At 39.7% G+C, this 241809-nt stretch overlaps 2 protein-coding genes across 5 annotated transcripts; one reads left to right on the top strand and one right to left on the bottom strand.

Moving 5' to 3' along the window:
• Nucleotides 1–39589: 39589 nt before the first annotated feature.
• On the bottom strand, nucleotides 39590–51666 carry LOC102780126 (MSL complex subunit 3-like). Of its 2 annotated transcripts, none has more exons than XM_035909886.2 (14): nucleotides 51413–51666; nucleotides 49457–49539; nucleotides 49251–49346; nucleotides 48959–49053; nucleotides 48777–48874; nucleotides 48426–48554; nucleotides 48038–48195; nucleotides 46246–46404; nucleotides 45907–46142; nucleotides 45726–45815; nucleotides 44236–44345; nucleotides 43963–44065; nucleotides 43793–43877; nucleotides 39590–40844 (listed from the first exon to the last, which is right to left on the bottom strand). In XM_035909886.2, the coding sequence occupies exons 1-14, from the start codon at nucleotides 51509–51511 to the stop codon at nucleotides 40745–40747; spliced, it is 1641 nt and encodes a 546-aa protein (XP_035765779.2). In that variant the 5' UTR covers nucleotides 51512–51666; the 3' UTR covers nucleotides 39590–40744. The 2 variants fall into 2 exon arrangements, with proteins under 2 accessions (XP_035765779.2, XP_006795743.2); XM_006795680.2 differs by having other exon boundaries at nucleotides 43963–44062.
• A 4722-nt stretch (nucleotides 51667–56388) lies between these two features.
• LOC102791891 (rho GTPase-activating protein 6-like) lies at nucleotides 56389–166354 on the top strand. Of its 3 annotated transcripts, none has more exons than XM_087835997.1 (14): nucleotides 56389–56996; nucleotides 145352–145511; nucleotides 149284–149355; nucleotides 152392–152540; nucleotides 152678–152806; nucleotides 152902–153097; nucleotides 153913–153968; nucleotides 155384–155534; nucleotides 155629–155777; nucleotides 158414–158593; nucleotides 160763–160854; nucleotides 160950–161179; nucleotides 161339–161410; nucleotides 162990–166354. In XM_087835997.1, exons 1-14 carry the CDS (start codon nucleotides 56529–56531, stop codon nucleotides 163532–163534), a joined length of 2649 nt encoding a protein of 882 aa, XP_087692123.1. In that variant the 5' UTR covers nucleotides 56389–56528; the 3' UTR covers nucleotides 163535–166354. The 3 variants fall into 3 exon arrangements, with proteins under 3 accessions (XP_087692123.1, XP_087692124.1, XP_087692126.1); XM_087836000.1 differs by lacking the exon at nucleotides 56389–56996 and adding an exon at nucleotides 115299–115694; XM_087835998.1 differs by lacking the exon at nucleotides 161339–161410.
• Nucleotides 166355–241809: the final 75455 nt, after the last annotated feature.

Below are 241809 nucleotides of genomic sequence, written 5' to 3'. Positions count from 1 at the left end.
TGGGGGGGTACAAGAGGAGGAAAACAAGATGAGAGATGGAGGCGGGACAGAAAGGAGAGTTAAAGTGCATTGGTTGTAAAGAGAAAACAAGTGATGGAGACAGAAGAAGGGGGGCTAGAGTGGTGACGGGCAGAGGAAAGCTGACTCTGCAGAACAGGACGCTGATGGGAGCGGGACCCCATCGCTCACGGTTTGCCTGTTAGGTTTCACAATGTGAGTTAATGCATGGGCACTCTCATCCGGAGCGCCATCACCATGACGCAGAACACAGACGGCTTCCTGGTTACTCATCAGATTAAACATTTGGCTTTCCATCTATTTTAAGGCGTGTCGCAAAATGTTTTTCAATTTAGCCTTTTTTAATTAAAAGAATGCAAATTATGTGGAAAAGTTAGTCGATCATTGATTGTCTCTGACAGGAACAATAAAAGGCTCTTGTTACGTTACATCCCATCATGTAATGAAAGCCTGAAATGAAAATCAAGTCAGGTCTAACAAGTGTGTGTGTGTGTGTGTGTGTGTGTGTTAAACGCACACAGATGGCTCACTTTTAACAAGATGCTCGACCTGATGGCCCCACGTCACAAGAGGTGAAAGAACAAACAAGTGAGATAGTGACGAATGAGCTGAATGCAAACAAGTGCGGGGGGGACTTTTTAGCATCATATGCAGTATAACAGTTTTTTGTTTAGTTGAAGATGATAAGGAAATGGTTCTTTCAGACCATTGTTTCTCTCTGTGCCGACTGTAGTAAGACTTGCAACGATAAGGCGGAAGTCACTACGTCAGCTGGTGACCAACTTCTCATTTCTTTTTCATTTCTTCTGCTCTTCTTCATCTTCTTCTATTTGGGTGTTAGTCTTTTCTTTTAATGGGTTCTTTGAATTAACTACTCAGCTTTGAGGCTCAAGTAGTTCAAAAGTACCATCCTAAAAAAGCGCAAGAAGTGTGAAAAAGTGCTTTCTGCCTTCCTGATTTCCAATGTCTTTGTGTTTGTCATGCCTGTTTTGTGTTTCAGATCATTACATAAATTTAAATATTACACAAAAATAACACAAGTAAACACAAAATGCAGTTTTTAAATCAAGGTGTTTATTATTAAGGGCAGGAAAAAAATCAAAGCCTACATGGCCCTTTGTGAAAAAGTGATTGTCCCCTAAACCTAGTAAGTGGTTGGGCCACTTTTAGCAGTTACTGCCAGGTATTGCAAACACTTGCTTGCAGTTGTGAGTCTTCTACAGCACTATGGAGGAATTTTAGCCCACTTATCTTTGCAGAATTGCTGTAATTCAACCACATTGGAGAGTTTGACCATGAACCACCTTTTGAAGGTCATGCCACAGCATCTCAATCAGATTTAGATCAGGACTTTGACTGGGCCACTCTAAAGTATTCATTTTGTTTTTCCTTCAGCCATTCAGAGGTGAATTTAAAACTGCTGGCTAAGGGTAAATGTAAATACAGTAAAATCATAATTCACGTCGGCATTAATGACACCAGGTAACGCCAATCGGAGGTCACTAAAATCAATATTGAATCGGTGTGTAACTTTGCCAAAACAATGTCAGACTCTGTGGTTTTCTCTGGTCCCCTCCTCAATCAGACCAGGAGTGACATGTTTAGCCGCATGTTCTCCTTAAATTGCTGGCTGAGTGGTGTCCCAGAAACGACGTGGGCTTCATAGATAATTGGCAAACCTTCTGGAGGAAACCTGGTCTTGTTAGGAGAGACGGCATCCATCCCACTTTGGATGGAGCAGCTCTCATTTCTAGAAATATGGACAAATTTATTAAACCCCCCCCCAAAATATGACTATCCAGAGTTGGGACCAGGAAGCAGAGTTGCAGTCTTACACGCCTCTCTGCAGCTTCTCTCCTCCTGCTACCCCCCCCCCCCCCCCCCCAAAAAAAAACCCCGTCTCTATAGAGACTGTGTCAGCTCCCAAACAGACAAAAAACAAACTAAAAACCAGCAATAAACAACTTAAACATAAAAAATTACAAAGAAAGAACAATACAGTATCCACATCTGAACCAAAGAGTTTGGAAGAGGATTATTAAATATTAAATCTCTCTCCTCCATGTCTCTGTTAGTACATGACTTAATAATTGATTTACTCTGCCTTACAGAAACCTGGTTGCAGCCGGATGATTATTGATGATTATTATCCGATACTGTTGACTATAATATCCTATTAGAGCGATTAGAACATGCTGTAGGTATTACCGGTACTGCGCTGCAGTGGTTTGTATCATATCTATCTAATAGACTCCAATTTGTGCATGTAAATAGAGAGTCCTCTTCACACACTAAGGTCAATTATGGAGTTCCACAGGGTTCAGTGCTAGGACCAATTCTGTTTACATTATACATGCTTCCCTTAGGCAGCATCATTAAAAGACATAGCATACATTTTCACTGCTATGCAGATGACACCCAGCTCTATCTATCCATGAAGCCAGATAACACACACCAATTAGTTAAACTGCAGGAATGTCTTAAAGACATAAAGACCTGGATGGCCGCTAACTTTCTGCTTCTTAATTCAGATAAAACTGAGGTTATTGTACTCTGCCCTGAAAATTTTAGAAATATGGTAGAAGTAACCAGATTCTTACTCTGGATGGCATTACCTTGGCCTCCAGTAACACTGTGAGGAACCTTGGAGTCAATTTTGACCAGGATATGTCCTTCAACGCACATATTAAACAAATATGTAAGACTGCTTTCTTCCATTTGCACAACATCTCTAAAGTTAGAAATATCCTGTCTCAGAGTGACGCTGCAATTCATGCATTTATTACTTCCAGGCTGGACTACTGCAATTCATTATTGTCAGGATGTCCAAAAAACTCCCTGAAAAGCCTTCAGCTAATCCAAAATGCTGCAGCAAGAGTACTGACAGGGACTAGAAAGAGAGAGCAGATTTCTCCTGTTTTGGCTTCCCTTCACTGGCTTCCTGTTAAATCCAGAATTGAATTCAAAATCCTGCTCCTCTCATACAAGGTCTTAAATAATCAGGCCCCATCTTATCTTAATGACCTTGTAGTACCATATCACCCTATTAGAGCACTTCGCTCTCGCACTGCAGGCCTACTTGTTGTTCCTAGAGTATTTAAAAGTAGAATGGGAGGGAGAGCCTACAGTTTTCAGGCCCCTCTTCTGTGGAACCAGCTTCCAGTTTGGATTCGGGAGACAGACACTATCTCTACTTTTAAGATTAGGCTTAAAACTTTCCTTTTTGCAAAAGCATATAGTTAGGGCTGGACCAGGTGACCCTGAATCCTCCCTTATTTATGCTGCAATAGACGTAGGCTGCCGGGGATTCCCATGATGCATTGAGTTTCTCCTTTCCAGTCACCTTTCTCACTCAGTATGTGTCAATAGACCTTTTTGCATTGAATCATATCTGTTATTAATCTCTGTCTCTCTTCCACAGCATGTCTTTTATCTTGTCTTCCTTCTCTCACCCCAACCGGTCGCAGCAGATGGCCCCGCCCCTCCCTGAGCCTGGTACTGCCGGAGGTTTCTTCCTGTTAAAAGGGCGTTTTCTCTTCCCACTGTCGCCAAAGTGCTTGCTCATAGGGGGTCATATGATTGTTGGGTTATTCTCTGTACCTATGAAGCGCCTTGAGGCGACTTTTGTTGTGATTTGGCGCTATATAAATAAAATTGAATTGAATTGAAAAAAATTGAATTGAATTGAAATGCTCTGTTACTTTTACGTGTGATGTAATGGGACTCAAAAAATCTAAAAAAGTATTTTCTCAAAAGTCTCAGAGATTATCAAGATATTTTCTGGAAAAACTGAGGCAAGCCTTCATGTTCCTTTTGCTCAGTAGTGGTTTTGCCTTGGAATTCTGCCATGGATACCATTTTTGCTCAGTGTGTTTCATATGGTGGAGTCATGAACACTGACCTTGATGCAAGTGAGACCAGCAGTTCTGTTTTTCTGGGGGTCTTTTGTGACCTACTGGATGAGTCATCGATGCTCTCTTGGAGGATTTTGGTTGGCCTGTCACTCCAGGGAAGGTTCACCACTTTTCCATGTTTTCCTCATTTGTGGATAACAGCTCTCACTGTGGTTCGCTGGGGCTACTCTACTCCACTTTCAGGCCGGTCGTATTTAAGTGATTTCTTAACCCTTTAAGACCTACCATAGAACCAAGTCCGCCAGAGCTTATCTTTATATTTTTACATGCTGTAGTGCCATTTTTGGGAGCATTTCAAGTTGCTATACATCAATACAACCGTTATAGCCCAAGTTTTAATAATATGTATGCATTAAGCCCAAACAAACTACATAAATTGCAAAAAAGTGCACTAAACTACAAAAAAATTGAAAATCATTTTGTTTGTTTTTTTTTTACATATATTTCTAGTTAGAGAAATTTAAGAGGTTGATTGCTCAAAACTGTAACTACAAAAAAGTTGCACAAAATAGTTTCCAATCACAGGAAATTTATTTTGTGTCTTCATAGTTTTATTTTTGAGATACACCAATTTTTATATACTACAGGAAAAACAAAAATAAATATTATAATTTGCAAAAAAAAACAACATGTGCATCAAAATAAACTATTTCCAGCAGTGCAATTTGAGTTCTAAGCATAACAGAAACTATTCAGAAAAGAATAAAGCCAAATATGACTTTTTGAAACACCAGTATAGGCTTATAAGGCCCTGAAGGTAAAAAAAAAAAAACCAACTACATTTTCCGCAAAAATGACGTCACTTCCGGTTTTGGCCAGGTAATGGTGGACATACGATAGTTTGTGCTGACGTCTATTCCAATGTAGGAAGTGTTGCGAACAGCTGATCGGATCGGCAAAGCGTGTTTCTGGAATATAATGGTTATTTTGCTGCAAGCGCTTTTTATGCAATTTTTGCAAAGCTTTATGTGGAAGGAAACCTTGACCTAGGACAAGCTAATGGTGTAAGATGTAAGTACAACTCCTCCAGTTTCATATGCAAAAAAATTATTGCGCTACCTTACGTGGTTCCAGTTCTACAGAGATTTAAAAGTAGTTACGTAAAACAGAGCATGCCCGCTCCGACCGGTTTTAAAGGGTTAATTGAGAACAGGTGTGGCAGTACTCAGGCCTGGTTGTGGCTAGAGAAATTGAACTCAGCTTTCCAAACATGTGATACCTTACAGTTAATTTATGTTATAACGGGACGGGCAGTGTACAAGGGGCCCTGTCGGTTTGTTTTTTTCCCCTCTAAATCATAAACACCTTCATTAAGAAACTGCATTTTGTGTTTTCTTGTGTTATCTTTTTCTAATATTTGAGTTTGTTTGATGATCTGAAACATTTAAGTGTGACACAAAAACAGGAAATCAGGAAGGGGGCAATCACTTTTAAACACCACTGTATTCTCAGGTGGGCTGTGGTATCTTTACATTTATATAACTGTTAATAGAAATCTATCCAGAGCGATGAAAGAAAAGTCAGCAGCTCACCAAAATTTCTCCTGGGATATTTGTAAATACTTATCATATCAAATATCAATAGGAGTCTCTATAGTTGACAGAGAAAGGACACGGATAACGATACACTTGATGGCATCTTTTGGAAGGCAAATATTCATTCAACTTCAACTTCCACAAGGCTTTTATAACAATGGCAACATTCTCTCACAATGCAAACACATACATTTTTATGTTAAAATGAACTTCTACCCTTTATCAATGTGCTGTTCACTGGTGTGTCTGTGAATTAGAGGCATCATATGTGTCGCCTCTCTTGCTCGGAGTGTGAAGCAGCAAAGACATAAAGCAGGCTTTTTTCATCAAGCAGCTTTGATGCAAAGACTCTTTGATAGCCTTCTCTGTCCCTTAGGCACACACTGAAGCACATGCATGCATACACATCAAACATACTTTTATGGGTGGCAAGATACAAACGGTTTTCGTTACCCTCTCATAATTTCATAGTGGTTTAGGCACAAGCCCATCTTGGGCCAGGAACGACAAAATGAAAACCCTCTTTATCTGTTGGTAGATTCAATTTCCTGCCTGCATTTTATTAAAAACTAGAAGCTATTTTGAGAGGTATTTGATGTTGTGTATCTCTAGGTACTTTCAGATAACAACTTCAGAAATCAATCATACTAGTTTTGAAATAATGGGACTTTTTTTTGTGAATAAGCAACCCAAGTGGGATGGAAGTGGTGATGTGTGATTTGCCCCAATGAGACAAAAGAACAACCACTAGAGCAGGGCTCATGTTCTTAATAGGGCTTCTTTGCTTTTAACAGCATGACAGATACCAGAATCTGTTGTTATCTTGCAATATAATAATAAGTCTCTTAGGACTTCTATAGCAGTAGACAAAGTTTCTGTCCATGCAAAGCCATCCAATGAAGACAAGGCATTGCAGATATTGGAGTTCAGATGTTGTTGTATGAGGTGCTGGTTGGGTGTTCTTGTCAGTTTTAGAAGTTGGAAAAAAACATACTTTACAAGAAAAGCTAATTGGATTGAAACTTGCAGAAGCTTGTGACAAACAATTGGTTCTTGAGTGGATAAGCAAGACAAGTGGTACCTTTAGGCTTAAAAGATTGGTTGAAGTAATTGATGAGGGAGCTGCCTAACTTTAAATTGACAGGATTATAAAAGGCAAAGGGATTCAAGAAAATGGAAAGGAGCCAAGAGGTTCAAGGACTGAGAGAGAAGGAATGACTAAGGAAGTTTGGGAAAGTGATACAACTTTGCCAAGGTCTTCAAATTTCTATTTTATCATTTTGACTTGTTCTAAGGAGATGTTGTTTTTTTCACTAACTTCTATTAATAAAAAAGTGTGGCACTGCCTGCCATAAAAAAAGAAAATCTTACAAAGATAACCCTCATGAATTTTGAAAAGGTTTAGAATACAGGGAAATTCAATTTATTCAGCAAACTTAATTTAGAGCCAAAGGGATTCTGATTTTGTGCATCATCCTAAAAGGAAAAAAAAAACAATTCAGTTCACCAAAGCTCACACTCTGGAGCAGAAACAGGTTATAAATATGCAAAAGGATGAAAAAGATGGTTTATTAAATAAGTCTGCATTCTTAACTTTTTGAGTGGGGTTGTTTGAGGGTCATGCAAGACGTTTTACATCCAAACTTGTAATTTGCTTCCGCACTTCACTGATTCCACCTCCAGTGGCTTGCAGAGCCATACAACTTTCAAAGCTGTTCCATCTCAGAGGGACTCTGAGTGCAAACTTTGATAAGTGCTATATGAAAAGTAAGCTTTCTTACCTCAAGAGACAAAACAAAAGAACACTCAGTGTTTTCTTTCTGCCTGTCTTGTAAACCAGTTATTGTATCTTGACATCTTGTACAGTAATCAGTGTTATAAGTCTGATTATTAAGCATTAAAAAAAGCAACTCAAGGGTGCCAGTTTAGCTCAGTGGGCGAGCAGGCAACCACATGCCGCATGGCCGGAAATCAGCGGCCTGGATTCGAGTCCGACCCGCAGCCCTTTGCTGCATGTCTTCCCCACTCTCTCTCTCTGCTTTCCTATCTTTACTATCCAATAAAGGCAAAGTGACAAAAAATAATATAAAAAAAAAAAATAATCAAAAAGGCTTCTAACACATCTTCAGTATACCGATGCAACACTTCTCTCGATCTGTTTTGATAACAGCTAATCATGTTCACATGAATAAGGGTGTATTTAATATTGCAGACAGAAAAGCTCTTAGGATCACGAAAACAATGGAGGGTAAAATATGTGTACGTGTAATGTTTTTTTTTTTTGAGAAACATACCGTGTGCAAGTCTTTGAAACATATGGATTTAGTATATAGAGCAAAAACAGACTCGATACAATTCTAACAAACTCCAAAGTCAATATTTGGTATGACCGTGGCTTAACGTGAGCCAAAAAAATCCTCAGTGATGCTTCAAAACATTCGGATAATGAGCAATCAAATATAGCTAAGTATTACTGTCTATTACAGGATTATTACTGTTGAATGAGTTAATCGTTCACGCCCTGAAGCCTTGTGTTGCTTCCAGTGACGGCATGCAAATACTACATGGAGATAATGTCACTCATGGTCCTCTTTTCTTCACAATGACAAATATATGACACTGCAAAAGTTGTCATTTTGGTCACAAATTTCCTGACATGAACTTAAAGTTTTGCAGTGTAATGTCTTTTAGTGACATAGACTTCTTAGCATTTAACAAGACTATCAAACTACTGAACAGATGCTTTTTGAATGGGCCCTGACTTTGTACCACCTCTGGTCCCTTATACATAAAAACAACATGATCGGCTCTGATATCCATTTGTAACTCTGCAAACAATCGTTTTGAAAAGCAGCAGACAATAATCCAGACCAAATGCTGATATGAACTATAAAAAGCCAGTTTTTGTATGTATGTCAAATATTTCGTGTTTCCCTCGCAGTCTGAACAGAAAAGAAAATTAATTAAAAAGAGTTCAAAAACTTATTTTAATGTGACACCTGACAGACAGGATGGCGGGACTTTTCGCTCGAGGCAAACGTGTAATCTCGGCTGATTTAAAACAGCGCTGCTTACTACAGTGAGGACAGATAGCAAAGCCACTGGCATCCCACTGCTGGTTTGTGTCACATAGAGATAAGAGAAGGAAAGACAGTCTGCCCGCCTCTGTCAACCAATGAATAACAATATAGCCCAAGGTCACCATTCCACTGTGAGCGACTATGAGTGTGTGAGCGAAAACTGGAAAAGGCAAAATGTGTGTGCTGCATTATTAACGCCACGCCGGCGTTCAGCACACCTTCAGTTTCAAGTTAATCATTAACCCGTGTCTGTTTGTGCGCATTTATATCTAGATATATCTTTTGTCTCCTGTAAAATAGCAGAGCACATCACATCAAACAAAATAAGCTTTATAACAGTACAGCGTGATGAGATTTTCACTAGAAGTTGCTTCAGGAACAAAAAAGTCACAGAGACGAAATGCTTTGTGCCGAAGCATATCCATCATGCTGTAAATCCAGTGATGATAGATAATGAAAGTTATGTCTCATCTTCAAGCACACTCTGGACCTTGACGACTTTGACGCTTCCTTGAGTCTGAGCGGCGGTGTTCGTCCATTAATCACTGTCACCTTACTGTTCTCTGTTCAGCAGAACACTGACAAATCCACACAGAGCCTATCATATCTGCTGAAAAGATGATTATCTACTACCTGTTTTGCTTCTTCAATTGCATTTTGATGGTAATACTTTCTGGTTGCACTGCATTGTTTCCGTTCTCCTCTTGGGAAAATTACTTCACCACTCCTGGTGGATAGGAGTGGTCTTTTATGGAGATAGCAGCCCCTCCCTGAGCCTGGTTCTGATGGAGGTTTCTTCCTGTTAAAAGCAAATTTTTCCTTCCCAATGTTGCCAAAGTGTTTGCTCATAGGGGGTCATATGATGGTTGGGTTTTTCTCTGTATGTATCACGATGATGACTTATATTGTATGTCTACTGCATAAGCAATGGCCAAAATAAATTTTCAAAGCAAAGTTTCAAACCAGTGGGTCACAGAGGTTCCGTCCATAATTTAGATACAGGTTATGACTGCTGCTTGCTACATTTAACTGTAGTTCTTGTATTCCTTCTGTGTTTTTTAAATATATATAAATACTAGGGGTGCAACGATACACAAAATTCATGGTTCGGTTCGGTTCGATACTTTGGTGTCACGGTTCGATATTTTTTCGATACAAAAAGAATGTTCATGCCTTTTTAATTTGTCATGTATTAAAATTATAAATATATATTTTAACTCAAAAGTACAGTTTTTAAATTTAATGTTGCTGACACAACAAAGTAATAAAAAAAAGAAATCTATCTGATCGAGAAATCACTCATCTTTGGAAAAAGAGAGTTTATTACAGAGAAATGTCTCTTTCCAAAATAAAAGCTATACCATACGCTTCTTCTGGGCTATACTCTCAGCAGCATATTAAACATATCAGGTCCCCATAAGGAGAATCATGTGCTAACGGCTGTCTAAATGACTCGGGTAAAGTTTGTAGCATGCGTGCTTGTTGTTTTTGTCTTCTTCAACTTGTCTTTGCACTAGGATGATGTCGGAGTAAATGTGCAGTCATATTCGTTGTATTCCCACTAGTGCCGTCAGTTGAAATGACGTTAACACCACAACACGGCAAATCTCCGTTAACGAGCTACCACGAATCGCCCCGTGCGTGCGGCTGGACGGCGTCAACACGTTAACGAGCTAACTGCGCTAACGCAGTAGTTCCCACCAATGTAATTGAGCATTGCTGGCACATCGAACATACTGTTTTACTTTTGTCCATGACGCGCTTACCTTCAGGGTCATACGTCACATGAAGAACAAAATAGTTCCAAAGGCCAGATCTGAATGAGGGTGGAGGAGGTTCAATTTGCCATGTTGCAACGAGCTTAGCTTCTGTCTCGCTAGCTTGCGCTGCGCTCAGTGGATCTGCGCTCGACAGTGCAGCCTAGGCAGATAAGTTGAACGCAGATCCACTGAGCTCTCAACACAGACAGCATCGTCAGAAGAAAAGTTGATAAAAGAAATTAAAAACTTTGTATTGTTCGATACATATGCGTACCGAACCGAAAGCACTGTATCGAACGGTTCAATATCGATACGAGTATCGTTGCACCCCTAATAAATACTTTTTTATATTTCAGTGTTACCTCTCTGTATCTGATGTATTGAATTCTTTTTTCAGTAAAAGTGCACCAGTGCTAACTAATCTGAATAGCCTGACAGTGGAGCCTTAAAAAAAATAAAACCTTTTTCATCACTTTTTCGCTCTTTAGGATCTAAACTGATTTCATATGTGGTCTCTCTGCAATCCAATAGATCGAAATCCGTTGCAGCGACAGAGAACTGTAATCCATGTGTGTGCTTCACTTTTATAAGCATTGTTTTCTTTCAAATAGATTGTCATGTCATACGGTGGTTTATGAGGTCACAGCGCGGCATGAGCCATTCAGTCCTAACATTGTAACGTTCTTCACTTTAACTATTTTGTTTGAATGTATAGCGTAATACACAGGAACACACAGTGCCTTAACATGCTGTGACAGCTACACGACATCCTAGTGATAGATGAATACAATAATACTACAAAAAAGTCAAATCATCATTTGTTAAACTGTTTTTCTTTTGACCTACTAAACACAGGCAAGATTTCCCAGCATTCAACACTGCAGAGCCAGGCGTTCCTGGCCAGCTCCCTGTCATTACAAGGGATAAAGCAGACTCCACGCTTTGCATGCACACACATACACCAACTTTATGGGACTCGTCTAAACAATGAGATCATAGAATTTCATTCCCGTACCCCTTTAATCCAGCCGGCAATCTCACTCTTTCTCTCTTTTTCTTATGACACAGGCCTAATCTGATAGCGCAGACAACCCGAAAGAGAAGGAAGGGAGGGACAGTTCGAGGGAGGAGAAATGGACTAACATTATAAAACAAAGTGGGAACCAGGGAGCGTGTGACAGGCAGCGAGAGAGAAAGGTCAGGAGGATAAATGATGGATACTGGGAGAAAGGTTGTAAGACAAAGGTGTGATGCTGGAGTTGAAGATGGATTGAATGAGAAGGAGACGAGTAAAAGAGAAGGGAAAGGGTCAAGTGGGGGCAAATGGGAGAAGGGATTATAAGTGAAGGTGATGAGAGAGAAGAAAAGATGAGGAGAGAAAAAAAGGCTTATACTTTTAATATACATAATGTAATGCAGGTCAAGATCCAGTGGGGACGTTTATTTAGAGATTTAGTGACAAGGCATGAAAGAGGGTCAACAAGCAAAGCCGGTATTTTATGCAAAGAACATCAAAAATAAATTTGTTTCAGCCACAGTATGTGGATTCAGTCCTTGTGGAGTTGGAAGTTTCATTAGATCTTGCTAGATAGGCCAGTCATAGTTTCCAGCAGGAGAGCGCCAACGGGTTTGAGTCAGCAGTTTGATCTACACTTAAATGAAGTAAGTGCCGGTTGCTGCTATTGGTTGTTTACAGATTAATCTGTCAATTATTTTCTTGGGTAATCAATAAACTGTTTGGTTTGTAAATCATTAAAGTCACAAATTACATCTGGTACCAGAAACATCTGGTTTTATCCAGTTAAAAAACAAAAGACACATTTATTATCGTGTAGAATGAATGATAAAATAATCAAGCCTAGCATTATTTCAGGCACATGCCTGGTTGATCGGTGGATCTCAGTACCAATGAGATCACCTGATCAGCATCAGCTGATGTGGCAGTATTATATGATACTATATACTGTTTAAAAATAATCTTGCTTTTTGCCATAACAAGTCATGGCTGATGCTCCATTTCTACTTCAGTGAGAAATCCATATTGTAAATTGCAACCAAACCAGGAACCCCTGTTAACCTTATGCAGTAACCTTCCACGTAACCTGACATGAAATGGCATTACATATAGGCAGTGTTGGGAAGGTTACTTTTAAAATGTATTCCATTACAGATTACAGAATACATGCCCCAAAATGTATTCTGTAACGTTACTCAATGAGAGTAACGTATTCTGAATACTTTAGATTACTTAATATATGATCATACTGTTTACAACTACGTGAATGTACTATTGCTGTGATTTATTACTGTTACTGAAGGTCCGCGGCTCCGAACGGGACCTCTGACTAATACGGCGGGTTCTGTGTCGTGCTCGTAGCCAAAAAATAGCTTTACTTTGTTGTCTGGGTCAACTCTGCTTGCGAGAGACAGAGAGAGGCTTTGAAAGGCTGCTCCAACGGAACTTATTGTTTTGGAGGAAAACACGAACACAGTACACAGTCGAGTCTTAATAGCTTACTTACAACTGGGCTCGTCAGGCACTCTTCTTGGCTGCAGTGGTTATTATTATATTTACATGCTTCCAGCTCCCGTTTCTGCTCGATGACAACTCATACTTTTCCTTTTCTCCCTCCTCGCGCTCACAGACACATAAGGGGTATGGCAGTCCATTCTGCCAGCAGCACGGACTACACTGCCTATGATGCTACATTCTTTAGAGCTATACCTGTAGCGGTCTGCTTATTAGCTTAGCACAACAACAAAAAGGCGCTCTCTCACCCAGGAAACACGCAGAGAGAGCGTAACCCTGTAACCATGGCAACCGTAACGCTGCCACCTGGAACAACAGTCCTGACCCGCCACAATATGAAACAGGAAAGTACCGCCGTGTAATCCATTTATTTCAACAAAGTAACTGTATTCTAAATACCACCTCTTTAAACGGTAACTGTAACGGAATACAGTTACTCATATTTTGTATTTTAAATACGTAACGGCGGTACATGTATTCCGTTACTCCCCAACACTGCATATAGGTCGATGCAGCCTGATATGACTGAATGACTTGGAAGGTTACAGCGTAAGGATCAAAGGGGTTTCTGGTTAGGGCGTAATTTATGATGTGGATCTAATTTACCGGTGTACGCTCTACCTGACTCTGCTCGGATTATCTGGTTGTTGCGCTCACAACGTTCCAAACACGTGAATTACCGACAGTGAAGTTTGCAGAGCACCCTCTGGTGGACAAACTATGCAACATCATCAGTCATTATAAGTGCGTGCAGCAATACATCAGCAAATTTCAGCTATCAGCTGATATATTGGTCATGCTCTAGTACTGCAATTGTATCTTTACTTATCTGGGACCTGCGATGAGAATTAAGCCTTTCCTCACACCTTGTTTGCAATGACTTGCCAATTAATTTATATCTGAAAATATATTAATATAAACATGCAAAGTAATCAAAGAACAAGAAATTGATTGCAAAATAAGGATGACATTGGATGAAATCTCATTGGATGCTTTCACTATTTGCATCACTGACTGCTGATCCAAAGGCTAAATCAGCAGATTAGCTGACGAGGTTTTCTAAACTGGATGAAGTGTTTAAACCAGACGACATGATTAATGAGCTTGTCAGCCTTAAGTGCCAGTACTTCCCAACAAAGATGGACAATTTAAACTAAAGATAAACTAAACTGCACACTGACAAAGTATTAATGACATTAAAAATAAAACATCTACAGAAAGAAACATACCTACCATTAACACCTGCTGTAGATATATTTCTTAAGCATGGGAGGACTCTGTGCTGTATATTAAAGTTTGAGTCCAACATTTTCCCAAAGAGGCAGAGTTTTTCATCCACCTGGCACATCTTACGTACCTGGAAGCCAATAGAACCTTTCTGGCGCATTACATAGGGAGCACTGATTGCTCCATGTGGACTTAGACAAATAAAACATTTGGCTCAAGTATGCTTTCTTCCTTCTACCTCTCCATCTTCCCCCTCTTTCCCCACAACTCCTGCTGTCAGCTTACTAAACATCCTTTTTCAATTATTGGGCTTGTCATAGACATTTAGGAGATAAGGAAAACTGGGAACAGCAGAAGCCATTTGTCACCTCTCAGCATATTAGCAAGCTGCCGGCTGCGCCTGAGCTTTTAGTAGGGGCCGCTTCCACATAGGCCTGCATCGGCTGCAAAGCCCATAGAAAAAAAACCCATCTTCCTCTGGAGGGTACATCGATACCATGCACATATTCCCATAATGCCTGGTGTGCACGCACATAAATGGACACCCATAGTTAAGTAGACTGAAAAAATTGATTAAATGCTATTAGCTATTCTCCAAGCCTACCCTGACATTTAATTACACACACACACTGACTGAGTATGAATGCTGACGAGCGATGTACTGTTTTTTTGTTTTTTTTTTGGAGCAACATCTCTTGAGGCAGTCAGCAAAGCTAATTGTCTGAAAGCCAAACACAGTCTCACACACACACACACACACACACACACACACACACACAAACACACACACACACACACTGTATACAGGCTTGTATTTTTAGGGAGATCGTTAGAACACTATATTTTTTAATCAGCTATATATAGTAACACCATAGAAAATTGCGACAGGAAATAAAAGCCCATGACAACACAAAACAAAGCAAAGCAGTTCAGTTAAAAGGAAACTAAATCATTGATTTCAGTCATTTTTAACTGGGGACGACTCATTTAAGAACTACTGCTTGGTGAATGTAGGGACTAAAAGTGTGCTTTCCAGGCCAAGGACCAATAATTGATGATGAGAAAAGGACTCAAGAGGTTTTTTATGTGTGTTTTCTTTCTTTTTTTGACATGGGCAATAATCCCAGTATTGCTAAACATAACTGGGCAATGCTCCCAGTGAAGAGATGGAGAAAAAAAGTGTCACTGTAAAGTTTTGGGCAGAAGAGGACATAGTAAATAACAGCTTTTCCTGGAACAGAAGTCGAGAGGGCACATTGCAAAAAGAAAAATACAGCAATTTTTAAAGCAATTTTGCATGTTCAAACAAATTAGGAGTGTTAACGTGGAGAGCTACACTGTGACAGCACACATGACGGAACTAAAAATAAAGATTAATTAAACATCATCGTAGCCAAGAAATTAGAAATTCTCTTTCAGAGACTACTCGCTCACTAGTCTTCATGCTGTTAAAAAATAAATAACAGTCTCTAACACACAGAAATATGCAGTTTTGGCAGAAAAACATCTCAGGTTTGCAAAGTTGCATCTAAACAAACTACAGGACTTCTGGAACAATCGCTTTTGCACAGAAGAGACCAAAGTTCAGATGTCTGGCTATAATGCAAACCACCTTTTTTGAGAAAAACCAAACACCTCTTGCTAACTGTGAAGCACGGTGGTGGAGGGGTAATGATTTGGGCTTGTTTTGCAGCCACACACCTGGGTGCCATGCACTCGTTCGTCAACTATGAACTCCTCTGTATACCATGCTTTGTATTCTAGAGTCAAATGTGAGGCCTTCTGCCTGACAGCTAATGGTGCTTTTATATTTGCCATTCACCACATCGCATGGTGCCGTGCAATGACACTGGTGTAATTTCTCAATTTTTGTAACTCTAGGCATTCTGCTGTTGCCGCCTGAACTAGGCGAAGACATGAGTGTGAAATTTTCCACAGTCCTGATGTGGTGGTATTTTCTGAGTGGCGACACCTAGAGTTCGGGAGAATACTGCAGCGGCTACTTGCGTCTTAATGATGAGCATAAATAGAAGAGGCAATGACATTACAGCAGCACAAGCTACAACCAATGCAGTGGCTGTAGTGGGGCCTTAAAACTTGGCCAAAATTAGGTCATGCAGCAAGGCAATGATCCCAAACAGAGCAACAAATCCACAATAGAACGGCTGAGAAAGAAAAAAAAAAATCCAGATCCAAAGGATAGACCTCTGAAGTAGAACTGAAACTGAAACACAGTTTTAAAGAAGAACTGGATTCGGCCACAACTATGTGAGAGTCTGTCAGAAAACAGTTACTTAAAGCTGTTGCTGCTAAAGGTGGTTCTACAGGCTACTTAATCACAGGCTGTGATTAGTTTTAATACTGCACACTGCAGTGACTGTTAAGTGAAGACATAGCAGGCGATAACATGACTCTGTGTACGTCTTTCTTTTTGACGTGGCTGTCAGACACCTTAAATGTTTATTAGGCAGACAATGCAAAAGCAAAAGAAAATAGAGAGCTGATAGACTTACCCAGGAAGTTTATGTGCGCTAAAAATGAGTAGATGCTGACTTTTGCTTTCATGCAGGGTTATAACACAGTTTTCCCAGTTGAAAGTCCTTTACTTAATCATTTAAGTAATTAGTTTTTTTGTTTTTTTAAGTGTGTACACATGTGTGGGAGTTGGGTTCCCTTTCAGACCGCTTGAATTAGAGCATCATAAAAGGTTATTATTCATCTTTTGTCTAGTGGAAGCAAAACGCATGTTGCCTACGTCAGCTTTAAGAGCTATTGCTGCTGGTTGCTGCTGGTTCAGGGACATGCTAATAAAAATTAATTGAAACTTCAGCCTGCAATCCATTTTAAAGTGCAACTTCACTTCAGAAAAACAAGTTGGGTTTTTTTCCCCCCAACTATTTGGGCATCAAGCATCAGAGCATGTAATCTAATAAACAGCTATTAAGGGGAATTTAAAAAACCTGATGATCCAAATCTCATCCATCTGATAAAACTTCATTTAACAGGCGCAGCTCAAAGCATATGCAACTCTGGCATATGGGTTCTAACTGTTCCTCCACATGTAGAGACAGAAATCCTGTGACGTCCCCGCTGAATATAAATGTTCCTTAACTGGTTGAGTCGCTGCCATGTCTGCATTAAGTCATTAAGGGATTTGTGGCTTTATACATTAACTCATTTGATATTTGGGAATGATATCTCAGTGTTTGGAAACACGACGGATTTATGGCACAAATCCCCAGTTAGCACACGGCTGGTCCGACACCACACATCCAGGTTTATATTACAAATGCTGTTCTCAGTAATATCGCATTTCTTTGCTTCTCTGGAGCAAAACCAAGACCAATAAATAACCTCAAAATTTGCATATTAACTATGGTTAAACATTAAATGATCTTCTTAATACATACTTACATTAGAATATCCATCACAAGTTCAGCCAATTTAGGATGCAAAATTTGGCAGCAGGTACTTTCCAAGATATTACCTATAAGATGAAAGCTAGAAACTGACACCCAGTTTCTGCTGGTAGTCTGATTTGCAGCCCTGTAGTGTGCATTTCAGGAACTGCAATACATGAAACTCACTTTTGTGTGTATGTTTTATTCCACACATGCTGAGGGTTTGGAATAATAGAAGCCGGGGCTTCGACTGTATGTTTCACGATGCCTTCCAAAACCATAGCTCCGTTTCCTTTTTCCAGCCAACAGAAATTTACATGAATTTTCCATCTGACAGGCGGAAGAAGAGTTGGAAGAGGACTAGACATTGAGCACCTGCCAGCAAACTAATCGGCCTATGACCGATTTGGCCTCGAGGCCCGTCCTGCCTGACCCAACCTATTCGAGCACAAACACCCTGCAGTGCGGCGGGAGGCGCAGGCCGAGCGGCCATGTTGTAAAACCAGGGGAAGAACGGCTCGCAACTTTTCTGCCTGTGTTTGAGAATGGCAGAATTTGATTTGGCTTTCAGCAAAACAGCTGAAGTGTCTTGTTTCACTCAGATGGAAAAACTATGGTGTCGACAGGAAACCACTGAATTTCATCACATTCAAATCTTATTATAGAAAGTTTGTAATACCTCAGGATCTAATTTCCTTGTTATGTACAAGTCCAATGAGATTGAAATTGCAGAACAAATGGAAAAAAGAGATCACCCAAGGGATTTTCAGGAAACGTAGGTGCACTTTCAACCTCAGATGAATAATCACAGTCAAGAAATGAACAATGCCTCTCATTTCCAATGCTTATATCCTAGTTATGCGCCTTTATAGAATTACAGGTTAAAGCTGCAGTCTTAAATGTAATCTGTTTGGGAGTATTCCACTAAATATGCACTCTCTTGCTTTTGCACATGAACTAACAGCAGCAAAGGAAAGGGAAACTGTTATCTAATTACCTGTTATATCAGGTTTAAGATTTCCCTTCCAAATGCACAGTGTCAGGCCCAGTTCTATGAGGGTGCAAAGGCACCGATTACAGCCTTGGTTTAATATATTAGAACCTCTGCTGAAATATGAATAGCAAATGTGCCGCAAAGAAATGCCATTAATTATACCAAGGACATGGTCTTTTGTGAAGTATATCATAAAATAACTGCAACCTAATAAGCAAGGGCCAACCTCTGGTGATGAAAAATTAGGCCAATGCAGAAGAGGCAAAAAAACTGCAGTTCCTCTAATCACCACAAGGTGACAAAAAGGGAATCAATCTCCATAGAGTCCCAGCTTTACACCATTTAAAAGCATATTTATATCCTCGTATAAAATACCGTTTTGGCCTCTATATACAGTTTCACCCTTCACAATAACTCTTAGTTCTTTATAACTTATCAACGTTTATCCACTGTTGGTTGGTAGCTGTCCCAACACAATAATTTGGATCAGTTCACTCTGTATGTGCAGCCTGTTCCATTTGGAGCATTTCAAGGGGCTTATCTGCGTAATATTATGGCTTGTTTTTCTATACAGCACATCCTAGACCTTTGTGCTTAATTTTTGATCAGTATAATTCTGATATTTTGTTAAATGATTAGGCCATTTACTGCTACTACTAGGCAACTTAGCATTGCGCCGTACAGTTTGAATGTATCTTGCTAGCCAAACTTGATAACACTGGCTAATGAATTAGCATTCCACTCTGCATTTCATATAAGCTAATTTCGAGCTACAAAACAAACAAAAGGAAAAAAAAACAATATGGCGGCACTCAAAGTGCTAACCTGACGCTTTAAAATCGTGGTGGCTGTTTATTATGGGAATAGCTCTGCTTTTTTCATCCAGATGTATTTTTATTACTTTGGCAGAAGAGAAAAAGTGTGACTTTCAGAGAAAGGGATTGGTAGTAAATACAGAGGGAGAAAGAGAGTATTGAGTAGAAAAGGGTGGGCAGAAAAATCAACAGTATAAATATTACATGGAAGATGAAGAGACAAGAAAAGAGAGAGCCTCTGGAATGTTCTGGAAAGCGGAGAAACAAAAAGGGATGCTAAGAAAGCGCACATATGAAACCACAGTTTTAACCTCCAAATTTATATTTAAAAAATAATTTTTAAAAAAGGCATTATATTTTAGAGCTTGCCACATGGATGAACATAAAGTTTCTGTATTTGCGTTTTTAATCTAGATAAAAGCAGCTGTAGATGGCTATAGACTAGGCGATAATCTGTTTTTGGCAGGCCGCGATCACTTTTAGTTGTCTGCCCTTTTGCACCACAATAATTTCACACGCACCTTAACTGATTTTAGGTTTGGAACTGGGCCTGTAGAACCTAGCCAGACATCCGAGGAAAACCCTTTATACTGCAGTAAGGGGGTAGTGGAGAAAAAGCACAGCAGATTCCCTTGGCTTTACTTGTCTCACTCTTTCTGCAGCTGCTGAGTCAACATTCAAATATTTGCAATATCGGTGGTCAGAAAACCACGAACAGCAGGTGGAGAGATTGAAAGAAAATCAGTTCATGCATGTCTGTCTGCCTGACACAGCAGAGCCAAGTCTGAATCAAATTTCATTTGTCTGCTTTCTGGGCCACATGTTTCCAAGCCAATGACCTATCACCTTGTTGCTGTAATCCTTCAACAATGATGCTGCGATCTGGTGCTTCCTCAATCCTACAGTCCACTGCTGACCAGCAGCTGCATGGGTTTATCTTTATGTAGGAAAAAAAAAATTACACAGACCCTGCAAACTCACATCTTCTCTTCTTTTAGCTTTTCTCACAGCTGTTGTATCTTAAAGATAAATAAATAAATAACAGTGTTATGAAATCAAAAAATATCACTCAAATTGATTTGGCTCATATTCAAATGTGTTCATTTTATTTACCTGGATGTTATTTAACACACCTTACCATATATTAGGTTTAATATAGCAATAACTGTGTCTACCATAGGTCACCGGTTTCTTACTAGCTTCATACTAACTTCACTATTATTTTTATTTCACTATTAACTAACTAAAGTTAGCCATTGCTAGTAAAAATTTCAGCTATTTATATACTAATTTGAACTATTTTGGCTATATACCCTTTACTTTTCATAAAATAATACTTCTAAAATATTAACATAATTTATTTTTTTTAAATCGGCCATTAAACTCTAATTTTCATCTACTTCAGTTAAGCTTTTATTAATATTAATCCTTTAATGTTCACATTTTCAGCCAATCTATCTATCAGTGTGGTCGATTTTAACCATGCTAGCCCCATGTTTAGCTATTTAGCTACTAACTTTAACTAACAGTTTCAAACATTTACCCATTATTGTTGTCCATTTCATAATAGCTGCTAAAAATTGTAACCATTTAGCATTACTTTGACCTAAATTTATTTAGTTACAGAAAGTTACAGCTTTTAGTTACATTTTAACCTTTTTTTTTTTAGCTTTTAGATAATTTAACCGTGTAGCCTAACAGTTTTAAACATTTGATTGCTAGCCTTAGCTAACGAGTTAAACGATTTATCCAGTACATTTGACTTCTTTTAACCACAGAGCCTTACTTTTAGCTAATTTAACCATTTAGCCAATAGATTAAGATTTGTTTGACCAGTCGTTACTTAAGCTTGTTCATACATAGCTATTTATTTTCACCATTTTGACTCTGCTCGATTGCTAATTAATTCCCATGCACCTAGTATTCAACGTTACAACTGACAAAATTAGCAATTTTTTCATACTAGCTGACCTACCAGATAATATTTTAATGTGAACCTTGACAACAAAAGTGCCTTGAGGTGTACAAATCTAGCAGGTGAATGTCACATCGTATTACATATTCATGGAAGGATCAGAAGCAAATTTGTCCAATAAAATTTGTTATCAGTCCAAGTAAAAACTTCACCAGGCTATTGAATAGACAGCATTAAAACAACCTCCTCTTGAGCTTTTTTTACTCTCTACAGTAACTACATAAAACTCCTGAACTAGTATACAGTATTCATACAGTCTGCATGACCATACCATAAATGCATATTCAAGGCAAGCAACTTGTGTTCAAAATTTATGTGCAAAACCACATTTTAAGTGACCACAACCCACAAATACATGCACACACACACACACACTTCCCAGCAACCATCTAGCTAAACCCTTCAATCCATGATGTAATCTCTAAGTGTGTTCAGTAATTACAAGGTCTCGGGTGCTTGGAGCCACCTCAGCCTTATGTAACTTAAGATTCACGTGCCGTTAATTCAGCAAGCGAGATTACAATATGGTTGTTCTAAAGCCTGCTGTGGGACGGTCCAGTATTGCATCCAGCTCCTTGCTAGTCAGCAGATGATGAAGAAAGCTAAAAACATGTATAAACTCTCATTCATAAGAGAAATCAAAAGAAACTTTGAGATTGTTTGGCTAGGGATGCAAAATGGCACACTGATCAAACTTTAAAACAATATGCATCTATGTCAAGCACGTATTTAAGCTAAAGTCGTGTAGGCAGATTTTTGATGCCTCATAATTATAACAGCTATAGCCAGAATTTGATCCCTGCTTTGATTGACGTCTCTTCTTTAAAACATTTCACTGGATTAGATGTACAGATAATAGTCACCTCTGCATAAGCAGGATCAACACAGAGGTGACTTTGGCATGCAAAACAGATATAAACTTTATTCGTAGTGCACTTAATGCTCATATGCTTCAGATAAAAGCACATAGCGATGAGATGCCATCAAAAGCTCAAAGATTGAAAATGGGTCTTGAAAAATTGCAGGAGTATTCATTAAAAGTCAGTGGCCCTGAGCCAGAGGCCCATAACTGGCTTCACTACCAGCCACAATCTCTATGAAAACCTCCCCCGGAGCTTCAACAAAGCCTTCACTGAAGAGCTTTAACATGCTGGAGGCTGAAAAAGGATTACTTCAAATCAAAGAACAACAAAAGCATGTACGGTGCAAGCGGCCTCTAGGGGCACCAGAACTTACTGGAAAGCTGCTAACATTCCCAGTTCGTCGTCATCATCACACGGCTCCATCCTGTCAGCTGGACAGATGAAGGAAAGATCGGGTGGAGTGAGCGGAATGGTTCTCCCAGCCCCACCACCACCACCACCTCCACCACCAACAGGCTTAGAAAAAAAGAGAGCTCCTATCTCGCTCCCTGAGTCCAAGTCCTCCTCTAAAAAAATCTACTTCCTCTGAATCTCTTTAGAAAAAAATCCCCAAACTCAATTTTCTGTGTGTGTGTGTGTGTGTACGTGTGTTTGCATATGTGTATATCTTTGTGTGTTCCTGTGTTTTTTTTCCTCATTCCTAGCTTGGTGCCAAATGTTCCAGCTTAGTGCTGCTGTGCAGCACCGCTGGTGATGGATTTAGCCGGGGCATCTGGGCCAGGGATAAACTCTCACACACACACAAATGCACGGACACCCGCACACACATCGCATGCACATGAGCGTCATGCGGGATAGCAGCGGACAATGTTGAGACCCCCCCTCAGAAAACCTCAACAGTAAGATCACAAGATGTGAGCTTTACAGTAAAGACACACACGCAGACCCACACACTACTTTTGCACTCGCAGAGCATCCGCACAGAGCCGCTGGATCAATGCATGAACAGATGTGTGCCAACTTCAGAGCTGCCACTAAGCACAGACATCAGCAGCTGTACTTACACATATGCATGTGTGCGTATCTCTTAAACCTTGCTGCTCCTGGGAAAAGATGCGTGGGACATATAGTAGGCACCTCACTACATTTATGTGTTTGTGTGAGAATCAGTGGCCATGATACAATCCTCTGTGGTCAGAGCAGACGGAGGTCAGCTGTGCCTGTGGGCATGCAGCAGACAGTGTGCGATTAACACAACAATGATGTATACAATAAGGAAAAACATAATAGCAAGCTCGTCCTTGCTGACTCACTACAGAGGAGAAGCAGGGCCTGATGATTATAAAACCTGATCGTGTAAAGTGAGAGACAAGATTATTTCAGGGCACCATCAAGTGCTGTTTCTTCTTTTTCTCTTTGAGACAGATGTGTATAAAATCTCCTGTAAAGTTAACACGGGCTGATCTTCGGCATGTGTGTGTGAGTCTCTAATGTTTTTTAACAGGGCAAACTTTCTGTTTTATAATTACAGGCCAGTCCATCATTTTACACTTTATATTTCTAATACTAACATATCTCAGGGATTAAGTGTGCTGCTAAACGTCTTCATACTAATAGAAAAGGGAGTGTCACTGGAGGCCCACTTAAATTAAAAGTGTATTTGGCCCACAGCTGAGGGAGTTTGACACCCCTGCTGCAGATCCTACAGATAATCCTCTATTTTGTAAATCTTGGTCAATCAGTGTTTCAGAATAGACTTAATTTTTTATTTAGTAAGATCAGAAATAAGCAATTGAGCCCTTAAACTCAGCGCTAACAACCGAAATACGTTTTCCCATAGACTTTTATAGGACAGGAAGTCATTTTGCAACCAGAGCTATCGCCATCTGGTGGTCTTCAGATGGAATGCAGGTTCAAGGAACTAATGCACTTTTTTTTGTTCACTACATCCATGTTTTAAGCTGTCTATGATGTTGACAGCCACCAAATACTAGGTGTCCTGTGAGCTGAAAAGCATTATATAAGTACCAGTCCATTCAAACTTCTGAGATGTTATACTTTGTGTTACTTTGTGAGCTGGATGTTGTAGACTGCAATTTTAGCTTTCAGTTTATTTAAACATAAAGTATTCATTATACAGTATTATTGCAGAATACTATCAAATAAGAAGTGCATTAGTCCTCTCTCGCCAAATTGATGTAGAATGATGTAGTGGTCAGGATAAAATCACATTTAATGGGAAACTGGAGTCGAAAACATCATTGTCATTGGACATTGATTATATTACAATGCAGTGACTTCACATGAGCCACCGGTAGCAGACTTCAAAAAAGTATACAGGAATGACTACCTGGTCATCATGTCTCCAACTGTTTGTGTATTTAAAGAGGATAATCAAGGCACAAGTTGTTCCAGGACTTTGCCACGGCGCTACCTTTGGACATCCTTACACACTGGTAAACAGTACTGGCTTTTCAAAAACTTTATAGCGCCCAATACACAGGCTCTGGGAGAAACAACTGGTGGCTTTATATGTCAAAACCTGTTATAACAAACACTACCTTGATAACCTATGTGATAAATAGGAACTACAGTCTTCTACTTTATGACATCTAACAGCCTCTTTGAAGTGTTACCAGTCTGATAATCCTGTAGATTTATAATCGCATGTCGTGATGTCCTCTGCAGTCACACTTTGTGGCTAAATCATTCATTTAACAGCTGAATTTGGCTTCGGTACACTGCAACATCAGTTTCTGTGTATCACAATATGCAAATAACTCTTAAACAAGTTGGCAGTGAGAGAAAATCATCGATATGTCATTATCAAAGGACAAGCTGAAGCTGCCTTTTAAGGATGTGGCAGGACAGTTTTGGCACTGTGATGACTGTTCTGCACATTATTCCAAGATATGATGCCATCTCTGCACATTCCAGTCCAGTGAAGACCAGCTCCGTTTGCTGCCTCTTGAGATGCCACCTGCTCCTGACTCTTGGCCAAGGATATCTATAGCCAACACTACAGGGATGTGACTACTGATTTGTATGCAGCCATGACCCTGTTGGTCTAATTTTACACCTAACATAAATATCTGCTTATGCAGTGTGTTGCATTGATATGAAATATGAAATATCAGCCAGCTAGCATTTTTCACTACAGATATGGCAGGATCCTTTAATTAGTAAATAAAAGTAACCCTAAACACACATACAGGTGTGTATGTATGTACAAATTATACTGGAAGCATCTCCTGGTCAAAAGACCTCAGCCTTGTCCATCTGGAGGCTTTGTAGACTTTATGTAACCCTGCCTGTTTACTGAGAAAAGCGTCCCCTGAGTAAAGGCACTTTACTTTTTTATCCACTCACTGTCATGAGCTCTGTTTTATGCAATATTATGTGGATTGCCATGGGAGAGCAGATGACGGGGGAAGGTAGTGCAGCGGGAGACGCAAAGAGGACAAAATTAGGGGAAGAAGGAAGGAAGAAGGGAGATATGCGGAAGGAGAAGCGATTCAGAGATGACTCATAAAGCAAATTACAGGATGAGTGATCTCATTTCGTCTTCAAGGGAGTAATAATTGGAAAAAATACAATAATGGCAATCCCAATTCAGAGTCAAAAGTAATAAGCTGTCATCAGTTCTCTTCATTCACATCCCATTCATGGTGTCGTAGAAGAGTTGACGTGACACAGAGCTCAGTCCTGGGTGCCATATTACTTTTTCCTTTTAAAAAGAATTTCATCACGCCCTCTCCAATCAGTCATAAAACACCACTAACTAATCAACACATCAATCTGGGACAAAAAAAAAAACACCTTTTAAAACTACATGATTGGCATTTATCTTGTGTTTTATACCAAAGGAAGAAAAAAAAGAAATCTTATTTTGACATAACTCTTAAATTTGTATGCAACTCGCATCCAGCCGTGCTTACAAATTCATCTGCTGCTCCAGTGAGGGCACTAAATCAAAGGTCAGAATTTTAAACTCGAATGTTATGCACTGTTGGAGTGATTTGGACATCTCAGCGCTGTGATCTTGTGTTCAAAAAGTACCAAACCAGCCAGATGGAGGCAGGACGCAGTTGAATTTTAAATCGGCCTCGCATCTTTCTGCTGTATTTTTTAGTCAGTTTCATTAGATGTCTCCTTTGTATTATGGCAGGACTCAGTCTGATCAATTCTGTATTTGAAAACCCGCTTAGATTTAAATCCATCAGTCCTTGCCACAGCCCGATTAAAGGAGGAAATTGAAACTTGTAAAAAGAGTAAATTTATAATGAATCTCTGCATCACAATTACCCTGAATCCCCGTTTTCTCTCTTCACATTTCCTTTGTATTAAGGCTGGACCGCAGCCTGGTCCCCTACTTGTTTACATTTTGGGTTGACTAATGGTGCCACAGCGACCATAGCCAACTTTTTATGGGGAAAGAGAAGCCTTTAAAGCAAGAGTCCACAATAAAATCAGGTTTACACACAAGTCCTCTGGTATATAGTGATATTTATCCATCCAGATTGTTTTGGTGTCAGTTCCTCAGTTTTAAATATATATCGCCCAGTGGAATGTCAGCATTGTCGTAAATGTAACGGAACCAGATGGTACTTAGGTTGTGATGCTCAAAGCAACAACAAGAAAAAAAGAAAATGACATTTGAAAATCTCCACAAAGCCACAAACCTCGTTGAGGGCAGTTTCACATAACTATTTTCTCTCTGCTCACTACATCTAGTATTAAAAATGAGAGACTCACCACAATGATTTGACAAACATCCGTGCCAGGAATGACTGTATGAACTGTTTGGGACATATTTTCTTTTGTTCTTGCTTAGATTTTGTATCCGTTAAAATATGTTGTTTTAGATGGGTAGGTATATTAAACTAAACCTTCAGCCGAGTTCTTTTCCGCCCCAAGTACAAACAAATTCAGATAGAAAATACTGCTGAACATTTGTACATGAATGGTAAATGGCCTGTATTTGTATAGCGCTTTACTTAGTCCCTAAGGACTCCAAAGCACTTTACACTACATTCAGTCATTCACACATTCACACACTGGTGATGGCAAGTTACATTGTAGCCACAGCCACCCTGGGGCGCACTGACAGAGGCGAGGCTGCCAGACACTGGCGCCACTGGGCCCTCTGACCACCACCAGTAGGCAACGGGTCAAGTGTCTTGCCCAAGGACACAACGACCGAGACTGTCTGAGCCAGGGCTCAAACCGGCAACCTTCCGATTACAAGACGAACTGCCAACTCTTGAGCCATGAATGCAATTAACTCTCCTCATAACCCTGATCTTCTAATGGAAATGTCTTATTCATTTAGACAGCATGTGCCTAACATGGAGTTTAATTGGCGAGGTCGGGGTCAACAAGGACAGCAGAGTTGTGAGATAGAAAGCTGTAATACCAAAACAATGAGCTGAAAGCTGATAACATGGTGTTTAAAGAGTATGATCACAATATTGTGTGGGCTTGTTACTTTGAGTGATACCTTTCATGTTAGAAATAACCAAGTCACAGTCAACAGCCACTTTATGAGGTATACCAGTTCAACTGCTTATTAACACAAATATTCAAATAGCCAATCACATGGCAGCAACTCAGTGCAACTTGTCTTGTAAACATGGTCAACTGTCTGAAGTTCAAGCTGAGCATCAGAATGGGAAAGAAAGTTAAGTTAGATTACAACATGGCATGGTTGCTGGCACCAGACTGGCTGCTCCGAGTATTTTGGAAACTGCTGATTTACACAGTCGTCTATGGGGTTTACAGAGATTGAGCTAAAAAAAGAGAAAATATCCAGCGAGCTGCAGATCTCTGGGCAGAAATGCCTTGTTGATGTCAGAGGAGAATGGCCAGACTGCTTCGAGCTGACAGGAAGAAAACTACAACTTGAATAACCCCCCATTACAACCAAGTTATGCAGAAAAGCATCTATGAATGCACAACACGCTGAACCCTGAAGCAGATCACCGCAACAGGTGCCACTCCTGCCAGCTAAGAACAGGGAACTAAAGGCAGAATTTGCACAGGCTCGCCAATACGGAACAACAGAGGATTAGAAAATTCATACTTGGTCTGATGCGTCTTGATTTCTGCTGTGAAATTTGGATGGTAGGGTTAGAATTTGGTGTAAACAACATGAATCCTTGTATTAACAGGTGGATGGTGGTTCATGGTATGGGGGATATTTTCTTGGCACAATTTAGGCTCCTTAGTACCAACTGAACATTGTTGAAGCACCACAGCCTTGTTGTTAGCCATGTCCATCCCATTATGACCAAACTGTACCCATTGTCTGATGGTTGCTTTCAGCGGGATAACACGCTAAGCTATATGGTTTATAGAACAACTCAGCTGGCCTACCCTGTTATCACATCTCAGTCCAACAGAGAGAGCACCTTTGGGATGTGGTGGAACAGGAGATTATGCAGCCAACAAATCTGCAGAAAATATGCAACACTATCATATCGGTATAGCCCAAAGGAATGTTTCCAGCATTTTGCTGAATCTATGCCACAAAGAATCAGGATGGCTCAGAAGGCCAAACACGATTCACAATCCAGTACCAGTACTGTGTTCGTAATGGAGGTGGAAGGTGACTATTTCTATAAAAACACTGGGTTAGGGTTATGGGCAGCTAGAGGATTATCAGTGGTTTGTAGCTTGCCTCCACCAGTGTGTGAATGTGAGAGAAAATAAATAGGGGAATTGTAAAGCGCTTTGAGTGTCTAGAAAAGCTATATTAATGCAATCCATTATTATTATTATTATTATTGTTATTGTTTGTAAGTTTGGTTTTGAATTGCATTGGGACAGACATTATTATAGTTTTGACCTGCTAGCAGGTTTGCTTACTGCCACGTTAAATGCTTAATTATCCATTTACTTGGCAGTATTTACATGAAACATACATTGCATACGTTCATATTTCCCTATTTTTAACACATATAGGTAAGCCTGCCACCATCCTACAAAGCAAAGCACAGCCTCACACTAAAGTCAGACTCGCATTTTATGTCAAAAAAACCACAGAGCTTGAAAGGAGTAGAAAATGCAGTTGCTACAGTAAGATAAGGAGGAGGGCTCCAATCAGAGTGTCTCCACCCAACTGTGAAAATGTCTGTCTGCCACACACTGCGCTTGCCTGGAGAGATAGAAACAACTTTCTTCAAAATTCTCCAGCTTCTGCTCAGATGAAATGAGGTGCAAAGTGCATGGGGACACGGAAACACACTGCGATATTTGAATATCTGTGCTGTGCCATATGTGGCTAAAATAGAAATACTTTACCCATCACAAGCACCGCAAGTTCACCGCATTCCACCTCTTAAAAATATATACGGTAGACATAAAAGGATGAAATGGCACTAAACACTATATCATATCTTACCTCATGGCTTAATGTGCCATCTTTTTGCAGCTCTCTGCCCGACTGTCTCCTAATCCTCGGGCTGCCACCCAGCAGGTTCCAGCAAAAACAATAACCTGAACTGCAGCAAAATTACTTTATGTTCAGGGTCAGTGGGGGTGGTGTGGAAAAGAAAAACAAGATGTTCAAAGTTGAGGAGCAGATGGGATGCAAGGAAGTGAAGGAGAAAAGTGAGCTGAGAAGAAACAGACGTGATTAGGATTGGAGGAAGCTGGGAGTCGAGGGCAGAGGGTCCAGAAGAGTGCTGATGGGGTCAGGTGATTCAATGGCAAGTGGAAAATCTCTTTATCTGCTTTCTTTCCTTACATCTCTGAAGCTCTCTCCGTCTCTGCTATGATTATCATCAGGCTGCCTCTCCTTTTTCCCCCTCACCCTCCCTCTCTCTCTTGCTCTCGCTAAACATCTGGGGATGTGATTATTACTTTTGCATGGAAAAAAATCCGAACGAAGGCAAAGACATTAACACAGAAACAGTTGCTTATGTTTAGAAAAGTTAATCATATTCTTATATTTATGTTATATTAATACTATTGTGAGGGTAATAATGTGCATTAGAAAGTCTCACCTTAATTGTTTTCAGCAATTGTCATTACTGTCACTTCCAGCCACTTCCTCTCCTCAATCCCAACCGGTCACGGCAGATGGTGCCCCTCCCTGAGCCTGCTTCTGCTGGAGGTTTCTTCCTGTTAAAAGGGAGTTTTTCCTTCCCACTGTCACCAAAGCTCTTGGGATCATCTAATTTTGGGGTTTTTCTCTGTATTATTATAGGATCTTCACCTTACATTAAAAAAATGCCTTGGTGCAACTGTTGTTGTAATTGATGCTATATAGATAAAACTGAATTGAATTGAATTTTGACATTTTTGGGGTAACTTTTTAAATGCTAAAATACCACTGATTCAATGTGAATAAGTAGCTTTACCTAAAGGAATGATTGCTGTGGAGCTGCTGAGAAGAGGCAAATGGCTTGGCTTAGCAAAAAGATTGATCTTTCTTCAGCAATATGAAACAAAAAAATTAAAAGAAGAGGTAAAACTATGGCAAGAGGAAAAGACCAGGAGTAGAACTGCAGAAATTGGACCAGCACTGCAAAGGCTTAAAGCTACAGCGACACATTAACAATGACTCAGTAACATATCTTAGCAATTTCTTAAAGGTTTTGCAACACTACAACGCAAAGACTCATGGGAATTTAATGTTCATATTTAAATAGCAGAATTAGCATTGTTATGACTGGGTCTTCTTTTCCTTGACACCAGCTGTGAAATGTGTCAATATGTCTACTCTTCTCTTCCTCCTAAGAGTCGACATTTTATCACATTTTCATGAGAAACAGGGATCATGGGAGCTCGTTGGACCGTTTTGCAGGACCAGATTAAATGTGTATATCTAACCTTACTGCACGTGGAGATTACTTCTGACTGGATCACTTCCAATTTCGTCCAGCCTTTCTGCACAACTTAATTAATTCTGATTGGATCTTGTCTCTCCAGAATATTTCCCTCTCAATTTTATTCGCTGACAAAAGTCTCCATCATCACTTTTGTCCTTGTGCATTAGTTTATATGTAGTTATCATCTTGGTTTTGTCAGAAAAAAAATGAAGAAGAGTAAATGAAGAAAAATATGATGAAATTATTATTATTAGTCAATGAAATTTAAATTGTCCGACAGTGGACTCCTCTTTGTGATTATCCTGCTAAACCTCAATACTGCTGACCATAATATTTTATTACAGAGATTAGAGCATGCCATTAGTATTAAACATACTGTACTGCACTAGTTTGAATCATGCACGTCTATAGACTTCAATTTGTTCATGTAAATGGGGTCTTCTTTACACCATAAGGAGTTCCACAGGGTTTTGTGCTGGGACAAAGTCTTTATGTTTTACATGCTTTCCTTAAATACATCCATTTCCCTGCTATGCCATATACCCAGCTTTATCAATCTATAAATCAGATGACAAGCTGGGTCTGCCAGAAGTTTCCTTCTTTTCAAAGGAATTTTTAATTCCCACTTTCCATACTACTATATAAATAAAATTAAACTGAACCAAACTGAATCAATATGTTCAGGTAGCAATGGACCAGTGTGATTGACAGTATTGTGGTGAAAACAAACTTTTGGCCAGTGTTTACATTTGTTGTAAAATCTGTTATTATACAAAATATGTGTACAACCATACAAAAAGGACTTTTTTTTACAGGTCTTTATGCAGTCCTTTTAAAAAAAACTAGGTACACCCCATAATTCAATGGGTTGTAGAGCAGGGGTGGGGGAACTCCAGGCCTCAGGGGCCGGTGTCCTGCAGGTTTTAGATGTGTCCTTGATCCAACACAGCTGATTTAAATGGCTAAATGACCTCCTCAACATGTCTTGAACACCCCAGAGACCTGGTAATAAACTAATCATTTGATTCAGTTGTGTTGGCCCAGGGTGATATCTGAAACCCTAGGACACGGCTCCATTGAGGCCTGGAGTTCCCCACCCCTGTTGTAGAGCCACCTTTGTCAGCGATAACTTAAAGTAAGGATAAGAGTTTTTGGTATGACTTTATCAATCCCTCACATCATGCCTGAGGTTTGCAGGCATTTGTTCATGCAGAACTCTTTTAAGGTCCCACCACAGCATTTAAATAAGGTTGAAAAAATAAGCTTTTTTTTCTTTTTCAGTCATTTCAGTCGTTTTCTATTTGATGTTGTTTTGGGCTCGGCCTTTGCTGTCATACATATGGCCTCACATTTGTTACACTTTGGTATAGAGAGGAGTTCATAGTCAACTCACTGCAACTCACTCTTGTGGCTACAAAACAGCACATGTAGTACCATATCACCCTATTAGAGCACTTCGCTCTCGCTCTGCAGGCCTACTTGTTGTTCCTAGAGTATTTAAAAGTAGAATGGGAGGGAGAGCCTTCAGTTTTCAGGCCCCTCTTCTGTGGAACCAGCTTCCAGTTTGGATTCGGGAGACAGACACTATCTCTACTTTTAAGATTAGGCTTAAAACTTTCCTTTTTGCTAAAGCATAAATGGACTGGTTCTTATATAGCGCTTTTCTACTCTGTCCGAGCACTCAAAGCGCTTTATACAGCTAATTCATTCACCCAATCACACCCATTCACAAGTTTAAGTGCTAAGTATCTAACATTCATACACATTCACACTCCGATGGATGCATCGGAGAGCAACATGGGGTTAGTATCTTGCCCAAGGATATTTGGCATGCAGACTGGAGCAGCCTGGGATTGAACCACCGACCTTCTGGTTAGTGGCTGATCCGCTCTGCCACCTGAGCTACAGCCACCCTAGTTAGGGCTGGACCAGGTGACCCTGAATCCTCCTTTAGTTATGCTGCAATAGACGTAGGCTGCCAGGGATTCCCATGATGCATTGAGTTTTTCCTTTCCAGTCACCTTTCTCACTCAGTATGTGTTATGTGTATCTATGAAGCGCCTTGAGGCGACTTTTGTTGTGATTTGGCGCTATATAAATAAAATAGAATTGAATTGAATTGAAAAACAAAAGCCCAAATCATCACCCTTCCACCACTGTGCTTAACAGTGGGCGTGAGGCGTTAGTGCTGATATGCTATGCTTGGTTTTCACCAAATGTGGTGCTGTGCATTATGGGTAAACATCTCCACTTTGGTCCATCCAGAGGACATAGTTGCATAAGTCTTGTGAATTGTTCTGATACAACTTTACAAACCTAATCCATGCTACCATGTTCTTTTAGAGGAAAAATACTTTCATCAAACAAGCAGTACTTGCTTAGTTTTTTTCATTAACTTTAACATTCAACATGATTGTAGAATTTGAGATATAGCTCTTGGGTTGTGCACAGTCTGACCTTGAGGTGAATCAGCTTGGATGGAAGACTTTGGTAAAAATAGAGATTTTGGGAGTGTGTTGGTCTAGAGCATTCAGGTTTAATAACACAATCATCAGCAGCTGGCTGCTACTTACCTCTTAATTCCTGTGGATTCACATAATGTTGCATCTTTGATATCTATACTGAACGCCATCTCAGTGAAGGCTGGAAAATTATAAGTGGGCTCTTTTCTAGCAGCCGTCGTAGCTTGTTAGGAGACCCACACGCTGATTAGCAGGAATTCAGAACCATGCTGCCTGAATGATTTGAGTTCATAAATATTTTTTGTTCAGTCAATGTCTTGATTGAAAACGCCTTCAGGTCATACCACAGCATGTCCATAGGAGTGGAGTGAGGTGGGCTGACAATGCCTTATAAAATATCTCAACACAATTAACTTTTGCCTTAACAATTACAAGGACAAGAGGTTGCAAAACAGACCCAAATCATGATTCTCTCCCTGCCATGATAATTGGTGTGAAATGCCTTTATTTTCTCATAGAGTTGTGTATTTTGGCCAAAGGTTCAGCCTTTGTCTCATCCATCCATCATTATCCCAGAGGTGATACCAAATGTTAACATTTGTAGTCAACCTTTATGACGCCCTTCCCATGCCTACCACTTTCCAAACTGGACTGTGTCCTGTTGGTTTGATACTAGCAGAACACCTACTTACTGTGTATGTATGCACTGATAAGCACCTATTTCTTTAGAAACAGTTTGCAGCTTTGTGCCATTCTTTGTGCAATGCTTCTTTACAACCCAAACTTCTATTAATTCCAACCTTTGTCTCGACATAGATCCTGGGATGGTCATTGTTTGTCAGGCACAGGCATTCATAAACTCCTTTTCTGGAATGTGTGTTTACTATTAGTTTAATCAGATGACATTTTTTTCTATAATTGCAAGTAATCAATGAATAAATCCTGGTAATTCCAGACGGCTGCCTTACTATATGCTCAAGAACAGCGGGGCATTTCAAAGAGCTACTGTTGTCAACAAGATTTACAGTCCAATTTGGATTTCTTCCCACCTGACTGTGAAAAATATAAAGTTAAGTAGACATTTGCCATTTCTGCTCAGCTACCCGATTTGAAAGATGAAAAACAAGCTGCTGACAAAGACAGCAAAAGCGTGGATGCATTTACATTCGTCAGCTGGCTCAGAAACACTCGTCAGCCAAAGTTTAATCAGTCTTCATGCAAAGATACTGAACACTCTGCGGGGAGTTTGGGGTGATTTAAAGACACGGCGAGAGTGTCAGCCAGTGAGTAAGTTCAGACATTTGTCTGCATGTGGAAGGCTAATCATATATACCAGGGCATGGCGGAGTGATGGAGAGTGGAAAGAAGGAAGTAAAACAAGAAAGGAATAAGAAAAGTAACACCTGATGCACAACACCCTGGTTTTTCTTACTTGCCAGAGACTCTCAGTAGAATTCAAGGAGAAGAGGTGATTTATGGTTTCTATCCGAAGTAATGCAGGGTTTGTTTTATCTGCTCTCGCAGTCCTGCTACTGGGAATCAGACTCCCATTATAGAACCGCTCGTGATTAAAGCCAGATGAAACAGCTCGTGATTGCCACTGTGGGCTGAAAGCAAAGACTCTCACACACACACACACTTGTGACCGTGTGCTATTGGTCTGAGCCTCTTCTCTCCTGCGTCGTTACTGTTATTTGGCCCTTGCCTTACCAAAGAAAACCTCTTTTTTTAAACATTCAATCAACTGGTGCAATGGTTTTATGAAAATGTCAATGAAATCCCATCCCAAGCTGAAAAAAATACACAACCACATATTGATATTGCTGGCCTCGAGGAAAAAACATTGATTAGACCTTGTGTTTTTAATCAAAGTTGTCATATGTAAGAGTATAATTTATTTCAGTCTAATAAATAGACATTGTAAAATCACTGGATGGAATAAAATGTGATGACGTATCTCAGGGTGATGGCCTGAAATGGTACAACGGTTTACGACTCAAGGTTGACGACTTTGGTCTGGTGTGACATTTCTAAAACAAAGCCGTGGGTTCTAACCTTGGTCATCATCGTGACTTTCCATTACAGTCTACAGCTATATAAATGCAGATGAAACATGCTAAAATCACATATTAGCATACTGATATTGTCATAAAGCAAAGTTGCTAACATTTTTCAGCCCTACGTCATGTCCCATATTTAAAAACGGGACAAATCACTCCACTAGTTATGGTACAATATATACATCTCCTTATATTAGCACTACTTTCCTTAAACAAAGACAAATACAGTGAAATAGTTCAAATTGGTTCTTCTAGCTTTAACATGAAATTACTTCTCAGTCATTTTTAACTGTTGCCTGACTAAACTGCCTGATCCATTAACTGCAGTCAAGTACTTACTCGTCGTTTCCAAGAAAAGACGTCTCTCTCCACGCCACAGTTCGCACTTTAGACAAGGCCGTGACTGAAGAAGACTTCTTTGGAAGCGAGTCCTCGAAGGGTTTGAAGCCGCTCTCAGCTGTTACTGGAGTCAAGATTTGGTCAGAGCTCAGTGATGTGATGTCACTGCTAATGTCAAATGATGTCCAAGAGGATACGGTGGACAAAGAGGGGCTGATGTCCACCGGCTCCCCTCTCAATGCGTGCCTTAGATCCATGACGCTAGAATGAAGATGGAAAGCGGTGGATGGAGAGAAGCAAGAAAGAAGAGAATGAAGAGGAAAACTGGAAGACTTTGATAACGGCTGGCGAGAAGACGTATGCATCATGTATGATGTCTCGATAAGACAAAGGTTTGGAATGGATGAAAAGTGGAAATGTGGTGGAAAGCACTCCTAAATTAGATAAGAGAACAGAAAGAGATACTTCCGCGAACTCCTATTGGCCAAAAGCGTCTCACTGTCTTCTCTCTGGCTGCAGTTAAGTACTGAAGTCAATGAAGAGATGAGCAAAAAGTCAAAAGACTGGTCAAAGCGAACATTAGACAAACGAGACGAGGATACAGATGTGAAGTGAAGAAAAGAAAAGAAACTTGGGGACATAAGGAGTGAGATAGAGAGATAGGGGAGTGGGATGGGAAAGCAGAGGCTGGCTTTTCCAAATGGAAAAAAAGAAAAGAAAAAAAAAGCACATTCAGGTGAAAGGTGCCGGCAGCAGCACTTACAAGGTGATAGCTCACATCTCATTATGCCCCATTTCCTCCGCTAACAATTGAATCATGTGGTAAGCTGATAGAGACAACGATGGATGGGAAATCGAATTGAGATGCTTGAACTGGTGGCTTCTGTGGCTACGTGATAGCAGCAGGCAAGAGAGTGCCGTATCAGGTTGCACTGATAAGCGGTTCATTACAAGAAGTCTGACCCAGTCCAAATACAATTAAGGTTCGCCACTGAAACCCATTAGAACTCTGATACGGGGAAGCCAGCATAGCCAGTTTCCCATAGGTGCACTAGAAGTAAAGAGCATAACTCTGCAGGCAGTAAAGATGTGTAATGTATCAAAGAGACGAACAAATTCTCATTTTTATTTAACTCTCGTGTTGTTTTGCAACTGTAGATTACACAAGAAGAAGAAACTTGGCTGGTAAAAACATTTGTATCAGCCAAACCCTAAATCACCCAATATCAAGCATGTCTAGGATAAGTACTGAGAAAGCATATACACTGTCAGTTTTCTAAAGATCTATATAACAATAATAGTCTAAAAATGATGTATGTATAAAACTTTTTCATCAGAAAGCCATCTAGAGCTTTAGATTAGAATCAATAAGGCTTATGTTTTCACTTGTCTAAATAATCATATGTTAATATTCTGCTTTACGACAGCAAAAACAATTACAGAGGAAACTATTTTCTTTGTATGAGATAAAGAAGAAAGGATCAATACCACTCTTATTCCTATAAAGAAAGGCAAATTATCAGCTAATCTAGCTACATCCATTGATTGTGTGGGTTCAGCAAAGACATCAACACTTGCTAACAATTTCCAGAGAACAAGAGTTGCCAGACCTCATTTTTCTGATGTATGACAGTCAACTTAATTCTGTTTTCTTACTCCTCCTAGTTTGAGTGCAGAATCTTAGCTATGGTGGCCATTGTAGGACAAACATGTTTCAATCTCTTTTAGCCATCTTTGAAAAGTGTAGGCTGTCAGTTTACCTCAGCTGTCAAAATGCTGGTGGAGAAGCCGCTAGATGTCCATTCCTTTGCGAAGGAAGTCTGTTATGAGTCACACTTCTGATACTGAGGTGACTTGCTCAGGATATCTTGCTTTTCTCTCAGTATGAGGTGTGTTTTTTGCCACTGTTAGCCTTTGTTAGCTGGCATTAGATCCACCTCAAAGTTTTATCCCCATAATGTTGCAAGAATATAATCAAACTGATTATCAGAGAGAAATTGGAGTTGTGTTGGTTGGTCCAGAGCGATACAACTTAGACTTCACTTATTCATTTAATAATTACTTTAATAGTAATTCCACATTTGTGAGAAAAGAATGGATTTGTGGGTTGAGCAGCAGAGTTGAGCACTCTTCTGTCAAACAGCGTATTCTGCTATTGACTCTTGTTTTTAGCGGTCAGTTGGTGTCTACAAGTATGCCGTGTTTGACTGATCTGCTTTGGCTCGTGCCACAGTGCGACTTAAAGCTTGTGTTCCTTTTTGTGCCAAGTTTATAAACAATATACATACCAGTAAAGTGCTAACATGCTGCTGCTTCTTCAGCAGTCAAACATTAGTGTTACAAAAACACATTTTGATGTGTTTTTGTAACAGTGAATTCACTCTCTGTGCTGCTGTTTACTGCTGAGGTGACAGCTGCAGGTTACAGCTCTGAAACATTAATGGTGACTAAAGGAAATGTTGACATTGATCCACTGATAAACTAAAGCAAACTGAAATGTTTAAATTATATGTCTGTTGTTTTAATTGATTGAACAGCTGTTGGTGATAAATAGCCCGACCAGTTTTCTAATCCATGTTCAATATCAGCAGTGGAAGGGCAGATAAAAAACAAACAAACAAACAAAACAAAAACAATTATCCCAAGCTGAATTTAAATTCCAGCAACAATCTGACATTTGTGATGTTGATAAGGGACATAATAAAAAAAAGCACATTAGCCCAACAGGGGTGTAATGTGTAGATTCACAGCACTTAAAACAGACTAGGTAGAAGCACAAGGTTTTCATTATATTTACAATCTTACACTTGCTCCGAACTAGGAGCAAGTTACGTGTTCAGGATAAGTTACCATGGCGACTTAGTTTGGTTTCGTAACACAAAAAAACTTTAGGTTTGGCATGGCTTACTAACCCATGCATCCCCGTTGAAGTAGACTCTTTCTGCTACCTCCAGGGTGTATCCTGCCTGTATCTCCTCCCTGTGAGAGCTCAGATGTGATCCTGAATTTGACAAGCAGAAGAAAATGACTGGATGGGAATTTTTCTGCTCTTACAGCCACAGTGGCCCCTGTAAACTCACTCCAATCCCAAGACAAAAAGCCTTGCGGACTAGTCTTCTGACCTCATTCCTAAAATCCACTGAATGATGTGGTGACATTCCTGACTTCGCTATGACAAGTATTTCCAACTTTTCCCCACACATTAAATCAAGTGCCGTTTCAGAACCCGATCTAAATAAGTGCCAAAAACATGGCCCCCTCTTGAGGCGAGCACTCAGAGCCTCATCCACATTCAGCAGACATCGATCAGACCAACAGTCCAGCTGGCTGTGGCAGTATCGTACACCATCAGTTAAACATATCTTCCCGCTACTGTAGTTATTTTATTCTCTCAGTCATTTTATCACCTTGGATGACTGCCGGTGGTGCCACACTTAAACAGCACAAACAAGCACCAGGAGTTTCAATAAGGGTCACTTTTTATTTGCTGCAAGACAGAAGAGTCCTGTTGACAAAGACAGCGGAATCAAAATGTCAAGCTGTGGCAGCAACTTCCACCGCCTCAATTTTAAATCATCTGCTGGGTGCTGACAAGCAAGGTCGAGGCAGCTAATAAAATTCTCCTGTCTGTGTCCAACTTTAAAGTGCTCCATCACAATCCACTTGCGTGCTTCCTGCTAATTCATCTTATAGTGAAAAAGGTGTAAGAAGCGCATACACAAAACTGGCAGGGGCACAAAGTCGTCTCGCTGCCTCGCGCTTATGTAAATAAGCTGCAAGCCTTCAGAAAATGTCTTTATTTGAACTATGAACAGAGCTGGAAGGAAACAAAAGCGTTCAAATGAAACAGAAAAATTCAGACATCCTGTGCATAGCGTGTGCAGCCAAAACAAACTGAGGTATTATTGGAGTGAGCCAGTGGTGTGCAAAGAAATATAACATGCTGATGAACAGGCGTTTAGCATTTATTTACATGTTCACAATTTCACGAGTAAAGCACATCGTTTCTTTTGCTGCATCAAAAATTGTACATTTGTACATAAAATTCAAAACTGAACTGGTCCAAAAAAGCTTCAGGGTCTAGAAGAACTGTGCATTAAGACTACCCGTTAACTGAAGATGAGCTTTAGGACAAATTGCACCCGATTCTTACTGACAGGAGGGAAGAAACGATAAAAATCAGATGACTGACAGTTATCAGACATGCAAAACAAAGCAGGAAAGCAGATCTCAGGACACTGAACAGACCATAAAACTTTCAAGAACCTAAAGAAATCAGTCCTGAATCAAAGTTCTTGAACAGTCCGTGAATTTGATCAGCTCAGTGAAAGCAGGAAAACATTGAGGACAGTGCTAATGCAGCCTCAGGGAAAATGTATACAGAAGGTTGGTGGCAGCACCGCCACAAATAGGAAGCCATGACTTGGACAGGGCTAAGCTTAAAGACGAAAAACAAACAAACAAACAAAAAACCCCAAGCAAATCTGCCTACAAAGCCCTTGCGAGTATCCCAAATGGGTTCATCGGGAAGGCAGACAAGCAGAGCACCGTAATGTGGTCGCAGCTCTGAACTAGAGTGAAGAAAGCGAGGCTTTGATGGTTAGCAGTTTTCTAAGATTTCAGTCTTACCAAGGGTTACAGAAAGCTGCCCTCGACATGAACCACAGCAAAGCGGCACAGGCGCGGCCTCGCGCGCGTGACATTGCCACACGCAGAGCATAGGTGAGGGTTAGTGGGGACAGTAGAAGCAAATGTTCCACAGCACAACACCTGGAAAGCTAATGTTGGGCCACAGGCGAAGAAATCGGAAATCCAGAGAAAGTTGACATTTAGTCCAGTAAACACGAGCTCAGACAGGTCAGCGCTAGACAAGCTGAGGGGGGTGGTTAGAGGTCAGGGAAGAGACGAGCAAAGGGAGGGGGCGACCCAAGTCTCCTTCAGTAAACCGGCCTCGGTTGTTTCATGCTGTAGTGAGCCTCTGATGCCGACACGTATGCGGACTCTGGAAAAAAATCCTCATGGAACTCGGCCAGAAACCTGAAAGAGAGCAAAAAGGAGAACAAATAAATACTCAGAATGAACCATTTTTTTCAGATGAAGACGACATGACAGGCTTACACGACAACAGTGCAAGGATGGTGTTGGCTAGGGCTGAGTACAGTCACTGATTTCTATAATCGATTCAATTCTGATTTACAAGGTCTAAATTTTGACTCAGAAATATTATAATTCTGATCATTTATCAGTACATATCTATATTTTTATATCTTTGTATAAAAACAAAGCTGACACTTGTGAGACTTCAGAGGTGTAAGCATCATAGCAGATGCTTTTGTGTCAAAGTAACTGAGGATAAAATATTTTTACAGCGGATAACCTTTAAAATATCTCAAACTGAAGAAAACCATGAATCAACATATGAACATTACCTGATGCTGCTGAAGTGAAGCAGAGCACAGGTTTTAATATATACACAGCTAACCGTTTTGATATTTAAAAAGTCTACATTTCCTCAATATTGAACAGCAGATATGAGACTTTCTTGTCGGAAGTCATTTTTGAAAAAACAAAACAAAACAGCGACCAACAGCGCTGTACATAAAGGTAGACTGGTGTACAATAAGCAAGCCAATAATGCAGAAAACAGATTTTAGATGGGAAACTGTTCTTGAAGTACACAGAGAGAGAGAGAGAGAGAGAGAGAGAGAGAGAGAGAGAGAGAGAGAGAGAGAGAGAGAGAGAGAGAGAGAGAGAGAGAGAGAGAGAGAGAGAGAGAGAGAGAGAGAGAGAGAGAGAGAGAGAGAGAGAGAGAGAGAGAGAGAGAGAGAGAGAGAGAGAGAGAGAGAGAGAGAGAGAGAGAGAGAGAGAGAGAGAGAGAGAGAGAGAGAGCTGCGCAGGAAGTGTGATTTTATTGTGGTGGAAGCAAAACAGCCAAAGTAAGAGGGAATTAATGACAATGTTTATCAAACGTGAAGCGTAGTTTGGATCTTCTTTTGTTGCTAGTTCAGTGAATTTTAATCAGAGTGACAAAACCTGCAGCATCAGAATCTGTGAGATGTTGGCTTTCAGCCCCAATGGCATGTACGTGTCGTCAGGTGAGCGATCCACACTGTGTTTACGTCTTTCTGAGGAATCAATTTACCTGCTCTCATTTGCAGTTTTAGCTGTTTCGTTGTTGGTGAAATAGCTTTAACCTGAGATTCTGGCATTTTTCTAGCAAAATACATTTAAAAATCCATTCAGGATTTAATGAATTGATATCGCTTTATTCAAGCTAAAATAGATTGGAATCAGAAAATCGATTTTTTTAAACCCACCCCTAGTCTTAGCTGACATCAGCCTGTGTTTTCCTAGATACCCCTGGCTGTGTTGCACATAAATCCTACACTCTGTCGCCTTCTGCCCTCAGCTTGGAGTGGACATTTTGGAGACAAAGCCCACACCCCACCAATCAATCCCTATAACCAATCAATGTGACAGAAAGACCAAGAAGACGACTGACCGACAGCCAGAGAGGGAAAGAGCGAAAAATCCCCCCACCCCCACCCCACCCTCCCATCTAATCAGTAGCGGGGAAAACTAATCTGGAATCTTCTTAGTATCCGCCACTCGGCCAAATCCTCTAAATCTTGCCATCTCATCTTAGCTCCACCGGCCTTCCTAATCTCAATGCAAACAAATTATCCTCATCAGAGCAGAACTTAAGAAACAACAAACAAACTAATGGGACATTGATGGGAAAGCGTGACAAGGAATCAAAGCTCGACTCTTTTGTCTTAAAAACTTTAAATAAAAAGAAAATCGGTATTAAAAAGCAGCTATTTGTTGCTCTGAAAAGTTTGGGGCCTCTTTTGTGCCAGAAATTTAGGCCTCATTGTCATCGTTGGCACTGGATCAGAAACAACACAGGTACATATGCCATGACGTGCCCCACACTTAATCGTATTCGCACTAGCGGAGAAAGAGAGAGTGAGAGATCAACTGTGGCCAAATCCCAGAATGCAATGCACATCAGTCCCTGCGACATCAATCAGTTTTTGCCCGCTAGGCACAATCTGCCACAAGGCTGATTACAGATAAAAACAGAAGAAGAAAAAAAAATCCACTATGTTAGTTTGTGTTCAGGGTCTCACCAACTGCAACATGGTGAACATATTAATTAGACATGAAGGAAACAGAGAGCAACACTGATCCTGGAACAGCTCTGTGCCCTTTAACACAACGATGATCCTTCAGACAAAGAAAGAAGCGATCAGTGAATTAAGAGAACCTTCTGCACATGTTTACCCCACTGCTGATGGGATCGCCTTGCCAAGAGGCACTGCTAATGCTTGAGGTAATAGTGTAATAGTCACACTATGACAATGATGTTTGACACAAGAAAAGGGGCACAAACAAAAACAAAAACCAACAAACAAAAAAAGTGATGCATCCCATCCTTTCCTGCTGCACGCCCCCCTCTCCTCACCTTGTCCTGACAAACTGACCGTCTCCCTGACGACCCTTTAACGACATCCATTTATAAACACTTTCCACTTAAGTGATGAAAGAGGCAACGCCGGCTCTCAGAGCAGAGATCTGTTCCCGCTCCATGCCGAGCTCGGCTCACTGGCTCCACAGCGCTGCTTGATGGCAGAAGGCGGCACTGCGTGCGTTTGATTACAGAACCAGAGGACCTAAATCCCCTCAGGTTTGGGAGCAGCTGAACTGAAGATCACTCGGGAGGATTTAAAGATTAGACTCCGGCGCTTGTGTAACGCCCACTCATCTCCCTCCCTCCAACACGTGCTCCCTCTCACTCCAGCTTTCCCCTCCATGTTCTCATTTACTTGCTCCTCCTTTTCCTTTTTGTTTTCCTGATTCTCAGTTATTTTGGGCGTACTAGTGATTTGTCCATCCTTTTAAACTCTTGCTTTTGTGAACCCAGCAGAACTGAGCGTGAATCAGGTTTGCTGATCCAAGTCTCCTAACTAACAACTGATTACCTGAGGAACTGTTCCAGATGTTTAATCAGGGCTCGGAGACTCCTCTCAGGCAGCTGCATTTTTCCCAGGATTTCAGGAAGCTTCACTAAAAGCCAAAAACAGGGATTATGGGAGTGTTTCAGTGTGGGGAAAAGGCTAGTAGCAAAAACCGTGTCTGGACTAAAACTGACCGAAGAGTCGCAAAAGGTGCTGTGACCCATACAGGTAGGATGGCGGAGGAGGCTGGTCATTCAGAGGGTAGTTATCAGGAGTCAGCTTCCAACTCAAAACCTGCTGGGCAGAGCAAACAGAACAGCACAGTTTAGGAGTTGTGAGTGCAATGTTTCAAACTCCTGTCAACTGGGTGGTGTATACAAATCTACAGCAGCACATTACAATACATAAAATGATCCTAGTGCCTTTGAGCAATTCCCACATTCCAGATAATCACGCAGTTTCATCACCTCATTGAGCTCGTTGTTTCTGCGGCTCTCCAGGCCGTAGAAAGGGCCGCTGCGCTCTTTGCTCGGGGTCAAAGGCAACGGGGAAGAGGAGCCGCTGTGCACTGGAGTCTCTGCGGGACGGGGAAAATAAAAGGAAAGATCACTGCCAGAAAGACAGATCAGCTGATTCTGTTAATTATTCACACATTTTCACAGCTATCGATGATCAACAAAAACATTCAAAGGAAATGATTCAAACTGTTAGAGCTTAGTTATTGTTTTCATTTCATTTGGACCTGTTAAATTCAGTTTAGTTTCAGTTAGTTTCCAGGGTGGATTTTCTTATTACAGCTTAGTCTGAAAATGTCTTTAATTATCACGGTGTGTGTCAGAGGTACGATTTAGGAATAATAATAAAATCATTAAAAACTAATGAAAATAAAATGTAAAGTTCACAAAATAGTTGTTTTTTATTTTCATTTTGTTAACTAAAAAGTTTCTTTACATTTAACTTGAGTTCACTGCAATAACTTTATTGGCAGAGGGCAGCTCGCTGACTTTGAAGAGGGGAAGAATGTGGGAGGACAGAAGTGAGATAACACCACCTACTGGGCTAAACTGGTTACTACAAAATCAAAGTTAGCACTCAAACAATCACTGTGTGTTTACAGGAAGTGCGTTATTCTGATCTTCACCCAATCAGGAAACATGGCTACAATAAAGCCTGCAGTGAGGATGTCGTGTCTCCCCCTTCTGGAAGTGAGTGTAATTATGCAAACATTCCCCTAAGAACATAAAAATAAATTAATCTGCATCTCTGAGGGAAAGAAAGTTTCCAGACTACACCAAATTTGATAGAGAACACCAACGATCCCTTATGAGCGAGTTGTTCAACCTAACTGGGAGCTGCTTTCACAGGAGCCCGAGAGCCGAAACCTCTCATTCTGCTTTTGCAAACTCTTCTTGTTGGTTTGCATTTTGTTTAGAATTACATAGCTTTTAAATTTCTTGAAGGCGGCTGTGTTCTGTTTGTCAATGTTGGGGAGGTTTTATCTGCACAGGCGACTAGATCAAAGAATACGGTTACAGAGAAATGCTTGGTCTCATTCTGTGGTACTTGAGCATACTGTGACCTGTGACAATACAAGCCTAGTAGCGCAATCGTTTAGCAGAGAGTTGCTACTATTGCCATTTTACACATAAAACCTGCTTCAGAAAGTTTAAAAGAAGAACGAAGAACCAGGTGAACACTCGTCTACTTATGTCTTGATGCAATCTCAATCATCCAGGAAAGTAAATCTCCAAAAGTTGATTCTGTTCTGATTTGTCTACTTATGTGGAGGAATTAAGGATTCTAATGAGTTAAATCATGAGTCAAATTTGATTTAGACTTCTGCACGGTGCACGTCAGGTTACGCTGTAGGGTTTCAAAGAGGTTTGCAGCTACGACATTAAAGTGATTCTCACAAACTTACAATCACACAGAGTACTTTCAGAGACGCGGAGCTTACTTTTGTCAAGGTTAAGGAAGAACTTGGGCTGCGACGAGGTGTCGACCACTCGCCGTTTGAGCTGCGGTGACGCCGTGGCGCTGCCTCCACCTATATCATGACATATGTTGCATTTCTAAGTTGAGTTTGTGTAAACACATATAAAGCTACATCAAATCCAGGAGGAACTTAAACTCATTACCCCCGCTGCTTCCCTCAGCTGGACGGTCGCCTCCGGACGTGTTCCTGGTAGAGCGCCTCAGTGACTGCGACTGGTAGGAAATGCAGTCCATATCGGGGTGGCGCCGGCGCTTTGGGGTTGGGGCTGGAGTGGTGGGGGTGGTAGTAGAAATGTCACTTAGGGCTGGCTGGCTGTCTGTGGACTGAGGGGTAGGCGGGTTGTGCCCCAATGGGCTTGGACTGCGTTCTCTTTGGGTGCTTTGGAAGCAAAGGCAAATGCATAAAAAATAAAATAAACAGCACAGCAGTTGAACGCAGTGCTTTCTGATGCGGCGCAAGGGATTCATCGCAGCACACTTACTTGCTCGAGCAGGGGGAGCTTTCATTCATGGCCAGGAAGAGCCTCGAGGAGCTGACCTTCTTAAACTGGGCTTGCTCACAGGGGTAGAGAAGGATCATGGGTAAGGTGAAGTCAAAAGTAATCCTCAGGCCGTCAACCATTTCCTTACACAGCTCCTCACTTTATTAAAAAACAGGAAGGAATAAGAGATGTAACAAGTGTAAGTTGATTATACAGGCCCCAGTGAAGGGAAGCTATTCGAGTGCCCTGTTTCAGGATAATTTCAACAAGATAAATGTTACTGTGGTTTACAGAGAATGGTCAGAAGAAAAGACAAATAACCACTTGTTGCAACCAAGGTGCAAAAAGAGAATCTCTGCTTCTGTAGCTCATCTGCTTCAATTTTTAACATGTTGCATGTCCAGAGGCCCACACCCAGTGCCACTCCTGTCAGCTAAGAAAATAATTGAGGCTAACATTTGCAAGGGCTCACCAAATCTGGTTGGAGAAGGGGGTTGTCCTTCAACGCACATATTAAACAAATATGTAAGACTGCTTTCTTCCACTTGCGCAACACCTCTAAAGTTAGAAATATCCTGTCTCAGAGTGACGCTGAAAAACTAGTTCATGCATTTATTACTTCCAGGCTGGACTACTGTAATTCATTATTGTCAGGATGTCCAAAAAAAATTAAATTAAATTAAAAAAAAAAAAAAAAAAAAAACTCCCTGAAAAGCCTTCAGCTAATCCAAAATGCTGCAGCAAGAGTACTGACAGGGACTAGAAAGAGAGAGCAGATTTCTCCTGTTTTGGCTTCCTGTTAAATCCAGAATTGAATTCAAAATCCTGCTCCTCACATACAAGGTCTTAAATAATCAGGCCCCATCTTATCTTAATGACCTTGTAGTACCATATTACCCTATTAGAGCACTTCGCTCCCGCTCTGCAGGCCTACTTGTTGTTCCTAGAGTATTTAAAAGTAGAATTGGAGGCAGAGCCTTCAGTTTTCAGGCCCCTCTTCTGTGGAACCAGCTTCCAGTTTGGATTCGGGAGACAGACACTATCTCTACTTTTAAGATTAGGCTTAAAACTTTCCTTTTTGCTAAAGCATATAGTTAGGGCTGGACCAGGTGACCCTGAATCCTCACTTATTTATGCTGCAATAGACGTAGGCTGCCGGGGGATTCCCATGATGCATTGAGTTTTTCTTTTTCAGTCATCCTGTCTTCCTTCTCTCACCCCAACCGGTCGCAGCAGATGGCCCCGCCCCTCCCTGAGCCTGGTTCTGCCGGAGGTTTCTTCCTGTTAAAACGGAGTTTTTCCTTCCCACTGTCGCCAAAGTGCTTGCTCATAGGGGGTCATATGATTGTTGGGTTTTTCTCTGTATATATTATTGTACGATCTACTGTACAATATAAAGCGTCTTGAAGTGACTGTTGTTGTGAGTTGGTGCTATATAAATAAAATTGAATTGAATTGATTAATGTCTGATCTAAGTCTCCATTTCTGCCATGACTTTCAGAAGGTCAAATCTGCAGCATCTCTGTGACGCCATCATATCAACAAGAACCAAATGCCATCTTTACATGACGAATTAAGGCAGCGCTGAAGGCAAAAGGGGATCAAATAAGTTCGAAGAAAGGTGTACCTAATAAAGTGGCCACTGAGTGGACAAATTTGTATGTATTAGAGCATGTTTCAGTTTTAATTCCCATTAACCATTTTCTATTGGACACTTGGAAATGAAGACTAAGTGGTTTGCGTGCTTGGATCGCCTTATTTCCCCTCCTGTTTAAAGAACATCAATACTAACCTTTTCTCTGGAGGGATTGGCTGTGGACTGCCGCTCTGCATGGTGCTCTGCTGACGCCTGTACCGCTCGTTGGCCATGAACGCTTTGTTGATCGCAAAGTGTTTGACGTAGGACTCCAGGATGTGCACAACGTTTGTCTGACAGGGAACCATCACGAGCTGAGAGAGGAAAAAAACACGAGGTCAAATACTGACACGCTTCAGTTCCATATCCTACAATTCTTTCCAAACACAAACCAGTGTCAGAAATCTTTGAGTCGTGCCCACTCGTCCTTTAGCTGCCAAGCTAAATTATGATGGATATGTAGAACAAAAACAACCAATGAGCTGTTGACATTTTGTATATAGGCTTTAGAAAACGGTGTGTGCCCAGGATCTGCTGCCCGCACCTTCTTCCTCTTGTTGATGTAGAAGCAGTCATCTTCCAGTTTCTTCTTCAGAACATCGGGGATGTTGATGTCAACATGAACGACCTTCTCCTCACATTCCCTCTTGACATTCACGTCTGCCTCAACCCTCTGATACAAAAACAAATGTACAAATGGAGGATCAATAAAAACAATCGCGTAGATTTTCCGTGGCCAGAAATTCCTCCCACAACCACAGTTGAATTTATCAGCCACAAATTACACATATCAAGGTCATTTACTTCAAGTTAAGCCTGACAGTGATGTTACCTAAAGGCCTGCAATGCAACTAGTGATCTACATGCCCTTGAACCTGTGCCGACCAACTTTTACCATTTTGTTGATGTCCTCAGAGAAGGTGCTGTCCCCGCTATTTGAAGACTCGGGGTCAGAATCGTCCCCGTCGCTGCTTTCCGAAGTTGAAATTAAGCCTGGAGAAAGAACACGTGGGGCTTAACTTGATTGCTGAGGGAGACGGGGAGCAAAAGACAAAGAGATGCAGAGAGATTTCTCACACGCGTCATCGCTGTCGTCCTCTTTTGGGAGAGTCTTCAGAGAAGATTTAGTACCAGACTGACGACGGCGCCTCTTTACCCATCCCTTTCTCTTCCTATCACCGAGAAACAAAAAGAAAAAAAAACTGTCTCAGACTTTTCTACAGACAGACATTCTAAAAGGTCAAATCCAAAACTTGCAGGCAATGAAATGAAATACACCACACTGGACTTTTTAAATCAAAATTTTTCAGAACTTCATCATAAAGTAATTGCTGATAATCGTCAGTAGACGATTAGAACGTGAACTTACATGCGACCTAGAGCTTTGCGAGCCAGTTTACGTTGTAATTTACGGTTTTCCTCGGTGTCCCTTAGGACATGATCCTCTGCGGCCCAACGATCCCAGCTACAAAAACAGCCATATATGCAAAATATATAAATAATTAAAAGTGCGTGGCCTTGACAGCAGTGCTACATTACTGCTTCATACAAAAGCTGATGAAAGGAGAACTTTACCTTCTGTTCCAACCATTGAAATGAATCAGGTACTTCGGGATTCGTCTTCCATGTTCATCTGTACCTATCAAGACATCAAGGACCTGCAACATGAACGCACAGTTAGCGCAGTCCTGCTAAACATCTATTCATAACTTAGCAAGTACCCACCACCATTTTCTGGGGTAATCATTCATTTCCTGTTTTAATAAAGAGTCAATAATCAATAAACGGTTCAAGTACAAGAAGAAAAATAAGGAATTTGCATTTTAGCATAACTAGCAGACCAACAAAGAGATTTTGTATCACTTATTTGTAGCAAGCACAGTGTACATTGTTGTGGTCTGCAGGTGGCACGGCATTGAACACCAACAGACTGAGTAAACTGATCAGGATATATTACATGCCGAGTATTGCAATAGCATATACTGTGATTTATCACCTCTGTTACTTATATCTTTTTTTATTCATTAACAAAGTCATCTCACTTTATGTAATCGTTTGCAGCAAAATGAGACTGTCAACCAACCAAACCAACACTGCCAGTAAAACAGTTATTATTATATAAACTATTACAACTATAAATTATTATAGTTGTAAAGAGATTTCTGTCTTAGTTTTACTTGTGTGACTGAGCCGTTAGCTTGACAAAGCTACCTCCTAATTCAGAGCAAGCTAAGTGTGTCCAGTGTTGGTCGTTTTGTTTGTTAACTTACATTAAATTGGCTCACCCAATATCATGGCTAATAATATAACCGGATGGTGGTGTACTCGTTCTTTTCCCAGGGTATTTTAATTTATTTACCAAAATATTGATATTGTAGCGATACAGGCACACCAGATACCGCCACGCAAAATATTAGAATACTATCACACCCCAAGACATGATGCAAAAACTCCATTTGCTTAGTTATTACCTGCATATGAAGCTAAGTTATGTGTAATACTCAGTCTATAATAATTAAAAAAATCTCTTGCACTTGTTACTCTATAGGGTTATGACTGTTATTACTTTGCAAATCAGGATTTGACACTTGCAACATCTAGACTAAGCAGAATCTTGATGTTAATGCAATCATTATCAATCATAAAGCTATGAAAGAATTATAGATCATAGAAAGTACAAACAAGTGTAGATAAACCCTTTACCCTTGAACCTCTCATAATAAAACAGTAATTACCCAACTTATAACTAAAGCTAAATACTTACAGGTTTATCGGGATAAAAAGTATCCACGTAAATCAGCTACATTCTGACACTAAGAATAATCATTTAATATAAGACAACTGCAAATAACTGTTAATGCTAACCACTAGCTAGCGCAGGTTAGCAACAGCCATGCTAGAGTGGAGTAAAGACTGTAGCTTTCTTGGAGCGTTAGCTTACCAGCTAGTCAGGCAGCAGAATAGCCACCAGTCTGCTGGACAATTTTAGCCCGCTTAAAAAAAACGAAGCAAACAACTAAACTGAAATAGCCAGACAACTGTGTGTGCAAAGTTAGCAGCCCTGCTGTCGTGGTGCGCTTGTTGGTTGGTGTGTTGACATTAATCTGCTTTGCACGGCAAGCCGCCCGGCTAATAACTCCCTTACTGCTGTTTAAAGATGATTCTAATGCTAACTGACTGCAACAGAATTTTCATGTGAAATTCCCCTTTCAGCAGCCTCCTCCACACAAACAAACCGGTAACATTACAAAACGTCAAAGTTGTGTTGACTTTTTTTTCTAAATTGTGACCCGCGAGCGACACACGGCTAATCAAACACACCCGGAAACCACGCGAAAAACATCAAGAGAACCTAGCCTGGGCGTTATTTGTGCAAGCGTATTTTCCTGTGGCCTAAGCAGCCATCCCAAGCTAAATTTAGAGTCCCACACCTTAAAGAATGAACTCTGCTTTCCCCCCTTAGAATGAATTACACGTTTATACAAAGTCGAAAATCCGACCAGTCTGCATCTTTCTGTGCAAAACATTTACCTTAGCGTCATACAACACTTTAGCCTTGGTGGGGTCGGGTTCAAAGCACAGGACTCGCTCTCCTTTGTGAAATTGATATTTAATTCCCCGCGAATTCATTTGTTCATGGCGACGTGTGGGAGAGGAGGCATCGATCTGAACCCTGTAAACCCCTTAACCCTTTCGTTGCCAGACTCTTCCCTGTGAAGGCTCTCCCACCAAAACACACTGTGGAAGGATGGCGCTGTTGTGGGATGAGATGCTGCTAGTCTTACTGCTGCTGATGCTCTGGCTGCTTTCAAGGACCGCTCGTAATTTCTCTAGTCGACACCGCGCGGGACCACTGTGGGTCACGCGCTTACTTGTGGTTACTTGTGGATAACAGGTGCAGAGGCAGCGAGTCAAATGCATTTATAAACCCCCCCTCCACGCACTTTCATTACAAACTCAAGCTGGAAACTATGGCTCTTGTGAATTTCGGCAGCCTTGCAAATACAATCACAAATGTCCCGCGTGACAGTGAAGGCAGCACATAAAAGCGTAATGAGCTTTTGAAATGAGCTTTCAGGGACACCGTACAGATGGTCTAGTTTCAAAGACTCACCAGAAGATGTCAGTATTTGACTTTTTTTTTTTTTTTTAATCCAAACGAAACTGACTTTGTTAGTGTAAAAGAATGGCGTTGTTGTAGCTGCATCCCTCAGAAAGTTTCAGGATTAGCACAGCAGTTTAAGGAAATAGGGTACAATGTATTAACTTAAACGCCTTTTTATAGGGTGCCCACTCAGCTGACTGATACACATGATTGGGAGGCTTTAAAGCAAATGAAAAACAAAGGCAATACCTGAAACAAATATCACTCACTTGAATAATTCCTCCAATGTACAATCGACTTCAGGAACTAAAAATGCTACACATACGACACACATGCTGTAGAAATCCAAACGAAAACACCTGAACTTGGCCTGAGCTGTCTCCCATTAATCCAGGTGTGGACAAGCAGGTGTGGGCGGATCCAAATAGCATCAGATCTCGAGGCTGGTACTGATATCAGATCGATGCTAGCGCAACTCAATACTTTGTTTCTATCTGCTAAGTTCAGTATGTGGCCCACTGAATTATATGAAATAAATGTTGGGGTTTTTTTGTTGTAAAAACAGTGTCCAACTACTTGAAAAGGTAAAAGGTTCCACATACAGTGATTTAGTGTTCAGAATTTACAAATTAATTTCGATCATCTCATAAATAATGATGCACTGATTTCCCCCACATAACCTACCTTTACATGTTAAAAGTATTAATATTGCTTTGGTATTGGTGTCTGCAATATTGGCCCTATAGTTACTTGGTATTGGTCCAATACAAAAAATGTCATTGGTTTGAACTAATTGAGTCCTGCACCCATGCTCGAGGGCAGGGAGAGAAAAGTAGGATTTTTCATTATGAAAAAAATTCCACAGATGAGATCTCAAAGATGAAAGCCATCCATGTATTAATTAAGTTCTGAACAGACTAAAACCACGTAGCATATAAAAAACACAGATATATTACGGACAATTTGCTAAGGTTAAATGCCCTTTTATGTACAAATTAATCAAGCTGAGGATGGTACAGCCTTCCAGGGGTGCAGCACATGTAGTTTTTCCTATTTGCAGTTTTGGAAGATCACTTAGAGTAGACTAAATGAAAACTTTGCATGACTCAATAATGCTAAATTTCCCTTAACTGAACCAATGTGTTATCGCTTACGTACACTAAATAGTGTATCAATCTGCAGACATCATTTAAAAACATGTGATTTATTTGTCTAGACAGATATTTACTCATGGTACATATTTCAGCAGGGTTTTTTTTCCTGACCTTGTAACGTTTTCACTGAGGCTTATCTCTCTCTAAGAGGCTTGAACAATGAAATGTGAACTGATCCCTGGCACAGGAAACCATGTCTCTGCTGCTAAACCTGCACTCATTTCGCTTAAAATGGTTTCAGGCAATGCTGGTCTACTACTGTAGACCAAATATGGACAGCGTGCATATAACGCTGAACATTACCGACCAATGTGCAGCGCTGCTAATTTCCGCTCATTGCCTTTTACCCTGACTGCACGTGATATATTTTAACAGATGTGTCAAATCAGTTTCAAATGAAATGCTTTCTAGGATTACATGTTTGTAACACGAGCTCACTAATTCACAGATGAAGAGCTGGAAGACAGCAAAACATTAAAAAGTCAAAGATTGGTGTAAATGTTTCAGTGATGCATGAAATCCTATTGCATTTGGCAGATGAGGGGTGTGTTCAGAGCATCAATGCACCTTCTTATTTCTGTATAAAAGTGGACACAGCCAGCCCACAGACACCCATATCTGATTATTAGTGCTAAGCAACAGACTAATAAAATACTAGAATTTCACTCTATACAACAGAAAACTTCTTGGGTGTGCTGTACCACACAGAAAATTCAAGAAAAACACAGTGGGGAGATCCAGGTCACTGACTGGAAATAGTGGAATTGAGGCCTAGCGAGCGCCTACAGGCTGCAGCATCCTGTGTTGGCCCACCTGCCAATCAAAGCCACCAAGGCCCTAAACTTTAGGCCTTACCCGTGTGATTGCAGTAGTTATTGAAGTTTTGGTATCGATCTGATACCAGATACTGATACTTTTAACTTTGTGTAGGCAGCTTATGTAGGGAGGAGAAGTGCGTTGTGACTTATTTGATGAGTCACTGTCATTTTGCCAATTCTGAATAAATCAACTAACAAAACTGATGACCACAAAATCAATGTGATTTGTACTTTCACTTTTACAACATGCTTGTATCGATCAGTACCAATACCGATGTTGGTATGCTTACTATCGGTTTTTGGATTGTTCCGCCCACCTCTAGTTATTGTAAAACACAGTATCATAGGAGAAAACTTGAAATATTTATTTACATGGAGGCCAAAACAGTTTTTGTACCAGGCTGTAAACATGCTGCGGTGATGCTTTTTGAAGTTGTGCATTTTAACATGGGAGTCTTTGGGTTTGACTCACTTTTGAAAACAGCCTCAAGTGGCTACTAGAGGAATTGCAGGCTTTGGAGCTCCCAAAATTGATTTATTATTTTTGCTGTTTTTGCAGCTACAGTTGACAAACTAATGACTACTGTAATTCTTTATTATTAAGTGTTCCTGAAAACTCCCTGAGAAGCTTTCAGTTGATCCAAAATGCTGCACCAAGAGTACAGACAGGGACTATAAAGAGAGAGCATATTTCCCTAATACTAGCTTCTCTTCATTGGCTCCCTTGTAAATCCAGAATCACATTTAAAATCCTTCTCCTCACATAAATAATCAGGGTCCATCTTATCTTAAAGACCCCACAGTACCATATCACTCCAACAGACCGCTTCTCGCTCAGACTACAGGCTTACTTGTGGTTCCTAGGATATTTAAAAGTAGAATGGGAGGCAGCGCCTTCAGCTTCTAGGCACCTCTTCTGTGGAACCAGCTCCCAATTTGGAGTTAAAAGACGGACACCCTCTCTACTTGTAAGATTCAGCTTAAACTTTTCTTTTTGACAGAGTATATGGTTATTAATAATAACTCTTCTTCTCTTCCACAATGTGTCTTTTGTCCTGTCTTCCTCCATCCCCAGCTGGTCGCGGTGGAGGTTTCTTCCTCTTAAAAGGGAGATTATCCTTCCTTACTCATAGGGGATCCACTTGCGATGACTGCTGTTGTGATCTGGTGCTGTATAAATAGAATTAAATGTTTATGATTGTGCTTAGTGATTAGGGTTAGTGGTTAAACCTAGTTTATAGCCCGGTTAAACCTGGTGACAGAGAACGCTTTTTGCCAATATGTGAGAATGACTGTAATCTGAATGACATCAGACTATTCAGTGTGCTTATCAGCATCACTGGGAGTGTACCCACCAACTTTGTAGTGGACTGAATGAAAGATTGTCGAGAAAGGTGAAGATAAATTCTCCAATCATGAAACAGATTCATGAACTACCCACCGTGTCTTCTTCTAATTGGGACTGGAGTGTTTTTGTTCAGACCGCGTCCCATTCTTTCCCCCCTCAGACTGTTTTTAGAAGGGTCAAATCTATCTCAGCTGTTATCAGTGTCATGTCACGCTGTTCTGTGGGTGTCTGTGTGTGCGCATGTGTGTATCTGTGTGTCATGCAGTGCAGCTTCATAAGCTCCTTTATCAGCCAGGAGACACCCTCCTCCCCAGACTCCCGCTGTCTCTTTTCATTTTTCCCATACTTTCACACACGCGGGGCCACACATGCTTCTGCTTTCTCTCTCTCTCTATTACACACACACACACACACACAAACACACACACAAACACACACAAACACGCACTCCTTGTGCACACACAGCCAGCTTAACTCCCCCCTTTTTGGGCATCTGTGTAAACAAATGTCTCATGCACAGGTGTATAAAGAAAGGAATGGGTCTATTAATCCTGGCTTACTTATTGTTTGGCTAATAATAGCGCGCAGCAGCCTTTTGCTGATAGGTCTATTATTCCCAGACAGCAAGGTGGATTAATAGGAAGCTGGGATTAATACTCATCCCCAGCTCTATGCATGACCTCCTTCCTGTCTGCTGATTGTCTGTCCTTGTCTTAATTACCTCTTATGGAAATGGGCTTTATAATTACAGAAAGTCATCTTACCCTTATTTTATTTTATTTTTTTTAAAAAAGTGATGTAACTTAACTAAGACTGATCTTAAAATGATATTTTTCTGGGTGGACTTTGGTAGAGGAGGAACAGTGCTCACCAGCTGGTTATCTTGTGGAGAAAACCAGCCAAGCCCAAAGTATTTATTAAACCATCACCAAACATTCAATTGACTATTAAACAAAAACAAGCGAGGAGGCATTCGTCTTACATTTTCTGAACCCCACCCCCTAAGCGCACTCTCCCCCACCCCACCTTTCTAGGATTCTCGCTCCAGCTCCAGCACAGGAATAAGCAGAGGAGCACGGAGGAGGAAAAGAAGACTTTGTCCACGGTGTCTCCGCTCAGATGCATCACCGCCCTGCTCTTTTAATGGGGCAGCGCTGAACTTTGAAGTTCGGGGGGAAGCTTCTCCGAAGTGCGCTAATGTGAGTTCTGAACACAAGGAGACATGTCAGCCGCTCAAGGACTTCTAAACAGCGTCTTTTCCTGCTCGTCCCCTGCCTCCAAAGCCATAACCAAACGCAGGCTACGCCAGACCCGGAGCCTGGACCCCGCCATCATCAGACACTGCGGCACCGGGAGCGATGGAGCGGCCGCAGACACAGGTCCGTCCGCCGAGCGCTTGGCTGTGAAGCCGGCTTTACGCACCAAGATCCCGACCCTGAAGGAACCTATAACCCCTTCCATCTCCTCTCCTTCCATACCTCTGGATGTTTCCCCGTCCTCCAACTTCCACTTTGACTATGATGTGGTTAAGCGTGCCAAAAGGAATACCGCCGGGGATTTACCGTTTATGGTGAGGGGAGCTGGTGCCGCTCCCTCAGGGAGCACCGGCACGCTGTTTTCCCCGCGGAGGTGGCTACAGAAGAAAGTGCAGCCTTCCAGCTCTCACTCTTACGTCGTGTGGAAGTCAGAGGTAAACCCCCTTCCCAGGGTGACAGGTTTTTTCTTCTTTTGGTGGCCAAAAGGAACAGATTAAAACGAAATCCCACTCTTATCTTTCAGCTTGCTAATTAGTTTTCTTACATGAATGCATATGATACATATTTGTGGGAGTTATGTGCCCTCCAACCCCATCGCTTTACTTGAAGTACATTCTTGAGCGTCTGTGAGAGAGCTCCTGGAACAATTAGGACAAATTCTTTCAGCATATGGACTCAAGACAATTCCAGTGAGCGCCAGTAGAGACATAACTGCTTTTTTTGGGTGGGCGGGGGAGATCGATACTTTGTTTCTAGCCTCTTAAGTTTCGTGTGTAGCCTGCTGACTTGTGTTAAATGCATAATTTAAAAAGAAAATGTTCATATTAACTTCGTAAATGAAAAAATATACCTCAAACATGCTCTATCAAAAATATCTGAACCTCTCGTGTTGACTGTATATTTTATTTGTAGCCTGTAGCACATTTAAACAACAGAAATTGACCCAAAGTGCTTTAGAGACAGACAATGTAAATTCAAGGTTTCCAAAAACCCAGTTTAAAAAAGATGAAAAGCTAAAAGATGTGTGTTTTCTAATTTCATTATGTAATTATTGTGAAAAGTAAATATCACAGCGACTGATTACTCATTCAGAATGTGCTTTTATAAGGTTAAAGTATTGGTATCAGCAGTCCTGGCCCTGCATTTACTTGATATCAGATCGATACCAAAATTGCACAATGCTATCTGAAATTCGACCATGACCTGAGGTAGCGAGATGTTGGAGCTTTACCTAAAAGATTTATGGGTTTTAAAAGACAGGGAATGTTTAACCCGGCCATGACCTCTGCACCTGAAAGCCCTACAGTACCAAAGCAGTACCATTTCAGCCTGGAAAGTGCTTTTTTTTCCTAGTCTGGCCCAAGGGCACATGGGTAATTAACTCAGGGGGAAGGGATAGCTCTGGTCCACCTCTCCCACCTGGATTTTTGTTTCTCCCTTGGTTGCATGGTCATTACTGTGTTTTCAGTCTTTGTGGGAGTCACACCTTATCCTGGGAAAGCAAAAGAAAATCTTACGGCACTTTGAGGATTAAATCACTCCAACAAAAGGTGCAATGAAGTGTCGATAGATTTCTCCCTCCTACTGTTGTCATCATTGGGCTGCTTTGGCTTTTGTCTTCATATAGATGTCAAACTGAGTGTGAATATGGGGCAGGCAGTAGATGAAATCCTTACCAAAACATACTTGGGGGACTTCTTTTAAGTGTGTGTTTATGCGGGGGGGGGGGGGGGGGGGGGGGGGTGCATAGTTGGCACGAGTCCACCTGTACTCTGTCTGGAAAGGTATAATTTTTCTGCTTCTTTAAGCACTTAGTCTCCTTTTCTGCATATTTTGCTTGTATTTGATTGGAAGTGTGTGTGTGTGTATGTGTGGCGGTATTTGTGTGTGTGTTGATATGAGGGGCTTAAGGACACATGGCCGGGGACTTGGTTCTCACGACTGCGAGCAGTCACAGGGTCAAAAGCACGCAGCCATCAAACAGCTCCCCCATCATTTCCCATTAAAAGGAACGGCTCCAGCTCCGCTCTCTGTTTTACTTTCTTGCAGCACGCCTCTTCTTTCTTTCTCACACTCGCACGCACAGACGCAGGCGTCCATACTCGCATTTTCCTCCCTCTCCTCTTCTGCGAGATGTCTCGAGGTTCTCAGAGAGCGGCGTTTCCCATCACTGTAAGCCTGTTTAAGTTGCAGTTTCCACCCCCCGATTGGGGCCAACATTAGGCCATCGGTATGGAGTCATTAGTGCAATCTGGACCGAAGTTATTGCACCTCGGAGTGTTTGTAAAATTATGGAGCCAAGAAAGTGTTACTGGTCTACTGAGATGTGTCAAACACCTATGGGTGTGAAGTAAAACTCTGAAATGAAGTGTAAGCATGTATTTAATAGTGGGAATCGAAAGAATTTTGCTTTTAACATTAGTTAAGATGCAATTAGTTAATTCTTTTCCAAGGTTGACATGACCGGGGGGTGTTGAACATGTTAACTTATGGGGCACGTGGATAAAAGCCTAGTCACAAAGAGTTAGAAGCCATTGGGCAACCATCTGGCAACCACAAGGGAAAATGTGGAAAACAACTTCAGATTGCCTTGGTTGGTAGCAGATTGCCACAGTGGCCTGTAGTTTGCACAGAAGATGCCAACTGGTCTGCGAACACTTGACAACTACTCTCCGAGCGCTAGTCAGGCTGTGAGAAGTGTGACACAAACCGGACACGGAGACTGCTTGCCTTCAAAATAAATGTTGTGGCTTTTGAAGAATGTTGGCTGCAGCACCGAGCAACTTCAGTGTAAACTACAGGCAAGGATTGCAAGGAGGATTTTGGTGCAGCACCCTCTTTGCAGCCTAGCAACAGCCAACAACCACTCACCAATATTTCGGCTTAATGACCGGTGGTTGCCAAGGGGTCATCAGACAGCGTTTGAACAATGTGCGCATGATGTCATGTGAGAAACCTGTATACTTTGGCTCTCCTCAGTATTAATCCTAACTATGAAATTCGCATGATTTCATTTCCACTCATGACAAATGTAATCATCACAGCTTAATGAAATCAATAACACATGGTTTTTAAATACCCATTCACCAGAGGAACTTCCAATTCAGAGAAATAGCAAAAGAATGATTCATCAACCTGTCAATCTCAATTACTCTGGATGCTTTTTAAAAAGCACTTACAACTTGTTTCACTTAAAAAATTGCAGTTTTAAAAAGATAAACAATTAAAAAAACTGAACATGGCTTGTCTGGATGGGTTGCCAGGAGAAAGCCTCTACTCTCTAAAAAGAACATGACAGCACAGATTAATTTTTCAAAGTCTTCTGGATCAATGTCCATGGACATACAAGACCACAGTGGAGATGTTTGGCCATAACACACAGCACCATGTTTGCACTGACATACTGTGTTTGGTTTTTACAAAACTCATCATAACAACTGTCAAGCACAGTGGTGGAGGCGTGATGATTTGGGCTTTGTTTCCAGCCATGGGACTTGGCCACCTTACAGTCATTGAGTCAACTTTGAACCCGTCTGTATACCAAAGTATTGTAGAGTTTAATGTCAGGCCATCTGTCTGGTTGCTAAAACTTGGATGAAATTGGGTCATGCAGCAGAAAAATGATCCCAAGCACAGCAGTAAATCTACAATAGTATGGCTTAAAAAGAAAAGAATCACCTTTTAACCCTGGAGAACCCATGGGGTCAAATTTGACCCCATGGTTTCCCTAGAAAACCAATGGGGTCGGCTCTGACCCCATTGGTTCTCTAGGGTTAAGGTTGAAGCACCAGTCAAACTTTGACTGGTGCTTCAACCTTATTCAAATGGTGTGGCAGGACATTAAGAGTGCTGTGCATAAACAAACATCTGCACACCTCAATAAAATGAAGCAATGCTGTAAAAAAGAGTGGATCAAAATTCCTCCATAACGATGTGAATGATACTAAAAGGGCATATGGTAAAAGGTTTATTTGGTTATTCTCAGGACTGCATAGATTCCCATGAAAATCTTCTTTGTCACACGCAAGTTCAAAATGAAAATATACCTTCAGTAATAAAAATAAGAAATAGTAGGCTGAGATAACCCTGACTTTTCATCTTTCGTATGCCTCAGATAAGTTCATAACACACTGAATCCTGATTTTGAATGACGCAATTTAGACGCTCAATCTTCAATTTTCTTTTTAATGTTTAACTGATAAATCAGATAACCTTGAAATGACATCACTATGACTTCATCAGGAGACAGCTCTCTTGTTAATTTTGTAAAATATTATTGTATTTAGAGTTAAATACACAATAAAGAGGGGTGTGCTTTTTAGGGTGGACCTATGTTGTCGATGTACCCCTCTGTTGTGATGTCTGTTTTAAAAAAGAAGATAGAGATGGCCAGAATAGTCAAATTAAGCCTTCATAATGAGACTTTACAGACCAACTGGTGACATCCAGATGGTTACATTGATCTTTCGTGTACAGTCTACGAGAAGAACTGCGAGGTTGCTGCTGATGCAAATGCACTGCATCAACATTATCACATTACCTCTAACGAGGGCATATTTGTGTTGTTTTATTGTATGTATTAATAACATAACAAATGTTTAAAGATAAAGGTAGACCAGCACTGCAATATCAGTGATGTAAATGCAGGTGCCAGTTCATGCATCGCTATCTAGTCAAAGTTCGGACATTTGCCCAGATAGAGATCCCACTTTAAATCATTTGCATGTGTACTACTGAGTGTGTATGCATGTGAACAGGGCAACCTGTGCAGACTGGTCTCAACCTATGCCTTTTTAAGGAGGGAGATATGGACAGAGAGGAAGAATGAAAGGGTGAAACATAGATGGAGTGAAGCAAAGCCTGACAGTTATATTGGCCACGATTGCTTAGCAGCTAAATTTTTCCACGGCCAGGTTGTTGATGTTGAAAGAGCAAAAAGAGATGCAAAAAGAAAAAGAAAAATTCATCAGGCAGTACCCTCTGTGTTATTACAGTAGGAGAAGGGGGGGTGTGGGGGGGTGTGGGGGGGGGTGTCAGTGACTGGATGTGGTCCTTCTCGTGGAGTTACGGGCTCCAAAATTGGACACCGTATCAACACATGTTCTTGCAAAATAGCACGAGTATAAAAACAATGTAGGGTTTTATAGGCACATTCAGACACTGGTATTTGAAAGTTTAGCATTTGAAGCATACGCTGAACCTTCACGAGCGCCGCTGTATTTCCAGGTACGCGCACAGACGCACACGCGCGAAGGCTCGGAGAGGAAACAGTGGTCGGCTAATTTAATCTTGCTTGTTTATGGGGCTCCAGATTGTTGACATTGTAGATCCTATTTTTAGAACCACTTACTCTAATGCTTTACAGAAGAGACTTAGTATGAAAAGAAATGTTACTAAATGATTGATAACAGATGACTTTGAGAAACTTAGCGCTGGGTCTTTGAGGTAAAAGCTTTGCCTTTTTGGTGATTAACATTCGTAACTGTAATCAGAATGTTACATGCACAATTACACACTGAGCTCCTAAGTAATAGCAGTGTTAGGGGGAAAGTGAAGGAACGTGGGGTGGGGAGGGGCAGACTAATTTAAATAAAGAGACAATAAAAGTTGATTTTTGCTGTAATGTCTCACGTGTTATTAGCTTCCAAAAGTGACGATACACAATTGGTGTTGCTTACATTTGCACAAAAGTAACCACAGTTTTTGTGTTTTTGTTTCCTTACAGCATTACTGAATCCCTTGGCATGAGAACTTCAGATAAGGAGAATTCCCATTTGAATATTCTACTTCCGCTTGTGCTTGTGAATTTTAACAAAATCTGAGGCATGACAGTTTTGTATAAGCTCTCAGATATGCAAGGTAAAAAACAAAGTTGGCATGCCTTATGATCTCCCCGAAAGGAATGCGAAGTTAGGAAATGGCTCTGTATTAGTGTTTATTAATCTGTCATTGTATTTTATCTCTTGATTATCTTCTGGAAAAATTACTGCTGCTTGCATCTAGTTGTTACCATTCTTAAAATTCTCGAAAGGCCCACGTGTTTATGCAACATCATCAAACTATGTCAGGGTGCTGAGCGCTCACAGAAGAAGAGAAGAAGTTAATTTGTCTCGTTTTCTTTGCTGGTCATTTAGGGTGGCACACATTGGTGTGGAATAAAGTGTCTGTCTCAGCAGGATGTTGCCATTAAATACCGTACCCGTGACATTTAAAGGCCCTGGAAGATGAGACCTTGGGACTGTAGGTTTTAATTTACGTGGGCTCATATCCAAGTTGCCTATGTAACCTGGATAAACATATAGGTCATTTGTCCCCATCCTCTGAAAGTGACCCTAACAAATTCATACATTAAGTTTATATCACAGATTGTGTGTAAAAGATGTACATAGCCCCAGTGACCTCTCTCAGTGCACTGTAGCTTTTTGGCTGTCACCATCTTGTTTTTTTGGAACCAGAAAACTACATTTAGACGAGCAGGTTGGAGTTATCAGCTAAGGCATGCTCAGTATGCATACTTGGTAAGCTGTATCCATACACTGACACAGATAACCGGTAATCGTGTCACTAATCACTAAAATTGGATCCCTTGCTTTTTGGACATTTCTTTTCATTTAGAGTGCTAAATGATCAATTAACTCTAGCTAGCATGCTTGGTAAGGTAGAAGATACAGATAGCGAGAACTGGTAGTTCTAAACTAGAAGCAAAATGATAATGATAATCACATATTGTTCATCACAAACACAGGCAAGAGGTTTAGTTCCATGAGATGAATTAGCTGCTAATGTTAACATAACTCAATTTCCTTTCTTTGACACTTTCCACATATATATATATATATATATATATATATATATATATATATATATATATATATATATATATTAGGGGTGCAACGATACACAAAATTCACGGTTCGGTTCGATACTTTGGTGTCACGGTTTGATATTTTTTCGATACAAAAAAAATGTTCATGCCTTTTTATTAATTTGTCATTTATTAAATTTTCACAGCACATTCTGCACCACATCTCTGTGCGCCTCCTGCAACCACTTTTCTGAGAATACGTGCTTCTTTTGTGGTTCGGACTCCTTCTGACATTTCTTTGGAGGTGGAGGAACACCAAAGTAATTGCTTAAAGGAGCTTGCTTCTTCGACCTGGTTATTTAGCTCGTCATATTGCAGCCACTGAAATTCTTTTGTCCATGAAACCATAAAGCTGCACTTTCTTTTTGCCTTATAGTCTGATTTGTCATAACTTTTCCGTTTTGTGGTAAGCTTTTCTTTGGCTGTCACTTCTTCACCCTGACCTGTCTTATTTGGCTCAGCAGAACTAAAATATATATCCTGCTGCTTTTACACACGCACTCACATAACGCTCAGCGATTCTCTGCGCGATCAACCTCTCACATGTTTAAGCTTGCTGTGGGAGATTTCACTTGTCATGTTTGCATAGTAAGCTAACGATTGATAAGACGATGTCAGAGGAATTGGTGCGCAAATTATCATCACTCACCAATCAGTGCTGTCGCTCTCTATACACAGTTCGCGCGATTGCAAAGTGAAAGCAAAAAACAAGCGCAAATTCAAACGCGATTTCAATATGTCACATATTGACAGTGGCTCACCGATGCCAATGACATAATTACCCAGCTACACTTCCGAAAGAATGCAAAAGCATTGACATATATTTTTCCTTCCTACAAAAGGCCGACGGGCAGTGCAGGGCAACCCGACTGGAAAAATCGCTAGCCCCGGGACGTCGGGCTAGCGATTTTGCGAGCCCCGTATCTGATTGAGGAATTACTCATCTTTGGAAAAGAGAGTTTATTACAGAGAAATGGCTCTTTCCAAAATAAAAGCTATACTATACGCTTCTTCTAGGCTATATTCTCAGCAGCATATTAAACATATCAGGTCCCCATAAAGAGAATCATGGGCTAACGGCTGTCTAAATGACTCGGGTAAAGTTTGTAGCATGCGTGCTTGTTGTTTTTGTCTGCTTCCACTTGTCTTTGCACTAGGATGATGTCGGCGTAAATGTGCAGTCATATTCGTTGTGTTCCCACTAGTGCTGTCAGCGTTAATCTGAAATGAGGTTAACGCCACAACACGGCAAATCTCCGTTAACGAGCTACCGCGGATCACCCCGTGCATGGGGCTGGACGGCCAACACGTTAACGAGCAAACTGCGCTAACACACTAGTTCTCACAATGTAATTGAGCATTGCTGGCACATCCAACATACTGTTTTACTTTAGTCCATGACGCGCTTACCTTCAGGGTCATACGTCACATGAAAACCAAAATAGTTCCAAACGCCAGATCTGAATGAGGGTGGGGGAGGTTCAATTTGCCATGTTGCAAGGAGAGCTTAATTTCTGTCTCGCTAGCTTGCCCTGCGCTCAGTGGATCTGCGTTCGACTACTCCGCCTAGGCTGCACTGTCGAGTGCAGATCCACTGAGCACAGCACAAGCTAGCAAGACAGAAGTTAAGCTCGTTGCAACATGGCAACTGCCTCAACGCTACCCAAAATTGAACCTCCCCCACCCTCATTCAGATCTGGCCTTTGGAACTATCTTGGTTTTCATGTGAAGCATGACCCTGATGATAAGCGCGTCATGGACAAAAGTAAAACAGTATGTCGGATGTACCACGTAATGCTCAATAGGTGGGAACTAGTGCGTTAACGCAGTTAGCTTGTTAATGTGTTGACACAGTCCAGCCCCACGCACGGGGCGATCCTCCGTTGACAAGTTAATAACTTGTTAGCGGAGATTTGCCGCGTTATGGAGTTAATGTCATTTTAACGAGATTAATGGTGACATCACTAGTGGGAACACAACGAATATGACTGCACATTTACTCCGACAGCATCCTAGTGCAAAGACAAGTGGAAGCAGACAAAAACAACAAGCACACATGCTACAAACTTTACCCGAGTCGTTTAGACAGCCGTTAGCACATGATTCTCATTATGGGGACCTGATATGTTTAATATGCTGCTGAGAATATAGCCCAGAAGAAGCGTATAGTATAGCTTTTATTTTGGAGAGAGCCATTTCTCTGTAATAAACTCTTTTCCAAAGATGAGTGATGTCTCGATCAGATAGATTAATTTTTTTACTTTGTTGTTTCAGCAACATTAAATTTAAAAACTGTACTTTTGAGTTAAAATATATATTTATAATTTTAATAAATGACAAATTAAAAAGGCATGAACATTCTTTTTGTATTGAAAAAATATCGAACCGTGACACCAAAGTATCGAACCGAACCGAACCGTGAATTTTGTGTATCGTTGCACCCTTAATAAATACATATATATATATATGTCTGTGGGAATTGTTTTGTATCTCTTAAGCCATTCCTGATATACAGTCTTGTGAAAAAGAAGATTTTCATAGGAAACTGTTCAGTCCCGTTGAAAACTGAGTACAACCTTAATGCTTCAGTTGAAATTAAGAGGGTAAGTAGCAGCCAGCTGCTGCTAATCAAATGCACTTGATTTACTGATCATCAACGAGTCTGCGCACCTCTATGGAAGCACAAGGTTTGGCATTTTTCTGGTCTGGGACATTCATGTGTATGTTAACACAAGGCCACAATTTTCCTAGGAGTGCCCCAGGAAATTCACCCCAAGGTCAGACTGAGCAATGATCAGCAAAATACAAAAGAGAAAAGTTAAAAAAGAGGTCAATCTCAGACCCTACGAGCCTACTTAGCATGGACAGGTACCAGGAAAAAGCCTTTTTTTCTGTAAGAAGAGCGCCGCAGTATGATTTAGTTAGCAAAGTGGCATCTGAACAAACCACCAGGCTTCTGAATTTATGTCCTTTGGACAGGTGAGACCAAAGTGATAACAAAACACAGCATATCAGTGCAAACACCTTACGCCAAGCACAGTGGTAGAAAGGTACTATGAGTTTGTTTTGTAGCAACACGACCACAAAACTTGCAATCATTCAGTTGTCCATGTAGTCCTCTGTATACCAAAGTATTCTAGAGTCAAATGTGAGGCCATCAGTCCAACAGCTTAACCTTTACTTAAAAATCTACAACAGAATGGCCGGGAAAGAAAAGAATCAAGGTGTTGTGATGGCCCAGTCCAGGCCTCCTGACTACCAGCAATGCAAATTTGTCCTCTGTAGAGCACCTTTCTAAACCTGAATATCTCCCATGCACTGCATACTACAGAATTGCCTCCCTTTGGTATCTACAGAGGACATTTAGGGCTTTCCAATGATACCAAATGTGAAGGGGTGGAGCTTTGGGAACTTTCGTTTTTTCATTAAGCAACATGGCGGCCATTGCTGCAAGCACATTTTATAGCAAGAAGAAAAATAAGTGCATAAAACTTCTTATTGAGCAATTTTTAGCTATGAATGTTGTTAACATATTTTAAATAAGTCTCTTAATAACACATTAAAATATGGTATGCTTAATTCTAACTTCATTTTAGTATAGTATTGAATTGTTTAAAAAATGTCCTCCGGAGTGGACATTTGTAGTCATTTCCTCCATTTTGTTCTGTTTTTTTAAATGACCAGAAAAGGAGTCCTTTTTAGAAGCAGAAAGAAATTTATTGCAGTTTGATGAGGGGAACCCAGATCTTGAGTTGTCTGATGAAGAAGATCATAGGGAATAAGCCCTTGAAGAAGAAAGAAGGAGGAGCATCAGGGATGGTACTCAGACCTGAACTTGGGGTCATTAAGTGGTTGGACAACAAACCAGTTGTCATGGCATCCTCTGCCTATGGCAATCAACCTCAGGACAGATGCACAAGATGGTCTAAGAAAAACAAAAGTCCATGTGCCAAGGCCACTGGCAATTGCTGAGTACACTACCAATATAGGTGACGTGGACCTTGTTGCCGAATGTTGAGTTTCTACAGGATGGTCTCTTGCACTCAGAAATTGACAGTATTAGCAGTTCTCTACTTTTTGATCTGGCAATCACCAACTCGTGGCTTCAGTATAGCAATGACTTGCAGTTTTGGGGGAAGAAACCACTACAGTTCCTTGAGTTCAAACTTCTCCTTAGTGAAGAGTTGAAGCAAATATTTGCCATCAAAGTTCATTTCTACATGTTTGGCCTTCCAATGTCCTCTGCAGTGGACATGTGATATGTAAAAAATTTAAACTTTTTTTCCCCAAAAAATTATTTCAGTCTTCTAATTACCTTACAAACATTGGGGGATTTAAAAAAAATTTGATTGGACAACTTTTTTTTCCTGGTAGTCAGGAGGTTAACTAAATTGAAATGCTGTGGCAGGACTTTAAGAGAGCAAATGCCCACAAACCTTAATGAACTTGGGCAGCATTGCAAAGAAGGGTGGGCCAAGATTCCTCCACAATGGTGTGAGAGACTGATAAAGTCATACAGAAAAGGATTTTTGCATCATTCTGTTATTGGGTGCAGTTAGTTTTTTGTAGGACTGCATAGAGTGCTGTGAAAATCGACCTTTCACAGCTGTAAAATACAATATGAAAAGGTGTTTAGGCAGATACAGAAATATCAACTCGACAAAAACGAGAGCTATACTTCAATTAATAGTCACCTATTAAAGTATCGTAAAGCAAAAGGTAGAGGAATAGTGAAAATGTTTCCTTTAAAGGACACAATATGTAATGTTAATAATGTTAAAAATGAAATACAACTGTTATTAGGAGCCCAACACTTTGCTGGCTACTTGGTAGAATTTCCCTTTTTACATTACTGTGATGTACTGTGATAGAATCGCCCACAAGGTATGTGAAATATCTAATTAAAAAGCCTTTGTGTTGCATGTTTTCTGAAGCATTTAAACTGCTGCACATGTTTGCCATTGCTTACGCTGTGAACCATACAAGGTGGGGAGTTGACACGGGTCATGGCTCCAAGCCAGGAGACAGCAGTTCTTGTTCTTTTCCACCAAATGTGTTCCACGCTGTAGTGTTTATAACAACAATAACTCTTCGGGGCTTTTGCTCCAAAGCTTTAAGTAAAGGACAAGACAAGTGCTTTTTCTTTTACCTTAATGATGCAAACTGTTCAAATTACTTTTGGGTTGCATCCCTGAAATTCTTGTGCAGGACACTCTAGACTGAGAACTGAAGGCAATCATACCTTTGCCGTCAGCACTCCAAGACTAAGAGAACAGGCTATCCATGTTCCTAAAATGATTACTTCACCAGTGCTTGGGGTATTCGACCCACATGGAACATTTTAGCTGAATATCATGATTCAGAATAAAATACATTTGCTACATTATGATTAACAACTGCATGATCAATCATAAGGTCAGGATTAGACACAAAGAACTTCACACTTATATGCAAGTACCCATTATTTTACTGTGTACATGCTAAACAGCATTCATTCTATAAAATATGACAGTTGTGGTGTATGAAATGTAAGCTCTAAAGTATAATACTGTCAGCTGTTTAGCTGCCATTATACTGTTGATGTGGTGCTGCTACTACAATCTGTATGAAAACACACACATGTAAGTTGTTTTGTCGCGTTATTCTTTTTATCTTTATGAAAGATAAAAAGATTTATGAACTCGTGGCTCAAGAGTTGGGAGTTCGCCTTGTAATCGGAAGGTTGCCGATTCGAGTCCCAGCTTGGACAGTCTCGGTCGTTGTGTCCTTGGGCAAGACACTTCACCCGTTGCCTACTGGTGGTGGTCAGAGGTGGCGCCAGTGTCCGGCAGCCTCGCCTCTGTCAGTGCGCCCCAGGGTGGCTGTGGCTACATTGTAGCTTGCCATCACCAGTGTGTGAATGTGTGTGTGAATGGGTGGATGACTGGATATGTAAAGTGCTTTGGGGTCCTTAGGGACTTGTAAAGCGCTATATAAATACAGGCCATTTACCATGAAATCACTATGTAGTAAGATGGCAAAATCACTGTTCATAAACACACACAAAGAAATATTAATAATAACATGCTATATTTATTCATATTCTTCTTTGACAGCTACATATTGATTGTATGAGGCAAAGTAATCAGTAACAGGCAGTATAAGCATGTCACTGTTTGATGAATAGTTAATTATAGATATTCATTTAACACATTTCAGTGACCCCCAACGTGCAACTGAATAAAAAATAGTTTACCAAAATGTGCTTACGAACATCAAGGCACATGTAATGTAGATGTAATATTAACAACATTTACAGCCAAAATAGTAAGACAGATTGTACGATACATTTTTTAATTGGGAAAAGTGCAAGAGAGCAGCCAGAGCCACAGACAGTTAAGTCACGTTAGTAACAAAGTTAACACATCGGTGCTGGGATGACCGAAACAGTGTCCACAATCAGAACCAGAATCACTTTTATTTCCAAATTTGTACATAAATAATGAATTTGTTGTGGTGTTATGGGGCAATACAGTAGTGGTACACATTTCTATCTAATGTATAGATTTCTATCTGTAAAAGGACTGTTAATAGATGCACAGGAAAGTACTCATAACGTCGCCTTTTTAATATATATAATTTGTAAAGATCTGAGTGTTATATGAATAATTCCCTAAAGCTGTATAGATGATAATCCTGGGACCCTAGGCAGTTTATATAATAGGTTTAATCCCAACTGATTAAGAGGAGTTAGGTAACAGACATACACAATATGATGTATATTTACAAACTGCATATTTTTTCAGGTTAAATGGGATCCCAGTCTGCAGCTTCTTGTTCCCTGAATTAACTTTCATTTCTTTTCTGAAAGCTGTCAGCATGTACAGCCTTCAACTGTATTAACAAAGAGTAATATCTTATAAAATTTACAGTATTTTTACATCAGTTTGTTACACACCAACCCCAATAACAATTTAAAATAATAACAAACATAGTTTATAATAGTGGCGGTTCAGCCATCTATTTGTCCGCAGTTGATTCTTTTACATGCTCCAGCAAACAGAGAGGTTTGAACTTGTGAACCTTCCTGCCATCCATTTTTCCCTTCTTACTCCCTGATTTCCTCCCTAAGTTCCCTCCGACTGATGAAGCTGCATTGGAGGAAAAAGACTTTGATGTTCGGACATTTTTGGAATGCTCATACGAAAATTGCGCATGCACAAACACCCGCACAGAAAAAAACGAAACACATTTTTGCAGTATCAGTGTTTTAAGAGAACAGTGCTATCGGTTCATAATGTGAAACGGCGTGAAGGAGTGAAACAGACGATGTTGTCACAGTCTTGCAAGAGCCTTGATGAAAACATTGAAAGTGTGATGAAATGCATGTGGATTTTTCTTGGCTCGAAACAGAAGGTCCTGGAGCGAGTCACAGCTGTGTTAAAGTTGTAGTTCCCATCACCCTGAACTGCGATAAAAGGGCGTCTTAGTCATTGTCTGTATAAAATGTAAAGGTAGTTTGTATAGCGCAGTCTTTAAGTTTTTATTCAGTCAATTCTAATTGGTAGAGACACTACAAAATAAACACAGTGACAGAAATGAAATGATGATTTTACGGTGGATTTTTGTTTTACTTTAACCAACTGAAATCATGTTTTCACTTCGAAGACTACAATCTGTGCTTATAACGGAATAAATTAAGATGGCCTTCAAAATAAAAGACCTGTTTCGTATTACATACATACATTCCCGGTTATAATGACCTCTGCAGCATTCTCTCCTACAGTCTCCCCTCTTGAGAGGAGGTCTGCATGTATGCATGTGGGCCTGCAAGGGGAATTAGTCTGATTATGATTCTTATTAAATTTAATAGGCCTGGTTGTCAGCATTAAACTGATGGGCCAAGATTTTTGTACACAGGGGAGTAATAGAAACCCTGTAAGTAATGTTAAACATGTCAGTTTTTGCAGCTGCAATACTTGCATCATACCATCGCATCATTCTTCTATAATGAAATTCTACTTTCCGGGCAGTATGGCAGGATTAGTCTCCCTAAAATGGATTGCTTTTATTGCACTTTGAATTACACAGACTTACATTGCTGTGGAACTGTTTTAAGTGACCCTTCATTTCTTGATATTTTGCCTTCAAGGACCCAGAGTTTCTTGTAATTTGAAAGTGGCCTTGATCAGTGGTTCTCCAGGCTTTCTGAAGGTCTTTCTTTTCCATCTGCTGTTCACTGAAGCCTCATCAGAAATGGTCTCAGTGGGAAGGGTGGCTGTCATAAAGCCATTCTTAATGTAGGGAAACAGAAAAGGATAAAGTATCCCAAATTACACAAGAACTGGACTGAAAATCAGTGGCAACAGGTCCAATTGAGTGATGAAACATTTGATTAAAACTGTCATTAATATGTCCAAAAATGATCAGGCGAGAAGTACAACAACAGTAAGTGTCTACAGCCATCTGGAACAGCGGTCCCCGACCTTTTTTGCGCCACAGACCGGTTTATGTCTGACAATATTTTCACGGACTGGCCTTTAAGGTGTCGCAGGTAAATACAACAAAATAAAACCAGTACCGGTACCAAAAAAAAGAGAAGATTTATTCATAACACATGTGAAAAGATCCAGGGAAACCGAGTTAATGATAAAAACAGTAAGAAAATAACGATAAAAAAATGATAAAAACCCTGAAAACCCTAAATTTCACACCTGAGCCTCAACTCTCGTGGCCCGGTACCAAACGACTCACGGACTGGGTTGGGGACCACTGATCTAGAAAACATGGAGGAGGGTCTGTCATGGTCTTGGGTTGCATTTCAGCCAGTGGTGTTGGAGATCTTGGTTGATGGTATTATGAGTACAAAAAAGTACCATCAAATTTAGATCCAGCATACAATAGCATGTAGAAAGCAAAAGCGGCAAAAGCTTCATTTTTTAGCATGACAATGATCCCAAACAGACTGCCAATACAGTAAAAGCAGAAAAAAGTGGATAGAAAAAACACATTGGAGCACTATCGATCATGGATTAGTACGGAAGAGGATTAGGGCCACTGGAAAAAAAATCTGAGAAAAAAGTCAGAATTCTGACTTTTTTCTCAGAATTATGATTTTAATCTCAGAATTATGACTTTTTTCTCAGAATTCTGACTTTTTTTCTCAGAATTCTGACTTTAATCTCAGAATTCAGGAAAAGAAGAAAAAAAAAAGACGTGCCCACTTTTTTTTTCCAGTGGCCCTGATCCTCTTCCGTAGATTAGCCTCCCCAGAGCCCAGATCTCCACATTGTTGAAGCAATGCTGGATCGTGTTTACAGAAAACAGAAAAAAAGGCAGCCAATATCCAAAGAAGAGCTTTGATTGTCCTTTGAGAAATATGAAGAACTATTCCTGAAGACTACTTAAAGAATTGACAAGAAAGCTGCCTGAGAGAGTTCAGGCTTGTCATCGTACTAAATATTTACTTTAAAGCTCATTACAATTGTGCAAACTCTGTTTTTGAATTGTTGGTTTGCACTTCATTCAGTAAATTGCTGCACCTATTCCCCATTTTACTGGCAAAATATGAAGAAATAAGGGATAGCTCAAGACTTTTGCACAATACTGTACAAGTTAAAAGTAAAACTTTTATGTTGAAGTAAGTTAGTCTAATTCACTTCAGTGTAGAGCTGGATTTATATTTTCTAAGGGGCTGTGGCTTCATTAGTTCTGCAAGACATACAGCACAGGTAGTGGCATCATCAAACTTCGTATATTTACATTTATTTCTTATACGCCACTACATGTTAGGAGGAATAATGCAAGTTTTGCTGTATCATATCATATTTTTATGTCAGCTGCAGTTTATCAAATGTTAACATTTAAAGAATATGAAGGGTTAGATTCAACTGTACATACGCAAGCAAGTGTATACACAAACATGTCAGGACTGTAAGAAATTGATTAGAAACTAAGTTTGAGTTTTAAAACACAGGTCAGCTTTTTAAATCTGAGGCTTTTCTTTATTTGATATTATTTGAACAATTTGGAGGTTTGAACTACTGGTTTAAGACAAGATTTGTTAAGGAGGTACATTGTTCTCTGTGTAATCAGGACAATATCTTTCAAACAAGCCAAATTTTCCCACTATAAAGCAGGAGTACAGTTGACAAATCCTTATTCGCTCAGTAGCCCGTTTTTCTTCATTCTGCTGTAACATAATATCTTCCTTTTGCACCATAAAGTAATCAGACAAACCTAAACAGCAGATCACAACATAAGAAATACAACTTAGAAGCCAAGATGAGATGGTATAAAATACGTGTTTAAGAAAATGTGAACAGAAACGTGAAACCGCACCGAGCAATCTTTTTTGACAAGTTTCCACGATATTCAGTTGAAAAGAAACACACAAGGCTATGGGGTTTGTTTGGTAGTATTTTGGTTTAGCATTCTCACATCTCCTTTGGGACGTTTCTCAACAGTGAGGGAGACGAGGGCGGCTTGAAATAGAGACGACTGAAAAGAAAACATTAATTTCCGTAGCCAGAATCTCCCTGTCTGTTGCAGATTAAAACTCTCCTTCAGTGAGAAACCAGCAGTGTTGAGTTACTTTTTTTGTACAGAGGATTTCGTGCATGTGCGTGGGAGAGAATCCAAAAGTAGGGTCGATGATCTAATTGCGGACTTTCAAGTCTGACGGCAGTAATGTCTGTCCCCTCTTTTACTCTGTGTGTGTATTACGGTGACCCCCATGTCCGCTAACTTTCTCCCTAATTTGGTTTGTCACAGGCCAGAGAGTCAACTTCCCATTTATGTATTCATTTCAATCACTGTATACTCTGGTGATATTCAATTCAATTCAATTCAATTTTATTTATATAGCGCCAAATCACAACAAATGTCGCCTCAAGGCGCTTCATAGATACAGAGAAAAGCCCAACAATCATATGACCCCCTATGAGCAAGCACTTTGGCGACAGTGGGAAGGAAAAACTCCCTTTTAACAGGAAGAAACCTCCGGCAGAACCAGGCTCAGGGAGGGGCGGCCATCTGCTGCGACCGGTTGGGGTGAGAGAAGGAAGACAGGATAAAGACATGCTGTGGAAGAGAGACAGAGATTAATAACAGATACGATTCAATACAGAGAGGTCTATTAACACATAGTGAGTGAGAAAGGTGACTGGAAAGGAAAAACTCAATGCATCATGGGAATCCCCCGGCAGCCTACATCTATTGCAGCATAACTAAGGGAGGATTCAGGGTCACCTGGTCCAGCCCTAACTATATGCTTTAGCAAAAAGGAAAGTTTTAAGCCTAATCTTAAAAGTAGAGATAGTGTCTGTCTCCCGAATCCAAACTGGAAGCTGGTTCCACAGAAGAGGGGCCTGAAAACTGAAGGCTCTCCCTCCCATTCTACTTTTAAATACTCTAGGAACAACAAGTAGGCCTGCAGAGCGAGAGCGAAGTGCTCTAATAGGGTGATATGGTACTACAAGGTCATTAAGATAAGATGGGGTCTGATTATTTAAGACCTTGTATGTGAGGAGCAGGATTTTGAATTCAATTCTGGATTTAACAGGAAGCCAATGAAGGGAAGCCAAAACAGGAGAAATATGCTCTCTCTTTCTAGTCCCTGTCAGTACTCTTGCTGCAGCATTTTGGATTAACTGAAGGCTTTTCAGTGAGTTTTTTGGACATCCTGATAATAATGAATTGCAGTAGTCCAGCCTGGAAGTAATAAATGCATGAACTAGTTTTTCAGCGTCACTCTGAGACAGGATATTTCTAATTTTAGAGATGTTGCGCAAATGGAAGAACGCAGTCTTACATATTTGTTTAATATGTGCGTTGAAGGACATATCCTGGTCAAAAATGACTCCAAGGTTCCTCACAGTGTTACTGGAGGCCAAGGTAATGCCATCCAGAGTAAGAATCTGGTTAGATACCAAATTTCTAAGCTTTTCAGCGCCGAGTACAATGACCTCAGTTTTATCTGAGTTGAGAAGCAGAAAGTTAGTGGCCATCCAAGTCTTTATGTCTTTAAGACATTCCTGCAGTTTAACTAATTGGTGTGTGTTATCTGGCTTCATGGACAGATAGAGCTGGGTGTCATCTGCATAGCAGTGAAAATGTATGCTATGTCTTCTAATGATGCTGCCTAGGGGAAGCATGTATAATGTAAACAGAATTGGTCCTAGCACTGAACCCTGTGGAACTCCATAATTAACCTCAGTGTGTGAAGAGGACTCTCCATTTACATGCACAAATTGGAGTCTATTAGATAGATATGATACAAACCACTGCAGTGCAATACCTGTAATACCTACAGCATGTTCTAATCGCTCTAATAGAATATTATGGTCAACAGTATCGAATGCTGCACTAAGGTCAAGAAGGACAAGCACAGAGATGAGTCCACTGTCAGAGGCCATAAGAAGATCATTTGTAACCTTCACTAAAGCTGTTTCTGTGCTGTGATGAGCTCTGAAACCTGACTGAAACTCTTCAAATAAACCATTCCTCTGCAGATGATCTGTTAGCTGTTTGACAACTACTCTTTCAAGGATTTTTGATATGAAAGGAAGGTTGGAGATTGGCCTATAATTAGCTAAGACTGCTGGGTCTAGAGATGGCTTTTTGAGTAAAGGTTTAACTGCAGCCACCTTGAAGGCCTGTGGTACATAGCCGATTATTAGAGATAGGTTGATCATATATAAGATCGAAGAATTAATCAATGGCAGAACTTCTTTGAGCAGTTTTGTAGGAATGGGGTCTAAAAGACACGTTGATGGTTTGGAGGAAGTAATTATTGACGTTAACTCAGAAAGATCGATTGGAAAAAAAGAGTCTAACTTAACATCAATGGAACTACAAGTAGCTGTAGATAATATTACATCTGTGGGATGATTATTGGTAATTTTTTCTCTAATGATAAAAATTTTATTTGTGAAGAAGTTCATGAAGTCATCACTAGTTAACGTTAAAGGGATGGTTGGCTCAAAAGAGCTCTGGCTTTTTGTCAGCCTGGCTACAGTGCTGAAGAGAAACCTGGGGTTGTTCTTATTTTCTTCAATCAGTGACGAATAGTAAGCTGTTCTGGCTTTGCGGAGGGCTTTCTTATAAAGCAACAAACTATTTCTCCAGGCTAAATGATGATCCTCTAAATTTGTGACACGCCATTTCCTCTCCAGATTACGAGTCGTCTGCTTGAGGGTACGTGTTTGAGAATTATACCACGGGGTCATGTACTTCTGATTAGAGACCTTAGTTTTCACTGGAGCTACAGTATCCAGAGTCGAACGTAGTGAGGAGGTGAAATTATTAACAAGATAATCGACCTCTGTTGGGGTAGCGTTCAGATAGCTGCTCTGCTCTGTGTTGGTACAGGGCATTGACGATGATAACAGTGGCTGGATTATATTCTTAAACTTAGTTACAGCGCTTTCAGAAAGACATCTACTTTGATAAAGTCCACTCTCCACTGCTGCGTAATCAATTATTGTAAATGTAAATTTTATCAAGAAATGATCAGACAGGAGAGGGTTTTCAGGAAACACTGTTAAATGTTCAGTTTCTATGCCATATGTTAAAACCAGATCTAGAGTGTGATTAAAGTGGTGGGTGGGTTCTTTTACATTTTGAGAGAAACCAATTGAGTCTAACAACAGATTAAATGCCATGTTGAGGCTGTCATTTTTAGCATCTACATGGATGTTAAAATCACCCACAATAATTATTTTATCTGAGCTCAGAACTAAATCAGATATAAAGTCTGAGAAATCAGACAGAAACTCTGTGTAAGGCCCAGGTGGACGATAGATGATAACAAGTAAGACTGGTTTCTGAGTTTCACAGCTGGGGTGGATAATGTTAAGCATCAGGCTTTCAAATGAATTAAAAGTCTGTCTTGGTCTTTCATTAATTAATAGACTGGTGTGAAAAATTGCTGCCACACCGCCCCCTCGACCTGTGCTTCGAGATTTCTGGTAGTTAGAATGACTCGGGGGTGTTGATTCATTTAAGCTAACATAATCATCCTGCTGCAACCAGGTTTCTGTAAGGCAGAGTAAATCAATTTGTTGATCATTTATTAAGTCATGTACTAACAGAGACTTGGAAGAGAGAGACCTAATATTTAATAATCCACATTTCACTGTTTTACTCTTTGGTTCAGATGTGGATACTGTATTGTTCTTTCTTTGTAAATGTTTAAGTTGTTTGTTGCTGGTTTTTAGTTTGTTTTTTGTCTTTTTGGAAGCAGACACAGTCTCTATGGAGATGGGTTTTTGGGGGGGTAGCAGGAGGAGAGAAGCTGCAGAGAGGCGTGTAAGACTGCAACTCTGCTTCCTGGTCCCAACTCTGGATAGTCATGTTTTGAGGGGTTTAATAAATTTGTCCATATTTCTAGAAATGAGAGCTGCTCCATCCAAAGTGGGATGGATGCCATCTCTCCTAACAAGACCAGGTTTCCTCCAGAAGGTTTGCCAATTATCTATGAAGCCCACATCGTTTCTGGGACACCACTCAGACAGCCAGCAATTTAAGGAGAACATGCGGCTAAACATGTCACTCCTGGTCTGATTGGGGAGGGGACCAGAGAAAACTACAGAGTCCGACATTGTTTTGGCAAAGTTGCACACCGATTCAATATTGATTTTAGTGACCTCCGATTGGCGTAACCGGGTGTCATTACTGCCGACGTGAATTATGATTTTATTGAATTTACGTTTACCCTTAGCCAGCAGTTTTAAATTTCCTTCAATGTCGCCTGCTCTGGCCCCTGGAAGACAATTGACTATGGTTGCCGGTGTCTCTAGCTTCACATGTCTGAGAACAGAATCACCAATTACCAGAGTTTGACCCCCAGCGGGTGTGTCACCGAGTGGGGAAAAACGGTTAGACACATGAACGGGTTGGTGGTGTACCTGGGGCTTCTGTTTAGGACTACGCTTCCTCCTCACCGTTACCCAGCCTTTCCCCAGCTGCTTGGGGTCTGCCGGGGAACAGCTAGCGGGGCCTACGCTATCTTCGGCTGCACCAGCTACAGGGGCCTGGCTAGCTAAGGGTGAGTGCAAGGTGCGAAGCCGAGTCTCCAGATCAGTAATCCTGGCCTCCAGAGCTGCAAATATGCTACATTTGTTACAGATATCATTACCGCTAAAGGAGGCCGAGGAGTAACTAAACATCTGACACAATGAGCAAGAAAGTGCAGAAGGGACAGGTGAAGTAGCCATGGTGCTAACGGGTCGGCTACGAGCTAAGCTAGCGAAACAGTACAGAGACAGTGAGTGACAGTGAGTGAATACTTTGGCTATAAATTAGGTAGTGAGTACACAGAAAGTGTGCTTCGGATGAAGCACGTGAAGATTATACTGTGAAAAAAAGAATGTATTTAGAAGTTGTTAATTAAACTGCTAAGCAAATAAGCTACTCAGAAACACCACTGTGTTTGAGCAGGAACAGGAAGTGATACTATACCACAGAGCGAGCGAACACCAAGTGACAGCGCCACCCTATATGACCCTCACAGTGGATGAAAACATTTCACAACATCTCAAAACACAGCCGGCCTCTTCCTAATCTTGGAAAAGTTGCAGGGAGATAGAGGCTGAAAGAATTTTTAACTGTATTTTTTTTATGATCTCAGAGTTATTTATAGTTAGTTTAGGTTCTTGCAGAAAATTTGCTATGAGGAAAGCGTTAATCTCATTGTCATGCTACTTACTACCAGCCTGGAATTCACATTTGGGTTTTGATCACTACTGGTGGATAGCTGCAGATATACGCACATTCACATCAGATGTTTCTTTTTGATATGCCCTTGATTTGATACTTCGAACCAAGCACATTGGTTTTTAACCAATTTTTTGTTGAATGTTCCTTAGCACTGCTAAGTAGCTGTCGCTCTAACCAATCCTCCAATTATTTACATGATAACAAAGACCAGTTAACAATGATTTTTGGAAACAGGCTCTGGAGTCACAAACTGTCCTTGAACATGGTACAGGTTTAGTTAGGTGGTTTTTTATTGGTTGGTAATTCGATTTAGTACAATTTAGTGCTGTCAGCATTAATCTTGTTAAAATGACGTTAACGCCATAACCGCGGATCACCCCATGCGTGGGGCTGCACGGCGCTAACGCGTTAACGACCTAACAGCGATAAAAGCTTTGAGGCTGTGCAGCCCCAACTCGCTAACGGAGATTTGCCCTGTTAATGCGGTTATGGCCGCTAATATGGCGTTAATAATAATAATATTATTCCCCTCTGGGGCTGCAATCAATAATAATAATAATAATAATAATAATGGATTGGATTTATATAGCGCTTTTCAAGGCAACCAAAGCGCTTTACAATGCCACTATTCACTCACTCTCACATTCACACACTGGTGGAGGCAAGCTACAGTTGTAGCCATAGCTGCCCTGGGGCAGACTGACAGAAGCGAGGCTGCCATAATGTGCCATTGGCCCCTCTGGCCTCATGCATGCACTCATTGGCATTAAGGTTCACTATAATAAAGTGTCAGTTTAACATAAACACTGAACCAATAAAATAATCTATTGCTGTTAGCTAGCTAGTATTAGCTTAGCATTAGCTATGTCCTGATAACGTGCACTTCTTCTACTGGCTGGAGACTGATTACACAGAGAAAAGCTAGCAACCACCAAACAAAGTGGTGATCATTCTGGAAGACGAGTTTACACAGTTCCACGCTCATCTTTCTCCACTGTTGTGTCCAGTACAGCACCTGGACACATGATACTGTATGAAACTATGATATTCATTAGTGTAATCCACTTCAAAATAGCAAGTTTAAGAGTATGCAATATGAGACAATAATCAAAGTCCAGTACCTGTGGTACAATATAGAGGAGGCTAAGAAAGCATGAACCCCATATATTTCACAAGGCTACACATTTTTTCTAGAGTTGTCTTTTATATAAAACATTTCCAGTTACAGATTGAGTTTAGTAAAGCCTAGCAGACTGTGTTTTTCTGTCATGTCATCTGTCTGCATATAGCATAAATATCTGTCTTCTATGTGTGCATCATCCTCATAAAGCATATCAAAAGGACACTGCAAGTTCATTTCCTGTCCTGCTGCTGAAAAATGAGCCCAAAGGAATAAAATCCATTTTTTTTTATTTTAAATTTGATCAAGCTCTGCTGCTTTGTTTTGCTTTTTAAAAAAAACAGGAACAAGACTTGATTTGAAACTTGAGTTGTACGGAGGGCATCTTGCTTATAGCCTCACAAGTATTTTCAGTAGAATTTGTCTTTGTTACAACTCTTATGTTCGTACGGCAGCTGTGTGCATCATTTTTCATGTCTATTTATTACAGAATAAAATCGTTTTTGGTGCCGTGTTTAGTCCAGATTAACTTCTGTTCTCACTCACACTCATGGAGGATTCAGGCTGCTCCGAGGGCTAAGCTTTGAGAATTAGTACTTGTGATTGTGTGCGTTTTTATGTATTCGCGTGTGTGCGCATGTGTGTTCGTGTATGTATTTTACCTTGTAGCCTTATCCAGTTTTCCCATATCAAATAAATCAAATACTTGTTAAAGTAGTTTAAATAAGCCGTGGATTTAGAGAAAATGTGAATTTTGCTGGGTGTACCCCGTTCTCGTACGTGTGTGTGTGAGTGTGTGCGTGAGTCTCTCTCAGTGGGGAGGTTTAGGGAATTATTTATTTGGAATTCCAGGTCAGCGCTTCATGCCGAGGCCCCGGGGCTCCTACTGAAATAGGGCTGGCGGCTGACTGAGTGACCCCCGACTTCCTCTCTACTGCTCTTCACTTTCTCTCTCTCTCTTTTTCCCTGGTTTTATTTTTCTTCAGAGAAGCTCACTCCCATCCATTCTTTGTTTTATTGACTCACTTTTATGGACATGCCTACAAACCCCTCTGCTTTCCAATCTGCAACCTAAGCTACATGGAGCCACTGAAGGAAACAAAGATGAGATCACACCAGTTTGAGTTTAGTTTTGAGAACCAATCTTTGATGGCAGCTTGAGTTTGTTGGATAAGTCCAGTTTCACCTTTCCAAGTACTAGAGTGACGCCATGCAGCAATTTGTTCTCTGACATAAAGATTCAGTGTCATTTTTCAAATATCTGCACATTTCGCTTGCAGTTCTCTGTCAAGTTTGTGTCTACCTTTGCTGACTCATCTGTGTCAAAAGCTAGCTGCCGTAAATGACTGTGCTGACTTTTATGGTTCCCAGAGGATGACTCACTCTTCCTGATCCCCTTCTAACTTTGAATCTAGCTGTACCACCAGGGTCAAAACAAAGGGAAGTTCACTTAAATCAGTAGTAGTTGTTCAACATCTTTTCTGTGAGACGTTACATTGAAATATTTACATTTCTTCAAAGTTTCTGTGAAACTTTGTTTTTACATATACTAACTGCATATTAAATCATGCATGCACTCATTCGCATAGATGTGCAAAATAAGCACCTACATTTGTCTTTTGGACCATTTCGCTCTATTAATCTGAAAGGATATATCTTACTAACAAATTGAGGAATCTCTGTATGTCTCACTCTGTTCTTTGCCTACTGTATCGTCACTATGATACAGTCAGTCTACCAGAGGAACCAGAGAAAGTGCAGTGTTGAGTCTAAAGACATTTGGACCCATTGGGTCCAAATGTGTGGGTGATGTTGCTTGGTTACAGCATCAAAGCTGGTAATGACATTGACATGAGTAGACAAAGCACTCAAAGAAACCTGGATAGAAATGTATGGGATAATTCTAAAATGCTAACAGAGGCAGATCTCCTGGCATTGCCTCCAAGTCAAAAAGGGAAACAATTAGCAAATTATGTTTTTTGAACTGACACGTGTACACTGTGGTCGCTGGCATTTAATTTGCGGTCTTAGAAAAAACATGTATTAAGATGCTTTTTTTAAAAACTCTTTTGTGTCTTATTATATCCATTAGGTGAGTTAGCACGTCATTTCTTCATTGCTATGGATTTTCAATGTGGACCCACACATTCCATCATACAGCAAACCCTAACCCTAAAGTAGATTTTATGCATCTACGAGTCCTCTTGGGTCCCTGTGATGTAAATTTGGAAGTGTGAGGGTTTGGGTCTCTAGTTGACCATGTCCATGTCTGCTGCTGAGTATAATTCAGGCTTAACCAGAACCCTGTCCTAACCCTGACCCTACCCTGACACCAACACCGGGCTATCAGATATCAGATTGCACATTTGCAGCGTTTTATTGTATCTGATATCCCCGTGTTGCTGTTGTTCCTGCATCATTATAATTAATGTTGGCCTTGTATAAACACTGAAACTGACCAGTCATTTTGCAATGATGTCATAGCTTTGTTCATACAAAACTATATTCTGATTCAAATCATGTTGGTTTGCAAGTGATATATTTTTTTTTATAGCATTTGCTACCTTCTTGCCTAATGCTAAGTAAATGCTCAGACGTTTGGTCACCTGCAATACTGATCCTGGACCAACACCGTTATGACAATGTAGGACCAAAACCAACATGGAGAAATGAGACTGTGCCAGCTTTTATCTCCTACTGAAACTGAAAATTGTGGCTCGCTTCCCACTTCCCACAGGTTTTAAACTAAGGTTCATGAGCTAATAAAAAAGCCTCTATTGTGACATCTGCCTTTGCTTATAAAATCTGATGTGCACTTTCCAGTTCCCAAACAACAAAAGAAGAAAAAAATCACCCTCCTTTCAGCCACAACCAGTAAACCCCTGATAGAAAGGGCATATTTCTAATTGTTTTTGTGATTCATTTAAGAACTGTTTGGCTTTTGGTCTGAACCTAAAACTGTGACATGCACATTGTATTGTTTACTTATGTTTTACAAGTCAATGATGGGAAAAAAAACCCTAAAACTAATCTCTGGGCGTTTTCCTGTGTGTGATTTTCCCACAGTGTTGGCTATCGTCACAAAACACTGCTCACTACACAGTCAGCCATCTTCTTTCCAGCATCTTATCGTCTCCCTGCTTTCCGCACATCTCTTGGCCACCTCGGTTATCTGCTGGGACTACACTCAAACAATTGGCTGAACAGTTAATTCAATTGGGAACGTCTTAGGGACTTTCTCTCAAGCAATGTTGATTTGTCCCTCACTTGTGTCACTAAGCATAGCATAAACATTTACTCATTCTTTTTTTTTTTTCATCCATAAAATACAGATTAGAAACATCCATGCTGCTGATGAACTGAGCACTGAGTTTGCTGCATACATCTGCTGCAAGTTTCTTTTTGGGGTCAATAGGTCAGTAGGGTGTAAGCATTAGAAATGAAGTCACATTGAGGCAAATACTCAAGTGACACCCCCAGATCATCTTACTAACAGATCTATTATAGGCTGAACCCTTTTTTTTCTGCCCAGCTGATCAACCTCTACGCAACTCCTTATCATCCAAGGGTGCAAATCAATGGTTGCAGTGCCTGAAAAGCAAAGTGATTTAAACCAGATGACCCCCTTCACCCCATCAAGCCACAAATCTGTCAAACAGTAGGGAAGCAAAACAGAATGAGGCAGCGGGCATTTTTTTTTGACACAGCCGGAGCTCTTCGGCTATAAATAGAAAAACAGCTCAGAGGAGGAATGGGTCGAGGCGCTCAAGTTCCAGGGGAGAGGTCTATTGCTTGCAGGTGTGTGTGTTGAAGATTAAGCAACATATATCTCCAGTTAAACTACGGTGTGGATATTCTTAAACTCAGACTTTATAATGCAGAGTTTCTGGCGAGGAAACTAATATTGTAAGTTAGTTTATCAGAAAGGCAATGTAATGGCAATGCTGACTGAGAATCTGCATCAAAATGTCCTAATGCCATCTAGTGGGCACTTTTGTTATTAAAACACAAGCCATTCACCCCTAACCCACACACATGGCACCCAGACAAATTTTTTCAGTGCTTGCTTATGTTAAAGTCTACTCATATAAACACTGAAAAGACATTGAAATCCTAAAAAATGCTCACTAAAAGTTAAAAGTGTCTGAGCTGTGACAGATTAAAGCAATTGAAACACTATTTATATTACAGACTCACTCCATGTGGTCCACACTTAAGGACAAACCACAGTGAAAATTTGGCTGGATCCTTCAGGCTGTTTTCAGGCCTCCAGAGCCATATGTTTGACACTGCTGGTCTATAGCACAAACTTCTGTTTGTGGATATTGTGTTCTCACACACGTACACACTATTGGAGTTGTAATATATTTCATATTCCTTTTTATTAAAAAAAACAAAAAAACAACAGCAAATTCAAATAGACTCCAACTTAATAAAACACCAACAAATAGAAAAACACAGAATCAGCACACAAAAAACAATGAAAGTTAAATAAAAACCATAGAAGTAGAAAATAAAAATAAAATCACAGAAAATTCAGCAGAAGTGTTTCTGGAGAAACAATAATGTGACGGACCAGCTGAGGAAGTGACGGAAACCAAAACATGTGAGGAACTGCATGGAGACGAAAAAGAATAGGAAAAAAAAGAATTCTAATGTGTGTTTTAATCGCATGAGCCATATAATACTGTAGATACATAATGTAGATACGTGTTTGCTATCCGGTCGTTAAGTCTGACGTCACTAGCTGTGTCTGGGCCTAAACTCTGCTGCAGGTCCATATGTCAAACGATCACTATGGCATTACTGAGAGTTGAAAAACTGTCTAAAGTCTTTCATCTTTAATAAAATGATGCGTTCTGCTCTACCAGGTGTAACAATTGAGTTTAACATCCAGGCATCCAGGAAAACGGAATTTATGACATTTAACGGAGTTAGAAGTTAGCAGGAAGTTAGCTTGCTAGCTTCTATCTAAATACAATATAGCATGTCCTGACTGCGGGGTTTTGGAAACAAATTAAAACGTACAGCTCTGTTATCACTTCCAACATAAATGAAGACAGAAAACTAAACAGCAGTGACGTTTGTAGGGTTACTGAAGTTTGGCTAGCTGGTATATAATGATGTGCTACGTGACTGCTAGCGACACAGCTATGTTAGCATAATATAAACAAGCTAACTTTTTTCCCACTCGATAAAAGTTAGCGTGAGTGTTCTCGGTGGTCAGGAACAAATGTAATCGCATGGCAGGATGCTGTAAAAGGACCAAACTTCAGCCAGGAGAACAACTGAGATAATCCATCCACAATACGAGGTTAGTCATTCATATACTGCTGCATGGGCTGGGCTGTAGTTACATCCTAAGGTTTTAAAAACTGAGCTTAAATAAATGATTAGCGGTAATAAAAGCTGAGGGAGGTCAACAGTGATCACTGACTGTTTTAGAAGCTTTTTGAGATTAAATAGAAGAAAATACATAACATTAAACATGTTACCAACACAAAAGCCATATTAAATGCAGACTACTTTAGGCCCGGAAGTAGGATTTGTCATGTCATCACTTAACGACCGGATTAGCTAGTTATCGGTTGCTATTGTTACTGTTAGCTCATTGTTTCCGGAGCAGTTCCATCACATTGTCTTCTCAGCAAAAACACTTTAGTTTTTTCTCTTTCCATTGTATTTTATTCAACTTCTGTTGCGTTTTGTGTGCTTTTACAGTGATTTTCTATTTGCTGGTGTTTTCTTGAGTTGCAGTGCGTTTGACCTCTCCAAGCCACCATACATATGGCATGTTGGAGTGCAAGTACAGGTAGAAATGTACAATCCCACAAACCTGAATCATCTCTATTTTTGTGACCTACTGAAAGTCAAGCTTTCTCTTTGTGCAGGTTTCCACAAAAAGCCAAGAAAGAGAAAAGCGTGCGGAGATAAAAATCATGTTTTGATGGCTCAGTCACACTACAGTTAAACCAGGGCAGCAGCCTCCTTGTAATGAGTGATTGGTGATTGCATGGAAGTTTTTCGCAGTCAGCAACCAATTGCAAGTAGTTGCAGCCACTGAAATTTCTCTGCAACCTGTATCTACACAATCGCAGTCCCACCTGAACTGACTGTAATTACTCTCAGATAGACTTGCGAAGGTTTGCAAATAATCATCTATTAATTTATGTTTCAGTCAATCTTAGTCAGTCTGTGCTGATGAGTAGAAGCCATCTGGTTGTAATCTGATTATATGAAAGCAAGATTGCCAAGCACCTATGTAATTCTGTAATTCAGCTACTCCCTTGGGACAAGGGGTCGCTACAACAGGTAGAGCCACTGGTTTTGATTCAACGGTTTTATGCCAGATGCCCTTCCTGACACAACTGGCTGAAATCAAACCAGCAACATTTCGCTTCCCATGCAACTGTCATCCACTGCGCCATCTTCTGGCTATTTTAGCACCATCTTGATGCACCAAAGTTGCTTTGAAGACAGACTTCAAGTGGTTCCCATCTTTTAAGCCACCATTTCAAAGGCAACAAGACCGCAAGTTCATTGCACACAGTTGCAGTAATTCTGGAGGATCTATGAGTAGCAGCTGCATGATACCAACACTGAACCAGTGCATTTAAACTTGTTCTGTGCCGTAGATTTGTATCAACACGTCTACACCTCCAGTTAATGAGAGACCCTTGAGTTCCTTATTACTCATTAGTAAAACAAATATTAATAAATTCAGTCAGTTAAAAAAAGACTTAGCTAGAGCTTGAGCTTTAAAACAAGAAATTTCCTGTCATGGTTTGTTAGGAAAGAGGACCCGATATGTAAACACAAGCGACAGACGGGGGTGTAAAAGCAAGGAACTAAGTAGAGTTGAGTGTTTCAATCTATGCATGATAGGAAACAATGGAGATTCAAAACGAAGAACAAAGAAAGAAACAGACACACATAGGAGTGATGGATAACACACGACATGTAAACTCAATTAAAAACTCATGACATCAGAAAAAAACAGCATCAGCTGAAGACTGGGGGGTTTAACCAATATCATTAGGGCAATATTTTTAAGCCCTGAACCTGCCTTTCCGAGGATATAGAAATGCCATTATCATCTAATGTAATTCAGTGAAATGCGGCCACGTTTAAATTAAATGTAGAAATTTGTTTAGCCAGCAGAGGGCACCAGCAAGCTTCTAATAACCCTTTTGTCTTGTGGACAAACTTGGGGAACACTGAGCTGTCTCCTGACTGTCTCACATGCAAACATGCACACACACACACACACACACACACACACACACACACACACACACATGCACACACACACACAAGATGAATCACTGTAAAAATGTGGGTGGGCTGTGTTGTGGCCAGTCACAGCTGCACACATCTGTCTCTTCAACCTTTCTGTGTCATAAGTATCTTATAAATACATTACAATAGCTGATAACGGCTGCAGGCAGAGTGTATTTCACAGCACTGGGGCCAAATAAAACCTTTAATAAATGCACTGGACAAGGAGGAAAAATCCAAGGATTTGATCTGAGTTCCCGAAACACGTTAACGCCATAAGAATGTTTTACAGCCCTCAAACATTTAAGCCTTATTTATATAGATGATGTTTTCTTGATCGGTTGTGGGCTGCAGAGCACTGATACAATCACGTCCCCTGCTGTTAAAGCTATCTGAGCAATAAAATCTGCTAAATGTGGGTATGTGTTGTTCTTATTACACACTAGCTTAGTATGCTCATAAAGCAATTGCAGCCGAATGGAGTTGTTTGTACTGTCACCAGCACACACATTATCCACACACATCCACACACACACACAAACATAACAATGTGTGTTTGTACTGCTTTAGTAGGGAACAGCGTCACTTCCAAGCAGAGATCCTATTCTCTCCTGCAGCGCACCTTCCCAGAACATTTTGGTGTGTGTATCTGAGTGTGCGTGTGCATGCTCATATATGGGATATTAGTTTTTGAGGTCCAGTAGTCCCAGAAGATTCAAAAATTGTTGACCTACCTTTTGGATTGGAATGATAAAAACACGTTTGCTTTTACAAAAAAAAGAAGAAGAAAAAATCATAGGAAAACTTCATTTTTGTAAAATGAAGCTTAACCCTGCACGTTGCTGACTTTTCCCTATTTAAATAGTCCTTAATCTACTCTGAACAGTCTTTAGAAAAGCCCTACTAGCAATCGCCTATATAAAAAGTTGTATGTAGCCAGAAGGCATCACCCTCTAAATTCTTGACTCATTTTCAAATCATTTTTATTATTTTTGGCCAGTGTGACCAGTGTACTCTACCTTCTTTTGAAAGAAGCTGGAATGCTCAGTTATAAGCTAATGCTAGCTAACATAGCTAGCCCAACAGGATTCTATTAAAAAAAAAATTCCAGATTTATGAGAATTCTAAAAGAAAGAGGAAATCTGCTAAATATTCAAAATCTCTAAATATAGCTAAAAATGTTGATTATATTAGTTCTAGTAATATAATAACTTATTTAATAGCTTAGCTTATAGCTTATTTATTTTCCGATATTGTTATTACTGATTTTCAGCAGATAAGACATGCAACCCTTCCAACAACTAACTGGCTTTAGCTGGCTAAACAATGATAGTTAGTTATAAGCTAACATTATGCCAGCTAAGACTCAAGTTTCCTAAAAAAAAAAACCCACCCACACACTTTCCCTCTCAAAGACAGTTTGATTACATTCACAAATTGAATGAAGTGTCCGAGTGTGATAACGTCAGAGTCACTTAAAAGAATGCTTTTGTTTCTGTTAGTGGTGGCTAACAGCAGCTAACAGAGGCTAACCAGTGGCACTTACTGACACAATCCTCAGCAACACACCTCCATAGTGTTGTTATCGGACAGCTTCATTTGATGAGGTTCACTCAACTTGTATCGGACATATTTCACAAACTTTTCCCTGGTGGCCACGTCCAGTTCAGCGACTTCAGGCCTAGCAGACAGTTATGGGCTACAGCTGTCCATGTTGCACATTTGTTAATCTACTTTACATTTTAACAGTATCCAAGTGGATGAATTTTGTTTTATTTATTTTTTAAATTATGTATTGTACAGCAAGTTGAAAACTGTCAATAGAATTTAATACTGCCTTTTGTAATGCCACAAGTGGCCACTCCATAAACTGCAGTTTTTGGCACTACCTCTTTGGCTTGGCATTTTTCAGTCCTGCACTTTCCCCGTAGCAGAAAAAAAAACAACCTATTTAAAAAAGCAGAAGACGAGACAGAAGACTGACAAGTGATGAAAACTTAGCAAAAGTGTAAAGAACACAATAGAAAGCAATAGCAATAGCAAACCTTGCATCTGTTTTTGTCTCTCACTGTAAAATAATTAAAGTGAAGCTTAAAGGCTGAAGAAAAAAAAGCTAATGGAGGGACCTCAAGTAGCAGGTCAGATGTCAATTCGCATGCAGGGTTTACTTTTGGAGGCCTCAAAACAAAGGCAGACAAATTATTTCAAAGGGCTAAACTCTAGAGCCGAGCATGAAGAGATGACTGTGCTTAATAAGAGTGTGAGGTGTGTCAGCTTGGTTTCCCACTGAGAGCTGCAATTTGCCTTAATTTGACCTAATTGGAGGAGGGTTTGCTGTTGTCAAGCTGCCAGCTTTAAGCGAGAATGCTGAAAAAGAGGACTTTTGCTAAATTACCGATATGAAATTGAGAAATGTCTAGAGAGTGAGAGATGGAGTAGGAAAATAATAGACATGCCAAGAGAAAATAGGGGGAAAGAAGGCATGAGGTAAAAACAAAAAACAAAACAAAACCAAGAAAAAAAAAAGAGAGAACTACTACAAACACACACACCTGTGTCGGATTAGCTCTGGCTAGCAGGGAGTCTGTGTGTTAATGGAGATTTAATAGGCTCTGAAATGACTTACTGCAGTCATACAGTGTGTGTTCAGACGTGCAGTGTGTGCTTCACTGTGTGTTCTTTAAAGGTTCTCTGTATGCTTTTTGGCTTCATGAAGTTAGTAAATCTTTCCATTTTGATTTCTGTTAAACATGTAGACACTCAGCTATTGTAAAGAAAATGTGGGGTATGCTGGCTCTAAGATAGCTGAATGTTTAGATTTGGTTGATAGCCTGTATTTACAGAATTTAGATTTTTTATTGAGCCACAGGAGACTAAACCACAGGCTGTATAAAAAAGATGGACATAGCCAACATGATGTCACCAGCTGGTTACAAAAATCTTAATTTCAAACCTCAAGCTAAACGTTTTTTCTCTATCTCAGCATTTTAAAGCTGGACATCAAGATTAAGCAGCAGATCTGACTGAAAATTAGGGATACTGATTAGCAACTTATAATATCATGTTGTTTTTAATAAGACATTAAAGCAGATGATGTGAGGTCATAGAGCTAGGGACCTGTGAGCTGTTTCCTATTGACTTTTTTATATAACCGGATATCTTTTTGCAACCACATGTGTTGCCTCTGCTGGCTACTAGTTAAAATGCAGGTTTAAGTCATGTCCACATGTCCATCTTCTCTATACTTTCTATATTTTCAGCTTTTTATAGGTTGATGTCTGTCTCTATGTTAGCTTCTTTATATTTTATTTATTTAATTCACAGATGCATTCCCAATGAAAAGGACAATAAGACATTGTTTACTGCAATTTATTAAGAAAAACAGCTCTAATCCAATCGTTTAGGTGTTTTTTTTAGATGTATTACCATGTAGAACTATTGGTCAAACCACAGTGTTTATATACAGTTAAGTGGCAGATTTGTTTAGAATGTTTGCCTCTCATCTGGTTTGTTTTGGTAGGGATCCAAAATGAACCCAAAGCTGAACTGGACTTTTGACTTTGACTGTCTCCCCAAGCGAGGCACTCCCACAGAGTATTATGTTAAAATACCCAATGTTAGAGCAGCAGTAAAGATGTTTGAAGCCTACCTGCTTTGCCTGAAAGCTAAGTCGATGCTAAACTAAATTGCCATAGTTGCTAGCTGTCTGTTAGATGAGTAATTTCACCCTACCGGACCTCTCAGACATGTTATTGGAGCTTGTGCCTTTTGGAAAAAATTGCAAAGCAATCATGTGACAGATAGCATGACTTGACATGTGACTAATTTTACTTGCTTACGCTAGTGCTAATTTGCTGTGCGAAGCATCCATAAATTCCTTGTTAACCAAAATATCTTGACCTATAAGGTGACTTGTGTTTCTAAAAAAAACCCAAGATATAGGAAAAAGGTGAAGCTTCAGGCAAAACAGTACAAACCACAAACCAGTTGGTGATTTCCATCTTTTATTTACAGTCACTGTTTTAGAACTACAGCTCATGCTTTTTACTTACAAAATGTGACACATATTTCATATTTCTACCACATTATGCTGTCTTTAAATCATTTGCTATAACATCTGAGCATCAGCATTTGCCAGCGGACTTTCAAAGAGGATATGAAAGCATCTTAGAAGAAATATGCACACACAACTAATTACCGTGCAGATTCTGTTCCTCTTTTGCTTTTGTTTCCATTTTATTTTTCAAGGACTTCAAACTCCAACTCTGCAGACTCTCTCCTTTCTGACTGTTCTGTCTGTTGCCACAGCAACAACTCAGTGATGTAAACACCGCCGCTGACCCTGGCTGTAGGAGTGAGAACAAAGAAAGCGTCATTCTTTAACGTAAGCATTAAGCGATAGTTTATATGTTCAAAGGCTCTGACGCAGTCAGTGCAGCTTTTCAGCAATGGAAAAATCAGACAAGAGGAACATGAACGAACTAACAAATACAATCAAAGTAGGAATAGAGATGTGAAGTGAAAAATGCTATTTACCTTTAATGTCCTTCATATCTAATGTAATGCTATGCATAGGCATAAGGAAGCACATATTTACATTTCCGCCAAACTACAGCACAAGCACAAGGTTATGATTTCTATTCCAGTTGTTAACATGTACCTGTGCTCTCTCTGGGAAAAAAAACCTCCTAAATCATATGATAATGATTACCTTTGTACTTTCAGATTATTGTTGACCTCCCTAAATAAAAGTGAATAATTACAATTATGTAAACTGCTTCTCTTTGACACAGTCAGCTTTTAAATGTTTGTAATTTGAATATCATATTTTATCACTATATATATTTATTAGTGCTGTCAGCGTTAATCTCGTTAAAATGATGTTAACGCCATAACCGAATTAGCGCTGCAAATCTCCATTAGCAAGTTAATGTGGATCGCCTCGTGCGTGGGACTGCACGGCGCTAACGCATTAACGAGCTAACTGTGCTAACGCGTTGACACCGTGCAGCCCCACGCACGGGGCAATCCGCATTAACTCGCTAACCGCTAACTCAGTTATGGCGTTAAGGTCATTTTAATGAGATTAACGCTGACAGCACTGATATTTATATGGATTAATGCAGTTTTTATTTTTACCATTTTTTTTCAATATCAAGAACAGCTCCAAATAAACAAGTGTTAAAGCTATAGATGACATCAGGTGGCATGCCATGGACATATTGGGTTAGCACAACATAAGCAACTTTACCAACAATTAGTATTAATGTTGATTTTGATGTGTTACTGAGCTGTGCTTTGCTCTATGTTACTGTTTTGCTAGACATTTTAACCACCATGTACATGCAATCACACCTGAACCTGAAAAATGAGGAATTAAAAAAATAAAACTTGGTTGGTTCCAGAAACAAGTCACTCCCCATAGATGCTCATGTTAAAATACCCAATGTTAGAGTGCAAATAAATACACTTACAGTCTGGTACAAACATGGTTTTGGTCTTTAATTTCTCTGTTTATAAAGTAGTCGTGATTTTTTTTGAACTCACTGGTTTAAAATTTTGGCCTTTTATGGTGAGTGAACTTATAGTATCTTATTTGCATGTTACTTAGCACAAGTTGGCATTTATTTGTGTCTGTGGGATGCATACAATGTTTGCTAGCCAACCTTGCTAGCATTAGCTAATAATTTGGTACTTAAATGTCTTAGATAAATAAGGTAATTTTTGGCTCAAGGTTGCAAAACACCAATATATAAACAGCCACAAAGCCAACAGACCAACAGGTTAAGTCATGGCTATCTTCATCTCTGCTAGAGAGTATATGCCTCAGGTATGAAGGCCATTTAGAAATATATCATACGTACATGATAAATTGGTTGTGTGTAAATGAAATAAGCACCAATATAAAACCACGAAAATTGTTTCTGTTTTTTTTCATCTAAGTAATATAGTCAAAATATCATGTGTCATCACTGATGTTTTACCTAAATTACTGAAATCTGTCCACCAAAAGCTAAAGTTTGGCTAACAGCCTGGCAAACATACTTTCCAGTCAGTGTCAGGCAAGTGCTCTGTTTCCAGTTTGCACACACACAAAGGAGGAGGAAAGGAACGTGCTTTAAGCTGCACATCAGCTGGAAAGATTGGATTCAATTTCTTATTTTACGGCTAAAGTGACACAACAGAAGTTATAGCTAGCACAAACCCAGCATGTTTGTGTGTGTACAATGATACAAGGTGGTGGGAGTGTGGGTGGAGCCAACCAGGGAGTCTAGCTTAGATTCCAGCTGCATTCCATAGAGGGAAAAAGACATGGGAGATGGATCTGTCAACCCCCACCTCCTGTCTTCCTTATACTTTTCTTCGTCCTCCACCTAAACACACATACACACAGGCACTGCCTGCTGAAGCTCAGAGTAAACCGCATATCAGTAACTGTCTAGGAAATTAACCTTTTCAGAACATAAAACCTTCATGTGTCTTTGGGTGTGTGTGCCTAAAAAATCCCAAGTTTATTCTGCTCTTCCATATTTAGATGTTTCAGTGGTGAAATCCAAATCAGACAAAGTAAATGTTTAAAGTCATTGTAGACAAGTTCTATTGGAAGCATTCTTACTGGACAAATTGTTAAAGCAGCTGAACAATTTACAAGTGGAGCATACCAATGTGCTGCCAGAATAATGTGAAGAAAATGCTGAGACTTTTAATTGCCTGTTATTGGGAGGATGGCTGGAAGGTCAACTTGCTGATGGATGAGACTGGTGATAATCTGCATTTTTATTATTGTTAATGAATCCCATGAAAGACCAAACCCAGTGATAGCAAAAGCCTGATATGTTTATCCCGATGTGCTTTAGAGATTTGATTCCTACTGCTGTAAATACACTCTAGAGACATACTGTATGTTGATCTTTAACTGAAAATATTGCCTGAAAAATATCCATGTTTGAGTTACATTTGCTAAATGGTTCAGTTAACACTCTTCTATGCATTTGATTGAGATCTGTCTTATATAAACACCTTAGGCACATTATATACACTGCTGTAGCCTGCTTGCAAATGTTGCAAGTGGCGTGCAATATCTGCACGCCACTTTGCAACCCACCTTGAAACCAGCCATTCCCATATTAAAAAGGTGCATTTATTGTGCATTATTTGTGGGGCAACCGTGGTTCGTGGGGCAACCGTGGTTCAGGGGGTTGGGAAACCCGTCTTGTAACCGCGAGGGGAAGTGTCTTGGGCAAGACACTTCCCCTACTGCCTACTGGTGATGGCCAGAGGGGCTGATGGTGCGATATCGCTTCTATCAGTCTGCCCCTGGGCAGCTTGCTTCCATTCAGTGTGTGAATGTGAGAGTGAATGAATAGTGGAATTGTAAAGCGCTTTGAGCGTCTCGAAAAAGCGCTATATAAATGCAATCCATTATTATTACTATATTGTAAAGATTTATATTGTTAAAGGCTTAGTTCTACTAGAAAAAAAAACATTCACATGAGATTCACGTCTGTTCATGCTGTGATTATCCAGCAGTGCAGAGTTTGGAAAAGAAATAGGGATGGAACTTTGACAAAAATGTCTGCCCATTGTTTGTGTATATGCAAGTGCAACACTATGAAACACTTGATTTCTGATGGAGTCCAGCACTTTCCAGTACTTCTACATACCTGCAAAAATAAAATATAAAAAAGTGTTCCCTAGAAACCCAGTGCAGGAGAGTATTCATATTTACTTCAAAGGTTCAGCCAGACATAGCTGACGAGAAGAGAGCAAATTAATATAAAAATTCTACAATGCATTGGCTGCAAAAACACGCTTCTTGTCCACTGCAGGGACAGGGCTAAAAGAAATTAAGATCAGCCTATGTTACTATAGTATCACTCAACTGAAAATAGCTGTTTCTATATAAAATGGCTAATTTTTGTAATGGTTTTGCAATGTTGGGAAACTCATTATGTGATGATAAGAAACAAAAATCAGTAGATTAAAGTCCTGTAAGATTTAAATAGCTGTGGAAATATAATATTCATTTTGAACATTATGGAGCTGTCATAATTATTGTCAACACACAATTTTAATTTATTTGGTAAAACTTTCTATATCAATTACTTTTTATTTATCATAACTGGCAGTTAGTTATCTTGGCAGTTAGGATAAATAGTCATGAAAATGAATGAATGAATGAATTTTTTCCATTTTTCATGGACATGAATTGGGACTTTTTACACATCAGTAATCAATTAAAATAGAAAAAAGACCTCATATATACAAACTGATATTTAATTTGTTATGTTTTTTTTGTGAGAAGGCTCAATAAACACATCTGAATGACTAGTTAAATTATTATTATTATTATTATTATTATTATTATTATTAATAATAATAATAATAATAATAATAATAATAATTCAATTATAAATTAAAACAATTCTTTTATGGGGCTTATTTTTAATGGCTAAACCAAGACATATTTTTAAAAAGTGTTTCTAAAATCATGCAATGTGTGGAAAAAAAATTGACCTCTAAGACTTGAACTTCGGCTCACAAAGCCAAATTCATAATGATGTACTCCTCCACCTCACCCCCACCAACCCGACCAACCCCATCCATCATTCATTCATTCTCTTCTGCTTGTCCTTATCAGGGGCGCGGGGGGGCACAAATCCATTAAATGTGACTATATCACACAGGACGTTATAAGACATAGCTCACGCTGCAACATATCTTCCTCACAGTAGTATCTGTGTGACCTGCGTCCTACAAATTGCACTGTCCTAAATGATTGTTCTTTTCCTAAAAAGATACTTGTAATTCTTTAATAGTTAACAGAAACGTATGCACCATCTGCAGGACATCTTAAATAAGCCATAGACAGCAGACAGCACAGTGGCACACTGTTGCTACCCTAGGAGCCTTTCTGCATGGACAGGTGTATCAGGTAATTCTGAAGTGGAAATGCTGAGGGGAAAATCGATGTATTTCTTTAGGGCAGAATTGTACAACACTCTGAGCTCTCTTTGTGTGGCGAATTTGGATCGCACATAAACAAAACGGCATAATATCTCTGATAAGGCCTGATAATTTGCTAACAGTGTAGCAGAGACACATACTTAATAGCTGCACATGTTGAATCAACAGTTTTGTCTTTCACCCATATTATCAGTAAAAGGATAAAAGCATTGCTTTCATTTGTGAACAGCACATTTCTCAAACGCTGCTGTGTTTATACAGCAGGCTAAATATTTATACCATGAACTGAGAAGAATTGAGGCCGCTCGCTCTGACTTTGGTAACCGTTTGATATGCTTCAGGCCAGGTGACTTCCATGCTGCTCTGATCACACACGTCTATGTTCTGTGTATCCAGCTATGCAAATATATACTGTACAGGTCATTTCAGCATGTTCTTTGATCCCGCAATCCTGCAAGTGTAGGAATGCACACATAGTTGTAAAAAGGGAATATTGGAAAAATGCAAAGAATCCAAATACATGCAAATGCACACACTCTCATAAACACAATAGAAGGGTATGTCAAAGCAGTGTCACTTGTGCTATAACTTTGTTATTAACATAAGAATTCAACTGAGTTCCACAGGAGGCCTAACTAAAGGGAGAAATCTGCAGCTTCTACTTTATCATCGCAGCAGACTCGATTAAACTGGAGAAATTTGTCTTCTTGCGGCTTTAATTGCGTTTGCGGCATTGCTCTGCTTCATGCTACCTGTTGTTTTCCATTCGTCAAATGAAAGAAGCTACTGTCGGAAGATGTGGGCCAGGGTGTACTGCAAACACAGCGCACAGAAGAGAGATGGATGACTTTAAACACAAAGAAAGAAGATGGTAGGCGTGACAGAGAAAGAGATATGACTCCAGGGAGGAGGGAGGGAAGTATTTCTCATCTCAACAGTCACTAAGATACCTCCTTGTTTTAGCTCCTTCACAGAAGGCTTTGGCCTATTCTGGCATAAACAAACACCTGATACCTTCAAATTTATGAGACAAATTGATTTGCATGGGAAAGTGCGGCAGTGACCAGACTGAGCTGATTATCATAGTGGTGAAAATAAGCAGAACAATACAGGCAATGGGAGCCAGGTACAGTATGTTAGTAACAGCCATTCAGCTCCTTTTTTGTCTGTGTCCGTGCTTCTGCACCTGGTGCTTGTATGATTAGTAATTCAAAAATCAAATGGAAATATTAAGCAAATACATTTGCAGGCAAGGATCTGATTGGATGTTATCCCCACCAACACCCAGGGTATACTGCTAAGTCATTATAAGAAATACAAAACTGTTTAATTTGATTTCATTGTGTTTTGATGGCTGAAATGGCTCTCTACTTGCAGATTTGGAGTGCAAGACGTCAGACAAAGAAACTGTTTAGAGAAATTTTGTTAATTTTCAGTTAATAGCTGTTTTGGAACACCTTGTTGGTGCAGAAATACTCTTTTATGGCTTATTTTTTGTACATTCAACATGCTTTGCATGCTTTTGCAAGAGATTGCTTAGTCACTTAGACTTTGCCTAGTTATCTGCAACGTATAAGTGGCCTTGGCTCAAGAGGTAGAGCATGGCAGCTACTAATTATGAGGTTGGAGGTACGATCCTTGGTTCTTCCAGTCTGCATGCTGAAGTATCCTTGGTGAAAATGCTGAACTCCAAGTTGCTGTTTGATACAACCATGTAAATGAGACAAGTTGCATAAAGTCAGTTGAGTGCACAAGTAGAAAAGTACTAAGTAGGAACCTGCCCATTGTGTAGATTCAAAACTTTTATCCCTTAAGTAAGTACCTTTTTTATCCTTGAATGACACATGGATTAGTGTCAGGTGGCGTAACAGACAAAAGAACATTCCTCTGAAAATTGTCAGGTATAAGGACTGGACTGAAAGTGAGTATAAAAGCTGCCAAAGTCCAAAGAAAAACTTTGAAAGACCTTCATAAAACCTAAGGACTGTTGCTCAAGACCACACAATTACAAGAATGTTTAGATCTTTGGAATGACAGGGGATTTGAGGAGACTCAAGAAGACTTGAGAATAGTTTAAAGCATCAGGACAAGTTTGTTTGTGTGAATTCATATAAAACGAGTTCAAACGCTGTCCAAACATCCAGTGTTTCAGCTCTAACAGATCTCAGATATCCGTGATGGCAGAGTCATACACACAAAAGCTGGTGCACAAATACACACAAGGGCCCATCCGATGTGTTTGGATAAATGTGCAGAGAGTGAAGCTATCCTTCAGCTGGAAGAGGCTTGAACAAACACACTTGCGTCACATCAGTCAGTGAACATTTTATTCTACTATTCAAGCTATTCCAAACCCTCCTCTCGAGCGTCTCTGGAGATTCGCTCGCCGGAGAAAATCTCCTTAACGGCTGTTAGTCAAGAGCCGGTCCGAACCTCCCACGTCAGACAGAACTGTGTCAGCGACAAGCGGCAAGAAGACGAAGTAAGGTTTCACTATGGTGGCTTTCTTGACGTATTATAGCACACGTGGGGCTGCTGTTTTCTTCACGTACTGTCAGCTTCTATAAAAGAAGAGTGTTTGAATTTGTGGGAAAGTCTTTCGAGCACCCAAAAAAGAGAAGATATGTGATATCGTAGTGTTCATCGCTCACATGTGTGGTTAAGAACCACCGCCAACCCTGTGACTTTGTATCTCCAATCTCAGCCCATGTGAGCATGCTGATGTCATGTCACTCTCCCAGCGTCCCATAATGACCCAGACGCTTCTACTGTGGCGCTATGGCAACAAGTGCAGGCTATTTCTGACTTTCCTGCAGCCACCAAATACATCACACAGCACAAATTTACAGAAATGTATTCAAATACAATTACCTTGTGGAGAATCACAGCACATTATTGGGTATAAACTGCACTATTAGACAACATTAGCGCGTCCTATTATATGCTGACACATGCGTATAGACGATATCACAGAAACACACACGTCCCTGTCATTGTACTGTCCAGCGCAGCGGGCGAGCCGAGACACCATGGCAACTGTTGTGGCAAAAAACATTAAGGAGGCGTGGGAGGTGGAGGACAGCGCGTCTGCTGGCGTCCGCGTGCGTGCATGTGTGCACGTGCGAATTAAGGTGGAGGAGCTGAAAGACAAAGTATCTGTTTGTGAGATAGCAGCCTTTATTATACAGAGAAGGATTATACTCAGCTGCACTTGAACAGAGAGGTTGTGTTTTTGTCATGGATTTGAGCTCTGCGTCAACGCTGCCGGTTAACATAAAATTAGAAAAACTGAAACAATAAGAACTCCAATGGAAAACAACAGCGTAGAAAGTGCAGCGCACTGGCTAATCATTTGAGTCATACTTCTAAACAGATTGTGTAGGCAACTTATGTGGACATCTCACTCTGTTTCATTATGTTTTCCATTCTTCCCTGCAAACCTCAACTACATAATGCACATCAGATTTGATCAGTAATAATGTTTATTTTTTATAAGTAAAAATATCCATCATATCCTATGACCTACTTTGCTTCTCTTTCCTGTGCTGCCAGCAATGGGAGGTTAATATTGAAATGACTCACTGCAGTAAGAGTAACTCTACTGTATATCTTTATTAAGGAACAGTGGTTTAGGGTAAATGAAATAAAATCAAGTCAGTTAAACATCAGGGACACTGATCTGGCAGTTAAGTAGCAGAGGAGGTTGTTAATCAGTTTCAGCTGCTTTGGTGTTAATGAAATTAACAACAATTCCACTAGAGAGGCAACACTGACACAACTCCAAAACAGGAATGGTTTTACAGGTAAAGGCCCTCCTCATCTTTTCTGACTGTTTTTTCACTCGTTTTGCATTCGGCTGGGGTCAGTGTCACCTGTGGCAGCAGACGTTGTCAGACATGCAAACGAGCACAATTTTGTGTTGCTGCAATGAAATTTTAGCAAAATGGACTAGCGTACCACATCGTTTTTTCACTTTGATTTTCATGGTGTCTTTGAATTCACCCTCTGTAGGTTGATAATCATTTCCATCAGTGTGAAATCTTTTCCCAGTACATATTGGTGCAGATATCCAGCATGATTTCTTCCCATTCACATTTGATTTGTTCAGTGTTGGGAAGGTTACTTTTAAAGTGTATTCCACTACAGATTACAGAATACATGCCCCAAAATGTATTTTGTAACGTATTCCGTTACGTTACTCAATGAGAGTAACGTATTCTGAATACTTTGGATTACTTAATATATTATCATGCTTTTTTACAACTAATGAATGTCCTATTGCTGTGTGATTTATTACTATTGCTGAAGGCTACTCGACATACCAATAGCAACTAGATTTTTGAATCTTAATATAAAATGAGTAACAGTAGGGTGGACATTAGGTAAGGCTGCGCTTTTTGCAGTGATCTCGTATAGAAAACTATTCCACGCGTATATAAAACAGGTCCGCGGCTCCGAACCGTAGTAAAGGGACCTCTGGCTAATACTTCGGGTTCTGTGTCGGGCTCGTAGCTGAAAACTAGCTTTACTTTGTTGTCTGTGTCAACTTTGCTAGCGAGAGACAGAGAGAAGCGTTGAAAGGCTGCTCCAACAGAACTTATTGTTTTGGAGGAAAACATGAACACAGTGTACAGTCGAGTCTTAATAGCTTACTTACAACTGGGTTTATCAGGCACTCTTTTTGGCTGCAGTGGTTATTATTATATTTAATGCTTCCAGCTCCCGTTTCTGCTCGGTGACAACTCATACTTTTTGACTCTCCTTTTTCTCCCTCCCTGGCGCTGAGATGCGAGATTGAGACACAGGCATTTGAGCCTCTTAATGCGAGTTTTGTTTGGGTTGGCGTGGAATTACCAAAAATAGAGTGAGCATAGCCTAACATATGAAACAGGAAAAGACCGCCTTGTAATCAATCCCTTTATTTCAACAAAGTAACTGTATTCTAAATACCACCTTTTTAAACAGTAACCGTAACGGAGTACAGTTACTCATATTTTGTATTTTAAATACGTAATGACGGTACATGTATTCCGTTACTCCCCAACACTGGATTTGTTTTCAAAGTGTTCATTTAATTTTTTTGACAGTGTACATATGTAGTATGCCTCTGTTTTTTACTCCTTGCACAGGGACTATGGATGCAAATTAGGAATCTGTCCTCAAATCTTACAAGGTCGACTGAAATCCTGATTGAGTTCCATGAACCCGCGTAACACTGAAAGGTGAACTGAATGGAAGAGTGTTTTCATCTAAAGAATGTGACAGAGCAGAGCCAAAAACAACATTAAATTATGTTGACATGGCCACTGCTGGTTCAGACAATGCAGATGCTGGTAGTACTAAGACAAGATGAGATTCTGACAGAAATGAAATCCACAAGCCTTCCATAATCTGTAAGGAAAGAAAGAAATTTCACCATCACTTAGCAGCACTCTTGGTCATTTATTTTGAAGTATTATTGAAATTTAATTTCAGTGATCACCAGGACATGAAAATTGTTTTTATAGGTTGACCAGCCATTATCAGAGTCTTGCTTTAATTGACTGCTACCTTTGCTTTTCAAAGTACAATTTGAAAAACGTTTTAATTTCTACCACAATTTTTTCTCGTAATATTCAGTTCAGGATTCTTTGAATGCCTCTTGTAATGTCTCCAGAAGAAACCGTTATGTTTCACTCAGAACGTCAGCCCTGCGGCGATAAATTTGAAACCTCACATTGTGTTGCAGCATCTGAAATTCTCTGTACTTAATCTGTGAGTGATTCATGATTCACGATGAACAACAAATCATTACAAAAGCTCATTACGCTGAGTAAACCACCACAAACGTTCCTGTGGGGCTGTTTTACATTTGTTAACTGATCTGGGTTTTTTTAATAGTTGCACTGCTTTATGACACATTTTGAGTGTGGTGGTAAAGTACTAAGAACACATGCAGGTTTTTGTTTTTCTTTACTTCTGCCTGCAGCAGATATATATATATATATATATATATATATATATATATATATGTGTGTGTGTGTGTGTGTGTGTGTGTGTGTGTGTGTACTCAAAACCATCCACTTTTTGTTTAAGTGTCTGAAAATTAAATGCACACTGACTATCTATTTTTAAATACACTCCTATGATTTATGATTAATATTATTATCTTCAGTACCAAGGCCCTAATCAAATTATTTGTGTCTGGACACAATATTTATGGTATTTTCCCAACATCAATTTCCCACCATTATTTGTGCCTATTAACACTATTTTTCATCTGTTCCCTTTCATATGTACTGATTAGTGTCCATGTGCATGACTTTTAAAGGATGAACAAAGCATTGTTTTGATGTTTGAGTAGGTGGTGGTGGAGCAAATCATTTCGCTGCTCATACACATCCTAGATTTTCACACTTCGTTTAAGCTATTTTTTATTATTTACTAATGAAAAACATGTTTCTTGGTTCGGTACCACCTCGTCCACCTAACTACCTGGTTAGGCAAGGTTATAAAAGCTACCTTGTTGGGGGCAGGGGGGGGGGCATGACTTGATTAGGGTCTTCTACTTTTGGTTGCTCCCTTTAGCCTATCATTCTGTCACAAATCATGCCTGATTCCTCTTCTCTCCCATGCATACCTCAACTTCTCCAGTCTTTCTTCAAACTGCTCCCTACTTTCACTGCAGATCATCAGTCAGCCAGTACACCTCGAACAAGGTTGATTAGGATGAGACATTAAAACTGAAGTGTTAGTTTTACAAAAATACATTTTGTAGCTCTTTTCTTGGTTGCCATGCTGAAATATACCCACTTTATCTGGACAAAATAGTTACTGCTTACAAGAAACAGACTAATAAAAATGTGACCACAAACAAATATATTATATATTGCTTTTTTTGTGACTGCTTCATGATTTGCTATGAAACTGGGCTGTCCCTGACACTGTTTTATATCTACTGGACTTCTGTCATAGTTCTAGCTTGATCATTTTTCTAAGGTGATTTCAGCTATTTTCGGCATTGATCCCTGATGAATGAATTTGAGGATTCAAAGATAACAAAAAATAATGTATGTATGCCTTTAAAGCACCTGACTCTCATATAGACAACCTAACCAGTATTACTTATAGATGCACAGAGATCAAGCTGTCAACCAAGTGACACAAACACGCTGACAGAGCAGCAGGCAGAAAGCTGGACAGATGGATGGAAGGTTGGAAGGTCACATCGAGAGAGAGACAGACACAGATAAACATGTACAGAGATGAGCTGACAGACTGAGACAGAGAACATACTTCACCAAGAAGAAAAACTGATTTCTTTTTTCAGTGTGGTGACGCCACTGAAAGCTGGGCAATAACAACACCCATGCTTAGAGGAATGCATATGACTTGAACAGCACATGCACACATTCAATCAGTGCGTGCGCACTCTGATATGTAAGCGTGCTTTGATATCAAGATGTAAAAAGGTTTTGCAGGAGTTTTCTTTGCTTAAAGCCAAACTTAAAGTGTATAATAATCACAAATGAACATATGTTTGCTTCTCCTACTTTAATCTTTTGTGAATGGCACTGTTAGAGGTCAAGCGCTGCCCTTAAATCAAAATTTCTGAGGCTGATACGCATGTAGTAACCCACTCAGGCCATTTACTTGCTGACAGAATCAACAATGGCTGGTTTGCAAAAGAGAACATTTTAACTGGAGCGAGACCAAAAACACACTGGCCATCTGTAATTGTTTGGATATTTTTAATCTGTTTTCTAATAAAGAAGATTAACATGTAGATGTCGACACATGTGCAATCCCCGGCATGTTTGGATGATTATTCATGTGGTGTGCATCAAACCAACAACTGGAAATGTCCCACTAAAAAACAACAACAACCCAAAAGCATCTGTTTCAAGGAGGGAATGCTGACATGTGATAGTGAGAGCCTGTGTTTGGAGAGCTTGGTGTAATAAGAGGAACTATGAGTCAAACAACATTAAGAAAGAATACAGAGGCTTGGAATGTGTGCAGAAGCTAAATCTGAACCCACCACTTAATTTAAATCAATCAGTCATCGGTAGCTACCAAAACAAATGATGTGAGATTACTCAGACCTAATTTATGTACACAGTAGATTGCTTGTCTTATGTTCCACCCAGATGATATTGTTTCTTTGACAGTCTAATAATAATTTACAAAGAAGTTTTCATCATATTATGGTGGGTTTTTTTTTTCAATTTGAAGAGTATTTAATGGGCAAAAAAATCTGTAAGTGAAATCACTATCTAACCTTTATATTGTCCTTATATTACACTAAGTATAGCACACTTTTAATTCAATTCAGTTTTATTTATATAGCACCAACTCACAACAACAGTTGCCTGAAGGTGCTTTATGATGTAAAGACCCTACAATAATACAAAGGAAACACAGAAAACCCCAACCATCATATGACGCCTTTTGAGCAAGCACTTTGGCGACAGTGGGAAGGAAAAACTCTCCTTTAACAGGAAGAAACCTACAGTAGAACCAGGCTCAGGGATATTAACACCAAAATAGTTCAGGTATGTGCCTTTGAAGAAACAGTGGCAGTTGTATCCCTCTGCCTTACATCTCTGTTTTGCTGCCTGCCAGTCAAGCTAGTCCAAAGTAGACGACCATACACCTCAATTAAGGCCCTTCAAATGTCCACATGCCTTTCAATCTTCAAATGCGCTTGTTCTGCCAGAGGTTTCTTCATGTTAAAGGAGAGTTTTTCCTCCCCCACTGTTGCCAAGTACTTGCAGATATGAAGCAAATGAGGTAGTGTTATATCTCTGAGGCTGTTGGGTTTACTATTGTGAACCGGAACTATATAAGAAATAACTGAATTAAATAAGTGAACTGAATTTAAAGGATCACCACTATTCCACTCAGTCCAGTCTAATGGCAAATTGTTAAAAACGTGGCAAAGTTGTCTCTTCAGCCCTTCGTCCTTTTAACCTCTCAGCGCTGAAATGCTAATGGGGTATTGTTGGGACACCGCTGGACACCCAACTTTGTGAATATGACAGCTCGAGAACAAGCCAATGGAGGAAATCATGTCGCAGGTCATTTCAATAGATACACCATAAGTTCATCGATGACTTTGACTATCAGTCAAGTTTTCCAGAAATCTTGCGCAATAACTGTGACCTAGGATTTTAAAATTGACACTGTGGCAGACCACCAGGTGGCTCCACTCACACCCAGGGTTAGGGGAAGTGAGGGGGTGAAGGTTTTGGCGTTTTCTATGTTCAGTTGTGTAAAGCAGTGATTAAAGTTGGAGGGGAAAATTGAGATCTCTCGTCTCATCCTTACATACCTCCACAACACCATAAATTAATCTACTAGAAGGCTAAGGGATAGTGCAAGTAGCATAATACTAATGCTGACTAGAAAATGAGCATTCAAACAGGATGTTTGTGTTGCATTTAAAACCAAATCCTGATCTTTTCTTGAAACTTACCAAGTAGTTTGGTGCTGAAACATAATGAATCAGCGCAAACGAAAGTAAATTGCAAAAATAATATGAAAGCATAAAACTAGTGAAGCTCAAACTGTGGTTTCATGTGAATATCCTGCTGTCAAAAAAAACTTTGTCTTATGTCTTTTTTCCTATTGACACCATTTTCAGGTCACTACAACTTGTCCAAGTTTGGAGATTTCCATTGCTAGGACCCCACAGGTGAAAGTCTGTCTCCATAAAATCTGTTTAACTTTAGGTTAAACCATTAAACAAATCTATTTATGTGTTTACATTTTCTTGTTTAAGTTTGTTTTAATTTTTTAATGTGTTCCAGCTGTTTTCTTGTGCTTATGCAGACAAACAAGCGTCAATGAACACAAACCAGTGGATTAAATTTTGTGATGATTGCACAAGCAGCTCTGGCACTGTGTTGTTTGATATATTCCTCATGAGGTAACTTCATCTCTCAACCAACGTTTTAAATAAATCCACATAACGTTCTCTTAAAAAGGCAGCCTGGATTCATTCTTGCAATTGCCATAAACCCCCCCCAGGAATTACATCTTCCGCACTGGCTAAAAATATTCTGGGAGTGTGTATTATCTAATTTTGAATGTATCCTGTCAGGACAAACATTTCCACGGAACAACACTCCTGTCCTCCCAGTAGCTTTGAGCATGCTCTGATGGAGGTGGTATGGAGATGAAAGCTAAAGCAATGCACAGCTAGTACTCAGAATACTTTACATCCCTCCTTTCTCCCCCTCATTGGCCCTCAGGACAGAGTATGGTGATTTAGGACAAGTGGGTTGGTCTGTTGATAGAGGCCTCTAGATTGAATCCAGACCCATGCCGTCGTCACTTTGTGTGTGCAAGTGTGTGTGTGTGTGGTTTTGGTCTATGTTGAGTGATCAGTTCCCCTTAAAAACAACTTTTTGGTGTGTTTTTTTCACTGCTGGATGAAGATCGTCTCTAGAGTTTAAATGTGGTCTGAAAACCCTTGACAAGATATAATTTGTAAGTTGTGTTTGTTTGTAAGTGATTTCTCTATTTACCTCCTGAGTGAAGGGATCCACGGTGCTGTCTTTTTCTCTTTCTGTCTCACATACACACACATTCCCCAGTTCTGAGGTCATCCCCTGGAGCCTCTTTGTGCAACTCCTGCTGTAAATTCGTTTATGTGTGCCCAGGTTTTTACCCCCACCCGCTCCCCTTTCTCTCTCACACCTTCATCCTTGCAGCTGAAACTAAAGGTGAAAGATCAGCATCTGAAAGAAAGAGAGACAAAACCTTAAGAACAACATGTAATTAACAATCAAAGTGGTGATTGTGGACTGAGTTTTTCACGTTTTTTTTTCTTGTGCTGTTGTATTCGATAACTTTTTTCATTTTCTGTATATATTTTAGCTAGATTTGTAAGTATGCAGTATTATTTTGATGATTTCTTTTCCTAAAGTCATGTTTGTATTTTATTTTCAGCTAAATGTTTTTCTCAAACTTTCTTTTGTACTCACTCTAACAGTCGTGGAAAATGGCTGCCGGTCCCTTAGCCTGGTTTTGCTGGAGGTTTCTTCCTGTTAAAGGGGAGTTTTTCCTTTCCACTGTCGCCAAAGTGCTTTCTCAAGGGGAATCATTTGATTGTTGGGGTTTTCTTTTGTCTTTTTGTATCATTGCAGGGTCTTTACCCTACAGTGTAAAGCCCCTTGAGGAAACTGTTGTTGTGATTTGATGTTATATAAATAAAAGTGAACTTAATTGAGCTTTTAGTAAAGTAAATCACCTTAAATGACACAGCTGGTGTTGCATGATGTGTAACTGACACACATATTTGCAAACTAATAACATAATGCATGTAAAAACTGAAAAGAGAAGAAAACTAAAGATAAATTTAAGAAATATGGAAATAAATAGAGTTTGTTAACATATATACATACATACATATATATATATATATATATATATATATATATATATATATATATATATATATATATACCTATACCTATATATATATATATATGTATATACAACCTGAGATGAACAACAGCACAAAATATATCCAAGTGTCTTCCTCTATTTAACAAAAATTAAGCCAAAATGCAGACGTAGGGTGGGAAGAAGTAAATATGATGATTCAATAGCTAACTTGAAGTAATCTTTATCTGTATGACTTCATTAGTCTCTCACATCACTGTGGTTGAGTTTTGGTCCACTCTTCTTTACAGTGTTCCTTCAGTTGAGATTGTTGGCATTTGTTTATGCCAGGGATGGGGAACTCCAGGCCTCAAAGGTCGCTGTCCTGCAGGTTTTCGATATCACCCTGGGTCAACACACCTGAATCAAATGATTAGTTCCCTAACAGGCTTCTGGAGAGCTTCAAGACATGTTGAGGAGGTAATTTAACCATTTAAATCAGCTGTGATGGATCAAGGACACATCTAAAACCTGCAGGACACCGGCGCTGGCCTGGAGTTGGAAATCCCTGGTTTATGTGTAGCTCTCTTAAGGCCCAATCCAGCACCTTCATTCATTGGCCTGTTGCATGACCCAATATCAGCCAAGTTATAGCTGTTGGGCAGAAGGCCTCACATTTTGACTCTAGAATACTTTGGTATGCAGAGGAGGTCATGGAAGACTCAGTGATTGCAAGTTGCTCAAGTCCTGTGGCTACAAAACAAGCCCAAATCATCATACTTCCACCACCGTGCTTGACAGTTGTGTCTGGTATTTGCCAGTTGTGAATTTAATAATAAGTGCCAAACATTAACTTTGGTCTAGTACATTACGACATTATCATGAACTTCCACACCTAACATGCTAACTGAGGCCTGAGAAGTCTGAGATATCTGAGCTGTTGGGGTTTTTAAAATTTTGCATTACACAGTCTGACCTTTGGCTGAATTTGGCGGGATGTCCACTCTTGGGAAGATTGTGACATCATGTTAACACACACCTGATCTGTTAAAAAACCATGTTTTTCATTATTATTTTGGCTTGATTCATTTAAATTATTAGACTTCACAGAGGCATATTTATTCGTGACTAAATTTTAATCAGTTGATATTGTATTTATAGCTGAATTCTAAAGTCCATTCAGTTTATGCAGATCAATCAAAGAATGCAGGCTGAAGGTTCTTCCTCATTTGCTTCAGTTTATATACATAACGTGCATGAAATATCCTCTACTTTTAAATCCGTTTTTACCCAGCAACCACAGAATGAGGCGATGCAAATGCCTCTATCGTGTGACATCTATTTTGTGAGTGTTTATTAAACAGATTGAGGCCTCACAGGATTTTCTCTCTCTTATACTGGATCATCTTAAAGCACTTTAACAGAATACTTTCCACTTAATGGAGTGATTTCACAACTCAGGCATTCAGGCTTTTGGAGGGAGGGCTCCGCTCCTCCTGAAATAAACAATGTAAACATGAACTTTTGCAGTTTGCAAAGCCATAAACCATATAGAACTGGAATTATAGTCCGGCCTCATGTTCTCTCTGTAAAATATTCAATTGCATATTGCATTCAATGTTTTTTGGGTTGTTTTTTTTTTTTTTTTTTTTTACTGTTTTGGTGTTTAATTTGCCTGAGAATAGGCATACAGAATCACAACATGAGTATAAATCACTGAAAATAATCCTCGCCGTCTGTTCTCTCACCCCAAAATTTCAAGCCGTTTCTTCTCGAGATCGACTTTTAATCGCTGAGACATTACACATCAACAAAAATACACCGAGCCAAATTCAACAGTGGAAAATCCGGAGCGTGCTTTGAAAGTGATATATGATCACAGGCAGCCTCATTTTCAGCATCCTTTTAACAGTTTAATGATGATACGAGGAGCAATGGTCGGCTCAGGGGGGACGTGTAGAGTTAGGCTTTGCTCTGCAGTGTCCTTCGTGAACAATTTAATCTTGTTCTAACATGCAGCAGTAAACTGAGCCCCACCGACTCACACTGTGCATACATACATTGATGTCCGTCTATTTCTGCTATCCTCGCTTTTCTTCTTCCCCTCTGCACTGCCTCTCCTTTAGCATCTATCACAGGCTCAGTGCATTTTTGTGTGTGAGCCACAGGACCACTGAAATAACATTTTACGAGTTAATAGGCTCCTCCTTCAGGGCCATTAAACACAACTGTGGTGCTAAAGACTGAACTTCCCTTCGTTAAAATGTGTTAGATCATATATTTCACCTGTAAATCTTTGCCCTTCCTTTAATTGTGTACATTATTATCAATAATCTAGTCAGATATTTTATAAATATTCAATTTTATTTTCTTCCTGCGTGGGTTTTCTGACACATTCTGGATGAAGACATTAAACACACACCCACACATATACACCAGGGCCTTCTTGCAAATCAAAGGCCTTTCTGTTTGGAGTTCTTCCCACACTATTGGCCTAAGTAATCATTCTAAATGATTCTAAATTCACAAAAGGTGTGAATGTGTGCGTAAATTGTTGTGTCTTTGTGTATGTGTGACAGACTGGTAACCTGTTCAGGGTGTACCCCACCTCTTGCTCTGTGAAGCAACCCTGAAATGGATAAGCAAAAGAAAATGGACAAATAAAATAAAAGAGACATAAGGTAACAATGTTACTAATTCTTAGTAGTAATGCTAAATGTGTGTACATATATATATATATATATATATATATATATATGAACTAGCAATCTAGCTAGTTTAGGTTAGGTGTACTTAAGTTAGATAAAGATTAAACTAAGAAAAAAGGGGATATGATGATTTATGACCATGAAAATACGTGGGCAGTGTTTGACCATAGACTGTATCTAAACAATGGAAACACGGCCATAGCAACTGCTACATTTTTAAGCTGTAACATGATTTATTCATTTATTTATTCATTTATTTGAGCAAGAAATTGCAGTATTTTCATCGAGAAGGTGGAGTGTTGATTTAGCAACTATTGCTATCTATCTTTGTTAGCAAGCCGCTTCAATAGCTGCTATATGTCAAGCTAAATAGTGCTAACTACTAGCAGATTCTCTCAACTACACCTGATAACGCCACATAGATTTTTGCATCAGATGCCGTTCGTGACAAAACCACAACCTTTCATGCGTTGGCAAATCTTAAAACCGCTAAGCTATGAAGACACTAAATAACAGACTAATGAAATACTAACACCAAGAACAATAATAGGCCATATTATTTGTCCCACAGTTGCATGAAATGCTATGGCCGAAAAGTCCAGTTTGCTGACCACACAAAGTATCTGCACTGTCAAACTGGCCATTTAAAAAACAAAAACAAAAAATCTCCCCTGTAACGTTATTATAGAAGAAGAAATAAGCTCCTGATTGACTCACTTTTGCAGCTGCCCTCAAGTAGCCGTTAAAGGAACTGCGGTGCTAATGTTATGGGACTTCTTTGGTTTATAGCAACTTTTGAAATATTTGTATTACAGATTTATCAGTGAGGGAGAGCATTCAGTGTTAATTTTAGCAACCTTAACGGGGCAGTCAGAGCTTTCTTTTGCAAAACAAAACACCTTTTTTTTTTAAACACTGAGTCACTTGTTTAGTTATTTTTGGTAAGCAATTCTCCTGCCAGGATTACTTACAGCTGCAGTTTAGATGACTAAAACCTGACCAAACGTTTGAATTAGAGCATTTGCCTATCAAAAAGTAATTCACTTATAGCTCCTTTTGTGTTCTTGGTGCTCGTCAACATTCCAAACACAAGAGATTTTACAGATAAAAATGTGCATCTACCTGCGTTATGCATGCCAGGATAGGCTTCAGCGACTCTGCGACTCTGACTCAGGACACGTCACAAAAAAAGACACACCGCACAAATCATAAGGTGAAATTTCAGCAGCTACACGCACAAATAAAGTTCATTAAAAAAGCGCAAATATGTGAATGAAATACCACACTGTTGATTTCATTTAATCCAAAGATGATTAACTTGTCGTAAATAATAAACACATCTCATTCAAAACCTTGCGGAGAAGATCTGATAAGCAGGAGTCTATTGTCTGCAAGAGCATGTGTTTTTTTAGCTGGTAACTTTATATCAGTGCAGTGTCTTGATGATTCTTGTGTGAGAAGTATATTGTACACCACAACACCTGATTTAAGGCTGAGTCAGTCTTCGGGAGTTAAGGAATCTGTTATCTGCTGATTTTAAAGTGAGTGCTCCTATGAACTCCTCGGCATTCTTTAAAAGGTACTATCTGATAAGAGAGGAATCCAGTTTCTCATTTTTCCTACCAACCCGTTCACACGTTCTGTATATAAGATTAGAAAACAGATATTTCTCAATAACACCCACAGAGCAGTGCAAATATGTTTTATTAACTCTTGCTAAGGGTTTGTTTATGAGCGCTTTGATAAAACCACACTGTGCTCTTTTTGTTTGGCTTTACTTTGATATCTATTACTAGCCTTGATAGACTGTATATAAAAGATGGAGTTAGCTGTTGGGTTTCAAAAGCAAAGCCAGTGCAGAAGTGCTTTTATTGTGCATTCTTTACATGGCCAGCAGAGAGGGAGGGAGTCTTAGACGTCTGTGGCTTCTAAGACTGTGACATTATTACCTTTCCAAACATGTTAACTTTTTTCATTGATAGTTTCAAGGACTTTTTAAATTTTGCGTTACTTTGTTTTTCTTTTTAGTTTTCAGTTACATTGTCAAAATACTATAAAAATACAGAAACTCTATACACTAATTTACAAGGTTTTAAGACAATTTAATGCTGTAAGTGCTGATGCCACTGAGGGAAAAATGAATATAAATAGCACACTATTGGATGTAGCTATGGTAGATTACAATACTTTTTCATTAGTGAGTGCAAAGACTCATGGGAATATGAATGTTTATTACAAATCACTGATTTAAACCTTTTGATGGTTTAATATTTTTCTCATTTGGACTCTGATTAAGGATGTATGAGGGACTTTCCAGTGCATGTGTGACGAGAACAGTGTTAACATTCAGCCAGCATCATTTCTAGTGGCTAGATTCCATTTTTTAATGGTTTAATCTGAAATTGCATCAGAGCTGATAGACTGCTGTGGTTTAAAAAAACACACCAGCCTAAATTCACAGTGAATGGATGACAGCCATGTACAGTAAATTGGACTTAGATATGGTAAAGGCAGCCATAAAGTTGTTTTTGGACTATTTTGAAGCTGCAATGCTAATGTTTTGGATGCTGTCATTTTGGTTTTTGGAAGCTAGCAGTTACCTTATACTGATGAACGGTTGGAGTGCCAAGTTATCAGCTAACGCTGTCTAGCAGGGTTAGTGATCTGCACTCAAAATACTTATGGGTTCAATTTTAGTATAATAAAATCCTAGAATTTCATTTACCAAAACTGAAGCACAGTCTTCTGGGATGATCTTTAGCACAAATAAAGCCATCATATTAGTTATAATGATCAGCTAAAAATACTCCAAATGCACAAACAGTGCACACACAAAGTGCAGAAATCCAGTTTAATATCAAAATACGTTTTGTGCTTTTTGCTGCTGTAAAGTTGGAAGTTTTGACGTGGGAGTCTTTGGGGACTGACTCCTTTTTGGAACCAGCCCCAAGTGGCCATTAGAGGAACAGCAATTGTTGCCACTCGAGCGTAATAATGTAACTCTTCCACATCTGAGGTTGACCCTTGGTGAGGATATGCTGTTACATTTTACAGTAGTAAACTATTTGTGGATATTGCTGCAGAAATACTACAACTGAAGCAGGGCAATCAAACAGCTGCCACTATTATACTGCAAATCGTGTTTTCCGAACAAAACAGTACTCTTGACATAACTTTCCTGTAATTTAACAGTGGGAATTTTCCCCTAAACACATCTGGCTTCCAAAAACTAAGTCTGGCAATGGACAAAATGCTCACACCAGTGCTTCACAACAGGACTTTACAAACAATGGATGACATCATGGTGGCTACATCTATCGTTTATGCAGAGTCTGAGGCAGTATTCCTGTAACATCATTTTACAAGTGAGCTGACAGGAAGCAACGGGTTACACACTGACGCATGTAAACAGGAGGATTCAAAGAGGCCCGACAAATGTTAATAAAGTAGACTGAGTTGGTTAAACATGTCTACCAAGTGAATTGATGGAACAATAACAGCAGATACTACAGGATGCAAGTGGAGTGGTTTTGACACAGATTGCTCAACGCTGGTTCCACATTAAGTGTTTCACAAACTTATTTGAAATGCACCAGCGGGGAGGGTGGGGAGGGGGTTTGGTGGCAGGGCGTAGGGGCACTTGCCTTTCATGGTCTCTCTTGAAAGCATATTTGCAAAGGGGAAAGCTCATAAACAAAAATTACTACCAAGTGTTACAATGGAAGCACTCGATCACAGTTTCAGTTCTGCGGTCCATCTATTACACTCTCGCCTCTGTGATTTATTTATTTTAGTAATTAGGCTTACAGCGAGCTATTTGTCAATGCTGGAAGAAATTTTGCATCTTTGACACTTTCCCTAAAGGAGTTTGTTTTTAGCTTGAACAACAAGTTGTTTGGTTTTGTTTGTTTTAATTTTCCAGTGAGGATGGCAGAAATGAATCTACTGTCTGGAGATTTAAAAAAAAATTATTATTATTTGTTATGATTCAACTTTTATCAAAAAACAGTGAAGTTTTGCTGGGGAGCATTCTGCCAGCCTGATTGCAACACCACATATAGCTCCATATTATGAGCTATCCACAAAGAAAACCCTCCCAGTATGGGGTTTCTTCAGTCAAATCTTATAAACTGTGGAGCTCCATTTGTGGGTCACTGACATGAAAACATTTGTTCTACCCTGCTGTTGATAATCAAAAGCTTTTGCACTGCTGGTCCTCCTTCTTCAGAGCCCCGCCCATCCTTCGCTTTTCTCTCTCCGGCTTTAAGCATCGAGTACCCAGAAAAACGCTGAATAGACCGGAAAGAGGCGACTTTGTGATCAAAATAAAAGCACATATATGGTTCTCATGAGTTGAAAGTCAATGTACTGGTATAGTATAAGCTTGCCTGTGTAATTATAGTGTTTTTTTTCCTTTGATTTGGAGTTATGATTTATTTATATAGCACATAACATTATGGGCAAACTCAATGTGCTTAACACAAAAGATAAAAACATAAAAAAGCTGTGTAGGTTTACTTTGCTTTAAGATAGGGGTTAACATAGAGACACGTTTCTCCAGTCAACAAATAAACTGCAGTTTGTTTAGTTTGTTTCTGGTAATACAGTATCCGTCTTCTAGTCGTGCCGCAAGGCCAGGGTTAAGTCTTAGTTTGAAAACCTACGCCGGAAGTATCAGTCAGTAGCGTTGCCAGCTTGACATGGGTCTCTGCTCGCTGTCTCACTTCTCTTCGCTCTGGTTCAGCATCTGTCTTCACAACAGTTCGCGGGGCGCGCAGTATGGATCCGTTACGCGTTACGCGCTATGGTGTCCCTTCTGGCACAGAGCGTTTCCTGACACGCGCTTTTCACTGCTGTGGAAACTCTTAAAAGGGGTTCTGTTGTGACTCGCAGTCTCCAAACTTCCAACATCTTTCGCTGTCTTTTAATGTGAGAAGAAGCAGAGCGCACAAGTGACCTGCGGACACATTTCCTGCGGTCCGTCCTGACGCGCACAGACACTTTTCTTTTTTGGAGGGGGAGACTTGGGATATCATTTACTGCAGCTGCATTATTTACTATATGTGGATAATTATTCGGGACGATGGGAGACTCCGTGTTCTTCGACAGGCAGAATTCCTATCTTGTAAGTACCCCCCCTCAAGTTTATTAGCCGTGGATTAATGACAGCGACTGGAGCGTGCACTGAGACTCGAGGGCTTACATCTTGTAGTTTCTGCGCGCATGCCTGAGAAAGATGTTCATTTCCTGCACGATGCAGTTGTGTATCAATATGAAGCCTCTCTCTCTTTCCTCATATCTGAGATCATGCATTAAAAAAAAGAGTGCCACGGAGAATTACCGTTATTTTATCAGCAGCCACTCAAAGCCAAGTTAAAGCCCAATTCTGCACCAGCTTTTAGAGCTTTCACCTCATAAACGTCACTCGGTCGGTGTGAATCAGAAATCTGAACCTAAGCAGAGCAAAGGGGCCTCAACATGCCAAAGAAAAAAAAGAAAAAGAAAGAGAAAAAACTTCCTGTGATGGAACTTTTGAAGAGGCATGTGGTGCGCAGAGCGCGTACATATGCACACACGCACACAAGACCACACATGCTTCCTGGTTTTTGAAAAGCGAGTCAGAAAGACAGAAACCTGTTGCCAGCTCGCTGTGGAGAGCCACAGGTGTTGTGTTTGACATTCTACACCTCGAAGAGCCGTGGCCCAAATGAAGGCAAAACACACAGATATGGGTCAAGGCCGTGTGGAGCGGTGTGGGCTGCTGTGAGAACTGCACCTTCAAAAATGTTTCCATCAGCGTGTTTTTTTTGTTGTTGTTTTTTTGTTCCTCAGTTTGTGTTTGACGTGTGTTTGACAGATTTCTGAATTCTGAAAATCGCCAGAAGGTCTGGTGAAGCAGCCACTTGGGTTGCTTTGCAGAACAGGTTCATTTTAACTGGATCGGTTTTTGCTGTAGACACAGATTCCTCAGCCACCCTTTCTCCCGCCATCTGCTGCCCTGTCTCATCTCAAGTGGTGAGGAATCCTCCGCTGACTGCTCCAGCTGCTTGTTTATGAGCAGTGTTTCTGTGGCTAGAAACCCTCATAACGCTCAGAGCGCTGATTGGAAAACAATACAATTTTCTTTGGCTCGGCTGGCCATCGCGCTGTGGTCTGGATCGGTGCTTTGTAGCAGGCCCGTGTGGTGTGAATGCCATCACCACATGGCCCACAGTTACGTGCCTAAAATTCATCCAGCAGAGGCCAATGAGGCTTTGGTGCAGTCACCAGATCGTTACAGTGGCTGCCGTCTGTCTAGAGAAATGAAATCTGATGTAACTGGATTTGTGTTTGTTTATTGAAATTGTGGTCTGCATCTGTGAGCCCAATAATAAATGGCTGAAAATCAAACCGAAAGCCCTCAGAATGACTGCTCTGATTGGAGCAACACAAACAGCTTTTAATAAATGTAAAGCCACAATAAGGGGACAGCATCTTTAAAGTCATATTGATGGCTTAAGTTCTTGTTTGGATAAAAACAAAAAACAAAAAAACAATTGTAGTGCCCAAAAGAATGTGATCCACAGTACAAGCATCTAACATGAGTTTCCTACCACCCTTAGGGTCAGGGTGAAGAGCTCAGTAAGTGGCATTCCTATTGAAGTTGCATTCCGACTGAATGCCACCCTGTGGATGTTTTCCAGTTGAGTACAACTGGGAGGAGATCAAAGGCAGAGCAAGAGGAAGTGAAGAAATGTTTATGCTATAGATTTGATGTCTTTTTGATTTTTGCACAGCTCCTGAATTAAGAGTAGGAGGAAGTAGCTAGGTGAATACGAACCTGGGACACTCGGCCTGAACCAATAGAAAAAAAGGTGCAGAATGAAGTTGTGCCACATATAAAGAAAGAGAAAACACAGTCTTTAGTTTCTTTTTCATAAAAATCACTAATCATTCTGTTAGGTGCACACTTGATTATGCGGTCAAACATGTGGCTCGTGTTAAAAAATAGGACATCGACAAATGTCAGTATTAGCAGGTGCTGTTGATTTGCCCTCATTTAATAGTGCAGAGGTGCATGTGTGGAACTTCCACTGTCTTTGCAGATAGGCTACTGCTGGTGGGCATGAAGTCAAAATAACTGCTCTGTACAACACTGAATTATGGCTAATATCCGTCTCACCCTACTAGAGACGACAGATTTTTAAGGCTGATATCGATGCCGATATCTGGTGATTTAAAAATCATATATTTATCCCTCTTTTCTTCTCTTTCAGAAACTCAAAACATAATCAGATTTCTTAAACACTTATCATGTGTCGTTATTTAGCTACTGCTCGGGTCGGTGAATAAATACGGTGGCTTTCCAAACATATGTTGAGCACAGGGAAGCTCGTCACAACATAACACTCATAATATAGCAGAGTGTTTCTCCTGCGTCTTCTTTACTTAGACTCAAACAGTAAACTTAAGACAGGTATCACATTAAGCTAAAGTGGTATCAAGTAAGAAAAGTTAATAATGCTAGCTAGTAAGGTTATTAAAGGCAACTTAAAGATTGTGGCTTATGTTTAGAAATACAAATTTCTTCAGTGTTTAGACTCAGTACGGTAACCTTGCACATTACCATTTTCCAAAGGCAGTTACATTCCCATTGGTTGTCCCAAACCCAAAGATAATTCTTAAGCAGTTAAGTTTCGTGTCATTTTTTAAAAATAAATGGCGCACAATCATGTAAATCCTACATATTAACCTATGTTTTCTTGTTGGTTTTGACCGTTAGGGGCAATATGTAATCAGTAAGCCTCGACTCAGAAGAGTAGATGATAGTTTCTCATTAATTAAAAGCCACCACTGAAGGAAATGTTTGTCCGGTAAAGACTACAAATGCTAAGTGGCACTGGAATGTCAGACTTTCTTGTAAACATAGCTTCGTCTTTTGCCTCGACATTGTTGCAGTTCTTTTATTTTTATTTTTCACTTCAGCTTGTGCATGAGTATGTGGGTTCACTGAGGGTGTATGGACACATCTGGCATAGTTTCTCTAGATGTTCTACACTTAATAAAAGCAAAAATAAGCAAGTTTTGGAGTTGGGCACAAGAAGTTGAAGTGAAATTCATTCAGACAGGATCTATTGATTGTCAACATTTTAAGTCTTTCATTCGGAAACTTGGACATCGCTGTATTACAAAAAGCAGCCGGTAAAGGCATAAGAATTACATCCTGACAGTGCATCACAACCAAATACAAGTGAGTGTTCAGCCAGGATGTGCACTGTCGGCTCATAAATCATAAACGCTCGGCGTGAGAAAGCCTTGAAGATATGACAAAGAAGTAATTCCAGATGAAATTGGACTTGTATTAATGGGGGCATTATGCCTCTTCAAGCTGCTTCTTACATGCTGCTGATAAACAAATCTGTTATTTTTTTTGTTCATGTCAGACTAGATAGATGGGAGGAAATTGTTTTGTAGATGTAGATTACAGGTTTTACGTGGTATTATGAGGATTATAAGAATGATACACAGGCAACCCTTTTAGTCAACAAAGGCAAGATTCATCACCCGCAAAGACTCTAAAAATGTTAAGAGGAACAAATCACTCTTGATGTAATGGTTTATCAGCACTGAAAAAAGAAAAACACACAGTTGAGCTGCGTAAAAGCTTTCTATCTTTAAGACAGCACTGCGTCTAACTTTCCTTCCGGCCCTGCTAGTTGTCTTTTAGGTGTTACTACTAAACTGCTAGATCCCATCTAATAGCTTAACATTTGTTAGTCTGGATAACAGGATAAACATGAATGTATATTAAATATTGATGTTGTAATTGTTAAAAAAAATAACCAGGCTTTCTTAAGTTCTCATTCAGTGCTTGCTAAGCTATTTGTATTGTGTTACAATTACTTGACTTTTTATTTGTGAAGTTTTATACTTCACACCTGCAGAGGTCGCCAGTTTCGCTGTGGTTTGTAAAGGAAGGGGCTTCAAACCAATTTTCAGCCAGTAGGAAGAGAAACATAAACCCCACATGACGCTACTAATGAGCTAAGAGCACCATTTTTTTTGGTCAGGCATGCATTTTAAATTGTCGTCTTAACTGTTGAAGATTGATGTTTGGTCAGACGGTCAACAAGTTATAAATGGTAGTACAATGCGGCAGCTAGCATAACGTTTCAGGTTTAAAATGCACAATCTTTATTTCTAACAAGTGTGAAGTATAGGAATTCACATACTACACTAATAGGCATGTCACGATATCAGAAAGTTAGAAGTTATAGCATTAGTTATTTTACGCTAGTTTAAGCATGCATGTACTGTTGCAAATATTTTAACCTACAAAACATAGTTGATTTTATAAAAACAATATCAGCTGCCATCTTCCCCGTGTCGTTTTTCCGGTGTCCTTCTTCAGCATGAATAATCACCTAGAACAGTTGTAGGGATGTGTTTCAGCAGTTAAAAGTATTGTTGATATTAGTTCAAGTGGCATCCCTACTAGGAGGTATACATTTTAGATTTACATTACATTTATATTTTACAAAGTGTACTATTTGGAATTATATTAACAGAAGCAGGAACATTAAGATACATGTCAACAATGCTAACAGCCTATGATTATGCTATTTTTTCCATTAAAGTTAAGTGAGTTAGACTAGTCATTATATAACATTAAAATTATGTAAAACTGAAATTGGTAGAGGTTGATATTTTTTTTTAACCTAGTTCATTAAAAGAAACACTGGACAAATTACCATCTTGACCTTAAACTCAACAGCCACACTGTAAAAAAAAAAAATCCTAAAAAAACAGTAACATTCCGGCAGCTGGGGCGCCAAAATAATACCATAAAATAACGGAAAATAACTTTCTCATGAAAATACGGTTATTTTCAGTAATGACAATACAGTTTGTTGCCCTAATTTAACATGGGATTTTGGTTTTTTCAAGTGCTTTTAAACATTAAATTAGGAACATTTTAACGTCATTAAACAATGAAATTACCTATAAACAAGGTCAATGAATGCGGCAATATGTAAAATACACAGTAAAATACTTTTATATTACAATTTTTTTTACAGTGCATATTATGGTGGTCCCCTAACTCGAGGACGTTTTAGTTGATTAAAGTAAGTGAGATCTAACAGTCTAATGCTATTCTATCCAACAGTTAATATAATTAACTGGTTATTTCTTGTCTCACACTCTTAAATGTCGTTGAATAAAAGAATCAGTGGTCACTAGGGCTGCCACGATTAGTCGACTAGTCACGATTACGTCGACTATCAAAGTCGTCGACGACTGATTTAATAGTTGACGTGTCATTTGAAGCTTTGTAAGATCACAAAAGACGCAGGAATAAGTAGGATTTAAGAGTGTAATAACGCACTGAAACAGAAGATGGCAGCACTGCATGTACAAGGATGCCAGCTGCCGTTAAACCCCAAAGAAGAAGTAGCTGTGTCCCAGAATTCATAGCGCAGCCCAGCTCAGTTTCCAACAATGGCAGCAGCTAGTTAGTTTTAATATTACTCTTATTCTTCTTTCTGGGTCACAAAATAAACGTTTAACATATTTTAGGCGAGAATGTAGCTGTGTATACCTCAAATATCTGCTCAGTTTATCAAGACACCACGTATTTTCAAAAGCGCTCCGACGTTTTCGGAGACGTCTGTTACCCACTAGCTCGATAGCTAGCCGGGGGCAAGGCTCACTAGAGCCCGTGAGAACAACTGACTCCGGCAAATCATTTTCAAACCCACCGCCGTCTTTCGCTACTCAGGTTAAACATATAAAAGTCACTTAAATAACTTAAAAATGTTATTGTTTGGCTTTTTTTTAGTATTTTATTTGTTCCTGAGTAAATCGGTTTGGCTGAGATTAAAGTTATAGTTTTTACACAGCTGAATAAACGTCAAGCAGACAACTGATTATCAGAAGTGTGAGATGCTCGAGAATATACTCCAGTGTCCTGTTATATTTTAGATAGCAAGGAGTTTATTAAACTTCACCGAAACAATCTGCGAATTTCATTAAAATTTAATAAACTATCATCTTGTCTTTATTTTTAGTTAGCACATACCTTAAACACTTAAAGCTGTAAGCTAATGATAGTTATATAAGAGCAGATGCTGCTGGTGCAATAAGCTGTACGTTTTACGTACAATGGATGCATGATGTGATTAGTCGACTAATCGCAAAAATAATCGGTGACTAGTCGACTATCAAAATAATCGTTTGTGGCAGCCCTAGTGGTCACCGAATCAGCTTTTGGAGCCAAAATATTTGTTCAGTCCACTAGACTAGTTCAGTCATTTATTTAGCAACCACAATGATTGAACACATAAGCTTAAACAGGACAATCAAGTCGTGTGTCCCATCAGAAGATTAGTGTCTGTTTTGGTTTATTTAACCTACTTCTGTTGGGTTTGGCCCTATCAGTTCAATATTCCATGACAAGCTACAGGACTGGTGGGTTTAACTGATTAAACTTTGTTAATGACTTGTGGGTTTAGCTGTGGGTCATGTGCACCATGAAGCACTACGTTGTCTGGATGTCATATCGTGGCAACGGAGAAGTGAAGGAACAAGGAAGTGTCAGAACACGAGTTTGAGTGAGCTAATCTTGGACAACAGCCAGTTGTAGCACCAATAGTTTGCCACTAGTCCAATAATGATTGTCTTTGTCTTGAATCTTTTTTTGTATTTGCAAGTGTTAGCAAGTGTTACAAGTTTTCCTCTTTAAGGAAGGCTACAATTCAGACAAGGGGGTATTTTTAGAGTCAGAAATCTTGATATAGTGAAGAAAGATCCAGGAAGTCTTGTTTTATTTTAATTAACTATACTGTAAGGTAGCAGCTCTTGAGTTACACTGAGAAGTACAAGGGCAGACAGAGCACAAGTCAAAGGAAACATTGATTAAATGATTGATGAGACTCCTGCATTAGCTTTTTAGTCTTAAACTCTTTGTGTCACTGATCAAATAAAAAAAAACAAAACACTACATCTTCCTCAAACCACCCAGAAATACTTGTCAGCCTCAGAGCGGCTAACTGCTTAGACATCCTCCCTCTTCTTTTGTATCCAGCTCCTCTCCTCATTTTCCTGCGTGCCATTGTTTTCAGGAACTTGAAATTCTTCTTTCACCTCCTCCCTCCACCTCTCCTCCTCTAATTTAGAAATGCTGGGAGCAAACATTTTTATAGCACTCTTCTTACCTGCTGATGTGTGACCTTGTTCTATCTTGGAAAGTTTGTTTGCTTTAGTCCGCTGCCACTGCCACTCCCAGTACAAATAGCCTTGAGAGGCACAAGCCTTTAACTCTTGTGGTCAATTGCAAAATAAAGAGGCTTTTTTGAAGATTGAATGAATCTTTACATGTTATCTAAGAGCAAACAAATGGCCGTCCCAGGCTCTTTAGTGACTGTTGTGAACAGCTGGGCTCGTGCATGTCTGTGGGTGTTTGGACGAATGGCATCAACTATCCGTGCAGCTCCTTACTCATCAGCATCAGAGTGTGTCTATTTACTTTGATCACAAGTTTTCCAAAGCACACCCCAATCCAGACGGAAAACTTAGCGGGAGTGGAGGTTTTGTTCACGGGAGTGCACTTGGTAAGAATGCACTGAGTCGTTGGCTAAATTTGCACTTTTGAAGCAATAGTTTGCCAATCAAAGCTATGTGAAGGTCTTGTTGACCTCTTGTAGAGTAAGTCATGAGTTGACACTGCACATGCTCATTAGCATGGCACCTTGTGGGACTTTTGCTCGGATATGGAAAGTGTAGAACAGTTGCAGCGTGGCAGGAAAAAGAAAACCCACAAAGGCAAAAAAAAAAAAAAAAAATGGCCTCTGTGCGTTCCATTGCTGTCACTTTTGGCTCGTCATGACAACACTGTCAGTCCCTCGTTTTTCTTCCTAGACCCATCAGGGAAAGGCACTTGTTTTATTATCAACAGCGAAAGAGAAGTCCGCCCTCCACTAAAAGTCTTGTCTTTTTATGGAGACGTCGAAGGCTGAGCGGAGGAAAGCAGAGTGGAGGAAACACAGAGGAGAAAGTTCTGGCGAGATCTGATCCAATGTTTGGAGGCAGATGTGCTCGGAGAGGCAGGAGTCTGTCTCTGAAGCTGGATAAAATATGTGCTCTAGATGTTTTAAGGAGTTTGATTTACCACTCCTGCTTGCCTTTTTCATTAGCTGATCCAGAGGTGTGTCTTTGTTCAGCCCGACCTAAGGGACTTGGCCAGTAGGCTCCAGTAAAGTTTAGGCACATTTCCTGGTTGTTTGCGCACAAATCCGCCAGTGTATGTGGTCCGTCATCGTGTTGCTGTGTGAAAGTGAAGAAGCATTACATCATAGTTTGGGAATTTTAAAGAATCCCAGCAGCATGTTGCTACGAGATGGCGTAATGAGCTGGAATCAAGGGAGAACTTATCCTGGGTTTCAAGTTTTGAGATGTTTTCATACACACAAAGCAGAGCTGGATTCTAAATATTAACAGATTGTGCTGCCCCACTGAGAAATCCCTACTTATGTTTTCAACACCTCAGACAGCTGTTGCTCTCCGGATAACCTAAAGGAGTTGGCTCTGCCAAAAACCTGTTAAATCTCCTTGCTTTGCACTTTCTAGCATCAATAATAGTGAATTTGTGTCACATAGCAATCTGATGAGAAAAGTAAATGCTTGCGGACTTGAGGTTACATGGAAAAAAGTGACCCTTGCTGCTTACATGGGGTTAAAAATACAATTTAAAGTCAATAAGTAATAAAGGTAAAACTGAGGCTACTGTTGAGTCATTCTATTGAGCATGAAGTCTTGTTTTGCTGCTTCAGTGTGTTGCTGAAGGTTAAAGGGCATGGGGGGAAAGTGTGTCTGTGGGTGTTTTTCCTTTAACAAGGTACATCTGCTTTTCTCCGACAAAAATGCTCACGTACCAATCGGTTCCATGCTGTATACAACATGACCTCACAGGGGAAGTCTTAGATTAGATAAAAGAAAATTCCATGAGACAGTCAATAGTTCATTAATTAAAAAGATCAAATTATCATTCACATGATGGGCATCCGACTCAGCATCACATTTACTGATGAGAGCCAAAGTCCTGATGTCACATTTAGTCTAGCTGAGTCTTAACTACCTCAGTACAGTTGTTCACTGAGGTTTTTGTGCTCCACGTTCTCTTTCAGGACACAAATAAGTCCCTACAACAGCAACTATTTCTTTTCTTTACATTTTTTCAGCATTACTAAGTGTACCATTTTGTTTGTGGCATTGTAAAAAAGAATTTCCAAGTGGTCCAGCAACCAAAGATTGCTGATAATCTGCGGATGTATGTGAAGCTTAGGCCCCAATCACTGAAATCTAGAGATCAATTGGCGACCCCTTGGTAACCACAGGTCACTAGGGTTGGCAAGTGGTTGCTGGTATTTGCTTTGGAACTTTAGCAATCAATTTCAAAGATTTCAGTCTTTGAGACCTGTAGACCAGTCAGCGGCTACGGAAAAATATATTTTCCCTAGTTTATGCGCAGTGCTGTAATTTATATTGAAGATAACAACTTGTCTGCAAACACTTGCCAACTATTTGCAGAGCACTTTTTAACAGTTTTCTGTTTAGTGCCACAGTTTCTTCAAGTTTCACCACCACTCGACCAATAATTTGCAATTGCTTGCACGAGTTGGAATCTTCCATGCAAACTACCAGGAACTGCACCGACCTGCTGAAGGCCAAAGCAACTGCTGGGAGGTGTTTAGTGCAGCATTCTCTTTTTAACCTATTTAATCAAGCAGCAGCCATCATCCTTCAGCAACCATTCATCAACCAGTTGGGGAATACACATTTTTCCCTAGTGACTGGAGGTGGCCAAGGGTGTCACCACCCAATCTCTAGGCCTGTATGACTAAACCTTGCCTAGCATGGGCTCCAGGATAGATAGTTGGCTCACAAATTTTGTAGGAACCGAAGGTGATGGCTTCCAGATGATGCTTAACATCGAGCATACAGTGCCAGGTCCTCCTCGGCTATGAACTCTGCAGCCAGCAATATTCACAGTCAGCCACAGTTCAGATAAAAACAGCTGAAGTACATTGACCAACTCTATTAGAGGCATTAAGAGCCTATAAAATGTAACCAGCAACAATCTTGGACATTTTGGAAATTGTGTTAATTTACCAAGTACAAGCTAGTAAAAACAGAGTGTTGAATATATCTTTATAAAAAAAAGCGGCAGGTGCTGTGCACAAAACAAGCAAACCTTTTTCTTTGCACTGCTAACAATGCCTTACGTTTTTGAGACTAAGAATAGAATAGCCCTTTATTGTCATTGTACATGAACACGAAATTGTGGGTGCTCCACAACCCAAAGGTAGGTCTGATTTAGAACTGTGGTACCCAAAATGCCACGTTCTTGGTGATGTAAAAAGGTAAAACTGAGACCTGTAACTAGGTGGTGATTCTTTTGCTTTTCTGTTCAATGCAAGTTTGGAAAAATTCTATGTATTTATGATAATGATGGCAATCTAGATGAGAGGGAACTTGTCAGTCCTTCACCTTCCATCGGAATGAAAAAACTCAATAGTATGTGCTATTGCTAAAGCGTCAAAGCAAGATAGGATAAACAAGATAATGTCCTGCTATATCTGTACATTACAATCAGTTGCATAGTAACACAGTACAGAATACGCAGCAGCTACAAAGGGCTGTTTTAAAGACAGCTCATCAAGATCTTACTATAAACGAGTGTGAACAAGTAGCTTCAAGGTGAAAAGCAGCCTAGCTTTACGTACAGTAAGCTGCCTCATTCTCAGTCTGTCGTGTGGTGAAAGCTGCCTGTCATATTACCGGTGTGTGAGTCTACGTGACCTGCCACCATGTGCACATTCAATTGATCATCACCAGCTTTGTCATCAGTCAGATGCTGAGTCAGATGGACTGATAGCATCAAATCGAGAGGTGGAAATCTGGTGGCATCTCAGAGATTCTCCCTAAAGGAAATCATCTTCATCTGCCAAGATGATGCCAAGAATAACACACAGATATTTGTGACATTAATAACGCACATTTGGCGCATGCTTGCGTGGGGTGTGGGCATCCATGTGTCGCTCGGTATGCATGCACAGGACGAACCCTTGCCATGTGCGTGTCCATGCTTTCAGCTTGTGTGCAGACTGGTTAGAAGTGCGACCCAGGAGCTCAAGGGGCTTTTTTAGTGAGACAGGATTAGCTGCTCTCAAGGCTGCCACTGGAATGCGTGGATCAACAAGTCTGTTGTGGCAGTGCGCGGTCGAACACACGCACACGTCCGTTCCGTTGTGGCACATTCACTATTTATCTTTCAGCCCATTACTCTCTATTAATATGCCTGCTTTGCTTTCCTTCCTCTTGATTTTCACACTGGGAACATAATTGAAATTTGATTTCAGCAAACAAGCACTGGTGACATGAGCAAATGCGCGGCTGTTTTTTTAATCTCATTTATCAACTTGTGGATATAAATGAGGATTAATGGACATTTTGCTTCCCCACTGTAGAAGATGTCATGTGTACAGCGTAAATTCTTTAGTTTCATTCAAAAGCTTCTTTTGCCACAAAAATGAAATGACGCCATCCAAGCAGGTGAGCGGAGACTTACACGTGCTGATTGATGGATTAGCACAGAAGTAGCTCTTTTGGAGTGTTTACACGGTGACTTACGCATGACTGCATCTTCAATCATTCACTCAGCGTGGCATCACTTGTTGGTTCCGCAAATCCTTGTGCAAATAATTCAATTTCCACACATTTCGAAACCATCTGAAAGCTGGAGCAAACGTCTCTTCAAGACGGTTTTATTGAAAGCACAGCCTTTGTTTATTTACCCCGTGTTGTCCCTGAAGGCGATGCAGCGGCGCTTTAGACAAATAAAATTGCCATTTCGCGGCCGGGAAAAGAAAAGAAACACTGCGCTCACAGAGAGTTGGCTCTTGCATGTGGCATTCTTCAAACTAACTTCAAACTGTCTGTTTCTTGCCAGTTATATTTATTTTTCTTTTAAATGGCAGCTTTTATGAAAACGGTGGGAGGGAAAAAAAGGTGTTGCCACACCTGAGTCCACATTGAATAATGACTAGATCCTTGGCACCAGGCCTAACCATGAAATGTTTCATGGGGGTAAATTCAGGAGTGTGTAAAAATGATGGTTTTACCAACAAAAAATCCATCAGTCCATCCACCTAAATTAGTTAGTTTACAAAAAGTTAAACACATATGCCTTGAAGACAGGTTTTTCCAGTAGTCCAAGAAGACCACATTACTGCTCTCTCTTGCAATCCTGTTTTGACTAATGTGGCCCAGACAGAATTCCCATCAATCCATCCATCCATCCAAGTCTGTATCACAGGGGCAGCAGTCTAAGCAGAGATACCCAGACCTCCGTTTCCCCAGCCACCATGTTTAGCTGCACAACCCAAGAACTCTTGGTTCAAATATAGAAAACAGCTGAACTGCCCAGTAAACATAAAGTACCACTGGCTTATCTTGTTGATTCTAGTAATCACCACTTCTGGGCCACGTAACTTTAAAATGCGAGAGAGCTGAACTATATAAAGTTCTTTGTTCTCATGCCGTAACATTGAGACCTATAATTTAGGCAAGGTGCAAGTCAAAAAGCAGCTCTAAATTCCCTAAAAATAATTTTCACACAGCCCCTTATCTGTTGCACAAGTCAAAGTGTTCACAAAGCACTGTGTGCTGTCAAGGCGGGAAGGCGAAAAGTAGTTTAGCGTGTTCGTTAAACACCCCATTACCACTTATCAGTCTCTGTTTAAATTGTTCAGCACCTCGTCATTATTAACACTTCATAGCGTTGTTCACTGGCACATGCTCTAAACATTTTATAGAGAGCTGAAGGTCGGCTGCTTTGGAGAGCAGGACAGCAGCGCTGAAACACTGCTGTTCATTCTCTTTCCGCTGGGAAATCAATAATAGACCAGCTGACCCAGAGATGACCCGTGTTACACGTGCACACGTAAACACATGCACTGTCACATCCACTGTGTCGAGAGAACAAAGCATCGCCGGGCATTGACGGGAGTGGCGCTGGGTCTCCAGGAAGTTACACTTGGTTAAAACTTCCTGGAGTGAAACAAGGCTGATGGGCTTTAAGTGTTGATTTTGTTAGTTTTAAGGAGTTCTGTCCTCTTTGACTTACTTGTCGATCAAAATGAGATCAGATATTAGTCAGTCATGGCTAATAAATGCTCAAATAGACTTGGAGGTAACTTTCATGTCTTTTGCACTGTAAGTGGATTTTTTTTTTTCTTTCCAGCTATCTGTTTTCACATTGAATTTGGCTTTCTGGTGCTGTTACCATACCATGCCATAGCACTTTATTTAGAAAGTACTTTTAAAAACAACACGGCTGACCAAAGTGCTGTACAGTAACACCAAATATAAAAGACAAATGCAGGCCAGAAGGTAAAAGATATAAAAGCTCAAAGACGTTAAACAATAAACGAGTACATAAAGGGAACATAAGATCGCAGACATCTCAAACATCAGGGATAGATGATGGCTATTGAAGACTTCAAAGAAAGTAAGCGAGGATATCCAACGTCAGTTAGTACTCGTTTTACCAGAGGCATGATAATGATTTAGTCCACGGCTTGATGATGAACTGAAAATAAACTCCATTACTCTGATGTATTTCTCTGTAGATGAACCATCATTAAACATCACTGCTTTCACCAGGCATTAACAGCTCCGTCTGGATAGCATATCATTATATAATGTATCTGACTGAAGCTTTTTCTCAGCCCCTATTATTCATCCCATATATACACACATCCCCTGGGAACTGAGGGTATAGCAAAAGAGGAAGTAATAACACGAGGCAACACATGCGTCAATCAAGACTGTAGTGTCATTTCAGGTAACTTATATGTAATCTAAAAATTTAAGCTTTTGTATTAATGATTGTTAGATTAGTTCCCCTGATTCTTCCTTGCATATGAAAAGAAATTGGCTCCCAATTTTATTTAAGATGAAATGACACCATTTAGAAAGCATCATCCTATCATATTATATAACAAGGCCCCCAGTGGGATAGATATACTGAATGACTGGTTTGTGGATAACTGATTATCTGCAGGCTGTTCTAATAATTGGATTGGAAATAGATCCAGTGCTGCCTCAAACAGTTGTATTTGTTATGATGCTCATCAGCAGCAGTGCTGGTTACTAGAAGGATGGCTAACATAGCATGAAGGAGGCAAACAGCAAAGATGAGCAGAATTTTGGATGTATTTTACATTTTAAGTCGATAAATTTGCTGTTTGCAGCTTTGAATTACCTGCAAACGGCAGTCAAACAAGACCTCGGTCACATAGGCCTAGAGGCAGCCCAAAGGAAACCTCCAGATGCTGTAGATAGAGTGTATTTCCTTAATGATTGGCAGAAAAATGTTTGTTTAGTATACAAGTTGTAGGTGACCACGGTAATCCAAAGAAACAGCAAAGAGGTTTGCAGAGTAGCACTATCTTCTTCTTTGAAAACAGTCGCACCTTGCAACTATAGGTAACCTCCAGTAACCACTTGTCAACAGGTTGGGGAACACATTTTTCCCTAGTGTGTGATTGTATGATATGCTATCACAGACTTTCTTAAATGCTTTAGCAATTAATTTCACAGTGACTGCCAGTATTCTCTAGCAAACATTTGCAGCCGCTTGGGGAATATTCATTTTTTGCCCATGATCAGTAGTTGTTAGCAGTCTCAGCAGGGGCTTAGATTGAAAATAAGTAAAAAGATCCATCAATCATGCTTTCCTTGTCTTCCTTGGTAACTTGACTAAAGTGATTCCACTGTGCCTTGTCTGCTTCTCCATGTATGTGTCGAGGTGCACGCACACTTGAGACTGAAAGCAAAGAAAATACATGAAAGCAAAATGCAACATATACATATATCTTGGCTGTATTTAAAGCCATGGTATGCAGTTGCAAGAATGTAAACGCTCACTAGCGGTTGAGCCATTAGTAGCCTTCGGTGCTAAAATCTGCTTTGTCTCAGCCCGTTTGTACATTTCACTCCAGTTGTTGAATGCTTTCAATCTCCATCGGTGTGACTGCAAAGGCAGTCCAGACTGAACCGACTCTTTCTTGGAAAGAGCCCTAAAGCGTTTAAAAAAAGAGGCACGTTTAAATCAAAGATAAAGATAAACAATTTGTTCACACTGTCACACGTGGTAAAAATAGAAAGGAAACAAACTGGGGAAAAAAGCACAGTTTTGGTCAGGCGTAATGAATGAGTCACAGGAAATCGCAAGACTATTTTTACTGTTGCATGCTTCACTGCAGTTGTTACGCGTCAAGTACGTGTTGTTTAAACTAACCCCAAGCAGAACACACTTTTTTAGGGTCTTTTTCCTCCTCGTAGAGGCTGCGCGCACAATTACACTGTGTCTAAATGCTCGCATGTGCCTCATAAAGTGACCGCAGGTCTGTTTTAAGTCTGTCATCTTCTTCGCCAGCATCATCCGGATTCTGAGGAGCTGAGCAGCATGTATAATCTCTGCTCTTTAACTACCTCGCGGGATTAACGTGGCACCCACGTGGAAAATAAAGAGCCTTAGTGGAGACTTTATTCTGATCCCACTGTGTTAAATGGTTACGGTGGAAGAAACACCAAGAGGGAAAACCTAAGAGAATGTTCTGTACTTTCTCTTTTGTGTGTGTGGTTGGGTCACGTTCTCGCAACTGGTGTGAAAAATAAACAAGCCGTTTTTGTAATAGGATCAACATATAATAATATTGCTTACATGCATGGAAAAACGCTGAAATACGAGAGCAAAGGGCATTCAGATGGAAGCTGAACACTGTGCTTTTGAAATGGTTCCGGGAGAAGACAGAGTCATCTTAAATGGCAGCCGTAACCCCAGCTTCCTTAAAAAAAAACCCCAAAAGACCAACGGATCCAACGTGCAAATGTTTATTTGCCTGGAAGAATTCAATTAGGAAATCTTCTTGGGCAAGGAGGGGGTGAGGGCCATGGTTGCAAAACCACTCTTCAAATGAAAACTTTGAGAAGTGCAGTCGGTGAAATCAAGCTTGTTGTGAAATTAGATGAGCTGAGAAAAAAATGGCGGGCTCTTGGGAAAAAAAAATTAGAAACGGTCCTAAAGACAACATCTGTTCCAGAAATGACAGATTAATGACAAAAACAGCTTGGAATTAGAAATTAATTGCCAGAAATTCTTTGTACAATTTATTCTGTGTTTTGGCACATGCCCTAAAGCTTCTGGGAAACTCATAAGGCTTTCTGCATGAAGGAGAAGCTTCTCGTTTTTTGAGCGCAGTCATCGTCACGAGCACAGCGGGAAGAAAGGGGACATCGCTGTCTGGTTGTGGGTGCTACACGTTCATTTTTGTTTGTTCCTGAGATATTTTATTGAAGCCTTGGCAGCCTAGAAGGTGAGGATGAAACCTGAGTAATCATTAGTGCAAGTAGCAAAAAAATTATAATGGGAATACTAGAGTCCTACTTCACATCTGAGGCCCTGGCACATTATGTCGTTTTGGCACAGATGCCGGTTCTAATCTCAGATTTCTTTTTTTATAGTACATTCCAGGATTGATGGAATGACACAGTGTTTCTCTGGGAGTGGTTTGTGTGTGTGTGAGGGAGCCAATTCTCACGGTGCTGGCATCGTAGAACGCTTAGATTGCAGAGTTCGATGGGAACCTAATGCCCATGGGGCCACTTACGCAACCGCTTTGATTGACAGATAAATGGCCCAAACTCACATTCAGAAACATCGTGCACTGTGTATGTATCAGCTGTCACATAATGTAACAATACTCTTTAATAACTTCATATGTTATTATATTAACTGCAATTAGCAGTTAATATAACTGCTAATTGCATTGCAATGCTAATAGCATTTCTATTAGCAAATAGAAATGAGATATGCAAAGAGGGTCTGACTTTTGGACAACCGAACACGGTTTCAGAAATACCAGCTCAGTCTCATGAAAGCTCTTTTAACTTGTATTCCTGGGCAAGAATCCATCGTACCATCCATGGACACACTGTAAAGGTATTTATCAAAATTTTAAGGGTGATGACAAGTAATTCTCATGAAAACAGAGGACAATTTGTGACGATTAAACATTTTCCTGTGAGACCAGGCTTATAATAATGTGGGTAACCACAAAACTGAGATGTAAACCTACTAGCACAATATTAAAAAAAACATAGTTGGAACAGTATTCTTTGATTTGTGAGGAGACAGGACCCAAACACTGGACAGGGTTAAAGTTCAAAACATAAAACTTTATGTCCTAACACAGGAGGAAAGAGGTCATGAGGTCATTACCCATATTGTATGTGCATGTGTTCTCTATTAGCTGTTTACCGTCAGCTTGTCACTTTCGCAGCTGTTCTATCCCCCCATTAATTATTGTGATATACATATTTATGAGCTTGCTGATTATTTTCATAAGTTGCAGTGTGTTTGACCTCTCAAGGCCACCGTGCACTGCTAAAGTTCATGATTTTTTAATAACCTTGAATTAGAAAGTTAAAAAACAAGATACTGAGAAACACATGAAACTATAACAAGACAACACTCGGGATGCCACTAATGGGATTTTATTTAATTGGTGATTTCATTTAATTCTAATTAAAAAAATATTATGAAATTGTAACCTTTGCTTCAAAAAGTTTACATCCAGTGTAAATCTCATTTACTTGTGTTTTATGACAGTTTTGTGAATATCTTTGAGATTTTGGAACGTTGGTCCAATAAAACAAAAAGCTAATTGTATAGGTCTTTTCTAACTTTCTGGAAACTTTCAGGATTTTATATGTTTACCAAGTTATCATTCAAGATAAAATCATTCTATTTAGTAGCTAATTATAGAGGCACATACGGGCACAATGTGTAACTTCCTGTCCAAGGTGTAAACCCCATTAAAACAGCAGAACCTGCCTGGGTTGATGGCCCTTTTTTGATCTCCATTGTTTAAGTCTCCATCCTGTGTGTTTGAGTTATTAAAAAAACATTGTGAAAATGCTAGATGCATGAATGATATGATATGAGCAGATCTAGGAAGCCAGTGAGGGATCATGGTCTTGTTAATAGACTTGTTACTGTGTTTGGTGAAGGTGTCTTTGTAGAGGATGGTACAAACTGTAAATCATTAATCTAAATAAACACTGATTGATGGGAAATTATAATACCAGTATCATTCAAATGAACATGAAAACCTTTATCTTTGCAAATTGTCCTACTCCCTAATTTACACTGTAAGTGTCTGGTGACCGCAATCATCATCTTTTAATCACTGAAAGCCTGGACTGGTATGTTTGGCAGTGATGAGGTTACCGCTGAGTTGTGACCTTAATTTGAGTTTCACATCACTCAGTAGAATGCATAAAGTCCTGGAGGAACTCGCAAACGCGCCTGCATGCACGCAAAGGACCGAGTACTGATTGCTCTGACCATCTCTGCTGCCATTAGGCTCTAATCACTTTGTCTCATTTGAAATGCAGCGGGCGATGCATTTCTTCCGCTTATTTATGCTAAAACACACATGATCCTTACCCCTCAGTGCACACACACACACACACACACACACACACACACACACACACACACACACACACACACACACAGAGCAATCACTGTAATGCTCAACTCTCCACACTGGATTAGTAATGATTAACCAGCTTTATTAGCTCAGCCGGCTAGATTGGTTAAAGAGAGTGAAGGAGAATTTACCGACTCATATACAGTTGGGATTACACACATTCCTCGGCTAAGGTTCCATTTGCATCTGTGCGTGTGTGTCTGTGTGTGCAGCTAAGAAGACAAAATGCTGACAGTGAAGACAGGGTGACACTGACACAGCAAAGTTACCTGGCAGGCAATCTCCTGGGTAAAAAGAATAAAGAACAGCTTTTCATTTACTCAAATCTCGCTTAATTTTTATTGCAGACCTACTAAGAGGATTTTTAGATTTTAGTCAGAGCATCACGGTGGAAACGGTACAGCAAAAGAGGGGCAAAAACAATGATGTTGAACTTGCTTACTCAAAATATGACCTTGGATATGGAAGAGAAAGTGAAGAAAGGAGATAAAGTAGGATGGAGAAAGGGAAAGAGTCAAATTTTCCATTGTTTATCGTCTGGCTCCTTGACCATCCCAAGCAATTTGAAGATTTCCCAACACACACTGCAAACAAATTAATTGTTTGCAAGGCAAAGCAGAGTTGAAGACCTACTCTTAGCATTTGAGGAACAGCTGCTACCAATCTGCTATCAAAAACATGGTGTATGCTATGATTTAAGACATTGCATGCAGAACAAAGGCTTAATAAATAAAACATATTAATTATTCTATAAAAATCGCTATTTCACTTTGCACAGGTCTCATCTATAGAGATAGAAAAGGCGACATTACAGCAAAAAAGAGTTTTACCATAATGAAAAAATAAGCATGAAGCTTATGTCATATTGTAATTTTAACATGAATTCAGGGAAAGGGTGAATTCTCTAAAGTACTTTAATTTCTGCAAGTACAAAAACAGAATTTAATACTATGGGAGTATAATATTGCTTATATAATCTAGTCTGCCAGGGATAGCTGTGGTGCACCTGAACACCCAAAACATGGCACTTCATCAAGTAATGTAGTGTACTGATTTATGCACAGGGAGATAAAATTTTGATTCTTTGGGTGTACACGGACACATACATAGTACATCCTTGCTATTTTGACCCAGGGTTTTATCTCAGTGCAGTAAATCAACATGAACCATGAATTTGGAATTGCAGAATGCCATTTTTAAGGCATTTGTGTTGGCAAAACGTTTAAGCTCCGATTGTTAAAAGACAACTTTAGATGAAAAACAATGAATAGTTTAACACAAGCAATAAACTGTGAGACTATAAAATGAGCCCGATGTGAAAGTGGGAAAAACACATGAAATTGGTTCTTAAAGCCGTGCTAAAATGCTCACGTTTACAGAAAAGTTTTTTGACTTCTATGGACAGTTTCCCTCTTCATAAAACCTTGATTGAGATTTCAATCATCAATTTTTGTGTGGGTTCTGCTAATTATAGTCTCTGAACTGGGCCTGCCCAGTTTTTGAGGCACCGGATGAATATTTCTTGTTGTGTGGTACAGCCCTTCCAAAAGTATGGCTTTACTTTTTTTGATTTGTAGTATTCTTACTATGGATTAACAGTTATAATGAATGTAGCTTGCTTACTATAATAATAAATAAAAACTCCACCCTTAGCTAAGGGCCATATTTTTTTTTCTTTCTACAAAACAGCAACATAGCGGTGGCTCAAATGCTAAGGGTGAGATTTCAAAATGCAGTCTACAAGAAATGGATAATGCCACGAAAGGCTACATGGTGGCTAGCTACCTAGCAAATCATGTTAGAATTAGCATAAGAATGAAGTTAAAAGTCAGGTTGACAGAACAGCATTTCTCTATTTTAGTGGCCTCTTAACCAAAAATGCAACTTGACAGAAGGCCTCTATCACTTTTTTCATTTTCTTTTTTCTTAAACCACTCATCTTTTCCTTCGTATTTGTCAGAGAAAATCTAAGGTATTGGGGGGGGGGGGAGCAAGGGGCAGGCATAAAAACACATTCCATAAAAAACATTAGTTTGAAAGTAGTGCTGGATGTCCATTTGCACAAAAACATAGATGACATTTCATGCCATATTTACCATGAGACCAGGTTGGCCTTCTACAAGCCAGTACCGCATAGACACTCCTATAAACACACACATTACCTCAACTTCTCGTTCTACTATCAACTGTGGTGTTGATACAATACCTGATTTCCTTTGCAGATTATGTAACCATTATGCAAGAACCTAAGTCTTGAAGGTCGGGCCTCATTACTACTGCAGGCCTTTCATATTAATCTGTCTTTAAAATGTTTGAAGTTCATTCGAGGCTTTAGATGTGCTTGCCAGTGATTGGGGGCAATATTTGGAGCATGCACTCCAAGTTGCTCATTCTTGTGGCTGAGCCAGCAAGGCCTCATTAAATGCAAAGGCAGACCAAAAAAAAAACAATATGAAGTGAAAGCTGATACCCATGTAAGTGCTTTTGAACCACTTTTGAAATCCGTTGTTTTTTTGCTAATGTGTGGTGGCAACTTACAGCTAGAAAAATGTCGATAACCATTAAAACTCTAGTTTATGGCTCTTCCTTGTTTTTTGGCAGTGGATGTTATTATTTTAAAAACACTGTGATTCCTATATCATATGAAATATAAATGCCAGAATAATTCCTTAAAGTGCATATAAAACTGAAAAAAGGGTTCGTAAACTAACTCAAGCTGTGCGTTTTTGGACTAGAGTGTGTTGTGTAGTTCTTCCATGATACCAAGTGCATTAAACGTTGAAAGTCAACATAAAAATTGTTTTGAAAGGTAAACTGAGCCAGGTTTTCCATTTTGGATCCTTTTAGAAAGAATTCTCTGAGGGGGAAGTGTTGGACAGATTGTCCTGTGTGTGCTTTAAAAGAACAACACTGTTGTGTAACTTTGCTAATATGTGTATTTTCTTCTCTTTTGGTTTGATGGACTTGCATTTTACTAGAATCTATTACATGTCTCCTTAAGTTCAACTTAATAAGAAACAATATGGTCAAATACATGCAACGTGGATTTCATATTCAGGAAAGAATGATAAATCTTTCCCTTACATATTGTCTTTATTAGGAACACTTTGCAACTATCGCCAGAACCCAGTAAACCCAATGATGATAAAATCTGAACTTTTCTGCAACAAATGTTAATGATTAGTTTTGAACAATTTACTCTGTTGAACTTTTAATTTTAGATGATGTTTAATCATCAGTCGATGTAATGATGTGGGATTTTTTTTAGATACCAATATCTGGTCATTTAAAAGTTTAAAAATCCAGTATGCTGATCTGTTTGCCAATATTTAGTTTTTCTTCCAGACACATAAAATATGGAAGAGATTTCTCTAACATTTGTTATGTGTATTTATGTACCCATTTACTCCAAAAATGTAAATGTCATTACATGTGTTTGTTACTCATGGCCATTATAAATACCAATACCAACACATTGTCAAATAGCTAATATAAACCCGTCACTCATATAAGTCAGTCTCAATACAGACCACACTGTTAGTCAAATTACTAGTTCTCTCAAGTTTAAAGGTTACTTTTTACCTCTAAGTGAAGCTATAAGGTAAATTTCGATTCAAATTGTTTTGTTTTTTTAGTCAGCAGTTCAACATGATAAATGCATTATACAAACAAATTTTAAATAAATAACATAATAAAAATCTTAATTTTAAGAATGGTAAATGGCCTGTATTTGTATAGCGCTTTACTAGTCCCTAAGGACCCCAAAGCGCTTTACACATCCAGTCATCCACCCATTCACACTTTAAGAAGTCAAAAGCTTCAAGTTTTACAGAAGAACCCAAACAGAATGAAAAACTTCAGTCTGGTTAATGCCAAACAAATAAGATAAATAAATTGAAACTGTTTAAAAGAAATATACAAAAAAATCAGGCGAACTTATTTCATAATACTTATGAAATGAAAAAAAACCCAAACTTTTTATTGTCTTATTGCCCAGCCCAAATTTCATTGACATGTTTAAAAACCTGTTTTTCAAACCTTCTGCGTTCTTTTCCAACTACATATAGACAGTTATGTCCTAATCGCAGCAGCTGACCCTGTCGTTGGACTAGACTACATGGTATGATAATTGAATTTACTGCCATAACTTGCTGTTTTTATCACTATAATACTCCATCGGCATGAGCCCCCATACTGGAGGCTTATAATCTAATGTTTTAAAACTGCTGATTAGCCTGCTACTACTAAATTCCTTTCCCATTCACTATGTAAACTGTGTAGTGATAATAATTCAGTAGGTATTTTCCCTCAGGTGAAATCACAGCAACCCAAAACAGGTGGAAAAACCTCTTAATTATCTGTGTGTGATGAGTACACATGCAAAAATGTCTGCAAACACAGTAACGGCATCCACAAGCTGGGCTGTCCGGTAATTGTCTGCAGATGTGAACTTCGGGATTCAGGTCAGCAAAAGTAATGTAATACAATGCTTGAAGCCAATCTGTAGGCTTATAAACCATCAGACTGTTGAAAAATACTCATGCATTCCTCTAGTTCGGTGTTGGGGCACAGAAACTCTGCTTAAGGGTCATTTAAAGCCAGCCACTAACACCGAGGCAAAAGAAAACAAACTGAAGAAGCCCACGATGTGAACATTTGTGGAATGTTCCTTTATCGTGTTTGTATTCGCTCTAAGTGATCTCACAGGCCTTTGGTGCCTTCAAGGAATATTACTGCATTTATTCCACTATAGAAGTTTATACAAACCTGCACAAATGTCTAGGATAGTTTGTACATTTGAGATGTGTGCGTGGGTGTTGTGTATTAGAGAGAGTGATTGTTGAACAGTTGGTCCACAGACGTTCACAAAGACCTTCACACTCAAATGGACATGGCTACCGTGACGTCACTAACTGGTTTCTGAAGTGCTGTTTTGAAGCCTTGAGATGAGCGTTTTCGGCCTTGCCAACTTGATGATGTTTCAAAAAGTAGATGCGAATTCTGCACACTCATTTGCAATCAGCAAACCCCTGATAACCCTCCTTTCTGACACATAGCATGACCAAGATTTAGAAAGCTGATTTAATCTTTGTTCAGTATGACCGAAAATAAGTGACTAACACAATAAACTCTGCAGTGTTTCTAGAGGTCAAATCAGAAAACCTTTCTATAGATTTCTATTGGTATTTTGCAACCCATGGAGCTACGTCCACCTTTTATACTCTACACTATTGTGTTGTTATTAGTATTATGTTTAAATGAGCAAAGGTGAGAATCACTAGGCACCCCACAATGTAATATTATTATATAGCATATACTGCAAATCATCACCTTTTTTTAGCTGCAAATTATGTCTTCAAAGTGTATCGGTATATGTTTTGTCCAATAATATACAGTTATCTCACTTTAGTTTTTTTAATTCATTTATTTCGCCATAAATATTGCAATAAGTCAGTTTGATATCAGTCTGCGATTGAATGGGACCAAGATAGTAACTCCATGCAATCTGCTTTTGATAGTACAGCAATGAAATATAATACATTTTCAAAAATCACATGTCTGTTGCTGTTTACATTGACAAAAAATCACATTTAACAGAAATTCAAAATTAACTATTACATTTGCACTCAGCAACCTTCATGTTCTACAGGAATATAACCAGAATACAACCAGCCGGCAACCAGCCGAGTTGAGTCTCTTCACTTGTGCTAGTTGACAAGGGCTCATTCAGACTGATGGCAACATGTTGGCAATCTGTTGGCAATTAGGCAGCAATTATCTACAAAGCTTTGACATTTTTGATAGTGATTACAGTCAGTCCAAGTCAGACTCTAACTATTTGCAGAAAGGTTGGCTTCTTTCAGGTGACCTGTGCAATCACCTTCGGATCAAAAGTTGGTGAGCAACAACCTTAAACTCTGGGCAACCATTCAGTCACCACAAGCTGTAGCCGGTCGCAGAATGTGGAAAAAAAATACAATCACCAGGCAACCATCGACTTTTATTTATTTTGACGCAAGGAAGTTAATGTCCTATTTTTACTTGTGTGACTGAGATGTTAGCCAAAATTACTTCCAAATTCAGAGCAAGCTAAGTATGTCCAGTGCTGGATGGTTTTTCAGTTGAACCAATTTAACCTCCTAAGATCCGAACTCTTTCTTGGGATGCATTTTTAATGTCTCTTTGCTATTTGGGCTGATTGGGACCAGATGAATGTAAAAACAAAGAAATACAGATAAATTATTTTTATCTGATTTTGTTTCTGAGAAAAATGAGATCCACATATGAGGACATTCGCTTTAAATTTCGATAGGACAGTGGTAGTATAATGTTCTTGTAAGTGGATATCAGGCCCTTGTAGAGCAAAATTTAGTATTTTGGTCTAGGCAACTCAAAATGTGATGTCCACATATGTGGACGCCAGGTCCTAGGAGGTTAATGTAAGTTTGCTAGGCTAACCCGTTGCTCTCAGCATGGTGATTCATTCCCAGAGTATTTTAATTTATTAAAATATTGATATTGGGTGCCACCACAACAACAGCAACCTAGCACGTGACTATTCCCTGATTTTGCAAAGTGAGACCAACAAATGGGAGTTAGGGGATTGTCCTGTAGTAAATGGATCACAGATGACAGAATTCTGTGAGACATATTTTCTTTGACCCCCCCCCAACAAAATAAAAAAAACCTAGAATGAGTCACCAAAAGTACCTGTGGTCTGGTCCAAGTGATGTTTGGTTGTGGTAAATACTAGACTGAGCAAAAAGCAAATCATGTTGTGTATTATTTAGTAAATTATAGGAATGTATAATGACCAAAATGATCCAGTAATGCAAAAACAATCCAGTAGAGCATGACTTATTATAACCCCAGTCTTTATGTTATGTGCCACTAAACATACCTTTACACATTCTGTATAACTTTCATGATGTATTTAATTAACATCACATTGTGAGTGCACATTTGCAGGGTTATCATAACTGTTTCACCATGGTCACGGCATCTAATGATTTACGCAGTGCATCATAGCAACAAGTGTTCCAGTGCCTGAGTGCGTGTGTGTATCTTCCAGGTGCGTTACCATAGTAATATTTCTCTCACTTCCTGGCTCTTTTGAGTTCTGTATGTATGTGTTGCCAAGGAAACTGACATAGTCTATTGCCTGAGGCTTTTGCACCATTTGTCCCATTGTCTAAAATAGAACAGAAACCACATGCTGCAGTTCAGTGTATGTCCAAATGGTATTAGTCATCTAACTGCATAGTGACGGCCCAGTCAGCAGAGTCATTAATCTTTCCAGGGTAAAATCTGTCAGCATAGCATTTGCTGAATCCAGTCCGTAACAGAAGGGTTAAACTAAGGCCTGCACGCTTAAAAATCTCTTGATGCTTGGTCTCATATTAATCCTGGTCTTTCTTCTTCCTTCACATAATATATTCAGTCATTTCTGCTGAAACAACAACAACAACAAAGTAGTAAATAGCACCTGTTACACTTTAAATTATCTGATTAGATCTGCCCAGCCATTCCAGCAAACAGCCAATTGGAGGCTTTACAATACAAGCCAGCATGAAAGAAGGAGCTGGGGTAAGAGGTGGCTTGCAAAGTGGCTTGCATCAGCTGTGCACAGGCTAAAGCTGCTCATGATTCAGTCATGCTAGACTAAAAGGTGATTGCCAAGGTTGTCTGGTGGGAGGTGACAACCAAACAATTGTGGTCTGACTCAGACTGACTGCTGTAACTCAGGCAAATTGCCAACACGTGTTCAGCCGCTGTTTTTGCAAGTTTGACTAAATGGTAAGTATAATAGGAAGGCTGGAAATTGGTGTAATGATATCCCCTGAGCTTGACTTTTACATGCAAAAACTATGGCTGTTACTTATGTCTGTTGCTCTGATGTCCAGTTGGATGTCTGATTTGGTTAAACTTGGTGCTGGCTCATTAAGCCCAAAATGGATTCCAACCCAGTATTTTTTGCTCTTTATGGTTGAACACTAATGTGAAAAAAAATGTTGTATCTTTTTTTTTCCATAACTAGCAGACTTTGGTGCACAACAGGGAGGGGTAATAACTGACGTAAACATTGAGCTTTTTTTCTTGGATTTTTGTGCCCTGAATGGACTTACTATTCTACAGATGGATATCAGATGGATGAATATCATCACCAAGGAATTGGTATTCCTTTACCTCAATGTTATTTAAGCATGGAAAATACTAAAATAATTTAAAGTTACTATTAATTTAAAGAAACATGCAGTGTAAGTAGATAGAATTGATGCTGGTGCACCAGTTTTGGTTGGGACATATTCAATCACTGTTGGCCAGAAGAGTGGCCAACCATGAGCCAGAGCATCAAGTTGGAATTATGGTTAAAAAGAAAGTTTTTTAATGATGTAGATGGTAAGAAAATTCAACGCACAGTTACTATGTTTTTTTTTCTTTTGGACACATTAAACAAACAGATTTATATTTGTTATTTATAGTTATTTACTTAGTCGTTTACACTCTTACAAGTATTAGCGTATTATGAAGTAAGCATGTCTTCTGCAATCTTGAATTCTTTGAGCAAAGTGTTGGACAGATTGTCCTGTCCTGTGTGCAACACTATTGAACAACACTATTGTGTAACTTTGCTATTTTCTGAGCATATTTTGGCGTGCCGGCGTTGCATTTTACTAGCCTCTATTGCACGTGTCATTCATGCATGTTCAGCTTAATAGGAAATAATATGGTCAAATGTGGTCAATGTGGAATTCATATTCTGCAAAGAATAATAACTTTCACTGACATATTCTCTTGATTAGGATCACTACATCTACTGTCATGGTTTGAAGACCAAAACTCCCTAAACCCAGTGTGTGTTTTAAAGTTAAAATCTTAATTTTTTACAACGAATATTAAATACAAATTTAGAGAGATTTGCTCAAAACAAAGTTGAACAGTGTTTCTTTTGTCTCTTTTTTCTTTTGCTATTGGGCTGTTATAAACGTGATACCGATGAATTGGCTAATAGCGCTAATATTGGAAGATAATACAGCCATATAATGTACTTTTACTACTATAAATGTACATACACAACATATTGTCTTATTTAAGATTTGAATTGTACAAGGCAACTTTGGTAACAGTGAGCTGACGGCCTGTGTGTCATTCATTCAAAGGTATAAACCAGAGTCCAGCAGTGATAGCAGGACTTGGTCTCCCTCCCTCGGCTCTTCTGTCAACATTCCACAGTTTTCATAGCTCGACACTTAAGAGCCGAAGCTCATCCGTCTTGTTCAGTGATCCCGCTGAGCAGAACCAGCTCGACCGAGGACAGGCCTTTTCTTTACTTTTTTTTACAACATCGTTCCAACAGCTTGTCTTTTCTTTTGTTGTATGTGTGCGCCCTCTGAAGTGAAGCGGGCTGAAAAAGGGTTCCCTCAGTCAGCGATAAGGAATGGCGGTACACAGGCGTGCACTGACAAAAAATATGCAGAACAGCTGTGCTGGATAAAATGCTTTCTGAAAGGGGGGCAACATGCAACTCGCTTCACTCGCTCACTCGCACACAAAGTCATTTGGCTCTCCAGGTTGCCTGTATCCACATCATGTTTTCCTTCCATGGCTGAATGATGGCTCTGTTGCCTCACTGCACTGACTGGGGTCAAATAACAAGCAAGCTGACAGCAGGGAGGGTTGAATGGCTTCAGGAAAATATTGTTGATAGAGGCCCAAATATGAAAAGTCTTCATGGTGTCTCATTTTTCTTCTACATACCATGCGTAAACATCAATCAGATGAAAATTTAAACAGGGATCTAATAAGAAAAAGAAAATTCCTGCATAAATGCAGACACATTACACACTGTTAAGCCCTCAGTCTGGTTAAGGCATTAGGTAAATTGACACACAGGAATGCATGAATAGAGATTCAGATGGCTGAAACGTTCAAAACCAATGCTGTCTCAGAATCTCCAGTATTTAATTACGTTTTACATCAGTTCAGTTTCATCCCGATCACAGATAAAGCCCAACCTGGAAGGTAAATATGCTCATTTTGAATCCAGGGCACATATTGTAGATCCATCAATATAGGGCCAGCTTAAGATGTCCCCAATTGCTCCTTAGAACTAGAATAGAGGAGAGTCTTCCAAAGCACGTAATGTCTTTATTCGTCTTTGTAGGCTACATCAGCAGTACAGTAGGTTTAATCAGCTTCATGTTCATTCGTTTTTAAACATTTGGTGCTAAATAAACTTAAGTCCCATAAGACTTAATTATTTCCATACGCAATCAGGGATCAAGACATTTTACCCAAGTAAAAAGGTTTTAGACATCCTTCACCTGGAATAGATTAAAACCTTCTGTAAATCTACAAATTAGTCCACACCTCACACCTCTGCTTCTTTTCTGCAGCTTGCCGCTGCCTGGCTCTTTGCGTCTGAGAGCCCGACTTCATCACAAGTTGGCTGACCACATCAAAGAAGAACAGCTCTGTTTTGCATTGCTAAAGTGTGCTTTGTAAAGCAGGAGAGGAAAACCCGGTGAAGTGAGTGTTAGTTGGCAAAATTAGCGAGGTGGAAGCAGACATGGAGCGCACCAAAATTATAGAAGATATTTTAACGATGCAATTTTATTTATATAGCACCAAATCACCAAAACAATCTGTGCTTTATATTGTAGGGTAAAGAGCCTATAGTAATACAGAGAAAACTTCAACAATCAGGCAACCTCTTTTGAGCGAGCGCTCGGTGACAGGTGGAAGGAAAAACTCCCTTTTAATAGGAAGGAGGAGAGGAAGACAGGAGAAAAGGCATGCAGCCACTGAGCTGACTGCTTGATTCACCTGTATCTCCTATCATATGAAAACATTATATGGAAAGTGAATAAAGTTAAGAACAGGATTGTCAGTGGAGGGTTCGATCAACAATCGAGTTACCTGACAAGGAACTATATTCGATACACATAGATGCTGACAGGATGGCGTTTAACCCCCAACCGCAGCCCTAATCCTAACCATATGATAACTTATGTCGTAACTTCTCTGACCTGGACTTGCAACATAAAAATTGAAAATTGGAAAATTATATGAAAACCGATAAAAATCAGCAATGCAATGTAAAATGACATGAAATGGTTCCATGTTCCCATACTGTTAATATTCCTTTTGGTATAAGTTTTGTCTCACTTGTCCTTCCCAGGGGGATTTCACCTGGAGCAGCCTGTCGGGGCGGAGCGTGCGTCTGATGCCAGTTGCCATCCAAAGCCTGTCAGAGCTGGAGAGGGCCCGGCTACAGGAAGTGGCCTTCTCCCGTTTACACCAGGACTATGACTTGGGATGTCAGATAACCATGCCAAAAGGTGGGGATTGTTTTGTTCTTTTTAATGCATACTGTAGACTTGAGTTAAACAGCGTCAAATCATTTTTATGTTTAAATCAGTATATCCAACCCATTCAGAGCTAACAAAGTGCTTTGGATAACATCAGGGTTTTGAGAACCTGACAGTTATATGACTGTTACCAAACCAAATGCATGTGTTATTGCCTCCAGGACTCTTCTGTGTTACATGTGCTACAATCTGATATGCTTGACCTGGGTTTGTAGTGCAAGCTTGTCCAGATATCTTTAATTGTTCCATAAAGTACAGCCAATGCTCAAGTCCCTGACCACATCCCCTTGTCATCCCTCAAGTGTATTGAAGGGAAGTCGTGTATGGTCTATGTTTGGGGAAGTTGTGACAACACACGAAAGATATAAGCCTTACTTCACATAGGGATTGGTTGCTTCCTGTTCGCCTTGGTATCTGTTGACCTCCCGTCCTCATAACGACATGAAACTCCCTTTCCGCTGTGGCAGAGGCCAAGTGCAGCCACTGTAAATGCTATTTAAAAAGTCTTAGGGTGTGCACAAGAGTGATATAGTTGACCTTATTGTTCCGTGTTTTGCTCTTGTATACCAGATAATTAGGCTTTTGCTAAACTTGGATTAATTTGTCAAATTTTCTCATTTTCCGAACACGGACAGAGCACTGCAGTGAGACTGCTGGAGTTGGTGGTTTTCCACTGGTCTCGCCCAACCTAAAAATGTCCACGTGCATCAGTTTTTAGATATCAGAGAAAACAAATATAATCCCACCCAATTTAGGAAGATAAGTTTGCAAATTTTAATAAATGTAAACGCTTACTGAATTTTTAAAAGTGGACTTCAGTGATGTAATTTTAGCTCTGTAGTCCTGAAGTCGATCAGTCTGGAGTTAAGAAACACACAGATATGCAGTCCTGTTAAAACTAGGTACACCCTTACTGTTTCCATAGGAATTAAGTGGAGAAGTGGCATCCAGGTGCTGCTAATTAGATGCATTTGCTTAACTCAGGGGTGTCCAACTCCAGGCCTCAAGGGCTGGTGTCCTGCAGGTTTTAGATATCACCCTGGGTCAACACACCTGAATCAAATGATCAGTTCATTACCAGGTTTCTGGTGAACTTCAAGACATGTTGAGAAGGTAATTTAGCCTTTAAATCAGCTGTGTTGGATCAAGGACACATCTAAAACCCACTGGCTCTCGAGGCCTGGAGTTGGACACCCCTGGCTTAACTGATCATCATCAAGCCCTCTATAAAAGCAGACGTTTAAGCAGTTTTAGCATTCAGGCATGTGTTAATATAATGCCACGATCTTCCCAGGAGTGAATATCAAAGCAAATTCATCCTATGTTGCCTATTGCAGCCACGGGTTCTGAGCACCTTGCAGTCATTATGCTCACCATGAACTTCTCTGCATATTCTAGAGGCCATGTGTCCGAAGGCTGAAGCTCGACTGAAATTGAATCATTCAACAGGTCAATGATCCCAAATCTACAGCAGATTCTGAAAAAGAAAAGAATCAAGGTTTTGCCAGGAGTGATCCAAGATTCTGATAATGTACAAAAAATAATTAATTCAAGTTATTGCTACTGAAGTTGTTTCTACAAGCTACTGGATCATGGGTTGGGCTTAGTTTTTCACAACACTGAATGTTATTTTTCACATGGCTGCATAACATGAACGCAGCTTTCATGACCTCACCCACTAATTCGTCAAGGCTCTCCTTGAAAGATTGGGCAAAGTCTTTTAACAGTTGGTCTGTTAATGTTTTTAAAGTAGTCGTGTTACTCACGTATACGGAAGGTCTTACAAACCACAAAGTATCGAGTCCCTAAATTCAACCCTGCTTTATCATCTTTTTTTAGTATCACGGGCACCACGATTACCCAATTAAGAAGCCATTCGTCTTTCAGTTTCATCAACTTGCATATTAACTCATGCAAACGACACATGTTAAAATTGACCTTGTAATGGTCAATTTCTTAGTTGACTCTTTTTGGGGCAGCTAGCACTTTTTTTTTTTGCATTCTGCTGTTCTTTACAGTTACTTTAGTCTTGCAAGGTAATAATCAATAAAAATAACAGCTAAAACTTACAATATCATATGATATCAGAATTTTGAATCGGTTTCTGCTACAAGCTAAGGTGCACAAAGGGGCACAGTGAGGGTAGCATTGTGCACTATATCAGTTGAGTGGGTGCCGTAGCAGCACTATAGTGCAGTGAGTGGATTATCCGGGGCTTGCATTCCAGCTGAAGGTTAAACCTCTCCCCAGCATGATTTAATACGTACTTGTCTGCGTTGCTTATGAATTCCAGAGCCCCTGACGGCCGCCATGTGGAAGCAAGAGAAATATTTCAACTGTGTGAGATTTTGTGTGCGCGTCCGATCGCTATTTCGGCTCCGCTATAACGTGCGTTTTGAGTCTGATATTTATCCGAGAGGCAGGGCTCGTGTTTCTAGGGTTTCTTCGAGAACGAGGAGAGGATTAAAGGAAGACAGAAGCTGGGAAGACGAGGAGGGATGGGATGAGAAAAAGCCAGCAAAGGTTCATCGTACGACTTCACAACTGGCTGCGAGCTGAGGAGAGGAGTGTGCCGTTTTCGGGGGGATTTCCGCAAGGCTTTTGGAAATCATCTGTCAGAAATCCAAACCATTTCCTCTGTCTTCCTCTCCCTTCTCACTCTTGCTGCCCCCGCTTTCAATCACAACATCTGCTTTCTTTCTTGCGGTGTCTCACGCCCCTCACTGTTTTCACCTACTTTTCTCCCAGACTTTGTGCTTCTGCTGCGCTTAAAGTTTCAGGCCAGGTTAAATAAATCAGAAACCTGACATAAGCTGCCAGCACCACCATCAAGCACATTATGTGCACTGGATGCAGTTCCCTCATCCCCCCTCCAAGTGACTCATTTGACACAGCTGTAAGGGAACATCTGCGGTTCAAACCGAGGTTGCTACACCAGCAGATCGAGGCTCCGCGAATTAGCCCAGAAAGATCTCACGTGTTAAAAGGACTGCGTTTTTATAGCAGAGTGACAGAACGATAACATTAAAAGTTGCTGAGGTTTCCACAAAACTGACATTCCTCGCCACAAGATGAGGATCCCAAGACTTTCAAGTCTCACATGGCGCAGCTTCCACAGTTTCCTGATCATCAGTCAACAAATTCAGGAGCCATTCATCATGTTGACGGCTGACAAAACGGCTTCCTCTTTTCAAAGAATTGCAGTCAAATACCTCGATGGAAAGCTCACATGTGGACATTGATGTCCTTTTTAGGATGGAGATTTTTTTATTTTTAATTTAAAGCCCATCAGCTGCTTCTCTAAAGATCACTATGAAAGTAAATGCAGTGAATGGGGGGCAATGCTGTGCTCTTAATGCAGAAAAGGGTTTTTATTAAGATAAACCAGGCTAAGAATGTGTATATGCGTCCATATATGGTGCTGTGACATGTACTGCTGTCTGAGGTAAGAAAAGCCTTACATATACTTGGTAATTTAGATAAAAACTATAAGTGATTTAATGTGTTTTCACAGTCATTTTTTCCTGTGCTGACTACTACTGTTGCTGACCCTGTCTGACAGCTCCATTAAATGGATTTGACTGCATGGATACCTCACCTCCCTCCCCCACCACAGAAGTTAATTCATGTCTGCATTCCTGACATAAGCTTATTAAATATAATAATCCAGATAAGAAAGAGCAGATATGGGAATCGTTTGTTTCAGGTGATTTATTTTGGCCCTTTTTTCCCCCATGTGCAGATGGACAGAAGAGGAAAAAGTCGCTGAGAAGGAAGTTGGACTCGCTCGCAAAAGAGAAAAGCAAAGACAAAGGTACGCCAAGTTCTTTTAACACACACTCTGATATTTTGCCATTTCACAGGCTTTTCTCCCTCTGCGTCTCTTTGCCTTCAGTTGTTGTCACAACTGTCTCCATCCCCCCTCCCTCCCTCCACCCAACCAGTGAGACATAGGGGTCCAGTCTGTGGTCTCCACCCCTTGGGCAGGTGAACAGGGAGGTTACAAAAACAGTTTCTGTTTACTGGGCTTCAACAGTTTATATTTAGCTTTAGTGGAGCGACTCCTTGTAAGGGGACTGGCTCTGAGGATCAGCCACTGTGCAGCGCTAAGCAAACCCTGCATATTTGGCAGGAAGAGCAAAAAACTTCGTCTAAGACGCTAAAGTGCAGAGCGAAGTGAACTGTAAAATGAAAATGGAATCTTGTTATAGAATGTGTGAGAACACTTAATGATAAGGAAAAGTGCTACTGTTAAGGTGATATATGAACAAAGCTAATTACTAGCTAATTAGTAATGACTAGGGTTACCAACCGTCCTCTTTTCCCCGAACATGTCCACTTTTCACGTTCTGTCTGGGGCGATTTTCGAGACTAATGAAAATGTCCGGATTTTCCTACAGAGGGCTATATGTGTGACTTCATCCCTGAGCAGCTGCTTTGTGAGTGGTTGTTCTGCGCTCACAGACGGGACAGACTGTGTGCATCAGCGCCTATTGATGTTTAAAAGATGCACAACTTCAACTTTTCAGACGAACGGCAAAAAAAAATTCCTTCATAGCCTCGTATTTTTCTTATACAGATGGGGCCTTATTTCTGTACCATTATTTAATTCTATTTTTTTATTTCACCATTCATTAACCGCACAGAGAAGGCATCGTTTAAATATGTTAAAATTTTCTTTAAGCAAACAGTATCATTAAAGTTCTTCATGACCTCTTTTTTGGAAATCAAAATATGGTTACCCTAGTAAGGACAAAACATTACATGCAATTAAAGTTTGTTAAAGACAGCATTTTGAGTGCTTAGTCATTAGCTACTGCTAGCATACTTGGTTAGCAGACAGTTAGCATAAAGCTAGCAGCAAGAAAACATGTTTATTTCCACTGTAAATTTGGACATTTTAACCTAGGAGTCTATGGGGTGGCATTTGGAGTCAACATCCTGAATGAAAAACACAGCTGAGTTTATAAAGCTTTTTAAATCAGAGACAAAAAACACAATAAATTTACTCATAACTGCTAAAGCCAGCATGGCAGTGCATAGTTAAAAGATGCAGCCAAAACACAGGTTTTAGAGAGTGAGTGTTAGGTTGGCATGTAAATAATGCACATGCTTCGATCAACGCTTATTGCTTATAACGTCTGTCAGATGTTATAAGTAATATAGTGTTATAAGTCCTATTGTTATCAAGTGATGCATGGTGGGCTTAGCTTTAAACTGAGCCCAGAAGGCTTGATTTATGCATGGTTTCAAGCACAAAAGGATTCTAAGTCTCCTCTGCAAGAGAGAAACAGAGGGGGGAAAAGAAAATTGTGTCTCTGGTGATGCTGCTGCAGTAATCTGATCTGTGATGGTCAAACACCAGCCAAAACTGCATTTGCAAATGGTTTAATAGCTGCTACAGTCTCTTTTGTTAAAAGCAGATGTTTTACCTCAGACAACATCAAGCAAGTTGTCATTCTAAGGAAAAGACACACTAATTGGTCTCAACTATGTCTTGCTGTATTGTGCCGGGAGTTGAGCATTTACTACTTCCTGAAGCTGTGAGATGACTCCTGCATGAACTTAGACCAGTTAATGTAACTGGTGACGTGAAAAACCAAGTCCTGAAAATCAAGTGTGTGTTCCTGAGACGCCAAAGGTCTGAAAATGGAAGATTTATAAAGATCTGACATGGTTTGATGAACGTGGTTTAGCTGCTCATCACGTCTATGTTATGGGGTGTAGAGACTGGATATAAGCACGTGCGCTTGTGTATGTGTTGGATATTTAAGCGACTGTAGAGCAAACTGTTTGTGCCACAGTGTTGTTCATAAACCACAGCCTTTCACTTGTGGTTGTGGACTGCATTTTGCTTTCCCTCTCCTCTGTCTTCCTTTGCCTCTTTTCTTCACTCCGGCTCTCTCTCACACACACACACACACACCGCACAGCTGGACAAGTTTTTTTTTCTTCTTCCCCCCCTCAGCTGTTGGCTCAGCCCTTAGGATTGTGTGTAAATGGAATATATAGCCTGCAATAGCCCAGTATGACATAATTCCTCTCTGAAGGCAGCACTGCACGTAATTGGGCCCTCGCATGTGTGCATCCATCAGAAGTACTTGAGAAGCTGATGACTTTTTTTAAACTTTAAAAATGTTAAAGACTTTGAATGAGCGAAAATCTAGCCTGACTCATCGGATGCTGACTGTCGGCATGACCACCAAGCATTTCTCTGTGCCAGCTCTGCTTGCAGAAACGGCACAATCCGTCACGGCAAACGACATATTCCGAGAGGCAGCGTTACAACTGGACCATCAGAGGAGCACGTGAATGCAGGGTTGCTATTTTGCAGTTGTGCCATCACTGAATTCTGGGCTTATGTAAGACTAGGGTAAATGGAGCAAAGGAATAACAAGTAACCATTATTCATATCGAGTATGTGTCAAAGCTGCGCACCAACTGAAGTTGACTTCGTCGTGGGTGAGCGTCATCAAAGTTGTGTTATTTCTGTCAGAGGCCCCTAGAATTAGTGGGCTGTCGTAGCCGGATTTACGTCGGTTGACTTTCTGTGATGTCTTATTTTGGAAAACAGATGTAGTTCTTTAGTAGTGCCGTAAAAGTTTTACCGATATAGTTAATGTGGTTTGAGATGCCTCCATTGCATGTGTGTAAAAGGCAGGCTGCAGCAGAAGTGATAAAGCTGTTAACTGTTTATGCTGGAGAGCTATTTTTGGATGTTGGTAAGGAGCTTCTTTTTCCCATTTCTTCATGGAGCTAATATTAGTTCAGTTACCCTAACCTTTTTTTTTTTGTTTTCTTTCCTGTTTTTCCCTCTCGTCCTCCAACATCTTTTGGCTCTTTTTCACAGAATTCATACCCCAGGCCTTTAGTATACCCCTGTCCCAGGTCATCGCCAACGACAGAGCTCACAGGCAACGACAGGATTCTTTTCGTCAGGACCCTCCACAGCGGGAGGAGCACAAAGACTCCTCAGACCTCGTATCGTCCATTTTACAGGTCCGTCAGCTCGTCTGCATGGCTCTCCCTCTGTGTGTTCAGTCTTGTAATTCCCATATTCAGTCTTGGGAACATTTGGGACAAATGTATTTGCACTCCAGAGAATAGATTGACCTCTAAAATCATGTGTCCTGCAGTTTGCCACCAAGCGGCCGTCCAACAAGGAGTTATCCAGCAGTAACTCGTCGCTAAGTTCCACATCAGAAACGGCTAATGAGTCAACATCGCCCAACACCCCTGAAGCTGCCCCACGAGCGCGCAGGAGGGTGAGGCATTGAAATTCCTCATAGCCTGAGCCGCCCGCACAGATCAAGCGGAGGTTTTTTTTTCTATTCAGCCGTGTTTGTTGATTATCCTCTAGGGAGGCATGTCAGTGGACTCCATCACAGACCTAGATGACAACCAGTCCCGCTTGCTTGAGGCGCTGCAGCTCTCTCTGCCAGCTGAAACGCCGAGTAAAAAAGAGAAGCACAGGGACAAAAGGCTGAGCCTGAATCCCATTTACCGTCAGGTGCCACGTGTCGTCGATAGTTGCTGTCAGCACATCGAAAAATATGGTGAGCAGCTGCTTAATCGCTCATAAAAACCCCCAAAAAATCAGGATCCTGTTTGAAATGTAAATAAAAAAAGAACGCAGGTTGGAAATCTTATAAACCCACATTTTAACAATGATAGAACATACATATTTAATGTTTAAACTGAGAAAATGTGCTATTTAGGGGAAAACAAGCAACATCAATTTGACTTGGATGGCAGAAACATGCCTTTAAAAAGTAGGGACCGGACCAGGTTTTCCACTGTGTAGCATTACCTGTTCTTTTAACAACAGTCTGTAAATGTCTGGGAACTGAGGAGACCAGTTGCTGGACGTCTTGTCTGGTATGGGATTCTAGTTCAAACTTGCAAGTGTTCCTAAGCTTTTTTAATGCAGTATCACCTGAGGGCACGAGGTTCAGGGGCATCCAGCATCCAGTCAATTTTCCTTGTTCTTTTGCGTGCAGAGTTTTGTACAAATTCTAAGTCTTAACAATTTCACATTGAGCAACATTAATCTTTCCAGAATTTATAGATGCAGCTTTACTTCTAAGAAACTCTCTCTTTTTACACCCAATGATGTTACTGGCCTGTTGCCAATTAACCTAATTAGCTGAAAAAGCGTTACTTTTCCAGCCTTTTCTTGCAACTATTCCAACTTTTTTGAGACGTGTTGCTGCATCAAATTCAAAATGGGCTGATATTTTTCATAAAACAGTAAAATGTCTCAGTTTAAACATTTGATACGTTTTCTGTGTCCCTGCCTCTTCAGAATTGGAACTCTACATGTACCAAGCCGTGTCTGATTTCTCTTATTTCTGCACTTTTAATACTTCAGGTTTGCACACTGTGGGGATCTTTAGAGTTGGAAGCTCCAAGAAGAGAGTCCGACAGGTCAGTATTCTGTCCATGTAGTCAAATATATTCCTTCATGTGGTATAACATCTCTCACAGGGCCTTAATTGGGTTGTTTTATACTCATCAGTAACCCATTGTCCTTTATATGAAAGTATCATTTTATGACATCCACAAACAAGATGCAAAGCGCCATGCTAAAAAGCCCAACAATAAATCAGAGGCCTGTTTTGTAGAAAGTGAAAGTTTCTGGTGTGAAATGTTCTTTACACTTTTCTTTCCTTTCACAAGAGTCAACACCAACAAACAAAATGTTGTTGCCAAGAATAGAACGTGTTAAAACCAGCACATTGCACTAAAAGTCCATTTAAGCTAGCAAAGCTTGATCTACTGAATTTTCCAGCCTCACAGTGATCCAGAGTTTATTCTCATTATTCAAGCAAACATGAAGTTATTCTACAAACTCCTACACCGCTCATTATCCGTTACCTTTGACTGGAATGAACACACAGTGAAAGAATGAATAAATCGGGGTTAAACGAAATGGAGCAATCAGTGTGGGTGGTATAATTTTTTATATAATCTGTTGCGTGTTTTGTTGGCATGTAGTTGCACATAGGTTACTCATTCACTGACAGCCTCTGAGAAAACATCTGTGACTTTCAGGTCTCCATCATAGCAGAGGTGTGGTGACTGAGATGAAACAAATGCTAGTCGTAAGAATTTTTGCTAAATGTTAAGCTTAAGGTACAATGAGCAGATGTTCGACGCTCTAGAGCACAATTAACTAGTTTGTACATCAGCTAAGTTGCACTTTGCAACCTGTTCTGCAAGTCACGTGATGGCTAATGATGGCTCATCGCGTGATACAATAATTTTTTTTTTAATCAGAGTTTTTCAAATTGACAGTATCATTGTTATGGAGACCAGCTAGCAAAACAAAGAAAAAAAATCTATGCTTTTTAAAAAATAAAATATGTTGCCATCACCTGCGTATCAATATATAGAGTCTTTAAGCAATGCACAGGTTTTTTAGTGTAGGAAGTGTTTCGATTTCTATATGTAGTCTGTCTATAGTTTGAGTGCTATTGACCAATCACATTTGAGCAGACTGTAAAAGACAAAAGGATTTATTAATTTAATTTGCTGTACATTTCGTGTAAAAACGACCACATTAGTGAACGTGCAGACAACCCATTGTCATGGCAACAAAATAGACTTTGTAATTTTGAAGAAGTCATCCAAAGGTCAGATGGAAGAGATTTGAATCTGTACTGGTAAAACGAGTTTGAGCTGAGAGTCGAGCAGGTCCCTTGGAGGACCAGAAGGAAGTGAGTTTCTGTGGGCGTGTGCACTACCTAGAATATAATGTCCATTGTTGTGTGCAGAGGATGTTTCTGAGTGCCCCTTTTCCTTTCTTTCCCCTCGGCCTGTTGTTTTTGGTTGTCCTTCAGCTGCGAGAAGAGTTTGATCGTGGCATTGATGTGCAGCTAGACGAGGAGTACAGTGTTCACGATGTAGCTGCTCTGCTGAAGGAGTTCCTAAGGGATTTGCCGGACCCTCTCCTAACCAAGGAGCTCTACACGGCCTTTATTAACACCACATGTAAGTGTCTTTTCGCACCCCTCCCACTTTCCCTTCTGTTGTCTCCTCATTCCTAACCTCCCGTTGACACCTTTTTTTCCCTTGCGCACTGCAGTGTTGGACTCATACGAGCAGCAGAGTGTCGTTCAGCTGCTGATCTACCTTCTCCCAGCATGCAATAGTGACACACTTCACCGCCTGCTGGAGTTCCTGTCCACTGTGGCTGATCATGCGCATGACCAGCAAGATAAAGACGGGCAGGAGGTGAGCAACAGGCTGAAACATCCAGATGTAGAGCCTGTGGACAGTTTAATGGCATTTTGGTTCCACCTCATTGGGAAGAAATTACCAAAGAAGTGATAGGAAGCAGTTTGCATGGGTGGATTCTGTACATATGTTCCAGAAACAGCACAAGCACTACAAAAACACTGATGTAAGATCACTAAATAGCTTAGTAGTGATTATAACATCTGGGGATAGTGTCAACCGTTGCATTTGCTCAAATTTTGCAATTTAGGCTGGGGACTGGGCTGGACCAACTACTCCAAGTTTGCAAAAGTAAATATTTCGGCATCTTTCTCCAGCACACTTGGCCGGTAAAGTTGCAGTGTACGTACGTCTGTTCAGACTTGATTGTTGGGAGAAAAAGGTCATCAAATAATTTTACCCTATTACACTTTTTGTGAACTTTTGTACCGCAAGATAGTTTCGGTACAAAATTTCACAGAAAAAGCAAAAAAGTAGAACCGATGCGCGACCGTGTCAAAAGGAGTTGAAGTGGTTAAGCATCTGACTGGGATGCCTCCTGGACACCTCCTATGCCAGGTGTTTTGGGCATTTCATACTAGGATAAGGCCTTGGGAGAATTGTGCTAGAAACGTGTTGATGGTCACCAAAAGCACCTGGTTGAAGTGCAACTTGCTAAAAGACATTTTACAAAATATTAGGGGGGAATTTGATCCTGTATGTATACCTTTGACCCTGTGTGGATTAGAGAAAATCCAAGGGATATGTATAACAATCCTTCCTGGAAAAAGAACAGTTCAAAGAAATCATTAAAAGCCCCAAATTACCATGACATTCATGTCCATAATGATTGTATGGAAACTTCTGAAGACATCTGTGTATGTGCACTGAGAAAGAAAGTTTATTGTCTCTGGTGATGCATACTTTCATTATCTTTTGCAGGAGAATGTGTGTTGCTGTGTTTACGTGTGAAAAAGTGCTTTTTTGGCACACACGTTCGCACAGATGGATTTTTGTTTTGTTGTCTCTGTGTGTCTATATACACAAGAGAATGAACCCAAACATCGATGCGTATGATTCTTCCTTCGTGGCTCTAGTATCTCTGTCCGCAACTCTGACAGGAAGTCGGACTGCTTCGAGCTCATCTAGGAAAATATCAGCACTCCTTGGCTGCTTTGTGGTTCTCGTCTCTGTGCTGGGACTGGGAGTGGAAAAGGGAGGAAACTCAACAAGAAATATAAAAAAAAGGAAAAAAAAAGAAAAATTTGTATTTTAAAAAGCTGTCAAAGCTTTAAATGCCTTTTAATTTTAGATGTCCATTGTCCAAAAGTACATGCACTATTACACAACCCAGAGAAAGCCAGAGACAGCTGTCGTGCTCGCCTGCGCTTCGTGTTCAGAAACCCCCATGATGCTAGTTTTCAACTATCTTCAGCTTAAAGTGACAAAAAGCAGAGGGGTGGGGGTTGATAAGAAACACAGCATAGACGTTGGAAGGGAGATTTTCCAAAGGAATGGATGAGAGATGGTAATGTGAGAGGGAGGAGAAAGTGGGAGGAAGAACTCCCAAGTCTGTGTTATTACAGAAGATCATTTCTGCAGTTCTTTTGGAATTATTTTTTTTAAAAAAAAATCTCCTAATATGGAAGAGAAATGAGAAAATTGTCCCTGGTGTCTGTGATGCAGCCTTTGCCCTTTATCTTTTAAAAAATGTTTTTCTCTTTGAATTTCAACACAAATGGAAAATGGATGGAAATTAAATATCACAAATATTGTAATCATACCTGCATTAATACACCAGGTAAAACACACACATATGCAAACACACAGACCCATCTACTGAAATATTCTAGATAAAACTTGGGTTTGTCAGCACATTTGATATGTGAGTGTTTGATGATATGAACTGGTTTGTTTACCATTTGAATGGCGCGCAGCTTTCACGTCTACTTGAAGTAGATACATGGGCAAACGCCAGCACAGTAGTGGTGGAGACCCAGAGAAAAACCCAATAGACTGGAAAAACAGGCAGGAGACAAGAACACAAGGGGGAACACAAAGGAAACACATGGCGTGCATGCATGGCGACTGTTGTTAAAGTAGCACATAACTCAACCCCTCGACCTCACCTCAACACCATTCCGAGTCTTCCGTGTTGTATTGAGTACAACTAATCATTAATCTTCTATGTAAACTTTGATGTTGTCCATTAAGTTGTTACTCTTATAAATAGGCGTTACGAATTTTTCTGTTATTTCTCACCCTTTGAAAAACAAAAATGTCTCTAGTTCATGAAATCCTATTTAAAATTTATTATTAAAAAAAAAGACGGGTTCTGCTGGAAGTTTCTTCCTGGTAAAAGGGAGTTTTTCCTTCCCACTGTCGCCAAGTGTTTGCCCAAAGGGGCTTGTTTGGTAGTTGGAGTTTCTCTCTGTTGTTGTTGGGTCTTTACCTTACAGTATACAGCGCATAGGCAACTGTTACTGTGATTTTGCACTATATAAATGTAATATAACTGAATTGTATTGAAAAATAATTTTTCATTAGTTTGGCCTACCATACGGTTGCAGTTCATTTAAATTAATAGTAAAAGACTGAGCCTGAGGAATTACTGAGTGAACCATTATTAATAGGTTTGTACATTTGTGTCCCAGATCACAGGGAACAAGATGACAGCTTTAAACCTCGCCACCATCTTTGGTCCCAACCTCCTCCACAAGCAGAAGAGCACAGACAAGGAGTTCACAGTCCAGAGCTCAGCCAGGGCCGAAGAGAGCACGGCCGTCATCGCCGTGCTGGAAAAGATGATCGCCAGCTTCCAAGCACTCTTCATGGTCAGTCGCTGAAGATTTCTAAAAATAAAATACTGTGCAAAAGTCTTGAGTAACCCTCCATTTCTTTCTATTTTGCTTCTAAGGAGCCAATCTTTGTTGTCAGTTTTTTAAGTGGTCTTGAGCAATAGTTCCCTGGGTTTCATTTGGACTTCGGCTGCTTTTTCCACGCATTTTCAGTATTTCAGTACTTGACAATTCTCTCAAAAGATTTATTTTTTGGTCTTTTAGCCTTTATTGGCTACAGATAATGTAGATAGACAGGAAAAGCAGGGAGAGGGACAGGGGAAGACATGCAGCAAAGGGCCACGGGTCTGACTCAAACCCAGGCCTACTGCTCTCCAACCATACGGCATATGGTTGCCTGCTCTGTAGGTCCTGTGGATGTTATTCTAGAGCAAACAGAGTATAAAAGCCAGACTGGTGAAAGATAAGAGGAAAAAGCAGAGAAATAGAAAAAGAAAAAGGTGAGAAAAAGTTGAGGGTGAAGTAAACAGGGTGTCCAACTGCTGCTTCTGTTTAAAGGCACAATCATATGATACACAGCACCAAAAAGGCAAAACAGAGGGGGGTACACAAACCAATATACAATTTTGCTGTGTGTGTGTATGTGCGTGAGATAGAGAAAGAGGCTGTGAGTGTCTGTGTGTGAGTGTTTGTCATAGACCATGCTTGAAAAATGAGGGTGAGAGACTGCAATAATGCTACCTGACTTAGAGGCAGAGGGATATAGGGAAAGACCCAGGAGGCCCCAGCTGTCCACGGCACACAAGTGAGCTGAAGATCCAGGGCCACACATCCCGACAACAACAATGCGTCCACCCCAGCCTAGGGAAGAAGGAGGCCCCAGACGGAGCTCTGGGGTGGGATGGAGGTGTCAGGGGACCAGAGGCAGCGAGCAGCCAACCCTGCCGGAGGCTGGCTCCCTCAGCACAAGCCGAAGATGGGGCCACAGACCCTGGAGAACCACCCAAACCCTGGCAGAGCCCCCACCACATGATGAAGAGGACCCAAGCCACCGTGGACCACAACCCCTCTTAAATGCCCAATCAGGCACCACAGATCCACCAAGTGCCCAAGTTCTTTGGGGGGAGATGACATAAAAGGCAGTCAACATCTAAAGAAGAGCTTTGAATGTCCTTCAAGAAGCCTGAAGAACTCTTCCTGAAGACTACTGACGACTAGGGAGTTCATGCTGGTTGAAAAATAAAGGTGGTGGCCATTAGGAGAGAGGGGGTGGCTCAAGGCCTTAGCACAGAATAGGATGAAAATCTTCTCTGTTGTGTCTTGTGTGCTGATGAAAATGGAATTTGGTAATGAGACAGACGAGAAGGAAAAGATGAGATAAAGTAAAAATTTAGAAAAACAAAAAAGCAAAAAACTGACTGAACCAAATATGCAGAGGAATCAAAAAGGTCTTAAAGTTTTCATCCAGATACTTGAACCTGTTTTTTCAAAATAAAAGCCGAACATTCATGCATTAAATCCTTTATTTGCTGTCAGAAGAGGTCACAATATTACACAGATTACTGCCTCATCAGTTGCTTTTGTTCTTTTCTGTCCCTCAAACAGGAAGACCGTTTGGGTCATTTCAGGTCCGCAACTTTGAAACTCTAATGTTTCGTAATCTGCCACGGAGGCTTACATTCCTGCAGTAAGCCAATGAAGAGCCATTAATCGCATAAAGTGAATTGAGACTGACTTGCGCGTCTTAGAGAGTAAAAACAGATTTGTAGGCAGCTCAAGTTCTATGAATGACATCTGAAAGTTGTTTTGTAACCTGCTTATGTCTGAATTTGTTAGTGAGCGACATTTACTTTCAAAGCATTTCAGGATGGGAGTCATTTGCAGACGTTAGGTTTTTGGACGGTGCTCTTCATCTTAATCCGCATGTCTGATAAGCATAAAAATCAGCTAATTAGAAGATCAGATTAAGAAGTCCACTGGAAATGAAGGTAACAAGGCACATCATTAACTTATTATCGTTTCTTCCCATCATACTGAGGCAAGGAAAAGGGAAAAATAAAGTTTTAATTACTAGAAATCCAGTACATTTTGATATCCTTGCAGTAGAAAGGACTACAAGGATCTGACCATTCTTTAGAAGATAAATGCAGCATCGGTGGGTGGATTTTAAGTATTCAGTTATTTTGCTTACGTTGTTTTATGTAGGTTCCTCCTGATCTGCAAAACGAAGTTTTAATGAGCCTTTTGGAGACCGATCCAGATGTGGTCGACTACCTTCTGAGGAGAAAAGCATCTCAGTGAGTTACACCTATAGAGCGCTTAGTCTTGTGTTTCCCTTTCCTTCAATCTCCGACTATTTGAACCCATTTTAATTATTTCTTTCCTCCCGCAGGAGTCCGGACCTGTTACAGCCAGAGGAGCCCTTCGTCCTGAGCGAGCGGCATTCGTCCAGCGACTCCAACAAGGCGTCGAGTGGTGAAGTGTCCCCTTATGATAACAACTCCCCGGTCCTGAGTGAGCGCAGAGGGGAACCAGGGAGCCCGGCCAGTGAGCAGCTCTACCGCGTCCCAGAACAGTACTCTCTAGTGGGGCAGAGCGGAGCTGTCACTTGGGGTTATAAAGGTGAGAGATGCACAATGTCTGGTATTTCCAGAGATAGGTGATTAGCACGTGTTATCACACTTTGGCCTTTCTTCTTGGGTATCAGCAATATGTCTCATAATAAATGTACTGTATAACTCAGAAGTGGCAGGAATTTGACCTCTCTTGTGCCTTTTTCAGAAGAACATGCTAACATTTGGGGCACATGGCACAGTACTCTGAAATCGGCACTCAAGAATCAAACATATACAGGTAAACAATTTTCAAGTCAGTCCATGCCCGCTGCAAATTTTGTTTCAAGTGGCTAATGAGCCAGAGCGCTATGCGCTTGAGACATGGTGTTAGTTATTAACCATGACGGGAACAGATCTGAAGCACGTAGCACATTCTATAATATTAAATTGGCCACTTTAGTTTCCACAGTCATGCAGACTGTTAGTTTTATCTGTGTACCCAGGCAGCACATACGATCCTGGTTAAAAAGTAATAAACCATTGACTGTATAAAAGGATTGCTAGAGTCTCCATGACGATACCCATTGGTTTGTGGGCTGGCATTTTGAAACACTGGGTTTATCACTGTAACCACTACAATTTTGTTACTTTTTAGAGTCCAAACTAGCCAAATTAGGAGTTAGCGCTAAGTTATCAGCTAATCCTTGGAAGCTTGTGTAGCAACCTACATTAACAGACTACATGTACCTTGATACATTTTTAGCTTAATAGAGAAAGAAAGGTGGTGGCATTGAGTTTTACCCAGACTGGAAGAGGAAGAGTAGTCATAGCTTTCTATTGACTTGTTTAGGTTAAAGATACCTCATGTGCTAGCCAAAAACAAAAACAATACCTAAAAGTCATAAGATGCCGGAAGCAGGAAGAAAGGCAAAACTGGGGACTCTAACTTTTGAATTCTACACTTTATATAATTTTTGATATTTCAATAATAATAGGTCAAATATTCAGTTGTCATTTTCAAGTTACTATGTTTTTATAGGTTTAGCTGAAGTTTAGCTTTTGACCGTGTTGGCAAGTACCTTAGGTAAAGGCAGCAACTTTTTTAACACCTAAAATTCAGTAACTTAAAGGCATTTTTTTAGCATGTCAGCCCCTAGTTATAGGGCTGAGTGGCTTTTTCTCTTTCAGTGGGCATGGTTTTCAGAGTATGACACATTATACTCCCCATCCCCCGATTCAGTTGTGATAAACTTAAAATAAGCTACAGAAACCAGAAAGGTTTTTGCATAAGGCTGTACTTTCACAACCATGTCTCATCACAACTTTTACAAGCTTTTAAGGCTTTGTTCTGTATTTACTGATGACTCACCATGGATACACATTTATGTGACCGCTAAGTTCCGAATGGGTAACGTACACTGAACGTGGCACATGAAAAAACTGCAAATCGTGAGCATAACATTGCATTTGTAGGGGGATGCCAGATATGGGAATAATACTAAATAATAAAGGCTTGTAGAACCTTATAGATGTTATTACTTACTGTATGTGTGTATATGTGGTTTTGTTAAGATTAAGGAGGAGATAGGACACATGCAGACATATGTACATAAATGTGTATGTATATGTATATTCATACATATACAGATGATGATTATAATAAAATGATTGAGAATTCTAGTGATTCAATCTACCAAAAATAGGTTTATGTAGTAAATTAGTATTTGGTTTATTATCAATAACATAAAAAATTTATTATTAATAAAAGCCTTTCTTACATTTCTTTGTACAGTTTTATATCAGTCACTAAATGGAGATGTGTGTCTCCCTCAATATTCGTTGACAATCTTACTGATGAAGTGATGCTCTCTTCTTAGGTTCCCATAGCAACATGTCAGAAGGAAGCTCCCGCAGCTCACAGGAAGGTCTAGATGGACTCCATAGTGATAGCAGGCATCAGACAGCAGTACAACGGACTCAGACAACGCCTGACATCTCCGAGTGCAGACTCCACCCACCGGTCACCAGAGTGTGCACCAACCCTCATGCGGACAAGGGGCAACCACGCCTGCAGCTAAACATCAACCCTCCTTTGACATCGCAAAGGGGACATGGAGTTAACTCGACCCTCAGACCTCAAGCCGGAGCGAACACCGGAGAAGGCGGCCCCCTCGATGGACGCTCTCCTCCTCCTTATAATGCGCATCATCGATTGGCTAGCTCACAAAGTACCCCTCAGCTTGCGACGGCTCAGCAGCCACACGGGAGGTCGAGCGCAGGGCAGAGCAACTCGGCTTCAACAACAGAAGCCCCGGTGGTCGCACAGAGTCCAGAGTGGCAGGAGTGGCAGAGGGACCGGTGGCAGATATGGCAACTGCTATCCTCGGACAATGCTGACACACTGCCAGAAACTCTGGTGTGATTTCAGACAATGTACTCTGTCTCAGCCTCTTCTGGCCAATCAAAGACAAGATCAAACCCCTCCAATGACAATCACTCCTTATCCCTATCCTTTCCCTTTTTATTTCTGCTGCCCTCTCATCCATTCACTCACTGATTTCCTGCTTTCTATGAACATCATGTGCTGTCCTGCAACTTAGCGCCGTGGCGTTGTTGTTTACGTGTGCAGCTGCTGCCTCCAATAGACTTTTACATCCAGGAGCCACTAGTATTTGTTGATCTGTACAGATGTTAAAAAAGTTGCTCAATTTCCTGGCCCATATATTATGTCAACATTTAGTTAGGAGCATTTTTTAAAAATGCCTACCCGAAATACCTCAAAAAATACGTTCAGAATATTTTCAGATTTTCTATTTTGAGCGACGTCAGTCTTCATATCTCAATGGAGAATATTAGGAAAACATTTTTTAAGTTTTTTACATTTTAATTTCATCATTTCTACATTGGTCACCACACACTAAGATGTACGCGTTAGTAACTGCTGCTAATTACAGACTTGTTGTGTGTATACTAATGATGTAATTCAGCGGCATCTTTCTGAAAAGATCAAATGTTGAGTTGCTTTTTGATGTCAGATTACCTTTGACTGTATATATATGTATATGAATACACAAATTGTTGACAGACGTGCTTAAATATTATATGTAAAGTGTATAATTTGCCTAAAAGTATCTACCTAAATGTAAGTCAGCCCCTTAATCGGCAGTCCAGATGTTGGTGTTTGTCAGACTGCTGTTTCTGTCTTTGATATTGAATGTAAAATGCTTCACTTGCAGTAAGACGCTTAAACCTAATTATGAAGCAATCTGCTGTAAGTTTGCTTGTGCTCTCGCCACCTGCTGCACTGCAGAAACAATGTGCCAAAGTATCTCTCTCTCTTTTTAAACTAAAGGATTATTGTTGTTCAGTTGTGTTGATTCCATCCATTTGTTTATTTCTACTAAGACTCAAGAGTTAAGTTACTGGCATTTTTATCAAGAATTTCATATTTTAGCACAAAGCACAAACTGTAAATAATAGATGGAAGTAGCCACTAGCTCTGAAATCCTCCAGGTTAGCATTTTTGCCAAAACTGGACATTATGAATAAAGATTCGATCTGACTGAAACTGAGGGAAACCACACGCTCACTGAGGCGTTATCGTTACTGACAGGTCATCAGTAAAGGGACAGGGCATGCTCACTGGCTGACTCTAGTAAGTACCATAATTAATAAACTGGGCATCGTGTTTCATTAAGATTGACTTGAAACTAGCAAATGAGCCCATAAACTAGAAAAGTGTTTACCGAGCCCACAGATCAAATGGGTGTTTTCCCCACTGACTTCCATACAGTTTTAAATTATTTCCAATCTATCGCCCCCTGTTGGCCATTACAATGAAACTTGTGCATTGGTTTTATATTTCAGAAGCTTTTATAAAAGTCTACGGTACTGAAACAGGAATTCGTTGTCATATTTCCATTCCTGAAACTGTTAAATTAGAATAATGTATTAATCAACATTTAAACCTTTTTGTGGATATTTATTACATTTCTCACTGATACAAAAACTGTGCACGTCAGTCAGAGCGAGGTTTAAGTGCTTTCTGAGAATTTCTTAGCCATGTAGAATCAGAAGGTTGAACCTGGAAGTGTTGAAATTTGCCATCATTACAAATATTTTACAGAGCAGATGTTGTCTTTTTATTCTCCAAAATATTCTTAAAACTTACAATTTATTGTATTATTTGAGTTGAATTTCTGCTTAAAGTGTTGCTTAGATCATAACATGATCAAAAAGTCATTGGTGCAAGCTGGATATCCCAGCTAGGTGTAAACTAATTTCCTGTCTACTAGCAATGATGTGTTTTTCCAGGAATCCTAAAAAGAAATTATGATGCTTTTGTGGTCCAAGTATTATGCTGGGAAAAAAAAGCTTTCATGTGATGTTTTCTCACTTCTGTGTGGCACTGCTGTTGCTAATTAAGGTGGAAGGCAACTTTGCGAATATCTGTTTTTATAATAATAATAATAATAATCTACACCCACAGCCAACCTGCCCAACTCTTCTCAAATGGCGTAGTCAAGTGGGTATTTGCTGGCAAATATTTCACATTTTCTCATCTTAAGGTGTAATATTTGCTTATATGGAGCCACTTCAGCATTAAATAGGAAGATGGACTATTAAACATCATCACATTTTATTTTCTTAAACTTTGACAAGTCAATGGAAACGAGCCTCTCACACGTGCAAGAAATGCACGGATTGTGGAAAGGCCTATGGCGCCATCTGTTGACAGACTCTGCATGTTAGCCAGTTGCTGCTCTTACACTTCACAATTTCCATGGGAATCCATCTATCCATCTGTACTCAGTTTAAAATCAAAGCTTGTGATTATATTTTTGTGAAAACATGCAAATCTATGTCAGGAAATGAACGTGCCATAGGTCTTGCTTTTTAAAGCTGTTTCTCCATGCAGTGCTTAAAGGTTCATTGTGAATCTTCTGTATTATTTTATTTTCTCTTGAGTGTTGTAATATCAAAATACAATATAACAAGTTTTATTCAGAAAAGAGGCAGTTGTTCAGTAACCACCATGGTCTTGGCTTTCCCCAGATCGAGATGTTTGTCTTGTCGATGTCACGTTGTAACTCCAAGAAACGTTGTGCTGTTGTGTTCTGTTTTTATATATTTGGTGGGGTTTACTGGGTCCAAGTTGTAATGGAATGTCTGGTATTTGCTTTTTGTACTGCGAGTCCTCATCAGTATGCTACAATGGAATTAAATATGACAAAGTTTACAACTGCTGTGCATTTCTATTATATAGCATGCTGTGGTGTAGCATGTTGTTATCCACGATAGTGTTGTTCAGTTGCTTTTACTGTACAATCTATCATGGAACAGTATTTTTTAATAGTATTTTACAATCTAGTCTTTTACACAGATATACGCACACAGTGTAATATTTTATGGAAAAGGTGGTTATACCATAGTGGTAAATGGCCTGTATTTGTATAGTGCTTTACTAGTCCCTATGGACCCCAAAGCGCTTTACACATTCAGTCATCCACCCATTCACACACACATTCACACACTGGTGATGGCAGCTACATTGTAGCCACAGCCACCCTGACAGAGGTGCACTGACAGAGGTGAGGCTGCTGGACACTGGCGCCACCGGGCCCTCTGACCACCACCAGTAGGCAGTGGGTGAAGTGTCTTGCCCAAGGACACAACGACCGAGACTGTCCGAACCGGGGCTCGAACCAGCAATCTTCCGATTACAAGACAAACTGCCGACTCTTGAGCCACGATCGCCCCAGTATTATAGTTTATTATAATATTGTGTGTATATATATATATATATATATATATATATATATATATATATATATATATATATATACACACACACACACATATATATATATGTATATATATATATATATGTGTGTGTGTGTGTGTGTGTGTGTGTGTGTGTGTGTGTGTGTGTATAATACATCTGTAACACAGTGGCATAGTTTCCATACTCAAAAAACACAACAAAAAAACACCTTTAGTTAACTAAAAATACCAGATTTGCCTCAATACAAAGCCAATCATAAAAATTGTTGTTTTATGTTATATTGTTTTTATTTTACTTAATTTTTTGTAGAAACTATAACATTCTGTTTGTATATGTGTGTTTTTTTGCTGCTGATACAACCAAATTCCCCCTTGTGGGACAATTAAAGGATTATTCTATTCTATTCTAACAACCAACTGCACACAAAAATGAGAGCTTTACAGATATATTAATAATACCCAACATATCAGTTGATTTTTATTATTTTCTATAGCTGTATAAGCATTTAAAATGGCCAGTAAATGAAAAAATTTAAATCAAAGAAAAGATAAGGCAGCAGAGACATGCTTCAACCATGTTATGAGTGTTGATGGTGCAGAGGTTGACCACTAGAAGGCACTTATGTCATAGCAGGTCTCGCTACCCTTTTGTTAACCTTCCCTCTCACTCTTGCTGCCAGCCTTTTCTGACAAATCCCGCTGACGCTTGTGTTCACCCACTCATATGTTCTCTGCACTCTCTTCTTCACCCCTCTGGTGCGCTGTTCATTGAATTATCAGCTTTGTCCCTCTGTGGTTACTACAGCTTTCCTTTTCACCCTTGTTCTTGGAAATAGGCACCAACACACTTCTCCATTCCTCAGGCATCCTTTCATTCTGCAAAATTGTGTTTGGCAGTCTGGACAAAAGGTCTCCAGTAGCCATGATAAATTTAGTTTCCCTACTGTAAAATAATGCAGTGTTATCTATGGTTAGAATAGGCAGTAGTCACTGTTATATGTTTCAGTGTCTTTAGTAAAGTAGGCCTATAGGGTAACTTACTTTGGTTGACTGGAGACAGCAATAGTCTATCACTATTCTTTGGTACACGGTGTACAATGTGGCACTGAATAAAAGTATCCAAATCTACAATAGTTTCATGATTTATTAGATTAATGCTCTTTTCGGCTCAGTGTTTTTAAGTTTGGTGTGTGTCAGATAATACGATCATATCTTTCTTGAATGTCCACAGTGTTCAAAGTCTTATTGACTTACTTAGAGCATTATTTCCCTGTTTCATTTCATCTGTGGACTGACATGCAAATGTGGACCTGGCTATTGAGAGAAAGTTAGCAGTCTGTGTTAATGATGCTGTTCTTCATTTTTACCCATTAAAGTGAGTGTTGGTGATTTTCAGTCATTGAAACAGCTGCCAATTATCTTCAGTTGGCAGAACAAATAGAAATCATTATTTTTTAGCTTTCTATGTTGCAATTAAGAGAAGTTCACTGAGTGTTTTGAGTCTTTGATTTGAATCTCTTATTTTCTTTTCCTCATTATCCAGCAGATACTGCATAATTGAAGCCATATGGTTGTATTTTCTATAGAAAGGGTACCTAACACCATTTTTAAGGCATAGTTAAGTACTTCTTGGTAATGTAATAAGTTAGTGAAAGATAAATGGAAGCTTACGTTAAAATTTTTTTTATTGTGTGTCTTCTTAATTTGGAGAAATTTAAAACTTTATGAAGTGAAATTTGATTTACTTTGTAAAAGTGAGAAGAAAAAAATTTAATGTTGGGAATCTGAGGTTAAAAAAAGTACATGCACAAAGAACATGATTTTGGAGGAGATCAAAGCAGCAGACGGTGTAGATTGTTAGGTGCTGAAAGATAAAAGGGGGAGAGGGAGCCATGTAAACTCCTCAACCAGCCAGCAGAACATTAACAAAATGAACATGAGCCAGGAAGTCTGAGAGAAAGCTGTCACACACAGCTCTCATTCTTGTTTTAGATGCAAGAACAAACAAAAGAAAAAAAAAGAAGAAAAAACTCTGAGTCACTCGACTGTAAATGTCAGACTGAGGCGCACGCAGGCACTTTCACAGTCTCACCTTCAAAAACTTATTACACTTAGAAAGAAAATACATGCCTGTGAGTGAAGTGCTGCATCAGGAGAGGTGGTGGTCTGCAGAGCAATGAAGTGAGTCATCTCTCAAAACGCACAGAGTATAACGGAGCCAGTCGAAGTCTGTGGCAAGACACCCGGGCGCTCTGTTGAAATCCTGGTGTAAATATGACAATAAGTGATCAGATTCAAGTGTTTTTGGCTCAGCATTCATTTGAGATTCTGTGGCTTTCGGTGGCTTTGTCCCACGAATCACCAAAAACATCGAGCCGCACATGGGAAAATGATTTCACTGCCCCGCATGGGAACTTCTGAAACTGCAAACTGAGGCTTTTTGTTGTTTTTTTGTAGTCCATCACTGCCCAAAATACCATTAACAGATTTTTTTTTCTGCTTTTATTTTCTTAGTCAAAAAATGAGCAAGTGTGTGCAAGTGGTTGATGTAGTTTCCCAATATTGCCACTAGAGATCAGCCAAGAGCCTCAAATAGATAAAACATATTTTTTTCGGGTTATGTCGTCTGCTTTTCCTTCATTGCATATCATGAAAACCTCAAGTAAGAATAACAGGACTCAAGCTAGTTGCAGGTGGTGACCAGTTATACCTTGTCACAAATTGCAAAGTAAAAGGCAAAAAAAAATGTGAGAATAGATGTGTGATGGAAAGAGAAAGTAGAGAGGGGAAGATTTTCCTCTTCCCTGCCTGATAGAATATTAAATCACCTAACACACCCACAGAGAAGTCAGATTAACTGATAGAAGAACATTAGACTCATTGAAAGAAGTAATGGATGAGCATCTGGGTGTTTAACTAAGTGTGCAAGGGGACAGAGACTTGGAGAATGCTTGTAACCGACAGGTGGCCACGAGCCAACATTTGAAATGGAGACAGGCTCAAGAAATAATGAAAATAAGTCACCGTCTCATTAGTGATTCATCCAAAGATCTGCAGTGCCCACCTTTCATTGATCCTTGACTCTATTCTACTTTCTCGCAGATTATCAAAAGTTCTGATCAACTCTGACAGAGTCTGGAAACTTTGGAAAGTAATTGGATCTCAGTTCACAATCAGATATTCGCTTTTAAGTCCACAACAGCAGCAGCAATCTGAGAACATTTTTCTTTGTTGCATTCTTCATTTTGTCAGCTACATTTTTTCTGCTTCGCTCTCCTGCTATTTATCAGAGGAACTGCACCCTCATTCCAGCACCCCAGTTGTTCACAACACAACTGAGAGCTTTTGTTGTGGACTGCGTCCCTGTGATGCTTTGAATGAGAAAGTCATGTTCTGCTCAAGGAGCCTGTGATTAATTGCAATCACTTAAGGAGCCCAGGAGCAGTTTGTCTCAGATACTGTACTCCTAGTGTGCTTCTTTCTGTTTCCCTTTTGTCCCCTTATTGTCAGTTTCTGGAAGGGAGCCGGATTTTAAATAGAATTTTGTGGAGCATGACAACAAAACAAAGCTGCTTTATTTCAGCAGCTAATGACTTGGCCCCGAGTAACGTTCTCCAGTTGGCCAAGCTAAAAAACAATTTGCCAGAAAAGTACACATGCACAAATAGGTATGCATGAACTCATCCACACAGAGACACTTGTAATCGCCAGTACAAGGGTTCAGCCCCACTCTTGCAGGGGATTCATGTGTGCCCCAAACAAAAATGTGCATTTCGCTTTGTTTTGTCACGTTTCCAAAGGCCGTGCAAGGGAGGTCACTTTTTTTTTGAACGCAACAGCTTAAGAACTACATTTCTTTTGCCTATGTTTGCAGAAATACATGATGTAAAGTAAGCAACACACGCATAGACACACAGAGATCCTGAAAGGAATTTGTACCCACAAGGTCCTAATTAGCAGGCACAGTCGGTCCATTCTCATGTGTCACTTCACAAGGTCCAAAAAAATGGATAGAAATGTTAGAAAATGTACAAAACAGGATGCCTGATCAAACTCCTGTCTACAGAGGCATAAAAGGGGAAGATAGAGGTGGAGGTGGATTGTAAAGTGGCTTACAGATAAACAGCAAATGCAAGGAGGATAAAAGGTGACTTGAATAGCCTCATATAAGATTTACTAGTTGGATGTCTACAAGGAAATAGCTGAGCAGCCTTCGTTCTATATAGGCTGGAATGAAGACTGGCTGATCCACTTTGTGGCCTATGTGAACTAACACATGCTCATTTTCATTCTCTCAGATGCACAAAGTTCCAAATACTGAAATAAGCCTAATGAAATACAAGTTTATGTTTTTAGGGGCATTAGATACTTACATAGAAACGTCACTGTCTTGTCAAGTCAAAATCTGTCTTTCCTTCACACACTGTGGCTCAAGAGAAAGTTACAAATGCGTTCAAGATCGCGCAATGAAATGTTAAAAGCCAAAACACTAACATGCTGAAATGCTCTTAGAACTAGAAACTTCAAAGACCATCTTAGAATAATTATCCTGTCAGTTCTGTTGAACTAAGGATGCAATCCTATGTTTTTATGGTGAAGACATGATACTTAAAAAATGGTCATAAGTACACAAAAAAAATCCTTACCCTTATAAACATGAAGTAATAATTTTGATTAAAATGCAAGTGAAATATCTCAAATCAAATGTCAAATGCTTGTCACAAAAGGATAATATACCACTCAAGTACATTTTATTTGACCAGATTCCATTCAATGAAACATTTTACATTACATTTATGTAAAACAAAAAATTACATAGAAAATTTAAATGTAATGCAGTTACTTCAGTCAGCATTTTGGACATAAATAATTTTTAAATTTCCCCCAAACATGTTGAACTGTAGGTTTTAACTAACTTTACTCAAATAAGAGCTCATTAAGGCACAGTACAGTCACTACAATTGTTATTTACATCTGGAATAATTTATGTTGTCTATATGACTTCGTTCTTGGACCTTCATGCTTTCCCCATGTATGTAAATAGAGAACCAGATGCAGGGAAAACAGCAGCAGGACTCCTTGCTTAGAAGACTACAGTCTGTGACAAAGACACAGCATGAAAAGTGGGTTGCAAAGTGGCTTGCAGTCCACAACAACTGCAGAAAGGCTAAAGCGGCTTAAATAGCATGTCTTGTATTAGATTTGCCAATTGGATGTGTAGAAGGCTATCAGCTGGTCCATCACCTGATATCTTTCCCTAACAAAGACGTAATTTAACATGTTATGTTGAGTGGCACAGTGGTCAGGGTACCAGAAAACAACTTAATGTAAAATATGGTGCCTGTGCTGGTGATAATAAAGGTAATGAAGCTGAGGCACAGAGGTCTTGACATCAAAGACAACACTTACTGTGTTAAATTCATTACTAGCTTTAATGATTTCAAAGGATTTTCTCAAAACAGTTAAATACATAATTGTGCAAACCTAATGTAGCGATTTAAATTCCTGCATCTTTACACAAACCCATAAATTTGTTTTTTGCCTGCAGACTGATTTTCAACCAAATGTTACAAAACTTTGTAACATAATCTTGTTGTCGTCCTGGAACCAGACACATACCCTCACTGGTTGACATGAGTATCAGTTTGTTTGGTTGCAGCAAAACCAAGCCAGAACATTCTAATTAATTTTCTGAAAAGTGAACACGCAGAGTCCCTGGGTGAACTCTGTGTGCAATAAACAGTGAAAAGTTGCTGCCACAGATGGAGAGCAGCTCCTCGAGCCACGAGATATGATCTATGGATGGCAACATTCAAATGGCTGTTTGCTCTGTAGCGAGAGCGCAGATGAGTCAAAAGAACCGTGAAAACAACAAAACACAGAATGAAGCACAACATCATTTGTGTAATTTGTCTGCCATAAATGCGCTTTGCACAAGGTTTTCCACTGTGATTCTGGGCTCATGCGCTAGACATGGTTTTTGTAGCAATGTGCATTCATGAGTGTGACTTGACTACTGTAGCCATGTCATGGGAGGCTGCTGTGCAACCAACCATCATACATACACTAATCTGAATCAGGAATGTGGAAGGCACAGCAGTGCTGTAAACATGTTCACACTAAAATAGAGTATGTATGAAATTTTATCGATTTGAGGTTTTTGGCTATTATATGTCAGTTTAATTGTCTACATTAAACCAACACATTGAGGTAGTCTAAGTAAATGCAGACATAAAGATTGTGGGTTTTCCAAAAATATATTGTTCGCAAGTGTCTAAATTACAGGGACAGGATTTGGGTTTGTGGCTTTGAAATCCAGTTGCCAGCACCTGTTGAAAGGGAGGTAAACTAAAATCCTGCTACAGGAATATGCAGAGGAAACACATTCCTCTAAAAGTAACCAGTGGTCACTCAAGGCCTCTCTGGCTTTTAACTAGTGCTATTCTCGTGCAAGATGTCTTTAAGCTAAGTTTTTAAAAACTCACTGTCTGCACTACAACCAATGGCCTCACATTAACCTGGAGACGAATATTTGAAGATTTCAGAAAAGAATCACTCCCGGGATGTCAAAGATTTTATGTTGATATTAAGCTTAGGATTTGGACTTTTTCACAGTGAGTAATCCAAACCAAGCATTGACATAATAATAACTAACCCTGTGTTGGACGTGTGTATGGATGGGCTCATTTCAGATGTTCTCTTGGTTGGAGTTTGGTCTATTTTGGGCATGTTCTTTGTGCCATAGGATGTCCATTGATGTCTGTCAATTGGGAACCCTCAACAATAACTTTTATTGAGGAAAAAACAGAATCCTTATCCTCCATCTTCCCTGTACTAATTCATTTATATTAGCCTAACCATAGCATTATAGTTAGCACATTGCTATATGTCAGCTAGCCCAACTTCACAAACCCTACAAATGTCTTATGTCCAAAGAGATAACAAGGCTGTATTTTTTGGAAACCCTTCAGTCAGAACATGGTACATCATCTTTAGATAGAAATTTGTGAGTATTTTCTGACTCCGCTAAAGCTCATAAATCCTCTTCTTCATGGATTCCTGGATGTTAAACTTTATTGCTACCCCTATGAGAATGGCCGCACTGATCATTTTATTGGAGCTGGAAGAATTTGGACTATTTTTACCACTCAGTGGTGCCTTGGTGTTTGTTTGTATTTCGGACCCCCAGGAAAACTTTGGACCTGGAAATGCCAGACTTAACAATCGGATACCAAAAAAACTAAGAATTATATTAGCTAACAAGGATCATAGGAAGGTTACTTTGTTGATGGGCCCAAGCTTATCTGATTGCAAAACAAGAGGTGTGCTGGATCCTTCAAAATAAATATAATATATTTTTTAGATTTTTTGTGACACAGCATGACTTTCAAAGCATTATTTGTGCACGCACACACTCACACACAGAGAAAAATAAATCTTTGTTTTCTCAGCTGGAAAGCACTTGACTTGTTTGTTTTCGAAAATACTGTCTGAGTGGAAGGCTAGAAACTGAATGTTACCTGCCCTCGGAATAAAAGTACAAAAAGAGACTCTGAGAACAGCCTTGGAACATATACTGCAAAAACTTCAAAATCAATGGCAAATACACCGGCAGCGAACAAATGCGTGTTTACAGGTCACTCAGAGGCACAGCTGCAATCAATGAGCCGTTGGTTCAATTATGTAGAAAGAAAAGACACTACGGATGTGCGGTAACAGAAAAGCAGAGGGCCAAAAAGCCAAAGGAAAGCGGGTGAAATAAACAAGCCGATGGGAGAACTTTAAAACAGATTAGAATATAAAGTGGTGAGGCTTATCCACGCTGACTGTTAAATATACATGTTATAAATTTGAATTTTCACCAATTACTCAAAAGTGATGGTTAGTAATGGAAAAGTAAATAATGTAAGACAGCTTAGGCAGCTGTCTGTCTCACACTGCACGCTCACGGCAATCGTTCAGGTTAATTGCATATCACACACAGCAAGGTCTTGGTCACAGACTGCACAATGCCAGTTCTGAGTCACGCTGTGATGCCTACGCCGCAGCGTTAATATAAACTAGGAATGTCTGTCGCACAGCAATTCAAATATTTGACATTACTGCACAGCCAATTCTATAATATGTGCGCACCTCATACGGTACGGGGATATAACATGATTAAAAAGAGAAACCTTGTCATGAAATATGCATTACTTGATTCCAGATTAAATCGGGTCATTGTCATATACGGTGACAAAGCTTATGTCATCTTACTATTTCCAACTTTACTGGTCTTATAGCTCCGGAGCATGAATTCTAAATTTAGACCTTGAAAACAGTTTGACAAAATTATGTAAAAATCAATCTTAGTGCAGTTTTTTTTAAATCACTGAACTTTGGATAAAATCTGCTCACCTGACAGTTTTTTCTTTTTTGATTAAAAGCTCAGAAGAGATCTAGCAAATGGATGTTGAGTTAAAGTCCTAAGACTTCGCTGTATTTGTATTTCTTATTACCAACCACATTTTAGGTGAAAGAGAAGCGCCGCTTCTCAGTGACAAGCTTCAAGAACGACATCTTTTTCAACAGTGTGAGAAGTTTTGTCAGCCCAAAATTGCTACTGAAAAGCAGTTTGTTTCATGTAGCATCTGTATGGAAACACAGTAATAGTCCAAAGACTCCACCATCCAAAGGCATGCAGTCAATGAGGTTAGGTTAATTGGTAACTCTAAATTGCCCATAGAGCTCGAATGTGATTGCGAATGGTTGTCTGTCTCCATGTGTTAGCCCTATGACATACTGGCGGCCTGACAGAGTGTACCCTGCCTCTCGCCCTAAGACAGCTGGGATAGGCTCCTCCCCCCTCCTGCGACCCTGACAAGGATAAGCAGAAGAGAATGGATGGATGAATGTAAAATGCAGTACATCTGCTTGGTATATACAAAATATACACCAATCAAATAAATTTCATTACATGAAAGTTACATGGGAAATTTTTCATGTTGAAAATCCCAATGCTAACTTGATTGTAGACGTGTAACTTGAACAGAGCAACAGTGAGGAAGATAACAGGGAAAAAGAAAGGCTGGGATAGATTCTGCCTTACATATTTTGTATATTTTCATAGGTCAGGCATGCATGCGTTCACCTGGATGGTAGCAGCATGACAGAGACAGACATGAGTCTGGAGGAGCAGCAGGGAACTACAGAAAGGATCAGCATGAGTACACAGTCAGAAGAACATCAGCAGGAAGAGGCAGGAACTGTTAAATAATACATCAGCCAAGGCACTATGACCGATCACACACAGTTCATTAATGATCTTTGTCACGATCACTGTTATGGCAAGCTAGCTGAAGATGTCATTTCTTCATCACCATGGCCTCTGTCTGGATGGAGAGTCTGAGTGTTGCTGCTTAATGGAGGAGGGCTCAGATGTTGAGCGTGAAGAAGAGTTTGAGATGAGTGACTTAGAAAGCACTGATTAGAGTAAAAGTGTGAGTGACGTGGCACACACAGGACCAAATCAGCACTGTGTCAAATCACAAACTGTTAATGTGTGCCACTGAGAAGGTTGTGGCAAATGTCTAGTCCGGCCACTAATCATAAAGAAAAGGGGATAAAGGTTACACTGATGCCAAGATGGCCATGATGACTTTACCTGGAGCTATCAGGGTTTGTTTAGGGGGAACCATGTAGCACAACCATCCCTGCATCTTATCTTGTCATTCAAAAAGCATACAGCATGCCATCCCTGAAATAAATGAACTATGGACAGCACACAGTGAAGCAGTACTGCCAGCACTGAATAATGAATCACTGGTTGTTTGTGGAGACTGCCTGTGTGACAGCCCTGGCCACAATGCCACATTTGGGACTTACTGACTTTTGCACACCAAGTCAGATTTGGTGGTGGTGTGGGAGATTGTCATGGTTACAGAAGTAAAAAAAAAGAGCTACTGGCTGGAAGTAGGGGGCATGGGTTGATGTCTGCAGAAGATTGAAGGTTATGCTGTCTCAGTATCTGTAATTGCTACTTACTAACACACCTCTGGACAAAACGTCACACACACATATCCAGCAAGAGTATGACCTGTGGCACATTGTAAAAGTAAAAAAAGAGACTGATAAAGAGCAACAATGAAGATGTCAATGTATGAATCCAGGTCATAACAAACCATCTCTGCTGTTCTGTGAGCACCTGTGATGGAAAAACAGCTGAGCATCCTCCGTGCAGAGGTGGGTGGATCAATTCAAATCAATACAATATTGATACCAATGCTCGTATTCATATCGGAATGACCCTAGCTTAATAGGATCGATACTTTGTTTCTATCCTCTAAGTTTAGTGTGCAGCACACTGAATTGTGTTTAAAAAAAGCTTGGAAATGGAATTAATAACATTAAACATGCACTATGAAAAAGTCAGAACCTTTTTGTGTTGACTGTTGTCTTTAGCCTTTAGCACATTTAAACAATAGAAGGTGATCCAAAGTCCTTTAGAGACAGTGATGGTGACATTTCAGGTCTTATTTTTATACTAACTAATTATTATTATGTTTGTATCGATAGAATGTAAAAAAAAAAAAAAAAAAGTACGGTCAAGAAGACAACAAACACCAATACTGAAAGGTCAAAACACCACGAAAGGTGGACATGAACTACACCTTTAGAAAGGACATTGTGTCTGGAGCAGTCCGCAGGTGCAAATCTTTCTCCATCCATCCAACATTGCAAGAGCCAAAGCCTGGGACAGCAGTCACCTTGGCTCAGCGTAAAGGTGTTGGAAAACCTGACAAGGCTCTCTCTGTGGCAAGACATCTGAGCAGATTTGCACCTTCAGTGTCTCACGAATATCGCTGAGGGGAAAAAACCAACAACAAATCAACAGAGGACACAAAATCACAAACACATTGTTAGATAATCCCATGTTTTTATACAGCAGGTAAAATGCAATCATGCAATCAAAATACATAATTTATATATAAATGAATTTTCTTTTACATGAAGTCTGTTGCATTGTTCCAAGGTGTGTTATAAACTAGCACTACATACATATATTCTAATGTCTCTACTCTGTGTTTCTGCAGCTTATCTTAGACTCATTAAATTTACCCACTTAGACTCTGAAACCACTTGTACTCACCTGACAATTACACTAATCTCCTCAAACACTAGTAAGACTGATGACAGTGATACCTGTATCTCCATGGCATTAAAGGACATGGGCATTTCTCACTTTTAGTCAAGCTTAAGTTTTATTTGTCAACCAATGTTAGGTTCTCCATTAATTCATTAAATGTCTTTATAAAAATATTTAAAGCCCTGTTGATGAGAAGGAGATGAGAAAGTCCGGTACATGACCTCAGTATTATCTGCCAACTACTGCTAGCTAGCAAACTAGTCATTAGCTTGCTAGCTAACTAGCACATGTTTAGGTTCAAATACTTTTATTAGCCAAACATCAACTATGGATTTGAATGTCAACTTAAAATTAGTGACTTTTAAAAAATATGTATTTTCATTCAACTTTTCAAAATTGTCTGTCCAATTTTAGACACTAATAAGCTACCATTAGCCAAATTTAGAGTTCTTGCTGTTGATGGATCATTCCAGAGTCTTGGGATAGAGTTTGTGGAGGGAGAGCAATGCCACTTCTAATCCAGCATACAGAAAAGCATCTGGTAGGTCCGAGTCATGGTTAGATCCCCAATCAAGTGGTCAGAGGAAGCAGCAGCTTGTTGGCATTTCTGTGCAGTTATCTAATGGTTCTCGGTTCCTAGTACATATAGTGTTTCATGTCATCTTTAATACGTATTGAAAACCTCAACGAACTGAATGTCACAGCAGAAATCTAAGACTGATCAGATCAGTTCTAATCTTCTGTTGTCTATTTTTGTGTAGCCTGTGTGAATTGTCACCCCCTTTTCCTGTTCTTAGCTACACCTAGTGTGGTCTATTGCTACTGTGGCCCATCTGCTGCAAGGTTGTTGTGCGTTCAGAGGTGCTCTTCTGCATGCCTTGGTTGCAACGAGTGGTAATTTGAGTTAACATTGTCATCAGCGGGAAGCAGTCTGGCCATTCTCTGATATTACATATTGAGGATTCACTGTAGAAGCTGCAAAGTTAGCTCAGTGTAAATGTGTGGTAGTTAACAGCTGTAAGATTAAATTTGAACTCTGAAAGGATTCCTGGTTATGGCTAATGAGTGGATCTTTGTAAGATGTTTGAAGTCAGCAAAAATGCAACTGTACATGTCCCAAAATAAGCTTAAATTTCTATTTATTTATTTAATTTAAGCCACTCAATATTGTCACAGTGAATTTCCCACTTGAAGGCAACAAGGTGCAGCAGTATGATGTTGAATGCTGATGTTAGCAAGCAGACCTTCCTTGGAGTTATAGCGAGACCAAATAAATGTAAATCCACTCTTGCATTTTACTTCTCCTCTTTCAGGCAGCTCTGAAAATGTTGGTGTCCTTAAAAAACATCTGCCAATCTCCAGAATCTCAATGAGCTAACTTTTCACAGATGAGCCCTCTAAGCATGGCTGTCAGCTGGTTTTTGCTGATTCCTCCTTTGCACTGTGCTGTCTGCAGAGCAGTGATAGTGAAAAGATACTGTCTGTAGTTACTTTCTGACTCATCATCTTAGGTGACTGTTTGACTTTGATTCGGGCCCCATCCTCTGATATGGCCTTCCAAGAAAAACTCTTCTGAAGTCACTTCACCTCTCCTTCACCTGATGGCTTTTAAAGCAGGATGCAGTCATAGGCCACTGAGAGGAACTAGATTGGTGGGAGTAGCAGTGTAACTGCTCTCTCTTGGTTTTGCTTTGGTTATTTGGCAGCAGAGGAGCTTTACTTCTCATGAGTAGCTATTCGTTGCTCCAGGCAACAGATAGAGGAACCAGAAAATGAATTATTTCAGAAGTGTTGCTGTTGCAGTGGTGTGTTGCCTCAGCTTTAATTTTCTTGCAGATATAGTAAGTCTTGATATAGTAAATTACATGGTTCAGCGTTCTGCCTTAAATGCTTTACTGTATGAAGGGCTTGAGGACACGTGACTCAGTTCAGTTGTGAGTTCATTTGGGAAAGCTGTTAAGCCCACACATTCCTGTAAGTTACCATTGTGTTCTGACCTTTGCATTGTAAGGCGAATAAGTCGCTATAGTGTGTCAGTAATTGATTCCATTTCATCCATTGATTTTCTTCCATTTATCCAATTCAGGGCTGTTGGGGCTGAAGCCTATGGTAGCAGTAATAGAGCAAGAGGTAGGGTAGACCATGGACAGGCCGCCAGACTAACATCCATGCTCACATACACACCTACAGTCAATTTAGAACGCCTGGTCTCTTTGTAACACGAAAAATGGCCTTGCAGCTGTTTATCTTGGTAGTATTAAAATCTTTCTCTAGAATCTGTCTATGTTATGTTTACCTATGTCATCAGCCATGTGAAAGTCAGTCAAAGGTCAAAAATCAAAGTTGAGCTGTAGTCAAAAGTGCAGAACAGCCTCAGAATTGGGCTGACAGTACAGCCTGTGAAGATGCGTGAATGCTTTATTTAATCCTGGCTGCAGTAAGTGATCCTAAAACTAAAATCCAAGTATTATTTCTACACTGAGAAAAAGTAATGTCATACTTTGTATAGCAAGTACAGCATCTATCCTAGTGCATCTATGCTAGTCCTCAGATCAATGGCCAACAAACTTATAATGATGAGTGGTGGATGATTATGTTTTAGAACCATCCTTTTAGCAAAAGTAGCAATGAAAACACTTTGCATAAAACTATATTACTGGCAAATAAATATAAACGATCAGAAGCAAAAATTAGTATGAAATTAGTTTCATCAGTTGCATTACTGCTGAAACAACACAAATGCTCATGAAAAATGAATGTTGTGTGTTGGCAAACAATCCCTTCTGTGTCTAACAGCTGCACACGGAGGAAAAAACAAGTGGGTTTGCAATTAGAATGACATCATTGGAAAGATGTAGTTATTTTACCTGAGTGATCCTCTCTCTCTCTCTCTCTCTCTTATATATAGGCACTTCATATGTTTAAATTGTTATTATGCAATACCATCAGGAGGCATTACATTGAATTGATTCTGCAGCATGACAACAAGCCCAATTATACATCCAGACTTCTAGAGAGTAATCTTCAGCAACTAGAACTACAAGTATGATACCAGCTGTCCACTTTGTGTCTGCATGTTATTTTTATCCTTATTTTTTTATTCCCACATTCTCATGACACATATTGAGACAGCCTTTTGATTGGCTCAGATTGTCAAAAGTTAACAGGAAAGACGTTTCTCTCAAGTTTGACTGCTGTGTATAAAACAGGCAGTGTGGGTCCGGTACAGGTTAGCCTGTCACAAATTTTTGCTTCAGACACTATGCCAAATGGGGAAAATTACAAGTCATCAGAAAATCATATGCTATGTATATTATGGAAACCACCACAGAAAAGGAAGACAGCCACATAAAAGCCTGGGAAACTGCTTAAAACTAAATAAAGCCAGTGGAGAGTTCTCAGAGGTTTTTTGCCTTCTTTGATACAGTAGGCTGTGCACCAGAACCCAGAATGCCTCCCTATGAAAACAGAGGAGACCAGAGAGGGAACTGCAAATTGAATTAAAGGAAAAAGAAACCCAACTGTCCTTTCTGGAGATTCAGTCTTGGTTGAAAAAAAGTTTCAAAATAAAAGCTAAGGTGACGTTACCCCACCTTTTGTTTTTCATCCATCCTTAACATCTGTTTTGCATTCTTCTTTGACTTTTTAGCATAGGGAAGTTTTCGTACAAGAATTTCTGCCTATTAATCATTTATCAGCCAGAACCAACAAACAAAAAAGAAAAATTCTGGCCGGTGGTGAGACGAAGGAAGTCAAAAATAAACTACAGTCAACTCTTAAGCTACAGCTTATCCCACTGAGCTAATCAGCATGTTAAGATCACTCCACAGCTTATATTACTCATTTATAAACACAGTGACAGGTCAGAGGCCCGTCCAAGCCCATTTGGACGAAACACACAAGACGGAAATACATGTTACATGTACTATACACTTACACTGATTACACTGAAAGCTGTCAGATCAAAACCATTTCAAGACCAAATAGATTCTCAACCAAATGTCATCGAATTATAAAATATCCAGTGTTCAGCCATGTTCTTTGATATTTACTGGTTTCTAAGACAGACTCAAACAGAACAATTTTCATAGCAACTGGAGCGCAAAACGAAATGCATGTGCACAACAAGAGTGTAAGATCACCAGAGCAAATTTTAACTTCCTGTTAAAAGACATCACTGTGAAAAAAAATGTAATATAAAAGTATTTTACTGTGTATTTTACAGTTTTGTACTGTTCTTCTAGAATATCATTAAATTCACATAAATAGACTGTGATTTTACATTTCAAATGTAAATTAATGTAAAATCACTGTAAATGTAATAAAACATAATTTTCTTGTTTTTTTTACATGTATTTGTCTGTACGTATGCATATTTAGATTGTTAAAATACATTCACAAATGTATCATAATTTCACAAATATTTGTCCGGTATTTGAAAGATTGAACTGTTAAATTCAAATTTAATGCTGGTATTGTAATGGTAAAAAAATATATAAAATGATTCTTATAAACTGTTTTTACATCAAATAATAATAATTATTATTGTTACTTAGGGCAATTGTGGCTCAAGAGTTGGCAGTTCGCCTTGTAATCAGAAGGTTGCCGGTTCGAGCCCCGGCTCGGACACTCTCGGTCATTGGGCAAGACACTTCACCTACCACCTACTGGTGATGGCCAGAGGGGAATTATAAAGTGGAATTGTAAAGCGCTTTGAGGGTCTCAAAAAGTACGAATGCAATCCATTATTATTTAAACCAACTGTTAACTGTATATTTCTGTACATTTAAGTATTATTATTCATATTGCCACATTGACCTTGTTTATAGGTAATTTCATTGTTTAATCACATTAAAATGTTTCTAATTTAATGCTTAAAAAAAACTTGAAAAAGGCAAAATCCCATGTAAAATTAGGGCAACAAACTGTATTGTCATTACTTAAAATAACCGTATTTTCATGAGAAAGTTATTTTTTGTTATTTTATGATATTATTTTGGCGCTCCAGCTTCCGGAATATTACTGCTTTTTTAAGATTTTTTTTTACGGTGCAGTTTTTCGTTCCCACTTTTGCCAAGTGATTGGTCATTGGGGATCTCTATGTAATATTATGAGGTCTTTAACCTACAATCCAACATGCCTTGTACTAGCTGTATTTTAGACTGAATTTTACATTTACCAAGGTGTTAATTTCAGATGACCTCTAAAGTGTCTCAGGTTGTCTCGCAAATTTATGTGAGCATATATACCGAAGGCGAAGATTGAAAAAGCCAATCAGTGTCACATGTTTTTTGGTCAATGGGTCAAAATTTTATTTATTTTTTTTAAGTTTTAAACTGAAAACAAAAATAATAAGTTTTCAAACTTTAGCACAGCACTGTAGGCTCTTCTTTTATCTTCATGGAGTGAAAATGCATTAAAAAAAATAAAAAATACATGATGTAGAAATATGTCATGCTGCATGTATCCGTGCATACAGCTTTGGGTATCTCAGTGCAAACTGGTTCACTAGATTAATGTAACATATTGTAATTCTAAACTTTTTTAAATTTTTCAGTGCTGATATCAGATACATTCGATTGCCAGATTTCAAGGTGTGAAATACATCTGTTCAATGACAAAACTCTCCCCTGGTGACTTTTCTTCGTGCTCTTTAAAGTCCCTTTGAATGTAGCAATTGACACCCGCTGCCCTCATTCACTTATAATCAATGTGCAATCAGCCTCACATCTAATTTCAGGGCTATTACGTAGCGGGCTTCAGTAATGGTCTGTGGCAGAGATAATACACTGATTGAGACTGAGCGATCCTCATCTCCTGTGTTAGGAACCTTTGCACACACACATTATTTAAAGTCCGTGCCTAATTACACGTTATGAAAAGACATTAGGGGAACTTACTAAAAGCCATGAAGCATTAAATGTCAAGTTCATTAAAAATCTGCTGCCAGTATTTGGAGCATTTTGTAATAACTGTGTTATGCTTATTGGACACTCAAAGTTAGATTTAATGGGGATTAGAGTACTTCTAAATATAGATTCACCGCTACGTTTGTGTGATTTTTATATTATTGTAAAGCAACCTGGTTATATTTGGTCCCAGGGCTTTTCCACTTAAAGCAGCAGGTAATTTAAACGACCCCATATTATAAAAATTCACGATCAGTTTTGTTTGCTTTACTCATTGACATTCTGTCAAACGGAGAGGATTCTATCTTGGCCCAGCTGTGAGATATGAGTCAGCAATGCATTATTCAATGTGGTTAGCATTATTAGGGATGGTATGAAGCGACTCAAAGTACCTCCGAGATTTAAGGGCGGAGAGGCTGATGTTTTTAAAGGGGTTCTTATCGGAAGTTTAGTTCGGGAAAGTTGAATCCCCTGCGAGCTTGTGTTTGAGTACGAGAGGAGTGAATGCGTGAGGGATGAATAATGCAGGTCAGAAACCTATTGTTTGGTGAAGGACCTATGCAGCCTAGGGCGCTGCAAAGGAGACTTTGTGAAATATTGATTTACCACTTAGAAGTTGTTGTCTGGATGTTGCCCATCTTCTAGGATGTGAATGGAGATATAAATCAGCTTTGTCTGTTGTTGCTTTGGCAACAGTGGGAAGACAAAACTCTAACAGGAAGAAACCTCGGGCAGAACCATCCTGAGGAAGGGAGGGTCTTCTGCCGTGACCGATTGGGGGTGACATTTACACCATTACATCAACATCACTTTTACATTTTTTGATAACCATTATACTTGCGCTCTATACTAACATACTAAAGACGGTAAACATTGTATCATAATCGTATAATACATTTAAATGCTAAACGACTGCAAACACAGTCAAACCCATGGCTAATCACAGTCAGCCTCATCTGACCGGCCAGTCAATCATCTCTTTTTCCATCAAGGGAATGCCAGCTTGACTTTGCCTCCTGTGGGCACGATATTAGTCCACAGTGGGAGTTCAATGTGGTGTTTAACCACATATTCACCACAGGCAATTGAGAGGGGTGCTGTGCCACTCACAGTGTTTCACAGGGAAGTGTCCAATCCTCAGAGAAACGGAGATAGCAGCAATGGCAGAGAACAAATACGGAAACGTTTTTTCGATAAAATGACACTACTAAAATGATAGACATTGTCAGTGACCTAGCCTTTAACATATATGTTCATAAGTACAGCCTCTCCAAATCAAATCAGTTAAACAGGTTCAACAAATTATTACTTTTTAAAAATGTCAGTCTTTATGAATGTAGGGCTACAGGACTGCTGATGCAGTTTACATTAGCTTTAGCTAAGTGTATGTGTGAGTCATGGTTTGTGGAGACAGACCGTGCGGAGATGTGTGTGGTGGACCCAGGTGCCAACACAAGTGAGGATACGGAAGTGGACTTAAACAAAAGCGAGCCTTTTATTGTGGCTGATGATCACGAAAGAAACAAACGAGAATGAGGGCAGCAGAAGAGCAATAACTAAACAGAAACCTAAACTGGGAACAAACTATGAAAGCTAACTATGGCAATGGCTGTGACTCTGACTATGGCGAGAAAAACAGACGACCTGACGACGAACAAAGGAAGACTGAGGACTTAAATACACACATGAGGTGATCAGGGGAAGTGGAGACACATGAGAACACAGCTGACTAGAATGAAACATAATGACAATACAGGGGAGAGTAACACTAACTACAATGAACAAAGAACACCAGACTCTTCCAAAATAAAACAGGAAACATGTGAAGAAGACATGACAATATTTACTTGATAACATAAGACATGCAGTCAAAACAGCCTCACAGACAAAGGGTGAGGGAAACGTAAATACAGGGGAAGAAAATACAAGAGGAATCGAAATAGACAAATGAGCTTAGGTAATCTAATGCAGCGGTCCCCAACCTTTTTTGCGCCACGGACCGGTTTATGCCCGACAATATTTTCACGGACCAGCCTTTAAGGTGTCGCGGATAAATACAACAAAATAAAACTAGTACCGGTACCGAAAAAAAGAAGATTTATTCATAACACACATGAAAAGACCCAGGAAAACCGAGTTAACGATAAAAACGATAACAAAATAACGCTGAAAACCGATAAAAACCCTGAAAACCATACATTTCACACTCGAGCCTCAACTCTCGCGGCCCGGTACCAAACGACTCACGGACCGGTACCGGTCCGAGGCCCGGGGGTTGGGGACCGCTGATCTAATGAACTTGAAATAAACCATAAACATCAAACATTACCTAAAACTTAAAACGCTGGGTCAAAGACCCAGGATCATGACAGTATGTGTATGTGCAGAATTTGCCAAAAATTAAGAGGTATACAAAGACTGGACAAGGGTTGCTTAGGAATACATAAACTTAAAATACCATGAAATATATAAAGGTAAACCTTTGTTTTTTATCCTAATTCCATATGAAAACACTTTTGTCTACCAATTTCTGTTTTTTGTATTTGATTAAAAAAAAAAAAAGCAACACCACTCTCATTTAATACACATTTGAGATGTCCTGGCATGCTGCCCTATTTCAATATTCGCCTTGCTAGAGCAGTTGTGTGTGACAAACCAGCAGTTCTCATGCAATGCTGTGATGGACTTGCCCCACTGGGTGAGCTAACAGGCCAGCCTTTCCCACGGGTGAGCACAAATGCAAACGCCTGTGTCTGTCCAGGTCGGGGCACAAAGGAGTAATAAGAAGTGGTATGAAGATGACAGATGACAGGGCGAGAGGAGAGGAAATGCGTGTCTGGAGTGTGGCAGTGATTGCTGAGAGGATGTGAGAGGTTGGGGGGGGGGGGGGGATAAAACAAGGGATGAGAGGACAGGTGAAGAGAGGAGAAGTGATGGCACGGGCTATAATTACAAGATATAAGAACCTGGCTGTCACTTGTGCTCCTTTTTTTATGTGGTGCTACGCTTCTCTGCTACACCTCCTCACTTCCCTTGTCTTCTCTTAAAATGCCTTCCAGTGTCTTCATCAGGCTTTCTACAGCTGCAAATTTTTGCAAATTGTCCACTTTTTTTGGTACTGTTCTCCTACTTTGACACATTCTGTTGTTCTCAGGCCGCAGAAATAACCATGTTACAATGCTAGTGAGCATAAAGAGACAGAGATAACAAAGCCCAGTTAGCCGCACTTGTCAAATAACTGCATGGCTCGTGCTTATCTTAGCTTTGCGCCTCTATTTCTGCTACTCGACACCATCCTCCAGTGTCTTCCTCATTCACAACTGCCAATTCCTCCCACTCGCTGCGCCGAACATATCAAGAAATATCAAGTGCCACAAAACATTAAACATTCTGGCACAGGAATGCTAAATTCACTGCTGGTTTCCAGGGGGAGTGCCTGCTTTTGCTTTACTTTGGTGGGTGGGTATATTATTGACATTTTTATTGTCCCGCAGCCAGCCGGCCTAGTGTTTATGAAGTATGAGGAAATTGCACAAAAATGTAAATGCCTGCAGTAAAAAAACCTCCTGTATGTAACTGATTAATACGCAGAGGGAAGCATGGTTCAAATTTTTACAAGAGAAAATGAGTATGACAGAGAAGCGCAGAGTTGCCCATGCCATTACACAGTGGGCATATTAATGTTTCATTGCCGAGCTGTTTGTCGTCTGTTCCCTGCTTTTTCCATCTTTTCTCCTCCATCTCCTCCGTCCTCCACGTATCCTTTTAATTTTCTTTTTCTTCAAATGCCTTCCCCCCACCACCACTTGCTTACTGAAGAGAAGAAAAGGATTCCTCATAAATTACTTAGCTGTAAAGGCATAGAAGTCAGAAAGGCTTGTAATCTAGTGCAGAGCTTTTTGGTCATGGCCTGTCTAACCATGGGGTTTCCAACTTTGGGATATGATCTCTTATACGATCCGTTTTTGTGTTATTTTGAGTTAAAATGTCCCTAGAACAACACTCTCGCCAGTTAATTAAGAATTGCCTTTTTCAGCTAAGAAACATCTCCAAACTGCGAACTTTGCTGTCTAAATCTGAGTTAGAAATGGTTATTCATGCTTTTATTTCATCTCGCTTAGATTATTGTAATGGTCTTTTTCTTTGTTTGAGCAAAAGGAATCTTGACCGTCTCCAGTTAGTCCAGAATGCTGCTGCAAGGCTTTTAAGTAAGACACGAAAAAGAGAGCACATTACACCAGTGTTACGTTCATTACACTGGCTTCCAGTACATTTCAGAATTCATTTTAAAATCTTGGTACTGCATGACTTTTAAAGCTTTGAATTGTGATGTCCCTGCTTACATTTCTGATCTTTTAGAACCCCACGCTCCCTCTCGCAGCCTGAGATCATCTAATCAAAGGCTGTTGGTAGTCCCACGAACTCGTTTTAAGACCAGAGGTGATAGATCTTTTAGAGCGTTGGCCCCCAGGTTGTGGAATGCTCTCCCTCCATCATTACGTTGCCTTGATTGTATTTATTCTTTTAAAAGCAGCTTAAGACTCATTTATTTAGATTGGCTTTTAATTAGATTTGTTTTGTTAGATTTGCTGTATGTTTGATTATTAATGTATTTTATGTATTTCTGTTTTATATTACTGTGAAGCACTTTATGGTTTTTATCCTGTGAAAAGTGCTATATAAATAAATTGATTTGATTGATTTAAAATTGTGGCACAGCTACAGCTGTTCCAGCTGCTAGTTTTATCGTCATCATACTTACATGGTATAGATATTCCAGACCTGCATAGGATGAACCATAAGCACTTTTGTGGTCCCCAACTTTCTAATTAGAAACTGGATCAAGAATTACAGAAACAAGTGCTTATATTTCGAGCCAAATTGGGATTTATATAGCAAATCAAAAGCAAGGCTGTGTAGGTGCGCGTGTGACAAGGTTTACAGCCTGTGACAATTCAGCAGTTAATGTTGGCTTACATGGTAGAAACAGGATGCCTCTGTCTGGCAGAACTTCAAGGACTCCAGCAATACATAGTCTCAGTAGTGTACAGAAAAGTTTATTGTCAAGCCAATCGGACTTTGAAACTGGGTGAGCGCTGAAAGCTGAATATCCATACATTTGGTATTTAAGGACCACAAAAGGAGGAATTATCCTAAATGTTCGACTAAACATGACTTGGATAAATGAAGAAAAAGTTCAATTTGTGCAAAGAGTCATATGACTTTTACTCCTATCACATCCGTGTAAAAGCTAGAATATGCAGGGAATATTTTGATGTTGTTGCTCTTCTAGTGATGGCAATTTTGAAAAAGAGATTTGATTTCGGTCTGTCTTTTAGAGCAACTCTCAGACCAAACATTTTGGGAAGCAGTCTGGAAATATCCTTAAGCTCAAAGGAAGAGGGTAAAAGACTAAAAACTGAAAAATTGTACTTTAGAACGTTTTTTTGGCAATTATATTTTGGACCTCAGAGGGTTAACCCAGCAAATCATGAAAAATTCGGTTAAACTTTTCTTCATGACATTGCAGATTTCTGACATTTTGTATAAATTAAGCATGTAACAATTTGATTTTTTTCTACGAAAAAAGTGTGAAACTTCAGTTACACTTGTGTTTGTAAATGAACCGCCCCATGTTGTGTAGCTTTCTGGATTTTATTCTTATTGGGCTACATACTTATTTATTAGACAGGCTATACAGCACATAACATCAAAATTCACGTTTTATTAACTAAAGTGTTTAATTATGTGGGCTACAGAAAATGATTAAGTTATAGACTATATTTATATGAAAAACGTGTATATGTAACCGCCCGCATATGTGTTTGAAAAAAAAAAAAAGCGTTGATTTTTCCACCCCATTTGATTTCCTTGCCACCCTCATGCCACCCAAAGAAAATTTCTCTAGATTCAGTGGTGTTAGTTTCAGTCATTATGCAAATGTATTGTTTATAAGATTGGGGAAACCTGCAGTCAGCTGAGGCCACATCCACACTAATACGTTTTCGTTTGAAAACGCATCGTTTTTTCTCCATTTTGGTCTCCCGTCCACACTGAGACAGTGACCAATTAATCTAAGATAGTGGAGGGCATTATACAGCAGTTGTTTTGTTTCCTCTCAATTTTGACAGCCCTGTTAAAGATTAACATCAGTCTGTACATGCTCCAGATAACTTTAATTCAAATTCTTTAACTCTCACTCGCTTTTGCAACTTTGTACTTTTGTGTTACTCGCAGCAACAACTCCACCTCATTGTTAGTCCATTTAAAAAAGAGCTGGATCGAATTGTCTTGCGTTTCACGCTTGCGCAGTACTGGAACGTAAGCGTTTTCGGCCGTTTCAATGTGGATGCACAACTCTGTGAAAACAGAGTTGTGCAGAGTTATGCTAGAAAACGCTAGTGTGGACGTGGAGCGTTTTCAGACGCATACGCTGTTTTCAAATCTATCAGGGCTAGTGTGGACGTAGCCTGACACTGAAGAAGCCACTTGGATGATGATGAAACGTTTCTCCCACTGAAAACGCTACGTCCAGATGAACAGAATCAACTTTTTGGGATGCCGTCCTCTAGTTTCTAAAACTATGATTGGTTTAGGATGTGGTGAAAAGGCAACCTTTGCTAACTCTATACCTCAGTGGTTAACCTGGTTGATGTCAAGAGGTTCATGCTTTTTCTTATTTGGCAATTCTTCCTGCACTTCAGAATAAGTCATGTAAGACAAAGTCATTTGGAAAACACAGAAAGCTTTGCACAAAGATTTTTAGTTGCACTTTTCCCATAAATGTTCTTGTTCAGCACAGGTATTGTGATAGATGTCTCCTATATTTGGCTTAAAGAGAAAGAGCAAGGGCAGTAGATGACAAAAGCCTTTGGCAGCAGATTCACGAGGACAAGGTCAGCCAATGTGAATATGAAACTCTGCAGTTACAAATCAGGTTGTTTTTGATCCACAGGCCTGCAGAAAAACTGAATTTGTAAGGAATAAATGAAACCAGCAAATTTCAGTGGTAGAAGACTAATGGTTAGGGTATTGTTTTTTGACAGCAATGTTACAAAAGTCTCAGAATTAATGGCTTGACAGTAAAGCACTATGCACAGCACCAAATGAATTACAACCTTTGTGGACAGCTCTATTTGTCAGTAAGAAAAAAACAGAGTGAGCAGAAGGACTTCTCTATATTTCAAGTATAGAAGCAAAATCAATCTACTGTGTATACAGGTATAGGAGTTATGTTGTCATCATCAAACACATCCACTGGCTTGATCGTAGCTTTTAGCTTTTAAAGAAGTATCTAGGCTCACACAACTTGTGCTTTCTTTTAAAATGAGAAGCGTCCATCAGGTTTCCATGTGGGTTAGGGTTTAGGTTAGTAAGCTGGAAAAGCTATTAACAAGGTAAAACAAGGGGAAGAGGTTTCGGTTTAAAGAACTAAATACCATTAATATCTAAAATAACGTGCTAACTATAGGTTAGAGGTTTAAGATAAAATGTTACCTGCAAACTAACCTGAATTGTGCAATTTAAGGGGAAATAATGGGATCTTTAAAGCTGATGGAGGGTCACATAGGTTTTATTTCCATGAACTTTCAAAATACTTCTTGCCATATATACGAGGACATTATTCTATAACTTGGATTACGATTGACAGTAATACCAGGGTTGATTTGAACATGTTGTCCTGCTGTTTCATTACCAAGTTTTCTAAAAAGAACCCAAAAGGCTTTAGATGATTTTCTTTTTCCATAAAAAAGTCAATTTTACCCATTTTAATCATCTGTGCTAATGTTGTGTGATGATTGGGCTACTTTCTCAGTTTTGCCTGCAGTAGTCCAGTTAAATTCCTGATGTCCTCAGTGAGTGGAAATATCCAGCATTTGGTTTGTGCAGGGCGTGTCCGCCCACATCTGTGGCCTTTCACCACGTCAGAAATGACTGCATCAGCATACGGTTCTTTCCATTTCTCTGAGAGGGAGCAACTGCCTCATTGTTTTCACCATGACCATGATAGTATAGCGCTGTTACTGTGAATATGTCAAACATTTAGTCTGTCAGTTGCTGATGGAAATCCAAAGATATCACTTGGTTGAGGTCTAGAGGCTAAAAAACACAAATTTCAAACTACATCTGTTATCAATTTGTGTCCAACACACATTTTTTTAAACCAGGACCTCAGTGTGCTGTGTCATTCTCTGTTTAAAGTCAGCACAATGACTCAGAAAGAGTCTTTTGGACTCCACAGAATGTGTATTTTCCTGTAAAATAGCTTCTTTTCTGCATTGCTTCAAGCTTGTACTTAACAAAATGTCACATGCTGGGAAACCCACCCTGGACACAACTACTGTAAATGTTTTCCAGCAGAGGGCAAACACATTGTAGACATGGATAGCATATTTTCCTGCATGCTTAATAATATATCACATCTTAATCAGGTGACAGTAAGTAAGGGAGTTGAAGTAGGCTGGAACAATCTGGAATAGCCTTCTGACACTTTCAATTAATGAGTTATGAATTCATCAGCTCTTACAGGCAAATTTATACATAATAATAGCAAATGTTTTTTTTTTTTTTTAAACTAAGACCTGGCATTGCTTCTAGCTAATATCATGAACACACTCACTCAACAAATCAGCAAGTAAGGTCATCTGTTGGTCCCATCTGGACATTGCACACGTCACAATAAAGTTGCAGTTGCAGGATCTTTAGCTTTAAGCTATATCGCTATTTTAAAATTTTCACAATGCAGTGCTTCAAACACACAACATGTGCCTGTCACACAATCTTTCTTTGCTACCACAGTTACATTAGAACAATAACCAAATTAATTAATTGGTGAATCTAAACAAATGTGTTGTTTGCTCTGCTCACAAAAACATTTTAGTTCTATTAATGATAATCAAAATTCTCAAAAGACTTAAAGGCTCAAGTGTGATAAATTATCATCACACATGAACAGGATTTTAATTGTATTTGCATTGTTGCTAGGCTACGTCTGTATTTGCTAAGAAACACAAACACATACAGTATGATTCAACAGTGTATGGCTAATTCTAAGGTGAACAGCCATCATACACACAATACTGATAAAAGCAATGTAAAGTAAAAAAATTATAAAATAAATAAAAAGGAGAAGGATGAAAATATTTTTGTCTTTGGTTGCTTAAAGGAGGACTGTGTGTGACACTTCTCCCAACTTTGTTGTAGAAATGTTAATGGTGATTTACCATTAGGTCTTGACCAATCTTGTTTTGTGTTGCAAATAGACGATAGTTATGAATAATTAATGCCATTTGTTATCTGGCAGCATGAAAGGATTAATCACGCATGTGTCACAAGCAAGAAACATGATAGTCGGTAACCTTGAGGGGAAGAGAGACTCAAATCCTTTGTAGTAAAACTGGAAACAATGAACATTTGCCTTCAAAGTAAAAGTTGGGCCTTACCACAACTTGAGCATTACTTGTAGCTTTTACTTTGTGAACAGACTCTCTTTCTGGTTTATGTTGCACTATTCAAAGTTCCACTAATGCTTGGTCAGTAGTTTGCTAGCAGACAAATCAGCATAATTTTTTCTGCGCTATGAATTCTGGGGTTTGGTGGGTCACAAAGAATACACCCGACCCATCCTTAAAATCTGGGAAAACGGAGGACACATTTGTCGGCTGCATTTGAAGGAGTCTATGAATTAGGACAGCCTTTGTCGCGTTGCTATGACATAATCGGCCTACAAATGCGGCCTCAGGGGGATGCAGCCTATGAATTTTGACACCCCCTCTGACTAGCATCAACAATTGCCAGTAACCAGTCGCAGAACAACTTTTTCCTAGCAACTGGAGGTTACTAGGAAATAAGGATGGGTACCGATAATGGCACCGGTTCTGACATAAACGGTAGGAACCAGACTGAAAAGCAGCGCACATTTTGGTGCTTTATTTCGGTGCTTTGTTTTTTTCCTGAGATGTCATACACTTTGAATTCTAGCCAATCATTTTACCTTTCCAAGGATAGTAGGCGGGCACAGGTACGTACGTACTTTTAGAGCAGAGCTACAGATTAAAAATGCCCAAGGCGAAGCGGTCAAAAGTCTGGCTTTACTTCACAGCAAAAGATGCAAACTCAGCAGCCTGCAAGTGCTTTAACCCTCTGGCGTCCAGGGTATAATCGGCCGTTTTCGACTACTTTGATTTTACTTCTATATTTCACCTTTAAAAACGGTTTATCTTGCCTTGTTTGGTATCATTATTTTCAGCACAACCTCAAATATCCGAAATTTGGCATACTATATTAGCACAAGTGATCAAAATCCAGACATGAAATTCAAAATCCCAGTAGAAAAAAAAGTTAAAACTTGAACTTGAACTTAAAATGCAAATAGAAATTGTACATTTCTACAAAAGTTATATGGTACTATTTACCTAAAAATGAAGCCAAGGCCTCAGGTGTTTTTTAATATAATTATTTAAATCTATTTACAGAACAATCAGGTGTGCTGCATCAAATACATGGCCCATCAACACAATTCAAAAACTGGTATATAGTTTAAAGTCTGCACTTTTGACCCAAGTTGAAATGGAGACTCTGAATCGCTGCATCTTGTAGCTGTGTCGTCTTAAATTGGTCATATGATTTTGACGCGCCGGTGCGTCCTTCGACCCCAGAGGGTTAGGGTGATACTGTGCAAAGGAGGTAACACCTCAAAACTGATGAAACACCTGGCGACGCATAGTGTTGTTTTTAAAAACCGAGAAATGCACCGTATTTGATAGCTTGCTGCAAGACCTCACACCGAGCACATCTACTGCGGGTGTGGTAAATCTCCATTAGCGAGTTAGCACGGATCGCCCCGTGTGTGGGGCTGGATGGTGCTTATCATTTTGCAGGAAAAAAAGAGACTGCTAAAAAGCACCGGCGCTGTTTCAAAAGTACCGATTTGGCACCGGTATCAGATAAAACCTAAACAATACCCATCCCTACTAGGGAACCACTTGGTGTCTAGGGAGCTTTAGGAACCAATTTCAGTCGATTAACATTTCATGCTAACTTTAGATTGCAAACACGTTCACAATGACTAGATTTACTTATTTATCTTTAATGGGTACTTCCGCTAGTTCTTAGCACCAAAGTATTTTACTTTATCCTTTTGATTTTGACTGTTCCACATCTCATAGCAGTCCATCCAGCTGTGGCTAAACTAATTTTCAGACAAGCAAACTTTGCTCCAGTCCCATGAGGAGCAGGCATGTCTTTTTACATATTTTTTGTTCTTACTGATAATCATGCCAACCTGTGTATTTATGGTATCGCTACCAAATTTGCTGTTAAAAATCTTTGCTGAAATCATGATGTTTAAGAGTTATATCAGTGATACTACTGCAAGGAACAGACATGTTAAATTTTGTGAAATTTTTCCTCATGTTTGAGACTCTACATGTACAGACAGAAGATTACTTTTGGAAAGTTGGAGCACACGAGGACCGTTTGGCGTTAGACTTGCCAGAAAGCTGCTTAAGACAGCCACAGGCTCCTGGAAATAGAGTGGAAAAAGTGACTAAGGTAGTGTGTATCTCTGTGTGCATGTGTTCTTGCCCAAAAGAACCACAGATCTCAATCCCATTTTTGGATCAGCCACAAAAGGATTATATCCTCATGAACATCAGTGTCTGGTCTGATCACTGATAGATGGCTTCACTGAAAGATCTTGCCTTCAAGTCTTTTCATAATTTGTTTGTCATTCGTCTTTCAGAGACTGTTTTTTAACCAAATGGCTTAGTGTTGTGGGTCCACATGCTTAGGAGGAGCAGAGGTACGATACTGTGCTGGGTAATTCAACACATGTTTTGCTTCTTCACAAGGGCATCTGAACATAAGTTCCACGTTTACCTCAAATAGGCCACCTTTTCTTTGTGGCGTGCACATGCAAACATGTCCTTGTGTTGGTGTTTCCTCTGTATCAGCAATGAAAACAGCTTGTGGTAATGTTGCGTGTTACCAGTAATGTCTGGAGAAACGAGTTCACGGAGCACCATCTGCCAAATACATTTACATATCAGGGACAACAAAATATAAGCTCATTAAATTCAAAGCTTTTAGGACAGGCTTGCAAAATTTGCCCCTTGACTGACCTGCCATCCATATTTAAAGAGATTTTTTAGGTATTTCGAAATAAAATTGAATTAAAAAGTAACTAATGTGTTGTGTTAGAACCCCAACTGTCAACCAAAATGTGTGCATATTTGAAACACTCGTAAGATTAGAGCATGTGTTAGCTGTATCAAGCGGAAACAAAGACCAAATTGAGCTTTAAAGCTACACATGTTAATATTTTATAGCAACAATGGACCAGATGGCTGCATGCAATTTAGAAGTTGACATCCACAGTGACATATCACAAATTTAACATCTGACTGAACATTTTGAGCTCATTTAGGACAGGGCGCTTTTACAGCTGTACCAACCTGACCAAAGAGCAGAACGATAAAGTTAGCTTCACAGGTACCAAGAGTGGACCATTTGACAGTTGCTAAAGAAAGCAAGCAACACAATTTTAAGTTAAATGGATATTGTTTGCTTTCAAATGTCCTCTGAATGTTTGGACTAAGTCAGAAATGATCATTTCAGCTGCTAAAAGATTAACAGCTCTGCCATTTAAAGACTGCACACAGCAGTATGAACCACAAAGCATTAAAATAATTACTAATATGTTCTATTTGCATTAGAAAGGACAAAGCATTAAATATCGATTTCAATATTTCAATATCAATTAGCATTAAACTTCATGTCACGAATGTTCGTAAATCACGTTAACGCGTGATAATCCAACGTTTGTGCGATTAATATATTCTGGGATTTTCAAGGTAGGGGAAGGCTACGTGTTCACCATCAGAAACTGATTAGTAATCAGTGCTGGGTGTAATGCATTCTAAAGTACTGTGTTACTGTAATCACTTTACATTTTTCAGTAAGACAGTAATGTAATTCACCGTCTTACAAACACATGTTAATGTGTTGCTAAGTCAGCATGTGTATGTTTTGAATATTTATCTGAAGAAAATGAAGAATAACCAAAGAATAATTCAAAGCGATACAGAATCATCAACAACTTCACCACATGTTGGAGGGAGATAAATCAAAAGGGGAAAAATATGGAAAAAAATCAACTTGATGAATCCACAACATCCCTCATTTGTAAGTTATAATGTTTAAAACCATATGAAGCCACAGAGCAATGCTGTGATCAAACCGACATATAAACTGACTGCGTTAAAAAAAAAAAGTAATCACGGTAATCATTTTGATTGAGACCAGTGTGACAGCTTCATGGGCTGGGGTTCTGAAAAACTACAAAGTGGAATCAGGCTGAAGTTTTTCCACCAAGCAACATAATGTCCTCAAGCAGAACTTAAAGAAAATTATTAAATAAGCAAATTAAGTAATATGATTTATGCATCACTGGAAGGAGTCAGGCTAGCATTTTGTGATTACAGTAAGAGTCATGTTTCTCAAAGTGTCACTGACGACATTCTAAAGCCTTCAACCTGCAGCAGATGCAGGACGTGCAAATGTCCCTGTGCAGGAAGATGACCTTACTGTTGCTTCACTTGAACAAAATAGATTCAGATGGAGGACTTTCTAGTGTCAGACCTTTTTTTGTTGGACATGTGTAAACTTTCCTAAAAACCAGACAAACAGATGGATCAGTGATCATGATGGCAAACAGAAGGTAAAGCAGTTTGTTTGCATCAAACAAAGCTCTCAATGTTTCCCACAGATTTGGATTCTTTTTGTGAGGTGGGTGGGATGATATTCGACATTCTTATATAACCAAATAAGACAGTTGATAGGATAGGTTCTAAAGAGTCGATCCAAGTGCAGGGTAAAATAGTCTCTTTGAAGATGAGCCTGGTACATGAACGGATCCAAAAGGGATCCAGACCGGATGAACTGGGAAGCCAGATGTGAATTGTATCTGGTCCTGATGCGTTCCAGATCCATTCCACCATGCAAGTGCATGCTAATCTGAACCTGGTAAATGGATCTGTTACGGAGCCTCTGGTAGATTTGGGATGGGTCCTGTCTGGAGTCACTTTGCTCTCTCGGGGAACTGTGTTGGTATGTGGAATTGTAGCCCAGGGTTTATATTGTTAACAAATATTTATGTGATGATGTGTTTCAGATCATTTTGTGGAGTAACAAATGCAATGTAATGTGGAGTGTAATGAATTACTTTCTCCGACAAGTAACTAAGTAATGTAATTTATTACTTTAAAAAAAAAGAACAAGTATTGTGTAATACAATGGTTTTTTGAGAACTGATGCCAGCACTGCGAGTTAATAATAATAATAATAATGGATTGAATTTATATAGCGCTTTTCAAGGCACCCAAGGCGCTTTACAATGCCACTATTCATTCACTCTCGCATTCACACACTGGTGGAGGCAAGCTGCGGTTGTAGCCACAGCTGCCCTGGGGCAGACTGACAGAAGCGAGGCTGCCATATTGCGCCATCGGCCCCTCTGGCCAACACCAGTAGGCAGTAGGGTAAAGTGTCTTGCCCAAGGACACAACGACCAGGACAGAGAGCCCGGGGATGAAACCGGCGACCTTCCGGTTACAGATGTGCTTCCCAACCCTTCCTTTGCTGTGTATGTGAGTTATACACCAATTAGATGAAGTGACTGACCTGGTTTTTTTTTAGGTTTTTTTATTTGATGTTTTGTTGATACTGTGAAGATGACTTCCCAGTTCATCCCGCCCTGGATCCGTTTTAGATCCGTTCATGTACCAGGCTCATCTTGTCTTCCAAGAGGCGAAAGTTTAGAAGTGTGAAATCCAGAACATCTAGACTCAACGACTCCTTCTTCCCCACTGCTATCAGACTCCTGAACAGCTGACCTACCTCAACTGCAATTTGCACATCAGGACAATCTGCACACTAAGTTCATTTTGCACAGTAAGCTCCTTTGAACATCCTTTTACATTGACAACACTATACTTCACTTGTACTATTTTTTATCCTTATTTTTTATCCTTATTTATCTTGTTCCTTCAATCCTACCTAACTTGGCATTTGTGTATGGACAGCAAAGGAAGAATATCATTGCACAGAGAAATGCTATTTTTTTGTACACATGACAATAAACACTTTGAATCCCTGAATGACTCGGTATGTTAGAGTGAGGTTAATAGTCAAAACAGGCAGTTCCGCTTCTTCTTCTTGGAGTTCTTCTCAGACATGACTTAGCTTGGGTACTGAGTTTATCCAGCTTGTATGTAAAGATGTCCTCTTTCTCTTAGATTTCTTGTAGAAACTCCTCGAGAGCCATCAAAGTTTCCAGCTCTGAATCCTATTTGTCTTGCTTGACTTCCTCGATGTCTTGCTTTCCTTGCAGAAACTCCTGCAAAGACCCCACAGTTCCTCTGTTTTGTAGTAGATTTATAATGGTGGTACTTTATTCGCTCTGGTCCTGCATGACTTTAAGACAGCGGTCCCCAACCTTTTTTGCGCTACGGACCGGTCTATGCCCGACAATATTTTCATGGACCGGCCTTTAAGGTGTCGCGGATAAATACAACAAAATAAAACTAGTACCGGTACCGAAAAAAAGAAAATTTATTCATAACACACGTGAAAAGACCAAGGAAAACCGAGTATGAAGCTTCTGTGGCTTGGGTAGAAGACTCCACATGTTGCTCTGAAGTAGGGTGGCTGCTTTGTTCCTGGAGGGTCTTGATCACAACATCCCATGTGGCAGTTGTTTGATCTTTGTCTGTAACAGTCAACACAGTAAAGTTTTTCTCTGTTTCAAATGTGGGCTTTTTCCACAAGCCTCTTCCATCTTTTTAATTTTTCTGTTTTTTACAATTGGTTGGTTTCTTGGAACAGACCAATTTACCTAATTTAAATGAAGTCTACCATTTATGCCAAAAAGAGAGGTCAAATATCTAGCCAGAAGCTTGCTGATATTGCTGCTACTTGATAAGGTGCATTTAACCACATATACGTATGGGGTGTATGTATACTTTTGTCCGCTTAGCACTCTGAAATGTCCTTCTAGTGTTGGAGTGCTGGGCAGGAGTTAGGGTAAAGGTACAAACAATCTCGTCTAGTTTTCGCCCACTTTGTCTGTAATATATAATGTGTAATGATATCACAGTGAAATGCTTACTCGTGCAGGTTTTACACATTCGTTCAGTCCTCAATATACTTTAAGAAGTGGTTTTAAAAGAAAAAAAAGGTGTTTCTTCAGTGCAACAATGTGACAGAGCGCACTACAATTTATCATTTATTTACAAAAGCATGCACATTTAGTGGTTTCACGCTCTCAGTGACAAAAACACAACCAAGCTTCTTTCATTCAGCTATTTCTTGTGTTGACACTTCTGGGTTTGGCCCTGTTGACTGTCGCAGTTCTCACCTGGTGAGAAAACAAGTCAAACAAACTACAAACAGCAAAGTGCTGTACACCCACTGAGCGAAACCTTTAAGATTGTTCGGTGTTTGAGCTGCTCTCCAAATGAAAAGAAAAAAAAGGAAAGGGAAAGGTTTGAAAAGTCTTTAAGATTTCATGTGGCTTTTGAAAGCTTTTCATTCCCTTTCAATGCCTGATTTTTTTCCGATTCATCTGACATACCTTAATGCTTTCTAAGAGCCAGAGGCTGCATTGTTCAGATGGCGTTTTTGGTAAAAGTAGAAATATAGACTTCTACATATGTAGAAATACAGTACGAGAATCAGAGAACATGAACATGAAATATATATAAAGAGAAGTGGGGACTGTGGTTTTGCCTTATTTGAAAAGCTCTCAACATGATTGCATTTGGGAATTTAGAAGCAGATGGTAAATCAAAAAATAGAAATGCTATTTCATTTTATCGGAGAACACAACACTTTTATGGATCTTGGATAGAGGAACAAGGGATCGGCTGTTTAGTGCAGCTCACAAAGCAAAGGGGCTGTTATTTGATATGTCATATTGAAAAGATTTTCTGTTGCTAAAAGGGAGCAGACGGAATAAAAATAACATAAATATTCTGCTTTTTAAAGAATACGTCAAGAAATTTTAAATAAGAAACTGAAAAGAAAAAAAGTCAGTGTACATGAGTAACCTCCCCATGTTGCGCTACAATATAACATGTGTGCTGTACGTTAAAATCAAGTAATGAGATTTGTAATTGAGGACACTCAAGACAAACGGAAAACAGATGTCGGTATACTGAGAGGTTTGGAGACCAATGATCCTCTCAACATGTTCCATGGGAAGTCATAAAGCAGAAAAAGCAGGGGAATAGTAAAGAAAAAAACTAGGACCAAACACAAACATACATGAAAACATCAGTGATATTCTCTTCGCATTTGACCTTAAAACCTTTTCTCTTTGCTGCTGTGGGGAACGTCCTCCAGACACTGACCTTCACACGTTGGCTGCATGACCAGTGTATCCTCGAGCCGCGGATGGACGGTATGTGTGTGGGTGGAGACCTTTAGTTAAATTATGCTGCATAAATGAGCAGCCCAGATTTTTGTTAACCCTTGTGGATTTATAAGATTTATCTGACTGTCTAAGGATTTTGATTAGAACTGCAGATTTCCAAGGAAATGTGCATGCATGGATATATAGGATGTGTACATTTGAGACCTTGAGCTAAACAATTGTCTTTTATTCAACATAAATGGGAAATAATTAAACTACCATAGACTTGTGATGCATAAAGATTAACCTAGTAGCCCAGTTAAGGTTTTACAATTTCTGTCTGGCACTTACTGACCAAAGATGTCCAGTTGCCTTCTTTTTTCAAGCTCTTAAGACAACCTTGACTGAGAACCCTACACAAATACTTACTGACCCTTCCAATAGCAATGGCTATCCTAGAGTCTGTTAGTGGTCCTAGGCAAAAAATTAATCGGAGGGCCACTCTAAACAGCATTGTTCTTCATTATTGGTTACAAACTCACACCAAAATCAACAGTCTTATAAAGGGTTACCCCAGAAATGGCAAAGACCATGCTTAATGATGCAAAAGACAAAGTTATGACTGTTAATACTGTTAAAGCTAGCTTTTACATTTTTTAGCTTGATAGCAAATGAGTACTACATTTAAGCACTAGATTTGCAGTCTTCTCCAGTGGATGTGATGTCACTTTTATCATTCAGCTCACCATTCTCATCCTTACAAATGGCACTAAACAGGTCCTTTCAAGTCTGACTCCCAGCCACTGATTTTCAGTTAAGTCATGATCGGTCAAATCATGGCTAGCAAAGCTCAACACACCAGGCTAATCTGCTTACTAAGTTAGCAAATAGAACATGTCAAGCAAACAAACAAAAAAGTAAGAAAAAATTACATCCTTCAAGTGTTTCTCCCCACAGTTAAGTCTAGACTAGCAGCATTTAGTTATTCATCTTTATATTATGTTGCTTTCCCCCCCTCTTCTTTAAGCTAGTCATTAAGCTAGCATATGTATGTTATTAGCCAACCTGAATTTGAGTTGAATAATGTTTAAATATGAAAACAATGAACCATAAAAATGTTATGAATGAACACCTTTTTCATCACGCTTAATTTGATCCACATGTGATCTTAATGACAAGAGGATTAGATTCCCTGGTCTCCCATATGGAGTAGAAATAGTAAAAACTTAGAAAAGACTTGCATAAGATGTGGCCTACTTCATATAGTGACTCATATCAGGCTTATATGATTTACGCATGAAAGTGGCCACTTTCTCATTACTCTCATATATTGTTTTAGTAAGTATTCAAAACATACAAGTTTAATTTGTATAATTTTTCCAAGGGATCTTATATCTGTTTTCACTCTTGTATGCTTTTCATACAAGTTTCACACAAGACAGATACAAACTTTATAAGATTTATATATATCTTTTCCATATGGGCTATCTCCTTGCAAATCTGCATCTAAGGTATTTGCTCCAACTTTGTCACACAGTTGGCAGTTTTAGTGGTAGACAGTGGTAATACCCTCCAGGCCTGCTGGATTTAATAACTTGCCTGTGGAAACCAAGCAACAGACTATTCATTTTCATGGCTAAATATTTGTGTGTATGTGTGTGGTTTTTGGTATTTTGTTTTTTCAAATTGTATAATTGGCTTGCTTCCCTTGCATTTTGAATAGATACAAGTTTTATATGAGGTTTTCTTTATGGTACAACTAAAAAGACACCTCACAAAAATATAAATTCCCTTCAGTAGTGTGTATCCCCCAAGAGGTATTGGCGATGGCCTTGAAATGTCCTTTCTTTTCAAGCCCGTACTTGGAACAGATTGATAAAAGTATACTGTCTGACTTATGGAGTTCTTTGTCTAAAGTCTTCAATTAAAAGGTTCTAAATTACCCACCATTGTTATAATATACATTATAAAAATTTTTCTTTAGTCTAGGTCATGATTCCTGCTAATTAACCTCGTTACACTTTGAACTGTCCTATGGGACCCCGGAGCCATCTTACAAGCCACAGCCAGCCTGCTAATAACCCTCAGCTTTAGAGAGAAATCCCAAAGAGGAGCCAACGTTTTGGAAGCAGCATCATCGGTTAAATGCTGACATTTGGAAAGAATAAGTAGACTCCCAATAACACACGAACAAAAAAATCTCCCAAAAAACATTGTGATCACAGTGTAGCGCGGAGTGCTTTTGAAGGAAAAGAGCACCTAGAAATGATTTCTCCGTGCCCGTGAAGCTCCATTATTTTTCTTCTCATGTTTAGCCTCTTATGTGGCTTTCACTTATACAAACTTCTGAAAGAGAAGTTTTCTCAGAACTCTGCTCGCTGAGCTCTTTGTGTGCTATTTACCGTGTACCTAAAGTTTATGAATAATTACAGGAGAAAGGCCAGATTTGACTTTTCTAAATGCAAATCAAGTTGGGAGGCCGCGAGGGGATTGTGCTGAGCCACTCAAATGAGGCGAGGGGAACAAAGAGCAACAAAGAGCAGAGGAGTCACCCATTTTATTAATTGTGTTGGTTTTAGCAGTTGCCCTTTAGAAAAGTCAGTTGGCTTAATTAAATTACTACGCACGCTTGGAGGAGGAAGCCATAGGAAATAGCCCCTTGTAAAATGAAGTGTTGCAAGCATTCAGTCCCTTATCTAATGAGAATGAGAGCCAAGAGGATGCTCAAAGGTCTTTATGTGTCCTCTGAGTCCTTCACTTACTGCTGTAATATCTGGATTTAGTTAAGAAAAGCAAAGTCTTTGGCGAAACCACAGCACAGCGCCAATTTTCATGTGAAAGCAAGCGTCCAAGACATGCACACGAGTTTCAAAACAGCAGCTCATGGCAAACAAATACAGCAAGGGCTGATGGGAGCGATATTGCCAATGCTTTCAGCTCTGCCAGGCGCGCTCTCCTATATAGTGGCCTTTAAACCCTCCGGGCCCGTAAGTGTAAAGGCATGCTTTTTCCAGGTCAGCTTGCTTGTTTGCTTCTCACAGCTGAGTCTCGCGGCCTGCTGTTAGCACAGCATGTATAGGATAATTAAAGGCGAGCCAAGGGGTCGAGGGAGTCAACAAGAAGAAGCTGGCATGGAAGATGTTTCGACGAAGACATGCTCACCCCTTCCCCCCAACTGCACATGTTCTAATGCCCCCAGGCATTGCCAGAGGTCATGACGGCTTGGGGAAGTGGCATGTGCATATCCAGTAATATGGCCAGTAGAAAAAGCCACAGAAGACTGGGCACGCAGAGGCAGAATGGAAATGCCAGCTTCTGTTATGGAGTTGCATTACATTGGTGGGAAGGGAAAATGAGGAGAGAGAGGAGCAATGCCAAAAACAGACAGGACATGGAGAGGTCGGGACACAATATAACCCCTGTTTCATTGCAGCCGAGGATTCCCTCAATCATATCTAGTCCATCTGCTTGGCGTAATTGGCAATAGTCAGTGCAAACTCAGTCATGGATCCTGTGAATGACATGGCCAACACATATCGACCAAAGTTAGTGCACAGATTTGGGAAAATACCATGACCACAACACAACCAAGCCAAAGGGTTAGCTTTGGTGCCCAGTGTAAACTGGGATAAGTTCCAGTCTTTCATAACTTGAGAAGAGAAAGCGGATGAAAATAAACAGCCTATTGAATGACTCTGTACTGTAGAAGTACACAGCTAATTCTGTTTTTAAAGCTTCACCTTCTGCATGTTGGCCATGACGTTGATGGGGTTTTTTATGTGTTTTTTTTTATGTGGAAGTGATCAAATTTGGATAGAAGTGTGGAGTGCAAAGTTAGCAGCTAATGCTAGCAAGTGTGTTTAACAAAAGCATTTAATAAATTATTTTTTCTTTATTAAATTCTAGTTTCCTTTACATCAGTAGGAGACCATAGTGTTAACTTACCCTTGAGCAATGTATTCCAAACAATGCCTTCTATAAGCGGCAATTAATTTTTGCCGCATATAGCTTTTAAGCTTTTAGTAGCTTTTAAGCTTGTTTACTGCTAACTAACATGGGCTACCTTTGAAAGCTGCCAAGATTTCAGAGGGTGTTATTTCCCCCAGTACTGAATGGTAAACAGTTGGAAGTAGAAAAGTGCTTCTTACTGCTAATAAGTCTCATTCATTTGATCACACACACAATCATACAAGTGCAGTTTTCTATATACAAGTGGCTTGTCTAACAGACTGAAGAAGCCATAATGACAGAATGAAACCTGTGACTCCAGCTCTTACTGCAGTTTATTTTTTTCTGCAGTTCATTTTAGACACATCACTACACAACTAGTTATTGCCATGACCATGTCAATAATTCTAAAAGATATAAAAATGTAATATACAGCAGTGTGCAAAGGTTTCAAATCCCAAATTTCTTCATAGTTTGTTTCCAGGGAGTTACTCCCCTCACTTTTATGCTGCATGTTGTGCCGTGTGCCCTTTAAAAAATCAGAGGAAACTGGACAAATTGAGAACAAAGTCATGTCCTATTTCTTAGATAGGAAATAGGACAGCAAAAACATGATACAAGAGTTGAGAGAAGCACCTGGACTTTGAGTTGATGTATGCCAAATTACACAAGAACTGTTCTGAAAATCAGTGGCAACAGGGCTTATAGATGAATATGTCAGAAGAGAAACACAACAATGAGTGTCTATAGCCATCTGTGAATAGCAGTGGGGGCTCTGTCATGATTTACCCACAGTAATGCTGGAGATCTTTTTAAAATTGATGGAATTATGAATGCTGAAAAGTACAACAGGATTTTTATCCACAATGGAATAATGCCTGGAAAGTGTCTGATTGGGAATTTCTTCATTTTTCAGCATGGCAATGATCTTGGATATAGAAACACACAATGTAACACCAGCAGCCCTGGCTTAGCAGTTGTAGAAGCCCTGTTTTTACCTTATATGCTATATTTACATCTATGTTTGTACGTTTCAATAAATTGCTGCTTATATTTCACATTTTTCTAACACAATATACAGAAATAATGGGTGGCTCTAGCCTTTTGCACAGTACTGTGATACAAATATTTTTTAATGTTAAGATTTTATGTAATGCAGTGAGTACTTATACACTAAAGTTACCAAAAAGATTCAATTGATTCTGCTTAGAAAAGCCTCCAAATTGTGATATCATAAAAAAGGAAATAAAGCTTTCAGCATGGAAAAAGAAAAAGAAAGCGTAGCCAGATTGTACTTTTACACGCAAATAGGTCATGAATATTTTGTACATGGGCTAGAAGCAACCCAGTCTCTTAAATATCATCAAATTTGACTCATTTGTCCTTTAATATGATAATATGCTTACAGTGATTCCTCCCTCAGGACATTGCACTGTCTGCACTTTCTATCTTCCCTCAGCTATCATACCCTTTGACTCCTCTGATTCCTCTGCGTTATATAAGGAAAGTCCTCGTGGGACTGAGCGAGGAAGTGGGTAGTTGTTGTTGATAATGGACCCATCTGCCTGGTAGAGCATATTATATAAAACATCCCTGTCTTTGTTCTGACAATTCTACAGAAAAAATGTGTTAACAAATATTTAATTTCCACTTAGACTTCCCTTTGTTGAAACGAGCAACCCCCCTCCTGAGCACGATGCTCTGATGGCTCTCCAGTCAGCCATGCTCTGAATCCCCAAATAGGAAAACAAACCTTGTTGTCACTGTTTCAGTCAAGACATTATGTGGAATATTTATGAAATGACTCAGAGAGTACAGTATGGCTTAGAACCCTGCATCTATGTAAGCAGCAACAGTAAATAATTGGTGTAATTTCATCATGCCCTGAAGGGAAAAAGAGGAATGTATGTCCTGTTTATTTGACTTTGTTATGCTGACAGAATGGTTTGCTTTCGCTGTAAGGAATTATTGTAGAAAATAAAATATATTCACATTTTTTGATGCTGTAAATTTACACTTACTCATCCACAGGTCCAAATAACTGGCAAATCACTCCAAGATTAAGCAGATGAAAAACCAGAAGGTTTTTCCCGTTAAAAGGGAGTTTTTCCTTCCTGCTGTTGCCAAGTGCATGCTCAAAAGGGGTCCATTGATTGATTGTTTGGGTGTTCTCTCTATTGTTGCTGGGTCTTCATCTTACAATATAAAGAAAAACTGAGTTTAATTGAATCCCAAAACCAGTTTAAAAGCAGAACAAACAGGAAATAAAACATCTCAGTGCATGGTGGCCAGCTGGATTTCCACCCCCTCCCCCAAAAGAAAAAGAAACCAAAACAAAACAGGAAGTGGATGAAGAGCAACACTTGCACGTTCTGTTTTAATGTGACTGCACTTGAGCTTTGACCCAGAGATTTGAGCTCGCCTGCTTTTTAAATGTGATCAACTTTTTGATGACACCACAAAAGGCTGTCTCACTTCTGAGATAAAGATGGAGCAGTGACCTGTTACCAACTCTGTCGCTTTCTAATGCCAGCAATGTACCTTTGTGTGTGTGTGTGCCGTTTCTGCTGTACAGATGGGCTAAGTGGGTCAACAGATGGTGCACGTGTGTTAGTGACTCCCTTCTGGTATTGAACTGACCTCCTGGCTGCATAGACTGAGCGGAAGGAAAGCTCCTCACGCCAATTTATAAGCAGCCCTGACCTGTTTGTTTCACATCCAGCCTATATACGGCACACATCTGGATGTACATGTGTCACTGAAACTGAAGTAAATTCCTCACATCAGCTCACTTTGGAACATATTGATCCAATTAATTATCCTCTTTGATGTGCTGTGGAGGTTATAAGCCAAGCTACAGCTGGATGAAGGTGGGCTAGTAACTTTAGGCAGCCGAGGACTGAGCTGTAAAACTTGAGTAACTTGAAATTAGCACCTAACACATTATAATTAAACTTCAGTTACATTGCAGGGTCCTTTGAAGCTTCCCCTCACCTTGTACCTGGCGGCACCCAGAGTGATGACGCTTCTGTTCCAACTGTTTTTATAACTCATTTCCACACTAGGTCAACTAAATCTGGCAACACATATTTTTTCTTCTTCCAGGTGCATAGAAAACATTTGGCACAGTTCCTGGCTCATGTGTCCTAATAGGATGCACATAAAGCAGCATTGCAGAACAATATAAAAATAGTTTTATATTGCACAAACATTTTAGAGGGACCAGTGCCACCCGGTGCCCCCCTCCGGACACACCCCTGTATTCTTCCAGCAATGCAATACAGTGAATGCCATTTTGGTACTTTCGTATTTTTCTGGTGTGTGTGTGTGTGTGTGTGTGGGGGGGGGGGGGGGGGGGGTTGTATCATACTGTATCATACTGGAATTAAATATTATGTTCTTTCTGTTTCAACACTAATACTTGCTCACATACATTTATTTGATCAGTACTTTTCACACAGTATGTGTAGGCTCTTTAAGCAGCTCCTCACTAATCTGGTCTCCATTCAGGTTTTTGGTAGGCGCTGCATCCCAGAAACTCTTTTTCTGCTTTTTTATTTTTTAGAGAGATTTAGCCCTGCGACAGACTGGCAACTGGTCCAAGGAGAGGCTCCAACCCTCCCATGACCCTGATTTTGATCAACGGAAGAAAATAGATCCATGGAGATCGATGGCAAAGATCAAGATGCAATTTAGTGATTGCTGGCATCTTTTGGCTCTAACAGTATTGAATTAAGCTAAAAGTGATGCTTGAAGATCCTGAGCTGGTGATATATTATCTATTAAATGGCTTTTTAGAGCCAAATCTATGTTTCTACTTTACGGATGGTGGAATTATTCCAGCGTAATGCATTTCATTTTAATGAGGTGTGTTTAAGTTGTATTTCATCACTTTCACTGAATGCAGAGAGAAGCCTTTGGGGCAGTAGGCTGACCAAATAGAGTGTCTCAGGAGTGAGGGTTAAAACCTTGGAAATGAATTAACATTTCTTCATTTGCCCCCATCTCAAAATCAAAATTTATTTTATATTAAAATCAGTGAAAAAAGTCAAGCTTTGGGTATTTTTGTAACATAAAACAGGCGACTAAAAATCCCCTATTATTTAATCATCAACAATTTTGGTGTTAAGAAGTAGACAAATCGGGCATTCAGTGTCTTCATGGTGAACACAGAAGCCTAACGGTTTGATATTATTAACATCTTGTAACTATGATGTAGTATTTATTTTTTACAGTCTAATAATAGCGCCATAGTTCTGGCATTTAAGTTTCAAAACTCGTACAAGTGGCTTACAGCTATAGTTAACCTGGTTGAGCAGGCGGTCCATGTACTGAAGGTCAGTTTCTTTGTGTTTTTCCCACATTAATGTCTTTGCACTGTCTTATAAAATACAGGCTGCATGTATTTTCCCCCTACTACTTCTAACCTTATCTAACTAACAGAGGCTAAAAAGTAGAACTGGGTGGGTCAATCCAAATATCGACAGTATCGATATCATCATTGGTATTGTTATTGGAACGATACTAGCTTGATGGGATCGATATTTTGTTTTAAGTTAGTTTTATAGGCCACTTTAAATTATATATATTTTTTTGAAAATGTAAAGCTAAACCTCAAGCATGTGCTATGAAAAATAACTGAACCTTTTTGTGTTGACTGTCACATTTCTTTTATTTATACCCTATAACACATTTAGATGCTAGAAGTTGACCCAAAGTGCTTTAGAGACAGACACATTTACATTCCAGGTCTGTTTTGTTGTTATTAACTAATTATTATGGCAATTAAAAATCAGTGACTTAGTGGTCATTAAAATGTGTTCAGAATGATGATGATGATTCATCTCACAGTGATCTCCCCAACATAAGCTGCCTTTATAGACTGAAAATATCAGAATCAGCATCGGCAATACTGTCCCTGTATTTACCTGATATAGGATCGATACCAGAATTTGCACTATCACACAGCACTACTAAAAAGTACAACATCTTATCACAGCTGATACACTGATAATGACAGCGAATAAAAACGAATGGCCGGCTAACATTTTTGTTAAAGTAATGAAAATTAAGACAAAACAGTTCTTTCATAATTTGTTCCACTGCAGAAAAGAAAGGATGAAAGCATTAAAAAAAGTGCCAGAGGTTGGTGTGGAACATATTAGCAATGAACTTTAAGCTCAGGGGAAACATTAATACAGCTGCACCACATCCAAACACAACAGCTAAACAGCTTTGAAATGTATTTGAATCTCACGGGAGCCCTACAGTGTCTATTATTCCCTCAATGATCGGTACTGTAACGTTGTTTAAAGTGCACCAAAATAGCTTTGCAAAGCAATGTGCAGCAAGAGAGCTGTTCTATTAAGATACACACACACACAAAAACACTGCTGCTCGTATTATGAGTAAGGTAATACACATAAAAATTAAAGAACATCTCTTGGGTGGAAGATTATCCTTCCACTTGCCTCGCAAGATAGAGCATCACAAGATTATCTCCCTGTCCATGAGGCATAAGAGAGAGAAGATACAGACATAAAAATCTGCTTCACGTCCTCTGTAATCTTTATGAAGCATGAAATAGTCACTCAAAAGCATATTATTAATGTTCATGTTAATCTGTTGTTGTTGTTTTTTTCATAATACTGAAACAGACGATGATTAGGCAAGTCTGTCATCATCAGCAGGACTTACACTCCCTTGTGGAGCTTGACTTAGCTGCTGATCATGTTATTAAGGGCCGCTGGAAGAGCTTAGGTCATTTAAATCCTACCCACTGTCAGATGGGAGGGTTCAAATGACTGTTTTTACTCAATGCATGGGTAAATCAGTTAATCTCTATAATTTCGCCATATGCCATTCCAGACACATTTTTTCTGAGTGTATAATGACTGTAAGAAACTGTGTTTTCTTTCATAATACTGCCCCGGTGTGCACCCATACTGAGCCTTCAGCTCGATGTTTAAACCTTACATTTCTTGTCATCACAAACATGTTATTGAGTGTGTGCCAGAAAAGCCAAAGAGTGGAGGGTTTTGAAGTTTTGACAGTTTTTAGCTTCAGATGTGTTGGGGTTTGGATTTGGGTTCATCTGTTGTCACTGCCTTTGCTGTGGCTACCAAAATAATCCAGACACTAAGTGAAGCTGAGGTGGTATAAACAACACAGCTGAGTGTGATAGCCTCAGACACCTGTCAGTCATGCAAACATGGCCAGAAACCCTTTCAGAACAACTGCTATTTTATAATCCGACTCAGGAAACCCCCGCAAAAACAAACATTAAATTTCATTCATTTTCAAAGATGCTTCAAATATTATTGCTTCATTTATTTTGTCGTCTTACTTTGGATAAAGCCTTGGACAAAAACCTACAAAATTACATGCTGCAAAATGCATGAAATGTTGCACGTGGTATATCGTTCTTTTGAATCCTGTAAATGTTTATATGAATGTTAACTAGAAAGATACTGTATTATTTTTCTAGCTAATATTAAGTATTAAAAGTACTGTAAGAATCAAACATGAGCTGTGAGCTTTGATATAAAGTATTTGCACCCACCGTTTTACCTGTTTCATTTATTGCCTATTTGTCACACTTGTTTCAGATCATCAAACAAATGTAAATATTTGACAAAGTTAATATAAGGAAATAAAAAATACAGTTTTAAAATGCTGATTTAATTTCTTAATGTAAAAAGCTATCCAAACCTAACTCGCCCTGTGTGCCTGCTACATCTAATTGGTTTCGACACATTTGGCCACAGAAACTGTAATCAAGACTATTAACCCTCTCAGGCTCATTAAACTTTTTGTTGCTAATGCACAACCAAGTCCTGCAGTGGTACTTCTGAGTAAAAAAAACCTCATAAAATATGTATGTGGGGTAATCAGGTTGTTAGTTTTTAACTGTTGCAAATCTGCAACGCCTGCCTGGAGAGGATTAATAAGTAGCAATGAGTCTTTCACACTGCAGTGGAGGAAATTTGGGCTACTCTTCTTTGCAGAATTATTTTGATTCATCCACATTGGAGACTTTTCGAGTTTAAACAGGCTGTTTAAGGCAATGCATCTTATTTAGATTTAAGTCCAAACTTTAATTTGGCCACTACAAATCCTTCATTTTCTTTGTATTTTGAGCCATTTAGAGGTGGTGTGTTTCAGACCATTGTCCTGCTGCATAACCTAAATGTGCTTTAGCTTCAGGAAATGAACTAATGGCCTTTGAAATGAATGGGTCAATCAATTATGACAAGTTGTCTAGGTCCTGAAGCAGCAAAGCAGTTCCAGAACATAACACTACCACCACCGTGTTTGACTGTTGGTGTATTTTTTAAAAAGAAAATGAAATGCTGTGTTAGTTTGACTCAAACCATTTTTGTCTTTTCAGTCCACAGTCCACAATATTTTCCCAATAGTGTTGTGTAGCAAAATGTTTTTGTTAAATTTAAGATAAGTATTTGTGTTTATTTTGCTTTGTTCCTCATCAGTTTACATCTCTTTAGTGATTTAGGCGATTTCTTGATTCAGCAGGCTGGGGTGTGGCTAGTAAAATCAAACTTTCTAAAAGTGGGGCTAATCAGGGTGTGCAGTTACCTGTTCAAATAGAAAGGCTTCTCTTAAAAAATTAAATCATAATTTAAAAATGAGATTTTGTATTTATTCAGGTTATATTTGTCTAATATATAAATTTGATGATCTGAAACATTTAACTGTGAAAATTATACATAAAAAAACCAAACAAACTAAGAAATCATGATGAAGTAAAGCTATACTTTACAGCTTATAATCTATACTAAACAGTACTGTGATATTTTTACAGTTCTCTGTAGGAACACTGTAAAATAACAGCTTTCTGTTGGTAAATGTATCAATTTATCAAGCACTACTTAACTAACATCTAACTGGGAAATTTCTAATGGTCTTAGAACAATAGCATTAGCTAGTGCTGCAGCCTGCCTTTTATTTCAAGTGAATTTGCAGATGTTATTATAGTGACATGCAAAGCTAAAACCAAACAAATATGGATAACTTTGTTTGCTAATCTTAACAAAAGTATTATTAACAAAGCTCATTACTATAACATACATACAAGGTACAAACTCCTTGGCTACAAAATGAAGCCAAAGTTGTACACAGGGTTAATTTTAGGGGTTTTTTTTTTGGCAACTCATCATTGTAGGTGATTTGATATTACCAGACCTCAACTCAGCCAACAGGACTCCACCCTGAGATCGTTCTCTCAATGGTGTTTGTGACTTTTGGATTCACCTGATAAATATCATGCTTCGTACTTCCACTTTAGTGAGTTAAACTGTAGAATGTTGTCATGTGTCACCTAGCATGAATAACTACATGTGTGCTGCACCCACTGTTAATTCACCTTGCTAACCAAGCTTACTGGCATTAACTGATAGCTTAGCACTCGCTCATCAAAGTAGGGTCACTTCTGGCATAATGCAAATAGCCAAAATAACAATGTTGAGTTTAAAAAATGCAAAGTTCAAAATCTGTAACGAGTTTATGGAGGCTACGCCCTTCCATTATTCAGTCTGTGACAGATTCCAAGACCCAGTGCATTTGTTACTATTTATATCAACCGTCTTATTTTTTAGTGTATACATGATAATATAATGAAAAATGGCTTACTTTGCATCTAAAATTCCATACTGTGCATTATATACTCAATATCCATATACAATTTAACACAGCTTTGACTGAAGATCTGCAGTTAAAAAATGACATGTTACAATCTATGATACAGAGAGTTGTGCTGCCAGTAAGAGGTGTGTTTCCATGGTAACCCAACTTCATTTGAAATGAGCCGAGTGCTGATAAACAAAGTAGAATAAAAGTAGAATATGCCTGCAAATGTAAGTGGAAGCCATTTATTTGAAGGCAATTAGACTGAAACTACTGAAGTTGGATTTAAAAACATATTAATGGATTAGAACGATACCATACCTGGATCCTGTTTTCATGATCCCGTCCTTCCTATTAAAATTAAATTCATCAAAGACTTTTTTCTCTGACAGGGGTACACATCAGATTTTAAAACTACCAATCAACCAACTGTTGATATTACTTTTAAAGACTCCAGTGCTCATAGTTTATCTGTGTTTTTTCAGTTGCAAAACAACTGCTGATCCTGCTGCGCTGTGCTGTCGTTCCCCCGGGTGGAAACTGTTAAAAGTTAAAAGCAACTCAAAGCTGTAGAAAACTGCAGACAGTTATAAAAATTGAAGCAGTTTGCATCATCTCTTTAAAGAGGATAAAAAAAAGTGCAGTATAGTATGTATATAGTAGTATGATCAGAAACAGAGTTGTAGGGGAAACTGGACACATGCCACTGAAAGAGATTTATCTGCATTTTCCAGAGGACATGCAAGTTTTAAAAAATAGATAAATAAAATCTTATGTTTAGGGCAAGCTTCCAGGAAAGGTGTGATAGAAGGGCCAAGATGCTGGATATCATCTCCTGCCTCTTCATCCATCTGCTGTGGATCAGACCCACAGAAGGCAGCCAGAAAGCTCAATGTTCCACGTAATGGAAGCATGAGTTTCCCAACCGCCGGACAAAGCACTTGCAGCGCTGATTTCCTCAGCTCGCTTCACGCTTGCCTGAGCCTGAACACATGTGGAACCCGAAGGCACGGGTTGGTGGTGGGGGTGGGGTGGGGGTGGGGGGGGCAAAACTGAACGGGAGGAGGAGAGGAGGGGAGATGCAAGAAAAGATCCAAAGTGTTTTGATTTGCGTCTACGCCGCGGTGTGTGGACGCATCAATCTGTCTCCTCTCTTTCTCACATTTCTTTCCCATCTCTCTAACTCACTGTCTCTCCTCCCCCCCCCACCACCACCACCACCACCAACACCACCCTCACTTTCTCTCCATCTCTCTCTCTCTTCAAGGTTACTCACTATTGTTGTCTCAGGCTGGAATCACTGCCCGCTTCTCTTCTTTTCTGTCGGACGACCATGTGAGGCTCTTGAACGTAAGTGCCTCTTTTGTTGCTTAATTCACTTTCTCCAGGACCAATCCTTTAGAGGCAATAGGTTTAGGTCTTTTTCTTTCTTTCTTTCTTTCTTTCTTTTCTTTTTTTTTTTTTTTACCTCATAGCACATTCACAATAGGATGTCATACATCAGAGGGGTGGAGTGGGTCAGAATGGGGTGGGGGGGCGGAGGGGGGGTGGTGGTGTTGGGGGCTTGATTGCGCCATGTGGTCTAAGCGTGGCAGTTGAATGCACGTGCATGCTGCTGTTATTGTTTTACAGTGGCATTTTTGATTTTTTTAACAAAGATTTGCCCTTTGGTTCCACTTTGGTTCGTGCCTGTTTGAGTAGTATTTTTGTATTGCCTGTGAACTTAACATGCTTTAGCACTGATTTACTGGGACTATTGCATATTTAGACAAGAATGAAAGGCAAGTATGAGAACACACAAAAACAAACTTTTAATAAAAATGTACCTGTTACAGAATTATTTAAATAAAAGATAACTGCTAATTAGGGATTTAAGTGGATTATTAACTTGTGCAATCCTATACAATAAATTTTTTTGATGAAAGTTGATAAAGACCATATTTTACTATTAGCTTATTAGCTGTACCCTGCATTTACCCAAAGAGGCCTTTGTTTATGTCATAATATCAGCCAATTTAGTCCCTTTCCTCCATGTATAAGAGGCAGTGGACAAATTGCTTGTTTGGACTCAATTATAATGGAAAACAATGTTCCACATTTGAACTGGATAGCCTGTATGTATTATAATGCTAAATCTCCTGCTAGTCATTCTAATAGGCTTAGTTTGTAGGCTTCGTTAGCCTCTCCTGGACTCTGGGTATAACAAGTTAAAGATGCAGCTTCTGCTTTTGTTAAAAAAAAAAGCCCACCAGAGTACATATAGCATCGAATGAATGAAAGTCTTTGCTTTTCAAGGAATTATTTAGATAGACACGTCAAGCCAATGGGTCTTCTAGGTGCTAAATGTTGCTAATGCTAAATAATGTAAGCCATGGTTGCAATGCAAAAGCAGTCATGTGTTCTATTGTGCTTGAACAGTTAGTTCCTTGGAATGAGTCACTGCGAACCTTTCTTCAAGCAGATTCTTCTGTAATGCGTTCTCCCACCCCGATGTGCATCACACGTAGTCACCCTTCTGCAAAGATTAAAAAGTACAGTTCAACTTGAAACTGATAAGTAGTTCAGCTTCCCTCAGGTCTGCATAAATTTGTGTAGACTTCAGCATTAAACAGCCTCTGATGTGTCACAGCAATGCAATGTGTCTGTAGGAAGGTGCAACAGAAAATTGATAATGAATAATACAAACAGTGCCCATACACAGCTATGAATTATAGACAGCTTTGCTAAGCTGAATGCTAAACACAGAAATCTGTAGTGAATGTGTGTTTACCTATGCTAATCTTTTGGTTGTATTTGTTATTGCCTGGTTTAGCCACCGGGGCTGAGTTGTTGGCACTGGGGCTATGACTTCCTTTTTTTAAAAAACCGGCATACAAACACACAGAGATGTTAATATTAAATAATGATGTAAAATGTATTCAGTTAGTAGGATTTCTCTGTGGGCGATTGAGCAAAGTGAATCTACAGTTTACTACATTGCAAGATAAATGGAATCTGTTTTAACTGTGGTCCATAAACGACGTTAGCAATTCATTTATATTCTCAAGATTTGTGTCTTTTGGGTGTTTTACATAATCTAAACATCTTCTGAGCTATAATAGTAAACTGAAAGGCTGAAAAGTTTCTTATAGACATTCTTTGACAATCACAAACATTAGAATTGCTGAGATGATTCCCCACAAGAGCAGCTATACTCTGTTCTTGAAGAATTGCATATTTTATTCAGTCAGAAGGCTCCAATGCTGCTCATCTTTTGTAGATGAGATTTTTGTGAGTTCTGCTAGTGTATTGACCTTTTACTTCAAGAAGTATGAAATGTGTCATTGTTCATTTCTAACTGAGCCAACTGCTTGCTGTGGCCATTACTGATTTGGTTGTGGAAGTAGTTGTATTTCATAACATTCCTACTGCCTCCCCCATTATAGATGCCAGGCACTCAATTCCCTTATCAGTGCTGACATGTGGAGAGGGAGGTGTTGGTGAATGCAGCAGGATGTGACAGTTGCATACCTGGAGCTAGTAGCGCTGAAGTAAAATAAGGTGAAACCGTATAAGGAGTTAGGTTTGGATACGTGACACAAACCTGGAGCAAACGTGTGACTTTCCTGGCTTGTCACAGTGAAGTGTACAAGTACTGGGAGAAAACCCAAGATGGCGAGTGAGTGGATTAAAAAGTAGAGGCATTTGCTTTTTTTGCCATAGGTAAAATGAAACCAAAGATGAAAAAGTGCAGTTCTTCATTTGGACACTTCTGGGTAATTCTGAAAGTTATAGAGGTCTCTCCATATTGCTAATTTCCACCTTCATGACAACTGCACTAGTAGTGAAATTTTTTATTAGTCACCCATTTCGATTAAGGCTGAAAGTTTAAATTAGTATTGATTGGTGTCTTTGTGTTTTGACTGACAAGTAAATGCCAAAGCTTGTGAATTTAGCTAGTAGCTAATGTTGCACCTCCCCTAATTTGAATCACTGAACTAAACCATGCTTTTGGTATTAATGCCTTTTAGAACATTGTTAATGAAATTATCCAGTAAGGGGTATGACTTTCTGTAAAACACAGCAGTTTTGGTGAGTGGTGAATGAACTCCTAGAATTCTGTTTCTCTAAGACTTTAGTCACACAGACTTAGAGGCCGGCTAGCGAGCATCTAGCAAGAACCAGTGAGAGAATAATGAGAGAATAAAGTGTATTCTTTGACTGGTTGCGAGTGTTTGCTACAGATTCTGGCAGCTGCTGTGAAACTTATCGGTGAAGGCCTGTTCAAACAGTGCTAGAGGCCTATCAGATACCCATTGGTAAATGCTGGGTAATAGGGAAGAGTGAGTTCTGTAGTTGGTTTCTAGAGATTGCTGGCAGTCGCTAGCATGAAATTGATGTCAAAGAGTTATGCAATGCTACACCAAAAGCCTCCATGCAATTGCACTGGTTAAAAATATTGAAATCATTTTGTTGTAGTTTATGTTGCACTCTTTCAAGTTTTGCAAGTGCTTGGAGTGTAAAGTAGCAAGTATTTGCAGATATACAAACTGTGGGCAAGAACAGTAAACTGCTAGCAGCCAATCTCTCTTTGCAACGAATTTCAGTCAGCATCAGCCAGCAACCACTCACAGCCTGTCAGGGAATATACATTTGTGTCCCATGATTTGTCCAGTGCTTGCAATCCAAACTTTATAGCGTTACCTGATAACTTTCCTGGTTACTAACCTTTCTACATGTTTCATTTTGGGCTGCAAAACACACACACAAAAAATCAAAGCAAAAAAACCAAGACAATATGAGAGCAGTCATAATGCTAAAGTTGAGGTTTAAAAGCTTGAATCTATGAACCAATGGGTGATATTTATCTCTTGTATATATGTTTTCTGGAGGTTGTAACAGTCTGCTAATGCTAACTATTCATTATTGCTATATTCCGCTACAGTTTCTGTTTTTTCTGTCAGAAACAGATTTTTTTTACTATGAAAATATAAAATAAACAATTGAATATTACTTTCATGTGGCATGAAACTCTCTAAAATATTTCTCCTTTTGAAGTTTAATTTTGACACACTCTTTGCCATATTTGGAACCCAGCAGGGTCTCATGCTAGAAGGCCTTGGCATCAGCGACTGCCAGTGTGTCCAATCTTTTCATGCCCAGCCAAACCCCCCACATTCCAGCTATAAAATCCCATCCATCTTGGCATTCATGTTTCAGCTCCCCAACAGCAGAATACTGGCTCATAGCCACCTCCTTGTCTTACACTAAAGCTCAAGAAGATCAGTTTGAATAAAGAGAGAAGACAGAGGCTTGAGTTTGAGGAGAATTAGGAGGGAGGTTAAATGCAAGTAGAAGCACTTTATTTGTAGTGGCCCCCTTTATTCACCCTGAGGATACGGGACAGGATGAAAGGATTGGTTTGTTCTACGGGTGACCAAACATGGCACTTGAATGTTTATCTGCATAACGACAAAGCTAAGGCGAGCCAAAGACACTTAGTAATGAGATGGACTGCGAATTACAGTCAAGTGTCCTGTTCTGTTCCGTCACTGTTTAACTAAGCTTTTGCTTGCCTGAAGCTTTGGCTGTGTTTGCTATTGTCATGTAATGGCTGGCTCAAATACACGATGTATTGAGAGAGGATGAATCATAAAGTTTTACTATTGTTAAATAAGCTAGGAACCTTCTATAGATAGCATTATCTCTTTGAGAACATCCACAGAAAGAGACTTTAAACAATTGTTAACCTGGAAACCAGGGTTCGTATCCTGTTTGGGAACTTTATGTTTCACACTGTGATTTGCATTGATTTTATGTACCATTTAGTTTCAGTTTAACTTGTTCTTTGGTTGGGTTTAGATTTACTGCTTGGTTACATTTACTGAAAAAAGTTTTGGGGTTGAAATGTGACCCAAGAGATCCTCACAAAGCATTTGTTGGATCCATCTGCAAAACAGGTAATGCTTAAAAACTGAGGGGTATTAGCTGTAGTCAACCACTGTCTTCTCTGTTTCACTTCATCCCATTCATGTCACTGTACCAGACCTGACCACTGTGGTTCTGCTGTTGTTGCCTCTCAGAGTATTTTTAATGTAATTATCAAATAATACGGCTTGCTGTGGTCAAGCCAACGTGCTGAAGTTCATTCCGAGTACCAGAATCGGTAAAAAGGGTGATCTGAATGACTTTGAACTTTTGGTTCATGCTGCCAAACACACTGGTCTGAGTATTTCTAAAACTACTGGGATTTTCCAGCACAGCTACTTCTAGGGTTTACAGATAACAGACTAAAAAAGACAGACACAGTCAGTAAAAATGACTTGTTCATGGCAGAGTTCAGAGGAAAATAGTCAGACTACTTTGAGCTAATGCGTGGAAGGTAACAGTAACTCAAATAACTATTTTGTGCAACCAAGGTATGCAGAAGAGCATCTCAGGTGCTACAGTAGCAGAAGACCACACCAGGAGCCACTCCTAGCTAAGAAAATGAATTCTTAATCATGTATTTACTTGTGTTCTTGGCCAGTCTATCAGGCGTAAGCTTTATTGCACAGTTCAGTGCATCCCTTTGTGCCTTTTCTGCTAATAAAAACATAACAAACAGGCACCAGGTGAGAATTCAACACATCTACTGCAATATAATGCAGTCAGGCTCTCAGGTATTCTGTATTGCTTTCACATAATTACAATAGTCTTAGCTTTCCTCAAGTAACACTGTCCCTGCACCCATTCTGATATGATTTCTTCTCCATTTTGTTTGTAGTACTTGCCTGCGTCCAGACAAGACAGTCACAGTGGACAGCCTGACAAAGAAAAACTCTTTCTAGAAGCAATTCTGGCTTCTTGTCAGTGATTTTGAAACATCACTGCGCATTCATCTCGCAATTATGCTGAAGTATTATCAAAATAAACTATAATTTCAATGTTCACCAGGACATGAAAAGTGCATGTATGGAACCAGCAGTCCAAAAACCTCTGTGGTAGCCTTTTTCCCCTTCATTTTAAATCAAATGAGAATAGAATAAAATAAAATAAAAGAGACCATGTAAATACCAAGAGAAGGTAATTCGGAGTGACTCCAGCAGTACCTGACACTGTTTGTCTTGTCTAGTTTACCAAGTCTTTGTGCCTGTGCAGTTTAGTATGCCATTGATTAGCACTGCAACACTGTGCGCATACTGCTGCCAGCATTAATTGGCTCTTTGATCAGCTGAAGCTCAGAGTCAGTGTCTGGACTACAGGTAGAAGGGGGTTGATGTGTCCTCATGGAGAATTCATAAACTTGCAGAGGGGTGCAGAAGTAGCCATTCTCCAAGCCTAAAAAGAGCAGCTGAACATTAAAAAAAATATGGTCAAAAACAGGCAGTATTATCACTGTATCCTGATATCACATTGTGGATTATGGTTAAAAGGTCCCCCAACTTTTAGGAGAGCCAGTATTCAACTGTAGAGTTCTGATTTGTAAGTAAAACAGTGAGAGAGCCAGTGTATATATTTCTCAGTGAAAACAAATATTTAAATATATTTAAATATTTATTTAAATTACTCATTACTCATGACTATAAATTCATTACTATGAATGAAGAATAACCTGTGGGTGGATGGAGATGACTGTCACAGTGCAATCTGAACATTGTGGTGTACCCGCCAATTTATTGTCAATACGACAACCAATAATGTAAGAATAACAAAGGATTACACTGTCCAAACACAAAACCCATGCCAGAGACTTGCGACTCAGATTTCATTTTGTTTGGTCTGCATTAGGGGAAAACCAGAATAGGAATGTGACTAGTCAACAGTATCACAGTCATGTAGGAGCCAAGCTATGTCGGAAAAATGCAGCAGAACGAAAGAAAAAGTTTGCTCTAGTTCAACATCCCTTCCCTGCACTGGAAAGGTCTCTCAAATTGTATTGGATTGGCTAATACACTGTACAATACATTAATGCATTTGTGCATCTTTACACCCTTGAAAACAAACACATTTTAACACTGTTTAAACCACCAATGCCCGCAAATGATCAGGATGGTATTTTTTTTATGTGGGGGTGTCTTTCTCTGCTGGATGCTGATGTGGGACCAGTATGTGACACCAGTGTTCTTTGCTCCAAAAAAGAGCTGTGAAGTAGTACTCCCTACGCAGCCTAATTTCGTCTTTACAGGTTCATCCGTGTCACACAGTGCTGAGAATTTCTTGGATATTAATTCACCTTATTATGATTTGCATTCATTAGCATGGCATACATGAATGCAAAAAGAATTATGGTGCATGTTTTCCTGAAATAAATTCAGTGAGGGTTATAAGTAATATTTAGAACTGTATTTTAGTGGATCCCATCGATATGTAGGGTCTTCACCTTACAATATAAAGCATCTTGAGGGGGCTGTTGTTGTGATTTGGTGCCTTGCAAGTGATTAAAAAAGATGCCTAGATATCAGCTTAATATTGGTATCTGCTGATATCGACCCTTTTAACTGATATTGTCATTTTGACCTGTTAGCAAATAATGTTAAAATAAAGAAAATACTTTTTTTTTTTTTTTTTTTTAAGAAAATGACCTCCCTGATTCAAATATCCAAAAAAACAAAACAAAACAAGACAAGACAATAAACAGAACAAAATAAAACTTTCTATATTCCCAGAAATTGCCACTGATCTTGTGGAAATACTAGCCCGTATTTAAGCTCGTAATAGACCTTTGAGTGTTGCCTGACAGTAAGAAGGTCTTGGCTGCAACCTTTTCTGTGGGTCCTCCACCTTCCTTCCACAGTCCAGAGACATGCAGTTAGTGATTAATCGAAATTGCCCAAAGGTGTGATTTTGAATGTGAAGGCTTGTTCTGTGTGTTAGCCTGGTGACTGCTTATCCAATATACCTGTCCAAGGTGTAATTGAATATTTTAATGGTTTCCTTTTTCCTGTCCAAAGTGTACCCAGCTCTTCACATAATCTCAGCTGGGATAAGCTACAGACCCCAAACCTAGTTGGACAACAATTAAAGAAAGCAGATTGATATGTAAAGTTCTCACTTTTAAAGAAATCTGTGTGACAATTAGGTGTTTTCTACCAACAATCAAGAGCCACAAACAAAAAAGTTGGCACCACCATGGGATGAAAATTTGATGAGCCCACTTACATCAGTGGCTACTGGGAGGGGCTAACAGTGATCGCAAGACACAAACCACAACTTTTGTCAACAATCCTACATAATGATCTCCGACCAATAATGGAAACATGTCCTGGTTCTCAGGAACAAGACAATAAACAGGGATGAACAAATTCAGCTTTGAATGACTCCATTCCCCCCACCACCCAACCAATCACAACAGATCCATTGCCTGAGCCTTGTTCTGAAAGAGGTTTCTTCCTGTTTAAAGGTTGTTTTCTTGCCCCTGTCACCAAGTGCTTGCTCACGGGGGATTGTCTGACTGTCTTAGTTTTCTGTATTATTGTAGAGTCCTTACCTTGCAATATGAACCACCTTGAGATGACTTTTGTTGTGATTTGGTGCTACATAAATAAAACTGAATTGAATTTTTGTGAGGTACTCAATCTATAAGTCGATTTGTATTAATGGGAGGTGATGCTTCTTGCACGCAAGAGCCAAACACTTGAAGAAAACACTTTCTTTTAGCGTCACCACTGAGAATGGATTTCTTTTGTGCAAACAGATAACATGAACTGAGATATACAAAACTGTGCATTCCAAGGGATGCAGTGCTGCTATTGGCTTATAGATTGGCATGTTTGGGTGGGGGTTTTTTTGGAGAGTGGTAACAAAACACACACACATAAGTAGTCCGACAGTGTCTTTCTGTAAGCTTTGGAAAAGTGCTGCGGGTGGTTTATTGATTAAACCTCAGAGGTCAGTGTGTATGTGCTGGTGTGAGTTCGTGAGATTGGCCCCGCGTGTCTGTGGCTGGCACTATTTATCTCTGCTGATGTTAGAAGAATAGAGACAAGGTGTTGGCACAGCCTGAGGGGACAGCTCCAGCACGATAGAGAAACAAGACACGTAGAGAGGGCAGGCAACCATGTTGGAAGCAAATGTCATTCGCTTTAAGAAGCATCGTCCCCTGGGATGCTCCTGCATGCGCAAACAAAAACCTCCCGTTTATCTCCCTGTCTGAATAATGCATTCGAAGTGACTTAAATAGGTGGGTCTGTCTCTGTCCAGCTTCCCCATAAACAGCTGAAAAGCAAAGGGTCTGAAGTCACGTTCCTATTTTATGTGGACAGGTTTTTGGTTCATTGATTTACTTCTACAATCTAAAAAAATCCAAATATTCCTTATGTGTCTAAGCGAATCCCTCAAACACAGAACTGGAATAGGCTATAGTCTCTGATAATTCCTTATCCATTAGGCAGATGATCAACTGTGATGCCCCCTTAAAGCAGCAGCTGAAGTAGAAGATTATATATTACTCATTTGCAAGAAAATATGTTTGGTTACTTTCATTTTGGCAGCAGAAGGTGGGGCATAATGTGCACATAGATGCATAATATGTGTAATAAAATAAATATAAATAATATATAAACAATAAAATGCATACAATGTGTAATAAAATGCAGACACATATATGTGCATGTGAAATGGCAACACAAATAAAGTAAAATCCATCTCTCTTTATTGGAGCTCCATATTGTTATTGTTGCACTCTGCTGGAGCAACTTTGGAGAATTAACTGTTCAAAATCTCGCTTATTTATCTGATTCTGGGCCTCGCTGTCAACCATTGGACATGTGAAACAAGCAAGCATTAGCTCCTCTTGCCTTAGGGTAACTTTCTGATTGGTTGAGCCTCAAAAAGAAGGTTTGGAAAGCAAGTGGTGTATTTGCACCAGACAGGGAGTATTTAGAGCAGCCTGAAGGCTGAACTTTAGGCTTTAGGCTCACAAGCATCACCTCATTATTTGAACCCCCCACCATCATGTCAGTTCCACTTAAATACCAATTCAAAATTTATTCACAAACAAACATGATTAACAAATGTTGTATACTTCTCTTTAAATTTTAAAAGACAGAACAAACTTTTGTGTTTACATTTTGATTACATATCGTGCCTTGAAGCTGTAAACATTGTCAAAAGTATATTTAGGATTTATTAAAGCCCAGACGACTTAATTAATAATTCAGCCCATTAATGATCCAACTGAGAGCATCATTTATTCCATTCATAATTAATCACTGTCTCATACTGCCATGCTGCCATCACATTGTTTAAGCCCCCCCCCCCCCCCCCCCCCCCCCCGCCCCCCCAACCTGCCTTCATACAAAATGCATGCTCTTTGATTAATGTTCCAGCTTTCGATTCCTCTCACTGACTCTATTTCATAGTTATCTGCATCCCCAGCTAGCATCTCGGATTCTTTTTATTGCCATAGAAGATGTGTACTTTTTTATTCGGTATGAGCAAAGCGAGTTGTTCCCGATGTGTGTGCGTGCGCAAGTGTGTGCTCTTCCTGTCACAGGCGATGGCAGTCCCATAAATCAGAGTATTTTCTTGTCGTTGGGTGGACTATAGTACATTAACTATTGCATTACATTAACTACCACACACACATGCACACACACACATGTAATCACAGAGCAGCATTGCACGGCAGGGTACAAGAGCAGAGGGAGGTCGGAGAGCCTGACTTTCACTTATAACTTATTCATGCTTCACGCAGTCATTCGGCACACCTGTGAAAAAGTCCATTTTTTTCACAGTGGGAATGCTCAGCTAAAGAAGCCTTTGACTTTAAAATGACAACTTGCTCCTCAATCATCTCCACATACAATTTCCTATGACCTCTGTTAGGTCTTCAAATGATGGGAGCTGCAATTTCTTTTATTTATTTATTTATTTTTAACCCAAAGTAAGGTGTGCACTTCTGTGCTCACAGTCGGTATCAGTGTTCCAGCTGGTGTAATGTCATAGTTGGCTGATTGAATCATTGGCCAGTCTGGAGAGAGTCGTCTTGCATGATATGCAGTTACACTTTCAATCTGTCCATCATGTTTTTATTTTTATTTTTTTTTGCAGTTTTCTTTAACTTTACTCCAAGTAGTTTTTATTCCAGTTGAGGTTTCCTAATTAATGCATCTATGAACTTTGTCTGGGTAGTTTTTGTAAAGTTGCAAGTGTTTTTATAATACTTGACAGATGCAGTTTGCAGCATTTAATGACCATTTACAACATACTTTATAATTTCCATCCAAGTAATACAATACTTGTTTTAAAGAATTTATAAGTAGACAATAATACAGACAGTGGTTCCATCTGAAATCAGTCAGTCACATGATCACATCTCGTGGAAGTAGTAACCAAGCAAAACCATCTGTTAGATTGATAATGTCAAACTCATTTTACATCAGGGGCCACATGCAACCCATCGTAAGTAGGCCAAACCACTGAAACCACCCTTTCTGTCACTGTGAAGATATTTAACTACACTTTTAAATTCCTGAGATATCTTAATATAAGACAAAAGAAGTGCAGCTTTAACAGCATTTCTGAGTTTTTCCACATATTCAAGAAATGCTGCTGTAGAAAATGAAATAAATCTGTTAGAATGAATAAATAAATGTGTAAAATTACAGAAAAAAAGTTCTGGTAGCGCCCCGGTAATTACTAAACTGAACATTTTTGTTAATTGTTTTTATTTATTTATTTATTTATTTTACTGTGGACCCAGTGGGAAAATTCACAATGCAGGAACTCCAGCAACACTTAAGGGAAGATGAACAACTTTAATAATTGACCAATGCGTTTTGGCTTCTTTCTTCAACAGATTTCTGTGAAAAGTAGAGCTCCATAATCTTGTGATGGATATTCCTTTTGCAAGATGGAAAAAAGCTATCCTAATAGTTCACAGGTTTTATAATCCAATATATTTAATATTTAGTAAATGTACCTAAAGTAAATATACTCATGAAATGACTCTTTTTCGAATCATATGCATGTTATTCCTGCAGCTGTTGATAGTTTTATTTAATTACATTGCTCAGTGCTTGATCTACAGGGTAGGCCATTTATATTGATACACCGTAATAAAATGGGAATGGTTGGTGATATTAAAGTCCTGTTTGTAGCACATTAGTATATGTGAGGGGGCAAACTCGTCAAGATGGGTGGTGACCATGGTGGCCATTTAGAAGTCGGCCATCTTGGATACAACTTTTGTTTTTTCAATAGGAAGAGGGTCATGTGACACATCAAACTTATTGGTAATGTCACAAGAAAAACAATGGTGTGCTTGGTTTCAACGTAACTTTATTCTTTCATGAGTTATTTACAAGTTTCTGACTACTTATAAAATGTGTTCAATGTGCAGCCCATTGTGTTGGATTGTCAATGCAACCCTCTTCTCCCACTCTTCACACACTGATAGCAACATCGCAGGAGAAATGCCAGCACAGGCATCCATAATCCCCATCTCGATGCCACTGAGATAAATGTGGAGTCCAAAACCGGTAGGTGGCCTGTCTATCTTTTATATACAGTCTATGCTTAAAAGGCAATTAGGGCTGTTTCATCAGTTATGTTGGACCCTGAGTGTTGATCTGAATTGCCAGGGGCTTTTATTGAACAACAGTATTTGACTGTTGAAATCTTTTTCATAAATATCACATTTCGTAATCAACAACAAATACAAAATATAGCATATATTAAAATGTACCAGGGTTATAAACACGTAATTGCTACTGTCTCATGTCATCTATGGTAGCATAAAAAATTTATAAAATGTTATCAACACTAGTAATTTACCAGCTGTACTCTCAGTGCTTATGAGCCACTGACATTTGCTGTACTTTATCATCCAAGTTTGTAAAGACCGTCATTTACTGTAGAATGTGCGGTTCATGAGATATACTATGAGGCAAGGACGAATGGTGAGCTGAATGGGTAGAGCAGTATAGACGGATATGTTAATGTACTAATTAGAGGGTTACACGGGGGCATAATTAGGATTTTAGTTTGAAAAGCTTCGTGGTATTCAGCTGTACTTGACAGGACAATAAAGGGAAAACACGCCGACCTTCCTCTCGGCCACAAACGGCAAATATCTTAAACTGGATTTCGTTTGTAGCCTGCGCTGAAAGAAAGGAGGAGTGAAGAGAATTTTTATGCCTCATCACACCCTCATCACACCCTCATTCAAGATGGCAGACACACTCTGCGGTACTCTTGCCCCCGTGTGAGAATTTTAATAGATAATGCAGCGATGCCTGAACAGAGAAACAAACTTGGTTGTGCGTGACAGCGACCGCCTGAGAGCCGGCTAATGCTCACCAAGTGGTGCAGAATATCCAGTGACCTATTATGTGCAGCTCATGCTTTTTCCTCTTTAAACCTTCCCAAGTTGCATCTTGATCTAATAAAACTGGATTGGTATTAGTAATAGGAATATAAAAAAGAAAGGCAGAATGATCTGATCTTTTTTGCTCTTTGCTACTTAAAAAAAGCAGGATGTTACTGACCCTTAAGCTGATTCATGAATCAGTAACAAATGGCTTAAAGATAGCCCCGTTTTATGGAGGTCTTCCACACAGTTTTCAGTGTCTCGGTTTATGAGAGCCTGGTCAAAAATCTGTCCAACTTCATTACGTTTGACAGAGTTTTAACGCTGGATTGGGCCTTTAGGCAGGTCAGAGAAATACGCCTTAGCATCAGTGGTGCTGGGTATCATTTAAAATTTACTGATGTGAAAATGATGCTTCCATTATGAAGCTCCCTGACTTCTTATTTTTTATACATGCCTTTATTCTGTGACTAGCATTATAAATTGAAATGACTTCCATTTGCTGATGATACGAGGTGCAGGCGAAAGCTCCGGTAAAGCCGAAGCTTTTTGACTTTGAGCTAAAATGATTTTGTCTTATATGCCAAGACAGATTTTCTTTTTTGCCCAGCCACAATGCATGCAGCACAGCCAGCTGTGACAAATAATGAAGTTGTGGTAGCCTGCTGGTAATAAGCATCTCTTATTTATTCAAATTGTTGAACTGAAATGCTGAACAAAGATAAGACCGTTGGAGGCTATGAACCAAACCAGTGGTTTTGTTTTATGGCTAAACTCCTAAAACGCTGTCAATCTTTTGCTCAAAATAAACATTTTTGACCTTTATTATTATTATTATTATTATTATTGTTTTAAAGATACAGACATTTCTTGTCTTAGTCTTTTTTTGGTGAAATTATGTGATGTCATAGCGTGCCAGCTGGAACTGCAACGGGTTGAAGGCAAGCATCGGGGACGGGAGTCCTTCAGTGACAGTTTGAGGCCACACTGGGTCCGCTGACAGCTAATGATGATGCTGCCTGACACCCATATGTATGCATGTGTGCGAGTACACTTATGTGCACATGTCTATGTTTATCCCCGTTTGCCCGTGTGCAATACGGGTGCACATTAGTGTGCAGGCTTTTGGGGCATTTATGCTTGCACGCTTCTCTGTGCATAGGGGCATGTTTGCATTAGCCCAGATGATGTTGCAGTGGTGACAGAATGACCTTGAGCTCTAGCTGTTGGGTAATGTGCCAGATTTAGACAATGGATCTAGAAGAGAGGATGTTTAGTACCCCGCATGAATAATGTGGAAAAGAACTGCTCTGAGTCTAATTTAACTGTAACCCTGTTTTTAATCACATCCAATGCTATGTCACGCTTGAAAGGAGATGTTCACAACTGCTCATGGTTCAGAGTTTATTACTCAATCTGACCTCGGTTGTCTCATTCTTTTTTTATTCGGAATACACAAACAGCGGGGCAATCAAAATATTGTTGTATGTCAGGCTTGAGTTCATCCAGTTCACGTACACAAATAGACGTGAGTGCAGACTCACCTCTGATTCTGTGCTATCTGCTGATTCACGTTGTAAATGTGCAACATTCAGTATTCTTCTTGTTTCTCAAATCACATATGTCTATATGTACTCCTGTTATTTTGAGTGAATGGGTACATTCATGTACATGCAGTGATATATGGGTATGTAAGTATAGTACGTAGACTCATTCATTTCATTTCATTTATTTGTTCATTTTCAGGCACAACAAATACCTATATTGAACATAAAATGCACAAAACAAAAAACAAAAATTGCCTGAAAAAGGAGTGGGACGAAGAAAACTTATTAAATCCCACCCCTATACTCACTCATCATCAAAAAACAATAAACTTCCCGCAGCTACGCCCATCATTACATACAGACCCATCAACAGCCCCGGACACATACAAGCATCTCAATGGCAGCTCGCAAACAACAATTGGAGCCTTCATAACTGAATACAGAATATATAAATTATAAATTGTATTACCACAGGTAACAGGCAGTAATAATTACAAGTAACAAAACACACATACATATACATACATACATACATACATATATATCTACACACACATGCACGTATATATACATACATACACACACTCTGTGTGTATGTATGTATATATACGTGCACAGACTGAGCACACATTTTTAGGATGACCTGTTCAACTGCTCGTCAGCACCAATGTTTAATCAGCAACTGTTTAAGTTCAAACTGACCATCAGAACGGGAAAGAAAAGCTGATTTAAGTGACTTTGAAAGTGGAATGATTGTTGGGCCTAGTTGGGCTAGTCTGAGTACAGGGTGGGCCATTTATATGGATACACCGTAATTGGGTGGTGACCATGGTGGCCATTTAGAAGTCGGCCATCTTGGATACAACTTTTGTTTTTTCAATAGGAAGAGGGCCATGTGACACATCAAACTTATTGGTAATGTCACAAGAAAAACAATGGTGTGCTTGGTTTCAACGTAACTTTATTCTTTCATGAGTTATTTACAAGTTTCTCTTTGTTCACAGCCATTGACATGTCGAAGAGGTTAACATGTGAGGAGCGCATCGAAATTGTGTTGATATCTGGTGAACGCAGTAACCGGGTCATTGCAGCCGTAACTCATAACCTTAGCACATTGGAGCAGTATGTGTCACGTGATAGAGTGGCTGTGGCGTGTGAGACCTGTCGGTGGTCTGGTTGAGCATTTGGAGCTTCGCTACCAACCCGGCATTTCATCTCCGACAAAGTTATCCCCAAGAGAAGTAAAGCAAGTGTGTAAGTCCATCTCTGAATGTTTGTAAAGCATTCCCACGTTAAGCTTAACAACCGATATATGATCTCTCTCCCTCCCTCTCCTGCTGTCATTTCTGTCGCGAGTCCGTCTCTCTTGTTTGTTCATCGCCCACTTCGCGCCAGAAAGAGGAAACCAGCGGCTGAACAACAGCAACACGTTTAAGCTTGATAAGCTGTTGTTAGAATTTATTTAATATTACTTTTTACACCAGGATGTTTTTCTACATAGCTGACGGCTGGTAACTGTGCAGCGGCAGATCTAGCAAAGTTTAGCCAGTGGGGCTGATAGGGCATTAACAGGGAAAAGGGGGCACAAAGACATACTTTTCTTTCTTATTCTCATTTAAAATGTGTCGCTTTTAATAAATGATTATCCAAATCTTACACCCAAAGTTTTAATCTGATGAAAAATATATAGAAGTCCATTACTGTATATAGTAACTATTAAGTCTAATATACCCTAGGTAAGCTATAGTACTTTTTCCATCTGTGCAGTCTGCAGTTCTGTTGAAGAAAGATGTTGAATCTATTTAATTATTCTTGAAAAATAATTGAGTTCTGTGCATTTTTTCCCACACTGCATCAAATTAAAGTTGATTACATCGATTAAGCATCATGAGGTGGAGGGTGGGTGGTTCCCTATTTTTTTTTTGGCTGGGAGTTTTAGAACACTATTAGTTAGGTTGCTTACTCTTTAAAATACCAGAACAGGGAGGATGGAGTAGGTTTAAGCTTATTAGATTGATCAGTGTTGCTGAACTATGAAATATTTTGGGTGCAGTATATTTTTTGCATACAGGTATAACAGAATATCTTTAGTGTTTGTTTTTTTGTAGCTTGAGTATGAACTTATACAAAAAGCAGCAAGATATTAAAAAACATTTTTATTGATTAAAAAACACACTATATCGGATTCATATCGGTATCGGCAGATATCCAAATTTATGATATCGGTATCGGACATAAAAAAGTGGTATCGTGCCATCTCTAGTTTGGTGTGGTATAGTGGGTCCATTCTTCATCAATGGAAACCTCAAGGCCACTGGATATTTGAAATTGCTACATGATGATGTGTTTTCCTCTTTGTGCACTGAAGCTGGCACGTTCCCTGAGTTTTTCCAGCAAGATGGTGCACCACCACATTATGGGTGCCAGGTCCGAGCATTCCTAGATGAACAGTTTCCTGGAAAGTGGATTAGTCGTCATGGGCCAGTTGAATGGCCCCCAAGGTCTCCCGATCTGACCCCCTTAGACTTTTATCTTTGGGGTCATCTGAAGGCAATTGTCTATGGTGTGAAGATACGAGATGTGCAGCACCTGAAACTTCGGATACTGGATGCCTGTGCTGGCATTTCTCCTGTGGTGTTGCTATCAGTGTGTGAAGAGTGGGAGAAGAGGGTTGCATTGACAATCCAACACAATGGGCTGCACATTGAACACATTTTATAAGTAGTCAGAAACTTGTAAATAACTCATGAAAGAATAAAGTTACGTTGAAATCAAGCACACCATTGTGTTTCTTGTGACATTACCAATAAGTTTGATGTGTCACATGGCCCTCTTCCTATTAAAAAAACAAAAGTTGTATCCAAGATGGCCGACTTCTAAATGGCCACCATGGTCACCACCCAACTTGAGGAGTTTGCCCCCTCACATATACTAATGTGCCACAAACAGGACTTTAATATGTTGTTAAATGTTATGTTGTTAAAATGTTGTGTGTTTTCCACACAACCAAAATCTCTAGGGTTTACAGAGAATGGTCTGAAAAAGAGACACTATCCAATGAGCAGCACTTCTCTGGGGAAAATGCCTTCTTGATGCGAAAGGTCAGGGGAGAATGGCCAGACTGCATTGAGGTGATAAGAAGGCAACAGTAACTTGTTACAACCCAGGTATGCAGCAGAGCATCTCTAAATGGTTCACAAGATATCAAACCTTTAAGCAGAAGAGCACACCAGGAGCCACATGTCAGTCAATAACAGAGAAAAGAGGCTAAAAGTCACACTGTCTCACCAAAATTGGACTATAGATGGTTAGAACCCTGGTCTGATGACTCTCAGATGGTATGGTCAGAGTCTGGCATGCATAACATGAAAGCGTGGAGCCACCTTATGTCAGTAGTTCAGGCTGGTGGTGGTGATGTCATGGCGTGGAGGATATTTTCTTGGAATAAAACCTTCACCATCTGAACATCCTCTAACAGGTTACCTGAATAACATTGCTGTTCCAGTAGAAGAGCATAGGATAACAGCAGTTTTAGCTAGCCATTGCATAGCAAGCTATCACTGAGTTTGGTCACTAGCTAGCAGCAGCGTTTCATTGAAATACCAGGTGTAGGGTCAAATTAGTTTTTTATTGTAACTATTCTTAGCTGCTTAAGAAAAGTTACTCTTGATCAACAGCCATTTACTTTTCTATTTCAATAAGAATGTGTCTACTTCTACAAAAACAGGGAGCTTGTATTCAACATTTACGATGACAGGAGTCATTGCTAGCCACTGCCTTATTTGCTGTTTCTTATTTCATCACTAGCTACTATAACAGCGACATTACAGTGAAATACTAGGTGTCTCAAATTTATTTGTAAGTGTGGCCTTCAGTGTAAACTTGTGCATCATCTGATGACACATAATACAAGTTGAATTGCTTGTAAGTGAATGCTAGGTGATAGGTATGTTTCGCAAATGCTACTGCTGCCATGCCTAAAACTAAGACAACTCACTGTCTTCGATTAGAGACAAACTCACATAATATGCAATATAATTTATTTAAAAATAGTGTGCACTACATGGAGTGTACTAACAGAGCAAATTGAGGCCCCACATCTCATTTGTTTGTTATTGGAACTACTCTTTGCTGCCACAGAAAGGTTACTCTTGATCTATAGTCATTTTATTTTCAATTTCTTTTCTTCTTTTTCCCCTTTTAGTTTATTTCCTCGTCTGCATACAAATATATCTACATCTGAGAAAAGAGAGACCTTGCATTTAGTGTTTATCATGTTGATTTCTTTATCTCCTGCACTACCCCCCCACCCCCCACCCCCCTTTTTTATCTCTTAATCTGTCTGTCTTGCCTCTTGTCCCTGGTTGCTCCCTTCCTAATGTCTGTTTTTCGAGGCTTTTCTGTGTATTAGTTTCTCGCAGATTAGATCACTTTATTTACTGAGGTCACTTGACAGAGACAGATAGCTTCCAGGCTCCACAAGAGTATCTCCTTAACAAAACACACAAAGGAGAACAACCAAAATGCAACTTCATTCCTACTTTACACCCTCTTAAATCCCAAACTGCGCTTCAAAGCAGACAATGTCTCAGCTGGTACCAGCTGTATGTCTTCGACTTCCTGATTAAAACCAGTCCTCTGCTGACCGCATGTGAACTTGCTCTTAAAAAAAGGGCCAAAGGTCAGCTTCAGGGGAAATCTGTTTGGCATTTTCCAAAAGGGCTTTTACTGCAACTACAAAGATGGCCCTGTGTTTTCTTTTGGTCTTATACAAGAAGGTCTGCACTTAAGAGCAAACATAAGAAGGCCTATACAGAACATCTCCCAAGCTTCACATGAGTCATACAGTAAATACTGTTAAAGATAACAATCAGTGAAGAGGGGAGGTTTTAAGATGCTCTCCATCCAAGTCGTAAAGGTGCCTCTGGAAGATAATATGCAGATGGATCTGATGTTTTTTTAGTACGGATTGGTGGGTTTGAAAGGATTTGCATTGTTGGATACTCTACAGAATTTGTCTTTTTGCATATCGTTCACCCAGGATGTTGACCAGGGTCTATTTAAATACCTTGAAGTGCACACATGTGAGGTAAATCCTACAAATCCCAGGCTACCCACGGCGTTGCTGCCCTCTGCAAAGGTCTTGGTCATAACCCTGTCGTCTTTTATCCCTGTAATGGTCCGAGAGAGGAGACAGACCCCTCTGCATTCCACTCATTCCTGGTAGTTGAAAGTAAAGCCTCTTTAAATTCTGAGCGGAGGCCAACCTTTCCCAAATTGAGAGTCGTCATGGGACACTTGAAAATGAAAAGGCAAGAGTACAGGCCCTATATTTTACCAAAAGATGGAGCAGCCTTCATAAAGCAGACGATAAAAATCAAGCTTAGAAAATAAAGTTAGTGACGGTAAAAGCTTTTCTATGAAAACCCAAAGCAATATTTCCGTCTCATGTTTTCTTACAGCTGATGATAAAAAAAAGCTCTCTGGGTACAAACACAAAACCGCAGCCTTGAATACAAACAGAGTCAAACTTTCTCGGTCTCTCCAGTTTGTGAATACATCTGTGTTTCTATGTGTGTGTCAAAACATCTTCACGGAAATGACATTTCTGAACAGAATGGAAGATTTTGTTTTTTTACTAAAAAAAAAAAAGAAGAAAAAAATATTTTCCCTTTATTTCTTGCTTTAAAAGTTATCAAATGAAGCCATTATTATTCTAATACTCAGCACCCCTTTGTCTTTTTCCACAATACCACCAGGGGCATCACAGGGATATATAGTTCAAAGTGAAAAACAGTCACGCTGCTTTACAGCAGACCATGCTTGACAAAGCTTTAGCTACTGTGTGTGCTGAGAGACTTGAATGAAGAGTCCTCATGTTCATGTTTTAATTCCAAAGAGTGCTGTTGGATAACTTCCAAGGGGGAAAAAAAGTAACAGACGCCCTGTCAATGCAACACAATACAGTATCCATGTCTACAGTGTTGCATCAGTGGAATAAAACATTTTGAGTCTGTGCAAGCTCAAAGACAAAACTTTGTTTCAAAGGAAAGCAAACTCTCACTTTAGTGGTACAGAAAGCTGAATAAATGGTAAGTTCAAAAATAGGCAGCAATTTTTAAAGAAATAGGTAAAGGCTGTTCACGCAAAACAATAGAACAAAATATAGTCAGATGGCAAAATAGACTGGTGATTAACATCAATCAAATGAATAATGGCAGTTTGAATAGTAAGGATGGTGTTACGGGCTCTGCTGAGACAGCGTCTGTGTGCGATATCCTGGATGGATGGAAGAGAAGTCCCACTGATCTTTTCAGCAATTCTCACCACTCTCTGTAGCGACTTCTTCTCTGGGACCCTGGAGCTGCAAACCAGATGGAGGTACAGCTGGTCAGCACGATCTCGACAGTGACACGGTAGAAAGTGGAGAGGATGGGAGGGCGAAGGTATGCTCTCCTCATCCAGGAGCAGGAAGTACAGACACTGCTGAGTCCGTTTAACTACTGATCCTGTATAAAATGATCAGTCCAGGCTGTCAGTTATCTCTACCCCCAAAAGCTTGATGCTTTTGACTACCTCCACAGCACTGTTGTCAAGGACAAGTGTGGAATGACTGGGCTGTTTTTTCCTGAAGTTGATGATAATATCCTTGGTCCTCTTAATGTTCAGTGTTCAGGAACAGACTATTAACACTGCACCAGTCCACCAATCGCTTCACCTCCTCTCTATAGGACAGGTCATTGCTGTTCCTAATGAGACCTACCACTGTTGTTTCATCTGCATACTTGATGATGTGATTAGAAGCAGATGCAGCGCTGCAGTCATATGTCAGCAGCAGTGTTGGGTAAGTTACTTTAAAATAGTAACTTAGTTACATTACTTGTTACTTCTATCAAAAGTAACTCAGTTACTTCAAGTTACTCGTTACTTTCAAAGTAACTAGTTACTATGGAAAGTAACTTTGGTTTTACTCAGAATTCTCTTGTTAATGTGTTGCTTCCATAACTTTGCCAGTCTTCTAGCTTGCTTACTTGCCATAAGTGCACTGTGCCACCTACCAATAGAAAGGAAAAGATAATGTGCATATTTCCACGAGAGAAATCCCACGCCTGGACCGTCATTGACTGCTGCCATGATTCTAGCCTACGTCACAGCGTCATGTGCGCCTTTTACATCCAACACAAAAACTGCAGTCGTGGTGCTTTGATTGTACTCAGAACTTGGAAATTCTGCCTTCTGAATAGGAAGATGTAGGCAACACCAGACTGCAGATGAGCTGCATACAGGGCTGGATGGGAAAAAAAATCTTCCCGGGCATTTTGACTAGAGACCAGCCCACCATTATAGGAAAAATCATAAAGTCTTTGAATGAAAACAAACGCTGTTGTGACAGTGATGTACACTGTTTTGATGGTATATATGCATCAATCTATCAATCGTTTGTTGTAAGATTCAGATAATTATTTTTTAAAATCTAGACATTTTAAATGAGAATAAGAAAGAAAAGTATTTCTTTGTGCCCACCTCTCCCTGTTAATGCCCTACCTGGCCCCCCTGGCAAAACTTTGCTAGATCCGCACCTGCACAGTTACCAGCTGTCAGCTACCTAAAAAGGATCTTGGGGTTATCTGTCTCTCAGAAACAGTTCATAACTTCCCTTCAACTCATTTATGTCACCTAAAAGGTAAACCTGTTTCTCCATCACCTGTTCAGCTCTGATGATTCAGTAAGGACATCTCCTGGTTTCATCTTCATGTTTCCCTTTCACCAGATAACCAAACCAATATCATGACCAGCAGCTTTTTTGCAGCTGTGGCTCCAGCAAACATCAGCTGATACTAGAAATTAATATTAAATAAATTCTAACAACAGCTGATCAAGCTTAAACGTGCTGCTGTTGTTTAACGCGACATCGGCTGGTTTCCTCTTTCTGGCGCAAAGTGGGCGATAAATAAACAAGAGAGCCGATCAGCTGATCATTAATCAGTTTTCATGATTGAAGTAGAAACGGGAGAGGGAGGGGGAGAGAATGAAAGAAGAAGAGGCAGCTGTGCAGCAAAGACACAGAATAACTCCAGCTTTGTGCCTTTTTCATTGTAGCTGAAGTCTGGGACAAACTGTTCCTTTTCACCTCAATAAGAAACGCGTAATATTTTCTCTGAATACCAGACGGGACGGTTGGCAACTCTAATAACTTATGAACAAAATAAAGTTCAACATTAACTTCATAGCACCCACCCAGCTGTATAGAAACTCCGTCATGCTAGCTAGTACGCAGTACGGAAAAAGTCAGAATAACGAAAATAAACTCCACCTAAACTTGGTTTATATCTGACCCAGATAGACTGCAGGTCATAACTTCTTACCTTAAGTTCAGCTCACACTTGGACCGGCGGCCGCCTCGGGTCTCTTTTCCTTCTGCGTCCCCTTTACCTCATCCACCTGCTGGCCTCCACCACTTGCTAATGTTACAGAATCTGTGGAAGCTCCGCGATAGCCGCCACACGAAGTAACGAGTAACGACCCTATCTAAATCCCAGTAACGACTAACGCGTTCCTGATTTTGGCATAATAACTAGTTACCGTGCTCGTTACCACAATAATAACGTAGTTACTGTAACGCGTTACTTAATAACGCGTTAGTCCCAACACTGGTCAGCAGCGTGAACAGCAGTGGGCTCGGAACAGAGCCCTGAGGCGAGCTAATGGAGAGGGAGATGGAGCTGGAGATGCTGTTTTCCACTCTTACTGACTGAGGTCTGTTGGTGAGGAAGTCCAGCAGCCAGTTACACATGGGGGTGCAGATACCCTCGGGTGTTGGTTTGTTGACCATTTGCTGACCGTATTGAATGCTGAGCTGAAGTCAATAAGCAGCATCCATACATGACTTCTCCTCCACAAGTGCCAAGCTCCGGTGGAAAGCAGAGGAAATGGCATCCCCTGTAGACAGTTGAGCTCAGTTCATTCTGTACTTTTAGTTTTTCATGTACTTTCTGCATCATCCATGGTTTCTCATTGGCCTTAGTGGGGATGTTCTTTATGACACAGAGGTCCTCTGTGCATTTCTGGATGTAGGCAGATACAGATGTAGCATACTCCTGCACATTAGTGTGCTGATTATCAGTGGCAGCAGCTCAGAACATGTCTGTGTGAATTCAAAGCAGTTCTGTTAGACTTCCATTAATTCCTCAGACCAAACTCTTACCTTCCTCACAAAGAGTTTTTCTCTGATTAGTAGGGGCCTATATGCAGGTGTTAGCATCACAAAGATATGGTCTGATGAATTTACTGCTTGAGAACTGGTCGATGTTCGTAATTCCAACAGGAACTGGCGATCGTACGCAAGTGTACTGACGTTATGCTGATTGTGAAAAACTGCAGTTCCTGAAATGGCCACTTGAGTCCGACTCTGAAAATATGTCAATCCTCAAATGTTAAAAGGCCCGACTTTAGAGCAGAAACAGAGTTTTGTGTTATTTATGCTTCAGCAGGAAATCTACATTGCAACGTCCTTCAGGAGCGGAAACTCCTTTTAACCCTACACCGTAACCTTATATGTAACCTGACGTGCACCTCCTGAGAAATGTAACTACACGCTGGGTCGATGCAGCCGGCAGTGACTTGAGTGGCGTGGACGGTTATGGTGTAGGACTAAAAGGAGTTTCAGGTTACGACGTAAGTTAGGATCCAGACTTTCCATAGAAGTCCCAATCAAGCTTAAACGTCTACTTAAGAATACAGCTTTGGTATGTGTATAGCTAGTTTCCTCAGTGGTACCAGCAGGATACTTTTGTAACTAGCTATCTATAAGTTCTTATAGTTTTCATTATTAGGTGTGCTTTTTAAGAATTTTGCTACAATTACATCACACTGTAATTGTATCACACTCTATCACACTGCACTAACCAGCAGAAAGAAATTCGATTAATGTGTTTGTATGTTACTTAGCATAGCTGAATATGCTTGCCATCTCTGTGAAGCTAATATCTTAGACTTAAAAAAAGCACTCCTGAAAGTCCAACCTTTAGCGAGACATATTTTCCAATTTCACCAGTCAACTCATGTTTATTCTTAGTTCCTAGATCGTAGGGTTATATTTTTCCTTTGACATTTCTTTTTTTTTACTAACTGCATGTGCTTTTACTTTTCCTTCTTCACATAGCGAGGGAACACTTCACGTCTTGCCGGCCTGGTAAAGAGTGTTCAGAAAGTGAGTGGTCTTGCTCTCTTGCCGGCAACTGACCCGAGATGGAAACTCTTTCCTTGTCCTTTTCCAAAAGAGCATTCTTTAGCAGCAGCCTCACCTCGACTGATCCCACTCCAACCGCCAGAAATACACACCAGAATCCTGCAACCGCAGCACACACACACACACACTGAGCATACGCATACACTTTAGTGAACTTAGTCTAGGGTTTGGAATATGAAAATGTTCCCTGATGTTTAAAAAATTCACTAAGCATGCCATACTTTCCCACTTTATGCGTATTTTACCACTTTGGCTCTAAATGACCTTATAAGAACTCCAAAAACACATTATCTAATAGGAATCTGTTAAACGCGCCAGTGAAACGAAATGCCAAGCATTGACAGTTTTAGGCATGCTGTTTGGGACTTAGCAGACCCAAGCAAACAGGTTTATCTGGCATATTCAACATATTTTCATGCCAAAACATACAAGCATGCAAGATAGAGTTAAACCCACAATCCACTGCAAGAGCAGGAACCATGTTCTACACTCAAAAACTAGAGGAGTCACTTCTCTAGGGCAAAATGTTAGGGATTATTGCAGATAAGCTAGCAATGAGCTGCTTGCTATCAAGGTTTTTTTAAAACATAAACTGTAGACTTCTTAAAAATGGTTTTGATTCAGACTTTCTGCCATTTCTCACACATAATTGCTTTCTCAAAGTGAACTGTCCACTGCGTTTCAGACAGGTAGGCTTTCCAAGCAGCTGAAGATTCTGGATCAAAAATTGCAGTAATGACAGGCCAGCGTGGGCTGTGTGTGCGACTGACTTGCATCTCGGAGATTAATTTAAGCTGCTTTCCTTGTGGGCTGTGTTAAAAAAAGGGAAAAAAAGGAGGAGATTGTTTTTATGGGGAGCAGCCAAAACAGCTGAGGTTTCAAGGTGGAGGGAGAGAGGGAGCGACATCGGGACATTGGGGAGGCATTTAAATAAATTACAGAGCGTGAATTTGTGCTGAGGACGTGTCAGGGGTGGACAGATGGAAGGTAATACACAGGTGTCTCATGTGTAGTGGATTTTACTCATATCCAATACAAAGAGAACTTCATTTGACAAATATTTAACATATTTGTTGAAGTGTTCTTACTTTGAACTGCTGTTGATGGCATTCGCCTTTAGTACAGCTTCCACTATGCTTGTTGTTCTCCTAGTAAATAATAAATCACGGTCACGGCATTTATACTACACTGTGGTTTTAAGCTCCCTAGCATAAACAATGTTCTTCCTCACTAACTGCTATTAACTGTAGCACAGCTGGTATAAATTAAAGTTAAATGTCAAATTGAACTGGTGTCTTTAGGGGTCATTGACCACAACGATGATAAACATAGTGTCAGTATGTAATATGTAATAAGAGATTTCCTCATCTTCTTGCTGCACTTGTATTTCAAGCAATTCAGTTTGTAACTTTTATTCAACAAAAGTCAGACACACATATTATTATTTTGAAGTGAATAATGTAAAACCTGTAGGCCCACACGTCAACGCAAATCCCTATCCTGATGAGGACACACATCAGGTCTTTCGTTCAGTACTGGCACCAGTGTAACCGATCAATACAGTGATTCGTCTTTAGAAACATGCATAGTTAGAAAATGGAGCCTTAAATCCTGACAGCTCAACACGTGATTTGTGGACCAGTTTAAGTTCGGGCTCTGGATTCTTGGCTTCCTTCGTGTTTTGCATTGCAAATCTCCAAACAAATTAGCTATAATCAGAAATGTAATCTTAGCAATGTTTTTTACAACAGTTTTTATGCCCTCCATTATGCTTAACTACCAAACAATACCTGAAACTATGAAAGGG

Source organism: Neolamprologus brichardi, chromosome 23 (genome assembly GCF_056152115.1).
Source record: "Neolamprologus brichardi isolate AB-2024 chromosome 23, ASM5615211v1, whole genome shotgun sequence".
Classification (NCBI taxonomy): domain Eukaryota; kingdom Metazoa; phylum Chordata; class Actinopteri; order Cichliformes; family Cichlidae; genus Neolamprologus; species Neolamprologus brichardi.
The sequence above is the reverse complement of the archived record's forward strand: the minus strand, read 5'-3'. Positions and strand labels throughout refer to the sequence as shown.

What these genes read in the sequence shown, in the direction of transcription:
- LOC102780126 (XM_035909886.2), bottom strand. Translation starts at nt 51,511, where the DNA reads ATGAATTCGCGGGGAATTAAATATCAATTTCACAAAGGAGAGCGAGTC. An exon ending in AGCTCCCCCTGCTCGAGCAA is followed by an intron (nt 46,143 to 46,245) that starts GTAAGTGTGCTG and finishes TTGCTTCCAAAG; the next exon opens with CACCCAAAGAGAACGCAGTC. An exon ending in CTTCCTTAACCTTGACAAAA is followed by an intron (nt 44,346 to 45,725) that starts GTAAGCTCCGCG and finishes CCCGTCCCGCAG; the next exon opens with AGACTCCAGTGCACAGCGGC.
- LOC102791891 (XM_087835997.1), top strand. Translation starts at nt 56,529, where the DNA reads ATGTCAGCCGCTCAAGGACTTCTAAACAGCGTCTTTTCCTGCTCGTCC. An exon ending in TCGTATCGTCCATTTTACAG is followed by an intron (nt 152,541 to 152,677) that starts GTCCGTCAGCTC and finishes TGTGTCCTGCAG; the next exon opens with TTTGCCACCAAGCGGCCGTC. An exon ending in GCTTCCAAGCACTCTTCATG is followed by an intron (nt 158,594 to 160,762) that starts GTCAGTCGCTGA and finishes TGTTTTATGTAG; the next exon opens with GTTCCTCCTGATCTGCAAAA.